Source organism: Paramormyrops kingsleyae, chromosome 14 (assembly GCF_048594095.1).
Source record: "Paramormyrops kingsleyae isolate MSU_618 chromosome 14, PKINGS_0.4, whole genome shotgun sequence".
Taxonomy (NCBI): domain Eukaryota; kingdom Metazoa; phylum Chordata; class Actinopteri; order Osteoglossiformes; family Mormyridae; genus Paramormyrops; species Paramormyrops kingsleyae.
Window position 1 is genome coordinate 10,827,386 of NC_132810.1, and position 285,209 is coordinate 11,112,594.

The following is a 285,209-nucleotide window of genomic DNA, read 5'->3' on the forward strand; positions in this document are numbered from 1 at the left end:
AAACTAAAGCTTAAATTTACGAAATAACAAGGGGAAAAGTTAGCAATGATAATAAAGTTAGCAAAAGGCCTACGGCACAAGATATCGCTATTATAATCGCAATATAACAAAGACGCATAATAAATATCTGAATGTATCGATGACTGAATATTAAAAATATGTACATTAATAAATTAAATATTCGTCTGCAGAGCATAGTCATTTCATCCTGTAAAATCTTCAACATTTAGTAACTTCTCCCGAAACAATGTTCTATGTAAATGTACAAAGTAGCGTATTACAAGAATAGGCCTATAATTTCGCCAGGTAATGAACTTCTAGCAGCCGTATTCCATGACATTGCAAAAACAAAGCGAAGTCTCGTGTCGGTGCCTGGCTGTGATTTCACCACTTCGTTGAATTGTGGGTATTGTATTATTTACACTGGCAGTAACCAATCACATTTCTTTACTATGACACACCAAATCCCAGAACCCCCCATATCTGTCTGGCCCCGCTGTCACTTGACTGTGTTCGCATATCAAGCCTCACTTCATTCGTGGCGAGGAGAGCGAAGGGTGGTTTTGTCGGTTCTTTATGCTGTAGCGGTCTTTCTCTGTTCAACAACTGTTTGTTCTTTTTTTCGCTCAAAATGTCTGACGGTGGAGGAGGCGATGACAGCGCAGTCACTATGGAAGTGTCTGCTGCTGTACAGACAGTTGCAGATATTTCGGTTTTGCAGAAGCACATCCGTAAACTTGTCCCCTTGCTCCTAGAAGATGGCGGCGAGGCTTCGGCCTCATTGGAAACCGCCCTGGAAGAGAAGAGCTCGGTGGAACAGATGAGGAAATTCCTTTCAGATCCTCAAGTACATACGATCCTGGTAGAGAGAAGCACACTGAAAGGTTGGTTTATTGACATTACCTTGGACATCTGTGTCTTGTGTGCTTTTCAGTGGTTGCATGAACAATGTCCTAATGATGCAGCGGATCTAGTAGTCATCTTAGTTATCTACAGTATTGAAGAAAGATGGCAGACATTGTCATCATGTAGATGAATTTTCAGTTTTATCCCCACATGATTTCTGTGAGTGTTGCTGCCTGATCCGTATATATATATTTTTTTTCGCCTAAAAAATGCGAAGGGCATCATTGTGTGTAGAACGGAGTTCCTAGGGCGTGACGACATGTGCAAGATGTTAAAAGAACAAATCGGGATAATTTTGTACTATTTCTGAGGTCAATGAAAATGACGATATCCCTCTAATATGAACAGATTAGCCAGGAATTATTTTGAATTAAGTCCGGTATCTACCCTGTCGAAATAACTAAATGTCGGGTTTTTGGTGGAAGGCTGCTGCTTTTGTGGCGCGTCTGACAGCTTTGATACGCTAGTCCTCCCCCCTTCAGGTTACCATCTAACAAATGAACCATTCCTTACTCTGAAATGCATCGTTGCCTTCATGCCTTGCGGATAGTTTTTGAGCAGATGATGGTCATCTGGCTGTTTTGTAATTTAGGCTTTCCCATTATAAATAGTTCATATGAAGATCCAAGTTTATATCCCAGCCCTGATTTAAAAAAAAAAAAAAAAAAAAAAAAAAAAACATTCGGAGATTCTGGTTTAACCTATTCCTATTTTGAAGCTGGAGGAGAGATTTAGAACTGGAACAGGACATGATTTGTTTGAGTAAAAAGTCCCTAAAAACTTTGTGTGTTTTAGTTAATCAAGACCGCTCACTTTGACCCATAACATTATTACTGTAAATGCCTTTCAGGAAAATTGATTACTGCTTTTCCTTAGAATAATTTTGTATGTTATATAAGTATCTTACTCTGTCGGCAGGTTAGCTGATGTTGCCCTGGCTGGGCTGTTTGCCTGTCCTGTTTGTTTCATGTGTTGGGGGTTTAAAAAATAAACAAGTTGAATAAAACCAAATTCTTGGGAAGTATGGTGCTGCATTGCAGATTTGGCCCTACAGATACTGGATATCTTCTGCAGCAATGACATCATTTCACTAGGAGCACCACCCACCCAGACATCAGCTGATGCTGAAACTGTCTGGGACAGCAATCCTTTGCATTGTATGTAAATGATAGGTATGGTGTCAAAGGATGCCAATGTTGAATACTGAAAATATTATTATCTATTTAGCACCTTTTTATCTGCACCCCCAGAGCCAGTCGTCCAACATTATAATTCTTTTCACTTCCCAGATTAAGATTTCAAACAAGTATTATTTTCTGTGCTGCTTCTTAAGTGATTTTGAGGATAAGTACTTGAATACAAAGGGGGTGTCTTGGACATTTGATAGTTTTTGGTATTTTTGAAAATCCTTGTTCCAGATGTGGTTTCCTAGATGTTTCCCATATTTCCTGGTTTCTTTGAGCAGCAGTTCTCGTGCCTCTGAAATCGAGGAAAGTGACATCTACAGGAAGTATCTCCAGCATTCCGCTGCCATTGTAGGATTGAGAGTCTGCAGGTGGAAGGGAGCCTGAGAGAAAATTGCTGCTGATGCTGATTTCTCTCTGAATTCCCTTCCATCACTCTGCCACTTGTTCCTTGCTGCCACAGACTTGTGACAACAATCATGGGAACTCTTGATTTACAAATGCAAATTCGGAGAGATTTCAACAGAGCCTGTTATTATACCAATAGTGCAATATGTAAATAGTTTTCATTAGGCCATAATATTCCTGTTGTGTTTTAAGAAAAGTGTAACTAAATATAGGGTGTAGCAGAGTTGTGACAGTGAATTACAGTCATGCTTTGATAATACGGTATAATGCTTACTTAACATGGTTGCATAGCTTGCATCTTCTTCCATTTAGTTGTCAATAACAAATTGCATGTCTTTATGCCTGATGTCCAAGTTCCACATTTTGAATCCATTCCAAATTATGATTGTAATTCTATTCTTTCTTTTGTCGGTCTGTATTGTTTTGCTGTTGGTTAAAGAATGTAGTGCTTTAAAACAGACAGATTGTTAGCAGCATGGCTCCAGCTACCTATTAATGGTTTCATTTTCATTCCTTTGTCATCCTCTTCCAATATGGTATGTCTGTTGCTCCCCCCTCCCTTTTTATAGAGGATGTGGGTGATGAGGGTGAGGAGGAGAAAGAGTGCATCTCTTACAACGTCAACATTGACATTCACTACGGGTTGAAGTCCAACAGGTGTGGTACTGACTCATGTACTAGTCATTTTCTGCACTGTCATTAGGTCATTTCTTGAGTATTAAAATGTTATGCTGAGTAAAGGCATTAATGGCATATGCACTCTGAGTTGTTAGCTTAACTGTTCTTTGGGATCTAGGCCAGCGCACCCTTTTTCGTATAAATTATGTCCGTTTGATTTAAGTCAATATAAACCTGAACAAGTGTTTATGTGATGCACCGATTCTTGTGTGTGTTTGTATGTGTATAATATAAAACTGTTCCCCCAGCCTGGCCTTTATCAAGAGGACTGGTGTCATCGATGCTGACAAGCCCATTTCCTCCCAACTGCGTGTATTGACTCTGAGTGAGGATTCACCCTATGAGACACTGCACTCCTTCATTAGTAATGCAGTGGCTCCATTCTTCAAGTCTTACATCCGGGAGTCTGGCAAGGCTGATAGGTAGGCTTGAGTTGTATCAGGCCATTGTGTGTGATGAGTTCTTTGTAGCATGGAATGTATTGGGGGGGGAGGGGGGTTCCTACATAAATATGTTCGTAACAGCTTTGCTTAATGTCTCCATATATATTATGTGCTTCTCCAGGGATGGGGACAAAATGGCACCTTCTGTGGAGAAGAAGATCGCTGAGCTGGAGATGGGGCTGCTGCATCTGCAGCAGAACATCGAGATCCCAGAAATCAGCCTCCTCATTCACCCCATCATCACCAACGTTGCCAAGCAGTGCTATGAACGTGGGGAGAAACCCAAGGTCACCGATTTCGGTGACAAAGTGGAAGACCCTACATTCCTCAACCAGCTGCAGTCAGGGGTTAATCGTTGGATCAGGGAGATCCAGAAGGTGAGCAACCCTTAACATGTTTGTTTTTAAAGGTGAGGTTTCCATAGTTGCTTGGGAGTTATAATGTCCACAGAAGTTGGTAAGCAATTTAAGGCTTATGCATTTCTTTTATATCATGACTGAAAACATTTTTTTAAACCTTGTCGGTGACCGCTGGCTCTGCATGCCTTGTTATAGGTAACCAAGCTGGACAGAGATCCTGCTTCTGGGACGGCGCTGCAGGAGATCAGCTTCTGGCTTAATCTGGAGCGAGCCTTGAATCGCATCCAGGAGAAGCGAGAGAGCCCAGAGGTGCTGCTCACCTTGGACATCCTGAAGCATGGCAAGCGCTTTCATGCCACAGTCAGCTTTGACACAGACACGGGTAAGAATTTTGTCGCCTAAAAGGTTGGATTTTCCCCCATCTAATAAGAAACTTATTTGATCCCAGGGGGAAATTCTTATGCATACACAGTACACAAGCGTATAACACTGGACTTTACTAAGTCAAATGTGGAATGCTTCCTGATGTGTTACAGCTGGGGGTGGGGGGTAGCACGCTGGGAGGAAGCATTGTAATAGGAAGGAAGGATCCCCAGTAGTGCTTATTACATTGTGGTGGAATGAGCTGTTTGCTATAGATGCTCCAAGATGGTGTCCCATGGAACAGATGGGCAAAATTGCTTATTTTATCCCGTTTCTCTTTGTTGCTGTCCTGGGTCAGTTCTTCAAGTTATTTGTGTAGTTTATTGGGTTTCTTATTTAGAATTCTTATTCTTCCCCAGGTCTGAAGCAGGCTGTGGAGACTGTCAATGACTATAACCCCCTTATGAAGGACTTCCCACTCAACGACCTTCTGTCAGCCACTGAGCTGGACAAAATTCGCCAGGCCCTGGTTGCCATCTTCACTCACTTGCGCAAGATCCGCAACACCAAATACCCCATCCAGCGTGCCCTGCGCCTAGTGGAGGCCATCTCTCGAGACCTCAGCTCCCAGCTCCTGAAGGTCCTTGGCACCAGAAAGCTTATGCATGTGGCCTATGAGGAATTTGAGAAGGTGGGTTGTTGGTAGTCTATTGATAATGGTATGCTTGTTTATGCCTTTCTGTGTGTGTATGTAATGCATCTTATGGTGTCTCTCCAGGTGATGGTGGCCTGCTTTGAGGTGTTCCAAACCTGGGAGGATGAGTATGAGAAGCTGCAGGTTCTGCTAAGGGACATTGTGAAGAGAAAGAGGGAGGAGAACCTGAAGATGGTGTGGCGCCTTAGCCCTGCCCACCGCAAGCTGCAAGCACGCCTGGATCACATGAGGCGCTTCCGGCGACAGCATGAACAGTTGAGAGCTGTCATCGTGCGTGTGCTCAGACCTCAGGTAAAGAGACTTGCTCAAAGTCCAAAGATCCCCCACCCTTCCCTCCCGAGTGTGTTTTATTAAGAGTTTTTGTTTTGTAGGTATCTGCTGTGCCCCAGCATGCTCAGGGTGAGGCTGTAGAACCCCCAGATATGAAGGTGGCAGAAGTTCTCTTTGATGCAGCTGATGCCAATGCAATCGAGGAGGTGAACCTGGCTTACGAGAATGTTAAGGAGGTTGACGGCCTGGATGTTTCCAAGGAGGGCATGGAGGCTTGGGAAGCAGCCATGAAGCGCTACGATGAGCGTATTGACCGTGTGGAGACCCGTATCACCGCCCGCCTCCGCGACCAATTGGGTACCGCCAAGAACGCCAACGAGATGTTCCGCATCTTTTCCCGCTTCAATGCCCTCTTCGTGCGGCCTCACATTCGCGGCGCCATCCGTGAGTACCAGACGCAGCTCATCCAACGTGTGAAGGATGACATTGAGTCGCTGCATGACAAGTTCAAGGTGCAGTACCCTCAGAGCCAGTCGTGCAAGATGAGCCATGTGCGTGACTTGCCCCCAGTATCTGGCTCCATCATATGGGCCAAGCAGATAGACCGGCAACTGACAGCCTATATGAAGCGTGTGGAGGATGTTCTGGGCAAAGGCTGGGAGAACCATGTTGAAGGGCTTAAGCTCAAACAAGATGGTGACAGCTTCCGTGCTAAGCTTAACACCCAGGAGATCTTTGATGACTGGGCCCGGAAAGTTCAGCAGCGCAACCTGGGCGTGTCGGGTCGAATCTTCACCATTGAGAGCAGCCGTGCCAGGGGTCGCACTGGCAACATACTGAAGCTCAAGGTCAATTTCTTGCCTGAAATCATCACACTTTCTAAGGAGGTGCGCAACCTGAAGTGGCTTAGCTTCCGTGTGCCCCTGGCCATCGTCAACAAGGCACACCAGGCCAATCAGCTCTACCCATTTGCCATCTCTCTCATCGAGAGTGTGCGCACCTATGAGCGCACCTGCGAGAAGGTGGAGGAGCGCACCTCCATCTCCCTGCTTGTGGCTGGATTGAAGAAGGAGGTGCAGGCCTTGATCACAGAGGGTATTGCCCTCGTGTGGGAATCCTACAAGCTTGATCCTTATGTCCAGCGCCTGGCTGAAACTGTGTTCAACTTTCAAGAGAAGGTTTGTTTTTTTTCTGTCCTTGGAGATGCTTTCAAAGGATACAGTCTTTCAAGGCTATGCGGTGTGAATATTTTTTTTTTTTGAATCTGAAAGCTAAGAGAAAAGTTTGAGCATAAAATGCCATAAGCCACAGTCCTATTTTTGTGTCTAGGTCGATGATCTCCTCCTGATTGAAGAGAAAATTGACCTGGAGGTACGCTCACTGGAGACCTGCATGTATGAGCACAAGACCTTTACTGAGATCCTGAATCGTGTCCAAAAGGCTGTTGATGACCTCAATCTACACTCCTACTCCAACCTGCCAATTTGGGTCAACAAACTGGACATTGAGGTTTGTGTATTGTAGATGTAAAACCATTGCCCCTTTTTATATTCATTGTTTACATGCCTTTTTTTGGGGTGAAACAAGACTAAGCTGACCTAACTCCCTCCTGACTGTTCCTGGAGTATGTTAGTTCAGCTACGTACTATCTGGTATATCTTTAGATCGAGAGGATCCTGGGAGTACGTCTCCAGGCTGGTCTAAGGGCTTGGACACAAGTGCTGAGGGGACAGATGGATGACAAGGCTGATGTGGACATGGACACGGAGGCTCCACAAGTCAGCCACAAGCCTGGAGGGGAACCAAAAATCAAGGTTGGCTAACAGACTGATTTGAGCTTTCTGTATGGCTTAGTGCGGAAGTTATTGTCATTTATTGTGTAAGTGTTCCAGTGTTTTTTGGAATATTCCAGATAGGTGTCTATTTTGGATACTTAATCATTTGTTTTAAAAATTTAACTTTTCAAATCTGTGAACCTGTGTCATACTGTGAAGTCAACATAATAGAGATGTTACCAACAATCATGCTGATTACCCTTCTTTCCCCAACTTGTGTTGGTTGTTCTCCTTCCAGAATGTTGTACACGAGCTAAGAATTACCAACCAAGTCATCTACCTAAACCCCCCCATCGAAGACTGCCGGTACAAGCTCTACCAAGAGATGTTCTCTTGGAAGATGGTCATCCTCTCTCTCCCACGAATCCAGAGTCAGCGTTACCAGGTCAGACGCAGCTTCCAGTGTCTGATGTAAAGAGATCCAAGTTGATGATGGTTATGCTGCAAGTGCAGATGTAAATGTTTCTACTCATGTGCTCTGAGCAGGTGGGTGTGCACTATGAGCTGTCTGAGGAAGAGAAATTTTACCGGAATGCCTTGACCAGGATGCCTGATGGCCCCTCGGCACTGGAGGAAGCCTACAATGCAGTGAAAGAAATTGTCAGTGAGGTGGAGCAGTATGTCAAGGTGAGATCTGTCTGGCAGATTTGACAATGGTCATTATCAGTCTGCGTAGAGACGAGTTGCTCATCTCCTGCTGCATTTTTGTCTTCAGGTGTGGTTACAGTACCAGTGCTTGTGGGACATGCAGGCAGAAAACATCTACAATCGATTAGGTGAGGATCTCAACAAGTGGCAAGCCCTCCTAGTGCAGATTCGCAAGGCCAGAGGCACTTTTGACAACGCTGAGACCAGGAAGGAGTTTGGCCCTGTAGTCATAGACTATGGCAAGGTAGGCTTTTTATTTAAATAGGAATATTTCCCATCCTCCTACGCAATCTTAAGGTATACACTTCTTTTTTGTGAGTAAAAATGTTTTGGTAAGCAGAACTGTTTAGTTCAATGCCTTTCTCTGTTCAAAATCCAGGTTCAGTCAAAGGTGAACCTGAAATACGATTCTTGGCACAAAGAGGTCCTGAGCAAATTTGGCCAAATGCTTGGCAACAATATGCAGGACTTCCATTCCCAGATCTCCAAGGTAAGCCCATCTGCATGTGACTCTACTGTTGCACCTGAACTGATGACAGTCTGACTCATTGTGTGTGTGTGTCCTCCTCCAGTCACGCCAAGAACTGGAACAACACTCTGTGGATACAGCCAGCACTTCAGATGCAGTGACCTTTATCACTTATGTGCAAACTCTTAAGCGCAAGATCAAGCAGTTTGAGAAGCAGGTTGATGTAAGTATGATTGGCATGAATTGAGATCTGTTTTGTTTTGCTAAGGTAGCTAAATTTGATGCGTGTGTATCGTGATCCCAGGGAATTTAAACAGGCTCCCCTCTCTGTCCTTTAGCTATTCCGCAATGGCCAGCGCCTACTGGAGAAGCAGCGCTTCCAGTTCCCGCCCTCATGGTTGTACATCGATAACATTGAGGGTGAGTGGGGTGCCTTCAGTGACATTATGAAGCGCAAGGATACTGCCATCCAGCAGCAGGTAGCCAACCTGCAGATGAAGATTGTCCAGGAGGACCGTGCTGTGGAGAACCGCACCACCGATCTGCTCACAGACTGGGAGAAGACCAAGCCAGTTGCGGTGAGTGGACTCTTATCTTGACCTTAATGTCTTCCAAATAGCCAGGCTGTGTTGTACTTATGACTGATTTTGCTGTACAGGGCAACCTGCGACCAGAAGAGGCCCTGCAGTCTCTCACCATCTATGAGGGCAAGTTTGGGCGCCTGAAGGATGACCGGGAAAAGTGTGCCAAGGCAAAAGAGGCCCTGGAGTTGACTGACACTGGCTTGCTCAGTGGCAGTGAAGAAAGAGTCCAGGTACACTTAGTTTGTAAAGACCCTGCTGTTGTTATGGAAGATGTGCTGGATCTGAGCATCAAGCCATATATTTCTTTGGTTATCCTCACTTGTAGGTGGCTCTGGAAGAGCTTCAGGACCTGAAAGGCGTGTGGTCTGAGCTGTCAAAGGTGTGGGAGCAGATCGATCAGATGAAGGAGCAGCCCTGGGTGTCTGTGCAGCCACGCAAGGTTAGTTATTCTTGTGTTTGACTGTGTCCTTAGTTCCTGCTTCGTACAGTGGCCTTGAATGCTCACTGCTTTGTCTATAGCTGCGTCAAAGCTTGGATGGGCTCCTGAACCAGCTGAAGAATTTCCCAGCTCGTTTGCGGCAGTATGCATCTTACGAATACGTACAGAGGCTGCTGAAGGGCTACATGAAGGTGAGACTGTCAGATCAATGTCAAACAATTTCAGAGTGTAAAAAACAATTAATATTGATGCATTCATGTTTACTTAATTTATTTACAAAAATGTCACATTAGAAATCAAGTATTTTTAAGCAACATTTGTTGTGTGTGTGTGTGTGTGTGTGTGTGTGTGTTAATAAAATCTAAAATCCAAATTCCTTGATTTTCAGTATGTTAACATTTAGCAGAATATGGCACTCTTGTGTCTATAGTCTAATTCTGATGAGCCCAATTTCTTGCATATCTCTACACAGATCAATATGCTAGTGATTGAGCTGAAGTCTGAAGCACTGAAGGATCGGCACTGGAAGCAGCTGATGAAGAGGCTGCATGTGAACTGGGTTCTGTCTGAGCTGACACTGGGTCAGATTTGGGACGTGGACCTGCAGAAGAATGAGATGGTGGTGAAGGATGTGCTGCTGGTAGCCCAGGGAGAAATGGCCCTGGAGGAGTTCCTTAAGCAGGTCAGCACAAATTCAGCATGATGGGCATTTTGGTCCTTTGGTCGACAGTGGTGTGCAACAATGTGCATAGATGAGATATAGCCCTGCGACTTGTGTGTGATTGTGTCCAGATCCGAGAAGTTTGGAACTCCTATGAGCTGGATCTGGTGAACTATCAGAACAAATGCCGTCTGATTCGAGGGTGGGATGACCTCTTCAACAAGGTCAAAGAGCACATTAACAGTGTATCTGCAATGAAGCTGTCCCCTTACTACAAAGTAAGTACTGTTAATGACCTACCTTATACCATACAATGTTTTGTTACTGAGCTGAATAAATTTATAGTTGTCTGGGTGCCTGTTCTCAGTTTTTTTTGGGGGGGGGGTTCTTCCTGTGGTTGTAGGTCTTTGAGGAGGATGCATTGAGCTGGGAGGACAAACTGAATCGGATCATGGCTCTGTTTGACGTGTGGATTGATGTCCAGAGGCGCTGGGTCTACTTGGAGGGAATCTTCACTGGCAGTGCCGATATCAAGCACTTGCTACCTGTTGAGACCCAGAGATTCCAAAGGTAAAACACTGCCCCTTTTTTTTTTCTTCCTCCATTAATTTCTTAAAATGTTTTCTGTCACCAACACAAGGTAAGGAGTTGGTCTTTGGAAAGACTTTTGTGACAATAATGCAAGCTTTACCTTTTTAACCTCCTTTCAGCATAAGCACAGAATTCCTGGCTCTGATGAAGAAAGTCACCAAATCACCCCTGGTGATGGATGTCCTCAACATCCAGGGAGTCCAGAGATCCCTGGAGAGACTAGCTGATCTGCTTGGCAAGATTCAGAAGGCCCTTGGAGAGTACCTAGAGCGGGAGCGCTCATCTTTCCCCAGGTGAACGCCTGCTACCTTACGTCTTGGTGACATAGTACACTATTGGATGATTTGTGTAGACTGATTTGTGACCAAGGCTTCTTTACCTTTCTAGGTTCTATTTTGTTGGTGATGAAGATCTGTTGGAGATTATTGGCAATAGCAAGAATGTAGCCAAACTGCAGAAGCACTTCAAGAAGATGTTTGCTGGGGTGTCCAGTATCCTCCTGAATGAAGACAACACTGAAGTTCTGGGTATCTCTTCCCGTGAAGGAGAGGAAGTACGTCTTCTGCGGACTGGGGGAAAACTATAATACAGCTTAAGGTGCTGATGCTGGAGCTAAAATGTTGTCTTCTGCTTTTCAGATCCTCTACAAGACGCCAGTGTCCATCACGGAGCACCCCAAAATCAATGAATGGCTGACCCTGGTGGAGAAGGAAATGCGGGTCACCTTGGCCAAGCTTCTGGCTGAATCGGTCACAGAGGTGGGTGCCTTCAACAAGGGCACGGCCATCGATCTCGGCACCTACATCGACTGGATCGACAGATACCAGGTATTCCATTTATTCCAGTCTCATCTAATCTAATCTAATTTTTGAGTAATGACAAATCACAGCATAAACCCAATTGTTTGTTTTTTGTCCTGTGCAGGCCCAGCTGGTTGTCTTGTCTGCTCAGATTGACTGGTCTGAGAACGTGGAGAGTGCCCTGACCACCATCTCAGGCAGCGGGGACATGTCACCCCTCCAGGGTGTCCTGTCCAACGTGGAGGCCACCTTGAACGTTCTGGCTGACACTGTACTAATGGAACAGCCCCCCCTGCGGAGGAAAAAGCTAGAACACTTGGTGAGTGGAATCTGACGCTGCCACGTTAACGGCTTCATTCCTAATGCAGCGTGGAGGTAATTGAAGTGTTAGAGGATCACATGGAAAGGACTGGTACAGTGTGCTCTGGTATTACATGCTGTCTTTTCTTTTCAGATTACAGAGCTGGTCCACCAGAGGGATGTGACCAGGACGCTGATCAAGAACAAGATTGACAACCCTAAGTCCTTTGACTGGCTGAGCCAGATGCGCTTCTACTTTGACCCGAAGCAGACAGATGTGCTGCAGCAGCTCTCCATCCAAATGGCCAATGCCAAGTTTAACTACGGTTTTGAGTATCTCGGTGTTCAAGACAAACTTGTGCAGACTCCTCTTACTGACCGCTGCTACCTGACCATGACCCAGGCCCTGGAGGCCCGGCTCGGAGGCTCCCCCTTCGGTCAGTATCTCTGTCCAGATTAACTTGTCTATCCTATGGTTTGTGTGCACCGTTTGTACAATGTTCTTCTCATTTGTAGAAGTTTGCTTATTCAGTGGGGAGAGATTGCAGAGCAATCATAATTTTGCGGTATTTTTTTTTAGGGCCCGCTGGAACGGGAAAGACTGAGTCTGTGAAGGCTCTTGGACATCAGCTGGGCCGCTTTGTGCTGGTATTCAACTGCGACGAGACCTTTGACTTTCAGGTATGACTGGCTCATTTAACCTCTCTTCTGTAGTTATGTCCATGTAGTTGGAGCGTCTGTGTGAAGCTACCCTGGTTTCTCCCTCCAGGCAATGGGCCGCATCTTTGTGGGCTTGTGTCAAGTGGGCGCCTGGGGGTGCTTTGACGAGTTCAACCGGCTGGAGGAGAGGATGCTGTCAGCCGTCTCTCAGCAGGTCCAGTACATCCAGGTGGCCCTAAGGGAGCACAGCAACCCCAACAGAGACCGCAGTATGTAGTCGCCTCTCTTGTGTTGCTAATGTAACTCTTGGGTATTAGAGATTAAGGATGGTGAAGCTACATATTTCAGTTGAGATTTCGTTGTTTCCTGATGTCATGGATATTTTAATCCGAAAGGTAAGTGTTGCTGTTTTAACTGGAATTTCCTCTGGATAGGTGCACCCATCACCTGCGAGCTGCTGAATAAGCAGGTTAAGGTGAGCCCTGAGATGGCGATCTTCATCACCATGAACCCCGGCTATGCTGGCCGTTCCAACCTGCCCGACAACCTGAAGAAGCTGTTCCGCAGCCTGGCCATGACCAAGCCCGACCGGCAGCTCATCGCCCAGGTCATGCTGTATTCTCAGGGCTTCCGCACCGCCGAGACCCTGGCCAAAAAGATCGTCCCATTCTTCAAGTTAGTTCACACGGCTACATCGTCAAAAACAAAAGCAGCCTTATTTCCCATTCGTTGTGAATCTGTTTATTGTCCGTATGGCATAGATCTTATTGGATATGTGAGCTCTGGCATCTAGTGCATTAGTATAACTGAACCACACTTGAACTTTAGCATAATGGACAAGGTATCTGAAATGTTTCAACCTAAATGAAGTAGGTGTTTCTCTGAGGTCCTCGCTTGCTGCGTCTCCTCAGGCTCTGTGACGAGCAGCTGTCCTCTCAGAGCCACTACGACTTCGGCCTGCGGGCTCTGAAGAGCGTGCTGGTCAGTGCCGGCAACGTTAAGCGGGAGCGCATCCAGAAGATAAAGCGGGAAAAATGTGAGCGGGGCGAGGACGTGGACGAGAACGATATCGCAGAGAACCTTCCAGAACAGGAGGTAACACCTGAACTACTGCCAGAGTAGCATTTGTGGCAAACTGCTTACTTTTTATTCTTAATCATGGCAGAACTGAAAAACTATTGGATCTATTGAGTCATTTGAGCTTAAAATTTATGTATTGAGTGTTGGGACACAGTACTCTGCATTTTATTTTCAGTTGAGCATTGCTACTTATCGGAGATGTCAAAATATTACTGGGATATGGTATCTTACTTTGGATATAGTTTGTCTGAAAAGAAATTATAGCTATGCAATCTGAGGTTTGAAACTAATATTCCCAAGCACCAAAGGATTTCTTGCTGTCCATGTAGGTCCATACTGGTGAAGATTGTATCCTGGGTTTCCTCTTGAAACTGTGCTGAGTATGACCTCATGACTGTATATCTACCTGCCTCTCAGATCCTGATCCAGAGTGTATGCGAGACAATGGTGCCCAAACTGGTGGCCGAAGACATTCCCCTGCTGTTCAGCCTGCTGTCGGACGTCTTCCCCGGCGTGCAGTACTTGCGCGGGGAGATGACTGCCCTCCGGGAGGAGCTCAAGAAGGTCTGTGGTGAGATGTACCTGACCTACGGGGATGGCGACGACGTCGGCAGCATGTGGGTTGAGAAGGTATGTGCCTCACTAAAGGACGTCATCGTCTTTACATCTGTGGTCTTTACCCCAGACTTGCCTGCATCTACGCAGGTTTGAGTTCAAGCTGCTGCACAACTTCCCTTTTAGTCAGTTTGTCCCCCCCGAGTAATTACTGTGTTCTTTGGGTTTTACATTTGAGTGTTTCCTGTTGGAGCTGAGTAGGTGTTTCTTTAGTGAATGAAAGTGTTTAGACTCTTATTTTGATTGAGATCTTCTGTGTCACAGGTGCTACAGCTGTACCAGATCACCCAGATCAACCACGGTCTCATGATGGTCGGCCCCTCAGGCAGTGGCAAAACCATGGCATGGAGGGTGCTGCTCAAGGCCCTGGAGAGACTAGAGGGGGTCGAGGGTGTGGCCCACATTATTGACCCGAAGGCCATCAGTAAGGACCATCTGTATGGGACCCTGGACCCCAACACTCGCGAATGGACCGACGGGCTCTTCACACACGTACTCAGAAAGTAAGCCATGCCTGTGACTCTTACAGGGTCATTTTAATTATGCTGGGAACAATAGTTTCTGTCCGCAATCCCGATTTATTAAAATAAAGCTTGAATGGTAGATTGGAGACTCAAGCTTTCGTCTAACCATTGTTCCATACTCACAGGATCATTGATAACGTCAGAGGAGAGCTCCAAAAGCGACAGTGGATCATTTTCGATGGTGATGTGGACCCTGAGTGGGTTGAAAACCTCAACTCTGTGCTGGATGACAACAAACTGTTGACGCTGCCCAACGGAGAGCGTCTCAGCCTTCCACCAAATGTAGGTCCTGATCCCTACCGCCACTGCCTGAGTATAGAGCTGCTGTCTCCTATGTAACATCAAGAATAAGAGCAATTTACAGTATTCGAAATGCAAAACCAAATGGAAAACTGCATGTTGAGACAAATTAGGTCAAACCGTTACCGATTGTTTTAATTAAGCAGACTGTGTCTCCCCCAGGTCCGCATCATGTTTGAGGTGCAGGACCTGAAGTACGCCACGCTGGCCACAGTGTCCCGCTGCGGCATGGTCTGGTTCAGCGAGGACGTCCTCAGCACGGACATGATCTTCAACAACTTCTTATCGCGGCTGCGCAGCATCCCGCTGGATGAGGGCGAGGATGAGGCACAGCGCATGCGCAAAGGCACAGAGGACGAGGGCGACGAGGCAGCCTCCCCCATGCTACAGGTATCTTCATGATCCATTCTCCTGGTTGTATTTTCCTATGTGGTCCAGCCCCCTTAGACCAGTGGCAGTATTGAGCTGATTATACATTAAAGCTGCTCTGATATTGTGACCCCCCCCCCCTCCCAGATACAAAGAGATGCAGCTGCCATCCTGCAGCCATATTTCACCTCCACTGGCCTGGTGATCAAGGCCCTGGAACATGCCTCCAAGATGGAGCACATCATGGACTTCACCCGGCTCCGCTGCATGGGCTCACTCTTCTCCATGCTGCACCAGGCGTCCAGAAACGTGGCCCTTTACAACAACAACCACCCAGACTTCCCCATGCCCATCGACCAGCTGGAGCGCTACATGCAGGTCAGCACCCCCACCCCAGCCGCAGTGTAGAGCTATGGTCCTCCACGCCATCACCAGTCTTCATTGTTGAACAGCACACTTGTTGCAGTATTAGCGTTAGGATATGATGCATGACTTTTCAACATTTCACTGCATGTTGTACCTGTATAAATAAAGAAGTTGTTACTTGTATACATTGTCCATCTTTCTTAGTTGAGTCCTTCCATAACATTCCAATACGCCGTCTAACAATGTATCTCAATGTGGAATTCATGTCCTTTATAGAGGTATCTGATCTACGCAATCCTTTGGTCCTTCTCCGGTGACGGCCGTCTGAAAATGAGAGCAGAGCTGGGGGAGTATATCCGCCGCATCACCACCATCCCCCTGCCATCTGCACCCAACGTGCCCATCATTGACTATGAGGTAGGCAGATGCTGAAATGTCATCCATTCTTTTTGGCTGGTTTGGTCCCTACATTGCTAGACATTGTTAGGTTAATTTATTCAGTGGTATCATGCAAGGACAAGTAAATCTCCCCGCTAAGCCGTTTTAAAAGAGAACTTCCCTGCCACTAGTTGCAGTTGTATCTGTCTGAAGGTACTCCATGTTTGCATGCTCAGGAAAAGCACCATGTGCTGAAACACCTCCCCACCTGTCACTTATTTTCCAAAGGTATCCATCACTGGAGAATGGCAGTCTTGGCAGGGCAAGGTGCCCCAGATTGAGGTGGAGACCCACAAGGTGGCCTCACCCGATGTGGTGGTGCCCACGCTGGACACTGTGCGCCATGAGGCCCTACTCTACACATGGCTGGCTGAACACAAGCCCCTGGTCCTGTGTGGCCCTCCTGGGTCTGGTAAAACAATGACACTGTTCAGTGCCCTCCGGGCCCTGCCTGACATGGAGGTGAGTGTGTAATGACTCACTCATGAATCATAAAACATAAAGATATAATTGGAAAAAGTGGAACATGGTGATCATGGTCATACATCTGTCCTCTCCCAGGTTGTAGGTCTGAACTTCTCCAGTGCCACCACCCCAGAACTCCTCCTGAAGACCTTTGACCACTACTGCGAGTACCGCCGAACTCCCAACGGCGTGGTTCTGGCACCAGTGCAGCTTGGCAAGTGGCTGGTGCTGTTCTGTGATGAAATCAACCTGCCAGACATGGACAAGTATGGCACCCAGAGGGTCATTTCCTTCCTCAGACAGGTGTGTGAAATGACTGGCAGGCAGCCAGTGTAGTAGTGTAGAAACCATGATTAGCTATTTGGATGTGAACGGTCTTTAATTTGATGCTTTGTGCTCAGCTACTCTGATTTCTCCTCTCAGATGGTGGAGCATGGAGGATTCTACCGTACCTCAGACCAGACCTGGGTCAAACTGGAGAGGATTCAGTTTGTTGGGGCATGTAACCCCCCCACCGACCCTGGAAGGAAACCTCTTACCCACAGGTACACAGCAGATCTGAAGCCTCAACCCCCTCCACCCCAAACTCTGAGGGGGGGGGAAGTTTCTCTGAAATGGTCACTTTTGTCCTCAGATTCCTGCGCCATGTCCCAGTGGTGTACGTGGACTACCCAGGTCCAGCCTCCCTCACACAGATCTATGGAACCTTCAACCGGGCCATGCTGAGGCTCATCCCCTCTCTGCGTACCTACGCCGACCCGCTGACCGCTGCCATGGTGGAGTTCTACACCATGTCTCAGGTTTGGGAGAAGTTATTCCCACAAGCCATCGGTGATGTTAGAATAAATGTGTAACTATGGAATATAGTGGAGTGCCTGTGGGCAGAGTGGTGGCTCTGAGGCTGGGGATCTGTGTCACTAACTGGAAGGTTGCTGGTTCAAATCCCATGAACGCCTGGAGTGATTCTTCTCCGTTGGTCCCTTGAGTAAGGCCCTTAACCTACAATTGCTTCATCCTGGATATGATGTTAATCTACATCCAGCCCTGAAAGGAGGTCCTCCAACTTACAGTGAAGAACTTGGGGGTTGGTGGCAGGATTGGCACTCTCGCCACTGGGAAAAAAACTCACACTGGTCCACTCAGACTCGTGTGGTGCTGAGGCATTACCCACTGCATGGCTGCATTCAGGTTCTCATCCCTGAGGTGGTTGGTCATGTGGTGGGTGTGGCAACACACTGTAATCAGTGCATGCTCCTTATCTCCTATCGAATATAAGAAAGCCATTCTCTGTAAAAATGTTCATCTATAAAGAAGTTAAATCCTCAGTTAATATACGTTAATTGGATAATTGCAAGCTAAATTCAGGAAAGTTATTTGTTCATTTATTTATTTAGGACTTTGCCTAGACTGACAAACTGTCTTTGTTGACAGGAGCGTTTCACCCAAGATACCCAACCTCACTACATTTACTCGCCCAGAGAGATGACCCGCTGGGTGAGGGGTATCTTTGAGGCCTTGCGACCATTGGAGACTCTCCCTGTGGAAGGTCTCATCCGCATTTGGGCCCATGAAGCCCTCCGTCTTTTCCAGGATAGGTAAGAAGTTGAGTACAATGAGTGTGAGGTTTTTTTTCCTAATGCTTGTAAATGAGCATTACGGCTAAAGATGGCATAAGGCCTTCTTTGTGCGTTAAGCAAATGTGCAAGTTGAAGTTGACGGGGAACTACGCGATGACATGGATTCCCTGTTCTGTGAATTAACCTCGACATACTTACAGGTTGGTAGAGGATGAGGAGAGACGCTGGACAGATGAGAATATTGACATCGTGGCCCTCAAGCATTTCCCTAACATTGATCGTGAAAAGGCTCTGAACAGACCGATCCTATACAGCAACTGGTTGTCCAAGGTGAGTTAATTTTGGTAGCTAGCATTGATAAACCACACTTTTTGAATGAACATCTAATGTCGTTGGGTTGGTTATCTGGTAATGTACCGTTTTCCAGGATTACATCCCTGTGGATCAAGAGGAATTGAGAGATTACGTCAAAGCACGTCTTAAGGTCTTCTATGAGGAGGAACTTGATGTTCCTCTTGTGCTGTTCAATGAGGTCCTAGATCACGTCCTCAGAATTGACAGGCAAGTGCCTTTACAATAAGGATGGAAACAATTAGATGGAATCTGTCCCTTCCCTTTCCTTCTCTATCCTGTCTGAATGGCCCGCACACTCTCTCCTCAGAATCTTCCGGCAGCCACAGGGTCATCTTCTCCTCATTGGGGTTAGTGGTGCTGGAAAGACCACCCTGTCCCGGTTTGTGGCTTGGATGAATGGACTCAGTGTCTACCAGATCAAGGTTTGCTTTCAAGACTGTGCACTTATCTAAACTTGGTGAATAAAGCCATACAGAACTTGACCGTGCTTGACCGTCTGCTGAAGTGCTTCTCATTGCTTCGCTTAGGTGCACAGGAAATACACAGGCGAGGACTTTGACGAAGACTTGAGGACAGTCCTGCGCCGCTCTGGCTGCAAGAATGAAAAGATTGCTTTCATCATGGATGAGTCTAATGTGCTGGACTCTGGCTTCCTGGAGCGCATGAACACATTGCTGGCCAATGGAGAGGTGAGAGCGCCATGTACTTTATTATGGAACGGTTAGTCCAGTGAAGGTACTATTATAATTACATACGAGCAGCTGTTTCACATTATTTTTTTCAATGCTGTGTGACTGATATGCCGTGTGCCTGTCGTACCCAGGTTCCAGGTTTGTTTGAAGGTGATGAGTATGCCACGCTGATGACCCAGTGCAAGGAGGGAGCCCAGAAGGAGGGCTTAATGCTGGACACTCATGAGGAGCTCTACAAGTGGTTCACAAGCCAGGTGATCAGGAACCTGCATGTGGTCTTCACCATGAATCCTTCCTCTGAGGGCCTGAAAGACCGCGCCGCCACATCCCCCGCCCTGTTCAACAGGTAGGATTAAGGTCTGACGCTGTGCAGAATCACGGCATTCCTGCGTAATGTTTACCATTGGAGTTGCCTTTCTGTCAGACCTTGATGGCCTTTTATGACTGTCCACCCTATTTGTGTCAAGCAATAAATACAGAAAGTGATCCTTCAACCTGCACCTGTCTATAGGTGTGTGCTGAACTGGTTTGGTGACTGGTCTACTGAGGCTCTGTACCAGGTGGGCAAAGAATTTACCAGCAAGATGGACCTGGAGAAACCCAACTACAAAGTGCCCGACTATATGCCAACTGTGTATGATAAGCTGCCACAGCCTCCCACCCATCGCGAGGCCATCGTCAACGGCTGTGTGTTCGTCCATCAAACACTGCACCAGGTCAGAAACATGCCTGTGCTTCTCAGGTGTCCTACCTTATTCCATGAACGACTGGCACTTGTCTTTTGCCATCGGTTTCTGGGGAAACAAGTCAATGTGTGTAAATCTATTCCCTTGGCACAAGAAGTTGCTTGATGTCTCGCTTCTTGCAGGCAAACAATCGTTTGGCCAAACGTGGCGGGCGCACTATGGCCATTACGCCACGCCATTACCTTGACTTCATCAACCACTACGCAGACCTGTTCAACGAGAAGCGCAGTGAGCTGGAGGAGCAGCAGATGCATCTCAACGTGGGCTTGCGTAAGATCAAGGAGACCGTGGACCAGGTAATGCAGAGCCCTTTTCTTGTCTTCAGAGGAAAGTCGGATGCACCAGCTTATCAGCATCTCTTGACTGTTGGCCGCAGACACCTGTTGACATCTCCTCTGTCTTAGGTGGAGGAACTTCGTCGTGACTTGAGGATCAAGAGCCAAGAGCTAGAAGTGAAGAATGCCGCAGCCAATGACAAGCTAAAGAAGATGGTGAAAGACCAGCAGGAGGCTGAGAAAAAGAAGGTAATGTGTGATTGTTAGTTTTTTCTGCCGCATGCTATAACCAATCCATTCTTTTTGAATGGTTCCAGGTTGAGATACTTGGGTTGATTGGTGTCTCTGTGCTTTTTTTTCCCATTCAGGTCATGAGTCAGGAGATACAGGAAGCAGTCTACAAGCAGCAGGAAGTGATCAAAGACAAGCAGCTGAGAGTGAAGCAAGATCTGGACCAGGTGGAGCCTGCTGTCATTGAGGCTCAGAACGGTAAGGCTGGTCTTAGTGAAATGAAAGATTTAATAGCCTTCCCCCATGTGTCTGGAAATTATCATGCTGTTCTTGGTACTCTGTGGCAGACATTCTGAAGCACTCAGGTTTATAATTAAGTGCACATTAGTGTACTTACTGGGGATGAACACTGCTTGTCAGAGCATTTTGTTGAATTTCTCTTTGTACATGTTAGGTTCAATGTGCTGTGGATGTACCGCTGAAGTCCTGTCTTAGCTGGTATAGTCCACTGTGTCTTGCTTGTTGTACAGTAAATTGTACAGTAAATACCTTTCCCTACGCCTGCATTTTTCATCTTTCTCTGGATTGTTCACCCTTGGTTGTCTTTCTCTTCTCTCTTGCTAACTTCTCTGCTGTTTTTCTTGCCTTTTTTTTTTTCTTGTCACATCTCTCTCTGCTGGCGCCCCCTGCTGGCTGGGCTTAGCCGTTAAGTCCATTAAGAAGCAGCACTTGGTGGAGGTGCGGTCCATGGCCAACCCTCCGGCTGCAGTGAAGCTGGCCCTGGAGTCCATCTGCCTTCTCCTAGGGGAAAGCACCACAGACTGGAAGCAGATCCGCTCCATCATTATGCGCGAGAACTTCATCCCCACCATTGTTAATTTTTCTGCTGATGAGATAAGGTGACCAGAGCAAGTGGAGGGTATGCGGTGGCCACAGATATGCAGAGGAGTGACACCGATGCTGGTGGGCAGAGGGGTGCCCTCTAAAGGGACAAAGCGGAACTAGCAGGAGAGTGAGCTGTCATTCTCCCTGCTGTTCTCATTGGGCTTAGACTATAAAATACATATTTGACAAATTAAGGAATCAGAAGCCCACTGCCTAACACAGGGTTCCCCAATTCTGGTTCTCGAGAGCCAGAATCCAACACCTTGCACATTTCCCTCTTCAGACACACCTATATAACCTGCTAATTAGCTGATTGATGTGTTTGAGCAGGGAAATCTGCAAACTGTGCTGGATCCTGGCCCTCCAGGAATTGAGGAACCCTGGCCTAACGCTTGAGGTGTCCCTCCCTGCTCTGCAATGGCGCCCGCACCACCCCAAGAATCCTGCATGTTCCTAAAGCACCCTCCCATCTTTCCCTCCCTCCCTCCCTCCCTCCAAACCATCACCAGCTGTCAGCTCAATTAAGAAGCAGCACCTTGTTGAAGTGCGTGCCATGGCCAACCCGCCCGCCGCAGTAAAGCTGGCGCTAGAGTCAATCTGCCTCCTGCTGGGGGAGGAGACTAATGACTGGAAAAAGATCAGACAAGTTATTATCAGGGACAATTTCATCTCCAGCATAGTCAACTTTGTCTCTGAGGACATGAGGTATTGTTTTGTGTCATCCGTCCTGTGTGTCTCTCTCCTGTTCGTCAGACAGCACGGGAACCTTCCTTGCCTCACCCTGCTGTTGGTCTCCTGTTGTGGGCTTTAAACCATGATTATTACAAATCTAACCCCTACATGTATGAGAGGGGCTCTGTCTGTTTATAGAACGATTTTTAAATTGAGCACTACTGGTGATTTGGAAGTTAAGGCATTTTGCTTATAATTAGTATTGTAATTACAGTTAAACAATGGAGGTATGTATAAGGACTGTAGCCTAGTATAATCCTTTTAGAACTTTAACATCTAATTATTGAAATGATTCGTGTACTTCGTCTTCCATCCTCAATCCTACCCCACCCTCCCCTGCTCTTAAGTTCTAACACCCATGCTGTCAGTGATGTCATACTTGTTCTGGTGCTCATTGCTCATTTTCATAACAGTGACTCAATCCGTGAGAAGATGAAGAAGAACTACATGTCCAACCCTAGCTACAACTATGAGCAGGTCAACAGGGCCTCCCTAGCCTGTGGGCCTATGGTGAAATGGGCCATTGCTCAGGTACGGGACACATCACCTTATTTCTTCTGGTCACACCTGTTGCAAGAAATGCTTAAAGTATTGTTCATTGTTTTATCCAGCGGGTGGCTATGTTAGCATGTTTGATGCTAATTTGGCCTTGTTCTTGCATGGGTGTCTGAAAATGCATAATAAAGCTAGTTATTAGCTATTGTTCTATAAAAGTGTGTGTTTCTGTATTGTTTGAAGCCATCTGTGTGCAATGCCCCACAGCTTAACTACGCCGACATGCTGAAACGTGTGGAGCCCCTGCGCAACGAGCTGCAGAAGCTGGAGGACGATGCCAAGGATAACAAGTCCAAGGCTGAGGAAGTCGAGCAGATGATCCGAGACCTGGAGTCCAGCATCGCCCGCTACAAGGAGGAATACGCCGTGCTCATCTCCGAGGCCCAGGCTATCAAGGCCGACCTGGCAGCCGTGGAGGCCAAGGTGGGGTCCCTGAGCACTTTAATGGCCCGCCTGGACTCGGAGGGGTCTTCCTGCGTCTGTGGTGCTAGCTGTAGTGCTCTGCGTCCCTCCCCAGTCGGAAATTGTCCAGCTGTAAATTTGCTTCTGATTTTGCACAGGTGAACCGCAGCACTGCCCTGCTCAAGAGCTTGTCTGCCGAGAGGGAGCGCTGGGAGAAGACCAGCGAGACCTTCAAGAACCAGATGTCCACCATTGCCGGCGACTGTCTGCTTTCGGCGGCCTTCATCGCTTATGCCGGTTACTTCGACCAGCAGATGCGGCAGAACCTCTTCACCACCTGGTCACATCACCTGCAGCAGGCCAACATCCAGGTACCTTGGGATTGGAATTACAGTGGTACCTCAGTTCTCGAACTCATTAGAACTCGAATTTTCTTAAAAGTCGAACCAAACAGTTCGAAAAAAAATTACCTAGAGCTCGATCTGAATCTCAGAAGTCAAACCGTGAACGCCGACCTAAGATAACTTGTACGCGCAGGGAAATGAGTCACGCGGCACGTCTCTCAGTGGAAACCAGAGGTAATGCTTTAGTCGTGTCAAGCAGGGACGGAATGGAGACAAAGGCGCAAACGTCAGGGTATCGGGGAATACGGGGTTTAATTCCAGGTAAGGCAGGCAAAACGCAGACTGACAATAAAATGACCGGACTGGGGAAACAAACTGAAACGCCGGCGAAATACAGAGGACTAATGAAAGCAACCAGAAACAGCTGTTCACACGGGGATTCCACATGGGGTTAACGAGGGGGCGTGGCACACGGAAGGATCGGTCAATTGGGGCAGAACACATTTTTATTTTTTTTTTACTTTACACATTGTTTTGGATACATTTATTTTCTTTCTTTACAAATTACTGTTTTGATAAATGTGCTTAGATGTGTTTAGTATAATATATGCTTCTTGTTTTATCCGGTTCATTTTGTGTTTAAATGTAAAAAAAAATTGGCCGGGAACCAATTAACTGGTTTTCCATTATTTCTTATGCCGAAAATTCGATCACAACTCGAACTTTTTAGGAGTCGATCCGGAGTTCTGAACGGATTAAGTTCGAGTTCTGCGGTACCACTGTATACTGTCTGTGTTCCTTCCTTCTGAATTTGACACACTTGTTCCCCTGCTAACCATGTGACCTGTGCCTTTGTCCTGTCCCCCCCCCAGTTCCGTACAGACATAGCCAGGACTGAATACCTGTCCAATGCAGACGAACGACTGCGCTGGCAAGCTAACTCTCTGCCTGCTGATGACCTTTGCACTGAGAATGCCATTATGCTGAAACGGTTCAACAGGTTAGCATGATGCCATACTTCTATGATCTGCATCCCTGTCCATAGATTTTACTGTTTTTTTTTTTTTTTTTTTTTTTTTGCATTATCTACTCCATCATTTTTAAGACTGAATACTCAAGTTACCATATTTCTTGTTGCCCAGATACCCTCTGATCATTGACCCATCGGGCCAGGCCACTGAGTTCATCATGAACGAGTATAAAGACCGTAAGATTACCAGGACCAGCTTCTTGGATGATGCCTTTAGGAAGAACCTGGAGAGTGCCCTTCGATTTGGAAATCCTCTGTTGGTGCAGGTAAGACAGCTAGTTGCCAGAATATCTTACAGCTCCTGTTAAGGGTTGTGGGTCGGATGTAGTTTTGAGTGAATGCTAATATTTGCTAGTATATCATGTCAGTGTTATGTTACACATGAAATATTAGCTGTGGCAACGAGTTGGGAGGAGCTGTACATGATGAGAAGGCTGGGATCTTATTTTAGGATGTGGAGAGCTACGACCCGATCCTGAACCCAGTGCTGAACAGAGAAGTGCGCAGGACTGGTGGCCGTGTGCTCATCACCCTGGGTGACCAGGACATTGACTTGTCACCCTCGTTTGTCATCTTCCTGTCCACCAGAGACCCAACCGTAAGCATTTTTGCAACTTCCCCCTGCATTGGCACCCACTTGGTTGGTGGTCTGAATCTTTGATTTCTTTTGACACTGAAGTATCTAAATTTGAGTAAATTAGTGCAAAAAAAAATTGTGGATTAGTCTTTTCCAGAGGTCAATCAATTGGACTTGTTTTATAGGTGGAGTTCCCTCCAGACTTGTGTTCTCGAGTGACCTTCGTGAACTTCACGGTAACACGTAGCAGCCTGCAGAGCCAGTGTCTGAACGAGGTGCTGAAGGCGGAGCGGCCCGACGTGGACGAGAAGCGTTCAGACCTCCTCAAGCTGCAGGGTAACTGGCTGGTGTCATTATCATAGCTGTTGATTTCACTACATTTGCCCTAGTGGTCATAATAAAAATTTAGCCCTACAATAAATTGCAGCAAGGTTCCCGGTTCTGTGAAGGAAGTGGGGGGGGGGGTTTGGAATAAGTAATATTCCATAAATCTCCAATTCAGTTTTCTTAGTCCAGGAACTAAGAAATACTCTGTAGGAAATGTCTTGCGGTGCAGCCCCTGGACAAAGGGATCTGTATTAAAATGACCCTTGTACTTTTGCAGGTGAATTCCAACTGCGTCTGCGACAGCTGGAGAAATCACTGCTGCAGGCTCTCAACGAGGTCAAGGGTCGCATTTTGGATGACGACACCATCATCACCACCCTGGAGAATCTGAAGAAAGAAGCGGCAGAGGTGACACGAAAGGTGGAAGAGACGGACATTGTCATGCAGGAGGTGGAGTCAGTGTCCCAGCAGTACCTGTCGCTCTCGTCGGCTTGCAGCAGCATCTACTTCACCATGGAGGCCCTGAATCAGGTGATGCTGCGTCCCTGTGCCCTGGCTCCGCCCCCTCCCAATCACCCAGTGTGGGGTTGTCTCACCAGGTATGTTGTGGTCATCTACTCCACTGAAATTGTCCTTTCTGTTCCAGATTCACTTCCTGTATCAGTACTCGCTGCAATTCTTCCTGGACATCTACCACACCGTCCTGTACGAGAATGCCAACTTGAGGGCCGTGAGTGACCACACTCAGCGGCTGTCGCTCATCACCAAGGATCTCTTCCAGGTATTGCCGGGACTTTGTCGTCAATAAGCAGATGTCACTGTCCTGTGGATGTAGGGCGTCGCATCTATAAGATGAACAGGAAAAGAGCTAACGTAAGGGAAAAGCCATTAGCAGGGCTTCATCTGTTAAGGACAGTTTTTAAAACAAAAAAGGCAGTTTTCTTTGTACGGTTCCGTTAAAAATAAGTACAGCTGTGGCATGCTGAGGCAGGTTGTCACACGTGTGACTTACGAGTAGATAATCAAACCTTCTCTTCGCCATGTGCAAAAAGTACTAGGAATTTTGCTTTGGTGGTGCCACAAGTATATAGTTTACACGAGCCGTCAATACTAATTGTGGTAAGGTCCCCTAGGGGGCAAGTATGGCTGGGCGATCGATTTAAAATATCGTATCGTGATCATGAACATTCATATTGTCATCGATTTTTGAATACCGTGAGTATTGTGGTATAGCCGGAATACTTGTTTTCTTGCATGATTAACAGCTATAGTGCATTATTTTTAAGCAAATTCCATCAAGGAATGAGTCTGCCATTGACGTAATCTGTCATTATCCCTTTCACATGCTACATAACTATTAGTAAAACAATTTGGTCGGTCAGTATGATTAGGAAAAACTCAGAACCACCTGTCATACTTTGCTGTTTTTTTACATATGAATTTTAGAATACCGTAAATATTGAAGATCATGAGAATCTTTGAATTCCGTGATATCATTTTTAGGGCACATCGCCCAGCCAGGTGCAGGTGTGCTTTCATGGATCCTTGTTTAGGAGGGCAGTGGCCTGGGGAAAGATGCAGTTCAGATGGCCAGTCATCCTTGTACTGAGATGTAAATAATGCAACTTGTATTTCCTACAGGTTGCTTTCAACAGGGTGGCCAGAGGAATGCTTCACAGCGACCACATCACCTTTGCCATGCTCTTGGCCAAGATCAACCTGAAGGGCATGACCAGGTAAGGCAGCCAGGTGGCTCTTAGACTCGCCAGTCAGGCCAGCGACTGGGCACTGCTTTCAGTACTGACGCCGGGCTCTCCTGCAGTGAGCCATCCTACGACGCCGAGTTCCAGCACTTCCTCCGGGGGAAAGAGATCGTGCTCACCGGCACTTCCATCCCCAAAGTGAAAGGGCTGAACACAGAGCAGACAGAGGCCATGATTCGACTCGGCCGCCTGCCCGCATTCAAAGACCTGCTAGCTAAAGTACAGGCCGATGAGGTGGGGAGACCCAGTCTGTCCTGTTAGCTGCAGATGCTCATCCTGTGTCCTGCTTGGCGTTGATGTGGAAAGATAACATTAGATATTCTTGCAGCAATTCTTCATGTGGATTGAAAGCAATTCCCCAGAGCTGTCCGTGCCCTACCTCTGGACAGAGGAGAAAACGTCAAGTGAGTATCAAACCAAGCATTGGATTTGAATAGTTTAAATACCTTATCTTTATGGAAATGGACTTTAAAATTGCATTGCTTGAATTGCTACAGTGAAGTCTCTCTCTTTCTTGAACAGCTCCCATTGGTCTGGCTGTGCATCAGCTGCTCCTGATCCAGACCTTCCGGCCGGATCGCCTCTTGGCCATGGCACAAATTTTCGTGTCCAAAGTCCTTGGGGAGAACTTCATGTCCATCATCGAGCAGCCTTTGGACCTGGCCAGCATTGTCGACAGCGAGGTTGAAAAATCTTCTAAACCTAATTGTGTCCATTAGATGTTTTCAGAAATGTTACTGCGTTTCAAACTGCTGGGAGCATCGAAATCCGGGGCTTTAAAAAAAAGCCAGAGATTATCTCTGGGACTGATGTGTTAAGTTGCAATTGCTGTATTATATCATACATACACTTAGTGGCCAGTTTGTTGGGTTCACTGGCTTATTGTGAGCAACCTGCTCCTCCAAACAGCAAATCATGTGGCTACGTACAGCAAGCAGACAGGGTCAGGAGTTTGTTACCGTCAGCCTATGCATTACAATGGCTAAGATGCGTCATCTAGGTAATTTGTAATGCCGCATGATTATTAGTGCCAGACAGAGTGGTTCCAGCATCTCAGACTTTCCTGTGATTTTTTTTTTTTATTTTTTTTGCACACACTATAGCATCTGGAGTTTACAGATCACATCTTTCCTGTCTTTAAAGCAAGTTCAGGAGGCAAAATTTGGCCCTGCCTGGTACTAGCTAAATGTGCCTTATAATGTAGCCACTGCGTGTACAAAGCATCTAATTTCTAATGCGATTCATACTTTGTTCAAAAGGCTTTTACTGTGTCATCTTACTGTTGCATTGAAACATCAAGTTTTAGAATTACGGTCTCCTTGTATAGAAAACCATATATTGTTATAGCTTTAATTCTTGAGTGCATTCACACCCCTTGCACCATCCCAAATGTATTGCATCTTCCTCGGCCCAGGTAAAGCCCAGTACCCCAGTGCTGATGTGCTCTGTACCCGGCTACGATGCCAGTGGACTCGTGAGGGATCTGGCGGCCGAGCAGAACAAGCAGATCACCTCTGTTTCCATCGGTAGGGCTGGCCGCAGTCTTAATGCCTCCATCTGATCCAAGCTGTCGCTGTGAAATCAATCTGAATTCGCTTTAATCTTCCATTTCCAGGGTCTGCCGAGGGATTCAACAAGGCCGATAGAGACATCAACACAGCAGTCAAGTCTGGCAGGTGGGTCATGCTGCTTTCCTTCCATGTTGCTCAGTCTTTGTTATTAAGGACCTATATCTTCTCACTGAAGTGTGTGAATCACATGGTTCAATCTTCTGTGTGGCAGATGGGTGATGCTGGAGAACGTTCACCTCGCCCCAGGCTGGCTGATGCAGCTGGAGAAGAAGCTTCACTCCATGCAGCCCCACGCCAGTTTCCGCCTCTTCCTCACCATGGAGATCAACCCCAAGGTCGGCATCACTATAACTGCTGATGATTTTTGGTGTCTGTGAGCATCCATTATTGGTGCCTGTTCTGGTGTCTTGCCGCTCAGGTCCGTCTCTATGCCGCTCTCTCTTCCAGGTGCCGGTGAACCTGTTGCGTGCCGGACGCATCTTCGTCTTCGAGCCACCGCCTGGTGTCAAAGCCAACATGCTGAGGACTTTCAGCAGCATCCCTGTAGCTCGCATGTGCAAGGTGATGGAGAATAGAGAACAAAGCTTAGAAACACCTGCTGCTGTGAATTTCTTCTTGTGTTCGCATAACTTTTGCGCTTTTGGCTTGACAAGAAAACAAAATGGAAGCGCTGTGCATGAAGTTGCTCTCATAGCCATTCTCTTCATAACCACAGTCCCCCAACGAGCGAGCTCGGCTCTACTTCCTCCTGGCCTGGTTCCACGCGGTCATCCAGGAGCGTCTGCGCTATGCCCCCCTCGGCTGGTCCAAGAAGTACGAGTTTGGGGAGTCGGACCTGCGTTCGGCGTGTGATACCGTGGATACCTGGCTGGACGACACCGCCAAGGTGCAAATGTAGACCTTTTAAAAGCTACCGCTGTAGTTTTTGTGGAATGTCATCAGAACAGATCGCCCCTGGCAATTTTAATTTTTCTCAAACTGTTCTGCTAGATGATAAACATCATGTCTATATTGTCTCTTTGTGATATAATCAGATTATACTGCAGTCCCATTTTAAGCAAGCTTAAAATAAGCCCATGGTATACTCAGGAATGTTTCTCCATTATGTGGTGTGTATCAAAATAACCACATAACTCCGTGATTTCTTTTTTCTCCTTCAGTGAGGGGAAAATAGTTAAAGTCCTTTGTTTTGATATACATGCACATTTCCATAACGCAGTTCTCAAACATGCGAGAAGAGGTGGTACCTGCATGTATGTCCTAGTTTGCTAACAGCAACTCGACCGACTTGCACTGCAGGGCCGACAGAACATCTCCCCCGACAAGATCCCGTGGGCAGCGCTGAAGACCCTCATGGCGCAGTCCATCTACGGAGGACGCATCGACAATGAGTTTGACCAGCGTCTGCTCAACACGTTCCTGGACCGCATCTTCACCACCAGCAGCTTTGACAGCGAGTTTAAACTGGCTATCAGGGTGGACGGACACAAGGACATCAAGATGCCTGATGGCATCCGGTCAGTGAAGAGTCGGCTTTAAATCTGCCCTGACTGCTGGCTCCTTGGTGAAAATGATGGTAGTTTGGAGTCCAGCAGGATGTTCTACCTGTCTCAGTAATTGTGTGTTTGACCTGTAGACGGGAGGAGTTCATACACTGGGTGGAGATGCTCCCTGACACCCAGACCCCATCCTGGCTTGGGCTTCCTAGCAACGCTGAGCGAGTTCTGCTCACCACTCAGGGTAAAGTCCCATTCCAGCTGTCGCCTGGGGCAGCTCTCATTCTCATTCATCTCTGTTCCCTTGACGTTTTTCCATGGTGCTCTGTACTGTTCTGTTTTTTCTTTTAATGGGTCTTGTTTTTCAGGCTTAATCCTCACGATACAACTTTTTTGTTTTTTTAATCTCCTCCATTCTGCTTTAACAGAGCACATCTTTCTCTATGTATGGTGCCTTCTGTCCATCTCATTAACAGGTTGAATTAACTGAAAGTTATGGCAAGTTTACTGATAGTTCAGGGGTCTCCGGTCTGTGGATGTTGGAACTGTATGCAGAGATGAGTAGGCCAGTGAAATGCAGTCAGAATAGATGACCCGGCGTAGGTGTCATTGGCCGTGCATGTGACTGCATGGCCACACCAGACACTTGCGCTAAACATGATGCTGCTTCTGACCATACATATCAATGGGTGTGTTCTGCTAATAGCAGTGGGTGGGGGAGGTCTCCTCAGCCTCCAGCAGCTGTATTTCACCACCATCATGTCACCTGATGGCCCTCCGCTTCCCGCTTTCAGTGTTTCTCCATCCCATCCTGTTTCTTGTCTTTTTTCACTTGGTTCCTACCCAACTTACCCCCCCTTGGTTCCCACCCAACTTTACCCTACTTTATTGTAACACATGGTCACTAATAATTTTTGGCAGTATATTTTGGAGTACTTGGAGTATATGATAGTATATTTAATATATTTTGGAGTATAATTTTTTTTTTCAATTTTGTTAAATTAATTTGTTCTGCGTGACTGACAAATTGCCTGGGTAGTTTTTGATTACTGCATTACTTTAATCATTTTATCCTTACCGTTTTGTTTGTGACTGATCATTAGAGGTTTTTTGTTTTGCATTAATTTTGTCTTCCCCCCCCCCCCCCCCCGGGACTCCCTGCCGACACCCTCCCATGTACCCATCCCAACCCATCTGCTTGCGTGCCTCAGGCACTGACATGATGGGTAAGATGCTGAAAATGCAGATGTTAGAGGATGAGGACGACCTGGCCTATGAGACAGAGAAGAAACAGCGCACCAGCTCGTCGTCCGATAACCAGCCCGCCTGGATGAGGACACTGCACACCACCGCGTGCAACTGGCTGCAGCTCATCCCGCAGTTGGTCAGCCCTCTCAAGCGCACGGTGGAAAACATCAAGGTGAGGGGGACCAGCACCACCTGGAGGTCTGGAGGCTTTGCTGTTTCCTGGCAAAAAATAGAGAAAATCCCAGAGGTCACACACATGTCCTGAGGATACCCCGGGCAAAATGCTTCAAAAATTGTGCCTGAGACAGTAAAACCAGCATGGATGTATGCAGGTGAATATAGAGGTATAATTTGTTTTTTAATTATTATTGTGTTGATGTCCTTCTGTTGTCTTGTGGCTGCACCATCTGCCGTAGGACCCTCTGTTCCGCTTCTTCGAGCGGGAGGTGAAGATGGGAGCCCGGATGCTGCAGGATGTCCGTCAGGATCTCACCGACGTGGTGCAGGTGTGCGAGGGCAAAAAGAAGCAGACCAACGTCCTGCGCTCACTCATCAATGACCTCGTCAAAGGTGACCTCTGCTGCAGTTTCACTGGAACTACAGTAAAACTGGTCTAAGTCGCCGGCTTGTAACTCGTCAATGTGCACAAGTCGACGCTCAAGCAAAAGTCCCAATTTTTCCTAATGATGTTTCCTTTAAAATTCCTTGTGTAAATCGCCGCTTTTAAGTCGTCAAATTCCCTTAGTCGTCACCTAAATCCCGGCCCCGAACAACACAAATGAATGGATTTTCCTACCTGTAAGTCGACACCCCAATGGCTGCATTCCCGCCGCCTGCTTGTTACCACGGCAATGTAGAAACGGGGAATCCCCACCTATCGCACTAGTCGCTTCCTGGTCTTAAGTCTCGCGTGTATAGTGCGGTGTAGTAGAGGTATGGTGTTATATTTACTAGTCGGCAAAACGACGAGATAGACATAAGTCGCCGAAGTGTCAACTTAGGTGCATCTCGTCAATTCTCTAAGTCGTCACTTTTAAGATGGTCCCGCGAGTGTCGACTTAGACCGCTTTTACTGTATACTGCCGTGCATCTTAGAGACCAGGACGTCCCCTTCTGCACCTGCTCTTGTCTCCAAACTACTTGGTCTTGCTCTTCTTGCAGTGTTAGCATACTTGCTAACGTTGCGCTGCTAATCCTCCCCCAGGTATCCTGCCTCACAGCTGGTCTCGCTACACGGTCCCCACCTCCATGACGGTCATCCAGTGGGTGGCCGACTTCAGCGAGCGCATTAAGCAGCTGCAGCAGATCTCTCAGGCGGCAGCGACAGGTGGCGCCAAAGAGCTGAAGGTGAGCTGATGCTACCTCAGGCAAGAGATTGGGGGGGGAAGCGAGGGAGCAGGGAGGAATTCCAGTCCTGAATCGATGGATCTGGACATACACCATGGTCTGGTTACAGCTAAAGGGCAGCTGTTTTGGGGATGGTGGTCATACTACACCTGGAATCACAAGGAGAAAAGCTGCAGTTTCTGTTGAATAGTTTTAACTAACATTGATCTTTTTCTAGAACATCCATGTGTGTCTGGGCAGCCTGTTTGTGCCTGAGGCCTATATCACTGCCACCCGGCAGTACGTGGCCCAGGCCAACAGCTGGTCCCTGGAGGAGCTCTGCCTAGAGGTCAACGTCACCACCTCCCAGGGGGCCGCGCTGGACGCTTGCAGCTTCGGCATCAAAGGTGGGACGACAGTGCCAACAAAACGCGGCTTAGCATGAGGCCTGCTGATCAGAGCGCTTTCCTCTTCCTGGCATTTTCCACCCGGGCATGTGTTAACTTCTCCCACATCCCCAACAGGCCTGAAGCTGCAAGGAGCCACCTGCACCAACAACAAGCTGTCCCTGTCGACAGCCATCTCCACCGAGCTGCCACTCACCCAGCTGCGCTGGCTCAAGCAGAGCAGTGCTGAGAAGAGGAACATGGTGAGCTTCACCCGTATAACACTTTCAGCGACACATTACAATGAAACGAACATGGACTCCAAGTTACAAATGCATGGACTTGCACACAGTTTCTGGATGGGGTGGACACTTAACCTAAATTGCCCATTGAGAAGACAACCAACTGTATTATTGGGCAAACAGTCCTAACTTGTTAATGCTGGCTGTTTATTCTGGATTAATGTTTTCACTTCCCTGCACAGGTGACTCTGCCCGTGTACCTCAACTTCACCCGAACGGACCTGATCTTCACAGTGGATTTCGACATCGCCACCAAGGAAGACCCACACAACTTCTATGAGCGGGGGGTGGCCGTATTGTGCACAGAGTAGAGGGAGTGCCTCACGTAAACTAATAGCTCGCTACTGCTTACTCATTGCATGAATTATAGCATAGAAATATGAAAACTAGATGCTTAACTGTATGTGTAAGAAAAAGTCATTGAAGGAAAGGAAGGTTTGAGAATGTGGTATAGCGGAATGTGCTTGTTACAGCAGAGATGGAGGATTTTAAAGAAGGAATCTGTATGTATTTTTATGGAGGAAAGGAAGCTGCTTGGTATTGTCATGCATAATAAATTGCCCTGAATTACTTCCATGATGTAGTTCTCTGCTTTGCATTGTGTTCACATGGTGACGTACATGTAGCTCTGGACAAACTGCGCATGATCTGTTCACTAGCATCCACTTTAAACGCCAACATAGATGTTTTTGATGAGCGTTGGGGTAGTTTGCGAACCCTACAGACTATTTACAAGGTAATAATACTGTTACATACATGTAAATGCGTGTGCACACTTGTCTCGAATTGAAAATCTCAGGCCAGCCAGCTGACCAAAGTTGGCGACCTTGTGACTCGCTCGCTGAATTTGTAAAACACAGATGGACACAAACCTCACTACTGTGGTACGTGTGCAGGGAATATGAGAATAATTAATTTATTATTCTAAATATGACACACTGTGCGCATGCGCAAAGTATGCGTCTTCACGGAAGAACTATGAATGTTTTCGTATCCGCATACGCAGTGTGGATATGCAAGTGTTGCACTTGGACAAGTATGAACCAGCCTTTACAGGATATTCATTTTTGTCATGGTGAGCCTGTCCTACAAGGCATTGGGTGCAAGACAGGGGTACTGGGGGTTAATCCTCAGTAGGGAAACTGGACAGTTTAGACACTAATTTACTTTTTTGGCCTGTGGGAGGGGAATGTGCATAATTATACAGAATGGGGCATGAATCCAACATGTAACTTCAAGGCTACGATGGATTTCAAATGTTTATTGTTATGTACAAAGTACAATGAAATTCTTACTTGAATGCCTTCTTGCAGACTATAACAATCAACATGCAACAATACCATAAACAGTCAACGAAGAGTGTTATATCACAATAAACTGTACAGTATATACAAACTAAGAAACACTAACACACAGGATATAAGGTATTAGTAGATCACAGCAATAAGCCAGTATTGAAATGTCACAGTGAAATATTGCAATAAGGTGTATGTAGAGTAGAGTGAAACACAGTGAGCAGCAAAGTGACCATGCAGAGAAGCAATGTCAAATGCAGCAGATAACTTCAATACTCATACTAACATACAATGACACTATAATTATAACGGTAAAATAACTAAAAATGAAGAGAACTGGAGAAATAATTCTAGTCTAGAACGACTGCACCAATAACCAGTTATCAGTATGAAACATAAGTAGTCTTATTGCAGTGGTAAAAAAGCTTTCCCTAAATTGAGTGACTAATTTGATGGTCAGGAGTCATTTACCAGGAAAGAGAAACGTCCTAAAGCTGGATTTCTGGGGTCCTAGATTGTGCAGCCTGCTTTTCTGATTTAGCACATGGTATAAATATCCTGGATTGCTGGAAGCTCTGTGCCAATGATTTTTTTAGCTGTTTTCACAACCCTTTGTAGAGCTTTCATGGTCTCTCTAGAACAGCTGCCATACCAGGATGTAATACATCCAGTCAGGAGGTTATGCTATAGAAGTTACCCTAGCACTGTATTAGGTATCCAAGCTTTTCTCAGGTATCTAAGAAAGTGAAGCCATCGGTGGGCCTTCTTGATAGCTCTTGTGTGCTCTTTCCACTTGAGGTCATCAGTGAGTTACCCCCAGGAATTTGATGCTGTTGACTCTCTCCATATAACATCCTCTGATGTAAATGGGGACATGTGCTACATCTCATCTGTGAAAGTCAATGGCTCCTTGGTCTTGCTGATATTCAGAGACAGGTCGTTGTCATGGCAAAAATGTAAAAGTCTGTGAAGAGCGGCGTTCAAAATGTTGCCATGAGAGACAGGTTAGTACTGGCCAATGAACCACAATCCAAGAAGACTATATGCTTTGCACCCTTGTTGATGAATGGTGACCCAGCATATCCAGAGAATGATTTTCATTTTATCATAGCTTTATCATAGTTAGGTGTTATCGAGACAGTTTGATGGCAACTCCATGCTGTACTGGGAACTGAGAAGGATAGCTGCGAAGACTCTGAGGGCAGATAAGGAGGCATTCGTTAGAGGAATCTGTGAGCAAGTGACACACCATCTATGGTCTAGTGACCCACATCCTGCTTACAGATGAATCGAAGCATTTCTGCACATCCGAATCTGTTCCTCAGGGTGTCGCGGTCAGGGCAGATGATGAAATGGTCCTTATGGATGACATTGCAGTTGTGGCCTGCAGGGCTGGCTACTTTGAGCAGCTCTTTAAAGCTGATCCTCCAGCTAGGACATTGGACATCTTTGGGTCCACAGTTCTTGAGGCTGATCCTCTGGTTAGCTGTGAACCACCCAATCTCACTGAGTTTGCACAGGTGGTGAACCAGCTAGGGGTAGGGAAGGTCACAGGGATCACTGGTGCCTGGGGTGAACTGTTGATTTTTGCAAAACGCGTAACACAGTTGATTGAGTTGCCCTGTGGGACATCCTGAGACTTTGCAGGAATCCCCCCAAAGTTGCTGGACGTCATGGCCAGCCTGTACACTGACACTGTGAGTGCTGTGCTGAGTGGAGGCAGAACCTCTGTGTTCTTCCCAGTTGACTGTGGGGTTCGTATGGGGTATGTTCTTGCTCCTACTTTGTTCAATGCTTGTATGGTCGTGGGGTCCAGCAGCTGTGAGGCATCTGTTGGTGAGAAAGATTCATTGATCATAACCAAGCTGTGATCTTTGCAGAGTCATTGGAGCCTCTCATTGGGGGTCTCAAGACAGTGAGTAAGGAGTCTGAGTGTCTTGGCTTATTAGTGTCCTAAATAAAAACCAAGATCCAAGCCTTTAATAACTTCTTAGGCACAACCACCAGCAGTATGTCTGTCTGCAGAGAGCATATCGACTGCGTTGAGAGGTTCACTTACCTGAGCAGTGACATTCATGTCTCTGGTGACACTTTCTATGAAATCAGTAGATGGATTGGAGAGTATGGGGGTCATGAGGTCACTGGAAAACAGTTTGTAGCACTCCTGATATCTTTGTAAGAGGACAAAGTCTTTAGAGTCCTGGTGCTCCCTGTTTTGCTGTATGGTCCGGTGACCTGAGATGAAGACTGGACTTCTTTGGTAGTGTCTCTCTTTGGAGAATCCTTGGGTATCGCTGGTTTGACTTTGTGTTAAATAAGCGGTTGCTCACAGAGTCCTGAATGAGGCACATTACCAGCATTGTGAGGGAATGTCAGTTACAGAACTATGGCCATATGGCATGTTTCCATGAGGGTGATACAGCTTGCAGTATCCTCATTGCTGAGGACCTGAGTGGCTGGACCAGGCCAAAGGAATGCCCACGTAACACCTGGCTGCAGCAGATTGACAGCCTTTTCCAGACTGTGTGTCGGCTTGGGGGGTTGTCAACTGGGATCCCGAGGTGTTTCGTTGTGTGGTGGGTGCGGCAGTACATTGTACCAGTGCATACTAACCAACCTGATCTGATCTTGGTGTTCAGGATGATTTTCTATGCAACTTATGTCCGTATCCTTCAATTTATGCAATGAGAGTGTAGCTGCAAACACCTGTAATCTACATGCACCTTTTCCCAATTAAGAGGACCTGCACAACGTCTGCTTCCAATGGTTGTACTTGGGTACTGAGAAGCTACTTGTCCCCATTTCCCAAGGAATGCAAAAACTTAACTATGCAGTAAATCAGCTCCGAATATTTAATCAAGAACAAGAAAGTGACCACAGCAAAACACAAAAATTAGGGGACTTTCACTCTTTCGCCATCATATTGGCAACACCCTTAACATCACAAATAGAAACCTATCTTTGCACAACCATCAGTGAATGGTTTAATTTTTAAATGGACTTATTTGCCTCACTGACAATAATCCACATAAGTCAGTGTTAACAAGATTCAAACTAACCTTGCTTTATATTCATAATTAACAATGTTAGCTATCAATGTTAAATTATTAAAATTAGCAATATGAATAATCCAAATGCCAATCATGAATATATTAACTAGTACAAACTTGAATACAAATTAAATAGATGACTTCATAAAGCATCTTTTCATTAATCAATGAGACGTCAAACACTATCAGTAGATATATTCCACCCTTAATGAAAAGAATCATCCAAAAGGGCACATACACAGTTTTCATTAAACGGTAATCATATAGTTCCTTCTGTACCATACAAAATGTAGTTATTTTCCAAAAGTAAATGTCTAATTCATGTGCAGTATATTAATACTGAGCTACAATAAATGGAGCAACTGTGTCTATATCTACCTAATAATAATCCACTGACTGCACAGCTACTCTAATTTGTCTGCAGTCAGCTCCTAAGAAGTGTACTTAGTATCAGAATACACCTTAAAATAGCAACTAGACCAAATTAACTTTTGCACAGAAATGATACCAATAATGGACATTTAAAGTGCAATGTTTATTTACATACCACAGCAAATATTTACATTCACCATGACAGACAAAATTCAAAACTGTGGGTGAACAAACTTATGTACATGGAGGGGGAGAAAAGTAAGCACTGAAGGTACACTAGTGCTTCTTCAGTCCAGCAGCTAAGATTCGTCCTTCCTTAGATTGTCCTGTGCAAGTGAGCAAGTGTGACTAGTCAATAGCAGGACATTAGCATGTAAGATGCATACTGCCAGTGACCAGTGAACACTGTTGGCTTGGCTGTGCTTTTTTGTCTAAGCAGGTATTATACCCACTCGTCAAGACCGTGAGCGGTTTTTAAATGGGTCTGAAGGATTTGCCAGGGAAAAAACAAACCTCTCTATCCCTTTCTTGGGCTGGCTCACAGCGATAGTGGGCCCAGTTCCATGTCCACAACACGCTGCCTCTTCCTTAGGCCACGCTCCCCCACCTCAGCTCCGGGGAGACATGATTTACGTTTGGGAAACATCTCAAGAAAGGAAGGGCTCTCTCCACGCTGTCTGTAAAGTCCGGTCTGGCGGGATGGACTCCCAAGTAGCCCGAGAGGGGTTGCCCCCATGTAGGAAATTGCAGGTGTGCAGAGCGGCGATTCAGTGTGCACACCAGAGTCTGCAGGTGTCTCTACGCCAATCTGGGGCATTGCGGCCCGTGGGGACAGGAGGCCAGGGTCACCCATGAGTACTTCAGAGTCACTGGATGACTTCATCTGAACATCTGCAGGGGGCAGTGCCACCACGTTAGGCCTGGCCACACACTTCCTAGCTTCTTTAGGGAATGAAGCAAAACTGGTATTCCCTCTGCGACACCTGCTCCGGAGCTTGGAAACTCCCTGCCTCAGCATTCGAGGCTCATCATCTGACATCTCAGAGTCTTCTGAACTCCCGTCATATGGGTCCAGGGACTGGAATGATACAAGTATGTCACAAGGCACCCTTAGGATAGACACACACCAGGGATACAGCACTGACCATTACCCAGCAAGAATGTGAATGAGCAGATGTGGATAGTTGAGTATAAAGGAGTCACAGTCAAAGAGTACTCAACTAGTTGGTAGAAAGAAAATCTTGGTCTGGATTTTCTCTTTATCCATCTCTGATTACTGGGGTCACAAAAAAGGCAGTCTAATCTAATCAGAGGCTCATTCCCACTCACGATTAGATGGTGCCGCCCTGCTGGCTTCTGTGCACACGTCAGCATTTTCCGGGGAGGTCCACTCTTGTGTCTAGTAGAGACACGTCCCTACACATAAAATGACAGGTTGTACCCCTATAAGCCATTACAGGACTTGATTTCTGTGCCTAAGACAGTAGGGCTGATATTATTGTTATTATAATAACAATCATAGGGGGGGGGGGGGAATCACTAAATGTACTGTAAACAATCAGAAATGAGGACCAGTAAGTTCATTTTATACTTCTAATGCACAGACGAACACTATGAGTTTACACACAACCTGAAGTATTTTATCTCAAAACCAAACACTCTTTTCAAATCACAAGGCAGTCAGTACATAAATACTACCAAGCATTTATTGCACACTACAGCATCAAATTGAACACACTACCAGGCAAAACTGTTCCTGGCACGTAGAGAAACATGTTTACTGTGGAAATGGTCTGTCGCATGTTGAGTTGCAAAATTGGAAACAAACTGCACAAGTCTATGGTACAAAAAAAAAAAAAAAAAAACTTGCCCAGCAAAAACATTTCCAGTATTCGGCACGCCAAAAACTTACTATAAAGGACAGAAAAATAAATTCCAAAAGGCGCATTATAGTAAAATGCAGAACAACTGCCAAACCAAAGTCAAGGAAGAATTCTACTTCATCATGTCTCTGTTGTTTAGTTTTTCAAAAAGGGTGACTCACATATTCTGTCAAACTAAGTTAATACTATTTTAAGTTTTGTCAAATGAGTAACTGATTGGATTATGTTTCTCTACTGAAACCATACCTTGCTGCTTGTGTCAGACCACCTTGGACTCGTGTCTGACCCTGAATCGGTACTGGATTCCACTTTACACATCTCCTGGGACAAAAGAAGCAGAATTAAACAATTGACAACAAAGTGTACTTTACACATAATATAACTTGAAGCATAATTATTTTTGGAAAAAACAAATACAAAAACCTGACAGGCTTACAGCTGTGAACTAGAACATCTTTAATCTAAATTATTAGTGGGTACATAATGTGACTTTAAACGAATCATCTTGGCCCATTATTTCAGGATTTTTGTCTTAAACTTGAAGCAGGTTATTGTATTACTCAAAACCATTTTCAGTAATACTTAACTTGGCAGAGCACAAATACAGTATTATGCTATTACTTATGTATTAACTGACCACAGACTAAGTGTTAGTTACATACTGATCTCATGTTAATTCATCATTAATGAATCGTGATGCACGTTTCATCTCAAGCGGTTGCTATATTTTTTACTATCTGTTAATTCGGTAAACCTTCCTGAACTACTGAAGGACCAAGTAAGGAATAACAAGTTTATACTGATCTCATATCTGTTCATCATTAATGAATCATGATGCAGCTTTTATCCCATGCAGTTACTCTATTTGTTACTATATCTGTTAATTCTGTAAACCTTTGTGAACTACTGAAGGAACTGCTGAAGGAACAAGTAATGAATAAAACAAGAGAAATACTTATCTCGTGTTTGTTCATCATTAATGAATTGTGACGCATCTTTTATCTCAAGTAGCAACTATATTTGTTCATAATTTGTACTTCAATAGTAACTGAGTTACTACTGAAATATTTGTGACCGTCAAATAAAGTGTTACCCCATTTTCTTACCATATATTTGAAAGCTAGTCTATCCACGCTGCTGGAGCATCTCTGAGCATCTTTACAGTCACGAAATCCTGCAAACAAGATGACAAGTTCACATAGCATAACAAGTAAGATATAAACAATTCACTAGCGTCTCCAATCATCCTTAAATGACAAGGGAGAATTTAGGATAATTTTGCCAGTTATGCGCCTAAAACTTGTCGAGGTTGAATTAAAAAATTACTTTCGAAATGTTGAGATATTATTTTACCACCATCTAGTGCACGAAAAGGTACATCTTTTATGTTTTCCCGTTGATGAAACATAAATGACGACATATACATTTTGCCATTTTTTATAAAGGGTGATTGAAACGAAGTAAGAAAATCTGTCGCGCACACACACAATGTTTTCCCTACTTCTTTCGTATTCCTCCATACAAGAAAGTAAATAGCACACTCCCTCAGTGACTCCACGTTGTAAAGTGTGAAATAAGCGATTATAATCAGTATGAATTTTGAATCTGTACAAGGATACACTTGCATTGCCAAACGCACATTTCTCACACAGCCCTTTAATGCCACGATCCCCGCACCTGCGACCCCCAGACTTAACGCCCTTTTTAACCAAACACTTCGACTGCCAGCTAATCAAGCGTTAACATGACACGTCCCGCTTGAAAACATTACAATATATTTCCAAATACGATTACCTTAAAAAAGCAAACTGACTACAACTACATAAAACCTGACCTAACGGCCGTTTTTATATTGTAAAAGGAGCTTGAACAATTCCGGGTAAAGAAAAAAAACGATGACATATTTCTTATGTCATAGAACAGAAACAAAATGTAAAAAATATTTTTAAAGTACTGCTTCTGCAAGAAGAGAATGTCAAGGGTCGCTGAGCTCAGAATAAGTGCCCTAAACATTAAAATGAGAAAATACATCTAATTTCTTTTACCTTGCAGCGTCTGTTCCTGCCTCCTTTTTTTTCGTCTGGTCGACATTCTGCAGTTCGCACGTCTCTCCGTTTTGCTGCCCCCTCAGGGCTAATAAAGAACACGCGCAGAAATTTAGCCCATTAATTATATACGCTAAATTGTTATATTCCAGGTTTTATTTCCAATAATGCAATAAGACTTTAGTATTGCCTGTGCAGGGGGTTTTCTTACGTATTAATAGCTGTTTTAGTTATATAGTATAGATAATCCTATTGACCCATGCTTTGGGGTTTAAGCTCCGTCCCACCCCATCCCTGACCAGGATAGATGTTTTGAAGGTGGATGGAGTACAGAATATCAGGCTAGATATTAGCAGGCCTTACCTTGTACATCTACAAACTGAATAGTCTAAGTGGCATGAGGCTCAATAGCCAGTTTTTACTGTGTGGCACATAGAGAATGGTAGACATAACAAAGGCTAATCATGCATCATTTTGAATGATCTACGTATAGTCTAATACTTGTACATAAATATTTCATGTTGTGTCATCACCAAGGATGCATTTTAAGCTAATTAATGATACATGTAACTGTTTATGAAACTATTTTAACTGCAATTCAAAAATGTTTAAACTATAGCCTTTGGAGTTTTATGATTAGCTAGCTGGGCAATCTAGAGAAATCCACATCCGACCCATTCATTTCAATCCACGGGTCATTTTCCAGCAGCTTATCCCGGTCACAGATAAGGTGAAATCACCCATGCCTAATAGAGGGCCTGATATTAAAAAAAATACAATATGCCTTAAGATTTGGTCATTCTTCTTTCAGTATTAACTGCACAACATACACATCATGTACTATTAAAATGTTAAATGCAATTTAAAAAAACAAAAACAAATTCTTTTAAAAATTACCTTTACGACCATGGTAAGAAATACCTCAGTTAAGGTCTGTACCACAGACCTAGTTCAAAAATGGACTAAACTTTCAATGGTAGCTCTTATAAGAAATGGAGCAATACCAAATCTTGCTGGATATGCAGTCTTTATTTTTTTCTCACAGGTGAACGACTTCCTGTTTGAACCAGGAAACAACATTTCAAAAACAGTATTTATATGACTGGAGGTGGGAACCACCCATTTCAGACAACCTACAATAAACTAGCTGTATTCCAGTATTGAACTAGTAAACAAATTAATCTTGAAATAAAAGGCACCAGAAATACAACAGTGACACTTTTATTAACTTTGAAGTTAACATTTAAATGTTAGGCAAATTAAAGAAACTGGAATGTAGATAAATACAAAATTATGTAACAAAAATGGAAACATGGGGAAAAAAAATTTACAATAAATTTTAAATTGAAAAATCAGGACAGGGCAATTTACATTTGGATTAACACATTGAGGAGTTTATGGAATCATTAGTCAACTTCTTCCATCCTGGATGAGTCATCTTCCCCTTCCAGTGGGGGTATATCTTCAATATTAGCACCACCTGTTTCAGCTTCCGTAGGCATGTCATCCTCATCAATTCCTGGAGAGACGCAATATAGTTTTATTGTGGCAAATCCTTGACTTCAAGGATAAATGATATGCAATACCATTTGGCTCTGAAGAAAATTTAACTCCTTTGAAAACCTACTCAAATAGCAATTGACTCACCCAGCCCAAGTTTGATCATTCTGTAGATGCGGTTCGAGTGAGTCTGTGGGTCATCAAGCGTAAACCCTGATGACAGCAGGGCAGTCTCAAAGAGTAGAATAACCAAGTCCTTCACAGACTTGTCATTCTTGTCAGCCTCAGCCTTCTGCCTGAGTGTCTCGATAATGGGGTGCTCAGGGTTGATCTCCAGGTGTTTCTTGGCTGCCATGTAGCCCATAGTGGAGTTGTCCCTTAGTGCCTGTGCTTTCATGATCCTCTCCATGTTGGCAGTCCAGCCATATGTGCTGGTAACAATGCAGCATGGAGAAGAGACCAATCGGTTGGACACAGTGACCTATATTAGTAGGGAAAAGCAAGTTTTTAAAATCTTCCATAAATCTCATTTTGTACAGTGAAACAACAACTAGACATATTTGGCCAATAGGCATTCTCACCTTCTCCACTTTCTTCTCCAGGATGTCTTTCATTATCTTGCAGAGATTCTCAAACTGGGCTTTCTTTTCCTCCTGCTTCTTTTTCTCATCCTCATCTTCAGGCAGCTCCAGGCCCTCTTTGGTGACAGATACTAAATTCTTCCCCTCAAACTCCTTAAGTTGCTGGACACAATACTCATCAATGGGCTCAATCATGTAGACAACTTCAAGGCCAGCCTTACGAAGGCGTTCAACGAAGGCGGAGTTGGCCACCTGATCTTTAGTCTCGCCTACAAAAAGATGATGTGATTAGAACACCCACAGTACTAAAATTAAAACAAAACTAAAATGTACATTTTGTATCGCCCAGAATTTAGGTACTTTCCCTTAGGTACTTAAGTATGCTTGCAACACATCTTACCCGTGATGTAATAGATGTGCTTCTGATTCTCCTTCATGCGTGTGACATAGTCTTTGAGGGAGACCATCTCATCACCAGAAGCAGATGTATAGTATCTCAGGAGCTCAGACAACTTCTTGCGGTTCTGAGAGTCTTCATGGATTCCAAGCTGAAATGAAACAAAGAAACCTTTAATTCCTTTGAACTACAGCCCCTTACGCAATAATTCAAATGCAATAAGTGGGGTGTTTTTTTTTTTTTTAAATAGATTTATAATAATAATAATAATAATAATAATATAATAATAGCCATTCAATCCATTATACAGCAGACCATCTCACCTTTATATTCTTGGAGAACTGTTCATAGAATTTTTTGTAGTTGTCTTTATCCTCCGAGAGCTCCGTAAACAGCTCCAAGCACTTCTTCACCAGGTTTTTACGGATCACCTTCAGGATCTTGCTCTGTTGCAGCATCTCTCTTGAGATATTCAGGGGAAGGTCCTCGGAATCCACCACACCTTTGATGAAATCTGCCGGGGAGGGTTAAAAAAAATTTAAAAAATCAGCATTTGAAGACATTTTCCTGGGCTCTGATGGACACAATATATACACAAATAAGTCTAGAAGCATCTTACTGAGGTACTCAGGGATAAGTTCATCACAGTTATCCATGATGAAGACCCTGCGCACATAGAGCTTGATATTGTTCTTTTTCTTCTTGTTTTCAAACAGGTCAAAAGGAGCGCGCCTGGGCACAAACAGCAGAGCCCTGAACTCAAGTTGGCCCTCAACTGAGAAGTGCTGTGGTGAGGAAATAAAGACAAGCAAGTTGAAACAAGAGAGAACAGACAAACCAGAAAGCCCAGATCTCATTTAGTAGGACAGCACTTTGAGTGTAACCACACTGTGTAAGATATAAGATCAGCTGTCAGTCACAACTCACCTTCACAGCCAAGTGGTCTTCCCAGTCATTGGTGAGGCTCTTGTAGAATTCACCATACTCCTCATTAGTGATATCATCAGGGTTCCTTGTCCAAATAGGCTTTGTTTTGTTCAGCTCTTCCTTGTCGGTGTACTTCTCCTTGATCTTCTTTTTCTTCTTGTCAGTGCTCTTCTTTTCATCTTCCTCCTCATCAGAACCTACATCCTCAATCTCTGGTTTGTCTTCCTCTGTCTCTTTTTCCTCTTTGTCCCCCTTATCCTTTTCTTCTTCTGCCTCATCATCACTGACTTCCTTGTCACGTTCCTTTTCCACCTGTGGGAAGGGAATAAGGTTGATTTAATGGCAGAGAACAGTCTGGAAACATTACATTAGCAGCATTATTGTACGTTTGTCTAACAGCTTCCATGGAACCACTTACAAATAGTGTGATGGGGTACCCAATGAACTGGGAGTGCTTCTTCACAATCTCTTTCACCCTGCGGTCTTCGAGGTATTCCGCCTGGTCATCCTTCAGATGCAGAATCACCTTTGTGCCCCGTCCCAATGGTTCAGCTAATGGGCAAACAGGTATTAGGTCAGTTAAGTAACTAATTTCCTTGATTTCTGAAATGCTTTGACCTTTGTACAAAACATTTTACTTGCACTGTTAAAAGTAAAATATGCTAGCTGAATTTAATTTCTTAATTATAAATTGATCAAAGTTTATTCTTACAATTGTCCACTTTAACTGTGAAGGAACCTCCAGCAGAGGACTCCCAGGCGTACTGCTCATCATCGTTGTGCTTGGTGATGACAGACACTTTCTCTGCCACCAGGTAAGCAGAGTAGAAGCCCACACCAAACTGGCCAATCATGGAGATGTCAGCTCCAGCCTGCAGGGCTTCCATGAAGGCCTTGGTTCCTGATTTGGCAATCGTACCCAGGTTGTTGATCAGGTCAGCTTTGGTCATCCCAATACCAGTGTCAATGAGAGTCAAGGTACGCTCCTCTTTGTTGGGAATTATATCAATCTTGAGATCTTTTCCAGTGTCCAATTTAGATGGTTCTGTAAGACTTTCATACCGGATTTTGTCGAGTGCCTAGAACAGCAAAAAAAAAACAAAACCTTAGAACTTCTAATTCCCACAAAAAAACACACACACACACACACACACACACACACACACACACACACACACACACACAAACACAAATTAAGTCATTTTAATATTTATAATTTTCCAATATACTCACATCTGACGAGTTGGAGATAATCTCCCTGAGGAAGATCTCTTTGTTAGAATAAAACGTGTTGATGATCAAGGACATCAGCTGAGCAATCTCTGCCTGAAAGGCAAAGGTCTCCACCTCATCCTCCATGGGTTGATCCTGTGGTTCAGGCATCTAAATAAATGGATTAAATAATTTTCAAATCAAACCTTTGAATATCTAAGTTATATTAAATGATTTCTATCCCTTAGGGCACCACACCCATTAATTATGCCAGTCTTTTGTAATCAGATTTAAGATTTAAAAAAAGACTGAATATATTAGCAGTTATGCTTAACATTATCCCACTTCCTGGACACATTGACGGGCTTTTAAGTTTAGAAATCTCACTGAAAGCATAAGGAATTCCTCGTCAAGATGCAACCACAATATTGGCAGATGGGTAAAAAGCGACTTATTTTCCTTCGGCAGATAAACACTTCTCGTAATTCGACCTTCCCCGTCATTAACATGTACTACTGGTCTTCCAAGTCTAATCGTGACGTGACGGCATCCATGGACTTTTCTGGAAGTCGTACTCAAGGAAGTCATGCGGCTCCCGAAAACGGTGGAAATGCGCCATCCGGCGGCTCACTCGGAACACTGCATTGTTCTAGAAACTACCAAACCGTCACGCGCCTTGTAGCAGAATGGCTCGCCAATTCAGCGCCTTTGGTTTGGAGGAGGCGGACAGACTACCTGGGCCCTCCACGTGTCACTTAACTGCAATAATCACAGTATCAAGAAGTATCGGAAACAACTGGCTTTTAATTTATCAATAAGAAGCCAATACAACATAAGATCGTGTTAATTATTTAGGCGACTCTTCTTTAAAAGAACAAAGTAAACTTCTTCATACTACGGTTTAAAAAATCGCAATAGTTTTAAAAATAATAAAATACTGAAATTATAGCCAAAACACACAAATATTACGCAGCATCATATTTTGTAGCTGTATCGAGTCGTAATTATTATATACCAGTACAACCATGAGTACAGCTATCAAAATTAATTCACAGTAGTTTCAAGACAGTCCCATAATATCTAATGGACAGGGCACTCGTTAGGTTGCAGGTGCAGTTAGCAAGCTAGCAACCCCATACAGGCTTACCAGTAAAAGCCTAGTTAACGACAAATTCGGTTAAATCAGTTTCGCAAAAGTTAATATTTCTTACTGATTCAGCTAAATTATTAGACGATCACTACTTCAAAATGGGTGATGGAATAGACTATCATTACAACCAAACCACATTAATAACATTTTTACAGTGGATGTGCCCATCAAATGACAGAACACCTCTGACAGGGATAACAAGCAATTTTAAAATAAAAGTTTGATGGGATGATCGTGATTACTTGCTTACCTTAAATGTGTGAATTAAGCAACGCAAATTGGAAACCTTGACACCTCGCAAGTCGAGCAAAATACTGCCAACAACAGAGCGTACAAAGAACAAGGAGACACAACAACCAGGGTCTTCTTGTACTATTCAGGCAGATAGTTCGAGAACAACCGGCGCTTCTAGAAACCTCTCGAAGGCTCTCTGTGAACCTAATGGGAGTCTGAGCTGCCCATCAAAGAGGACCGCCTTCTGGCGCATGCGTCTTACTGTCGGTGCCGCTGGGAAGGCGGGCCCGAGGGCGCGGCTAACACCGCCCACGACGTTTAGCTACCTGTCCGGTGCCGTGTTAGGGAGGAATGACCTGGGAAGTTCTCATTTGTTATAAGGGAATTGCAATTGAAGTATGTGAAAAATGCAAAAAACAGCAAACGGGCTAGTCTTATTTTTTCCCCTTAATCTTCTGTAAACTAGTCCTGATGGGGTCACTGATATGGTTCAGTCATCGTGTGCCATCACATGGCTGCATGCTTTCTTCTGTATGGAGCGTGTAAGGCGTTTAAATGGAAACGTATCTTAGCCTTAAATAAAAATGAATCAACAATTGTTCTAAAAGGTAGCAAGCTAATTAAATTGTTATGACACATGACGTCCTGCCTACATATTTATTTAGCTGTGTATACAATTGATCTCCTAGTTAAATGCTATTTTTTCCTAGGATGAATAATTTAGTGTGGAGAATACGATGCAATTCTCGAAAATTCTTTATGGCATCAGTAAAAATAGTTTTGCTAGTTCGACTTCCTATTCGCGTTATTAACGAAGAAACAGATAACATAAGATTTGGCTTAATCATTATTTTATTATAAACCATAACCATCCCATAATTTAAAAAATAAGAAGCATCGAAGAATGCAAAAATATAGCTATAGAACTTCATCATCTCCAAAAAGATATACGGATGCTTTCATTCGTTCAAGTATGTATGCATGTGCGAATTCTACATTTAAATTTTTTGATGACAATTAATATTTATATCTTTTAAAATATCTGAAAAATAAATCACATTTATTTAAGGATCATATTTTGCCTTTCATTGCCAGCTACTCAATCGACTTCTTCCATTCGGGAAGTGTCATCGTCACCCTCCAGGACAGGCATGTCCTCATCACTGGGCTGAATAACATCCTCAATATTTGTATCCTCTTCATCTATTCCTGGAGATGAAAAAAAAAAAAACTTAAGATACCCTCCAACTTGCGGTTTCTGTAATTACCCCTTAAGACCTCCAAGTTAATCCAGTAAATAAATTGCAGTGTACAATGCAATGTAAAATATCCTATAAACACTTTAACTGTATTGAATGATGGACTTTATTAAAGCTTACCCAGGCCCAGTTTGATCATCCTGTAGATACGGTTTGCATGGGTCTGTGGGTCATCCAGTGTGAACCCAGATGACAGCAGGGCAGTCTCGAAGAGCAGGATCACCAAATCTTTTACTGCTTTGTCATTCTTGTCAACTTCAGCCTTCTGCCTGAGTGTCTCGATAATGGGGTGCTCAGGGTTGATCTCCAGATGCTTCTTAGCTGTCATGTAGCCCATGGTGGAGTTGTCACGCAGGGCTTGGGACTTCATGATCCTCTCCATGTTGGCAGTCCAGCCATATGTGCTGGTAACAATGCAGCATGGTGAGGCTACCAAGCGATTTGACACTGCAACCTGAGAAGATGTTTAGAAAGAGAATTCATTATTATCTCAGCAATATATTCAATTCAGGTGATTTCTATTGAGACAATTTTTGTAGATTAAATACCTTCTCAATTTTCTTGTCCAAAATGTCTTTCATAATCTTGCAGAGGTTCTCAAATTTGGTCTTGAGCTCCTCCTGCTTCTTCTTCTCCTCATCATCTTCAGGTAGTTCTAGGCCCTCTTTGGTGACAGATACTAAATTCTTCCCATCATATTCCTTAAGTTGCTGGATGCAGTACTCATCAATGGGCTCAATCATGTAGACAACTTCAAGGCCAGCCTTACGGAGGCGTTCAACGAAGGCAGAGTTGGCCACCTGCTCTTTGGTCTCACCTATGGAAGGAATTAGCATTAATGGTTCAGTAGAAGTCTTGGAGCATTTGTTAAAATTGTATGACTTATTTGAGGTAATACAATATACCTGTGATATAATAGATGTGCTTCTGGTTTTCCTTCATACGAGACACGTACTCTTTCAGGGATACCATCTCATCAGCTGAATTGGATGTGTAATAACGCAATAGTTCAGAGAGCTTCTTGCGGTTCTGGGAGTCCTCATGGATGCCCAACTGGAGAAACAGAATCATTGTTAGCTATCTATGCATGATAGTAGTGAATAGTTGGTGTGTAGCAAATTGTTTGGATTGCCAACCTTGATACTCTTGGAGAACTGTTCATAGAACTTCTTGAAGTTGTCCTTGTTCTCTGAGATCTCAGTAAACAACTCTAGGCACTTTTTAACCAGATTTTTGCGAATTACTTTCAAGATCTTGCTCTGTTGCAGCATCTCTCTTGAGATGTTCAGTGGAAGGTCCTCAGAATCCACCACACCTTTGATGAAATCTGCCCAAAGAGAGAAAAGATTAAAAATATATCTGACTCAAGATAACAAGGTATTACTTGCTGTGAAGAAGAAAAAGTCACTCACTGAGATATTCAGGTATTAGCTCTTCACAGTTGTCCATAATGAAGACTCTGCGTACATAGAGCTTGATGTTGTTCCTCTTCTTGCGATTCTCAAATAGATCAAAGGCAGCCCTTCTAGGCACAAATAAAAGTGCACGGAACTCCAACTGGCCCTCCACTGAGAAGTGCTGCAAAAGAAAGTCAAACATTTTGTAGATGATCATATGTAGGAAAGAACTAGCTGATATGGTAAGTGAAGTACTTATAAACAAATTTATATGAGCAACTATTATCAAAATAAAACACAAGAAATCCTCACCTTGACAGCCAGATGGTCCTCCCAATCATTAGTTAAGCTCTTGTAAAATTCACCATATTCCTCATTGGTGATGTCATCTGGGTTGCGTGTCCAGATGGGCTTAGTCTTGTTCAGCTCCTGTGCATCAATGTATTTTTCTTTTACCTTCTTCTTCCTCTTATTTTTTGACTGGTTTGTATCTTCATCCTCATCCGGGCCAACATCCTCGATCTGAGGCTTATCCTTCTCTGCTTCTGCTGTGTCCTTCACTTCCTCAGCAGCCTCCCCCTCATCCAAATCTACCTCCTTCTCACGCTGCTTCTCCACCTAATGAAAACAAGGGAAATTTCTTGAAATCACAATCATTTGATTGTCAATTTGTTGGTTCCTGTTCACAAATATTGATTTCTTATTTGTTCTGGGCACTCACATAAAGAGTTATTGGGTAGCCAATGAACTGTGAGTGCTTCTTCACAGTCTCCTTGATACGCTTCTCTTCTGTGTACTCAATCTGATCTTCCTTCAGGTGGAGTATAACCTTAGTCCCACGACCAAGAGGCTGACCTGGAAACAGTTGTATTATAATGTGAACCAAACAGATGCTGATGATAATTTATATGAAAGTAGATATTATCATTTAGGTTGTAACTTACTGTTGTCAGGTCTTACGGTGAAGGAGCCGCCCGCTGCCGATTCCCACATATACTGCTCGTCATCGTTGTGCTTAGTGATGACAGTTACTTTCTCTGCCACTAGGTAAGCAGAGTAGAAGCCCACACCAAACTGGCCAATCATGGAGATGTCAGCTCCAGCCTGCAGGGCTTCCATGAAGGCCTTGGTTCCTGACTTGGCAATCGTACCCAGGTTGTTGATCAAGTCAGCCTTGGTCATCCCAATACCAGTGTCTACTATGGTCAGTGTACGTGCTACTTGGTCAGGGATTATGTCAATCTTCAGGTCTTTACAAGACTCTATTCTGGAGGGGTCAGTCAGGCTTTCATATCTGATCTTGTCAAGAGCCTGTGTAAAATAGAGCAATAATAATAAATAAATGATATTATAGTAGTTATCATTTAATTGAACCATTGCAGCATGCCTAAGATTAAAGTACTTATATAGATTATGAACGTTTCAATGATCTTCATTTTTCAATATACTCACATCTGACGAGTTGGAGATAATCTCCCTGAGGAAGATCTCTTTGTTAGAATAAAACGTGTTGATGATCAAGGACATCAGCTGAGCAATCTCTGCCTGAAAGGCAAAGGTCTCCACCTCCTCCTCCATGGGTTGGTCGGCTTTCTCTGGCATCTGTATGAACAGTTGGCAGATATAAATGATGTATAACTTTTGAATATAAATTCCTATTATGCTTAAACAATCTTTAATGAATTAATACTTAATAGAGATTAAAAAGAGATGTCTGGCAGTGGAATACCATGGCCACTAGAGGGGGACATATAGAACTCACAGCCATGCACATGCACAAACTCCAAAGGCCTATTCTGTCCTTGCAAGAGGCAGGTTAGCCACTGTACGCCGCTCAGATTTCAGCAGCTGAAATTGTGTAATATAAACCCATGTGTCTCAGTACAAATTACTTCAGAATACTAGTCATCCATTTAAAACGATCTTTTGGGCTGCTAATGTCACATTGTGAAATAAAAGCAATGCCTCTATATCTGTGCTTTAAGAGCTGGCCAAATATTAGAAAAGTGTATGCTTCCTTCATGGAAGACCATTTATGCCCACATCTAAAACAAAACCTAAGCTTAGCTGGTCTTTCCATTATTTCTATATTTTTATACATACACTTATAATTCAATGTCCATGCCTCTCTCTGTTAGAGACTCATCCAGCATTCGTAGCTAGCGTGAGCTATTCTATATACATTTTCTACATCACTCAGTCCAAGGTTCCACTCTCAACTGGCAATGCTAATGTAAACGACAGACTGTCTGTACATCACTAAACTACCTGAATTTGGTGTTAATCAACAAAAACATATAAATAAAGTGCTTTTGCAAAATGCAAACATAAAGCAATGTCTCAAGGCAAGACACTGAGAGATTTGTACTTTAGTTCTTATGTATATCCTCTTTATGCCCAAAGACTTACCTTTGCAAAGTGTGCTGGAAGAGTTGATATGTGTTCACTGGTTGTCTCTCTGTTTCTCACTTGATGCAGTTTGTAGCTGCAGTCGCCTGAATCCTGCAGCCCACCGCCACTTGTTTTATACTTGATGGACCTTCTAGTAACTCCCAAGCAGAGAGTTCCAGAAGGAAGAGAAGCCTAAAGAAAGCAACTGTGAACTGAAGGAGGACAGAAGTGTAGCTGCCCTTGTGTGCCCTTTTAGGGCTGTAGATTGACAGGGGGGCCTGCCAATCTGGCTCCTGTCACGAGTTTAGGCTGTTGGCTTGATATGTGTGGTGTCATAACGTGCCATCTCTACACAATGTGCCAGAACATGGACAGCCTCCCTAAAATAAAGAAGTTTCCAATTTATTTAATATGAAGCTTGCAACTAATATACAAAATATTCTTGATGGATTTGTTTCCAACCACTATGGACAGTCTCCCTTAAATAGAGGCATTTCTAATTTATTACAAAAGCTTTAATTTGTTATATGAAATATTACTTTTAAACTGGCAATGAACTTGAGGGATTTGTTTTCAACCAATAATACATGGAACAAGCTGATGTACTTGGTGTACTGTCAATGTCATAAAAGTATTATTAATAAACAGAATTTTAAAGATTCCACAATAATATATTAATTGACTCATTCCACATTTGAAAACACTACAAATAGCAAAACCACCACATATAAACTGATTTAGAAATTTGTAGTATTTTAAAATTGATGATAATTTCTCAGGTGTAGTCATTGACCTTATGTGACATAGAGAAGACTGGAATTTCTGTGATAAATCGAGAATGTGTTCATAGCTGTCATTTACTGATCTGGCCACAAGAGGGGGCAAAACCAGCTTGTGGAGGGTTCTAGAAGTCAGGTAGCATTGCGCAATCATTGAGCTATAAATTGCATGTTTGCAGGATACGAATCCGGTCATTACGCCGGTAGAGTAAGCGTCTATGCGTTTTTACATCTTTGTGGTCACGGGAAAATACTTGTCATCTTCTTTTCTTTTGCATTTAAGAGAACCAGAAATATCTGTTTTTACTCATTGTACTATGACATTTAAGATGATTAATATGTACTCTTGAGGGACGAACACGAGGTGAGTGCTAGAATGGCAAATGGTTATGCCAACCAATTTATTCTGCTTATAAAACATGAATAAATTCAGATGTAAATCCACAGGCCTTGTCATTCCTGCGCGAAAATCATCATAGACCTTGTTAATTTTTTTGTTCATTCTCAATGACATTTACAGTGATTCTGCATAGCAGACATTAGAGTACTGGTATTCGAAATTTCAGAAAATACTAAACAGGGATTCCCAGATGAATAGCAAGATGACACATTATGCATCCTTGTGAAGTGAACTTCCAGACATTAGGAACCAAATACATTTCAGTGAGTACTCTACACTCTATTTGCATCTGGTTTGAAATATCTAAAATTTAAATATTTGAAATGATCTTGTCAGCCGATTCACAGAAGAGCCATTTCTGAAAAGGTACAGAACTTGTGAACTGGTTGTAATTAGACAATAATCCTACTGAGCATACTGAAAACCGATTCTTATGAAAGCCTGCAGCAGCATGTTTTGCAACCATTTTGTGTATTTTATTTGGGTTCTGAAAAAAAAATCATAGTCTGTTCATGCCCTGTACTGAGTAATATGTGTCTTGTAATACACTGTTATAGTTCATTTATAATAGCTAACAATACATTTTTACAAATATGATCCCAAATGACAGCAAATTAGTTTCATTAAATGTATTCAGTTAATAAAGTGAAGAAAGACAATGCTGTGCAGAAGTACTGAAACTGTTGTTTAAAATTATCTTCACCTTGGTGTATAACTTTGACAATACTTCAGTCGAAGTGTGTCAGCCAAAATCAGTAGTATTTGCAGCAACTGCCCAATATTCACACGTTTTGGCTGGACTACTACCTCACCTTATCTGGCTAATCAATACCTCATTCATTTAATTGCCTAATTAGGTTAATTTGCATACATTCTAATGATTGCTTTTTTCCTGAACAAATACTGTACACACAACCCAGACGATGACCTATATTTTCTTTGACTGCCTGAGACTTCTGCCCAGCAATGTAAGTTATTTTTTATATTAAAGTATAAAAGTATAATAACCAAATTATATCACTCTAACTTAATTCTGATAGCTAAACGGCCTTTATCCGTGAGATTGTTAATCGAACTGTATACTTTATGTACTGTATCTATGTTTTTGGACAGGGTATGGACGCATAACTTATGACTAAAAAAAAACATCAATCCACTAGGTGGCGGCATTGTTAAAACGATGCCGGGAAACCCGCTGGTACGAAGGCTTTCTTAAAACGAATAATTTCGCACGAAAATATATTTAATATTTTATTTTTTTTGTAACATATCTCAACCCTCATTTGCAAAGTATTTCAAGTCAACTACTTTATAGTAAGCCGTAACTTTTTCAGTATACAAGCACAATAAAACGAACATTGGCTGTAATGTCTTTATTAATAACCTTTATGATTGCTAGCTAAATATTTCATAGCAAATTAAGGGAAATCCCAACTTATGTGAAGTTGCAGATGTGTTTTTGGTCCGTCTTAGGCGGTCGCGTCACTTATGAGTATTACAACGCCTTGGTCCAAATGCATTTTTGCAGGGAGGTACCACGTGAACTTCAACATCAGCTGACGGCGCAAAGCGAAGGAGAATCGGTGGACCGTTCAGCCAGGAGCGCGCATGCGCACTGAGCAAGATCCGGGCTTGGGGCAGGATGAATGCTAATTTTCAAGATGGCGGCGGAGGGAGGAGGGAAGGAGATGAACGAAATTAAAACTCAGTTCACCACCCGGGAAGGCGTCTATAAACTCCTCACTCACTCCGAATACAGCCGCCCAAACAGGGTGCCTTTCAACTCCCAGGGCTCAAACCCGGTCAAAGTCTCCTTCGTAAACGTCAACGACCAGTCTGGCAACGGCGACAGAATCTGTTTCAATGTGGGCCGGGAGCTCTACTTTTATATCTACAAAGGCGTCAGAAAGGTAAACAGGACGTTGCGTTCGCTAAGTTTCTGTAGCTCCGGTGTTGGTATTTTTGCCATGAAGCCCGAAATCGGTGCCGCTTAGTTTACCTCAATTGGACTGACGCAGCCCAAGTGATAAGCGGGCACCCGGGTCTGTGAAAGTGTTATGGCATGCAGCGCTCAAGATGACAGCTTTCAGCGGACTCGCTTCGGCTTCCCTCGGGTTGCCTGCTATTTTATTATAGTTTTTCAGTTTTCCCCCCTATAATGTGTAAGCGTGGAGCGAACTTGACGGTTCTTCCGGTTGGATGGTCGCAGTGTGACACATGTTCGACCCACATGAGTACATCGGGGAATTGTGGTGGTGCGGTGAGGACATGAGGTGTCCAGCCGCCGTCTGCCTCTTTGGTCCCATGACGATGCCGTGTGTCGGGAGATCGTCCCGCATATCCCTTGGCTGCCGGCTCGGGTGGTGGGCTTCTGGGGAGAACCGATCTGCCCTGTCGCGCCGATGCTTGCGTTCTGTGACCGGGTCAGTGGGAAGGAAACTCTCCTGCTTTCGCTAGTCGCAGTGATCTCATCTTTTCTGTCATGGCGAAATGGCTCATAACAGCAGGGGATGGTGCGTTTCTTTGGATAATAGGGCGTCCCATGACAGAGACAGGCCAATGAATTTATGAAATTGAGATTTATTAACACCAGGTGAACGTAAATATTGTCTCGTCTACACTGTCTGCCTGTCTTACCTGTTATCTAAGTCTTAACAGGAAATAAGTGATGTGGTTGCCACACCTTAAATATGTATAGTATGTGTATCTGAGTGGAATATTAGCCAGTAGCTTTAACTATTATTACTAGTGAAATAAGTGCCCCATATGACTAAAATAAGACATTATTTGAATGATGTGACTTATCTTAAGAATATCGTTCAAACCCTGTATGCGTTGTAAAATAATATAGAAGCAAAGGTTAATATGCAGGTAAGGAGAGAGGACATCTCTGCAGACCTTGGATAATTCAACTTGAGAATTATTACATAATCCAGATTCTACTTTGTGGAGTGTGAACCATTCCCTGCTATCATTACAAGTAAGTACTTTGCCCCCAAGGCGCTGAGGTCACCTTATAGATATTTTCTTCAATGGTTTGAGAAGTAGGCCCTCACTTGATCACTGATGTCAGTCAGCTGATTTTTAGCTTCCCAGTTATTGGGTTTTCTGAGGTGAAGCATTGTTTACCACTTCCCTGGACTCTACTCTCCTCCTATACTCCAAAATTGTTTCTCAACCTGCTCCTTGGGGACCCACGAGACCCCTGAGTTTTTGCTCCCTACCAGCTGGAAGGAAGCAAAAATGTGGACTGTTGTGACTGCTCTAAGGAGATGTCTGTGACTGCTCTAAGGAGATGTCTGTGACTGCTCTAAGGAGATGTCTGTGACTGCTCTAAGGAGATGTCTGTGACTGCTCTAAGGAGATGTCTGTGACTGCTCTAAGGAGATGTCTGTGACTGCTCTAAGGAGATGTCTGTGACTGCTCTAAGGAGATGTCTGTGACTGCTCTAAGGAGATGTCTGTGACTGCTCTAAGGAGATGTCTGTGACTGCTCTAAGGAGATGTCTGTGACTGCTCTAAGGAGATGTCTGTGACTGCTCTAAGGAGATGTGCTTCAGGTCGATCTGTGCCTCTGAACTTTTTTAAGGTGTTACAGTTGTGTTCCCTCCAGTGGGCTGGCATGCTCTCCAGGGTGTTTCCTGCCTCATGCCTTATGCTTGCTGGGATTGGTTCCAAGCTCACTATGACCCTGCATTGGGTGAAGTGGTTATGGAAAATGGATGGATGAGTGTATGACTAAGCCTGTATTGCTGGTGCTCTTATTTATGAGTTTACAGTAGTCGTTCAGCAAGCTTTAAAATTTCAGTGAACCCTGTGATGGTGATTTTTTTTTTTCCTTGAAGTAATTAAACATTTACACGAGAGAAGCAGCCTCCCTCCCTTTTTGATGGTCTTTGGAAATCTTCGCTCCTTATGTTCTTGTTTGTATCCAACGTGTGTCTGGTATATCGAAATGTACAGGTATTCTTCTGCTGTTGTATCAGATCGATGCTGCTTTTGATGTTGCCGTTCAGGATGCGATGGTGAGGCTAGAGCTTTTGACTGTCTGGACACGTACAGATATTTCTTTGTGCTCATCTGACAAAATAATGGCAATGGTTTAAACTAGGGGGCTCACTTGGATTTTCTGTTACTGGACCTAGACCCACGGCATGTCATTTAAAATGAGTCTTCAAACATACCATCAGTGGTGTGTGTGTGATGGCTTGTGTGTTCTGCTTGCTTCAGAAGTAAATGCATAGAAACAACATTGATTCTGTCATTAGGTGCCCCAAGGCTTCTGTTTCTGTATGTTGCATGAATTAGTTCCGCAAATTGCTGGCAGGTTGATCACTTGGACTGCCCCTTTGGAAGAGTTTATAGACTCATGTAATAGGTCTTTGCTTTCTTTCAGCTAGCTTTAACAAACAAAAATACCATCTGGCCAAAAGTGGCTGTTTAACGCTTTCTGTTTTTTTTCGGCAGTAAACTAGAGTAAACATGAACTCTAGTACGAAAAGCCCTGTGTTGTGTTAGTAGAAGCTGCGCAGTTTAATGAAATCCCCTGTTTTGTGTGTGAGAGAGACGCAGACAGTGGGCATTTGCTGTTCCCTAAGGTTCCTGCGAAGTAGATGGGACCAAAGGAAGTCGTCTTTGGCTGATGGGATATGTGCACGTGACGATATTACATTTCTGTCCAGAATACAGAACTCATTGTCAGTGTCTCACCCCCACGTCCCATAATGAAGTCCATGATTCCAAGGATCTTGTTTTGCTTCCGTCTCCATGCGGTGTGCTGGCTCAGCTAGGCTTCCTCTTTCCAGCGTAGACTGGTTTGGCTACGCTAACAGCCTTTTGTTTTTCTGGGATGGGAGGGGGGTCTTGGAAGACCCTTTTTTTGGACCTCAATATCCCAATGTCACTCAGTGTATACCAGTCTCCCCCTGCCTGTCTGATTTCAGAAATCCTGCAATTTCAGATGTCCTTGATTATGAGAAAGATTAGTAGGCAGTCTGTTAGCTCTTTTTCCTGAACAGTTGCCCAGTAAAATTTATTACTTATCTCCTCTGAATTCAAAATATCATCCTTGTAAAGTTTTCCTCTCACACATCTCATACTGCTCTCTGAGTTAGGAAAGTTTGGTTGTATATTTTAAGATCCAGTAGTTGTTTATATGTGATGCAGAGGGCAAATTAAAAAATCCTTTTGCTAACATCTGTAGATGCGCATAACACACAAATCGGTAGGTAGATGATCAGTGGTGTTTAAATCTTAAGTATGCGAGAATGATTTGGAGTGATGGACGGGTGTCCTTTCCTGGATGCGAGCCACCTGCTCAGAGCTCTTTCCCCGGCTGGTTTTGGATCACTGCCCCTCTTAACTGGATAAGTGGTTTCTGAACATTTATGCATGTATGTGCATGACTGATGGTGCAGAATTTACTGAGCATGTGACCTCCGCATCTGGTTGTATTGTGTGTGAAATATGTAGGTCTCTTCCCAGAAGTGTGTGTGTGTGTTCGTTCAGACTGGAGTCTAATTTGAGGAATTTGTGTTGTCCGAGGGGATTGTGGTGACTGCACCGACGTCGTGCTGTCACTGTGTAGTTTCGTCACTGATTTGGAGGGCAGACCTGGCACCTTGTAAGGGCCAATCTCAAAAGTGACTGAAGGTTATGGAGGGTACAGGAGTGTCAAACACTAGCTTAAATAGAGACCTGTTCTGTGGCTCTTGGCTTGTCCTTGTGCCGTGCAACTGTATTGGTAAATGACAGTGTCCCTCACTTGCTCTGTGGGGGTGATTTTTCACAACGCCCTGTTTGCACATTGGAAAATGGGGTGATTTGGAGCTGTTTTACCATCCAGAGCTGACATTTGCATCTTGTAGTGTCTGCTGTGTGTTCCTGGATAGGCCCTACTCAGCATGTGTTGTTTGATCGGGAGGACAGAGCCTGTTACATCTGTGTGTATTCCGAGTGCAGGGTCTGTCAGCACCACTTGGCAGCAGTGACCGTATTTGCAAATGCAAGGATTTGTATGGTGTGTTTGACTTTTTCTTTCTGTGCCCAGTATCTGATTTTTGAGCCTTCAATTCTTGTTGGGTTTTTTTATGTGATGTAAACTGGGGAGGAACTAGCAACAACTGTGGAGGTGTTTGATGAACTTTACTTTTTTAGTACAGGGATGTTAACATGAAGGGCACAGTTCGTGTTCTGCTTTGCAATAGTGTAAAACATAAATGTTGTTCTCAGTAATACAGTTTAAAATGTGAAAATAACACATCTTTGAACACGCACAATTTCAGGTTTTCTGTCCATTTGGAAAATCCGTTTCTGGGGATTTCGCCCGAGATGAGAGATTGCCGCCTATGCATGAGAAATGATTCTTTTTCACTCCGTAGATTTTTGTTCTTTTTTTTCCCTCCTGATACCAAAATGCCACCCTGTGTTTCTGTCCCATTGTAGTGCCACCATATTTTAATGTGATGCATATCGAGGCAGAAACACTGCAGGAGTGCATCTAATGCAGAGAAGTAGTTCACTTTCAGTGGTCTCCTTATCACTCTTCCTAGCATGCATTGTGATTCTGGAGAAAATGGTACTGCTTTATCCTTACTGCTGAGATCTCCATGTGGGACTCCTGCAATTGGGCTGAATGTTGATGGACAGGACATAGTGAGTGGAGTATTTTAGCTTAGCTCTAAAATGCTAATTTAAATTGGATCAAATGGTATGTTTCATTATATACATACACCCAAGACAGCTAGGATGGTTCAGGTGAGGTAAAGCCGCTGTGGGTACAGTCAGTGTCCCACCCTTGATAGTACAGATGGAGACTGTGTAGACAGCAGGCAGCACTGGGAAGAACCGGAAACTCAGTGAATATACAGCTCTGTAACTGGATACGTGTGTTGGGTGAAGGGCCTTTGCTGTTTGTAGATCATGGAGCCTCCAAGCAAGCTTAATGCATCTCCAGCATGGTCGGGATCTGATGGTATGTGTTTTTTTTTTTTTTTTTAGTCTTAAAATGCGCCGTGGGGGGTCAGTTCAGCAACAACAGTTCGGCTTGTGTTTCGTAATGTTTACTGCATTAATGCCCCACGTAATGTGGGTTTTCCACTTCCTTTTTTAAACATTATTCCTCTTGTAGAGGGAGTTTGATGTACCAGTGGATTGTTGCCCAGTGTGGTGGTTGGAACTGTGGTATGTTGTACACTCTGATCTTGTTTTATGAGGCACCCAGACTTAAAAATAAGGCCACTTTCTCTCCGTTTCCATTGTAGAGAAATCACTTTAATAACCTACTGCTTTTTATGTGTTTTTAAGTTAAAGGTAGGGAGCTTTCATCAGTTAGCAGTCAAGTCATAGGTTAGTGCATTTGATTTGCTTTAAATAAGAGACCAGTTCGAGACACCTGTACCAGCTACTCTTGTCTTTAGGTCAGATGGTTTTATTCATTTTTATTGTATTTTTATATCTCTTACAAGACAGTGGCGTACGGTAAAATGGCATGACTGGCTGAACAAAGCCTCTTTCACATTGCGCTGACTGCACTTCCTTTGTGGGAGCCGGGACACAAAGTCTGAAAGACTTCAGTGTTAGTCATGAAGTGGACACTAACAATTGGATTCCCGTGACTCTCTCCTGCAAGCCGCCATTGTGTGCGGCTGGAAGGCTGGGTCCGTGTTGGTGCCGAGGGCGGCAGAGAAATTTGGGCAGGTATCGAGTGCAGATTTGAAGCTGGTGTTTGAATGTACTGGCCCACACCGAAACCCAACTTCTATAGGCTTCTAAGCTTGGGGTCAGCCCAATGCTGTTAGGAGCTTCCACAGAACTGGGTGGCCCCACGGAAGCTAATGCTACTAAGGCTTCCTACCAAAGGAGCCCGAAAGAAGGTTCGAGAAACTGGGGTGCAGAGACGAAAGGACCCTGTATTCGTTTCTGTCTTTTGCGTTGTAATGGCACACAGTGTCCTGCGACTTGGCTGTCGTGACCTTTGATGGCAGTAGACCCAACGATGGCATCGTTCCATGTGGGTGCAGTTACTGCGCCGCCCTCTTGTGTTTTAATTTATTTATTGCATCAAGGAAGGAAATAGGCCTTGTTCTTTTTTTGGCTCCAGCGTATTAATAATTGTGCTAGCAAGCAGAAAGAAGTCCTCGTTGTCCCCTGTTTAAATAGGAACAGGGACACAAATTGGTATATATGCCACTTTCTGGAAATATCTTTTGAAAACCCATTATTTTGAGAGACCGTTATTGGTGAATCAGCAGGGTGTAACGCCTTTTTGTTGCGTGTATGTGTGTGTTTTCTGAAACAAACCGTCACTGTACGATTGAGGCTGTCCGTCAATGAAATGGGTATATGTGATATTTTATTTAAGGAACTGGGGTGCCATTTGTTCTGAATGATGACGAATAGCCTCGGCCTGAGCTGTTTGCATTCAGTTATTTCCAGTTTTATTGTAGAAAGAAGTGCATACAAATTGAGATCTATTAGAAAGCATGTCTGATTAGAATGGGTGGCATTTTCCTGTCTCCATCAATAGGATCCCGCTTGCAGGCATCAGTGGGGTCTTCGAAGGCCGCCTAAATGGCTGTCGTTTAAATGATTAAGACGAGCACTTGTGAACTGATACCAGCACAATGTTTGTTTGCAGTGTTGTTCTTGTTCTGAAAGACTAACTCAGTTTCAGTGAGCAAGCAGCTCTTAAGGCTGCCCTGCATTCTGTGAGTTTGAGGGGAATGTTGGAGATGGCGTATGCTGGTGTGGTGTTGTGCATAAATCCCTTTGTGTCGTGCTGTTCCGATTGCAGCGTCTGTGTCGGCCAGCCTGGCGACGTTGAGTGAAGAGACCTGTGTGCTGTTTTTGGGTGTTTACACAGGGCAGGGGTGCGGGCTGTATCTGAAGCCACTTATTTCTTTATAAGTTAGGGTGACGTTCTTAGTAATTGCCGTGACAGTAAATTAAGATTAAAACAGGAGTGTGCCGTACAGCCTGAGGATGGAGCAGCTTGTGATGCTGTTAGGCCTCGGAAGGAGACCTGTCTTCTGTGGCTGCTTGCTCTGCTTAGCCACATCTGCTGTAGGCGTGCGACATGAGCCTGCCCTGCCGCTAGCAGACCACCGAGGGATCAGCATTTGTCCATGTCGTCCCTCACTTGCACTGAATCATCAATGATATTGTTTCTTTTATGTACGTTAGCATTTTAAGTGAATGGATGGTCACTGTAAAATCACAGGATAATTGGCATGTTCCACCTTCGCACACACTGTGCTGTCAAATTTAGCAGGGTTGGTCTACCAAAGCAAATGGAAATAAGTTGCCTCAAACGTGTCTTTCATGGGCTCTAGTAGAAAGCAGGTCACATGACATTCAATCTGGGAAATAATTAAATTTGGTATTGGGTATAAACTGCAGTGTCGCCGTTTAAATAGCTTGTTTTGAAAGTATACTCATTTCTGCATGCCGGTGTGCGTGACTTTAGGTCTGACTGGTATCTGCATGTTTGGCTAGATGCCTGGCCTGTACAACGCGAACACTGGTAAAACAAATTAAACTCACATCAGTAATCATACCCTTCAAGGCTGTTCATAGTAGTCTGAGTTTAACTACAACCTTTTTCGATCCCATGGTGTTTTTAAGAGAACCGGAGCGTGCAAAATGTGGATTAAAATAATCTTCAGAGACACAGAAGCAGAAACGCTGTGGACATGCTTAAGTACACCTCCCGGACGTAGCTGAAGCGTAGTGTGGCCGGCAGAACTGGCCCAGATCTCAGGCGAGTCATGCAGCCCGTGAACAGCCAGACTGTCTGTACTGACCTCTTTCGTATTCCTCTTTAAATGTACTTTATATAAGAGATTATGTGGCTAGGCAAAGCAATTGTGTATTATAACTAACTTTCATTGGTTTACTTATTTTTTTTTCCCCATGTGTTTTCCCTGGTATATTTTGGTTAATATCTCCTGTTTCCCAGCTTGTTCTATTTTTCCTTTATGGCCTTTCTGGTTTAGCTCAGTTAATGAAATGTCATCTTTCCTGCAAAACATAACATGAAATATGTGTTCACCTGCACTGCAAGGCTGCTAAAAATGCTTCACATATTCTTAGAGGAATGTACCTTACTGTCATACTTGCATCATGTTAGGCTTTGCGTCAGACGTGTGCTGTTATGTCAGTTATACTGCATGAATCACCTCATGTACTTAATTTTCAGCTGGTGAAAATTCACCTCCATTTTCATTGATTTTCTGAAATGTTTTTCAATATCGGAACATAACTGAACGTACATGTTTTCCCTTGAGGATGTAGACAATGAGGGAGTCCCTTGGAGACCGAGTCCTCGTCACGCCCCACGGGTGACCTTTTCTAAGGTCGCACTCATTTGAAAGTGCAGCATTTCTTGCGCGATCTTAGGAACATAGATGTCAAATGTTCACTGAAAGTTTCAAGTAGCTGTCAGAGCAATAGTGGAGCAGCTGCCATACCGAGGATTCTCTTGCAGACTGAGCGCTTTGAAATGTGTGTCCATTTGAGTCTCTTCCTTCTGACGCCTCTGGTATGAGCTCTGAGAAGCTTTTAGGCCTAAAAATGCTTTATGTGCCCTGAGCTTTTTTTTTTTTTTTTTTTTTTTTTTTTTTTAATTAGACAAATTAGATTTCAGCGATGCCAGCCTCGAAAGAGAGCTGCCAAATGTAGGCATGCCTCAATATGAAGCTGATCTCATTCTTGCCGGTCTCTGAGACACTGGCGCCTGGACCCTGAGGGCTTTGGCAGGGAGCGTGGGAACGATCGGCAGCCTTGTCCAGTTGCACTTTTGTGGATCGGTGAGCAGGTGACTGCAGCATGATTTTTTTTCCAAATGTAGAAACACCTAGTGATAGTATACTGTAGGCATAGAGAATGTCCTTGAGTTGCACCCGAAGTTTTCCTGAATTACCTGTCTGTGTTGTTTTGACACTGCAAAATTCAGTAAATGCATAGTGTCCCCCGTCTTAGGACAGCTGCCTGTCAATCTTCGCACTGCATGCAGTGCTGTCACCCGGCTGAGGTTGGTCAGTATCATCGTGGTTGAACCTCGTGGATCCTTCCCCATCCAAAACCTTTGAGCTTCAGAGGAGGTTACGTGCTTCATGTATGAACCAATTGACTGTATGTGGGTTAGGTTCTGGCCATGTCTGAGCACTGCAGCATGTAGGAACCCAGTGTCCACATGCTAACAGGCTATCAAAGCAGAGCCCTCACTGACCATGGGGGGAGGGCCAGCTTCATTGTGCTGCTTTACTGTGAGCTGTGTCAGATCTTAAAAAATGCATTGCAAAGTGGCTTGTTTGCTGTTTGTTTATGTGCATGCACTGGTCCCCAGGTACCGATTTTTGAAACGGCTTTTGGTCTTGTATCAAAAAGACATGACAAAACACGAGCCTAGCAGGCTCTTTTTGTTACCTGGCGCTGGCACATTTTCCCAGGAGTTTGTTAAATGTGTCCTGGAAAAATTAAGTGTGCTTAATTAAAGGTGTTTGGAGTCAGTGGAGCACTAGTATCTGACAGTCCTGCATTTTTGTTGGAACATAAAGTAAACCTGTGAAAAGTGTCCTCGGATGTATTGGCCCACAAGCTGGCGAGTTGAAAACGCAATTGTAACTTGAGCCGACGTCATGAGGTGAATTCTGCTTTTCTTGGCGTGACAGGTAGTGTGTCCTGCTTTTCACCTCCTTCTTCATTCAGGTTAGGTACCCTAAGGACATGACTGTGGAGTCCATCTTGCATTTATATTGGCAGTCTCTGTCATGCAGCTCTCCTTCCCAAATCAACAAACCGAAAGAAGCTTTCACTGAAGGCCTAAACTCTGGGCTTAGGAGGCACCCAGCACACAGTGGTAGCCTAAACTGCATTCTTTGTGAATCAGAAGGTGCCCTCATTGTGACAGAGTGACTCTCTATCCCCCAGCACATGCGTCTGACCTGCTGAGTCGATACCCGAGCGAGTGAGGTTTGCGGATAGTTTAGGATACCCTTCGATCTAATGTAAGTGTATCGCTGTGTGTGGGGGACTCGTATGCTGTAGTTGTGCCATGGGAGCCTGTCGTTCCATGTTCTTTTTCACGGTTCAAGTTGTAAAACACGTTCTAGGCCATTACGACGAGAGGTGCATCAACTTCTCACCAGGGTGTCGTGAGTGGGAAGATTTAGCAGGAATGTGTTTCAGGTATGGTGACAGTTTCTCTTTCACTCGACCTGAATAAGCAGCCACCTCCCCTGCCCAGAGGTCCTGGGAAGGCACGGCACGGCCTGGCCCAGAGCTTTAAGCTCTCCATCTGTATCAGGACTTGGCTCAGCAGGAAAGCCCATCACAGGGGTATGCGGCCTGCGGCTGCTTCGCTTGATGATGTGATGTTTCAGGACAATGTGGGCAGCCTTTCGTCACACCGCCATATTTATAGTTACCTGCAGGATGATTGTTATTCTCATGTCCGGCAGGGAAGTGTCCTGCCCGCTGTCCGTCGGCCTAGTGGCCGTACTTTTGAGGGGGGGAGTTCGGGACCTGGTGGCACCTTCCGGCTAGCTGCTCATTAGGGGCCCATTACTGGAAGCGCTCATGCTGTAAACACCTGGGCAGGACGTACACAGCCCCGTTATGCCGTGGTCTCCTTCACTGACTCTGTGGGGTCGTTTGCTTAATCTGCTGCAGCTCTTGCCAGGTCTGATTAGCAGGGGTCTGATTTCACCGTTGTCTTTTTAAAATGTTGATGTGATTTTTTTTTCCCCGCTATTTGAGAGCCTGCCTCCAGGTACCTTCATGTATTTTCGGATTATCGTTATTAGGCTCAATTCAGGAGACTGTGTGGCCTGTGGAAAGTCCGCGGGTGCTTTTAATAGCCGTGTCGAGTGGGCAGTCCTGTGGCCGCAGTGTCCAGCCAGCTGGTCTGCAGTCCACTGAGAGTGTCGGCCGGCAGAGCTGATTAGGGGTAATCGTTTCTTCCCCCTTTTATGGCTGTGTAACTACTAGGCTTGGGGCAACACACAAAGCAGCACCTCTGCCATATTCTGAAGCCCATGTTGAGTGTAAGATAAAGGAGTAGTTTTCTATTCCTTAGGACCCAAACTAATTGCACTATTATGTTACCAACCGGCTTGATACAGATGGGCGAGTAAGCTGGTCTCTTGCTTAAAGCACCCGGGTTTTTTGGACGCCTGCCGTATTTGATTTGGTAGGAAGCTCTGCAGGATGCTGCATATGCCGACCTCGCCTCCCATTTATTTATTTGGTCAGCAAGGCTCTCAAAACCTGATCAGCCTGTGTTGCAATTTCTGCTTTGAAAAGAACAACTGTGTTTATTTAGCCTTTAAAATGCTGAATTTCTTTAAAAAACCGTGAGCTGGTGCAACGTCACCAGCCAGCTGAGGCTCAGTTTAAATTCTGCAAGTTTGCCTCTGCTGGTCTTTAATCCCTCCTGGTACTTGAAGCCTGATAGTTTGTTGTATTTTTAAGTTTAAATCTTTTGTGGTGGGGGGGAATTATTCCTGATTCTCAATTCCTGAATATGTGTGTAGGTGATGGACGGAGCATTACAGGTGTTGAAATAACTGTATGACTTGTTTATAAGGACATGCAACATTTTGTCCCGGGGTTTTACCAAGTGAAGATCAGCACAGATGTTTCTGTATGGGGTAACCAGATAAACCCATGTTCAGCAGGCGGTGACTTAAATAATAAAAGTTTGGTGGGAGGTCTTGCAATTTGGCCTTTTTGATAAAGCGCTCGTCTGTTGACTTGAGCAAGCGCAGTAGGGCCGGCATTTGCTGTTCAGAAGCTACATGAGGATTGAGGGCAGCTGACATGACTGTATACATCAGGCACTAAGAAAGCCACCCAAGTGGCCCAGAGACCGCCCCTCCTGTGATAGTGCTAACGCCGCCCGTGGCTCATCTGTGACCGTGGCTTGCTGCCCCCTCATGAATGTATGCATAAATACATACCATAAGGCAGTGTTTCTCAACCCAGTCCACATTTTTGCCTCCTCCCAGCTCCCTGCTGGCAAGAATGTGGACTGTCTGGGGGTCCCTGAGGACCGGATTGAAAAACACTGGCATAAGGCACCATCTCAGACTGTAGTTGATGTGGCGGAAAAACCGTGTAATATGGGTTTAAGGGGATGGGCTGGGTGGGTTGCCAGGTTATCAGTGTGGTGGAAATGAACAGTTGGTCTGTACAGTGCTAGCACCCCCCAAGCCCCCCCCCCCCCCCCCCCCGCAGCTGCAGCCCGTGACCCATGGGGTGTTGTGGGCCATGGGCACTCAGCAGATGCTCTCACAGGCACCCAGGAGACACAAAGATGCAAAGAACCTGATATTTTAATATGTGGTTGCACATAAATTAGGACTGTGGATATAAACTGTCCCATGAAATAGGCAAGTTATATATGATGTGGTTCTGCTTTGTCTTCTGTGTAATTCAGTAGTACAGTGTTTGTAATTTTTACTTATAAAACATATTTTTAAATTTGACTGTGGCAAGTTGTCTGCTTTTTATCTACCAACCAGACCAGTTACCAGCTTGGGAAATTAGTTCCTGACTGTTTTTCTGTATTGCAGTAATTAGCTTAACTGCACTTGGCGTGGAATTGGAAGCTCTTGTCTTTTCGGCAGACAAAGTGTAAGAGGGCCCCTAGTTCAGTGCAGTAAGGGCCCCTAGTTCAGTGCAGTAAGGGCCCCTGCTGCTCTCGGCCCATAAATGCCGAGCGGCTCTGTGCTGGCAGGCAGACGGCCGATGTTTTGAGTTAATTCTGCTGACGCTCCTCCTTTGCTTTGTTTGTATGTGTCTGTCTGCACTCTGTAACTGTACACTCAGTTCTGCTGCGCTGGGGCACAACCTGACCATGCGGCAATGTGTCCAAATAGGACATGGCGTAGTGTGAATGCCACGTAGCACTTCACCCGAGGGGTCACAGCTCTTCCATCTTGGGGGTCAGGCCTTGGCTTTATAAACAGGGAGCTGTTACTCATCGGAAAGTGGGAACAGCCCCCTGTTGCAGGGGCAAGTGATGGACCTGTTCCCGCCATGTCCCGTTCTGCTCTCCCCACCCTGCCCCACCCCCGTCAGAGGGGTGATGGAACCGCTCACCCGCCATGTCCCGTTCTGCTCTCCCCACCCTGCCCCACCCCCGTCAGAGGGGTGATGGAACCGCTCACCCGCCATGTCCCGTTCTGCTCTCCCCACCCTGCCCCACCCCCGTCAGAGGGGTGATGGAACCGCTCACCCGCCATGTCCCGTTCTGCTCTCGTTGCCCCACCCCGATCGCAAGGGTAAGAGAGAACTGCTCACCCGCCATGTCCCGTTCTTCTCTCCCCGCCCTGCCCCGCCCCCATCAAAGGGGTGATAGAACCGCTCACCTGCCATGTCCCGTTCTGCTCTCGCTGCCCCACCCCACCCCAGGGGTAAGAGAGGGCCACTCACCCACTCTGTCCCATTCCGCTCTCGCCACCCCTCTCCCACCCCACCCTGCCCCCCTTGCAGGGATAAGAGAGAACCGCTCACCCGCCATGCCCCGTTCCGCTCTTCTTCTCCGTGTTGCTGCGGAGCTGGGATGGGATGGGAATTTCAGCATGCGTGACCTCCTCTGATGGGGCCAGATCCAATCTCGCCCTACTAAGCGAGGCTTCCTCCCACTCTCTGCTAGATGGTCTTTTCTGTTCATCCAGGGTCACCTCCCTCCCTTCCTCCCTCCCTTCTCTAACCCCCTTAATTTCCTTATTTACCTCTACACCCCCCCCTGCCCCCCCGCCTCAGCCAGCAGTCCTCCCAGAGAACATGGCTGGCAGCTCGACCTGATTACGATTCCTGTGTAATAGTTCTGCGTGCCCCCCATGCAAGGTTTCAGCCGATGCCCCCCGAGCGATGGTACAGTGCAGCTGTCTGGTATTTGCCTCCCCTCTGTGTGGCACATTTAGGAAGAGCAGGTTCCCCACAGCGTGCCCTGTTAGTCCAAAGCGGAATAGGATCCCTCCACTTGTTTTTATGTTCTGTATGGGACGTGCCACCTGCTGGCTGGTACGCACACTGCAGGATAACCCACTTTTCTGACCATCACCCTTGTTTGAATGAAAACTATTTATTCGGCTGGACAGATGCTCAGCAGGGACTTTTATCCTCTGCACAGTCTGTGCCCCCCCATCCCCATTTTTCTTCATTTGAGTAAAATCCATGTGGACTCCTGCACCAACTTAACATTTCAACCAAAGTGCTAATGCTAAATATTTTTATTGTGAAACAGGCAATTTCTTTTCATTGTAAACCCCAGAATGAGTGTATCAGCCTGAGTTGTTTCTTGCTTGTGTTATGCGGACCCCGCCAGGGTGTCGTCTGTGTGAATGGGGACATGTTCTCTCAGCACTGCACTGGGCTCACTCCGGTACCAGCTTAGCCCCTCGCTCTGCTGATTGTAGGTGATCAGGCAGCTGAAGGCTGGCCTCTGACCCGCCTGCCACCTCACGTAGTGGTTCGCTGCTTGTGCTTCAGCCATGTGCGTCGCTCCCTGCTCTGATTGTTTTCGTGTTCACATTGTTCTGTTTGAGTCTCATTGGTAGTCAGCTGTGGTGAGGCAGAAACGCACGCCTGCCCACACGCACAAGAGCATGAATGTTGCTACACCCTGTGCTTGACCTGTTCTGATCACTGTACTCTGTAGAAGACCCCAGTAGGGGGCACTGTGGTGACCTACAGATGCCAGGCTGGGCTGTATAGTTTCGGATCGTGTTTTTCTCAGTCTCTCTCCTGATTAATTCCTCTGAACTGAGTGTGAGGCTAGAAAAATCAGGTTGTTTTGACAGGGTGAGTATAAATAGTCTATGGTCGCAGTCCATGTATGGTGACTCTTATGAAGCACTTTTGTGTAATGGTAAAAGGGGTAGTTTGATCTGTATTCTTGTATAATGCATGCAGGCGTGCCTGCGTGTGTGTGTGTGTGTGTGTGTGTGTGTGTGTGTGTGTGTGTGTGTGTGTGTGTGTGTGTGTTTGTAATGATTACATTGTGGGGCCAGATTTCTCCACAATGTGATTAAAATCCTGTTACTTTTTACCATTTGTAGACATTTTTCTGGTCCCCGAACTCTGAGTGATAGCCTAGCAGCGCTCTGTGTGTATGTTTTGTATGTGTGTGTGGATTATGTTTATATTACATTGTGGGGACCAAATGCCCCCCTACAATGTGATTTAAAACTTATTTTGACTCTATGGGGACCATTTTTCAGGTCCCCACAAAGATCTGTGAATGCAGTCAAAAAACTAAAAATGCCAAAGGTCTCATATTTTGTTTGGCTACTTATGGTTAAGGTCAGGGCTGGGTAGTGTTTAAGGTCGTCATGTTGGGATTAGAGTTTTCCCCATAGAAATGAATGGAGAGTCCCCACAAAGATATAATTACAAACCTGTGTGTGTGTGTGTGTGTGTCAGAGTGATATCCCAGTAGCCCACTCTGCAGATCCTGTGACCTCTGGGCTCTAGCCCACCTGTCTCCAGAATCAGGGTGGAGATGATAGTTCTGACATACCTCCCCCCCCCACCCCACGCCGCCCCCTCAACATCTATCAAGCTGAGCTTTGCCCCTTCCTAAGTACTTGCTTCCCTATAAAATGTGTGGCATGCTCCCCCACGCCCCAGCACACCCACACTTCATTGCCCTTATATTCATATTTGGAACTTTTGTGCTGATGAGAGCTGTAAGTGCTTTAAAAAACCAGCCCATCTGCCTGTGCCACGTTTGTGATGTCATTTCCTGATGACCTTTGGCCTCCGCTCAAGCTGACTCACCACTCTGTAGCCGACTCACCTCTTTGTCGACATGCAGCATCCTGAGCCCTTTGAAATGTCTCCTGACACAATCTAAAGATCTTGGCAGATATGAAATGTTTGAACTTCTCTTGGCCTGGCTGGTTTCCATTATTCCCAGTGAGTATGCAGGGTGGTCAGGTCAGGGTTTAAAAGTGAATGGTTTATTTTTATTTTTTTTTCGGTTTTATTTTTCAATAAGTATAGACCAGAACCTTCTGTTTGTCAGCTTAAAGTGAAAGTCAGTTTTCATAAACCAGTATGTTAGTCTCCCAGACTCTCCTTCATTTGGCTGTTATGTCTCTCTAGATGAGACTTGCTCCTTGTTGTTTGCCACCGTTTGGACAGTGAAATGTTGGGATTGTATTTGCTGTTCCTACCAACAGACCATCCAGTTGCTTTCATCATGGTCATGAAAATTTCATCCCTTCGACATATGCTCTCGGTTTGCCCGCCCGTTGGGCTAAAGCCAAAGCTCTTGCTGTGGGCATGAATTGTTATAGTTACCCAGTATTTCCCACAGTGCTTTGCAGGCATGTTCACGTCTGAATTTCGAGCAGCCATGCAAAGCTGTGCCAAGAACCAGATCTTAAATTACTGTCAAAATAACAAAGAAGGGCAGTTAATTTTTAACTTGTTTTTAATTTTTATTCACAGCTGCTCAGTTCCCCTGAGTGCATTTGCTGCAGTTTCATTTCCATAAAAATAAATATAAACCTGCAGAATTTAACCGTGTTATCTGATTAACAGGAGGTCTTATTTCTTATCTGTTTAAACAAAGAAAGCCTAGAAGCGGCTTATGTCTGTGTGGTTTGTCGCCCTTGCCTGAGTGTGAACTCCAAGATGGGGAGGGTCGGGGGGGTTGGACATATTTAACGAACTAAATGCGTTTTGTTGCAGAAGTCACTCCCCTTCCTCTGTGCTTTGAATCAGTAGCTTCCTGCTGTATTTTCCGGAGCATGTTTCCTAAGTGGCCATCGAGTCTCTGCAGTCGAGGTGCAGTGCTGGGGGGTGGGGATTGGGGGGGGGTTTACTTTGGCTGCCTTCCTCCTTGATGGCTTCCCTGGGATTTTCCCAGATCGTTACACAGAAATGCAAAAGTCGCTTCACGGAGGCATGAGCACCCTGATCCCGCTCACTGTGCATCCTTGCCACCCCCTACTCACCCCCCACCCCCGCAGGCCGCTGACCTCAGCAAGCCCATAGACAAGAGGATATACAAAGGAACGCAGCCCACCTGCCACGACTTCAACCACCTGACGGCGACGGCGGAGAGTGTGTCGCTGCTGGTGGGCTTCTCGGCCGGACAGGTGCAGCTTATCGACCCCATCAAGAAGGAGACCAGCAAGCTGTTCAACGAGGAGGTAAGAGGCGGGCTTGCTCCAGTACAGCGGGTCTTTCCGCATGCATGTTGGTTTCATCTTTGTTTACTCCTCTCTTAACCGATGTCATGGTTCCTCAGCTCTGCAGAAAGAGCTGTCAGTAATGGGGACAATGGAAAGTGTAACTCTCATACACCATGTCCCCCCTCCTCCCAAAATTAGATGAGCTGGCTGCACCCAGTGCCTTTCAGATTCCACAGCCGAGAAATGAGATTATCGATGGTGCTGATGTTTATCGGGAATCATTTGGCTGAGCGAATGGGGAAACGTGTCTTTCTGAAAGAATAGCGGAGCCAGAGATCCGGCTGGGGAAGTGGTGATGGATTGCTGGGATCAGGCTCTCCTAGGGGGGCGCGCCCTGTCGCCGGAGCAGCCGATCGGATAGTGCTGTTAGAATGTGATACGTTTGGCATGTATGCTGATCAGGGCATTTACCGAGCGCTTAGTGACACTCCTGTCTTTTCTCCCCCTCAATTGCTCCCTCTCTGCACGACGTCTTCCTTCAGAGGCTCATAGACAAGTCGCGGGTGACCTGCGTGAAATGGGTGCCCGGCTCCGAGGGCCTCTTCCTGGTGGCTCACTCCAGCGGCAGCATGTACCTCTACAACGTGGAGCACGCCTGCGGTACAGCGGCGCCCCACTACCAGCTGCTGAAGCAAGGCGACGGCTACGCCGTGCACACCTGCAAGAGCAAGTCCACGCGCAACCCGCTGCTGCGCTGGACGGTGGGCGAGGGCGCGCTCAATGAGTTCGCTTTCTCGCCCGACGGCAAGTTCTTGGCTTGCGTGAGCCAGGACGGCTTCCTGCGTGTCTTCAACTTCGATGCCGTTGAGCTGCACGGGACCATGAAGAGCTACTTCGGGGGCCTGCTGTGCGTGTGCTGGAGTCCCGACGGCAAGTACATCGTGGCGGGGGGGGAGGACGACCTGGTCACCGTCTGGTCGTTCCTGGACTGCCGGGTCATCGCCAGGGGCCATGGCCACAAGTCCTGGGTGAGCGTGGTGTCGTTTGACCATTACACCACCAGCGTAGAGGAGAGTGACCACACGGAGTTCAGTGGCAGCGACGAGGAGTTCCAAGACCAGATCCACTTTGGCCGAGACCGGGCCAACAGCACGCAGTCGCGGCTCTCCAAGCGGAACTCCACGGACGGACGGCCGGTCAGCGTCACGTACCGGTTCGGCTCGGTGGGCCAGGACACGCAGCTGTGCCTCTGGGACCTGACTGAGGATATCTTGTTCCCCCACCTGCCGCTGTCCCGGACCAGGACGCACACAAACGTCATGAACGCCACCAGCCCGCCCCCGACGGGCAGCGGCAACGGCGGCAGCGGCAACGGCGGCAGCAGCGCTGTGAGCAACAACCCCGGCACCAACGGCAACAGCGCCCCCTCCGCCAGCAACCCAGTGGCGGGCTCGTTGTCCGCTACGCTGCCGCGCTCCAACAGCCTCCCGCACTCGGCGGCCGGTGGGGCCAACAGCAAAGTGGGAGGGGGGGGCACGGACAGCGCCGTGGCCTCAGGCGTCAGCAAGTTCGCCACGCTATCGTTGCACGAGCGCAAGGAGCGACACCACGAGAAGGATCACAAGAGGAACCACAGCATGGGGCACATCAGCAGCAAGAGCAGCGACAAGCTCAACCTGCTGACCAAAACCAAAGCGGACCCCGCAAAGACCCTGGGCACCACGCTGTGTCCCCGCATGGAGGACGTGCCCCTGTTAGAGCCTCTCATCTGTAAAAAGATAGCACACGAAAGACTCACGGTCTTGATATTCCTCGAGGACTGTATTGTCACAGCTTGTCAGGAGGGATTTATTTGCACATGGGCGCGGCCCGGCAAGGTGGTAAGTTCCTGTGTCGAGACCCAAAGATAGACAAGCCGTGTGAAGGGGCTTGTGTGTGCAGGAAATGCAGCCCCTGTGTAACACGCTCACGCTTAGTGACGGAGCAGTGACAGGAGCCCCGTGGTTTTAAGTGTCAGCGTAAGTAGTCACCACTGCTTTGTGGCTCGAAATTGAGCTTAAGTCCATACTGCATTTTCAACCAGCCAGTTCTTGCAGGTCAGATATGAGTTAAGTTCAGGGACAGTACCAAATGACTGTATCCTTTGGAATAGCCTGAGGCTACCCCCCAGCCCAGAATGGTGCAGGTGGTGGACCAGTTGATTTACTGGAAAACTCCATTTTACACCCACAATGGGTAGATCTCAGTGAAAGAACTGAGCCTTATCTTAGTGTCCCTCCTCTTCTCCCGCCCCCCCCAGGACAGGGAAACAGAGCAAGGAAGAGGTTGGGGGGGTGGGGGGTGGGTTGATACTGGGTCAGTTATGGTTGAGCAGGTTGGTCACTTTGCAGATTGTCCAATGCAGCTGTCCATGTTTTCCTTTCCAGGGTTTATTGTCATCCCAAAACCAAGCCAACTCTCCCAGCGGGACAGTAGTATAGCCACCATATTTGTGCTGCTAAGAGACCTTCATCACCGAGATGTACTGTCGCCGGAGCCTGGCGCTGTCTTTACCTGCACAGCACTGCAAGCTCCGGGGGTTCCCCCTCCCGCCCCGCCCCTCCCCGCCGTGTCAGAGCCCGCCAACCAATGGAGAAGGTTGAAGGGCAGGTCTGGGTCATGGTTCTGGACACTTTATTTATTTTTAATGTTTTTTTTTTTTTAACCCCCTTCCCCAGCTGCTTCAGTTCCTTACCTTCTGTCACACTTCCATTCTGTAGTGTTTTTTTTTGTCCACTGGTTTTTGCAGCCCCCGCCCCCCCCCCCCCCCCAAAGGAAAGCAGATCGATATCCGCTTCCCCTGACTCATGAGTACTCAGCCGATAGTGATAGAGAGCGCGAGATGAGAAAGCACCCCCCCTTTCCCGCCCCAGTCCCCAAATTAGATTCTCACAGGTTGGATATTTTGCACTGATCTTTGTCTTTGTTTTCTGAATACTATACCGGAACAAAACCGCGACGTGACGCCATGAGGGCGGCCCGGTCCAGCCCGGCCCGGATGCATTTCGGCTCACGGCGAGTCGTCAGCTTCAGGCTTGAACCTTTGAATCTGAAAGTTGGATGCTGCAATCATAGTTTTTTAAAAAGAGAAAAAAAAGAAAAATGTTTGCACTTAATAGTTTGTTTAGAAGAGAATGGCTTTACAATTGTTGGGGTGTGCAAGGGCTCCCAGACAGTTATAAGGTGGAGAAAATGTTAAATGATTAAAACCTTTGTATCTATTGAGCATTTATTTTAATATTGTTTCAGATTAAAATCTGCTCTGTATTATATGTATAATATTGTAATTCAGTGATTGATGGGGCAAAACAAATGATCATTACACTAGTGGAATTTGTCTTCATTAAAGGAAAATAGTGATATTTCTAATGCAGAATAATATACATATTAATATTAAAGAGATCTTGAATATACAGGTTTTGTTTCTTTTCTGTTGTACAAATAGATCATTCAGATGTATTTTTCTTAATTAAATGTTTGGTATAGGAGATCCCTTTATATCAGAAGCTCTAATCCTCAAGAAGCTCTAATGTTCCAGATTCATCAGATGTACGTCAGTGAGGCAGAGGAACAGCGAGAGCCTGCATTTCGAAGCTCAGGAAGTCCAAGGCAGGCCGAAAGCATCCAGGCATTCTTATTTTGCTTAACATCAGCAATGCTGTTCTGTGTAACGTGAGGTAGCATTCACTAGAAGCCGCTAGGCCCGTGGTTCCGCTTTAGGAGCACTGTCCGTGTGACACTATTAAAACCTTTTAATGTACCTCGTCTTGTGACTTCTGCTGTTTGTCAGTGACGTCAAGGTGAGACACTTGGATGGAGGCTGGACTGAGTGCTAGAATGGAAGGTGTGTTTGTGATGTGTTTTTGGTGTGGCCAACAGCTGAGCCGATCCTGTGGTCTGTGTGGATCCCAGTACCGTGACGGGGACGCTGTGCTGTAAAAATGTTGCCGTCCTTCTGATGAGATGTAAAACTGAGCTCCTGACTCTCTGAGGTCATAGAAGATCCCTGGGCATCCTTTGAAAGAGTAGGTGTGGTATCCCGATGCTCTGGTTAAAACTACCTACTGTAGCCCTTTCAAATATGGCCTCCTAATCATCTAACTGGTCAATTCTCGCCTGCCTCTTCCACCTCAGCCACTCTGTGGTGAGCGCACTGGCACAGAATGGCTGCTGTCACATCATCCAGGTGGGGGCTACACAGTGGTGGTTCAAGAGGCTCCCCATTGGTTCTGTAAAGCACTTTGGATTTCTTGAAAAGCGCTATATAAATGTAAATGTAACATTCATTCAGAAATTGGTGCGGCTTTATTCAGTGTTGAAACACCGTCAGTTCGATGGGATTTGTCCTCAACATGTTCATGGGCTTGCTAACACATCGATAGTTAAATGTCAGAGCTGCCAACGTTGTTCTTGCTAACATTTAGTGGTCGAGGTTTATGGTACCGTCCCTGACGGCAGTATGTCCAGTACGGAGGTTTATATTTCGTGGCTCTGTCCACCTTCCCTCCAAAATGAGTTCTGTGCTCTGTGGTTGCACTTCTGCTGTGGTCTCATCAGACCTCAGATGAATGTGAATGAGGTCCTCTCTGGTGTCTGAGCTGTGAACCTGCGCTTCAGAGCGGTGCGCTCTACTTTTATTGTTATCCATCTTCTGTCAGGTCCTTCTCTAACTCACGCTGGGGAGAAAAGCCTTTATCTTAACATTCATTTATGTTTGCCGTGCGTTTTTTTTTCCGTTTTTTTTTAACCAAGTGATCACCTTCTTTTATTTCACATATAATACAATAGACAGGTATGTATTAGATAAATACTGTTGAGCTGACATAATCAGATTCATTCATTATTAACGTTAATAGTCAGGGGTGTGTGCTGCAGTGCTCACTGGACTCCCTGTGGTATTTATAGGAATCTGAATTTATTTATTATCTGGGGAAAGGTTGAGAGGTCGAGCCGTGTTTGCTGTCGTTCTGTAAATGTCAAATTTCATTTAGTAGTCTGCGTGTTTGTGTAGGCCGCTATTCCAGCCATGTTTATTGAACTTCCTCTCTTGAATTGGTTCCGTTTAAATGTTAAGGGCCATTCAGAGTTCCTATGGCTGTGCGTGTGTCTCTCACAATACTGACCGTACTAATCAAAGTATGCATGAAATTTGTTTAGGGAATGTGCTTGAATTTTTCCCCTGTTCTCATTTCTTCATGTCACGTGTGGTTATTATTTTACCATCTTTGTAGTACACTAAATTATTAGATTCTGTTAAATGGATCACCACGGTTAACATTAAACGTGACTTTAAAAGGCTTTTCCTGCCATTTGGAAATGATGAATGATTAAAATTCTGTAAAACCGGTTGCATAGATGATGAGATGAAAACATCAAGCAGAAGCACTTCCTACATGAAGAGGCCCCAGTGGGGAAAGTGAAGTTGAATAGCACTGTACTCCTTATCCTTAGACAACCTAGCAGGACTGAAATGTCCTGAATGTCTCGCTATTTAAATACTACTTCCTAGGCTGCATAACTGACCCCTTTTGAATACTTTAAGCTCTAATTTCTTTTAAGACTGTTTATGCTGCCTGGATACCTATTAAATGTCAGTGCGGCACAACTGTCAAATGTAAAGCCTAGAGCTTTTAACAGGGTATGTGTACAATCCAGACCCAAGTAAATTGGGGCACTCTGCATCCCCCCCCCCCCCAAAAAAAAAATGAAAAGGAGAGCTGCTGTACCCAATTACAGATAAGCTTGCTATAGTGGTTAGATTAAAAGTCTAACGTGAGGTAACAGTGTAAGTGTATGACAATATTAAAACATTCCATTGTGACATTCTCTTTGGCAAAATAACTACAGGAGGCTCATGACAAGGTGGCAACATAAGTATGTGTATTAAAAAGCACAGAGAAGTGGTTCTTTTTTGTTAGGCTGGTGACTCACAGCCAGATGGACTTGCAGTTCCGTTCCCCAACATGTGGGGGGCGCTCTTGTTTTGAGTCTTTAGCATTTGAACCTTAGCAGCCACTGACCTTCGGGTCTATGGAAGGCATGAGGCAGGTTTTGAAGTTTCTCCGGTGCGACGACTCTGTAGGCTGCAGGAAGCAAAGATCATCACTCAGAACTCCCTGGTCAATAAACCAACAAGATGCCAATTCCGATTTCCCGACATTTGTCAAGGAAGGTGAGAACAGTGGAGTTTGGCTGGTGTTGCTTCACCTTCGCATGAGATGCTCCTGCTTCACCGTTTTTGGTCTACAGGGGCCAGCTGTAGAGATATACGGGCATTGCTGCTTTCATAGGAAGTGGAATCGCCTATGTTTACCTTGGATAGGTGCGAGTGGCACTTTTTGGATGTGATGGCTGGTAGAGACCCGCGGTGGGTGACGGGGAGGGCTGGCAGGGTGTTGATGGGAAAGGACGAAATCTTTGGCGTGGGCATCACCACATTTAGCTTTGGGAGCTCCACCGGGAACGGCGGCCCGTTCTGCCTGAGCAGCGGCTCAGCTACGTGTCTGCCCAGGAGCTACGGAAAGAGAGGCGTGATCCCAGGTGCTGCCGCCTTGTGCTTCCCGAGCCTGTGGGTGCTTTGGCTGCGGAGCCAGACGCGTCGCCACGCTGCGCGCGGTCGTTAAATGAACCGCGTAATTGGCACATATGGCCTCCTGACCCACTTACTCCTACTCTACTTCACACCCTTGGCTTTGTTTTCTATCCAAGACCCAGCAGCCAGTGCTAATTTACCCCCATCGAAACAAGCTCCGAGTCAATTAAATTCTTCAGGCTTTAGTTGGCTTCATAAAATGGGGTAGTTTCGCTTAGCGTGAAAGCGAATGTATACAGTAGGTAGGGGTGGGAATGCTGCTGCACACAGAGATGATGGCACAGTAACTGGGGATAATGTGCCTCCCTGCATGTCACTGTACACATTACACGTTGGATATCCACATACACTCCTCACATATAAGGTGACCTCTCCCAGCACCTGCCTTACCTGCCGCCGTCCTTGCCTGGCGATGCGCCATAGCTGGTCCACGGGGTTGGCCGGCGTGCCGCCCTCTCCGCCTTCGACCGTCCTGACTGCCCTGCGCTGGCCGCCCGCCCTCCTTTCCGCCAGCCTGAGATAAGGATTCAGGGTTCGTCACATGACATGTTAATATAGGCCCGGGGGTGCAGAGACCTACTTGCTTTAGCACTGAGTTTCCTCTGATGTACAGTCTGAATATGTATCGTTTTATAAACGCCAGGCTTGGCAATGGGTAAGTCCCAGTGTTTTATGGGTATTTTATGGGTGTGGCCTCGACGGCTGTGGGGACAGACTCACCGCAGCTCTCGGAAGCAGGGGTGCTGCAGCGTGGCCCCGGCGCCGATGCGGTCCTCGGGGTCATACTCCAGCATGCGGTGCAGCAGCGCCAGGCTGGTGGGCGAGCAGTGTGGGATGAGCCGCGACAGGCCGCAGCCCTTCTGCGGGGGGAAGTCGAAGCTCATCGCACGCGACCTGCCGACCAGATGGACGCACGGCGCTGAGTGGCAGGGGCACAGAGTAAATGTGGTGACGGGGTTAAATGGTATGATCAGGGCTTACTGCTTGAATTTATAGAGGAGACTAGGGTCTGGTGTTCCCAAAACTTCGTGGATCTTGGAAACCTGGTCCAGTTCATTGGTGCCAGGGAACAGGGGGTTGAGGCTGAAGGACACAGAGGGTGTGAAGATTGTACTTGTGCTCTTGGCAAGACCAGTCTTGCTAACTTGCCTTCCAAGAACAAACCTGGGCTGCAATTAATCATGGGATTGGTCTAATTTGATATGGATGCAACAGATGTATGGGGCAGGGCAAGAACAACATCCGGCGATTTTTACCGTCCCCTGTACTTCTGTTCTTGAGTACTGGAACTGGTCTTTGGTAATGGAAGAGGACGTCAAACGGGTACGCAAGAACACAAGTAAGGTCAAGTACGCACATTGAAAAACTGTGTTTTTATACACCATTTGACAGCATTCAAGTTATTAAAAAAGTCTGATGATGTAGAAATTTCTCAGGGTGCAAGATCAGCCGCCATGCTCTGCTCATTCCAGCCTCCGCTCACTCCCAATTAATGGCTTCCCCACTTCCCATAAACACACACACGCTGACAGACTGAGCCAGAATGTTCTCCGACGTTTGCAGGCCTCACACCGGAGGGTCTTTGCCTAATTGGTGTGAGAATCCGCGTAGTTACCACTGAAAGACGCCAAGATGGAGTGGCCACTTTCGCTGGCCTGTTGCCTTGACGATGGGCGTTCCTGCCGCTGTTAATGACTCAGTGGTAAACACTGGCGTCTCTTTGTCTCCCCATATTCACCCAACTGGGTGGCCATAGAGAGACAGTGGTATGTTGTGGGGGGAACAAAAAAGGGACCAAAAAGTTGCACTCTACTGTCACCTCTGCTCGGTCCCTCTGGGGGAGGGGGTCTCCATTAGAAAGGGACCCTTTTATTAGAGTGTATGCTTCATTTGAATTTTCCATCTCCAGTATACAACTTCAATTTGTACTGCCAGAACACAGCATTTATCTTAGGCCAATGAATCATTTATACATACAAACAAACAAACAAACAAAAAAAAAACATTCAGAAAATGGATCGATGCCCCCTACTGGTAGGTTATTAGTCTGTGAGTAGCGCAAAGGTTAGAATTGGTGTCTAGAGGTTGGCCTGTAGGTACCTGAGGATCTCAAAGAAGACGCATCCGGCGCTCCACACGTCCATCTTGTGTGAGTAGTAGCCGTCGGTGAGCAGGCACTCAGGGGCCCGGTACCAACGCGTGGAGATGTACTCCGTGTGTGGCGGCCTGCAGTAGACGCTCCTGCAGGAGCCAAAGTCGGCCAGCTTCAGCACATCCTGCTGGCGGGACGACAGGCTCTGCTCACCGCATGTCAAAGTGAATTTCTTAGGTAGCTCTGATAGTCCTGCCTTGTGCTCCAGGTAAAATCCTGTTTCAGACTCCTACCTAGTTCTGTCATTGGAACAATTCTAGGAGCTCCTATTAAATTTGCTAAAACTACACAGCATACAAGGCACAAACACAGGTGGTATTGTCGTCCCCCTAGGGTCCAAAAAAACAGCCACTGAGGCTAAAATTCTTTAAATGCATCTGACACACAGGATGGCCTAATGCATGGCTCCCTGTTTCCGGTCCCGGAGAGCCAGAATGCTCAAACACACCTACTAAACCTGGCAATTACTCGATTAATCTGCAAAATGTGCTGGGTTCTGGTCCTCCAGGACTGAAATTGGTGAACCCTGGTCTAACCCCTTCAAAACTGCTAGGCAATGAAGTACAGTTATTCCGCTATATCAAAAATATATTAATGAGGGTCTACAACTTACTCTGATTAGGATGTTCTCTGGTTTGACATCTCTGTGGAAGATCCCATTTCTATAAAGAGAGTGCAATGATGTACCTTTAAATACTATGAGCATAAACAGTGTTTGTCAGCAGAGAAATAATTTGTTTGTGTGGAGGTAAATGGAATGATCTTCGGTGAGCACATTTATTTGCAGTTTTTATGAATTACAGGTGGGTGGCGCTGTGGCCTCAAACCTCCACATGCTGTCATGGTGCTTTCTTCCCACATTCCAAAGACATGCAGTTAGGCTAATTGGTGCTTCGAAAGTGCCTGTCATGTCTGCCTGTATGTATGTCCTGCGCCTTGAGTCCTGTGTTTCCTGGAACAGGCTGCAGGCCCCACACGACTCAGACCAGAATAAATGTTTGAAGATAAATTGGGAAAAGAAAAATTTTAGCAGTGTCATAAGCCTGCCTGTTTGCTGTGCGCCTGCAGATTTTCTGCGGGTAACTGCAACTCTTCATCCCTGTGGAGGGATCTGCCTGATAATGGTGTCTTGCCTGTTTATCCTGCTGTCAGAGTGGAATAAATGTGATTCGAGGTGCTGGCTTACAGGGGCCACATTCTGTAGATATTCCTCACAGTTTCTCTACATTTAGTGTGTATCAGGTTTTATTTCTAATTTCTGGTAACCCAACAGCTGTGGAATAGATTAAATAAACCACAGATCAACAGGAAGAAGCCAACTGATAACCTTCTCTCACCAAAATGAACAAGCACCACCTGCTTGATTACCATGGTTTGGTCTGTCTTCGCCATCGAGAGACCCTCGCTGTGTTTGAATTGCTCTCATGTCGATTACAGTCTGATCGTTACCACGACAGTGCCTACCTATGCATGTGATCCAGTGACTTGCATAGCTGGTACATGTAGTATTTCACTTTATTCTCAGGCAAAGGATGCTGCCGACCTGCAGTGGAAGTACGAAACGGTATTAGATCTACCAGATGGTGACTGTAGCCAGACTCATGCAAACGCATGTCTGTTTGAGCCTCTTTGAAGGCTTGACCAACTTATAATCAAAACTGCCGCAGTAAGTTGCCACAGTAATTGTGGACAAGACAGGACTTAGGTGGAGCTGAGGGGGCCCCAGATTGCCCTTGTGCCCCTTCTAGAAATGTTCAAACAAATTTTCCTCTTATTTCAATTCTGATTGGCCAGTTTGGTTGTATAAAGCCCAACACTATTATAAAGCTATACTATATAATACTGTAACTTCCTGTGTGAGTGAGAGAGTAGCAGAACAAAGCACTGCTGATTGCCCCCTCCAGGCCTTACCAGAGGAAAAAACACATGTGAGCTAAAGATGATGGTTTTCGTCTACTGCAGCACATTGCATTAAAACAAATCTTCTCTGGAAAAAAAATAACGGGGGTCTTAATGGGAGGCCGGAGAAAGGAACGCTGGAGCGAAAAATTAAATTCCAATGAGGGTGTTGCCTTCCGAGAGTGGAAACCAGGAGAAAGCCAGTGGCCCGGGATGACAGAGGACCAAAGGCTGGCTAATACGCTAATATGCTAACACGCTAATATGCTAGCACGCTAATACGCTAATATGCTAATACGCTAACACGAAGGCCATTCCACACATATGGCTCTTTTATATCACACAGTTTGGGTGTCATAGTCTGGTCACATCTGACATCATTGTTTTATATTTAGAGTAGCGACCATATTCTCACCACTACACTTGCCCTTTTCCCCTTGTATACTGTGACATTTCACTCGGCATGGAGGGCTCTACTTTGCTTTCATTAGCAATAATGAATGTCAATATACAGTTTATAATGTGTAATTCTGTACAAAATGTTTTAAAGGGCAATTTGGCTGACCACATCTGTCTAGTCAGTAAATAAAATCTGTGAAGTGTTATTTTTAAATAACGTGCTGAGTGATTATTATCTGGTCTGCCTGGGTCAGACTGGGGTTTCACTGGAATAAGTGTATCAAACCTGAAAGTTAGGTGTTAAGATGGAAAATATAGATAATTTTGCCTTCATTTACATTTCTCCTAGTCTGCTCCATTACGTGAGCTATTCTCAGAATGAATAAGTCATAAGGTTGTATCCCCAGTTTATTTAAATTGTTTGGACAGTACAGGCTGAAACATGATTGGAAAAATTGGTTCAAATCGGGTTGAGAAATAAAGAAAATATGTCAGGCCCTTTAACATTAGGTTAAGCCTGTTTCATGGGACATCACATATACTGCATGCCAGACAGGAGAACAACTCACTATCCAACATGATTACTTATAGCAGTTCTAAGTGTGTGGAAGATTGTCGGTGATCAAATATGATAAAATAAAAATGGATTGTGTGGGTGCCCACGTGTAAAACCCCTGAGCTAAAGGTGTGTGTTTTGTTTATATGGAGGATATATAGAATATCACTGTACTTTAATACTTGAAATAGACCCCCAATCAAACACTGCAGGTGAGTACCACAACTTCACCGATTCCGGTGTCTCACAAAGGGTTTAACATGGGCTCCATCACGGTGCAGAAGACAATCTTTCACTCAGCCTAACTTTGGTGGCTTTTGCACTTTGCACCTCCTACAGGTGAATTTGTTATTTTCTGGTTAAGGTATATGATGTTATGTTTCGGAAATTAGATTTCCCATAACAGTGCATTACTTAAGGGAAGCATCTGGCTTGGCAACGTGGAAATCGGTACAGCGAACACCACAATCTCACCCCACGTTGATGTTCAGAACAGCAAAGTCTGATGCAGAATTTATAACTAAATGGGATTCCAAATAAGTAGAAACACAATGAAATACATTCATAGACTATTCTTCAAGGGAAATTCCACCTCTTAAATCACCAAAATCTATGTAAAGTCGAAAGTCAGTGTAATGTGCCAAAGATGATTGGATGTTTTTTGTGATATTTAGAAAACAAAGTACAGTACCTCGCCACCTTTCTGCCCATTTTGCCACATTATCTTACACTATGCAACGGTCAGGAAGGTGTCTTGGTGATTGCCTAATAACTGCAGGAAATCGTGTGACACTGTCAACAGCTGGTAGATCAATATTTATGTTAACAAAGTATTTGGTGTACATTCAAGCTGCAGCAAGAAAAGACTGAATTTCCCCTTTGAATCTTTATATGTATGTGTGTGAATATCACTGGTGAAATACTGACCTTGTATTAACTCATAGATGTTCATTTCCATTAATTCACATATCAAGGAGAGGGTACCCGTTTCTTTGTCACTAACAAATACAAATACAGATAAATTCATGCTAAAATTCATACTTACAGAATAATAACAGATTCACAAATAAAATCATGTTTAACTCAACAGTTCAAAATATCACGGGCAAATAATTTTTGTAATTTAATTGCACAAGGCACAGTACTCACAAGATGACTTCATGCAGCTGAATGATGTTAGGGTGGGGATTCAGCCTCTTCATAGCTTGAATTTCTCTCAGGTTGTTTGCCTGCTCCAAACTGACATCAACCCTCATTTAATAACTGTCCCTTCCTCTGTCAAAACGCAGCGGCAACTTTTAATATTTTAATATTTATACCCCAGTATTCCAGCCTCAGATCAGATACGCACTGAATCGATGGTAGCATAAACAGATTTATGTTTAGTATTTGTGGAACGCCGCTTTTGAAATCTCATACTTGTGGGCTGAATGGAAAGTAAAACAGGCGCTGAACAAACGCGTGTTTACATGCCGCCTTGTCCTCAAGGTCAACATCGGGTCACAATGTCATGTGTCAAGCCGAGCAGAGGAGGGCTGTCGGAAATGTCATGAAGCAATACATCGACTTTCATATGTTCACACATACCAAAGCGCTGACATCCAAGACGCCAAGTTATTAGAAAGGAAAAAATAGATCGCTTACAACTACGAAGGTTTAAATGCAAAAATGGTACCTGTCGACGGACTGCTTCATTGTTTTGCACGCGTAATATTTCCCATCTCTTAGACTTTGGGTTTTCACCACCTCGGAAAACGTCCCTTCTCCGATTTTTTTGATTATCCTGTAATCTAAACGGGGAGATAAAGCCTCATATCATAGCCGGAATAAAGGCAAATATAATTCTGGAGCCAAAATGTGCTGGTCAGAAAACGAACGTCATGGCCCTAAATCTACACTACAAAAGCGAATGTGACACGTCGAGAAGAACTGAATATTATAAAGGAATCATTCGGCTAGTAATAATATGAACAAAATATGAACTGAACATGAATGATAAATATAGAAATTCGTCTCAAGGACTGAGAGACACCTTCCCAAAAGTAAACAGCAAGTTGACTGGCACAAGGAAAAAACCCAGAACGCTAGATGGATGCCGCTTCCAAAATAATTTTTGGGTAATAATAAGAAAGCACTAATCTAAAAATCGTCGTAAAATGCAACCTTTAGTTAACACAGGCATATGAACTTACATTCCATCCCTCCGAAAATTCAAACGCCTTGCGTGTATTCAGATTACCCATAATAGGGGGAGCTGAACAAGCCGTAAGCTTTGCATATCTAAAGCGAGTTTAAAAATCAAAAATAAAACCACTGTTTGATCAGCTCGAAAAACTCGCCATGTTACCCCGATCTCCATGGCGACCAGGCACGCCTCCCCGGCCCGTCTCGCGCTGTAATATTATCCGCTTTACTCTGCCTATTTCCTGTGTACAGCCTACAGGCAGCTGTGCACAAGTCTCTAATTAAACATATTCACCACAATATGTATTTCACCAATGCAGAAAATTACTAACTCAAAAACATGTCTCCTTGGGCTATAGAGTGAGAAGCCTAGGAAGTTACCTAAGCTATACAAACAATCAGATGAGGAAAATGTTTACATTTCCGCTACACTTAATCTCTAGCCTATGTTGGTAACTGTTTGTTATCTAATATGAACGACTGAATAACATAAACACAACAGCAATATATACATTTAGTTCTATTATATATAAAAGTTTTGGGATTTGTATAAACTGATGCTGTTGCATGTGATCTTATTCGTTATATGAGATATGTAATAATATTTTACGCGACCTTGACCATGAATATAATTGGTCGGAAAATGGATGGATATATTAATATATGTTCAGTCACTGCTGGCAGTAATTGTGGGACTTTGAAAAGTAGCGAATTGTACGTCGCGAGGAATCTGGTCCTTGTTTGACTGTCGCTGGATGAAAAGTCTGTTTAGATGAACAGGACTGGGTTGAGTGTCATGTATAATACATATTGTTCTCGACTTTTGTGTTCTCCGTTAATTTAAGCCATCATGTTAGCGTGATAAGCAGCATGATAAGCAGTGCGTCGCAGAAGCAATAACCACATACAGAGATCAGGGAGTGCCGCTTGCCATGGGCTCACTTGCGCCTTCTACAGGATGTTAGGGGTCATGACTACACAATGCAAAGCAATAGCAACTCCGTACCGTTAGGGGTGGCAATTTCCCTCGTATTTGCGCATAGATTTTGGCATTATAGGGATACAGCAAACTTTATACAAATAGCAATTTGACTAATTAAAAATACATAAATAGGAATAATGCGATAGGCCTACAGAATTCCACAAATCAATACAAAACAAAACTTCAATAATAATCATCACTATCATCATCATCATAATGATGTACACCGTGTGGGCAAAAGTATCTCATGAAATAATTCTTTCGGAAATTATTTCCTCTCGATGTATAACTTCAACTACATTCAGCATAAATACTAATTTTTCAAAAATAGAAATAGGAAAAGACTGAGTTTCACTGTATTACTCAGGCTGCACTACAGCGTCTATTCACGGGCGCAATCCCGCTACTGAGCGGCACGGGGGCTTTGACCTGCTCCGTTTCCGACCTGGGCCGGTTCACCCCTCCTTAGGCGACCTGGTGGTCCCGGGCTCCCCCAGGAGCACCATATCGATACCGAACTTAGCGAGGACACCCGATCGACATAGTCCGCTGCAGCCCAGAACCCCTGAGCTCAAGCAATCCGCCAGCCTCAGCCTCCCAGTAGCTTGGATTACAGGCGCACGCCACCGCGCCCGGCGGTAATAGAGCAGGCAGAGAGAATATTTAAGACTCTAATACAATGACGTTATGGTCAAGATCGCCATCGTGTGGTTCAAAACAGAAACGTCTGTGAACCGATGTTCTATGTCCCTGGGTGCTCAGTGGAGTCTGTAAAATAGGCCGACAACATTTACAAAAGTATTAATTATTAAAAAAAAATTTTTTAATTACTATAGACACCATATTATGTGCAATAACCTGATTCCGGAGTAGAGTATAATTACAGAAAGAAATCGGTTACTTTCCAACAGACATATGCATTACATATTTAAAACTTCAACAATATATACGTATACATTTTAAAGAAGACAGGCGATACATTTTGGTGGGGTAGATGGACGAAGTTAAGTAAGTAAACAGACCATGTCGCGTTTTATATTTATTCAATGGCAAACAGAAACGGGCTTCCGTAGAAATTGCGCACGCGCAGTATAGCCCAAGGAAGTATTCGCGGCGTGTTTGTCTATTTTCCGCTAACTTATTACAGACACCATGAAAACCAGATTTAATACGGTGGACATAAGGGCTGTCATTGCTGAAATTAATGCCACGTAAGACGAAAGTGTTTTATATCGTAAACAACAGTAATGCTTAATTTGTGTAATGCTGCATGGTTGACCAAAGTTCGCCTAGCTCTATTGACTAGCTTGTTTTATCAGCTCTCATGAAACATTTTGACTGAGTTAAGTGACTTGTAGAATGCATAATGCGTCAATCTTCTTTGCGTAGCAATCTTTTTATATATAGATGTGAAAATTGCAGTAACAAGCTGTTGTGAGTAAACTACAACGCCATTCTGTATGTTATTGAGGAGGGAGTAGACACAAGCCCTTGGATTAACATTTTAATTGTTCTTTTTCGATTGTTGCAGCTTTATTGGCATGAGAGTATACAATGTCTATGATATCGATAACAAGACCTATCTTATTCGGCTACAAAAGTAAGTGTTCTCGTGTCCGCAGGAACCCCACACCTTAAATGCAATGTCTTAGTGCCCAGATAGAAGGCATTCGTTTTATTAAATTCTGAATTAGTGAATATTTGTTTACTAAAACACAAGACATAATTCTATATTAACAATTCAAGCTTTGCAGATACACGAGTAAGAATTGAATGGCAGCGGTGCTGCTTAAATGGCATTTCGCTGCTCTGTGAGGTGATCATAAAGATATTTATTTTGTGTTATCTTTTGCGTTTGATATTAGTTTTAATTCCATGCTTGTGTTGTTACCTTTTTAGATGTTATTGATAATTAATTTGGTTGTTTTAGGCCCGAATCGAAAGCCGTGCTCTTGTTGGAGTCGGGCATCCGCATTCACTCCACGGAGTATGACTGGCCGAAGAACCTCATGCCTTCCGGATTTGCCATGAAGGTAAGAAGCCCTCGGGCAAGCTCTCCTCGCCGATTTGGAGGCATCTGCAGCCCAGCCACTTTACACACTGCTGTTGTTCTCCCCCCACAGTGCAGGAAGCACTTGAAGTCTCGGCGACTGGTTTCCGTGAAGCAGCTGGGAATAGACAGGATAGTCGACATGCAGTTTGGGTCAGATGAAGCGGCTTACCATTTAATAGTGGAGCTGTATGACCGGGTAAGGTGCTGTAGTTCACCCACCTCTTTCCCCCACCTATGAATTGTATTTTGAATGTCTCAGTTTTAAGTTGTACAGTTTATCTAGTTCATATGTGAAAACAAACAAAATTTCCTTCACTGATTAGTGCTGTTTTTTTGGAAATGGTCTTTGCACTGCAGAGTAACTTTGGTATGTGTTTCCATCCCTTGATGTGCCATTCAAGTTAGTCAGGTCTTTTCTGTTTTACATCTACCTTGGGGGTGTGAGTTATATTATGGGATTGCTGTCTCCCAGGGGAACATCGTGCTGACGGACCATGAGTACACCATCCTTAACCTTTTGCGAGTCCGGACGGCAGAGGCAGAGGACGTGAAGATCGCGGTGAGGGAGAGGTATCCTCTCGAAAGTGCCCGGCTTCCTGAGCCCCTCGTCAGCCTGGAGAGGTAAATGTACCATTGGGGAAAGGTGGGAGACTGGATGGTGGGGCTGGATATCATGATGGTAAATCAAGGGAACACATTTTCCTTTTCATAATAATCTATGTGCTGCTGCTTTTGGAAAGAAAAAATGCACTTCTCTTTGTTGTACTAACACTAAACATGTTTGCGTATTTTCCCTCCCCTTTTAATGTAAGATTGCTCATATGCTAAAACATGGTTTTATTCATTGAACTTTGTTGTCTTCTCACGATGACATCAGTGTAGAAGTCGTGGAAAAGCATTCTGTTCACATCAGTGACTGCAGGATGACCTTTTGACCTTTATTTATGGTGGCCCACAGGCTCACAGAGATGCTGTCTTCTGGGCCCAAGGGAGAGCAGGTGAAAAGGATCCTCAATCCACACTTCTGTAAGTGACTACCCTGTTTGTTTAGCGTTGGCCTCTGCCACACACCAGGCGGGCATCTGATTCCATCTTGTTTGTGTGACTTTGCAGCGTATGGGGCCTCTCTGATTGAACACTGCCTGATGGAGGTCGGCATCTCTGGCTTCATGAAAGCCGACGACCAGTTCAGCGTCACACAAGGCAAGTGGGGTGGGGAGGGCGGATGCAATGGACGTTCAGTGAGGCCTCAAGCAACCAAATTCAGCCCATGACTGGCTCTCATGAACATTTTTTATGTAATTTCTTAACTTAGTCCTTAAGAGAGGTCCTGTCTGTCTTCAGCTAGTAGCTAAATTACAAGGTAATGTTTAGTCAAATGCTGAAGTAATTGCTAAACACGTTTTTATTTTGGACTTTGGGATTCTGAAAGCAAAATGATTTCTACTTCTTGTTGCAAAGCTGATAAATTCATATATATCTGTTATTTTAGTAAAGCATTCCTCAACATTTACATGTTTTTTCATCCTGCTATGACTTTCTTTTTTTGCCAAGCCTATTTCTTAAGCATCGATGGCAAGTTTTTATATATGAATACGAGCGTCTCCACGTGTTTGTAGGTCAGCCTGTTCCTCTTCTCGTCTACAACATTCACCTCTGTGCTGAAAAGTCGCTCGCTGTCTACACGGTGCGCAATGATATGCTTATGCAGATTCCATGAGTAGGGGGAAGTGGGGGGAACGTGTCTCCCCCACGTTTGCTTCACACACATTGCACACAGCGATTTTGTCTTCGCTGGACACCTTGTAGAACTGCCAGACTGGTGACGCCATTTTAGTTAATTTTCCCACGCAGAGTTATGTCTCGCGTATATTGTGTCATCTGATTGGCACTTCTGATCAGGCGTTATAAACAACGGCGATCAAATTATTTAGAACTAATAACAACCGATAATGATTGATGGCCGATCGATCGGAGCATCCTTTATATGAGATGTAATAAATATCCTTTAATTTCATGAAAAGTATTTTGGACCAGTTTTTACATTTTCCTCCAGTCAGTGCACTTACCTGCCGGTACCTAATATTACTGAACTGGATCAGGTCATGCTCTCCAAACTGCTGTTCTGTGTGCTTCTTCCTTAGGTTATTGGATTACATTTGGCCTTGTTTAAGCTATAGGTATTGCTTCAAAAGGTACTATGCCCCTTCTGTAAATAATCAACTCTTTACTGGTTTGAGTATGATGACCTTGGCTTTTTGTGCCAAAATATCATTCCGGTTCCTTATAGTGAATAAGGTAGCAAACAAAAGCAGGCCTTTGAAACTCTTTGACCTTTGCTGTTTTTTTGTTTGTTATTCAGACTTGTCTGTTATACTGCCTTAGGTGTCACATTAGGTGTGGCTGGAAAATGTGCCTAGCCTCAATGTGTGTTCACAGCTAGGGATTCCAAATGCATTATGCATTTCATCATTCCTCTTTATACTGTTCTTAATGAAAGTTATTATCTGATATTGCTTCATATTCTGGTTGTGTGGCAGTGCAGTTTAATTGTTTATGTGATGGGACCACTGCAATATGTCTTTTCCCCAGATGTTCCCAAGATCCTGGATGCTTTGCGGAAGGCTGAGGAGTATATGGAAAAAACTGCCAACTTCTCTGGAAAAGTAATTCTGTTGGCACTTGTATAAACTGAACTTACTATATTTGCTGCGGGAGAAACATAGCAAGATTTTAGCAGTGATTTAACCTATAATGAACTTAATTGTATATGCTGAAAATGATCAATACAATTATTTTGAATCACAGGGATACATCATCCAGAAATCTGAGAAGAAACCAAGTTTAGATCCAGACAAGACAACAGAAGAGTTACTAACGTATGGCTAATTCTTATTATTGCTGTTATGTTAATTGCTGGCATGTAACTTGTTTGTTTTGCTCTGCCAGTTAGATTTTTGCTGCCTTATTCTCTGATCAGCCTTCAATGAAAGTATTACTGAATTTGACAGGTACGAGGAATTCCATCCATTCTTGTTTGCCCAGCATGCAAATAGCCACTACGTGGAGTTTGTTTCCTTTGACAAGGTGGGCCATTTTTATTTGTGAACCTCCTCACTTTGTCGCTGATTTTACTGATTAGTCGATTTAATATAAACGATTAATCTTCCTGCAGAAAATCAAATGCACTATTAATTTAAGTTAATTTTATTTTGGCAACAACAAACTGAATTTTATTGCAGGGCTTTAGATAATGGATTGCTACGGCACTATATGGACACTATTTTCGCACACAATTCAATAAGCAAATTGGTAGTATGCCTCAAATATTAATGAGATGCATCCTGTGACACCCAAAATGATAAATTCGGAGTATAAATTCGGTGTTTCCTAATGCTTATTAAATTCGGTTAGCGGAGGCATATCACATGCCACTGTTTTGGTAACTCATATAAGTGACAAGCACTGAAATCAAGAAAGGGACAGATCAGCAACCACAACATCTTTTAAAAGAGGAGATATTGTGGATAAACAAGGTAAAAATATGTTGGTGGTGTGGTGCTGGTATTTGCTGATTAAAGTCCGAGGTTTTTTGGTAAATAGTTTTCATTTTTATATCAGTTCACAAATGTGGGCAATGGTGGCTTAATGGGTAGGGAAACGCACTTATAATTGAAAGATTGCTGGTACCACCCCCAAGCACTGCTCCCCGGGCGCTGAATCGGCTGCCCCATGCTATGTCGCAATGTCACATATGCAGGGGACGCATTTCATTGTTGTGTGCTGTGGTGTGTCAACAATGACCACTGATCACCAAAATTCAAATTATTTCTTTTATTTAATGTTCGTTTCTGTTTGTTTTAGTTTACAGTAACGCTACCAACAAGCCCCATGCGCAAGAACGCATAGTGGCACCATCAGTCCACATAGAAAGAGGCCAGATTTTAGCCTAAACATTTTTTCAGACACGTATTCAATGGAAATTCTAAGGTAGCAGGCAGACAACTTTACGGGTTTAATAATGAGTGTATTTAGCAGCAACAAGGACAAAAATATTAAAAAGCTGTCTGTACTAATGGTAATTTAATAAACGTGAATAGACTACACTTAGGGTGGTTTTGCTTATTCTGCAGATCCAGAACAGCACCTGTACTTTTTCTCTTCAGGCGTGTAGTATGCCATAAAACTTTGCACAGTGTAAAACCATCTTTTTGTTTTGTGATAATTTTATGCTACTCCCATAGTTACGTACTGATATTAAAGGAAAACATTTTTTATAATGGACGGAAACGTTTTAGAAATCATAATGGTAATTTCATTAAAATAAAAAAGACATGTTGATTTGAAACATTTATGTCAACACATGTCAACAGCGTAAACATCATCAACTACGTTGACTAATTGCGGCAACCCTAAAATGTTAATTTACTGAGTTTTTTTTATTTTTTTTTATTTTTAAATACTCCCCACCACCTCAGGCAGTGGATGAGTTCTTCTCAAAGATGGAGAGCCAGAAGATGGATATGAAGGCCTTGCACCAGGAGAAACAGGCCATGAAGAAGCTAGATAATGTCAGGAAGGACCATGAGCAGCGACTGGGGGCCCTGCAGCAAGCACAGGTATTCAGAGCAACGTGCAGCTGAGAGAGCAGGGCCAGGCGGTCCATGGAGCACTCCTGCTGACATCTAGCAGAAGAACTGAACGTGCTGTTGTATACATCTGAGAGTGATGGTCTCTGTGCCACAGGAAGCGGACAGGCTGAAGGGCGAGCTGGTGGAGATGAACCTGCCCATCGTGGAACGTGCCCTGCAGGTGGTCCAGAGTGCCCTGGCCAACCAGGTGGACTGGACAGAAATCGGGCTCATCGTGAAGGAGGCCCAGGCGGCCGGAGACCTTGTGGCCTGTGCCATAAAGGAGCTAAAGCTCCAGACCAATCACATCACCATGCTGCTGCAGTGAGTGTGGCTGCACCACCAACTGCCAATAGGAGTTAATTCTTTGAGTGGTTCAGCATTTAATAAATTGTTCAGTTATTTTGGTCCCTTGATGTCCATAATGTGCTTTCCGGGTTGTTGTTTTCCACGCTGACCTTTTGGTTTTACACAGTAAGTTCACCTTTTGCCACCGGACAGGAATCCATACATCGACTCGGAGGAAGAGGACAGGGAGGACGTGGGGGAGATGGAGGAGGCCAAAGGACAAAAGAGCAAAAAGAAGAATAAGAGTAAAATCCAGAAGAACAAGTTCCAGAAGAACAAGGCCATGATGGTGGATGTGGACCTCAGTCTGTCTGCCTACGCCAATGCCAAAAAGTAGGCCTCGTCCTCTAAACCCTCTGTAGATGTCTGGACCCAGAAGTGTAGTACTTTGTAGCCATCCTAGGTGTGTTAATGACTGCTACCTTAACTGCCCCCCCCCCAATTAAACTAATGGGGAAAGCTGTTTTTCATTTAATATGAATGGCAAACAATTACGCTCAGTAATAAAATCCTTCTCAGGCAGGTGGGGTGTTGCTGAGAGTTGTTTGGGGCGAAACAGAAAATGAAAAACAATAGTGACTTCATGTCGATATACACTTTCAGGTATTATGACCATAAACGAAATGCTGCCAAGAAGGAACAGAAGACGGTGGAGGCTGCAGAGAAGGTAAACGGTCTTTCTGTGACCCACAATGGGGCATCTGCCATTATCGCCTGTCACCAACTCAAGGCATCTTTCATTTCCATTCCAGGCCTTCAAATCTGCAGAGAAGAAAACCAAACAGACTCTGAAGGAGGTCCAGACAGTCGTTACCATCCAGAAAGCCAGGAAAGTCTACTGGTGAGCACCTGAACTGGAAGCTGTAATTTACTGTATTTTTCTGACAATATTAAAATTGCTTCTTATTATTAATTTGCATGTCTAATCATTTAAAGGTTCGTATTGTTAGCTATTGTTAGCTGTCATTTAGTTTCGAGTGCACAATCACATTAGCAGCCAAAAGAAGTCGCAGCAGTTATTCTGACTTGCTGAGGCAGGAGAAATAGCTTGCGTGTTTCGGATTTGCCTTTCAGGTTTGAAAAGTTCCTGTGGTTTATCAGCTCGGAGAATTACCTCATCATCGCAGGACGGGACCAGCAGCAAAATGAGATGATCGTTAAACGCTACCTAAAGACGGGTGAGGGGCATGAAGTCTCGCCTTTGTGTGGGAGCTTACCGCTGGGGCATAGGAGGGGCATGGATACACTGGCAGATTTGGGCCGGGGGGGCCCAAGGTGACATTTTGTCAGGGGTCCCAGAATTTATTGCTGCGTCCCTGGCTTGGAGTCTTTGGACAGTGAACATGAGTGAATATCTGTCTGTCCCCTGTACTGTGCAGGTGACATTTATGTGCACGCAGACCTTCACGGGGCCACCAGCTGCGTCATCAAGAACCCAACGGGTATGTCCTGGTCTTCTGTGGCCATCAGCATGTTTAAAATGAGCTTCTGCTTGGTTGATTGTTGCATGATTGCTTGCACCCAGAATAATGGGTGCAAGTTGTCTGAAGTAGGTAAACTCTTTGTGACTATCTCTCTTACTGAGTTAGTGCTTGGTACATGGAGGTTTATCCATGCATAGCTGCTTGACCCATCAGGCAGAGGGATGCTGTACTCACTGGTGGGCATGTGATCCTGACTCATGCAGTATTCCCCCTTTCCTTTTGCAGGGGAGCCTATCCCTCCACGGACCCTGACGGAGGCAGGCACCATGGCTGTGTGCTACAGCGCAGCCTGGGACGCCAAGGTCATCACCAGTGCCTGGTGGGTGCACCATAACCAGGTGGGTCCCAGTGAGACCTGGATCTTTCGGATGGGGGTCAATGTTTTTCGTCAATGCTTGGAATCTCATCCCTCCTTGGCCTCCTCCAGGTTTCCAAGACGGCTCCTACGGGGGAGTACCTGAGCACTGGAAGCTTCATGATCCGAGGTGAGAAGCTCTGCTCTTCCTGTCAAAGCTCATGCTTTACCTTGTAGCTGTGAAATGTTGTGACTGGATAAGACCTCCTTTTTATCTTAAGTATCGAAGTGCGGGGTTTGTCACTTAACTTTGACACTGAAAGCTAATGGCTGGGTGACTCTTACCTCACCCATTAGGGAAGAAGAACTTTCTGCCACCTTCGTATCTCATGATGGGCTTCGCCTTCCTATTCAAGGTAAATAAAAAGGGAACTTATGGTGTGTCTGGAAATTCTTCCTGAAGGAAAAGAAATGACAGTGAACTTTTTCCTTCAAAGTAAAATCTTGTTTCTGATCAGTAGGGGGATAATTCTGAGAAGATCTGAACTCTGGCTGATCGTTGTGTAGAGTAGTATTTCCCAACCTGGTCCTCAGGGGAACCTCAGCCGGTCCATGTTTTTGAGAACCTGGTAGAGAGCTGAGAGAGAGCAAAAATCTGGACTGTCTGCGAGTCCCCAAGAAACGCAGGTGTAGAGGACTTGGGTTCCGTGAGCTTGAATAGGCATCATGATGTCGATGGTGATCGCGTGCAGGTGGATGAGCAGTGCGTGTGGAGACACAAGGGGGAGAGGAAAGTGAAGACCCTGGCTGAGGATATGGAGTCAGTGACCAGCAGCACTGCAGAGCTTCTGACTGAAGGGGAGGAAATCACAGGTAATTCACTGGGACTTCATACAGTGTATAAGCACGGGGCTACACAGACAGATGGGCTTTCGCTGTTTGGCTTGGCACGCACTGCGCCTGCATATTAATTAATAATTATTTTGATTTAACCAGGGGATGACAGTGCCAATGAGTGTGATGGGGAAGATGGGGAGAACGAAGGAGAGAGAGAGGTAAAGATGGAGGATGCGGGCGCTGAAGACGAGGGGCAGAATGAGAATGAGGAGGCCGACTCCATAGAGCTGGAAGACATGGGTGAGGAGGCCGAGGAGGACGAGGAGGGTGAGCAGCAGCTGGCAATGGAGGAGGAAGAACAGAGCAGCGAGGAAGAGGGACAGGAAGCTGACGCAGAGGTGAAGACTGAAGAGGTGGAGATCAGCTTTCCTGATACCACCATTCCTTTGCCCCACTTGCTACCAAACAGGTAACATCACCAGTCTCAGCATCAGTCCCAGCTGTCAGGCAGCATAAGTGCTTCGAGCTCTCAGCTGTATTTCACTGGAGTCTGTATTTCACTGGAGTAACTTCTTGTTGCTGTTTCAGTAAACAGCACTGTGGCTTCCACAGCTCTGGTATGTTTATGATGTTTCCTGTCTTCCCGGTACCCTGCCAGGACATTTCAAGGCACATCTACAGCGTTCAAAGCAGAGTCAGTGACTCAAGTAAGTGACACACAGCCGTCTGCCCACCTCCAGGCAAAGTCGAGACAGCGAGTACACGCGTTTCTTTTCGTCAGTATCAGTTGGGCAATGACTGCTGGTCTCCCTGCAGTCAGAGGGAGAAGCACAAGGAAGAAAACACCTGACGGCTAAGCAGAGGAGGTGGGTACAGCCGGTAACAGCCAGTTCCTGTGCTGCCCATCAGGCAGTGGTCTGCATCTCTGACTCATGTGCCCCTGCCTTTCAGGGAAATGAAGAAAAAGAAGCAAAAACAGGATGGCGATGAAGATCAGGAGGGGGTCGATACGAAGAGTGAGGAGGCGTGTCCTGCTGCAGCCAATCAGGGCAAGCTGACTGCCGGTAAAGGTGGAGCATCCCAGCAGCCCTTGAAGAGAGGTCAAAAGGTAAGTGCTCAGGAAAGGCCTCTGTTGATTTGGGACACATTAAAACCTCACAAACTTAAAAAAGAAAAACTGAGTCATGCTACAACCTTGCCTGTCTATCCCTTGTGTTTTTACAATCCCGCAGAATAAGATGAAGAAGATCAAAGACAAGTACAAAGACCAGGATGAGGAAGACAGGGAACTGATGATGAAGCTGCTGGGAGTGAGTGGCTGCAGATTTCCTCACTTTTTAACCTAAATACTGTTATAAAGTTGGTAATTGGTACTTTTGTTTAGAACAAGTTTGAATCAGCTGCTAATGCTAATATCCCCCAACACACAGCCCGTATAAAACAGTTGACCGAGACACATTTCAGGAAATGGTTGTAGGTTGTGTGGCTTTTCCTGCAGGTCACCATGAAGCACGTCTGGCATTAATGACTCTGCACACGAGGGCATTTTGTCACGTTTTGATCTCGCCCCGGTGCGCTGTGGTGCAGGACAGCCCTGGAAATGCGACCGCCGTGGTCCAGTTAGCGTGAATGCGGTGAGTCTGTTGCGATGCCATCGGCTTTGTTTCCTCTTTACTGCAGTCAGCCGGATCAAACAAGGAGGAGAAGGGGGAGAAGGGGGAGAAGGGGGGGAAGAAGGGGAAGAAGGGAAGGGGGAAAGAGGAGTTCAGCCGGAAGGAGAAACCGGTGCCGAAACCCCGGGCACAGGGGGGAGTCCCGAAGAAGCCCGAGTCCCGGGAAGGAGACGAGGAGAGCCGGGCGGGGGAGCAGGATGACAAGGTACAGCATAGGGGTAACGTGGTACAGCAGCTGGGGCGTATGGTATAGAAACTCCTTTCTTACTGACAGGAAGTCAAATTTTATTCAGCAGGAAATCGCTAAAGTGAGGAGAATGGAGTGGCTCCGTGTAGGGAATGTCTGACTCTTGCTTATGATCGTAGGTGAGGTTGGCGTGAGGCTGAAAGGTTCATGCTCCTCTTTTGCAGGACGCTGATGACGCAGATCAGGAGAATCCAGGCGCTGAGGTGAGGCAGCATCTTGTGTCGTGACTGATGACCTGAAACGAAGTGGCTGCTGCACTCCTTCTGGAGGCCTTTGTTAGGAAGCCTGTTCACGCCGATGTTCAGGTTGAAGAGTGGAGGGACAACATTGCGTGACTGAACCAGCTTGCGGTGGCTTCCGGTCTCTTTTCTTAGAGATGATCTGTGTCATTGTGTGACCTTGCAGGATGCAGCGAACCTGCTGGACTCTCTAAGTGGTCAGCCGCACCCAGAAGACGTGCTGCTGTTCGCCGTGCCCGTCTGTGCCCCCTACACAGCCCTCACCAACTACAAGTATGAACGGCTGTACACTCTTTGTGGTTCATATCCTGGACAGACGTGCTTAACACGGTTTAAAATGCTATTGCTTGTGGAATAGGCTTCCACACGACAGGCGAGGAGGTAAAAGGTGGTGGGTGGTTGATGCGTTGGATCTTAAAATATACGCATAGAACAAATTTAACTGAATTTCTGATTGTCTATTAAGGCACAAGGTGAAGCTGACTCCTGGCACGCAGAAGAAAGGGAAAGGTTGGTGGAATTGAGAGCATGACACGGCTATAATGTTTGTTCTAGCTCACAAGTAACCATGTGACCCTCCCTACAGCGGCCCAGGCTTCACTGTCCAGCTTCATGCGTGCGAGGGAGACCACGACCCGGGAGAAGGACCTCCTCCGCAGTGTTAAGGTACAGTGCCTCAGGAACCGACCTGAGCTCATCAGGCACCGACTCTTTTTTTTTTTTTTTTATCTTTGGGTCAGGTCAGTTTTTTTATTTTTATTTTACTTGCTCGGTCCTTAGCTTATTTGTGCTTTCCATCTCCACCCCTCCACCCCTCCTCTTCTCTGATCTAGCTGCCTACCATGTGTCTGACTAGCAATGGAAGAAATACAGGAAAAGCTCACAAATGCTAAAAAAGGTTTTAGATTTGCTAGTACTGTTCGGGCCGGGTCGGGTTCTGTCTCTGGTATGGGCCGACTCAGGCTTGGGCTTTAATTTCAGGCCCGTACAGGACTCTAGCCTCTCTGCTAGATGGTGTTTGATGGGGAAGGCACATGTACAGTTTTAGATGCACAAAATGTGTAAGACGGAAGTGGCTGAGTAGGTTTTTGGCGAAATACTTGGGATGTTTTTCAGTATCAAATGGTTAAACAAGCACAGTATTGACACTGATGGTATAGATTGACTGGTATCTGTGGGTGGATTTGGAAATGAAAACTGGAGTGGAATTGTGTTTTAGGACTCGGAGCTGTCTAGGAACATGCCAGGCAAAGTGAAGGTTTCTGCACCCAACCTGATTGTGAAGAGGAAATGAGACTCACCCAAAGGCTTATGTGCTTATTGTAAATAAATTGTTTAATCTACTGAAATGTACGGTTACAGTCATTCCCTCATTTTCAAATGCCTGTCAACACCTGCATGTAGGAAGCCAGGGGATATCGATCAATACTACCAACAGTGTTTGCTTTATTCAACACTTGCTTTTAATTGACAGAAGTACTTACAGCATTTGACAAATTAAAAAATACACTGGATAATAAGTAAAAGCTTTTAGTGCAAATGCCCCACATTGTCACAATTGCAAGAACATCACATTAACACTACAGTTTAGGCTAAAGCGGTCATGAGCTACAGAGACAGGCAAACCGGCAGGCCTAGCCACACCCACTTTCACCATCAGCAGGGGTTTGATTGGCTTGCAGCAGTACAACCAGACATGAGGAAACAGAACCAATATGTTCATACATCATACATATTAAAACTAGACATTCCTTAAGTGTGGTTCAGGTTACTCACCTCCTGCATCAGAGCAATGCATTTAGGTTCAGCTACACTAGACCTGATGCCTTCTGTCCAAATTTCACCCATGTTGATGAACAATCAAAGCACATACTAAAAGGAAAAAAAACTACAGACCACGTCCCAGTCGACCCAATGTCCAAAAGCCGGGGCTGGAAATCACCCGGAGTCCGACGAGCCGGTGCTAGCCGGAGGCTGCTGACCCTGCTAGGCCGCGCCTCCACGCAGATGCGTGCTGCTGCATCTCCCAGGGCGCCAGGTGCCTAGGAGCCCAGCGTGTTGATGACGCCCAGCCTCGGCATCAAGCGGTGCAGCAGGTGTTTGGGCAGGAGGTTCCAGGAGCCAGCCAGCTGCTCCCGGTACTGCAGGACCGCCTCCATGCAGAACCTGCGAGAGAAGCATGGGGAGGGGGTCAGGGCTAAGCTCCAGCATCACATCCATGCACATCCTGTATCGGGTCAATGCCCTTCAGCTCCTTAAAAGTCTGGGTTTCCCATTCAGGTTAGGCCTTTAACTATGACCGGAAAGTCACAGCTCGAATCTCGTGAGCAGAGGGATGCCACTGTTGAGCCCTTAACCACAATTGGTCCAGGGATGCTGGTCACAAAAAATGTTCACAAGCATCCGTGACATTATGGGTAATTAGCACCATACTTGTGCAGACACCTACTGGTTCTGGCTCTCCCTTGGAAACCATGTTTTCCTGGAAGGTATTAGCAGATCAAGGGCAGCTGAAGCAGCCAAACACCTGTTTCACAGCCAAGCCCCCCTCGCGAATGCGTGTATGATACAGCAGCAAATGCACAACACTAAGTTTACTGGAAAAACTCAGGTATCTCCCTGCTTAAGTAATTTATTCAGGTTAATGTCAGTTAAGTGACATGAGCTCTCCCAGTAGAGAACTGATGGCCTATTTGCATTTCACTACATGAACCACCAGCTAGCACTACTTAAAGACGCTTTTGAAAGAATTCACAAACTCGGTGTTCTAAGAGTTCCTTTCGAGGATCAAAAGGCAAAAACCATCAAAGGCAAATATTGACGAGCAGAGTCCCAACCAAGCAAACCAAGTGTCTTCAACCCAAACATTCAACCAATCACATTAACACATATACCACTGTAACAACTCAGAAATGAGAGAGGCTGCATCAATCACCAGGTGTCCATGCATAAGACCTCATTAAGCGGCGCAAACTAGCATTGCACAGAAGGATTCTCAGACTTTAGTCCACAACTCAGATCACAAAATGATCAACATAAATCCTCAAATCACAAGTGCTGAGGTCAAATCATTAATATAAAATTTAAGATTCTACACACCTCACGAGAGACTTTGGCTGGACGCTGAAAATCAGAACCTCGTTGCTGTGAGCCTGCAGGGAGGAAGTGAATTTGTTACTGCCAGTCCCTCCCTCATGCTTAAACATTGTATTCAGCAGTGTCACACTGTTACAAACACACACGCATTACAGCAGCAAATGGGACACTGCGTGACGTTATCTATACTTAAGACTATAAACGAATGCTCAATGCGTATAAAAACAAGTCACTTCCTTTACATGCAGGGTCAGATGTGAGCTTTTTTTCCGTCCCCCCCAAAAAAACACTGTGTAGCCTACAGCGTGCATCACAGGATGGCCCCTCACCGCTTGCTGATGGGACAGCAGGTTATTGGCACAGCCCCCGAAGACAAACACCTCGCCGTCGGGCCCGTAACAGGCCGTGTGCCACAGCCTGGGGGCAGAGTCAGAAGGCGGAGGCTCAGGAAGGCTAAGCGGGAGAACACGGCTCCACGGTTATGGGAGGAGCTTCCACACACACAGAAACTTGAAAAGGGAGCCCCCAGAGGTGTGAGGCAACAGCGCCACCCCGCATTCGGTTTCCATATAATCCATATAATCAAATGTACTTTACTGTAAACACAGTGTGTGTCTAAATATTAATCACAAATACTAGTACTAGGAATGCAGCTAGACCCAGATCTCGGTACCGATGACTCACCTGGGGCTCTCCGTGTTGCTGTGCTTATAGGACTTCCACTCGTTTGTGCTCACACAGTACAGCCAGGCATCACCTGCAGGAGGGAGGTGATCACACTCACACAGCTGACAGTCACCAGGGAAACTGAGCCCCGGCCCAATGAAAACAAAACCCAAAGCTCTACTCTTTCGTACCCATAAAAGTACACATCCCCCACAAACCAGCAAAGCATGAGCATGTACAGAAAGGGGGTCATGAGAGGCAGCCACTGCCTACATGGCGGTGGGGGGCATACTGGCCCAGCCCCATTAAAGGACATTAATATCCAGATCCAGATGGAGGAAAGCAGCAAATGGCTACAGCTCGAGGGCACAGCCGCCATGCTTACTGAGGGTCTGTTTGTCTGTGGTGAAGCCACCATATAAGAAGATGTGGTCAGGTGACACAGGGATGAAGGAGTGCCAGGACCGGCCCACTGGACCCTGCTGGGGGACACTCCTGGGAGGGGGGTGCAGGGTTAGGGAGACAAACCACCATTCAAGGACTACATTTTTGCTAATCGTACAGCTAAATTACATCACTTTCCCAAAAATGTAAGGAAATGAAATAGATAGTAAGCGCATACATTTCAGTCCACTCCCAGGTGTCCAGGTTGATGTAGTACAAGTCATTCAGACGATGTTCCTGTTACAGAACAAAGACAGTACTATTAACTGGATGTTTTCTTAATGGTAATGCATTCCTTGCATGACCATGCCCCCCCCCCCCCCCCCCAATCTAATCTCTACTCCTCTCACATCCCCAACCTCTACAATTCCTACCACCACTACACACACTCCCCACCTTTCCAGTGTAATCAGATTCACCAGATCACTCCTTTCATAAGCCACCATTAAGCAATACTGCTTAAATTTTGGTGCGATTTGTTTCAAAATGAATTACATTCCAGATCATTTCATGGGAAGCTTGAAGAAAACCTTAAGAGTTACTGTCTTTACGACATGAAGGATCTTCTGCATCTGCTCTTTCCTTCCTTTGCTAGCATTTCAAAAGTTGATGCCTTCGCCCATATAATAGGTGGGGAAAGTTTGACAAAGATTTGTCAAATACTGTCTGCAGTGGCAGCCGGTCCCGAAACCAAAAGTATTCCCCATCCATGAAATACAATTATGAAGTTATTAATCTATACAGCAAGACCGATTTCACTCGAATGAGGGAATGAGGATATCGGTAACCTTCTTGGTGGAAACCACAACCTACCCTGTAGCGGCCCCCAAACACAAAGCCGCGGTTCCCCACAGTGGCACAGGCATGAGCAGCCCGCGGGGAAGGGGGATTTCCCTGAGGGAGACAGGCGAGTTAATTTGATACCTATAATACCTTCAACCCAAACATAGGTAGGCTGCATTTATGGACAGTCAACAATACACTCCACTCCAAGACAGAGCTGAATCTGTCCTAATAGGGGCTACCTGGTGAACAACAGGACAGAGATGGAATACCTTTGTGATCGGCTGACTCCAGGTGAACGTGTCCAGATCAAGGACGTGGATGTGATTGTTCCAACCCCGCCCAGCACCATTTGCCTATGGTAACAAACAAAAACACAAACACACACATGAAATTCAGTCATCTTTAGATAAACCTCTTACATCTTAGTATGCAAAACAGCAAGTAGTTGCTGCTAAATGTAGCAGAATCCTGGTTCAATGGGACAATTAAACAGTTAATTATACTTCCCACATTTCCAGCACACATTTGCAATCTTCTCTTTCTGGGGACTTCCAACTGAATAATCTTATAGATTCCTAATCCAAATCTAACCTTAGCTGAAATGAAGACTAACACGTCAAAAATGGACATCCCCTATCAAGAGTGGCCAGGGTTTGCTTTCTTTCAGAGAAAAACATCCTGAGTGGCAAACAAATCGGGGACCCACTTCCTGTGAAAGAAAGCTGCCTTGTCATATGGCAGACTTCTTACCCAGAACGATGACTCGTCGTATTCAAACGTTCCCAAATGGCCACCTTGAGCGACATAGCCATATCCCCCGAAGAAAGCCAGCCTTCACAGACAACAGAAGGAGTTTCACATCATCTGCACGTTGTAATCATATCACAGAATTAGGAGCACATGCTAGGTTAACAGGCAAATCACCTGTTCTGGTGCACCCAGCATCCCAGCTTGTCTTTGCAGGTGGGAGCCAAGCCCTTCAGGTTCCTCATATTCTCCCAGCACAGGACCTCAGTCGTCCTCAGAGGAAGACGGTAAAACTGCAGAGCAAAGCAATGCACCACAGGGGGGTAACTTGGTGCTTGGCAAGTACAGAGTAACCCTACCCTAGCCCAGTAAACAGTTTTAATTACAGCTCATTGCTATGGTCTGATAAAGTCCGGTAAAAGGGGCAGGAAAGGACATGGACAGTCTGCACTGAAAATAAACAAACAAACAAAAAAATGGATCAATCACATGAAATATTTGATGCGGACTCAATGAAAAACAAAATTTGGTTTGACCTGTAAAAAAATAGGTACTAGCTAAGCATGTGACTCAGCAGGCTACGCCTAAGTGCTCGTGATCGGAAGGTCGCCAGATTGAGCCCAGCCTTGGCAGAATAGTTACATCTGCGGGCCCTTGAGTAAGACCCTTAACCCCCAGGTCCATGGGCGCCACTGCGGGTGGCTGCCCTTCACTGTCAGGCTCGCTCTTACCTACATAAGTGTCTGTGTTCTGCGTGCGTCATGGAGAGAAAGATGGGGTTGGCGAATAGAGGATTTCCCCACTGGGATCAGTAAAGTGTTATTATTATAATAACCATATATTTAAAAGTTTAAGTGAACAACCTAATAATTCTCAGCTATTGTAATGAGAAAAACAGCTTTGTTTTACTTTTTTCAGTGAGTCATAACCATGACTCAGTCATTTTAGTACACAGGTCAAGTGCATAAGAGGAAGGAATATGTATTTTGGAGGTAGGGGTGCCATGAGTGCAGATGCTACAAGATTGGTCTGTGGTTTGGTCATTTCTTCTCCCAGCGAAAGCATGCATCATATCACTGTGTCAGAACCTTGAAGACAAAAGGACCATGAGACGGAGAGCTCACCCGATCCGTGTTCCCACGAGCGTGATGGCCACCGAAGAGATAGAGGACGCCCTCAACACACACGGCACAGCTGCCAGACATGGAGGGCGGCATATCGCCCTCCGTCACCCGCTTCTTCCTGCACACCATGGGATCCTTTCGTGACTAAAGTTTTAGAAGACTGGCCTTGGCATACCTCACGGGTAGCTTTGGCGTTTGCTACCATTATTCCAGACAGCTATTCACCACATATAAGGACATCATTTGCACAACGGTCAAACAGCTTTAATGACCTAACCAGGGATAAGCATAAGGAATCTGATTACCATCGCCTTATCTCTGTGTTGTAGATCCAAATCTCATTCCTTGGAAGGTAGAAATCAAGGAATCCTGTTGTCTGTGTGTTCTGCAAGAGAAAAGGGGGGGGGGGGTAGTATTTCAAAAGTCTGAAACATAGGAGATGTAAGGATTCCATGTGCAATTCATAAGGACACAAATGCTGAGTGTCTCTTCACAATACACCTGCAGCATTTCAGACTCAAAAAAAACACCCCCCCCCCCCCCACCCCCGGCGCAAGATGAAGGCACCACATACCTTGTATCCCCCCCACACATACATATTACTGCCATCCATTACGGCAATATGGCCGCTACGCTCAGCAGGAGTGTCCATCTCGAAGGAGTCGTTGCCAGAAGACAACTCATGATCTAGAAGCTCTTCATCGACCACCCAGTCAAACACGTTCTCCTCTTCATCGCCATCCACCTCCTCCTCCTCCTCACCACCATCCACCTCTTCTTCCTCATTCTCCTCGTCCTCCTGGACGACTTGGTATGCGGGGTCCTCGTCCATTTCCTCAGCCATGGAGTCCTGCGGGGGACATGTGTTTATTTCACTGCCATTTTCGTAGGCTCCAACAAAACTCAAAATTACAGGCATGATAAGTCATATTACACAAATCACTTAAACCGCAGCATACAATAAAGCTAAAACACCTTCCTTACGCCAGGCAACATGCCCAAGTTGATCTGAACGCGGAAATTTTTTTAATCACGAATGACTATATTATAGTAAAATTAACGTATCTCTTTCAGCCTTTCACTTTACATAGTTGGTAATAGCTCCGAGACGACATATTCCAAAGTTGTCTCACATACATTTTAACGATGAATAAAATACGATATTACAAGATATCTAGCTAGCTTAAGAAATACGACAAGATATCCAAAAAAGTATCGACAATGCTTGGAAAGTCATAGTAGTACTTAGCTAAGAAGTTACTTTCAATTGAAAAATCAAGCATATTTCTACCACTTACTCTATCGACCGACACACTAATCTTAAAGAGAGTTATCGCCAGGCATGCAGTCAGTAACAACTCAATAGACGTTTTAATTTCAAGTTCGCCCATTTGGTAAACGTTAGCTTTTCACCCACTTGCAAAAAAAAAACAGCAGTGTTTGTAAAATACAAAAAGAAATAGACACAGGAGGAACACTCACAAATGTTGCAGGAAGTCAAATGTGTTTTTCAGGAATACGCCGTCCCGCACCTGCCGCCTTGTTTACACTGGAAGTACACGGCTAAAGAATTCATTTCAGGAGGCCCTACAGGAAGTGATGTCAAAGTCATGCCCCCCCGAGTCGACCATGTTTGGAAGGTCAATATAATACCCCACACGTCAATTGAACGGTAGTGGTGATAATAGTATTAATATTTATGAGGTACCATAGTGATTCTGGGTACTAGACCCATCTCAAGATTCAAGATTCAAGATTCTTTATTTGTCACATGTAGTTATAGCTGGTACAGCATACAGTGAAATGTGTTTCCCTGGCTGAACTCCAGCTGTGCTAGACATAGGATAAGTATATAAGTACTAATGGAGGAATATACATATATATACAGAGGTAAAGATGCATTTACCATGTAATAAATAAAGTGCCATAAGGTGCAGACAAGGTAAGGTGCAGATGTGCCATGAGGTACAGATGTTTTTTATAATTTACAGATGGAAGAAATTAAGTTATATTAGATTGTGTGTCGTTATCCGTTATGTGTTGCTTGTGTAGTTGTCCATTGTGTTGTCCAGTCTCCTCTGTGTGCATGGTGTCAGACGGATTTCCACCAGCCACAGTCCAAAGGCTTGCAGTTAATCTAACTGGTGTCTCATTATTCAGTAGCGGGTGTGTGGGTGTGTGTGCGCCGTTTGAGGGACTGAAATCCTATGCAGACATGCCCTGTGCTGCCTGGGACAGGCTCCAACAGCCAGAAACTGTGACTGGAAAACGTGAGGATATTTATTGCGCTTTGCAGGTAAATGTATGTAAAGAGCCAAGGTATACGAATAAGGAATGAAAAAATATTCCAATTTTTATTGCAAGTCACTGAACATTTTATTAAAATCTTGTTTTTAAAAATGAATGACGACACAGACCAGTAACAATTACTTATAACAAAAGGTACACCAACCTTTATTACAAACACACGACAATACTGAAATTAAAAACTGAGTTCACATACTCACACACATTTTTACATAACTACAAATTTGCAACACAGAATGCTGCTCCATGGAAGCTCCACATTTCTGTTGGTAGTGATGTTGTCATTTAGAGACCTTGAAGTTTGCTGTAAAAAAAAAAAACAAAAACAAATGGTAGGTAGGTCTTCCTTTTACTTATTATAGTGTTTCTTCTCTGGATAGACTTTTGATGGTAATATGTAGATCTCTGATACAATGCATTACGCAAATAAACTTGGCAGATACCTGTCCTCCACGGTTCGACTGGAAGGGTAGTACACCTTAAAAGAAAACCCGCTTCTTGGAAAAGACCCCTAAAAAAGACAAAAGTGCCTTTTACTGTAGCATTTATGATGTTGTGGGTTAATACCATGAAATGTTACGTCTCATTCCAAACTCCCTTATGCACAGAGGATGCGGCAGGGGGGTTGCATGTGCAGGACTTACGGGGTTGACGCACAGACAGTCAGTATTGCCGATGTTGAAGGGGTCATACTTGTCCGCAAAGACTATCATGTCGGGCAGAGGATACACCCGCAGGGCGTAGTCGTATGCCCAGTACACTGGGCTGACGTACAACGGCAGGGGCGTCAGGTGACTTTGAGATAAGATGGTCTTCACGAACTGGGGTGCAAGGATGAACAGAGCGTGAGTGCATTTACTACAGTGGGACCCCCGTGTCTCCGGTTTCCGTTACCACGGTTTCCGTTACCTGCAGTTTACTGCAGTCCAAAAAAAGTTTAAGAACTCCAGAAACGATTCATAAATTTCAAACAGCACACCAAGCAAGTACAGACTGTAAGACGGTGAGTACCCACAATACTCAGATATTGTACATGGTACAATGATTTTCACTGTAAAATGTGTAACAGTCGCCTCAGGGACGTCAGAAGCATTTTGAATGTGGGGACACACTGGCATAAAACTAATATTTTATGTTAAATGTGGGGAGATCCAAGTGAATAATTATGAAATGTGAGGGGGACACGATTTAATGGCGGCAATGCCCATGAGTCGCCTCTGTTTTTCATTGTTCCATCATCTCTTTAGGGGTATAAAAAGCATGATTTTCATTGTTCCATCATCTCTTTAGGGGTATAAAAAGCATGATTTTCATTGTTCCATCATCTCTTTAGGGGTATAAAAAGCATGTTTTTCATTGTTCCATCATCTCTTTAGGGGTATAAAAAGCATGATTTTCATTGTTCCATCATCTCTTTAGGGGTATAAAAAGCATGATTTTCATTGTTCCATCATCGTGTCTTGAGAACGAGGTTGTGCAGTACTGTATAATTATGAACAATGAACTTTATTATTATAGTATTTAATGTTGGTGATGTCTTACTGTGCATAATTTAACAATTAAACTTTGCTACATGTATGTACATGAAAATCACAGTTGTATATAGAGTCCATGGATGACTTGCTATTATTCGTGGTAGATCTTGGAATGCATCACCTGCGGATAAGGGAGGGGGCTGGTGTATAGGACACGGCTGGCTTAGTGTCATCATCTCATTTTCACTGCGTCAATGAACATAAAAAAACTGAACAGAGTTCATCTAAATGCTTTGTTGACAGCATCTGCCGAGAGATGCTGAACTCACATGGTTGGGGATGTCCATAGTGCTGCTAGGGAGACGCACACAGTTCCGGCACATTTTGTTCACCAGGTCTTCACGGATCACCACTATCTCCTGGGTGCAGTACTGTATTCTGAGAGGGAAGAGGGAGAAGGTGTAGGAAATCTGCAGGTCTTTCTAACCTATGTCTATAATGCTTAGACCAGTGTTTCCCAACCCGGGAGTTTGGGGGGCAAAGCTGTGGATCGGCTGGGGGTTCCTGAGGACACGGTTAGGAAACACTGGCTAAGACCATGAACGCCTATTTTTTCAAAGTGAAAAGAATTTCACAAAATAAAAACACACAAAGTAAAAATAAATGAAAACCTGATCAACCGAATAACACAGGCAACCCGAATTTTTCTACAATAATTGAGTTTACCTGCACGGATTAGTAGTGAACACGGAAAAAGGCACCTTCTTTCGAAATTCCTCCGTTATGTCGTCAGCAAGAGGGGGCCTGCAAAGATTCATTATAAACACTCAGGCCAGTATTTGCACAACCTATCCAAAGGAATCCGCTTTGCACACAAAAACTGCCCAAGTGACACAAATTCCACTTTGCTTTCGGTCCTTGCTAATAAAAGTTAATGTTGCATGACATCAAACAACTAACGTCTCGCTCTCCCACTGGGATCTGTGGAGCAAACGTCACCACGAAGGGTAGGAAGCCATTATAAAAGCTGCTGGACTTTAACGCCCGTCGCTGCTGTCATTTGTAAAACCCACTGAGATGCTCAGACGAGGCAGGATTTCCACTTGGCGGCTGCATGGCCAGCAGGAGTCGGTATTATTGGATTATTGCTGGGATTATACTTTCTCCAATTTTTTATATCATTTCGGATTCTTTAAGACAATCAAGTTATGGCCGACGTGTTTGTTATGCTAAAAAACTAAGGAACATCTGACCCTATTAAGAACCCCAGGTTTATGTATTACTAAAACGTCCAGCCTCTTATCCCAGTAAATTGCTTACGTCAGGGGTACTGTGTGGCTGAGCGGGTTAGGAAGCTGGCCCTGTGATTGGAAAATCACCAGTTTAAATCCCAGAGTTGCTTGAGTGATTTCACTGTCGGCCTCTTTAACAAGGCCCGTAAACCCCATTTGCTGCAGACAGGGGCGTAGGAACCAGGGGGGACGGGGGGGATGTGTCCCCCCCCCCCATATTTCACTTGGCTTCATCCCCCCCAATAAACAGACCTATGCATTTAAATGAAGTTACGTGCCTTCCAACATCAAACTCTCTCACTTGGCTCCAGGGACTGTCTGACCCTGCTTTCTAAAAACAAACAAAATAAATCTACACTGCTGTGGATAAGGGTGTCTGCTGAATAAATAAAATGTAAGGAACACCTCTTCCAGAGATACACCCTAGCTGGGATACATTTATTAATAAAGATCAATGGCACATTACGCCAAACTCAAGGAAACCCAGGAATGCACACACTACCAAACAGCAGTCATAACCCTTGAGGAAATTTTCGTAATCAGAGTCAGGCTAAGCCTCTTGTTAGTGTCAGCGATGCACGGCCAGTCCCACCTGGGTAAGATTGTGCCAGGACCCGGGTCTTCAGGACCGGGGACAAACACGAAGCGGCTGCTGTTTTTCGAGAGAGAAGCTTGTGTCAGAGGCAGCACAAGTCATGGTCGCTTTTAAACGCAGGTCTTTAAAACACGGACTAGAAAATGCCAAACAGCAGATGTCACAGTTCATCACGCCCGTCTGTGGCAGCGAGCAGCTGCTTTAATATCTGCTACCCAGCGCCAGCTGTGGTTTATTCAATTTTTGCTGGATTAAACCAGTCAAGACCTTACACATTTCACGGACCCTTCAGATGCTGATTAAGCCAATTAAGACTGCACACACTTAACGGACTCCAGTTTGTGAACTCCAGGTCCCATTAAAACCGGTGTCAAGCTGAACGTTTTATGATACGTTCCAGAAAAGATTAACGGACGTGACTAATCGTTTGGGGGAATTCTGCCATTCTGAGATATAGAAATACCTGATGCAGTAATGCCATAATGCTTACTGTAGTTCCCCCAAGACACACGACACAAAGAACAAATGCATACACAGGCACAGAATTAAAAAAGGATTCAAAGTAACCCATGTGTGTCAAAGGTCACTCTCTAAGTCACAAGTCTCTATCTCCAGTCCCTGACATCAGCGAGGCACAAACCTGCTCCCTCTCCTTCCAGTCGCCTGAAGCACAGACTGGCCACTAATTAAATCCCAAACTGAAACGGGCAGCCAGGCTGCAGCTCTGAAGGAGCCGCGAGTCGCAGAGCACGGCTCCAAAGGGCCAGAGCGACTTCCCTGAAAGGCTCACCTGCTGTGGATGTTGGGGTATTCGCAGATCATGTCAGCGAGAGCCTTCAGGGATTCTGGGAGAGGAGAAAAAGGCAGACTTTGGCCAAGAGAGGCTAGGCTCATGCTTGAAATCAGCAGCTCGATTTTATGGTGCAGCAAAAGAAATAAAAAAGGCATGATTGCCATGGGTTACAGCGCTGTAAGCTCCTCACCTTTCAGAGATTTGATCTGGCTTTTGCCGTAGGGGGCAGAGGAGAAGTTCCCACAGAAAATGAAGCAGGTGGGAGGCATGGAAGAGTATCCTGCACCGTCAGGGAGGAAAGAGGAATGAAAAGCGGGTCCGGGAGCCAGCCTGCATTATCAGCGGTACAGTGTGTGTAAAGGGGATTCCTTATATAATCCTAATCACATGCAGCTCAAAAAGTTAAAACAGTGTAATGCCAAGCAGAAAAGTATGGCTTATATTTTGGTTTGCAGAATCTCATTGCCCCACATTCCCACCTAACTGATCTGTACACACACAGCAGAGGCTGAAAGCCCCAACCCTGGAGGCAACAAACAGACTATAGACTGACCTACCATGCCGGTCAGGCTATTCAGCAGATCATTACTGATCATTAGTGTCACCGGCACAAAAACAAAATAGATTTTTTTTTGCCTACAGTACATGTTTGTTTGTCAGTGCAAAAATGCAGTATAAAGACTGAAATTATTCTCCTTAACAAATACTTATATATGGAACAAAATGTATTATTAAATTTGTAAGATTGCCGTGAGAAAATCACCCGCTGGCACATAAGGCATCCAGCAGATGGCAATGTTGAGCTAAAACAAAATGGGTAAACAGAGAATGCAGCCAACCAATACACTGAAGTATGGGGGTTTGGGAGAGGCACCTGAGAACATGGTGTGGATCTTCTCCATCACCTCCACGCTGTCCAGCCACATGTCCGACACGAACACAAACATGGCGTCCTCATTCTCCTCCTCCAGCTTCTTCAGCTTGGACGAGGCCTTCACTGACGTGGAGGAGGGGCCACCGAAGAAGTTAATGTCCCCAAAATACGCCCTGCAGACGGCAAGACAGCCCGGCTCAGCACACTTCATAAGCATCCACGCTGAAGATCATACCAAACACGACAGCTCCAGCGGTTCTTTAGGAATCCAGAGACGCCATTTTTTCAGACCAAGAGTGCTAGAGGTTGCTTACTGGTACTCACAAATACTGATACCAATTAGTGCTGTGCGTTGTCTAAAATAATAATAATAATAATAATATTTTAACTTAAAAATATTAGGATAAATAATAACACTGAAATCCCCCCCCAAACAATCCCCCTACTGCAACACCAATTGGGGCACTTAATTTTTTTTTCTGCAGAGAAAAAATGTGAAAGCCTGAAAAAAATGAGACACAAACAATCCAACAAACAGCTGGCGTTAAGACTTGCCACCCGGGGGTTGGGTGGGCTGATCATCGTTTTTTAGTTTCCGTGGAGAACGATGCATCGGCAGGTTATGATTTAATAACATGCCGCTCTAAAACCTCTAAAGTAGTGGTTCACAAACCTTTTATACTGCGTACCACCTAAGAATGTATTACCATTACGACACTGGGCCTGATCGATACCGCGTTAAAGCTTGTTATTTTCACTGCATGAGGTTTATCATTTGACATTTTCTCTCTCTATGCTAGTGTTTGCTGCACATTTGATTGCTGCAGAGTTGCTGCTCGTGGCAACTTCATCATACTCTCTTATGCTTAGCTTTAGATGTTTAATTAGATTACTAGTATCGCATAATCCTGACTTTGTACCTCCTCTTGATAGTTTACTAGAGCACAGTTTACAATCTGCTACGGTCTGGATTTTGTTGTTAACTCTGAAGTATTTCCACACTGCAGATATGTTATCGCGCTCATTTTGCTTGTCAATGATATCGCTGCTCATTACATAATATCCCCAACAGGCACTGTCACATTGTCACTAGGACGAGAATGATAACATTGTACTGGTATTGGATACCTTGCATACGTTTGAAGACTGAGGTAATTCAACACCCCCCCCTCCCCCAAGTGATAGAAATATTACAAACCTTTAGCTTGAGCAATTGGTTTTTCAACAGTCTAGGTCAGTGTTTCCCAATCCCTTCCTCGGGAACCCACAGACAGTCCATGTTTTTGATCCCTCCCAGTCCCTATATGGACTGTCAGCCAGGGAGCTCAGAGGGAACAAAAACATGGACCGGCAGTGGGTCCCTGAGGACCGGATTGGGAAACACTGGTCTAGTGCATGTACATTTATACTCTGTTATACAGGAGGTAACTGGCAAAGTGTCTGGTACATCATCTGATACATGAATGACGCTGTTTGCTTGCTGAACAGACCTTGCTACTCGGCTACAACATGTCTGCTACTATTATGGTCTACGGCAGGAATTTCCTCTGTGAATCAAATGCGACCCGCAACCCCACTGCAATGTTAAGGCCCACATATGACCAGCATTAAAAAAAATCACTGTTCTGGAGATTTCTTTCACCTCTACACACAAATAGCAAGGCTGCTATATGAATAGACCGACTCTATTTGCCTCCAGACATACATCTACAATCCTTTAGGCTATTCATTTACTACATTTCTTCTTTGCTTTTTATAATTAATTTTTTTCTTTGTTAAACTCGTCCAGGTCCCAATGCGTGTATTAGACACTGTATGTCGATCTGGTGTTATTGACCTGGAATCCCGATTTGCATAAAAATGTTACTAATCTAAAAGTATTACATAAAAAAAAAATCTAGAGGAGGATTCAAATTACTCATAGAAAGGTGCTGTAATTGTGTAACTGACTTTAACGGGATTCTAGCATCACTTATGGTACGTGATGGAGGGGGGGGGGGCTGTCAGCTGACCTGGTGATGGTGGACGACTCGGTGGGCGGGAAGCCAAAGGCATTGACGTGAAAGATGGAGTCATCATACCAGCCTAACGAAACGAGACAAGGTGGTGTGAGACCAGACTGGTGGGATCAATGCCAAGCCACAGCACTTACAATGGGCTGGGGCAGAACTGAGAACCCCTTCCCATGGCATTGTTTATAATTATTACTGTGTTTCTTTCCGGAAGACAATGAAACTGATCCCAGATTTCCTGCACAAATCTTTACTCTGCTGCATTGCCAGGTGAGAATTAATGTATACAATTACAGCACAAGAAACAATGGTGTTTCATTAATCCCTAACAATAGGTATGAATATTTACAGCTAAAATGAGTATTGACCAAATAAACCTCTACAAGCAAGTTGTTAATCTCAGCGCAGTGGATTTTGCACCTCACCTTCCGCCAAGACGAAGCAGGACTCTGTGTACAGACCGCTGTGGAACTGGTGGGGATGGTGTTAAGGGGGGTTTCTGACATCAGAGAGAGTTGGAGGGGCACCTTTATCGTGCTCCATTCCGGAGCCTTCTGCAGGGAGACCCGGCTGTTCCATATTTAATCAGATGCTTGGGGGGAGGGGGGTATGACTGTCTCAGCGACGGCGATGCTGTGGGTTTGGAGCTGCCCACAGTAACACTACGGCCCCCACAGCATACTGGGAAAAGGATATTGCTTTGGAGAGATTGAGCTGCACTGTGCCGCTGGGGTCCTCCAAGAAGAATTTGCCCTTAATGCGTTCAGAGAAGCGAAGAAAGGACATAAAAGGGAGGTTAGAGATCCACTTCAGCATTAAAGCTCACATCTAGAAACTGAACTCGCAACTTCAAAGGCACTGCTGCTTCATGTTCTGGCAGAGCACCTGCTCTTACAGCCCCAAGCACCAGACAGCCGGCTGTTTAAGGAGATAAACTGCACACCTAACGGGTCACTTAGGATCACAGCATTAGGTGAACAAATGACAGCTTTATGGCCTTTTCTGGGAGCAGGATGGCGAAGTCTGGGGCGAATTCGTGATCAACATAACGATCACTGTTTACAAAGTCGTAGCTTTCTGGAATTCCTATTTGGTCTTGGTGTGTCCTTCAGAAAGAGAAATTAATGGCAATACACCGAACACAAGTATAATGAAATTACTGTGTGTGTTTAATGTTACAAAAGAGCAAACCGAACAGGAAGAGAACGACTGACGGAAGCAGTCATGAACTGAATAGAGCGACACACCGACACAATATCAGGAAGTACACAAAAACAAAAACAGCACCAGCCAGACTATCAAAAAAAGTTAAACGTGTTTTATATACAATGTGCACACAAATACAAAAGACACTCATAAAAGAAAGTAAACTGGATGATTCAGCATATAATCTCTCAGTGTAGCAGTTTTTAGCCAATAACTGCTAACCAAAGTGTGTAGAGGGGGATAGAGGTGGTGTGGGGAATGGGGGGGGGGGGGTAAATGTATTGCCATGTGCTAAGGTACAGAACCAGGTCTAGGGAATTCTGGGGCCTTGACACAACATGTGTCGTATCCAGAGCGGCGACCCAGGGCCAGGACTGGCGCTACGGCCCCCAGAGGAGCATAAATGAGGAATGCAGCTACTGAGCAGCACTGCAGTCCTTATTGTGGATGAAATCAGAAGGGGTGGCGTGTGGCTCAGTGGGCTAAGTCTCAGGACCGGAGATTGGAACAGTCAATGTCTGAGGACCATTTGCTGTGACCCCAAACTGGCTCTCACCTGCATGTCCGTGTTACGGAGAGCAAGAGGAGGTAAAGAGGATTGCCCCAAAGGGATTAATAAACTTTTACTATTCTATTCTAAACGATGAGCTGGTTTATTTGGCCAAAATACACCAAAGGGAGAAGTGACATCAAAGGAGGGGGGGGGGGACACACCTACCTCCTTCAGCTGTGTCACCATCCCCAGTACGATCACCTCCCTGAGTTTGGCTGTGCTTCCCAGCAAGGCCTCCACTGTCCTCAACTGAAACGGCAGCCATCCAACCACGGTCACCCCCTCCCTAAGGGAAAACCCGGCCAAAAGCATATGCCGTGCTGGGTTCGTGTTCAGGCCCCGACCGCCTACCTGGAATTTGTTCTGGCCTTCCTCCGGGGCCGATCCGATCACGGGGGGTGTGAAGAGCTCGTGTCTGTGTATACGCTGTGAGAGCAGGAAGTAAAAAGTCATTGAAATGCTGGGCACTGTGGACCCATCTGACGTCCTGGTTTTTTTATTAGAATAAAACGATAAGATGCCCGCGGATCTGGAGCCGTGGCAGAAGGAGGCGAAGCTGAAAGAATGGAAGGTCAGATGGAGGCCAAGCTGAAAGATGAAGGCAGTCCGGTGTTGAGGAGCAGAGATGGCAGGGTCTGTAGGCAGAGGACTGGCACAGGGCAGCCTGTGAAAGTGGGTGCAGCGGGTAACTCGCAGAACGTGGCAGGACCCAGACCTGCTGCAGGATGGTGTAACGCTCTCTGAATAGCTCTGCCTTGTCCCTTGGGGTTCCACAAAGTCTTGGGGTAGGATGGTTGGACATGGCGAGTCTGCAAGGGAAGAACATCTGTGATCTCTACAGCAGAAAACACAATTAATCATCAGATAACATACTCAGAGCCTCCATCCAAAGGCAAGCAATTTATGGACTGAGCTGCAGAGGAAAAACTGGGTCAGAATTTCTTGACATACAAGATCTGAGGCACTGTGTGAAATCCAGCACTCTTTCTACTGATCCTGTGTGCATTTCGCCACCAAAGTGTCTCCCATAAATATCACTGCATAGATAACATCACTGCATAACACCTAAGGTTCACAATTAATTTCTATACTTACGGTATAAATTTCTTCCTCTCTCCGTTATAGATGTATCTTGGGATATCAAAAGCTCCAATAATGTTAAAGACATTATCTCTGGCGAAAAAAAATGCACATTAAAAAAAGAGGTGAGGAGTCAGAAAATAATATGAAAGTTAATATTATACAGCTGGAAGTGTAACCTAAATTTTAAAAGCATGCATAATAAGTACTAATGTTTTACATAATGCAGCTATCCAAAATCCCCTAGAGCCCAAGATATCCCACAGGATGACAAAATAACGACAGTATCTACTCACATGTTTTCGTCACATGACTGGCTGCACTCTTGGACCGCTATCTCCACCAAGGACAGCTCAATCATATTGGAGGACACTGTGGATGGACGGGAGGTTAGGAGCCATGCAAAAACTGCGCAGTTCCAGTGATGTGCGAGCAAATGTCACTGATTACGCCACCTTTGAGGAAAAGACCGCCTCTGCCTGTCACTTACGCGGCTGCTTCTCCACAGCGTCCAACACCTTTTCGAGAACATCCTCCAGTTCCAGCTCACTCACGGAACTCAACACCTCCACCAAGTACCTGCTGGCGTCACTGAAAAAAATGTTAATAATTAATAAACATAAAAATCACCTCCATAATTATAAGTCGGGCTGCTGTAGATGTGCATCATGTCATCCCGTCTTTCTCTATTTCTGTCCAAATTCCCATTAGTTAATACCAGTTATAGTGCTTAACCTTCAGAGCGCTATATTGATACTTCTTTGCAAATGTTAGGAAGATTAAAGAGAAAACTATGGTAATAACTTGAAGAACATTAACTATCTGCTGGACTTTAGGTACAATAATAAGCTATGTTTATACACACGCGTGAAAAGCAGTCATGCAAATTTTGAAAAACTGCATGCTACTAACATATCATACTACGAATATTTTATATATTAATCCGTTAGTATCTGTGGAGATGAACTGGGATAGACTGGGGCATGATTAAGTTTAAGGTCAGGGTCTTAAGTTCCAGTCAATAATAACCCTCCGAAAACACGACGGCAGGCTGCATATGTAGTCCAGCCATTATCTGCTTTAATCGTTACCCAAAAAACTTACGGGCGAAGAATAAGTCCCCGCATTTTGAAAGCTGCTGACACTTTCGCCTTCACTTTGTGCGACTCCATCTTCAACAGTTGGCGCTAAATCTCGCACTTCCGCCTCTTTTGCGGTGAGTTTGGCGATGGGAGTCCGCGGGGTCCTAGCGCCCGTCTCGACGGAGCCAGAGGGGGCAATCCCATTATCACCACGCTTACCTGTGGACCATGGGTTTATGGTCACGACAGATATTATATGCCTTTTAATATTAGACTCATACACTACATAAAACATTTTATAAAAGGTAACTAATATTTTAATTCATCATTGCCTAAATAAATCATCGACAATCATATTTAAATTATAAACTATAATACAGTTATTATGAGTTATAGAAAACGGAAGGAATCAAAATGGTAAACTTTATTTTTTAGAATGATCGGTTGTGAGAAAAGCAGAAAAAGACAATGAAACGAAAAATACGTGTATTATACGCCACTGCTGAACGTCTCTGTTAAGCAGAAGTGTAAAAATCGTAGCATGTTTTTCGCCATACGGAAAGCCCTGTGCAGGCATGTCGTATGATCTTCGTCGCTTGCCGTAAGAGGCCCTCCCCTCGCTGTTTTCAGCTGTCATACTGTAACATATTTATGTTTGTCATAGGCGAGCGGTTAGGCGCTGCACTGGCGCTGCGATGCGTCTCCGATCTCCCCGCAATCACGTCCGGATCGGATTAGAGCCATGGATGTGACAGGCGAGCCGCACGGCACCGAACTCGTGGCCCGGGAGCGGAGCGGCCACACGGCTCTGCTGGAAGGAGGCTTTCTGTATGTGTGGGGGGGTTACGTGGTAAGCGCAAGTCCTGTCAACAAAGCAAAACAAATGTAAACAACGCGGACTCTTCGCTCTCTTCTGATTTTTTCTGGACGTATGGTGGACGTGCAGTGTACCTGCGGGAATGTAAACCCGGTCATGAACGACCGTCATGCTTTTTGGATGTTAAAAGTCAACTTAGTCTATCGCTTTTATTTCCGAAAAAGTTGTATGTGTATGAACAGCTGCACACACATGATACTATTAGATCATGCCACATATAGCATGTTTTAATAGTGCAGTGAGTTTAGATGTAATCAAACTTCCTTGAGCTATGTGTGTATGTATGAACATACTGTGTGCATGGAGTGTCATATACGTGTTGATAAATAAAAAATATATGCAATTATCATTTGTCCTCTGTAGGCAGTTGGTGATGATGAAGTTTTCCTCCCCAGTGATGAGATCTGGCTGTATGACACGCAGAGTGCTTTATGGTAATTGAAAACATCTTGTACTCATCACAGTTTCTTTCTAAATAATAAAATACACAAGTGTATGTCAAACTGCAAATTTCAAAACAGGATGCATGTCTTTTAAAAATACTTTCAACAGTATTTTGTATTTAAGAACATATTTGGATAGGAACTGAATACTGTTCATTTTAGTGTAATATCTTGCTTTTTTGCTTTATCTGGCTTTGCTGAATGTGGTCATATGGGCTAAATTATTTGATTTGTCTGGGAGTGGGTCCATTTGACATGTTCAAAATAAACATATAAATATGTTATTGCTTACTACTCTGATAGGATTTTTAAGAATCAGGTTTCACTGAGGCAGAGGATGATGACTCAGCAGGTAGATCTGGTGCCTCACAACACGAGGGTTTTCGGTAATTGTTGGCCTACAGTTTGCATTTTCTCTACTTGTTTGTGTGGATTTTCTCTATAGGTAACACAAGCACAGTTTAGATGAACCGGTGACTGAGTGAATGTAAACACCCAGTGATCCCCGACCAAATAAGTGGTTATTAAAAATGGATGGACCCTTGGTTTCTTGAGCGGTGTGCTGGCCAAACAGAGGTGCACCCTAACCCTGAGAATTCTATTCGGTGGGTTAGTTGGCGACGTCCTTTCCGTTTCATCACTTTGTACAGGGCTGTTGGTTGAACCGAGGGACTTTTGCTCCGCTTGAGGCATATTCCCTTAAAAAAGCGTGTAGGCGTGGAAGCAGGTACCATCCATTCAAATCAAGTCAAGTCAAATCAAGAGGGACTTTATTGTCACACCAACCATAGACAGTAACACAGCATATGGTCATGCAAAATAACCTTCCCTGGGGTCACGGTGCTATATATATACATAAAATGCAGACAGACAGGACAAAATATCAACAATAACAACATAAGTGAATATACAAGGTAGATATAAACATTTATGTTTAGAATTTAGGCAATGATGGAAGCAGCAGATTTGCATGTAAATAGTATGAATGATTGAATAAATAAATATCAGAGTGATAAATTATGGATAAATAGCGATAAAATAATGCTATGTAACTCAGACCAGATCAGACCAGTGAAAGATGCATCACAGGCTCGAAATGTTGCCATTTTACTTATTTCAGCAGTGCAATGTGGGCTTCCCTTATGCGAATATTTCCTGCTGCTGTAATGCACATGTGATGCATGCGCTTGTTTTGTTAGGCAGACACACAGGATGGAGGGGGAGATTCCGCCGCCCATGTCAGGCACCTGTGGCAGCTCTCTCAATGGTCACATGTACATTTTTGGAGGCTGTGATGACCATGGCCACACCAATCAGGTGACTTGCAGACTTATTTTTGGCATCGGGAAAATATCCCGTTTGCACTTACTGCAGAAGTTGGTATTAGCTTCCTTTTCTTCAAACATACAGAAGATGGCATCATGATTAAGGGTCTGGGCTTGTGGCCAGAAGGTTGTGGGATCAAATATAACTGACCCCATTAATATTTAGCTGAATTAGTGCTTAAAATGAAATGGTTGCTTTGTTGTTAGACAATATCTCCTCAGATGAGATGTGAGGCTAAAATGACCTGTTTTCAGATTTACTACGTCAATCTTCTGGATGGAAAATACACGTGGAGGAAAGTAACGAACAGCAAAGGGCTATCTCCCACACCACGGGATAAGCTGTCCTGCTGGGTGCATGATGACAGGTAAGCTCAGCGCTCCATTTGCACAGGATAAGGTGATATCCTGGAGTTTCATTTCAGCTTCAGTATTTCAGGGCACGATTTCTCTAGCCATAAGTACAAATTAATGTTGATAATAAATTAGTTAAATCTCTTCAATAATGTAAAATTACATCATTCGATTTCATTAGAGTTCATGCAGTACGGAATTTGCTCTTTTCTTGCATCAGCTCTTTAAAAATGAACGCCTTGGAAAGACAGTGATTTACTCGGCCTGTCTCTGTCTGTCATTTTATGTATCCCTTGTATCAGGGTTTCTCAACCACTGGACCGCAGGCCATAGGGAGGCCTCTAGTGGGCCGCTAATCTCGATTAGGGAAATGCAGTTTGGTCCACAATGGGCTTCTAGACACCCAATCGCCAGCTGGAAAAACTGAAAATTTACTCAGGGATCCAGCCCTGTGGACTACAGCCAGGCCTTGTGGCTGGAAAGGTTGCGAATCCTTGCCTCTCCTTTGTCTACTCTGATATAGTATGGAGGGCTGTGCAGGATGCTAGATGGTCGGACATGAGGTAGAACTGTATTATAATGGTATAAAAATGCCCTTTTGCCACAGTTTGTATCACTAGACCTACCAGTGTAAGATCTCCAGGCATCTGAATTTATTGGACTACTTAGACCTGACCATAAATGATGTGATCGACCACTTTAATGACTTGGGGACTTGTACACAAAACAAAGTGGCCATAAAAGATACCATTTCCGTTATATAAATGTGTGTTTTCTGGTACACTAATAGTCATTTAAAAGATGCAGACACACTGGTGTGTTTTTCTGTTTGTGGAGAGCATTGAAATGGAGTCAGAATGCGTGCTATTGAATCAGCCAAAATCTTTTAGCTTGGTAGATAAATCATTTGGTTACCCCAGACGCCGTTACGCCTAACAGCCTGCCTGCTGTAACTGTACCTCTGCTGCTACTTTCTAAAATGGTGATATGATGTCCTAAATTTACGCTGGTTGATTCCGGCATCCTACCTTTATGATTTAATAAAATGAAACTCACGACATGCTCATTCAAGTGTCATCGTCTCAGCTTCACCGCTCTGCTGCTACTTCAGTTGTTACGTCCATATGGTCTGATTTTTTTTCCTGATTAAAATTGCTGCAATAAACAACAGTTCTAAAGAAAAAAAAAAACAACATAAAATGGCAGACAGCCACAATGCCCAGGGGCCAGTAATTTTGTTTTAATATTTATTTATTTCAGAACTACTTGGAAATATATTGTGACAGCTGAAATAAATCTGGCTGCAAAGGGGAATTAATTCAGTATGAGTTTTACAACTTGATTTTTAAGACTAGAATACTGCCAAATTCTGTGTGGACCATTGCAGACCAGCATTAGTTTGTCCCCATCAAATATGTTCTGCTCCTATGATATAATTATCATGCAAATTAATCTGAAAAGCACATGTATCCATATTTAATATGTAACTGCTTCAGTTATTTGCAAGAACTGGAGGTAATTTATGTTATAGTCGGAATTTTATAACGGCTATGATGATCTCTATGCTATAACGAGGCCCTCAAGGCCTGAACTGCATTACTGCAGTGTTTCTGGATTATAAATAATCTTTGCTTCTTACAGTAGCATCTAAAATTTAACTCCCTGCCTTCCTTAGTCATAACTAAGTAAACAATGAGAATTACCTAAGTGTTCCAATAGTCATTTCAGTCATTCTTCCTTATGCATACTGGTATATTGCCAGTGTCTGCTGTTGCTGTTGCCTCACAGCAAATGGAATTGTGCCTTGCTTAATATCTGAAATGGGATAGCACCATGTCCCCCCCCCTCGGTGCTCTGCCAGTCAAAATGTGTGTCCTACAGTTTCGGTCCCCATTGTGCACAGTTAGCCACGTGTAGTGAGGAGGCGCAGGAAAAAAATGTCTCATTTTATCAGATTGGGCTTGGTGGTTGGGTGTGACGCCCTTTGCTTGACAGCTGCTCTTACCGCTGGCTCAGTGCCTGGACGTCTGCAGGTGAACCTGAGAATAACGGTGCTCTCCTCCATGCGTGTTCTTGGTTGACGGAGCCCTCAGCCTGTAGAGTGAAGAGGAGCTATGGAGCTGTGTGCTATTATTCACCACTCCTGAGCTACTGTGGAGGAGGCTGTACATTGAGATTCAAAATCATTTAGATTTTTTACATCGAATTACCCCCATTGAAACCAACATCATCGCTTGCAATGCTCAGAAATCGCCTTGGTTGTCTGGTTTGGCTACCATTACTCTGTTTGGGTGTATCAGTTTTCTAGGTTCAAAATTTCTGCCTGTTTACATTAATTATTGATGTATTTGGGCTCTGTGTGTCTCTGGGGGCCAAAGCAGTAAAGAGACCATGCATCTCCACAACTAGCACACTGCAGCAAGTTTGTCCAACCCTCTGTGTTTGGAATGATATGTTCTCCCTGTCATTAGGGAGGGAATTTTTTTTACAGTCTTACCTACATACCTTAAAAATACACTCTCATGAGAGAGGAATGTGGTGGACAGTGGGGAATGCAGACAACGCGAACAAGCCACTGTCAAAATGAAGCATTCAGTAAACAAAGGATACTACATGTATTGATTGTGGTTATCTGAGGCCTCCAAGTTAAGCAGCTAGCATCCCATCATGCTTTAAGCCATTTCTATGTTGTCTGTGATTTTGGCGAAAAGAGGAGGAGGTTGCTGACCTGGACTTCAGTGACTCTGCACTTGCTGATAATTCCTGAGAAATGGTGACTAAGGTAATTGTAGCAAAGGACTTGGAATTGATTATCCTTAAACGGTCCAAAGGCCCGTTCATCATGCGGAGCGTGTCAAGAGCTTAACGAGACTGACACAATGGTGGAGTCGTGGTACAAAAAATGCCATATTACACCTAAAACACAAACAAAGTGAAACAAAATGCTTTCCTGAGCAGCGGAATGAAGTCATATGGTAGATGAGTCATCCAACCAATGCTCGACAGCCACAAAGGTGCATGTGTGACACAAGCCAAGAAAAGCCTATAGAATCGAGTGCTTATATGCCATGGTGAAGGTTTTGGACACCTCTGGATGAACTTTCCTGGCATTACTGTGGTCCGCTCAACCCCTTAAGGCTGATTTATGCTTCTGCTTTGACGCTGTAAGTACGGTGTAGCCGTGGAACCTATGCCGCAGCCGTCACCGAGCCTGACACGCACCTCCCCTGAAATGTAGCTATACGTCATGGAGACACAGACTACGAGAACTGTGATTGGTCCACTTGGCAGCATTCGCGTTTTTATGAGAGGGAAGAAAGCGTACATCCCAGGTGTACTTATATCGCTGATTGAAACTGAAGCGCTATTTATATCTAGCATTAAACAACCCACCCTGGGCATTGCAGCAACTGGTCTACAAAATGCTCAGGATGATGGCACCAATGTCACTTACCTCCATTAAATTTATTTGTACATTTCAAAACTAAAAAAAGGTAGTATAGATATTAACTTTAGAAGGGAAAATGCATAAAAAGTGACTTCATATCAGCTCAACAATTTTTCCAAATTTGTCTACTGGAAATTTTGAGCAACAGACATATAACCAGGACTTGATAAATGGGTACTTCATTAAATGTTTTTTTTCTGTTTTGGTTGCAAGATTCAACAATCAGGCAGGGTGGCAAGACAATAAATGCGGCATCCAAAACTATGTTGTCATATGTATCACCTAGCATTGTAATTGCTGAGTGACACAGACACACCAACGCACAAGTATAAATGCTCGCAATGGCATTGGCCACTTGTGTAGTTCATGGCGTAGGCTCAATGCAGAAGTCTAATTCAGACTTTATTGGGAAAAGCAAAATAATATAATAACACAGCATGCAATTGAGTATGACAGTTACACCCAGCCACCATATCTGAATCCAACTTTCAACTGATTAATTTGTCTTCTGCCACCACTGACAAAGGAACATCAGACTAAGGAATTTTCCATGGAATGATGGCATCACATCCTCCAGGGAATTGTAGACAGCTGGAGAATATAAGTGAAGGTGATGCTGTGCTAGATAGCCCAATGTCCAATTAAATCAGTGCATATTATGGTTCTGGTGGTACCTGTATCCAAAATTCCAGTTCATCACAGGGCACACACGCTTACAGAGATACCAGTACACAGTATCCACATGTATGAACAGTAGCGTAGGCAAGAATTTTCAACAGGGGGTGCGTGCCGTGCATGTCCAGCCTTTCTCTTCCTAGTTCCCAGTACACTCAACTGCGACACGGCCCAACCTACTTTCGCATTTCTTAAGAACTGGTTTTTAACAATGAACTATATATATTCAAAATAACCGCAGACGTTTTAGCTAATTTGTTGTGCTTGCAGTGATTTTATTTTTAATTGCTGAAAACTGAACTTCAGAATGATGTTGAAATCGAAAATACAGTAAACTGATGGTCTATTTGCTGTGCAATTTTTAATTCCTTACAGTACATGGGAATATTTGGTTGCCATCGGTTTGCGCAAAACATCAACGATCTGTTAGTAACTGTTTCAAGATGTATAAATAAGTAGACTCCTAATCATGAACGAAGGATGCGTTTTAACGACTCACGGGATTTCATAATAATGGGGAACACAGGTCTTGCAAATATTTCTGAATTTCACATAAAAAAATTTCACGTTTTCATGATGGGGGTGTGTACACACTTTACGCACCGTGTATGGCTACACCACTGTGTAGCAGAAATGTTTTGCTTTTCTGTCATCGCCTCCTTCCCCGCCCCTCCCACCCTTGTGATGCCTGTTTTCACAATAGGGACATTTTATGTCTGACACGACACGCTCTTGTGTTATCCTTTTGTTGTACTGCAGGCTCATCTACTTCGGTGGATATGGCCACAAGCGACTGGGAGAGATCAATGATTCCAAGAGCTTCATTGTGGATGAGGCATCCTGGGTAAAAACCAGCCCCTTTCTAAATTTCAATTTTTTTCTTGACTTTGTGTTGCATTTGGCCACTCATGTGCATCCAGAAGTGAACTACGAATAAGAAATGGATTCATAAATTAACGTTTCAGGTAGAGGAAGTGTTCTGGGGTTGGAATAACGAAGTCCATGTTTTTGACTCGAGGACAAACACTTGGAGCGAACCTCCCACTCAGGTATTGCAAAACTCACATGCTTCTACAAAAAAAAAAAAAAAACTGAGCTCTAACAATGACATCATCGTGACATCATGAATCATAACTGTGGAATGTTACTGGCTTTTTGCCAGTGGAGAAAGCATCTGCAGCATTTTCTGTTCCATGTGTTGGCAGGGTATTCTACCTGCTCCGAGGGCTGCCCATGCGAGTGCCACCCTGGGCAACAAAGGCTACATATGCGGGGGCAGAGTGGTGGTGAGTCCCACAGACGGCCCTCCTTCACATTCCAGCCGAGAGAAGAAAAGTTCACCGCAAGTTACGGCGGAGCCTCACATGCCAAAGCTTCTGCTTATTAGTCCTCTTCTGTTCGCAGTTAATGAGGCATGGCAGTGCTCCACGCAGGCGGTAATTGAGTGGCTGGGCTATAAGTACCTTTGAAAGAGCAGCAAAGGAAACTCCTTTGATAGTGTAGAGTTAAGAGTGTAGAGTTAAGAGTGTAGAGTTTTTCTCACAAGGACTTAGTGTCTCTGCTGTGATTTCAGGAGACCAGGAGATGCGACATCCACTGCCTGGATCTTGAGTCTTGGACATGGACAGAAGTGTAAGAAGTGGTTATTGGGTGGAGAACTGCATGGCTGTTAGTCACTGGTCACCTAGCCTTCACGTAATTTAGGTTCCTGCCATACAATACATTCCAGTCATTCCATTAAAAGCGGCATTCCATTGCAGTAGTTAAATGGGGATTTCTGACAAAACAATTTAAAATCTCTTCAAAACAATCCTTCTTTGTTTCACGTTATGTGGTATCATCCTGTAAATCTGTAATGAACACTAGTTAGTTGTGTCATTGAAGTACAGTACAGTTATTGTTATCAGTTGGGTAGACAGGGCAACAGTGGCCAAAAAATAATTACTAATTGTTCACTGTGTCAGTACTATAAATAGACACAATTACACCGATCAGCCTCAACATTAAAACCACTGACAGGTGAAATGAATAGCATTAATTATCTTGTTACAATGGCACCTGTCAAGGTCCTTTTTTATATGGGGCAAGTGAACAGTCAGTTCTTGAAGTTGATGTGTAGGAAGCAGGAAAAATGGGCAAGTGTAAGGATCTGAGTGACTTTGACAAGGGCGAAATTGTGATGGCTAAATCACTGGGCCTGAGCATCTCCAAAACGGCAGTTTTTGTGGGGTGTTCCCAGTATGTATTGGTCAGTACCTACCAATAGTGGTCCAAGGAAAGCATACTGGTGAACCGACGACAAGCTCATGGGTACCCAAGGCTCACTGTCTGGTCTGTCTGGTCCCGAGAACTACTGTAGCACAAACTGCTGAAGAAAATTAATGCTGGCTATGATAGAAAGGTGTCAGAACATACAATGTAGCTGGCTGCGTATGGAGCTGTGTAGCCACAGACTGGTCAGAGTGCCCATGCTGACCCCTGCCCACTGTGGAAGGCACCTACAATGGACATGTGAGCGTCAGAACTGGACGATGGAGCTATGGAAGAATGTGACCTGGTCTGATGAGTCGTGTTTTCAGCTACATTAAGTGGACGGCTGAGTGTGTGTGCATGGTTTTCCAAGGAGAGAGGTGGCAAAAGGAGGCACTATGGGAAGAAGGCAAGCCGACCGAGGCAGTGTGATGCTCTGGGTGATGTTCTGCTGGGAAAGCTTGGGTCTTGGCATTTATGTGGATGTTACTTTGACACATACCACCTACCTAAACATTGCTACAGACCAAGTACACCCATTCATGGCAATGGTATCCGTTGATGGCAATGGCATTTCAGCAGGGTAATGCGCACTGCCACACTGTGAAAATTCTTCAGGAGTGGTTTGAGGATCATAGAAAAGAGTTCAAAGTGTTGACTTGGACTCCAAACTCGCCAGATCTCAGTCCGATCAAGCATCTATGGAGTGTGTTGGACACACAAGTCTGATCCCTGGAGACCTCACCTGAAAACTCGCAGGACTTACAGGATCTGCTGCTAATGCCTTTCTGTCAGATACCACAGGACACCTTCAGGGGTCTTGTGGAGTCCATGCCTCAACAAGAGCTGTTTTGGTGACACGAGGGTGACTTACAAAACATTAGGGAGGTGTTTTTAATGTTATGGCTGATTGGTGTATGTACTTTTCAACTCAAAATTTACAATATGACAGATAAGTATCTTGAGCCATATGAAGTTCACCAGACACCCAGTCACACTACTGTAAAATGCAGCATGCAGAATCTGTTGGTTTTCATCATAAAGTGACATGTTTTTCCATGTTGGGGCCTTGACAGTATACCTACGTCTACAATTCCCATCGGACGTTCATGGCACACTCTGACCGCCGTGTCCGACAGCACCTTGTTCCTCTTCGGTGGGCTAAGCGTGAACTGTGAGCCACTCAGTAAGTCACCTCCTCCCTCCTCCTCACTGCTTTAGAACCTTCAGAAGCAGCTGTTTGTGAACAGCATTTGTTATTTTTTCTGAAAAAGCAAATTACACAGGACAGCGAACAAAATGCAGTCACTACAAATGTTACCCGGCAGCACAGTAATGCTGAGAAAAATAACACGCTGCCGTCTATGACTGATTTCGCCACACATTCAATAGTTCTATTTGAAAAGCATAAAAATACGTGTTTAAATTTGAGATAGCTAGGTAGGTATGTTGATCCTTGCACAATTTTCTTCCCAAAGAAATTGTGGTATGAGAAAATTCATTTTGGCTATAAATTTAGCTGGTGGAGCTAAGGGGATCGTAAAAAACAAAATTATTGCGGGGTAAAATATTCATCTTGACAACCGAAACCTTGCTTTGTGAAGAAACATATAGAGCCTCATCTCTTGAGACCATCTACAATTTTCTTCTTCATGTCAGAAAAGTCTTCTTCTGTGAAGGCTTGAGAAAACCTTTATAGCAGTGAACACATAAGGTGTGCTAATAGTTGAGCCAATAGGTGAATATTTTTAGCAGCCATATTCAGTGGAAGAAGAACAAATTCAGTAGCAAGCCCTCACAGTCCTCTTTATTTGAGTAGCTCTCCTCTTACATTCTTGCGATGTTGTGGTAATATATAGCTCTTGCTCCACTGCTAACTTGTAACTGCTACTGGTCAAGCTTAGCCTAGCAGAACTTGTACATAAGCTGGCTCCTTGACACATTATCTGCCTTGCTTGTATGTAGCTTTCCACAATAAGCATCTGCCAACTAAATGTCATTCAGTGTAAAAATTGACAGGATGTGACATCATGACAGCTGGATGTTAGAAAGCAACAGAAGGCAATCATCTGCATATAATGACAGATATCGCATAGACCTGTCTATCATTATGGGAGATACTATCCTGCTCTCCCTAATGGCCTGCGGCAGTGCTTCTAAATATGAAGCAAAAAGGGCAGGCTGAGAAGGACAGCCTTGTCTTGTCCCTCTGCATAGAGGAAAGGCCACTGACTGATTGTGACACTGGAATGATCATATAAAGATTTTACCAAAGAGGTGGAATTAGTCTCAAATTCAAATCTCTCCGGGACCAACCATAGATAACTGTACCCTATCAAACACCTACAGCACAGCCATTTGGTCAGGTGTCAGCAGTCTCAATAATGTGCGAGAGCCTGCTGACTTTATCCAAAGCCGCCCTCCGTTTTATGAATCCCGTCTGATCAGAGGAGTAGTTTCTCCATAAATTGCTGCATACGACTGGCCAGTACCTTGGCAAAAAGCTTGACATCTGCACAGATGAATGATATTGGCCTCTAACATTCAACATTCAAGTGAACCATTGCCTCTCTTCAGTAAAACATTGATAAGTGAAACGAAGAATTTTTCAACCTTCTGTAATGCGAGGTGGTGTTGGCTGGCAGATAAGGTTCTGAAATAAAGTACTGTGAAGTAAAGTACAATGTCTCAAGGTGATGGATGGACCTTCAACATCCAGACCAAGGAGTGGAAGGAGCTGGAACACAAGCACAAGAACAAACCAAGGTACCATTCACTGTCAAAGCCTTAGTCTGCCATGTGACAGATCGAGCTCTGAGCCTGCCTGACTAACAATTTTTCGTTCTAGAAACATTTACCAAATGTTACGATTAAGGTATGGAAACGTTCAAAGTGTCCAGTTCACCTGATGTTTGGAGAATGTCACCCCACTACTACAACAAGTACTACAACTAAGACTAATAATGGTATAGTAGAGCAATACTATTCTAATATTATACTACAATATACTAATAATGGCATGGTAGAGCAGTGAGTGGCACTTCAAGTCTTGGTGGCGTATTCACAGTATACACATACCACCCTATTATAAAATATTAGTTATATTATAAAATGATATTTTTCAACATTCATCATGTTTAAAGGATGTTCAGGTAACGATATTCTTCTGCTAATATTGACAAAACCTTTGTTAAAAGGTAAAACGTGGAAGTAACGTTCCCTTAACATTACAGTAAGAACCTTCTCCGCCAACTTTGAGAAGAACTTTAAATGACGTTAGCTAAAGTTCTGGGAATGTTTCCTATTAGTTGGGTAGATGGTAGATCTCATTGCTGTGGTCTTTAAGAAACCATTCCCAAGGAAACCCAAGTTTAATTTATAACAAGACAAATATAAGTGCCAAAAATTGTCGTAGAATAAAGTTAACTCAAAAGTAAATTATTATGTCTCAGACTTCATTTGTCAGTTTGCCCAAAATGTGGCTTAAAATTCCCTTAAGAGAAGAACTCCTTTAGAGATTGTAAAGTGATATTTATATATGAACTACGCCTTAATGCGGAGCTCTGCTACACTTGCATGCTGAGTTACTTGCTTTTGACATCTTCCTACCCACCGTCTACTTTCAGGTTGTGGCACACAGCATGTCTGGGGAAGGACTCTGACGTCATTGTGTTTGGAGGGAGTCAGGACTACATCCTGTTAGTGGACAAAGTAGGTGCCATCAGAACCACTGGAGGACACTCATTATCTGATGATGCTGTCAAATTCTCAGGGCCACGAGGCCAAGATGCCACTTGGTTTAATAGCTTTAAATGTGATACAGATCATACATATATTCTCTTTGAGGTTAAAACATGTGACATTGCCTTTTGTCTGCTTATCCTAAAGAACACAAACAGCTCTATAATAGACTGTAGATATGAGAAAGTACTCAGTTGTTGTTTAGCATTTATGCCATAATCTGTGGTCTCAGGAGGCGAATCTCAGTATCACAGACTGACCATATCTGTTCTTCCTTAGGGCCACTGCAATGATGCACTTGTTTTCCAAACACAGCCATACTCCCTGCAGAGGTAAAATACTCCCAGTCAAATCACTACCATTAAATATACAGTCATCCCTTCTCACTTGTGAGGGTTAGGGACAAAGATCCCCAGGAATGTGAAAATGTGCGAATAATACTTGTTCACCCCTAACTCAAAACAGTCTGTTAGCCTGAAAAATAACATTCAAATTCTGTTTATTACCAATATCTAAACAATCAGTACTGTCCTGTACACTATACATGTCAAATTGCTCTGTCATTTCCAACTTAGTTCTTTTTATGTAATATACAAATCATCTAAATTATGGCCCTGTATGCACAAAGGTATTACTGTATGCAGTGGGAGCACCACATTTTGGAGCCATTATTAAAAATGGAAAATTAACAGCACTGGAAAGTTTAAAAGTTACTGCGAGAAAGCCGAGATTCCACAGTCACTCAGAGAGCTAACACATGAGTGAGGCTGGTCACCGAGACAAAGATGTGCAGCGTAGCCAAACCAAGATGTTTAATATTAAAAGATGGACAAATGCACTTACGCTAACAAATTCACATAACACCAATATTTATATATGATTTTGTGATCAAAATCATTTTCAGTATTGTTTTTGCACGTTGTTTGCAAAATTCTTTTGGCAAGCTGCGAAAACATTCTCATTTAATTATTCACGTCCAACTGGGAATAACCAGTTGCTGACGACACAGTAGTGCTCAGCGTTTTCTCCAACATTGGAGGAAGTGGAGAACTTGGAAAGGTGCTGCCAGCATAACAGCCTCCAACTGAACATCTGCAAAACAAAGGAGCTGATTGTGGACTGCAGGAGGCAGCAGGGCTCTTACACATCTGTCCACATCAATGGTGCTACAGTGGAGAGGGTGAGCACCTTCAAATACCTCAGCGTCCACCTACAGGAGGACCTCACCTGGTCCACAGAAGCATGTACTCTGGTCAGCAAGGCGAGGCAGCGGCTCTACCATCTGAGGAGGTTTAAGGTCTCTCCTGCTGTCCTTAAGGACTTCGACTCGGCTACTGTAGAGTCCATACTGACCATGAGCATCACATCGTGGTTCGGGAACTGCTCTACACAGGACCGGAAAGCCCTGCAGAGGGTGGTTAGAGCAGCTGAGCGCTGCACCAGATCTGCCTTGCCCTCCCTACAGGACATTTACACCAGCCGCTGTAAGACCAGAGCAACAAAAATCTCCAAGGATCCATCTCACCCCAATAACTCTGTTTTGCCTGCTGAATTCAGGCAAACGCTTCCACAGCCTTATGACCAGAACGGAAAGGTCAAGGAGGAGATTTTTCCCCCAGGTCATAAGGCTCCTAAACCAGAACAATACTCAATGCCTCTAGGCCTTCCGCCGGACTCTACAGTGACTCTTCAGTCACTGTAACAATGACATATCCTATGAGTACTGCTTTCACACTGTCCAAATTGTTGGCACATACCTCAGGCCTCTTGCACATTGCACTTATACTGCACAGCAAAATGCCTCTTACCTATCACTTATGTATAGATTATGTACAGCTGAACATTTCATATTTTTTTTTATTTTATTATTTTTCCTTATTTTTTTCTATATTTTGTTAATCATGCACAGCTGCTTGGAGAGACCAGGGTTACATTTCACTACACGTTGTATGTGTACAACTGTGTATGTGACGAATAAACCTCTTGAATCTTGAATCAAAACCTCAAACGCCAGATTCACAAATCTGCAGGGGTGACTGTAACTGAGAGCTAATGACTGGCCCTAATATAATGGCCATTAAAAGCTTTGATTACGAATTGTGGCCTTTGGATAGTCTGTTTCTGCTGGAAGAGATTAGTCTGTCCTATCATCCTGCTGCTATTTTGGGTCACCCAGCAAACTCTGCAATTGTTTGGTTGCCAAGGGCAACAATATATCACACAGTTTAAAAACTTTATCCACCACATTCGTCGTTTATAATTAAAATAGCAGGAAGCATACATAGTGTTATAAGGGGTTACATTCTGTATTATAGCCAGTAACTGCAATGCATAGTGAAATTACATTATTGTATAACCCAGAGGTCTTGGGATCCAGGCAGCAGGTGAAATCTTGGTGCACTGAGGTACAAAGCTGTGTACTTATTTCTCTACCACTCTCCAACAGCAGCGAGTTCCAGCACAAAAAGGACACAATGTCTGAAGGGACGTCCCCTGTATCACTCTGCATCACAGTAGATTTTGAGAAGGCACAGCTCTCAAACTTCCGCTTTAAGAAATTATTTTAGCTGTTTACTACCATTTCACATTCCGTGGATATGCAGTTTTGGCAAACAGGGACAATGTCACATGCAGGTCTCGTGGCTATTGGATGTCTCATGCATGCATATATGTTAGCATACCGCCATGCTCTAGAAAGTGCAGTTTGGCATACTGGGAAATTCCTGGGATGTGCCGAGGTTATGAATAGCTGATAATATCTGTCTGTTTCTCACAGACTTTGTGAAGACTGCATTGGCAGGAATGCGAGGATGCTACAGACCCAGCTGTCACTGTTACCTTCAAAGCTAATGCAGATCATCCAGAAGAGGATTTCCTTTTTCAGAATTGCTAAAAGAAAGTCAGGAAAACGTACAGGCTAGGTAATGGTTACACAACAGTGGATGTCTATAAGGATTCATATGCTGGTGTTTTATATACTTTACTAAAATGCTCCTTATTGACTTTATCATAATTTAAGTAACTTGCAAAGTTTAATGAACAAGTTATGTATAAAATGTATGCAATGTAATATTGCATATTTTTCATTTTTTAAATTACACTGCCAATGTTTAGATTTGCAACTTGTATAAATTATACTTTGTATGCTTATACATTGTTAAACGTGTTTTCAACAAATAAAGATGCCTCTCAACAAAGCTACGATGGCTAGCCAAAAAAATATTTTTTAATTCACTATGCTTCGATAAATAGCAAAATTTAAATATGTTTCAACTTCCTGTGGAAAGCATAGTCGGCATCTACCGCAGCAACTGTTACCTTAGCAACATTAGTGTATTGTTGCTATGGGTTTGTAAACAATGAGCAGACTACATTCGGCGCAGGTTATCTTCGTCATCCAACAAAAATATTATAACTTATCTAGTATAGACTAACTCTACATCAACTGGCTTTTTATTTGCTGTGGAAAGATTTTGCATACTTGTGTCCAGAACGAGCGAGGCGGTACAACTATATAGCATTTGAGACTATAGGAAATTTCAAGTGCAATAGCCTCACTAATTCGACTCGTGTCAGCATGGATACAAACTCCAAGCTGGAGGACTTAAATTTAACACCTGAAGAAATTGATCGCTTCAGTAATGCGTTTAAAGATGATAATTTCAGAGAGCTCTTAAGAGAATATGCAGAGGAAATATTGGACCCGGAGAACAAGAAGAGGTATGAAGAGGAAATAACTCTAATGGAGAAGGAAAGGGGTATGGATATTAAGTTTGTTCATCCCAACCCCGGACGAGTCTTGAAAACGAGCTTGGATGGAAAGCAGAAATGTTTCATTAACGTTTGCAGCAACGAATTAATCGCCAAACCCGAATGTAAAGTGGGGAATGGGGCTGATGGGAGAGTCGGCCAGCACTGGTCTTTGCCCTACAGTGTGACACCGGGAAGGCCAGACATGGACTCCAAAGGCAAGTACATGATATACGACGTTGTTTTCCATCCCGATACGCTTTATATTGCAGGGAAAAACAAGAGGTTTATGAAGCTGGTGGACAGCACAGCAATTCAGGGCGTTCAAAATCAGTTTAGTGTCAAATTAGACGAAACCAACGTAAAAGTTTTAAATATGAAGTACAAGGGCGTACCTAATCCTAGTGTAATTCGGAAGCCGATTCCTGGTCAGCCGGCAAAGCAAACCGATGCAGACGATCCGCTCCGTTTTCCCTACCCTTACGACTGTACCCAAGGCGAGTCACGGAAACCGACGAAGCCGACAAAGCCTGCGAGCGACCCAGATCTACCAAAGAAGCCAACTATACCGCGACACACTGTTAAGTATAGGTCGTACATTGACCTGCAGGACTACAGGTGTTCCCGAGATTCAGCTCCTGGCCCTCGTCCGAGGGAAATGTTAATCACTATCGATTTACCGCTGCTTAAATCTGCCGGGGATGCGGACTTGACTGTGACAGAGAGACGCCTGCTGTTAGAGTCCCGGCAGCCTGCTTACAGGCTGGAGCTGCCCCTGTCTTACCCCGTGGATGAAAACAAAGGGGAGGCGAAGTTCAATAAACTCAAGGGACAGCTTACCGTCACCCTAGCAGTATTACCGCTGAAAAACCCTTTGATGAATGTTGTGGACCTGTCAGTACAGCCTGCCAGTAGTAAAGAGAGTCAGAACACATGCAGCGTTGATGGAGATAATGGGTCGACCAAATATGAGCACGTGGGGGGCGGTCACGCATTGACCAAAGAACCTAATGAACATGATCGTGGTCTGTTGAAAGCCGCAGTGACATTACCTTCGCCTTTTGAAAACACTGAACTATTGAACCCATTAAGAAAACGGGTGTCCTCTTATGAACCTAGAGAAAGCCTCGAAAAGACAGCTGATGACGAGGGGGTGACTATGGGACAATGTCTCACGTCTTTGAGCAGCAGTGCATCAGGTCACCAGACTCAAACTTCACTATTTACGGAAGTGTCCGAGGCTGCCGAGGAGGAAGATGATGAGTCCTCGGACTCTCAGGATTCCAGTGGCAAGGTAATATAACGAAAAGCTATGTCTCTGGCATTTTGAACTAAGTCTATTTTGGAGGGGGGTGTCACATTATCTGTGACCTAGTTTCTATTCAACATAATATAATACATCTCTTCTGAAAGCACAAGACGCAGGAGGGTATGGAATATCCTTTGACGTTCATTCCCAAAACCATTTGCATCATATTACACCAAGGTTATTATTAAGAGAAAACTAACAAGGAAAAGGCTATTTATTAAAAAAAATAAAAAAGAACAAAACACGGTTAAACTATAAATAAAACTAAATTGGAATTGAAATAGGATATAAGCACAACATATGAATAAGCAACGTAATAAAAAAGAAAGAGAATTAACATTTTTTATACGCTGCAACTCATTCATTCTATGGTTATTCTCCAAACTTAAATTTCCTTAAATAGATGGAGCCAGTGTTTTTGTGCGTTAATTCAAAAGGCTTTGTCCTTGTACTTTAACAAGGCAATATAGAATGACTGATTAAGTTTTGAACAATGAAGAAAAAGGCTTTTTATAGGCCTATAAGAAAATGGTTCAGGATCTAAATTACATCTGTAGAAATGACATCTGAGGTACATGATGACAGGGTTTGTTAGATATACAGCACGCTTACCCACAACAGGGCAACGCGCAGAGCGACTGGGAGAAACGCTTTTTCAGCGGCGACTGGCAGCGATCCGCGCCCGAGTGCGTATGAGGAAGAGCCGTCGCGGAGACGCCTGGCGGTACCAGCGCTTTGTTAGATGCGTGAGATAAGCAATCGTGTCAGATGAACAGGAGGCGGAGAAACGGCACCGCCGCATAGGAAAGAGAGGCAGTTGGGAGATGATGGTGCAGATGGTCTGACCTTAAAAAAAAAAACTCTGGTTCTAATGTCATTTTGCTAGTCATATTTGTGATGTTTTACCAATAGCAAAATCATGAAAATGGTGACTGCTAAACAATCACCCTACTACCGCTTAGGGCACATAATGCTTCTTTTGTTATATTCTTTTGCAGTATAGCAGACTTATACGTTTTCCCCATCCAGTCAGAATTATTAGGTGTTCAAATATACAACTAATCCTCTTATGTAATACATTTCAAAAGTTGATCAGGTTTTGCAGTCCCCAAATGGGAAAGCACGTATGTCCTATTTTAAAATAAGTGACTTTAAAGTTTAGCCGTGCCTTTCACGCTTGGGAAGGTTTAATGTTCACTTTATTAACACATAAGGTACTTTTTCCCTACGGGTAACAGTTTTCAGATGATTTAAGGCTGCAACAGTGAACGGCGAGTGTCAGCCAATCAGCTTGCAAATAACTGAATTGGCATTTTTTTAAAGTCATGTTGCGCATTCATCAGCGCAGTTATGGGTCAGCACCCTGACACTGAACAAAAGGCCGATTTTCTACAGTGACAACACTATTAGGCTGAGAGTTATTAAAGTCACCACCATGGAAAGACTCATCTTACCCCCCCCCCCCAATATATCAGCATGATTCAGCTGTCTCTTCAAATTCATTAGTGCAGACACACAGCACTAGAGCACTGCATCTGAAAAAGGACTGTTTTCCCAAGCTGTCACATAGGTCACTGGGGGTACGGCTTGTTTGGGCCAAACAGGGGTTGATTATGAGATGCAGAGTGTTACACACGCAGTATAATTTATATCATTTATATCCATAGATGTTAGCTGCACATATATCAGATTGAATTTGAAGACTGATCATGCGGCCTGACAGTATAATTTGGAAAGATAAACATCAGCTTCTTAAATGTGTCAAAAAATAACGTGAAGCTTAAGTAAACGTGTACGTGGGCATAACGGGGTTAATTTGAGTTTATAGCATTTCGCAATAATATAACTGCGTTGGATGATCAGGACATATGATTGCATGTATCAACCTTATCAAGCCTTTTGCGACTTTAATTGTAATTCTACACTATGAGAACGTATGTGTCTGTGTGACTGTTTGTTTGTCTCTTACTGTTTTTGCCTTGACGGCCCCGCAAGTGTCTCTGGCTAAAAGTGTCTGCCAAAAAAAAAAAGTGGAAAGATGGTCTCTTCCCGCAGCGAATCCATTCCAGTAGGAGAGATAATCTTCACAAAAGGTGGCCAGTCCCCGAGTCGGGCGGGCGGGGGCGTGATCATCTTTATAACATAAACCGCTATCAGGTCATGCATCTGTTCACTGAAGACACAGATGTCCCTCGATCCAAAAACAGGCTAGTGCTGTAATTCCAATTCTTCTCTTACATAATATTTCCCTCCCTCCCACCCACGACAACACGGCTAGAACACATTCGGCCAGTCCAGATGTTGTCACATGATCCATTTTCCTAAATTCAGCCTCCAACATCCTTCTCACTTCATCGAAAGGGGCTTTCGGACTCTGTGGGTGCGCAGATTTCCAGGTCAATTACAATACGTGAGGTTGGGCTCCATTTAAAGCGGCGGTGACGCATTTGGTGAAATGTGCAGAGGCAGCAGGAGCCGTGAAAGCAGGTGGCACACATTATACTTCTTAATCATTCTGCTACATAAAATTAATTATATCGACTTCAGTGTTAGAGGGGAAGCGTGTTTCGGCACAGGCAATTTCTGAAATCACGGCAAGATATTTTGTAATAGGCATAGGCTGGGGATTAAAATAATTAGGTCCTGCCAACTTTAGAGATTTAATGAAAACTTAGCCACCTATTGCTAATGTGCCGTTAACTATCCCACTGAGGGCTGATAGTCATCCGTCCTTAATAGCATTCGTTGCTGTTCAGCGTTCTCCAATAAACAAACTTCATATCACTTTATCTCAGATTAACCAGTCTGGGAATTTTTCTTGCAGGGCACAGACGCGGACCTGCACGTGCCTCTTTACCAGGACAACTGTGTACAGGTAGCGAGCCTCTCCTTTAGGACAGAGATAGAGGAGAAGATGTTTCTTCCCATGCAAAGTAATGAGCCAGTGCTAGCTGAAGACTCGCGTTTGACATCTACTGAGGGGCGGGGCTTCCAGGAAACTCCACCCCCAGGTGAAGAGGTCTCAGTAGGCAACCAAAGTCAGCCTCTCCCCAGAAGTGAACAAGATACAGCAATCTCTGACACATTGGCCCTTGTTGACGAGGGCAAAGATGGGGAGGTAAATTTTCAGTTCAGTATAGATGGAGGAGAGGTAGAAAAAGAGCAGGAGCGGGTGGAAGACGACTTACCCACTAGGCAGGGCCACCAGAGCTCTGACGACAAACCTCCATCAGTCATTCTTAGGGAAATCGATCCACGAGATGGAAGAGTGGAAGATGTAACCGATCATACCACCTCTGCTGCCTTCCGCCTCCAGAACACCTTGTTATATGAGCTGGACTAACGTTGGGTCTAAACAGATCAAGCAAAGAATGGCCAGAGAGTCACACCATCTTACGTACCATCAATAAACAATATTGTGTTTGCAGTGGTCCTCACTTAAAGGAGTCCTACCCACATTCTCTCGTGTTTCTCTGTCATCCCTTCTCCCTTACTGCGACGGCCATTCCTTACTACGGTCGGCCGTTCACTAAATCAAACCGGGTTACGGCTGTAATTTCAAGCCCTGCCTCTCGGGTCATTCTGGGATTGCAGTCTAGTTAAGTGCAACTCTCTGAAGGAACCGGGACCAGAAGAGCATCAATCACAGACGCGGGCTGGATAGAAATATGGCGAGGGGCACAGAGAGCTTTATTCATAAGGTCCTTTTTCTTCTAGGGGTGAAACACTGAAAATCTGGTGAAAAAAAACCCTGGTTGATCAGAAAAAACGGGAAAGGGAAAAGAGAATGGGATTTTCCCAGAGACCCCACGCTTCACACCCACATACGAGTCTATAAGGCAGAAATAAAAGAAAAAAAAAGACACATGCAATGATTTCCTGAAGCAGAGGTGCACAGAAGGCACTAGGAAGAAAATGGGCTATTATTATGACTTAATACCTTACAGCACAGCTAAGATATGGAGAGCTTCAATATTTCATCGCTGATAACAGCACGGCACTGGTGAAATACTGTGCAAATGCACCCAATGGATTCTACACTCTGCCCACAGACACAGTATTACACAGCTTTCCTTAACTGCAGTTCAGATTGCCAGCCATGAACATTTTTGCAGCATTATCTGGAAAACAGTGACGGACATTAAACACCGTTCTTAATTAAGATGTAGTTCTGGTACCGTAAGGGACTAGCTGGCTTATCCTTATACATCGGAGATGATAAAGGAGGACAAGATCTGATGTGAATGTAAATCGAAGTAGAGAATCGTAATAAATGGAACAAGGTGTCTCATGGGAGCGGGCCTCATGTCAGCTGATCTACGGAGCATAAAATCAGCGGCATTAATAATACATGCAATGTTGGTAGCCGCAACTTCTAAAATGTATGGTCAGGGTACCCTAACAAGCACTGCACACACACTGCTATATTTGACTCTTCTTCCTGAACCTTTTTTCAACACAGACGACTTGCCATTCATTATTTAACCTCATTTGTAGCGGGATAATGACAAATTATTTCAGTCATTCACAGTTAAAACTGCATTCGCTCACATCCCTCTTATCTAAACATTTGTGTCTCAGGGGTTATTTGACAATTACTTGTGGGCCATGGCGAAAATCAAGTTAACAGTATTTTTTTAATTGATTTGAGAACAAACCACAAAACAGGGGAAAACAGACCATTAACTGAGCATTATAATTTTGCCTATTTGATTTTTGTCAGGCCATTTAATCCAACATGAAATATAAACATTCTTTTAAAATTATAACATGGAATTTATAAACCGGTCTTGTCATCATGACTTCAATACAAAAATGTAATAATATATAATTTTTAGAAGGGGAACATGATGAAAAGTGCCACTGTCAATACGTTTCTCTCCATAAAATTCTATCAGACACTCTATCCATTTAGTTTTAGTTGGATCATCAAAAGACAACCCCATTTAGAAGCCTAACCCCCCCCCCCCTCACCATGTACTTTACTGGGGACAGGCAAAAAAAACAAAAAAAAAAAACAGGCAGTATTAACAGTCCATAAAAGAAAATATATATATATATGTAAAAGGCTTTTAAAGAGGATGCGAAGGACAAAAAAAACCAAAAAAAAACAATAGAAAATAAACATCACTGTAATCTGGGGTAGCTCTTGCAGAGTTCATGGTCCCTGATGTCTCCCCAGCCTCCATTCTTCACGTGGGGTGACAGCCCACCTGCAGGCTGTTTCTTGTTGACGAACAACATCTTTGGGAACAACTGGTTGCTGCTGCTCTGAAGGACGCTCTCGATTTTAGCCTTCTGGCTGGACGGCATGCAGGCCTTCTTGTGATGCATCCCACAATCGCCTGCGTGGAAAATGCGGGGGGCCTCGCTCATCATCACCTTCCAGAACGTTGGCAGACAGTTCACCGTTAGGTACTGCAGCGACCAGTCCCAGTTGTAGTCGTCGTAAGTGCAGAATATATCCGTGCACTGGATGAGCTTCTGGTAGGTCTCCCTGTACATGGCCATTCCCATGTTGTGCTCTGTAGACTTCCAAACCTTCACCTCCACTTTGTTGACCTTGCTGGAATAGCCAGTGTGACTGTAGGTTCCTAGTGACAAGATGTCACATTCTGGGCACTGCTCGCTCTTGAGAGACTCCATCATCTTCAGGACATGGTAAAAGTCTGGTGACAGGTAATGATCCTCCTCAATAAGCAGTACCAGACCACTGTGGTCTTTTAGGACTTTGACCCTCTCCCACACAAAGTGCAGCTTCCACCACCAGTGGTGTTTAGTCTGGGAGAACCTGGCTTCTCTGTAGTGGCCAAAAGAATCAGGGTACTCTGCATTGATGCACCCCAACTTTAAGGCATCTTTCTTGGGAATGTCTCTGGGGCAGTCTTTGGGGTCATTTCCTGGGAACTCGTGCGGGTAAAGCTGGATGCTGAAGGGAAAGAAGATCTGAAGGACTTGGCAGAAATTTACAGACGCAACCACTTGGTTGATCTCCGGTGACCAGTAATCATGGCTAAATATTAGCAGTATGTTCTCAATGCCCTTCACCTTCCGAAGAGACTCGACGAGCAGCTTCAAATACTCGGGCCGGTTGTGAACCTGGACGACCACCACCAGATCATCCTTCTGGCGCATTTTGAATTTTTCCTCATTCCTGACGGTCTGGTCAAAGTTCAGCTGAAACACGATTCCCCTATAGACTAGAGTCACGTTGTCAACCTCAGGCCGCACCACCTTCTCGGCCTGCGTCTCATTGTACGGCCTCCTGAGCCCGGGAGTCGCCTGCGGCCGGCTGCCCCTGCCTGCCTCTGGCTCCTTAGCGAACACGTCGGCCTTCTTCTGCTTGCCGCTGCTCCAGAAGGCAAAGCCGCAAGCGAGCACCACCAGGGTCAGTATGAACACCTTCCTCTTATAGATTCGGAATCTCATGGCAGGTGGAATTCCGGAGCGACACTGACCGACTGAATAGGAATCGGGGCTACTTGGGAGCTGAGGCGAAAGGTGCCCTTAAGAAAGTAGAAGGATGGTCGTGTTTTTTTTCCTCACTTTAGATTCTTGGAATGTTGTAAACATGGATCCGTTTAAAATGTCAGTCGAGCAAAACATATCTCGCAGGATGTGTTCTTTGCTAAAATGCACGGGAGTCTGGCAGTATGCATCAAGATAGGGCAACGGAAAACCTCTGAAAAGAAAAAAGAAAGAGAGGAAAGTCAATGCATGCTTTTGGTTTAAGGCTGGGTTCATTTATCCATTTCTGAATGTTAGAGATAAGAAACAAAGACTGGAAAATCTTTCAAAACATTTTCCCTTCTACTGCAAGCTCAAGCCATATGGACTGTTCCATTTACATGTGTGTTACTAGCTGTATAAACATTAGTAATGATTTGTCATAGCTGTACGACTATTGTGTGTCATACGGTAGGTATTGGGGCTAGAGGCACAAACATGCTTTGTGTTATGTTTATAGATGTTGTGACCTATATACAAAATGAATACATGCGTCAGCCAATCACAAATGTTCCCGAGTTGAACTTTAGCATTTCATAAACACCCAAGAACCCGTGAAGCCCAATGGCTAAACATCTGAACTGGAACATTTAGGCCTCAAATCTCCCACCTGAGAAATTCCCAATTGACTTTTTTAAAATTTGAAGACACTGGTCAATAGCAGACAATTCGGAAACACATTATGCTGACATCGATCCCAATACTTATCCAAGAAAAGAAAAATACAGGGGATTTGAGGGTCTGGCAAATTCTCCTCCCCACAAATACACAACAAGTTTCGACAGAAGCTCCTGCCGACACAGGATGACTGAGAACAAAGATTCACCTTGCAGTTCAAAGTAAGCTTAAGGTTCCTTGGGATCAATGTCATTTTAGTTCCTTTTTTAAAAATTCTTATTTTAATTTTAAAGTTTTTCAAGTGTTAGTTCTATTTCAGTTTTAGCTTTTGACCATTTTTATATCAGTTAGTATTTTTACTGAGCTGAATAACTAATGTTTATTTTTAGTTTCATTTTAGATGCCTGACAAACTGGGGGGTTAGGGTGTCATTCGAGCTCCCGGTCTGTGTGGAAGTTTCATTGTGTTTGCTCTGAAAGCCAATTGGGCACCCCTACCTTCATTTTTAAAGAATATCGGCTGATACACTCTTTGTTGCTTTAGATAACAGTATCTCTAAGTTTTTGTCATTTTCAGTGGTCCCTAATCTTCGCCTGAAACATGGTTTAATCTCTCGAATGTATATGCAATTTTGCCTATTTGAGACGCGTATCATAGGCTACACTCACTGTCAATTATTTAAAGGCGGGACACCTGGTAGCTGGTAGCCTATAAGCAGACAAGACTAGAAAGTTAAAAACCGAAACCACAATTTTTTTTTTGATTATTTCAGTTTGTTTTGGAGTTTGTTTTAATTTCACTTTGGGTTTTGCTTCTCATTTACACATCTAGTTTTGTTTTAATTTTGATAAACAAAAATGCTTTTATCGCATTAATTTTAGTATTTGTTAATGATAATAACCTTGCCTGAGACATGAATTGGTTTTACTGATAAACAAAACCAAATTATTTTGAGCAGATTGAGTGATTGCATATTAAAATTAATGCATTCAAATTCTAACGTTTAAGTTTATTTTAAATTATAATCATAGATCATTATCAATGAATTTTAGCAGACAAGAAACTGTAATTCATTGTGTACCAAACCTATAACTAAGACCATTAGCCTACAGCATTTTTACTTTATAAATATTTAATGTTCCTCACTGCAGAAAAGTTTTGCCTGTGCCACCTGTTCTTTTGCAAGTTGTATTTGTTCATTGCCAACTAATCTAACGAAGAGACTGTGCAGGAGCCCATTAAAAGCACTGCTCTCAGCACTCTGATGTACATTCAAGGGAAATTCGCTACACAACTTTCTTTTGAAAACATGCACGAACCGGTAACGGCGGCTGGTAACGGCGGCGGCATACACGTTATGAGATGTACAGCACTGGAGGCGGAATTTCAACTGTGTCGATATGCGTCATTAGCCACGTGAATAGTACGGGCAAGGCTGACATCCTTTATGAACTCATGTGTACATAACAACCTGAATAATGAACATAAAAAAGGATTCTGTAAACTACAAGGAAAAAAAGCAAAAATAAAGACGCACATATGCACTGCATTGTTATGCTTTTATGCTGTTAGAAAAATGTTACGAAGCGTGCCTTGAGATGTACTTTCACTCCATGCAAAAAATGTTTTTCTCCCATCAAGTTCCCTTTAGATTCACGATGAACGAGCAGGGCCTGTTGGCCATTAGCTGCGGGAGATCTTCCAGTCTCTGACTCTTCGGGACGCTTTATACTAAACTTATTCATTTAACAGAACATTTCACATTAAACTCCTAAAACTTGCATTTTAAAAGACTGGATATGTTAAATATACTCGTTCATTTGTCACCTGAAGCTGTTTAATGAAAAAGCTGCGATAATCTCTCTGAAAAGTAATTTACTGGGGAACAAGTTATGCATTAAATTCCAGCAAAATAAACTACTTAAGCTGTCCGAGCATAGCGCGTATATTCTGCGGCTATATCCTCAGAGCAATCTCTCGAGTAATTTCTATTAAATCATTTATCTATGCATGTGTGCAACTTGTGCATTTCTTCATGCCAGAGGGATATCCACGAAAAAAAAAATCTGTCAGCACAAGCCTTACTCGATTTCAAACGATTTTACAACCATAATGGACGTTTAAGTCACAGCCAGATCAGTGAAGGGTATTTCGGCACAGAAGGGTTGTCGTACCATGCAGCTGTCAATTTCAAAGCGGTCTAATAACGAAATTCAATTTGCGTGACACATGTAAACACTTATGAACATGAAGGGAAACTGATACTTAACCCGATCAAATTTAACATAATCCTGGACCAGCATTAACCAAACGCATTTCATTTATTGGTTGCGAATTTAAAACATTGTGATTCAATCACTGAAATAGGAACTGGACCAGCGCCTGAATTAAATTAATGAGAATTAAACCAAATTACTAGTAGGAAGTATTACATATTCAGGACTCATTGCGGCAGAAGGTTTTGACTTTTATGTCCAGCATAATCCCACGACAAATCGAGCCAGAAAACCAAGTAATGATGCATTGCATTAAAAAAATGCACAAAATCGAGTTTCTTTTCCAACTACAACTCACTAAAGCTCCCAAGCATTTTCCAAACAAACGGCTTGGGCGCAAGATCAGGCAACTAATTTCCGCGAAACCTTCATTTACCTTGCCATAGCTCCGAGCCATCTTGTTGCTTCCTATTTCTAGTTGGCAGTATGCAGTAATTACAAAGTGTATCCACGCCAGGCACTCGCTTGTAGTTAATTCCCCGACCTGCAAAGCACATTTCGACCACTCCATGAGCGTCTCGGTCTGATAAGGTCCTGTGAGATCTGCTGGATCTACTGGTTTCACCAGATCCGTGACACGGCGGAGCCGCAGCCGCAAAAACCGCTACCTCAGGTGTCAACTCGTGTAACACTCGCACGGTCGCAGGCGGCTAGTTAACCCTAAACACCGGACCCCGATAACTAGCTTAGCTAGCTGGCAGCTTCCGCAAGATCCCACCGTGCCGCAGTCAGGTACCTCGGCTATAAGGCGCCGTGCTTCTCTCCCGCGGCTGATTAGCGGAACTCCGCCGCGCGATGCTCGCGATCCTCTTCCATTCTTCAGCCCTTTTTTCTTTTTTTTTTTTCCTCCTCTCCTCCGCCGGATTCCGCCTTCCCGAAAAACAGGCGGAGCCGAGCCGACGATGACCTCCGTATCCCACAATGCACCGCACTCTCCCTGGAACGGGAGGGGGGCGGCTTTGTGCGGGATAGCGATGGCGTCACGATCCTTTCGCGATTGCAAACCGGCTCCGTTTCAAGCCCTTTTTCGTCGTTGCCCCGTCAGACGGGAATGATCCGGGTTACCTGTCATTCTTCATGTCTGTGCGGCCGGGTACCCGCAGAAACTGCCGGAAGTACCTTTGTGGTCAATGTCTGGATGTTATTGTGAAAATAAATAAAATCATGTTTACCTCGGAGCTGTTTTATATATAGGTACTACTGACCATTTATGGAATTATTTGGGTTCCGATTAGATTGTATACTTATGTGGTGATATTCCCCGAGACCTTACACTAGCACGTCCACAAACCCTTAAAATTATCCACCATTAAATCTTCTTAATTTTTAGTTAGCATTATTTTGGCGCCATGTAAAACTTTGAGGCGCACACTAAAGCGATATTTCTCCCATCATTATTCAATGGGCAGGTTTATTGTAATGGGAAATACCCGTATTTGTTCTGTATATTAAACATTACAAATGCGAGATTGGCACCACCTAGCGCGTAAGAGTAATATTGCAGACTCAATTTGAATCATTGTAAAAAATAACTTCACTTGTCTTCAAATGAGAAGCTAGATTTCTCATCAGAAAATGATAAAAGTACTTGCCAAAAACGAGTCGGCCAGAAAAGAAAGCAATCTTCAGACTGATTATATTTTCATGATTCATCTAAGTAATCATACACGTATTGCTTTAAAATTCATTTCAAATATTTCCTTTTATTTAATATGACAAATACATTATTGATTACAAAAAGTCATGGACACATATACAAACCACAAAAAGTACACTAACTCCTCAAACCAATCTTTTTCAGAGCTTGAACACCAAAACTAGTTCAACATAACATTACATGGAAAATATTCTCAGTTGGTTTAATGTTGGAGTTCTCGGATTCTACAGGAATAAAACTTGTCTAAAACTACCTAAAACAAACAAACATTCTTGAACTGAACAAAGAACAGAAAATACTCATTTTGAACCAAACTCATTTTCGTAAGTATGAGTAAAGTCCTTCGCTTAATCATTCGCATTCATTTTCAGTAAGTCTTGCGTTACCATTTAAAAAAAAAAAAAAATCAAAACTGGAGAAGAAACTCACACCAGGGTTGCAAAACGACTAAAGACTTTTCATAGTTATGCATGCCTCTGTGGCTGGTGAGTCAACCGGACGTGAATGCGTCACAGCCAGAAGCCTGTCCCTTATCCCTCACAGAAGGTGGAAAGTCTGCCTCGGCACGAAGAGCTCGGCATATACTATTACTGCTGAACTAAACTCTGGCCCTTGGCCTCGGCCATCACCTGACTCCACGCTGCAGGCAGATGTCCAGGAACTGGGAGTAGCAAGGCAGAGAGCAAAAGTAGCGTTTCACAGGAGCGTCTGTGCTCCCCATGTCGTCCACCAGGACCACCGTGTGGGAAACCAGGTGCAGATTCATACTGACCACCATCTGGATGAAGGCATCCACTACTGTCCGGCCACAGTCACACGTCTTTGCCAGTTCCAGTTCTTTGCAGAGATGGGCAGGGATAAGGTGGGGCCCAAAGGGGATTCTGCAGACAGACACACCCATGGGAACCAATGCTTTAGTTGTATAAAATCACTCAGACCACACCCATATGAAACCAAATGTGTTTTCAACCATTACATCCATAACCAAAAGATTCTGGAAAGGAAAACCTCAATGGACAAGTGGATTACCTTACCATAAAAGCACCGGATGCATATATCATTTATTTGCCTGTTGTCATTCAAACTGAAATCTTGCCTTTTACGATTTACCGAAATACTCTCACCTGAGGTCCAGCACAGCCCGGGAAGCCATTTCTTGCAGAGAGAGTGGGAAGGTGAGCCGCATAGTGTGGTCCAATGAATTGGGCTGGGCGAATGGGTTGCCAAACAGATCCAGGTTCTCCAGTGACAGCTGGCGGAAGTCAGCGGGCAGGAAGGGCAGCTTATTGTGGGAGGCGGACAGGAAGCGAAGCTTCGACAGCTGGCCTATGCGGGTCGGCATCTGTTCCAACAAGTTGTTGTCCAGCTTCAGGCTGACCAGCTCGCGTAGCTGGCAGAACTGATCGGGGAGAGCATGCAGACGGTTCCGGCTCAAGTCTAAGAGCTTTAGGGTGCGCTGCAGACTGGAAAGGCACAGTGCTGCACTGAAGGTTTCCAGGTGGTTGTTGTGGAGGACAAGTTCTGCAAGGCAGCCCAGGTCACCAATGGTTTCCGGAAGCTTCTTGATGTGGTTGTTGCTTAGGTCCAGGCAACGCAGGCCCTTGAGGGAAAGCATGCGCATGTCTACCCGGGAGAGCTTGCAGTAAGACACCTGCAGCTGTTCTAGGGAGTACGGGAAATTGGACGTCAGGGGATAGTCTTTCTTGGAAAGGATGGACAACTTCTTCTTGGGCCTCTCCACATCTCGAGCCCGGACGGGCGTGAGGGTGGACAGGGGTAACGCGTCTGAGTCGCTTCCCCTGTGGGCCAGCCTGGCAGCGGAAAGGAAGTTCTTCAGGCTGTTGGCATCGGCCTGTGGGAATATGCAGAGGCATTAATAACCATTCAGCCAGAGCTCTGTGGCTGAAGAGGCACTTCAGACGGCACAGGGTGTAGTTAAGCACTGCCAGCCAATTAAATAGGTGACTTAATAAAAACAGGAAACTGAACACTTCTTACAAAGATCATGTAACTAATGACGCAAACAAGGGCTTTGTTTGCTGCCTTCTGAGAAGCCTGAGCTTAATTAATCAATACTTTTCTTTGACATTAAAACCTTTATCAAGTTTTCCCCTCCCTAAGCATTAACCTTGTGGAAGGTCTAGTTTAGAATACTTTAACAGAAAAAGATGTGTATTATGACCCGTTAAACAGACAGGATTCCATTTAATAATTACAATTAAATCTAAACCATTATCATAAATGAAAGGGGACTGAAGAGAGTAAATAAAATGTAAACCAAAAACCATAATTCATGATACACATTGGGGGGAGGGGGGATATGGCCCAGTCGGCCAAGCAGGACCAATATAATCAACTGCATGGAAAATTTTGTTGCCAGGACTACGAAAGGCTGTGATATACTGCATCACCATATTACTACCCAAGCATAGTACACAAATCTACTAACTAAAAAAAACATATTGAAAAACCACAACAATCCAAAACATGTGAGATAACCTAAACAAACCTAAACTAATGAATGAATGACTCCTTATCACCACGTAAGGTTACAATCTAGTTGGAACCCAAATCATGCAGTTCTGACTAACACTGCAGGAACAAACAGACCACATCCAGACTATCACAGGTTTCACAACAGGCTGGGTTGAATTTTCTGCCCTGCCCAAGCATGGGGGGGGGGGGGGGGGGTTAGTGTTGAGGGGGACGGAAGGCAAATGACATTTATACGTCATGATATGATTTTTCCAAAGGATGGTTCATCATTTTTTTAAAAAAAACATGACAAATAAATGCAAGTTTAAATGCACAAGGTTGGGCACAGCATCGATCACAAAGGCAAAGCCATGGAGTCAGCAGGCAATGCCAGGCCTCACAAAGCGAGCGTGAAAAACGTGTGTTCCAAGGAACTGGGTGAAAGGTCACCGCAGTCCTACCATGGCTCTGGGGCCTGGCGTCAGCTCACTTCCAATTGGATGCCTGACAAAGGGCGGGCCTTGGGTGCTGTTCATGGGGGTAAGATGCAAGAAGCACGGCCCATAAAACCGTCACCCGCGCGTGTAACTTGCATAACCTGACCCAGTGCCTCACCAGCCATGAAACAAAAACAAAGAACTAAATGGACACATGCCCCGCGAACCCAGGCCCACAAAGTGCCCGACACTTGTCAACAGTTTCAGGAATAAACGAAAGGGAAATTACAGTCTGAAGACACATGGACCCCGAAAGCAAATAATTTACAAATAGAACAAAACCATAAATACCAATGAACTGTGCCCAGATTCCCAAACACTGAACAAGCCTATCAACAAGTGTAGAGCCAGTGAGCACAGATGAACAGTGGAGGGTTTCTTTAGTTTGCAACAGCAGAGTTACATTACAATGAGTCTTTGTATTTATCTGTTTTAAAGTAACATTTAATTTAATTTTGTTTCTATTTTTACTTCCACAGAAGGTACTGCCCAGACACTAGGAGCCCTTAAGGTTTTAAACATGGCCAAGTAACAACTAACAATACATAAACTATTTAAAGAATGGACAGCAGACTGATGGCAAAAAAAGATCACCGGCACAAAAAAAAACATCATATCGTCTTCCCAAACTAATTTAATGTCTAATGCAGGGGTATAATGCATGTGTCTTTCAAGTTGTGTATTTTTCTGGCAAGTTCTCACAATTTTGTCTTCTATCCACTGAAGCATTACAAAAGAAAATGAATGGAGTACAAAATTTACCAGTCCCTCAAGAATCCCTGATCATAAAAAGCCTGTGTAGAAAAGCCAAGCCACTAGTTATGCAAGAAACAAACACAAAGCTCATATTATACCTTCTGAACACAAGTGTTTATTTCAGTTAAAGTATCTAAAAAGTATTAAATAAACGTTACTCTTTAAATACCCATTTTTTCCTCTCCTGATTCAAGAAAGGGATGGACTAGCATATGATAGCTGCTGCCTCTTGGTCTGTAATTTACACCATAAAATACATGCAAACATCTGACTGCCAGACTCATTAAAATCGCTTAAAAACATGGCCACATACCTTACTCAAGCAGACGTCCACGGCCGGCTCTTTGAGCCTCACAGTGGCTTTTCCCTCATCCACGAACCAGGTGAAGAACTGCTCAATGTTCTCCTTTAACTGAGGTGAAGCACAAATGTCTAAACATTGGTGTTTGTGAATAGGATTGAGGTAGTAAAGCATACTTAAAGAACTAGACCCCCCCTTGCAATTCAACACCTGAAGCACCTTATAATTAGTGAGATAACAGCCAGGCAAACGACTGTGGCTATGTTTGTATTAACTGCAGTAGCAACTAAGTACATCTACAAATGATTCAGTTCTGAAAACCCACTAAATATTTGCCACTGCAATCGGGACTGGCTGAAAATATTATACAACTGTAGCCACAGAAACCTTATAAAATCTATTTTATATAGGTGTAAAGTTTAAGAAACGTTCAGTCCAAACACATGGAAAACACCACAAAGTATATGTTAATAAAATGAAACTTTAAAGAAGAACTAAAACAAAAAATATATAGATTGCCTAAAAATACTTAGTAGACAGTAGACAGGTGCGGAACACAGCATCCATACCTCGCCATGGAAGCAAATATTATACTTCTGTATATTTACTATTTAATTTACTGTAAAACTAATAATATATCGTGCCTTGTACACAAGTGTAATCTGTAGAACTCAAGTGTCTGGACAGCAGTCACAGTTAAAGCCCACAATTTAAATACAGTAATGTTTGTGTTTTGTTTTAGCTCTGCTATCCTCACAGATATTTACACGAATCGCTTCTACATATATAATATGTATAACAGAGTAAATATTTACAATAGAACAAACGAAAAGAACAAATTTAAGAGTCGGAAGAGCGTAGGGAGCACCGGGAACCTACCTTGTATTTGGATCCGGTCCTGTCCTTCTGCGTGCAGATCATGAGGTATATATTATTTCGCTGAGTGGTTCTATCAAGGTGTTTTCCGATGGACAGAACTGCCCGGGTCCCCCTGCCTCGGTTTTTCAAGCCATACGTCGGCAGCATGCGATGGATCACTTCGACGTCGCACTGGAGCTTCATCGCGCCGACACCATGGAGGCGGCCCTGCGCTGGGAGACGCGACGCGCACGGCTGTCAAAAGACCTAAACGCGGCATGTGGGCGTCGAAACGCCCATCGCCGCGTCAGCGTGTATAACTGCAGGCTCCCATTGTATTAAGATGAAAGTAGACTTTTAAAATAACAATAAGATTTGTGTCATCTGCTTAGCCGTCATCAAAGCAACTCCAAATACCAGTGAAATGGTTCTGGTTCACTCTTATCCTTTGAGCAGCGGCTCTACCCCGGTTAAAAACACAAAACGTTCAAAAAGCAGCCATACCTGGCTAGTAAGGCGGACCCCATTGGCAATGAATACGGATTTAATCGACCAGTTCCTAATAATTATATTGTGTACGTAGGCAAATATTCAAAGAAAACGTGAATAATGAGCAACTAGTCATTGAGAAAGGCAGCGGTATACTTAAATTAACTGAGCCTTAATCTCAAATACCAATAGGAATAAGCAGTTAATCATTCTCAGTACATTTGCAGCTACCTACCAGCGCAGACCAGTTGACACTAATCAGTACTTGTCTCACACCCAGCCAGTCTACTCCACTGTTTATTTGATCAACTAGTTTGTCCACCATTTTATTTACGGCTAATAATCGATCTTTTTAAAAAAGGACAGGACTCGGGGAGGTATTTTAAAAAAAATAATTTGACCAGCCTGTTAGCGACTTAACAGTTTTCGATTTGCAAAGCGCCTGGCTGACTAGCCTACCGTCGAGTTTATCGTAGGAAGATATACGAGCACCATAAAACGTATATTAATAATAAACACGTCTTACCAGGTAAAACAGTACAGCGTTTCAGCAGATGATCAAAGTTCCATTAATGTCTTATTTAAAAAAATGATACAAAACCAACGTAAAACTCGGATTCCTCATTTAACTACAGTACGTTTAAAAAGAGTGAACAGCCGCGCGCGAAATCTATACAGATGGAAAGAACTGCGTTCTCTGATTGGACAAAAATGGCGGACATGGATTGGAGGAGAATACTGCCAATGAAACATCGTACTATATTTTGTAGGTTGGTATTTTGGTTAGACCAAAACGTGGTCAGTCCTATTTCTGATTTTGGCACGTTTGATACCGTCACTGGCTAAATATAAATTAAAACATTATACTGTAAAAAAAACGATAAATATGTATTTTCTAAATCAATAATTTTTATTAAACTGAAACGTACATTCCAATTTAATTTCCTTATATAGCGAAGAAAGTATATGTGTAAAATATCTAGTTAGTGTAGACGAAGGTAGCTGTTCTATGAGTTGATTAATATTTGTAACATGAATAAAATGTTAAAACTAGTCGCATACATAACAAAAACGTTAAATGCAACCCAATTCCCCAACCAAACAACAGTGCTGCTATCTAGCTGTAAATGCGGAAACGCAAAGGTATCGTACGGGCGGAAGTAACTTTTTTGACCGCCTGGGACGGACTTTAACTACGCATGCGCGAATTGTACTCTTCCTTTCTGACGCCTGAACGCAAAGAGACGAGATGGGTCACCAGCAGCTCTACTGGAGTCACCCCCGAAAATTCGGCCAGGGATCCAGAGCCTGGTTCGTTATTCTTTTCGTGTTTAGTGCGACTTGGTGTTCTAGTAGCCTGGAAAGAATAAAACTGTTGGAGAGCGATGTTTTCTCTAGTTTTGTAGGTGCGCGTGGGACGTGGGAACGTGCACCTAATATGGCGGCTCGCGCTTGTCTAACATTTTTTTTGAAAACGTGCCTCATCTGAAAGTGCGGTATGAAACGAATAGAACAATTTCAGTATCGTACACATAACGGACAACGTTTGTTTTACATGCGGGTTTTTAACGTTTGACGTTGGTCTTTGTCCATATTATCAAACTTCGGCATTTTCCGTGTTAAGCTGCTGTTTGCTGTCTGCTGTTCAGCCATATTGGTCAGGGGTAATTTAAATTAAAGACGAAGCTAGAATGATCTAGTAATTTGGATGACGGGAACTAAACTGTGCAATTTATTTATTAATTTTTTTTACCTTTTTGTCTTTGTAGTCGGGTATGCTCAAACCGACACGGCTTGATTCGTAAATACGGACTGAACATGTGCCGCCAATGTTTCCGACAGTACGCCAGTGACATCGGCTTTGTCAAGGTAAGCACCCTTTATTACGCATAGACTTGCACTTTTAATATGATTTACATTAAGCTGAAATGACTAGATGGTGCAGGCATGATTTTGACACGAATGATTGTAGATGCTGTGAAATTACATCTTCAGACTGTTCTCCTAATGTCTGCACTACTCTGTCTAGAATTGAGGCTATGTGTGAAGTTAGAAGTACTTAACCGTGGATGACAATGTGATGGTCTCAGTAGCCTAATATACCTCTTTATTTTACAGCTTGATTGATTGTCCAGGACTTGCAGTAAAGACACAGTCAGCTGAAGATGGCTTAAACTGTTGTTAATAAAATGTGATGTCATTCCATATTTTTTTTGTCTGGTTGTATTGAAACAATGTCACAGTGAACCAAATTGAGTACATAATGCAGTGGTGTGAAGATATTTATGGGAGTTTGGTTTGGTTTGATTTGGGTGCATATTGCCACATAAACATGGAACATCTGTGTTTGGGTTGTGTCTCAAGTATGACATAGAAACACATCCAGGCCATTGATCTCATTCCCAGCAATTATGTATTCAAGCCATTGTGATTGCTGGTAATACAAGTTGTCTATTAGCTCACCCACAATACCTGAGTATTTTCCTTGCATTCGTTAAGGATTTTGTCCCTTGTTACAAATTATTTGGTCATAATCTACATACTCTAATAGGCAGCAGTACTACAATATGGGGGGAAAATGAAAGTCTAAATTGGGACGTTATAAAGCTTATTCCCATTCAAACACACTGTTCCATCATAAAACTCCTGTCTTTACTGGCGCTTAAGGCAGTCTTTTCTTTCAACCTAAAGTTCCTGAAATGCTGTAATTTTGCCAATGCCAGTGAATTGCTAAGGTTTACTGCTTAGCATTGATCAATTCAAGACACTGAAATTACTGTTCTAAGAATTTTAATCCATGGTGGATGATTTATGAACCTCAGAGGATGGGAAGGTTAGAAAATTGCCAGCACTCCCAAACCCTGCTGTCTTAACAGTTGAGTTTTAGAAGTGAGGGCCTTATGCTAAAAGCTTGCAATGTGATGATCTTTGATCACATTTGTGGCTCCATGTCAATTGAGCTTAAGGGAAAAATCCCTCAAATCATAAAAATCTTAAACAGGTTGGGGTGAGTTGTTTGCAATGAAGTCACTGTGGGAGAACTAGACTTGTTTCTACCCCAAAGATGGCTGTACCATACCCACCCTTTAGCTGATAATGAAGACAGCATCCCATTCAGGAGGTGGTTGTGTTACAGCCTTGTTCAGTAGGTGTGTTGCGCTGTTTTACTGGTCTGTGCTGTATGAATTTAGGAGTCCACAGAATAGGTCATACCAGCATGGTTGACCAAATATTTCAGCACCTCTCCCATGATATAGGAGTGGGCTGAGAAAGGGGGGGGGTAGCAGGTTATTTTTTGCGGGGTCTTTGTATACTTGTATTTTTGTGGGTGAAAAAGTGACCAGTTTTCCAAATTGTTCTTAAGCAGAGAAAATACCTGTATCTGAGGCTGGTAAATCATTTTTGGCAAAATTCTATACTTGGGTTGACTGGCTAAATATTTTCTGCATTATGCCTGTTTATGGAGCATAAGATGAAGACCCAGTCTCCTGCCTACTTGAGGGTTTGTTCTGTGTAATAAAAGTTAGAACGACACACGTACAGCATGTCTAGGGTTAAGGTCTCTTGTCACTATTCTTTCCAAAAGAAAACAATGAACAACACAAAACCCTCCCCTTATACCAATAACTTAATAAGTGGCCAACATCGGACCTTTGCTTATGGTACTGTACACGGCGAAATACTTTTTCAACAGCAAACAGGATTAAAAGAATCAACTCTTTAACAATAAAAATAGCACTTTTTAAAGTTAGTACAGTTTTCAATGTCATTAACGATAGACAAATAAACGAATGAACAAACAAGCCCTCTGAAGACAGATGAACAACTGTCCTCAGCCGGGCTCGTGACCACCTGAGGAAAGATGTGCGAATCCCAAGAAAGTGACCTCGCCAACGGGACCAGAGGCCAATAATAACTAAATAAAAAAAAATTAATAACAAAACAAAAATACAGTACAAGTAAATAAAACTTACATAAAACTATGTAAAAGCAGCATTTTAGGTTAAATAATTCTCTGACACTTGTTCTACCTTAGGGAAGTCTAAAAATTCCTCCCAATGTACTTTCTAAAGTTTGGTTCCTCTCAACATGTGAGCTTGTTTAAGATAAAATATGGGAGTTTTACTTGCACAAAAATGTTCTGATGGCAGAATGAAAAATGATTGGTTATCTCAGAACCAATCAGATTATAGAGGAGGTGGGTCCAACCAATCAGATGGCTTGATCCTGCCTTCTCTAGTTGCTTGGAGCCACTTCCTCTACAATCTGATTGGTTATCCCTCAGTCAATCATTTTTCTTTCTGCCCTCAGAACATTTTTGTGTAAGTAAAACTCCCACAAGCTTAAATGCTTCATACTATGAGAGGTCAGTGCAATAATGCTCACCATTTATAGCCTCGGATACAGATATTTTCTCTGCTTAAGAACAATTTGGAAAACTGGTCACTTTTTCACCCACAATGAGACCAGCTGTCACCAATTATTTACAGTTCAAGGTGATACATCAGCTGGGTCTAAATGGCATATTCAGCATCTAATGGTCTGCTGTGTGCATGTTCCATCACAGAGAAGGAAATGGATGATTTACAGATATTGGCTGCTTAGAACGACCCCTGTTTTAGGCTGGAGCCATTAGTGCAGAAGGGGAGGAAGTGTACATGGCAATTTGGAACAGCGGCTGTTTCAAGATCATTTATTCTCTGCAGATAATGAGGCTTAGTCTTCGGGGCTAAAATGTAAACAGATCATTAGTTCTGAATAATTGTACAACTGCTCTTCAAGGGCTACTCTTGAAGCACTGGACACAAGAAACAACAACATTCTAGGGAATGTTCTGTTGTGCTCCTTTCTCTAACGAATTTTCATTCAAAGAATGATTAAAAAAAAATAAAAATCCCATCACAATAGGCTGGCACCAACAACAGAAGAGTTTGATCTAATTTCACAGTTGTTCGGCAATCATTTCAAAGTATGTTTATCAACATAGTCTAGCAACACACACGCACGCACACTCTTCTTGTTTACAGCAATATGGCTAAAGATATGTCAGCTGATCTCTAGCATTGTTTTCTCTAAATTACTGCAATAAAAAAGATATAAAACCCAGTGTCTGTCGGGGAAAAGCAATTTGGTGTAACCTCACACCTCAGCCAGCAGATGGCAGAAAAGTTACACTGAAAAAAACCACACAGGGTCTCTTCTCACAGCTTAGCGTCTCTATAAACGCTACGTGACGTTTGATGTGAAGGGTATGAACGAAGCATGAGAAGGAAATGGCTTCAGTTACTGCTGTGACATGTCATTATGAAAAAAATCTGTCATATATATTGTACTATGATGATGTCTGAAATGTGGTTAAACCAATTGAAATTATGTATTCATAGACATAGAGAAGTATTTAAACTGTGACACACACCTAATTGTCATGCAACAGTCCGCCCAGCAGGCATTTTATGGACAAATGCTGTCACATAGATTAATGTGTTGCAAATGCCATGGCAAAACAGACTACAGTATTTGTCGTGTAGGCCTTCCACTAGAATACCTAAATGTTGAAAAACACTTCAGTAAGTACCACTATTTCAAATAACCACTACATTTTGGATAATTAATAAAATAAAAGTTAAGTAGTAGTTACATTCAAATTATATATCTTGAGAGTTTAATCTCTGTACATGCATATATATATATAATTACAACTAAAGTTAGCTAACTTGTTTGCTGGTTTCTACTTCCAGACATCCTAGGATTTGAGCCCAAGTCATTTTAGTCACAAATCTAACTGGTTATTGATTGTCACAGCTGTCCGTAATAATCCAGTGAACATCCGTCACTTGTTAAAATCAGCTTTAAGTATATGGCTACCATGGTTTGAAGGGTAAGCCAGGGTACACCCATGGACTGAGGGTGCTCTTGTAAACCTTAAAGGCTCATCAGTCACGAATTCACCCAACAAGCATTTTTTTTGCAATGACAGCCTAGGGTGCAGCACAGACTTGGAAGGTGTGAAGTCTCAGTGTTACGCACTGAGCCACTGAGCCGCCACAGGTGACTCTTTCCCATGAATGACTGGTGCCATGAAAAGGTAAAGACAATGAGAGGATGAGATTAATCCCTCCAATTAAAAAAATTAATTATATTGTAGCAGAATGACATATTATTTCCATTCTTCTGGGGCAGGCCTATAGTGTTATTGAAATCCTGCTCTCCTGCACTGCAGATGGTACCCCTGTCTGTGTCCCTGACAGACGTCGATGACGTGAAATGCACCCCGTTTAGTGTTGATTCCCACCACAGGAAATGTGCTGGACAGCATTTAATTTAGTTGGGACTCTTTAAAAATGTCAAATAACATAAAAATATGTCAGCTGGTCACCGTTCCACCGTCCACCGTTCTGGTCACCATTCCCTCTTGGCTTTTCCGCCCTGAAACATCGGAAGCAAAATGAAACATCTTTGCTGATGCTCGTCAGGCTTGTGGCCCATCTTGTAAGCCAGACTGTGGGTGTAGATTGGGTGTCAAGCCTTGATTATAGCCTGTGGTGCAAACTTTACCGTGACAGTCTGTGACATCGACTCTTAAACCTACCAGACCTCTAACAAAAATACTATGTTTTGCCTGGATGAAAGTTTTATCGGGAATATTTTTCTGGACAAATGGCTGTTTACCCCCTTCCCTCCCCAGGACATTTCACGTGTCGCTCGATCGCACAATGCGAGAGGGCGTCAGTTCTCCTGTGATGCTGCTATCAGAATAGTCTTGTGTCTTGCATACAGTCCTAGTTTATCATTATGATTTTCAAGCTTGAATGTACGATCAGGGTTTCCCAAAAGCAGCGTCGTGCTGTGGAGATGAGCAGCTGGTCGCTGTCCCTTTAGAGCCTGGGTGTGCAGGGGGCAACACGGGCAATGCGGGCAATGCGAGCAGCTTCTGCAGTGGCTATTAAATTGTCAGAGGCTCACAAAGCACAGTCTCTATAACCCCACATCTCCTCCCGCTATTTATGCGCGGCAAATGAAATGAAAATATATTTCTTCTCCGTTGGCATGGCAACATGCCAAGGGCCTACCTGCTATCCTGTTTACTCTGTTCATTCACAGTGAGGTGCCATTCATCAGTATCCTTGAAATGAAAGGAGAAACCCAGCCCGGACTTCATCAGTTTGCAGCCACCCCCTCACCTCACCCCAATCTTAACATTCTGTTGCACCCCTGCCGGGTACAGACCCATAATAACCACGGGCACTGCATGAATTAGATTTTCATGTGCTGATTACAGATTACCTGGACATCAACAGCAGAACTCTCAGAATTGATTTGCATTTCTGTAATGGGTTTGCTGGTGTGGTAAAGAGCAGCTCCAGAGAAATGTTGATGTCTGACATGATCCTCTCGTTGACTCTCTCAGCAACTATAATTAATATTCACCTCTTTCATGAGGAGACACACATGTTATTGGGTATTGGGGAAAAACTCTTGCCAGTTGTATCCTGGGTGCACATGAGGATTCTATTTCAGATTTAGAGCTGCTGCTGTGCCGGTTGTCATAAAAACGCCCCAAAGTCAGCGCATGGGTAGCAGATAGCAAACATCTGAATGCTAACAGGCCCTCTGGATAAGGCTGTCAGCTAAACCATGGCTAATTAAATACCCAATGCTATTTGGAAGCCTTTCCCCAGTCACAGCGGAAGCCAGACTCAGAGCACAGGCAGGGGTGTGAAAGGTAGGGGGGCGGAGCCAGGGGGGAATCAGAGGGATGCTAGCAGGAGTCCACGTGCAGCAGATGGGATCGAGCGACAGGGGGGCGGGACTCTCGCTGCTAAAATCACCAATGGCAATGGAGCGATTAAAGGGGCCACGACGTCTGTCTGTCACCCAGCGTTTTGTAAGGGAATTTGCTTTGCCAGTGCCCTCCCCATTTCCATAGAAATATAGATGCATTCCATTCTAAGGAATTGGGAAGATCTAAACTAGGCCAGCTACCTAACAGAACAGTGGCGATGTTACGGCTCTGCTGTTTGTTTGTAAACTATACTTTGCCATAATGGCCACTGGCACCCCTGCCTGCACTCTGTTTAAGAGAACCACCAAAATGAATTAAATATGAATGTAAACAAACCAAGGAGGTGCAGAGAATATAGGATCCTAATTTTCCTTCCTCTCCTTTAGGCTACTTGAGTTGGATCTCACTGCTGTGTTCAACTACACCATCATGTCAAGGGTTTGAGGCTCTGACCACCATGGAAACCAAACAAATGACACATCCGACCTTCTGTACTATTGGCTAAATACTGAAGAATAAATTAATCTTCACATTCGGGATCGTTACAACAAAAATCAAGCAGCAGTTACATCCTTTGTCTCTTGACCTCGTGCTGAACTTGCTGCACATGGGCACTATTAAACAAAACCTGTTCTGCATCAGAAAAATATTTGGTCTGCACTTTAAATTCTGTGTACATCCAGTTTACATAAAGGTCTTTATACCCCTTTTCTGGACATTTTATTCAGTATCTGGTACATGGTGTATATTGTTCATTGTGTACATTCTGGTAAATGTATGTACAGTTCTCCTGCATCTAACGCAGTCACTTGGTTCCACAGCCCACTGCAATACTCCGAAATTGCCTACATTTACAACCCTTATATAAAAGTGCCTATTTACTTTGCATATACACTTATTCCCAACCTGTCGTGTACTTTAAATCATGCCTAGATTACAAAGCTGTATCTATACAATGCAAAGTCTATGCAAAAACAGTACAGCAGTTTTTATTATATATATTAGTATATATATTATATATAATATTATATATAATATATATATTTTAAACTGCACTATTAAAAATCGTGTAGGATGTGGGCTGACAGTATGTAAAAATATCACTTAGTAAATGTAGCAGCGTGACACTCAGGGAAGCCATATTTAATCCCAGATGTACACATGGATATGGAGCAGCAGACAATAATGAATCTTGAATCTTGAGTCCTGAATCTCTTCAAAAACACCCCCGGGAGCCGGTGATAGCATGAAAAATTGGACCCAGTTAAAATGCATTAATGTGAAAAGCTGAGTTATATTCGTTTTTTAGCCTTACTGGATAAACCCATTTAATTTTTTTTTAGCTGTTCAAAAAATATAAACAGAGGTTCTAATAAGACAACCAAGAACAACTCGCTTTAAACGCAGATCGCACTTAAATGTGCCAGAGCCAGTAGAGACACCCCCAACATGCCCCCGGTTTCTCTGTTTGAGCACAACTTTAAAGCTTAATCCTGCTAACTATCTGGGTGCACCCCCCATAGATGGATTTAAATAATTTCCCCTAAATGTGTTTGTAAAAGTTAGATACATGAATATCCTGAGCCTCCAGCAAGTTGGATGTTTTTTTTTCCCCAAATGTCACCCTGAGGTATTGAGCTCTAATCCCACAACTTTAGTTCCGCCCCTGCTTCAAAGTACCAAGATCTGGAAACATATATGTGCAGCCTAAATTGCAGTAAATACAGTGCAGCAATGATGATTTAGGGCATTGTGAGAAAACAATGCTGTGTATAACTGTGTATCACCTATTCAAATTCACACTAACTCAACATCTCCAGCCAGATGACACCATAACTAATGGACGAGCCACAAAAATGGAAGGAATTGGATCTTAGCATAACATCCATTCTTGTTTGCCATGCCATGGCGATGGATGTGTCATATGTATTTTATTCTCTGAAGGGAAATAAATGTAGCATTAGTGACATTTCTTTTTCAATTCATTCCCAATTATCAAAGTGCAATATGTGCAGCCTTTGCAAAGCGTCTTGGTGACCGATCCACCGTACTCCCCTCACATCCCCTCAGGACAAGCGCATCCCAAACTCATCTCACAGCGTGAGCCGCACAGAGCAGAACAACAGTCACCAGAATAGTTTTATGTGGCCATATGCGCAATTAATGTGGATTGACTTAAAAATAAGACAAATCGAACAAAACCAAAAGCTTAATGGGACTAGTATGGTAAAGTGCTGCTGAGAGCACTGATGCTACGAAAAGCAGGTTTGATTTTTGTTATATTGTAAATGTTTAACTTTCAACCAAGAGTTTTGCTGTCTGTCTGATTGGAGTGATTTTGGTATCTATAGGAGTTCGTTTGCCAGAAAATAATCTCTTATGCTTGAAGCAGCTGGACCCAGGAATCTCCAGTTTTTCTGGATCTTGGCCAGTTTAATTTAGGGATTTTTTTTTTTTTTGTTTTTCAGTGGAATTTAGGAATTATTGAGTCCAGAGTATTGATGGATGTGCAAGGGGATGAACTTTCAATTTGCTTTTGGTTCTATGTTCATTTCAGCTGCAGGTATTTTGCCAATGTGGCTGCTGTTACAGGGGTTTGTACCATCTAGGACACATTTTGGAGCTGGAGGCTAAGCCAAGACAAAATAACAGAGCGGTGGCTGGATGTGTCATGTATCTCATGCTGTCGTATGGTGGAGTAAAGGGGAGATTCTGAGCCTGTGTGTTTCAGTCATGGATATTTAACTGTAATGTCATACATGCAGTTATGGTTCATTATGATTTGCAGATTGACATCTCCTACAAGTGCATCCCACTAATGCAGACTGATGTGCTGATGTGTTGTGTTTTTTGCAAAAACTATCCTCGCTCCTAACTCTGGCCCCATTTTGGATGTTACAGCGTCCTGTGCTTCCCATTACCAGCAATAGGTCTTTTGAGCCCCTTTTCTTTGGCCTTAAGGAGCCGTTTTAGGCAGGAACATCTTTTTAAGACCTTCTTATTATTTGGCTTCAAAATACTTTGCATTCTGGTTTTGAGAACCTGTTGCTTGGCTTACAGCAGTTTTGGTATGTAACAAACCACAGTTCCATCAAAATAATGCCAGTTCACAAGAGCCAATCGATTACAGATTTCATGGTGCCCCGTCTATGAAGTGATAGCTTATTGTTCGCTGCTTATTACATGCAGTCTGTCGGTTTCATGGTTGGCACTTTTAGTGAGCGATAGTCCAAGCAGAGATTCCATTTTGCCCCTATCTGGGCTGTCTTCTCCTTATGTAAAATCAAACAGCATCTTTCTCACCTTTATTGTGGATGAGGCACACATTTCCATTTTAATTCTGTCTGTTTTTTAATCTCTGCTCTTCTCAGTAAGTGAAATGTTGCCTTCAAATGAGCATCCAATCAGCATGATTTATATTGAAGTTCACCTCATTCACCAACCAGTAAGTGGTAATGGAGTTCAAGGGCCTAATTTAGAGAGAGAAAGGTCTTGTGTACTGTCTCATCGCAAGGACAGAATGTTCATGTCTGCAAGCCCTTTGTTGCTGTAGGAGATATCAGAGTGTGAGAGATTTAGAGATTATATGTTTCTGTGAGAATTGGAGATTTTTATAAACGGATGGGATCAAACAGTGTAATAAATATTTGAAGAGATGTGATGAAGATTTTCACACAAAGGTTTCAAGCAGGCTGGTAGGGAATGAGGGAGGATCTGAGCTTGGGGAGGGGGGGGGGGCATTTCACTAGCCAGTGAATAGGCATGACATTCAGGAGATTTACAGAAAAATATACCTATGTGACAGTCATCTATCTCAAATATTAAAATGGAGATAATAAGTATTATAAAATGATATATATATATATTTCAAAATGATATTTAAGAATATATCAAATGATACATAGAATATATATATATATATATAATCAATAATCATAATCTTCAGTTTAATATATGAAATAGATAACTGTCATAAAGTAAATATGAGATTATGGAATCTGTAACAGTATCTGTAGTTATCTACAGTAGTATGCACACGTAAAGGTACAGTATATTCAAAATATCCTGTCAGTATTGCTTGGTATTTTTAATAAATATCTCAAGGTATTTGATATAAAACAAAAGTGAACTGATAAGGGTCTTAAACCACATTTGCTGAAATTAATTGTGAGAGCAATTTTGAAAACGTAATCTGTTCTTTGTGTATGTCCTACTGTATATAATTGTTCTAATGAAAAAGGCAGATATGATTCAGCATGATGCTGTTTGGTAAATTCAATTAATTGTTCATAAAAGCATTGTTCATATCTACTGATTCAAAGGATTACATCAAGGGGAGAGAAACAATCCTGGTCTGTGGTCTTGAGATGATTTCACTATGGGAGTAGTCGCGTTGTCACTTTCTGTGTTAGCTTTATTGTACATCACGGGCAAATGCATAATTTCGTCATTGAACAACCACATGACTATAGTCTGCCCTCTACCAGGCACCCTAGGTGTCGATTTCTGGATTATTTTAACCATTATTTTACTGATGCTGTGTAACTAATGGAATTTTAGCTGTCGGATGTTTTTCTTTTTCATCTGGTTTCTCTGGGGTTTGTTATACTGTTTGATACTATTTATTCATTAATTTTTCTCTGTTTTGAGTTGTTTAAATATTGGGTGTTCCTTTTGATTGTATTGGATCCCTCCCCCCATTTCATGATGTTTGTCGATTTGTAGATTTTCCATTTCATGCTGCTTGATTACTGGCTGTTTTACTGTTGGACACGGCCCAGAATTCCATTCCATGTTGCTGCTCCTACTGATGACCATGTAGTGGGCTGATTAAGGATGCAGACAGATAGCCAGAAAGCCACTGGCGTGAACGTGAGCCATGGTCCTGCCATTACACCACAGTGTAGATCTGGAGTTGCTATGGCAGTGTGAAGGGAACAGTAAATGAACTGTGGGACTGTAAGCCTAGCTTACTTTTGATAACACCATCAGCTAAGCAATTCCTAGAGTGTCCGCGGGCCTTGTTTCCCTCCCTACAGCTCCTGATGGGATGCTGTGCTGGCCCATTTTACATCTCTGCACTGTTTCTCCTGATAAGTGGACCGATCCAGGATGACCTGCCTTGGTCACGTACATGAGACTGAAGTGCGGCTCTCGGTTCCTCTGTCATTTTCTTTACAGTATCTTTTATGTTGTGCAGCTGCACAGATTCACCTCGGGGACAGATTTATGGGAGATTGGTGTCGGTCCCACAAGCCGCAGGTCGCCGGAGACGTGTCCTGCTACTCCAGCGACCCCCCCCCCCTCGTGAGTGCGTATTAATGATGACACACAGTGATCAGAAGTGAGAGCCCCGGTGTAGTCGTGCATGCTAATAAACTCAGTGACCTGGGGGAGGCTGCTGCAATGAGGTTTATAATAAAAATCTGATTCGTTGTGCATGGCCAGGAAGGGCGTGGGTGGGTAAGCGAATTGCGAATAGGTGACGGGGGAGGGGGGCGGGGGTATGGTTATTCACAGGGCGACGAGACAGAAACGCCGTGATGTCAATCTGATTTCGTCTGCGCCATCGGGGTCAGTTTAAGCTTCATTATCTCTGCAATGGTTGCATAAGCCTTTGCCTGTTTATACATCCACACATATCAACTAGTTCTATTAAGGGAAATAGTGTCCCTTTTGATATGAAGGTGTCAGGGCCATTCGGATATGTTGCCTGTACCATTAGTTTCAAAAGAAGATTTTTCAGAGTCCTTTTGCTGAGAATATAGTACAATTGAAATTCCATCAGTGTCGAGCAGGAAAGTCACGAGGTATTAATTGATGGTTGGTTCACGGAATTCAAGCAGAACCTTGATAGCGGGTTAAATGCAGTGATGAGACAGCAGGTTCCATCTAAAACAGATGGTGGGGTGAGTGTGTAACAGGAGGATGATTGTAGTGTCCGTGTTCCAGCCGAAAACAAAAGACAACAACAAGGGAGAGGTGTGGAGCTGTCTGAAGATTGAGCGCGATGTTTATTTGGGCACCTGGTAACTCAGAAGTGCAAATAATCCTGATAATGTGAATGAACGCATTTGGCGTGGTATGGGGCAAGGCCACCCCTGGCCAAATTGGGGCCCTAAGCAGAATTGTATTTTGAGCCCCCCCCCCCCCCATTACAAAATGACTATCACAAAATCACCTGCATGGATCCAACTGCCTGTCGGCGCATTTGACCACTGATTGGTCAGATGCTGCGTGCTGTCAATCATTGCGGCAACGCGTGCGGTCTCAGATTATGCGTCTGTTTTTTTTGCTCCCCTGCCTTGGACTGACTTGGTGCCCTACGCGCGCCTTTGCAGAGAATGCGTCCCCTTGTGGAAAATGGGGCCCCCCCATGGATCGTGGGGCCCTACGCACAGTGCGTGTTCCACGTGTAGGGAGGGGCAGTGCTGGTGTGGGGGTTAGGAACATGGATTTGTAACGAGCAGGTCCTTGGTCTGAGTCCCTGGAGAGGTCCTGCAGTCGTAGCCTTGAGCAAAGTGCTTAAATGCACAAATGTCAAGAATAGCAATAATTCCATAAATGTCATGTCCTGAGGGTACACTCAAGTGCTAAATGCTTATTTGCACTGGTCCAGTCTAAGTACACAGTGATATAAAAGCATAGCAAGGTCATAATGCAATTACTTCATGCCCACATTGATCGCTTTTGAACAAAGTATTACTTAAATTTCAAGTTTCATCACGACCAATGAGGTGGTTATATTAACTTGTTTGTTCCAATAATAATCAGTAAAATTGCACTGTGAATATGTCAAGGCTGAGATCTTAGGAGGCAAAATGCTGAATGCTGATGTTGCTATTCATTAACTGCTACCTAGCTGTTGGCCATTTAGCAATATATGGAATGTGAATGTATTATTTTAGTATGAATAATTACAATAATGAATGAATTTAGTGTTACTAATTACAATAATGTGATAAGACCCAGTCCCCTGAATAGGTTTAGGCTTTTAAAATCTTCTTGATGGAACTGTCACAAAGTTTAATCCTTTGCTGTTTATTTTCTTTATGAGATCTGTAATTTTGACAATAAGTACAGGCATGGTTTAAGTCGTTAAGGGTATTAGGCCCATCTGCTTGCGCCCCCTCCAGGTCTTTCAAGTACCCTCACGCTACCTAGCTGAGAGCTGTGCCACCTCTTTTTCTGCCTCTGATACTTCACCGTGGCTTTAAGAAGAAATGTTATGAGGTTTCGTAACACATCTTGGTGTTGCAGGGCTTTAGGACTGGTGGGCACCGCATACTTGGACTGCTGACCTCACAAGACTCTAAACTTCTTATTTTTGGATGATTTTGTCAAGAGATACTTACACAATGCACTCAGCCCAGCTAGTATGGAAGAAAAACCATTTGTGCTTCTTGATATTTGAGATCCTGTCAACAGGGTATTTTTGTATGAACTGCTGGGAGGTTATATTATAGGAAGACCTTTAATGTCAAGGACAGAAGTAACTGCCTCTTGTTAATGGCTTCCCATCTAAATACCTCCTGAAATCTGTGCTTATCCTGATTGGAACAGAGTCACGGTGTGTCCTGTGCAGTGGTGACTAGCGTATCTGCTACCGATTTCTTTTTAAGTTTATGGAGAAGAATTTATTCATTTGATCTATTGTAGCACCTACACAATAGACCGTCTGCATCCTTGAGTTCCCTCCGTGTCCTCTGACTTGCAGCTGGGACAACATGGAAAGTTTCTCTCTCTGCAAGCCGCTCACAAAAAGATAAAGAAAACACTCATCTACTTAACTGCTGAATTATTTAAGGTGCATCAATATTTATGGAATGCTGTGTTTTTAATTTTCTGTTGAGGAAAATGTTTTTGAGGGTGTCTGCCTTGCACGTTGGGGGAATGTCACCATCTCAAGCAAATCTCTGACATCCCAGGCCTCTCCTCTTGCAGTTGATCTTGGAGGGGTATGACCTGTAAGCCTTCTACTCTGGATGGTGACTTTTGTGGGATCGGTGATATCGGCAGATATTTATCGCAATAAAACTGCCACCAAAGAGCAGGGTCCGGGTCAGTGGCCTGTGTCGGGTTTAATTGATTTCAGAATTAGGGGACGGTTGTCCCACCACAGAATCAAACAACAGTTTAAATGCGGTGTATAAATATTTAAAACCAGACTGGAGTCAAGGGCTTGGAAAAATGAACATAATGAGGAACAATATAAATCTGTTACTGGGACTGCGGGCTTGTCCTCATTGATTTTTCAGAATGCAAAGAAGGGTGGGTGATTAATAAACAGATTCAATTCAGAAACACCAATAGCAATTTGGATATTCCTTGAACGACAATGGGGTGATGGCAGCAACCTCGACAGCCCTTCAATTCAATTTATCACTTATAGGCTGTGAATCTCTCCGGTAACACTTTCTGTGAATGCCATGTTTATAAGAATACATTCATAAAGCATTATAAACATGGCTATAAATGTTTATAAAAAGACATATCACATTATAGCCATGTTTATTATGCATTATCAATGCTTGATGCAGCAGTCATCTATAATAGACTATAATGCAGTACAGGGCTTCCGTAATTCTTAAATCGAGCATTGTAATGCATTATGAAGGTATCTATAGTGCATTGTAGATGAGAGTTTCACTGGAGCTTAATTAAGTATTATAATCAACATTATAATGCCTTATGACTGGCAACAGAAGATACTGTAAGCATTTATTAATTCTTATACCAACCATTATAATGCATTATGAAGGTATCTACAGTATAATGCATCTATAATGCACTGTAGATGACAGCTTCATGTGAAGTGTTACTGTCCCTTTTCTTATGGATTGTGTGGATTGAGGGATATGTTCTGGATTGTGTGATATGCTCTGGATTGAGGGATATGTTCTGGATTGTGTGATATGCTCTGGATTGAGGGATATGTTCTGGATTGTGTGATATGCTCTGGATTGAGGGATATGTTCTGGATTGTGTGATATGCTCTGGATTGAGGGATATGTTCTGGATTGTGTGATATGCTCTGGATTGAGGGATGTGTTCTGGGTTGTGAGATGTATTACAAAAATGTTGGACAATGTTTTGGAATGCACTACATCGGTTGTCTGCCCAATCTCCATTTTAGCATGGCTTCAACAGGCTAATCAAATCCAAATCCAAATCTCTTCTCCGTGGTACTTAGCATGAACACTTTGCTTGAACTCTCTAACATAAAGCCTTCGTTATTTTATCATAAACACAGTGTGATGTCACCAACGGTGAGGAGAGGTTAAGACTGCTGAAAAAACACCTGCGATGGCTGTCATTGCCTGTGTACCACAGGGTTAAATTTCTGTATTCTGTACAAGGATTCTGTTGCTGGTACGTCCTACTGGGCAGAAGCCGTGGGGCAGACACAGGACATGCTGGAGAGAATATATCTCTCAGCTGGTTAGGAAATGGCTGTGGATCCCCTAATAACATATCATTTTACCTACATTTTTAATCGCTGCTGCTTCCTTAAGTGATTATGGCACATCAGAGGCATTATGCATTCAAGTCCTAAAGCATCCACAGAATTCAGGCCCCAATCATCTAACATCTGGACTGTAGCTTCCAGACATCCTGTTCCTAAGACCTGAATGTTAGACTTACAGAGAAATGCATCTTCTCATTGTCACCTTGTTAGGTATAAACACCACCTCTATCTCATCATTAAAAGGCAGAATGCGGTTATGATGTACCCTGGGGGAAAAGCACACTGCAGGTGAATTAATCTCCACTCTTTCCCAGCAAACATGGAAACTTTATATAAAAAAAGGATTAAAAATTGCAGTGGGGCAAACGCATAATTCCTGCCCTTTGTGATTTATGTCCAGTGAGGATGGAATCAGATTTTCCACCTCATCTGTTGTAAGCGGTGTTCCTGTTTATTATTAAAGTGTGTTTATCCTATTTTACTGCATCATGTTGGTACTTGTAGTGTGTAGCTGTTTTAAAGCAGGAACAGGCATGCAAATAGCACTCGAAAAACATAGGGGGATTTATTCATAATGCAGCATGAATGTGACATGGATTTCAGCATAAAGGCAACATTTCTGAGATTGAATTACCTGCCCCTCTTTTTAAATTTACCTCAAACATACCTCCGGTTTACTTATTTAATCCCAATTGAGTCTTCGCCCTTGAGCCCCCCCCCCCCAATTTGCATGCAACATGTGTCCTTGCCTGTCACAATGCATATCCCTATCTGTCACTGCTGTGACATAATCCATGGTAGTATTTGCACCTCTGTCTGCATCTCTCTGCTTGCCATGCAATCATGGCGACTTGGAGCGATCAAAAGTAAGGGCTATATTCCCAGTCTTGTGATTCTGAGCCCTTTGGGGAATTTTGTAAAGTTGAGACTCGGTCAAGGCTTGTCCAAAAATCTGATTATAACTTACATTTGGAACGACTATCATTTTGCATACAAGATGAGAAATAATGTAACAGCTGAAGCACGGGTGTACCTAGAATTTGTTCAAAAGCCATTCAGGCTACTCAGACTAGCATTAGATTCACGTTTCCCTTAAATAAAACATGTGACTCACTTTTGAGACAGTTCTTTTGCCATGGATACTAGCCATTTAGAATTCAATAGCTTGTCCAGCTCCAAACACATAATTCACCGTAGTATTAGCTCTGTGTTCTGTGTCTGACTGAGAGGCAATGGCGACACATCTATTTCTTTCTAGAATAAAACAGATTTTCTAAGTGAAAAATGATGACGCAGACCTCTGCATGGACACAGTGTTACAGTGGGTTATAGAATCCAGGAGAATAGAGATGGGACTGAATAGCAATATTATGCTATAATCAAATGCACTGTAGAGACCTTATGACTAATTACTTAAATCCTTTGAAGATATGAATATGTGAATATCCCCTTCCCTACCATTTTATGCAGCTTGTCCTGATACATACAGTCACAGTAGATGGGCATCGTCAAGGAACATTTTAAACTTTTCCTGATATACTGACTTGTCCTACACTGATGGGCAGACAGTAAGCTTGACAAATAATATAGACAGGAAGGCATTTTTTAAATAACAAGAAAATTACAAAACATTTAAAAACATTGCAAGATTATATGATTATAATGTTTGTTATCATAGAATGTTTGTTATTAATGTATTTCAAAGCTGTTAAGGTATGTTGGCATGTTAAGGTATATTTACACACAATATAATAGAAAGATGAGCCTTCAAATTTCTCACAGAAACTCAGGGAAATCAGATCCCTCTGATATCATTTTAATTGGAAATCCCATAGAAAATATATTTTTTTTGGTCATATCATTGATGCTCCAGTAAATTTAGGAGAGTAAATTAAGAGAACAATGACCCTTTATTGACCTAAAGAGATATTCAAATGCAGCTGGTATCTTTGAGCCGTAAACTATTCCTTTACAATTTGACAACAGCAGACTACATATACACATGTCTGCTGTCAGATGCATACTTGGAAAGAGCTATTTCCTTTGGGCAGGAAATGTAATTTAAAAAGCCCCATGTAATTTACTCTTGCATGTCAAAGTTTTTTAAATGTATATCATAGTACCCATGATGATTGAAACCTTTTTAACAAGAAACCTTCACCCAGTCCTCATGTTTGAAAGCAATCCTTGTGAATTTTCTTGCTACCTAATTTAATTTGTCACCAGCGTATTGAAATAATGTATTTGCAGCTTGTCGTGCGAGTAACCATATGGCTTAGATTCTCCTTTCAGGCTTCGGTAATGTTTAGATTTCCTCTCAGTGATGTTTTGATAAAATATTACAAATTCAGACATATTGTATCTTTGTTTGCAGGACAAAGGCGATCTTTCAAACCCTTATATCGTTAAGTTCTCTGTTGTATCATTCTATCCTCCTGATAGACTAATTGAAAAGGCCACAGAAGGCAGAAAAACTCATTTGGAATCATGATTTCCCAGAACAAGTGAGATTTCTTTGATACAAAATGCATTAAAACTTCCACGTGGTTTAGTGGTTGGGATTTGAGCTATCAGTCAGCTATCAACCATCTTCTTACATTCTTCTGACTGCAAATGTGTCTGTGTGCCCGAGTTTACAGATTGTGTTTGTGCGCACACAGCAGGCGAGAACGCAAACAGATCAGGCTTCCAGCTCTGATTTATTTATTTATTTTTTATAAATGTCAGCATTCATTATTGTGCCATGTAAAAACTGCTGGGGCTGGGAACTGGGGAGTTAAAAGTTACGCCCCCCCCCCCCCCCCAGTGATTCTCCTGAGAGACTTCTGACATGTAGCACTACTGCTTTTTTTCATTACAGGCAGTCTGCGAATCAGCTCTCCTTAAGGTGATACCCACCTCAAAGAAGCGTCCAATCAGAGACCTGATTAATAAATGCAATGAATGGCTTGAAGGTAGAGTTTTCTGACATATGTTTGTAATTCTTGATGTGGAGGCTGGAAAGTAAATGTTATTTAATGTCTCAGAGATGTTATTTTGTCAAGGGAAAGAAGTACTAGACATTATTTACTTTAGTAAAGTGTATTTGTAAACCGGCAGTAATCCACAACACTCCAAAACAATCGCAGAATTCCTCTTCAGTTATACAGAACTCTACCACTTATACAGAACTCAGTAAATACTTTCATGTCCCCCTGATTAAGAACAGCCAGGTTATACTCTTTGGTTATATAACACAGGCAAGACGGGAGAAGACCGGCAATGTTTTGAAATGTAAATTATGCAGTAATTCCTTTTATTTTATAATATTACAACTCTCAAAGTGATTTTTGGATATTTGTTTAGCTTTTGGCCTGCGGCAAAAACTTTTTAATATATGGAGTTTAACTTGAGGAATATTTTCTTTCTTTTATCATCACCATGGCGACTTCTGACAGACATGCAAAATGCAATTTTTACCTTGGACACGGTATAAAAAAAGTAACCCACATAGTTTTCTTGTCAATCAAAACACAGACAAGTCTTGCCAGTACAGAAAGGTTGACGACCTCTGATTCCAGGGTGTAAATGAAGACCAATTCACCTTAGCAGAATATCAAAGCATGCATACACTTAGAATATTACAGGATATTCAAAATAGCTTTTTTTAATGACCGTCAGCTGAATCTCTTAGATAATATGTGCCATAATGTCCATTAGTGGCTGTTTTGAACGAAGTTCCATTTTGACAGCTGAGTTTCGTTTCTCTTACTTCCAGTTTAAGATAACAAGGAAAACGTGAAAGCTGCTATTCAGCGTCCAATGTGGCTGGCTGCCAAAATGCACAGTTTGTGTGACATTCGTGCCAGACACACACTGCTGTTCTCTGGTGCTCGATGAGGATGGCAGTCTCGCACCTGGGTCATTAAATGGAATATGCACCTGCCCCACAAGATGTTTCTGGCACTCCAAAATATACTTTAAATTTTTTTTTACTTGCGCTTTCTCTATTACAGCAAACACTGACAGAAGGACTGATTTTAGAGGAAATGCGCAGAAGATTAAACATGTTTTGTTGGCCATATGACACCATCATAAAAAGAAATAAATTTCTGTTTAAAAGCTGAGCTTTTTTCGGAAATTGTGATAAAGTTCCGGCTGATCACTAACAGCAGAATCCTTTAAACTAGTTCCATGCAAACCTCAACACCCAGGGACAGCAGTGGACCTATGGAGTTTAGGGTATAAAATCAATCCATCCATCCATCCATCCAATTTCTAATTTCCTATCCTGCTTAAGGTCATGCTGGAGGTCAGCACGGGGTTCAAGTCTGGGATGCAGCCTGGATAGGATGGTAGTCAGTATAAGATTCAGATTTAAATATATATAATATCAACAAATCATATAATATTAATAGGTAATATGTGGACAGACTGAGGACATAAATACTAATATGTCAACAATTCTGAAGGTGTTTTCGATTATATAGAGTGTTGTGCACTTTGAATGAACCTGAAAATGCTTGGTGGATTCAGGGTCAACAGCCCCACGCATCCAGTGAGAGTCTAGGTGCCCTTATACTTACTCGCAGAAATGCAGAACCCAAACAAGGAGCCAGACAATATCCATGTCAATCTGCAGTACTTTGTGACTTAATTTTACATTCCATTTTTAGGTGCAAAAGGTTCCTTTTTCAATAGCTTCAGGCTGGCTGTAAGGGCAGAGCCAACTTGGCAGACATGATCTGTCCTCCTCTTATTCCAGAAAATACTAAGCAAGACTGATCACACTCCCTTGAGTACATGTTCTGTTACATGAAGATGTGGGCCTTTGTAAGTAGCCCCCAAAAACATGGCATCTGTGTCACTGTAATTGAGTCACCTATATAGCACTAATCAGTGCTCAGTAACATCACTATAACTGGTTTTAACTTGCCATTTTCGCTATTATTTATTTCCATTCATTTCTCACTGTCCATACTTTATATAATGCAGTATCTCTTTCAGGAGCTGAAATGGGAATCAGCTGTGCAGACAAATCTGAACCATCTTTACCAGCTTGTCCTGTTTGTCCTTTTTCTGTGCACATCCATAATTCAAGAGGCATAATAATTAAACGAAAGGCCTACTGCCTTTTTAATGATTTACAGAAAACGTTAATGCACAGTTATAGCGTATAAAATCTTGCCCTAGGAGAAGACCTTTAAAGACAATTGGCAGAGCCAGTCATACCTTAATACATTCTCATTTGGAAATTAATTGCAAATAGACAGATAATGACAATGAAATATAGATGCTAGTTTTGCAGAAGAGAGTGATTATAGAAATCAAGAGTTTATTATGAAATATTTACCATGGATGCCAGGCAGGATGCTGCAACTGGCAAATACATTTTCTCAATCAAGAATTTGTTGCTTTTTATTAGCAGAAAAGGCATTGAAAGGCAACAATTGCACTGAAAGGCAGCCATTTTGATTACAAACTTTATTTAATTCATGCTGCACTCTGATTATTGAAAGAGACCTTTTAATTTTAGCCAGCGCAAGTCTCGCCTACACAAAGAACTACTTTCGCTCTGAAATTTGACACTGACCTCTCAAAACCTAGTTTGCAGAATTCAGCACAGCTGGGGAAAATATGTTATATATACGAGTGTTTGGCACGGCGGTGAGGAAAATATGTTGTATATGAGTGGGCAGCACGCTGGCGCACTGGTGCCTCAAACATCTAGGACTGAGGTTCGAGTCCCCACCATGTCTCTGTGTGTGTGGAGTTTGCATGTTCTCCCCATGTCGTTGTGGAGTTTCCTCTGGGTACTCCCGCTTCCCTCCGCAGTCCAAAAATATGTCGAGGTTAATTGAAGACTCCAAATTGACTGGTGTGTGTGTGTGCACACCCTGTGATTGGTTGGTGCCCCATCCTGGGTTACTCCCTGTCTTGTGCCTGTAGCTTCCAGATTACACTCTGGACCTCTGTGACCCTGCATAGGACAAATAGGTATGGAACGTGGATGGACAGCTGGAGACACTAGAACATTTAAATTTCCCAGACAAAGTGTCACCTTGGGTCCTCCTACCCACACTTACATTATATAATTTTATGCTTTCAAGGGCCCACAAAATCTGCCAGGGTACCCATACCTCTACTGTGCCTATAATGTAACTCCATCCATCTTCATCCATCCATCAACTGCTAATCTGTAGCTCCAGATAAGAAGTAAAATCAAAAACAAAGGGCTAATTAAATTTCTCATGTCTAACTTGTTTCTTGCTGTCTTACTGTCTGGGTCAGTTCCATTGCATCTCCTGGCCCGGTAACTTGGACGACTGAGCAGGATGTGATTCACACTGAGGAAGCTCTGGTGTTCACACCAAGAGGAAGTGTGAGCTTCTCCTTAACGCCAGCTGCCACTGTGCAGCAGTTGATTGAATAATTGATTGTTGTCCTATGCAGTGATGTGCAAGAGCAACCAGAGCAAAACGGCTTTCATGTGCTTTTGTCTAAAAGTCTATTGACCAAATTTCAGAGCCCAGCATCTGAGAAGGAGGGAATGAACATGGTGAGCAGTGGCTACATCATTACTCAAAAGTGGTCTGTGTTATGCTGTGGAAGGACAAAAAAACCCTTAAACATTAGCCAAGCTAAAGGCCTGCATTGAGTGTGCAACAAAACATAAAGCAGGGGTGGATAGTTCACGTCCAGAAAGTAAAAATCCAGATCAAGATTTAGTTTCAGCCAACCACTTAAGTCCTTTGTGACTATGACTCTTCATACTCAACTGGTTGGTTGAAACAAAATCTTGGTTTGCATTCTTTACTTTCTGGAGCTGAAATTTCCACATCTGCACTTGAGTAATGGGGCAGAAATGTGATGAGACTGTAGTGGATCTTTTTGCCCTAAATGTTACATCTGCCACAGATTCACCATCATCATTACAGTCAAGTGGTGGTGGAACCTTGCTACAGGATTTACTTCTCACAGGAAAGCTTATTAGGATTGAAGGGAAAATGAGGGGAACAGAATGCAAGCGAGGAAAAGCACTATACGCCTCCAGGACTTGTAATGAAATTTCTGGACTTCTGAGAGGAAACCAGAGTAGCTGAGGGAAACCAGCAAGACTTAGGGAGAAGCTGCAAACTCCACATGCACAGAGCAGAGGGCAGGATTCAAACCCACAGCCCTGCAGGTATGAGATAACAGTGCTGCACACTGAAACCAGTCAAATCAAGACCTGCATCTCACTGAGAGTTTGTATGAAAGCCTAATAACCGTGGAATGACCTGAAGACTGCTGTCCATGGGCATCACCCAACACAACATCCAGTAGCTTTGGGTATATTTGCCAAGGACAGTGGCAGAAATTTCAGTAAATATTTTATTTGAGACTTACCAAAAAAAAACTTACTTTTCAACTAATTTTGTGTACAGGACTGTGAATTATGTATACTTATGCAATCAACATACTGCAGTTTTTCTATTAAGCTGTCAACGAAAAATAATCTTACCCCTAGAAATGTTGAGTTTGCGCAACCAGCTTTTGGGATAAAAACATAAATTTTAAAGTGTACCTACTTTATTTTGTTATTTCATGATATAAGAGACCAGAAAACCAGAATACAAAATAAAACATTTAAATCCTCAGCAGTACTGAGAACACATTTATGTTCGACATATTGCTGTACTGGCACTAAAAATAATGTTTAAATGTGAAGTGTGAAGATGAACATTCATATTTCCATAGATTTTGGTCTGAAAGTGAAGTAAAAAAACTTCAGGATAAGAAGAGCATCTGCATTACAAACGTAGCTGGTCTTTAATTATTCATAGATATGTTTCGGAAGGTGGACACTAGATAAAATTTCCTAGTGATTTGGGAACTGAATTGTCTAAGTTATCTCTCTCAGCTTATTGCCATGGTGGCCCTCAATAAAAATGGATTTATTTGCTATGTGATATGGTATTTCCTATATTAAAGCTGATTGGGTTGGGTCAGATGTATATTAAAGATGAGCACCTGTAGTGCGCATCAGCTTCTGCAAGTGGCTGCTTTAGAGAACTTCATGCTCCATAAATATGTATCAGCATTAGGATAGTAAAAGAAGAGGCAGTCGTCTGTTCACGGACTGTTAGAGGTGCTGTTCCATTCTTTGCAAATGGTTGCTTTTTCAATTTGGAGCCCATATTTGTTTTATTACTCCGTTCGCGTGGCAGCATGAAGAAGCAGACTGAGGTGGCTTCCTGTCATTATGGGGCTAATCACATGGGCCCCCTCTTGATGCTATGAATTGATTTAGATGTCACCGCCGGCGGCATGTCCCTCATGCTCCCGGTGTGGCGGCTTGTCAGACAGGACGACGCGTAGATTCATATGAATGGACCGGAGAGCAATCCTGGAAAGTGTTGCTGTTCCTCTCTGGGCTGGAGGTTTGGAGAATGTGCTCCAAAGACTCATTCTGCGCTTATGCTATGGAAACTGTGCGGTGGTCTAAGACCACTTCCTCCAGTGTGGTGTAGCGGGGAGCGTAGAGCCCATCCCAGGAAGCACAGGGACACCTTGGATGGGATGCCAACCCATCGCAGATAGGCTTACCATATTCCGTGAGACAAAAAGGAGGACGCTGGGTCACTCACGTCAATCGTTGACATCACAGATTGATGTCGCTCATGAGCAGTGTGACACGTAGGGATGTGCATATTGTTTAATGAAGTAAACGCGTGCACGAGCCGTGCAAACTCTGTGTAATCATACTGAGTGGCTGCGTAACATATTGAAAATTGGTGCCTTTTCCTTCCCTTGGTACTCCACTGTAACTTGCAACACTGGGTCATACGGGTCACAATGCTAAACCTGGACAAAGTGTGAGTGAATGATGTGTGAGTGAATGGTGTGTGAGTAAATGGTGTGCAAGTGTGCCCTGTGATGGGTTGGTGCCCCATCTTGGGTTGTTCCCTGCCTTGTGCCCATAGCCTGCAGGATAGGCTTTGGACCCCCCCACAACCCTAAATAGGACAAAAAGTTACAGAAAATGGATGGATTTGCAGTGAAAAAAAATGAACTTTTCTCACCCATTATGTTCCAGTTTTAATGACAGAGACTGGAAGGGCAGCATGGTTGTTCACCCCCATGAATAAACTCTTAAGCACCGTAGTTTTGAACTTAATCTCTTATGGCCCCAAATTCTTTCCCCTTAAAACTTCACATCCACTGACAATATTATCCTTCACCAGCAAGATAGAATCAGAGAATTATCTTTGTAGTACTGACCACAAATTAATGCTTTGGACTGCTCGTATAGCACACATAGAAGTTAAACAGGCAACTGAGCACGTATAACAATGTATGGAAAGAAGAAGACTAATCTGAGGAGACCTTATGTCTCATGTACATCACCAGTTAGCAGCACCATCAGTCAGACTGTGGGGTGAATTAGCCAAATAGATTGTGAACTACAGCAAAGCTGACAGCTACAGTATTACCACTGTGAACACTGAACGTATGTGGTTAGCCGGCTGCTAGCTTACACTCACAATTTGTGTTTGATGCACAACTACCCATAAAAAAACACCTATACTTAGGAACATGAAATACACAGCTGCTCAGGGGCTCTGTCAGCGAGTAAATTGAAAGCCCATATACACTTTAATTGCCTCAGAGAGCCTCATGTCTCTGATTCAAACATGATGAGTTTCTCTGCATCTCAATGCCGCCTCCGAGTTTCGTATTACTGGTGCCGTTCGGGACACTCGCACATAAAAAAATATTGCCAGCTGAAGGGAGATGCAGAGGTGCAGCGATACAGCCTCATATTCTTGTGATACTAGAGAAATACGCCTTATTCTAGTGTCAGCACAAATTTGCGTGTGTATGCTTTATAAAAATGCACAATGGAGTCATTTCCCCTCTCCAAACCTTAGAGCTTCAGTCTACTTTCTTAGAACAACTTTTTCCCTTTTAGTTTCGAGTTTGCCATTTTATTTCTCACTTCTTGTTTTCTTTTAACAATTATATCCTATAGACGCTGTTATATGCTGTAAAAATTGGGGAGAGAAAACTACATATGAAAGGTAAATCCATGGCTGAGAGAAGCTTGGGTTGTCTTCCCGGGAGGCCAATTTCACTGAGCACTATTGATGGGGACGTGGAAGCAGGAGGGCAGAAGGGATTTGAGAGGGAGCTTGGTGCTTCTTTCCATCTGAATAGGCTCTGCCCAGGGAGAGAGCCACTCTGAGAGCCTTACGGGCTGCGAGGTACCATTGTGCTTACGGGACAGCCTATGGTTAGCCCTGTCATTAAGGGCACTCTGCTGCTCCGAATAACCTTTTAATCATACGGAGCAGGGCAGACTGCAAATGCCAAAAAACAGAAATGGAAGCAGGAATTGATTTGCCCGGCACTCTTGTGGGTCGGGAGCACAGCGTTGCCTGTACGGATGAGTGCAGCTTGAATGAGTACTTTTTTTGTGTGCCGAACTTGGGTGTGAATGTATAAGCTCGGTTACGGCTCACCTTCAGGAGTACTCAGTACTACTCAAAAGTCTTAAGGAGTCAAAGAAAATGTTTAAGGCTATTTATCTTGGTAGTGAATGTGTATTCGGGTGGTATGGTGGCACAGTGGTTAGAGGTGCCTCACACCTCTGGGGCTCGGCTTCGAGTTTCTGCCACGGCTCCATGTGTGTAGAGTTTGCTGTTGTGGGTTTCCTCTGGGTGTTCTGGTTCCCCCCCACAGCCAAAAAAACATGCTGAGGTTAACTGGCCTTCCCAGTTGCCCATAGGTGTTTGAGTGTACCCAGCAATGGGTTGTCACCCCATCCTGGGTTTTCCCCTGCCTTACACCCAAATCTCTCCTCAAGATCATCCCAGTCATTTGATATATACATTAAATTTCACTACCAGCTCAATGAATTATTTCAGTTGGTTAAATAACACAATGATGCATTGATTATTAAAAGATGGTATGGTAGTGGTTGAAGAATCACTTAAACAGCATTTTGATGTCTGACTGTAAGACTTTTGTAAAGTATTGTATACAAAAAACAAACATAGATACGCCCTTGTAGGTGACCCAAGAAAGGGACTATGAGGCAAATACCCAAAACTAAATTAAAATAATAGAATATAAACAGTACTGTGTACATGCAGTGACAAAGGCCCTGTATGATACTGACATATAAGTTAAAGGTTGGAACTTTCTCACAAAAACAACCTAAAAGAACAGGGTGGACAAGCCTAAAAGTACAGTATATAGATAAGGAGCATGTCACATAGGAGAAGCATTCATTTTGCTGAGATGCGTTTTGATAGAGCAAAGCTCTTAACTCAGAAGAACCAGCAAGTGGGCAGGTCTGGCAAAGGCTGACAAAGTGGCCTGTCATGCTGTGACCTGTCAGAAAAATGCCCCTGAGTCGACAGATGACAAAGAGAAGGAACAAGTGACAGCAGGTCGCCTTAGTTACGGGGACGGCGAGCTGCGGACGGCCCCACAACCGCTGAATGTGGCAAATGGCAGATCTAAAAAATGAGTTTTAAAGTCTCTCTGCAATTCCATGGACATGGCAACGATGGCTATTTGTAGTGAGGGTTGCATGGTGCTCTTAATGCAGCGGGTACGGAGAAGTCACAGTGTGTCCCTGTGACACACCGCGGCAGAAGTATTTTCTGGAAAACAGTAATTACCGCGGAGGAAAACGCATGGTATCCCGCTCCTTTTGTTTACATACAATCAGGCCCAAATTCCACCCACCAAACATGGCAATTAGCCTCGTTTGCTGAGACGTACCACAGAAGGCTGCCGATTACAAAATCTTCAGAATGTGAAGCTAGTTGCTATAGGGGGGGAAAATGACTGGCTTTTCCATGGGAGATGGGTGGCACATTTTTTTTGGATGTAAAGCATTGAGCTTATCAGAGTGTTTCTTAACCCAGTCCCGTACCAGGTATGCAGTGTTCTTGATTGCGTGGTTGTTTGATTTATATGTGCTGAGAGCTGGAAGGGAGCAAAAATGTGGACTGGGGGGTCCCCGAGGATCGGGTTGGGAAGCACTGCTTCATTATAAGCTCCATCTTCGGCCTCTGATTGTACCTTTGAGGTGACCAGTAGGTCCCTCGGGTGGGTGAAAAAAAAGACGAGAGTCATTTCAGGGGCTGATGGATAATCATGGTTGCGCTCCCGGTGGGGTGCGAGGACCACCCTGTGTGCTTCCCGCCGTAAGACTGATTGTCTTGGACGCGGCCGTGGTCTTCAGGGGGGCCTGAGGACTATCTGTTTGTCCATCTTGGGTGCCAGGCGGCAGAAGGAGAGGAGGATGAGAAAGGACATTATGAGTCCGTGTGCTGTTCTGCATCTATCCTTACAAGCCTGGGCCTCAGTGGTAGTGGTGAAGGGTGGGAGGGGGAGGGGGACAGACACAAGGCCATTTAGAGAAGGCTGTCAAGATATGCCGGATTTCTCCACCCCCCCATGCCTGCCTAGGAACTACTTGTTGTCAATTTCTGTAGGACCGGTCCTACAACCTTGCCATCATGGGTCCTCAACTCGTTACCCTTAATTTCGTTCAAACCTTTTTTCCCCCAGCAGGGTCCTGTTTTCATCGATCTACTTTTCATTCTGTTCCTTTAAATAAGGCTTACATGCCTTCAGACCTGGTTGAAAAGATTTGAGCTATTTATCGTCCCGCGTACATGGAATACAATGAAATTCTTACTAGCAACTTCCCACAGACCACAGTACCAAAAAACAAAACAACTCAAGACAGCAGGTACAAAACAGCTCAAGCCCAGCCAAAGTTGAAGGATTCATGAAAGCTTTTGAGAATGGGGATGACATATTTACTGAAAGCAATGATAAAACTTTCGACCTGCAGCCCACATGAAGAGAAGACCCCCCCGAGCTATCTAAGTGGATCAAACCCACGTCTGCGTCTCCGCGCCTGGGAGGGGGCGCTGTCAGCGGCCTTGTCATCCGTAACCGAGCGACGCCGTGCGGCTATGGTCACATTAGCTGTCTGAACGTGGGTGATGAATGGCATTTCAGAGGAAGGTCACTGGTCTGCTCACTCCCGGCTCACGCTAGACTTCGATGACCATTCCTGGAGGTCACGGTGTTTCAAAGCTCTGACACATATTGAGTTGAAGAGATGATTATTGTCTGGAGGATCCACAAAAACAACCTTTCCTAGCTTATGTCTTTATTTTGCTTTATAACTCGGGCCTGGGGTCTTATCTTGGACTGAGGTCTAAGCCGACAGATGAAAACTTTGAATCTGCCTCAGAAGCTCAGAAACATTAATGGTTGTGCCATGAGAAGCTTTGGCATCGTTGGTGGAGTTTTCACAGGAGCCCCGTAATCTTCTCTGCCCGATGGGTGACCTGCATGCTTTACCCTCTCCGTTCCTTACACAACCAGAGGCAAGACACCCAGTATTGATCAAAAGAGGGCACTCGACTGGCTCCCTAATCAGGATATACTGGTATTATTTGTGTGAAGTGTGGAAGGGAATAATTCAGCATTTTAAAAAGTAGCCAAGCAAAGGGCGGGGGGGCTGTATGTTTTTAAATCGCTTCAAGGAGAAAAAATATATATCCAGCTTAATGATCAGCTTCCCCCCCCTGCCCCCTGGGTCCGCTGACATTTGGAAAAATCCAATATTCAGCCTCAGAGAAGGCCGTCTGCATGAGGCCATTCCTCCTGGCAACATGATTTCAATGCGATCCCAAGGCCAATAAACATTTATAACCCGCCACACGCTGCTTCCACCCACTCGCTCCGGATGGGCAGCCAATAACATTCTAGCTCACCTGTGGTGCAGAGAGGTTCTGCTTCCCCCCCTGGCTTGGGGATGCTCTCAATCACACCGTGCGCCCATTAACCCTTCTGCCGTGGAGGAAAGGAGAAGAGACAAAAAAGGAGGGGGATCCGCGGTCTGGGTCAACGCCTCATCTTCCGGCACTACCAGCGTTTCGAACTCGCATAGCGGGCTTTGCGTTCAATGAAATCTGCGAGCCATCCTTCTCTCCTGTCTGGTGACGGGCAGGAAAGACGCAGGCGAAACTGTCCACAGGAAGTGTGTCAACACTGCCAGTGGGTGGAAGTTTCTAGCATCTTCCACGGCACGCTGCCGCCGGCGACCGCGGCTTCTCGCTCTGCTATGATGCAATGCTCGAACTATGCCGGTCATTCCGCTGGTAGTATTTCTTTTTATTGGGCAGCTGCTGAACGCGGACAAGCTTTCTTCCCGCCAGTTTGTCTCCTTTTTTGGTTTATACCGAACTGTTTGAATGCCGCTGCGACTCGGTGTGAAGAAAAAGCTATTTATCGTCATTGAAAGGGTGTTTATTTGGCATTTGGTTTTGCTAGTGCTACATTAGCTTTGTTATGCACCTCTTTTTTTTTTACCATGTTACCCCAATGCTGGTTTTCTTGAAAGGGTTATAACAGCTTGGAAATCCTCACCAAGAAAAATTCACAGTGCAACTTCATGGTTGAGCTGACGATGTGTCATCTGGCTAACTCAGAGCGCAAGAGTTAAGCAGCACCCACATTGTCAGTGGCTAGAATAGGGCGCCTCTCCCAGTTCCTCCGCCGTGAATCGGAAATGTTACAAATGGGAGGGGGCAGCCAGGTCCCTGGAAGGCTGTAAATTGACTTCCCGGAGTTCCACAGGAGAGACTGATTTCAGTAGCCCGTCAAGTGTCTCATTAGTCTGAGAGATCCAGCATCAGAATCCACTGGGGAACCGCTGTGTGGTCTCCGCTAATGATAAAAAAAGCTCTTTTCTTATCTGTGACGGGGCTAAATTGGAGTTTGAGCAAACGAGAACAGGCCTCACTCACCTGCGCGTAATGTGTAAGGGTAGATATGATTGAAGGTGCAGCTTTTCCACACCTTCCGTCGCCTGGTATACGGGAAAGGCTGCGGCAAATAGGACGAATGTCGCAGGACAGTGGTACACTGCAGAAAAAACACTGATCAGTTAAGGCATGAAGTCATGCAGCATTTAAAGACGCTACATTACAAACTAATTTAAAATCCACTGGCAGGACATGAACCATTGTCAAAAATGTCACGAAATCTTATTCAAAAAGAATGATATTTTCGTTTAGTATTAGGACTGTGTTTGATTATTGCTTAAATATCAGTTTAATGGTAGGAAATGGAAAAAACACAGCTACACACAAGACTGAATAGACTGTTCCGGTATCCAGAGACTGCAGTAGTAAACTGCATAGAGGCTCTTCCTGCGGACGGCGGTGGCTCTTTGGTGAAAGTGTCACAGAGCAGAGAAATGGCTTGCGGAGGTGGGGGGACTGAGCAATGGGGGTGCAGTGATCTGTCTTCTCCGTCATGAGCGTAGCGGCACATTTGTTAACTTCCAGGCTTCAGGCAAAAAATGACCAGCACAATATCAAAATATGTTTCCTCACCGAACTGCGGGCTAACCAGGCAGTAGCTGCTATGTGGATTATGCAGTATATGCCATAGTTTCTACAGAATCCTTGTATCTAAGTCAAGTTAAAAATGCCAAAAAGCACATACAGTACTGTATATTTCAGCATGAAAATACCATCACATTGTCTTTCCAGGTATTCAATGAGGATTTGAGTTGATACAAAGTGGAGAGAAATAACCTTGGACTGATTCTTCTGCAGCCAACTACACTATATATGGACAAAAGTATTGAGACACACGTCTTAATCATTGAATTCGGGTGTTTCATTTGGACCCATTGCCAGAGATGTATAAAATCAAGCAGCCATGCAGTCAGGTTTATGAACATTTTTGAAAGAATGGGTCGTTCTAAAGAGCTCAGTGAATTCAGTCGTAGGAGGCAACCTTTGCAATGTCAATTTGTGAAATTTCTTCTCTGCTAGATATTCCACAGTCAACTGTAAATGGCATTACTGCAAGGTGGAAGAATTTAGGAACAACAGAAACTCAACCATGAAACGGCAGAACACCTAAATTAACAGAGTGGGGTCGCCGAGTGCTGAGGCGCATAGTGCGTAAAAGTTGACAATGGTCTGTTGACTCAATAACTGCAGAGTTCCAAATATCCTCTGGCATTAACCCCAGCACAAAACCTGTGCACCTGGAGCTTCATGGAATGGGCGTCCATGGCCAAGAAGCTGCATATAGCTGCAAGCGTGTTCTGTGAAGTGACAAATCATGCTTCTCTGTCTGGCAGTGTGATGGACTCTGGGTTTGGCAAACGTTTCCTGTCTGACTGCATTGTGCCAACTGTAAAGTTTGGTGGAGGAGGGATAATGGTATGGGGTTGCTTTTCAGTGGCTGGACTAAGCCCCTTAGTTCCAGTTAAGGGAACTCCTAATGCTCCAGCACACCAAGACGTCTTGGAGAATTCTATGCCTCCAAATTGTGTGTGAAGGCCCTTTTCAGTTTCAGCATGACTATGCCCCAGTGCATATAGACATTGTTGGGTGAGATTGTTGTGGAAGAACTTGATTGGCCACCACAGAGCCCTGACCTCAACCCCATTGAACACCTTTGAGATAAACTAGAATCGATGTTGCGAGCCAGGCCTTCACGCCCAACATCAGTACCTGACCTCACAAATGGTCTTCTGGATGAACTGGGCAACAATTCCTACAGACACACTCCAAAATCTTGTGGAAAGCCTTCCCTGAAGAGTGGCAGCTGTTATTGCTACAATGGAGGGATCAACTCCATATCGATGCCTATGGATTTAGAATGGGATGTCAAAAGAGTTCCTGTAGGTGTAACGGCCAGGTGTCCCAATACTTTTGTCCATATCATGTACTAATATTCATGTGGCCTTCATCTTTTAAAAGCCAACATTTCTGTCCACATCCCCTTATTTGACCTTGTGTGTCATGTACCGCTTAAGATGACACAGAGCCTTTCTGGTGATCATGTTTAAGTGGGAAGCAGCCCTTGAGCTTTGCTTGATAAAGAGTTTTCTGCAGCTAATTGACAGTCTTCACCATGCAATTTATTATCCATTAATATTGCATTACAAGGGTATTCTCATTTTTAAGCAGTTGATTAACTTTTTTAATCCTAAAGCACCATTTGAAGGATTATTAGCACCAAGCTTTTGTGGTAAAAAAGAAAGAAAAAAATACTTTACTGCCATATTTGATGTAATCTGTCTTTGAAAGAGGAGTGGTGAAGCTCAGGCTCACACTGCTACGTTTTTGTTTGAAAATTCAGACATTAGCCTCCGTTTTCAACCCCGGCATTTTCAGCCAAAAACAGAGACTTTTTAACATGGTCTTACAGCTGTACATTTCTGAAAACTCGGTTTAAGCTTTGAAGCGTGGATGAGTGAAAAAGGAGACTTTTGAAAATGCAGACTCTAAAAGCCCTAAGAGGTTCCTACTCATCATGTGGCCCTTCCCTGCTTTGATCCCGCTAGTTACACCTTCTCATTGTCTGATTGGTCATGTGGTCACCCTACACGACAGTAAACACTATCCCAACATGGCGGACATTGACAGCTGTGTCAATGTGCACATCCCCAATGTAGGCTAATAGCTACTGTATGTCATATACATTTTCAGTCATTTCAGTGTGGATGGAAATACTTTCGTAAATGATGCAAAGACATCAGTGTGAATAGAAATAGGTTTTGTTTGAAAACTCAGTTTTTTTTTTTCAGTTTTTTTTATTATATTTTTATTGTTTGCCCACAGAAACAAAGAACGTTAACAATATCACATCATGTATTCATGTTACAGAAAATAGAGAAAAAAAGAAAAAAAAAAGAAAAAAAAAGAAAAAGGAAAAAAAAATGTTTTGTTATATATATATCAAGAGAGCTTTTTTTTTTTTTTTCCTTTTTCCTCATGTATTCCCAAAGGGAAGACCATATAAGCCAGAATTCAAATTCAGTTTTTAAAACAAAACGCAGTAGTATGGACATAAGCTGAAAGTGACTCTCCAGCCCTCCAGTCTGCCCCAGGTTTCGTTATGCACAGCTGTATACGTTGCTCAGTGATGAATAGACGTCTACCCAGGACTGTCCCAACGAGATCTATGCCCGAGGTTGACCTTTTATGTCTTTGAGTTTTTTTTTTGCCCAATAAATAAATGTAACATTATAATGCAGTTCAGGAACCATGTATTTTCTATATGTGTTACATTTCAGATACTAGCTTTTTCTGGAACACTATGATGGATTTTCCTTCCTGGGGGGTGGGGTTGCATCAGCTTGGGGTCCATGAGAGAAATGGAAGAGAACAGATGCAGACATGTCACCACGTCACACATTTTTGGTAGGATTTAATGGCGTGCCTGGTGTGTATTGGTCCTTAATCCATCCTACGACAGACATTCCGGTACCGGTTAATCCGCGTTCCTCCCCGAGTCCCACGGCAGCAGAAGGTGGGCTTAAAGCACACACCTGCTGCAGCGCGGAGCTGGCCAAGGAACCGGCTTAGAAACGCCCATTATAATTTCATTGCGAGTCGTGTCTTACCTCGCCCTGCTTCCTGGCGCCCGCTACCCGCCGCCCTCGTTCCCGTGCCGTGGGGATTCCGGACGTCAGAAGCGGCTTGCATGCAGCTCCGACCGGAATCCTGGGAGTTACCACGGTATCTGCTTTGACATTAGCATCGTTATGTGCTGCGTTCCATTAATCGGGAAATTTCAGCGCCCCTGGATAGTTCCCCAAAACCAAACTGTTTTTTAGCCATCCCACGCTACCCTGGACTAGATATTTTTCTTAAGACTCTTAGTCCACCTGTCCATGGCTTATGGTGCTCACTGGCCCACAAAGTCCTGAAAGTGACTCACACTACTCTCTCTTCGCTAATCCCCTGTTCCTGCCTCTTTGAATAGCTCTGCTGGGCTGAACCACAGCAGGATGGGGCATTTGGACTCAGCGGACGACACCTCAGGCCCAGGTGTCTACCCCGTGATTTGGCATAATCGGGCTTGAGTGTTACTGTGACACATACCCCATGGCCGCTTCCTGTTCTGCATGCCATAATGCTCACACCTGGCCCACAGACCTGGAGATGACGACCAAAGGGTTTTTTTTTCTACCCTTTGATCCGGTGGAACATATGACCCAGAAGCACGGCTGGCGGCAAGTGTTCGAAGGTCTCTGACGAGGCTCCGAAGAGACCCTGGATGAGTCTTCAGCTATGATGTGCTTCCTCCGCATACATAAACACTCATTTCAGGGACAGGCTCTAGGCAAATCCTATTTTTGTGTAGAGAAGGCAGCTGTATGAAAGCAATTTTCCTCTGAGGCAATTCCATCCACCTGTTTATTCCCTACTGTCCTGTCTGTATTCTGACCACAGACTTAAACAAGCATCTCATTTGACGTTGCCTTGCCCCGCTTTGAGATTACAGTGTCGTTGATGGGACGCCGGTTATTTCTCTGGTCTGGACAGGAAACCCATCTGGGGATGAGGATGCTGTTTGGTTCATCACAACCACAGAAAACTAGGATTGGAGGTGGACATAGACGCGAATCCAACCAATAAACCTTCTTCAAGGCCATTAATGTCTAATTAGACTGGACCAGCTTCGTCACACTCACGCATTTACCTCTTGATACAGTTTTCTCATGTAAAGGCTTCAACATACGTGGGAACAGTCATGCAAACTCCCCACGCACTGCACCACTGTGCCACCCACTGTTCCTCAAGATGTACAAAATAAGTCAGGATGTACAGAGGGCTTCAAAATAGCCTCCTGATGTGAAGATCTTGGGATGAGATAACAGAAACTGACAAAATGAATGTGGGAACCTGAGACTGAGGCACTGGCTTTCCAGTACTGACAGTTGTTCTCTAATCCCAAGCTATGAGGCAAGGTTAAGCTAAGATCCGACCAAGTGGTTGGGAGCTGGAAAAAGACCATGTAAGAATTCATTAACTTCTGTTTTGTTGATTGGCGTTAAATTCCCAACGCAACCTTTAAGAAGTGCAGTTGCCTTGGTGTAGTCCTGAAGACACACAGGAAAGGACACTGACCTTCATAATCATTTTTATTTCTCAGAAGAGTGGAAATTGGAGGAAATTATGAAAAAGGGAAATCACGATAGTGTAACATTGATGACAAGGACACGCTCTAGTGCAAGATTTGGCTGCCATCCCTCACACTCTGGAGCTGCCAGGACTCATCCTCGCCGGAGACCAAATGCTGTTCAAAACAGGGGTTAGGGCACAAGAGCTGCTGCTTCAGACGCCCCGCAACTCAATGCCGGTTCCCTCCCCTCCATCGGAGCCCCTGGAGATGGTGTGGAGAGCTGCTGAGATCCTTGTTTAACTCTCTGAAATTGCCTGCTGCCTGTGTGTGGTCTCATGCTGCCCAGAGTTGGCATGCAGGACGACGCCGTTGATGCTACAAGTGGCTGAGAACGAGTACTGAGCAGTAGATAACCTTTGATTTACCCGCAAACCCGTGAACCATGGAAGTCATTGAGGTAAAGGACAAGAAACAGGCTAAAACAAAGTAGAAACAAGAAGATCTAGTCCCTATGGCCTGCAGTAGCTAATAGAATAGCTTAATCATGTATAATTGAATGTCAGCTGGAGAAAATGATTCTCTCGATTTGTGGACCACGCTTTACCGTCGCACACATCCCTGATGGTTTATGTTATTAACTCCACCAGACCTTTCGCTGCCTGTTAACCTGTTGAGCACAAAGTGTTAAACGAAACTCGACTGACATAAGAAAAAGAAAAGGTACAACCAGGCGACGCGTTCCAATCAGCCGCAACTGGACACTATAAATCTTCCAGTTCCTAATAAAATCACTTTGACCCCCAAGACGATTGGACAAGAATTAAGATCTCGAGTGGGTAGAAAGCAGACCTTCTGATGGAGAACGACCCACAGGTCATTTGTCAGTGTTTTGTGGATCAAGATTATTACAGAGTGCCAAACAGCTGGGGGCTGCTGCGATTTTAAATCCCACTTGAGCTACTAATTGATCTTATCCCCTTCATCTCAATCCCCTGTATGGCAGAGCTGAAGTGATAACTGCTATCTCCTCATCTCTCTTCACAGTGCCGCTCCCCCCATGCCTTAGACCCTTTGGGGGTTGGGGGGGCTGATGGGTAACAGTAATACGCAGCTACAAACATTGTTCCGGCTCACACCGAGCTCCACGCTGACTCTGAATGAAGAAAGAAAGCAGCAGGAAGTGCGTGAATGGGACTGACGCCGATGGATGGCGGCGGAGAGCGACACGGGGAAACGTGCCTGTTTATTAAAGTACCGCCGTGCCTAATTACAGAATTCTGTCCGAGCGGCGTGCAGAGAGGCTTCCCACGTCTGGTAGGCCTACGACGTCAGACACAATGAACGTCCAAACTGCTTTTCTCTGTCATTAAAGACTTCCCGCTCAAGCTGCGTCCTGTGAAATAAAAAAAATAGCCAAATGTAGAGATGGAACAACAGTATGCCTGTGACGCTATAGCTGGTTAACAGTTATGTGAATCTGATTGAATTTGATTTTGAGTCAGATCTTGGGAGGTGGGGGGGGGGGGGACTCCTAGCAGATTTTATTACAGAATATCTCATAATGAGCTTCTAATAACACCATGTCCCACAACTGGGAGTCTGAGGCCGGCACTGATAAGTGGTGAGACGTGCTGGTGTGCAGCAGAGTGCCAACGAATCAATTAATGATAATCATGAATGAGCGTCCTGATCAATGGGCAGATCGAGAGAGTTCTGATGCAAGATTGAAGGCCATTTCAAGTGGCCTCATTTGAAAACGCTCTAGAGAGATAACAACTTGGTTCCCTGGCAGGGCTGCTGATGACAGAGCGCCCAAGCGTGCTAATTATCCACACGCCGGCCATCTTTGCCCCCGTCCTCTTATGGTTTCCATAACTCTTTGGCACATGTAACCCATTTCTCATTTAAAAACCTTTACATGTGCAGTTTGATATTTAATTCCATACCAGGCTCCATTAACGCACACTTCCTCTGTCCAGTTCGGGCACTGCACTCCCCAGTGCACAGTCGCTTTTAAAGGGAACTGGCAGCATTTCAGCTGTGTCCAGCCGGGATGTTGATGCAGTGTGTTTCCAGCAGATGCCAGCAGATGGCAGTCTAAATCAGCGTTTCCTCGCTGCTCTGACACGCATGGAGACGGATGAGGCCCACCTCTAAATGAAATAGTCTTTGGTCCGGCAGTGTTAAAAAAGCACCTAATAAGCCTGTAACTAATGATATGTGTTATTTTGCAGTGAGGAATCAGGCCGTGTTCTGTCTCTGTCTTCTCTACTTCTGCTCCAAGTGTTACAAAAGCTCACCACTATTACCTCAGCCTTGAGTTCACATTGTGGACTAATCATATCCCAACATTCTTTAACAGAGGAATCGCATATCCAGGTGAATCCAAGGTATGTACAAACCAAAGAAATTCCAAACTCAGTGTGGAAAAAAAGAGTAGTGAGGACCTAGAACCATAAAAGTCACTGTGTTCCAGATACGGTACGATGGGTGATGCATATGGTCGTGATTATAAGCACACAGCACATTCACAGGCAAACAGAGGCTGAGTCGTCCATGTGACATTACACAACTGGTCAGAACTGTTGTGCTTTTCAGCGAAACGGGCCCCTAGTGGAGAGCAGCTGTAAGTGCGCGGAAGACGAGCCCTTACCAACGTATCGATTGTGCCGGCGGCAGCGGGTAGTGACCTGTATCAAGGTGCTAAACTAGTGACTGAAAGGTAGCAGCATGAAGAAAGGCGCTGAAGCTGTACCCCCTGAGGGAGGTTATTAACCTAAACAGCTCCGGTGAAATATCCAGCTGTACATGACACACGAGCAGCCAGCTGACTGACGATAATCCTGAGCATTTTGCTGTGTAACATTCCTCCTCCTGTGGACCCGCTATTGTGACACGCTGAGCAATATGCTGCTCATTACAGCCCAGCTGCTGTGGTTCGATCGGCACTGAGGGCTGCAGCACCGGATCGCTCACACCGGCCCAGGCTGGGCCTTTCATGCGGTGGATTGTCATCTAGATCTGATAATCAGGGGCGTAGCTAGAAACTCTAGACCCCCCCTCACTGACTGGAGGAGAGTCAGAGTTGATAACTTTTACCTTCCGGGTTGAGGATTGAGGGAGAAAGAGAAAATTTTGCTTTCTCGGGGGGAGTGTCCTATTTGGTTGATTTCGCCCCCCGGAATCTGCTAGGGTATCCATGCCCCTCTGACACCCCTGGAGCTCCCTTAATGAGCTGAGAACGTACTAGACAGGTTCTCCCCCTTTTTTTTGGCAGGATTATCTGCCACATGCCCTTGAAATGGCAATTACAGTGACCTCACTGATGAGGCATCCACAAAAAGCTGCGTTCTCACTAATGGGCCGAATTATTTTACTTCCTGAAGTTATAAAACTTATGGGCTAAATTAAACTGGCAGTGCAACTTGGCCGTGCTAATTAAGGCTCGTTAAAGAGGGGTTAACAGCTGTTAAAGGCTAACGCTGCCACATGGGCGTAGCGGAGCAACGCGGGGCCAGTCGTGACCAGGAGAGGGAGCCGCCGCCACTCTGGCAGCGCAGCATACGGTGTGAGCGCTAAACTTACCTTGTTACACTAAATGTTTCCATGGCAACACTTGCATACATAAGTGCAAAAGCCCTTTTTTGCATAAAGCACCCAGTCTTATTCAATATTGGTATTTTAAGCCAGATGATTTGGCATGTCTTAGACAGAGATACTACATACCTGACCAACATTGAGAGCTTTAATGTATGCTAACGCACAAGCTGACAGCAAGATGGTAAAATCGTGTCCTTCACTATGGCTGGTGCATGAGAACACTTTAAAGGAGGCTTCTGCAGGAGAGCTAGGCTTTTTAACCCTGGTCGCTATCACTTGTTTTTGAATGAGCTTTTCCTGCCACATAATTGAGATGAATATCATTATCACCTACACCACCACTCCTTGTTAATTAGTTCAGAAGTATCTGTGTTCTCAGCAGTTGACCATCCAATCCCAAGATGTGCCATTAGTGCCTTGATTTCAGGCCGTCTCCCATTGGTTGAAATTTCTGCAAAGGGACTGTAGTTCCTAGCTTGGAGAAGACCTGCTTCACAAAACAGCCCCTCCACTGATGGGCCGCTGATGATTACTGGTGACGGACTATGGCTATTAGGCACATCTGAACATAATGCGTGTTGAAACGCGTTGATAATGACAGAATATCTGCACTAATTACACAACCAAAATTAAATTAGGGTTGAGAAAAGTTTTCCCCGCTGTCTTTCAGGTTGATGGCCAGTGATGAGACTTGAAGAGTTGATTTGCTGTGCAGCTGGTAGTTTGCTTGCCGTGGAATGACAGGGATGCATTCTCTCATTCTACGTCTTCTTCTTTCGGTGATCTTTGTGTCCTCTACTGCTCATCTCGCCTCCTGTTTTTCAGTAAACTGGGGGGGGGGAGGGGGCATTCTGACACCTTGATTTGGTTTGCCGCTCATATTGAGCACCGTATGTCCCAGTCTGACATAAAACAAGGGGTGGCAGCCATGCCCGCATAAAAGCGTCTTTGAAGGCATCTGATAGGGCTGGGCATGTTTCTCACCGGGCTAAGGAACGCTTCCCCTCCATTCAAACATGGCGACAAGCCTTTTGAGAACCAAGCCTTGGGCTTTTTAATGTCTCCTTGTCTGAATTACCTCTTGACAGATTGGCATTCGGAGACAGACTGGGATACGGTCCGCTATCAAAGCCCACCACGCCAGAGATGCTGAGGGGGAGTTCCCTAACTGCGTCCGTTAATGTGCCTGGAACAGTACGTTACCATGGATACGGCAACCTATATCTTACTCTCTGCATGCATCTGTCAGGTCCTTCCTCTGACTTTTACATTCTCACTCTTCCCTTCTTTTTATTACTGTCCATTCTCATTCCCTCTCCTCCTCTCCCCCTGTCCATTTTCCACCTTGTTTCATTCCGGCGTGCCCCTCCTAGAGCGTCATGTCACACAAACTGTTATTGCCTAAAGAAAAACAGAAAACAGAAGACAATGACATGCAGGTTTACCCGGACAGATCCAATATGGTGAGATTCAACAGCCTGTTCTTCCCGAAGCAAAAGGCTTGAGTGCATGCTTATTTTGTTAAATTATTAATTAAAAGAAAAACATGGATATTTGGCAGTGTAGGTATCCTTAAAATGGACTGCAAGAAGCTGAACTTGTTGCTTAAAAAAGTCTCCTCACAAGAAACCTGCTATTTTAAATTAATAATCTGTACAGCTCACGCTACACCAACAAACTAAAAGTATCAGGTGAGATAGAGGTAATAAGTGCAACAGCTCTTGGTTAGTTCAATGGCAAGTACAGTAAATTAGAGGTGAAATCAAAATGCAGATCCATCTGTTGAGGGTCATTCAGAGTTTATTCTACAGAGACCATGATTAAATGAAGAGGTAACTGAGTTTTATCCAGGGCTTGGATTCAATGGCGTGCGGGTGACTCTTCTGCTCTTCTGATGTTATTGGAGATGATGGCTTTAATCTGAACAACGTTCCTCCACCCATGCATGATGCATGACGCACTTCTGGTTGTGCTGAATCTGCCAGGTCTGAAAATGGGAGAATATTGAAGTCTTTTGACCCATCCATCCAAAATTATAAAAAGGTTCAGTCAAAAAGGAATTCATCTGTTCTTTGCAATATAAATTACTTATGATATTTTGACACTAAAATAGATTATTTTTTGTTGACTTGGATTGCTTGGATTTTGGGGACGTGGTTCCTCTATTCACTGATCTGTTCAGGTCCTTAGATGTTTACCACATAAACTGGAGCTCAGATGTCTTGATTAAAACTAGATTAGATCAGGCTTCTCCATGACAAACACTGTGATCAGTGTATCTCTCTTTGCAGCCAGAAGACCCGCTGCCTGATATTATGAGAGTAAAATTACAAGACATGAAGATATAAGAATCAAAAATAGCCCGATCAATAGTAATCTTAATCTCCAATAATCTATTCACGGTCATTCGAGTTTTATACTACTGTTGCGTATCAGAAAAGCTGTCGTATACTTCTGGGATATCTGCCCCAGCATGCTTTGTGGTGTGCATAATGCTAGACAATGTTTAGTTTATTTGTTCATTGTGCTATTTATTAGTTTTACTTCATGTCTCTATCTTTTTCTGATGGTTTGTAGTGTACTTGTTGGTCCGTGTCTGGTTCTGTTATTGTTGCGCTGTATTTATGTCAACCACCGCAATCGCGATGATGTCGCACAAAGAACACTAGCATGCTGCTACCATGCACTATGATGCAATCTTGATCTGGAGTCCTGGTTTGCTGCAATATTTAATAAGAGCAAATTACATCATTGTTTTTAAAAACTGAAGTGAAATGTCAGTTATTGTAGATTTTGTGCAGTGTCACATTATTTTATGTTTTTATTGTGTTTTTACTTTTCGTTACCTATTTTTTTTTAACCTTTCTCTTCATCTTTTGCAGAGATTATAGTTATATATGTTGTCCTTTAATACAGCAGCATATCTGAAAGTAAGGGAGAGTAAAATTTGGTAGAATACCACGGGCCAATGGTAAAAGATCCATGCCTATATATCTTATATATAGACTTATGTTGTATATAGACTACATATTTACCAGGTTATTGCATGTTTTGATTTTTTATCAGGTTCTTATAAAGACTTGCAGCTCTGCCTTGTTTTTGTTGAGACTTTGATTCACCTGTTTTTTTTTTGTTTTTTTTGTGAAGTACCTTTCTGCATGCGTGAAATGAATACAAGAGACCGTGTCGCACGTGGGCGTATCGAGGCCGCCGAGACAGCACTAAAAGCTGTGAAATGAACGGGGCCGCGCCGGTCGCTGCTGGCGTCGTCGCTGCTGAGACACAAACACCTCCTTTTCCTTGCGAAGGCGAGCGCCCCTGTTCCTTCCAGCCTGCATATGGACAAACAGATTCAAATTCTTGCGACTCTTCTATTGTTATCAAACGAGTCCTGCATCTGTGTGTTTGGTCCCAGTAATGAATGGGAAAAAACAGGACTAGGAGCCAAAAATTTGTACCAAAACACCATGACCTCCTCTCCTCCCCCAGCCGTTAACAGGATAATAGAATGTTGCTAATGAGATGGGCATTTGGATGCCTGGATATTGACATTCATCATATTGTCATATGAGCCATCAGTGTTAGAGCACTATGTTTCTGCATGCTGAGTCTTAATGGTAACGATGGTGATGTTGTTTACAAAGCTGGTTTTGTGTGACCCTAGTTATCTGCTTCCAGATTTTCCCCCTGGGATATTATCTTATTTTCTTCATCCATTCCATCGTTTGCATAGAGAAAGCTACAAACTCCGATATTTAGGTGTCCCAGGTCTGGAGGACCTGTCCACTTACTGGGAAGACAGTTGGATGCTGGTTTTACCTCCAGTTTTAATGAGGCTCGATTGTGATCCAAACACATTAACACTTGTAACTTTACGAGTGGCGTCAAGCTGCTTCAGAGCTAGTGTACCTATAACTGCAAAACAGCAAGGAAAAAGGTGTGTTTAATAGTTTATTTCTGGATGAATCACTGCTAATTGTTTCAATGGATCAATGATATTTTAATTATTACTAGCCATTGGAGCATTGTAGTTCAATAGTAATTTATTCTGTTTTCATTTCATTGTCACATATGAAGAGTGAAAAGACTGAAAATGGCATCTCACTTCATTCACACAACAGCATCTTCTATGGGCCTGTTTTCAAAAGGATTTCTAAGATACAACCATTGATAGGTAAGTTAATTTGGGGAGGATTGATTAATGTCCTGTTTTCTACAAGGGGTAATCATCAACATGCATTTCACATCTATTAATCCCAGCTTTAAGGCAGTTTTCATCATTGAATTCCAAAGCAGGGATCTGTGTTCTGCTTTTGTCTGTATAAGTATGTTGGAGTTTTCAGGCTCCTCCCAGAAAGCTATGCTTATTTCTCATGTTTGTAATACCAATTACAATAAAATTTTGTGAAAATGAATACACAATTAGACATTAAATTGACATAAAAATAAATTGATAAAACACTTACCTCACTGCCCAATCTGGCAGGGTGTCAAAACTGCGTCGCAAGCAGCAGTGTGTCACCTTGCATTTGCGAGGCTGTATGTCACATCCTGCATAACGCGTCACGCCACAGCAGGGCTCAACAGGTGGTGCAAGGAATCGGTTTTGAGGTGACATTGTTGCACTGTCATGTGACGCTGACAGGCACCGGTGAATCTCAGAGGAGAGAGGCAAGAATATTTTGGATGTAAAAGTTTGCCCGTATCAAAGTTTGACGGTATGTTACAAGCAGATAAAATGTACTGTTACATGTCTCAATATGACATGCAGCTATAAGCTAGAAGTATTGATATTTCTTCGTCAGTGTGGAAGATTCCAGAATTTTCTGGAAAGACTCCTCATCATTCAAGGACACTTACTCTTGTTTACCTTCTCCTTTTACCAAAAGAAAATTCTATGAAAGAGGAAATTTGAGAGCAAGATGTGACCGAATAAAAATCAGCATGAACTGTACATTTAAATATAGTATCTGCTGTGAATCAGAGTTAGACGCACGCTCAATTTCAGTACCAAAGCAACCGGGGAAACTCTGAAATTGCTGTGACATCAAAATACAAGTAATTAATACCCAGACAGTAGCATTCCATTTTGTAGCGTTCACTGGAACAGATGCAAATATGTAATTAAATGAGTTAATAAGAATTTGGATATCTGGGCAAACTGTTTTCTTTTAAGTGATAATTGGTAAACCGCACGACAAAGGAAACCTGATTCCAGCAGCTGCAGGATGCCACTAGAGCGGTTCTGCGGTTAAATCCATGCAGCTTTAATGCTTTTTGTTTGTGCTAAAATGAGGCGAGTCTGGGAACCGTGTTTCGGTAAGTGCCGGGTGATGAGATGGCTGCTTGCTGAGTAAAGCTTTTCAGACACTCTGCTGGCCTGCGGCGTGTGGACTTCCCACGGGCTGAGCGCATCTTGGTAACCGTCCGGCTTATTGAACTCGCACGCTGTGGCGGCCTTGCGAGGCTCAGGAGCTGACGGGCTGCCAGGCTGATCAAGTCAGACCTTGTGCAGATGTCAGATGACTTTCGCCGGGCCCATGAGGAACTACTGCACGATGCTTTGCTGGAGTGCAGACTGAACGGCCCGAGATCAACCCGAAAAGCCAGGCTGTGTGTTCAGGAGGGAGCAGGATTTGGCTTCTCTGTGTGTATCCCTCCATGGACGTGAGGCAAAAAGTAAGCAGACAGAACGTATTTCATTTACTCCTAGTCCTGCAGAACTGTAAGCTTTCGCACCATGAGGCTCTGCAGGAAGATACCATATATCATCATTTGTTTCCCCAGAAATAATTCAGGAGTGTGGAAAAAGAGAGGTTGGATCAAGGTAAGATGGATGTGCGCCTTATAACTACTTTTGCACGTCTACATCTAGCTGTGATATTCTCTAAGCCTGGAGGGGTGCCTCTATGGGTTGCACTGTTGCCTGACACCTACGGGTTGTTGATTTGAACACCACCTCTGGTTGTTGTTACTAGCATGTTGTCTCCATGGCATGTCTGCTTATGTCCAAAGACTTGCAGGCAGGTGAGCTGGCATCTTTGAATGCGTGATTGTGGCTCCATCCCCCAGGACACACCCTAAGATGCCTCGGATTGACTCCAGGCCCCTTGATCCTGTACTGGATGAGAGATTAGATAGCCAGTACGTTACAATTAGGTAAATATCATTTGATGATATAATTCTGTAAATTTTGTGGTATTTTCATTAGTTACTCTACCGTTCATTATCTGAGGTGCCTCTGTATCCAAAGCAAAAGCAGATTAACATACTGGGCCAATAAAGGGCCAGTAAACATTCAGCCATTTTTACTGGCTGTATTTATTGATGCATTGCAGTGACATGAGTGAACCCAGAATTATTCAGAGTTTATTAGTATCAAAAAAAGAAATTGCAATTTCACTTGAATAATATTAATAAACTGAAAACTGCCTTCAATCGTGGAAGATATTGATCCATTTGGGAAGGGGCATGCTTATATAATATGCAGAAAATATTTTTATGCAAATCAAATTCCCCTTGCTTGCATAACTGATGTTAGAATCAGTGGAAAAATCAATGGTAAATATCAAAACACTTTCCATGTAATGGATTCAGTATGGATTCTACATAAGAGCTATGAGCAATAGATGTAGTGCGCAGAAATACTGCGCCGAAGTACAGAGAAGTGGATTCTGGGATGTCTTTGAGTAAGTAGTATGGAAGTGAAGTGTAAGACACAGAGCCTAATGATAAAGAATTTTAATTTATGTGAGGGTGTTTTGTTTAAAGCGATAAACTGGGTGCCCAACAGAAGCACCAGCCAAGAGAATTCATGGAATTACCGGCTAATCCCAGAAGCCGGCGCACTTGGGGAGGCAGTCTGTCCTCTTATATGGAAACGCGGCTGGGAAGCTGCTCCGGGATGCGAGCCCCTCCCCCGCACTGACCTTGTGGTACCGTCCTAACCGGAGGGCCCAGCCTGGCCGTCTGCTCTGGTTCCGACTGTGCCGGCGAGCTCGGGAGCACAGATTACTCCGTCAAGGTGATCCGTCGCCAGGCCCACGCCTTTATCACCTCGGGGGCCCGAGGCTCCCGCTCCGGCTATGCCGGTGAGGCTACGCGATGCCCGGTTAACCTTCCTTTGGCTTGTTTCAGATTATCCCTGCTCGTATAATTAACGATCAGAAGCTTGCCATCTGCATGTCTTTCTCTGCTCCCTCCTTCACCTTCCATGCCATTGGTTATTGCTCCAGATTGGTCATACTCAAGACTCTAGAAGGGCTTCCTTTCCAAAGCTAGTACGTAAACAATTTCTACGTAGGCACATCTCTGATGGACACGGAAGGCTGTTTCTAATTAGGCGACTCGGAGCGCTTTGTTAATTCATTTCCCGCCCATTCTGCTCTTTGATCAAGCGCCAGCCCCAACTCCCCCCTCGCCCACCATAGCTATCGCCATGATCGCAGCGGGGCCTCCCAAGGTTAGGTCTAGCCAGCGCGGCGAGCTTACATCACACGGCGGGGGATTTATATTCAGCTCACTTCTGCTGACACCCGCGAACTTCTCTTATAATTTAGTTTGCTCAGGTTAAATGTAAAAACTTGTATTGGAGTGGCATGAGTGAAGGTTAGTGGGAAATAAAAAAGAAAACCAAAATAACGTGTTTGTTTTGCCCGTAAAGAGGATGAGGTTTTCCATTAATATTTATTTATTGCTTGTTGCTCTTATAAAATGTCTGCCCCTCTATTCGATCCTGCTGCCTCTATAGCGCAGGCCTCCTTCAAAGGGCTGCATTAATCCCTAATTCATTATAGATCATCAAACACACTTGTGAATCAAGGATTTCTGCTTGGAAATGTTGACTGGAATGACGATCCACAAATAAGCAGCCCCACGGAAGTCCGGCTCTTCCTTCTGGCTGTGAAGCACAGTGGGAATGTTGGGAGGGAGTAAGGACGGCCCAGGGGGCTGGATTGGGAATGACGGTTGCTGACACACGCTGGCTGTGTTTTTCCAGAACTGGAGGGAGAGCGATACAGGCACTCTGCCCCCTCCTGGGCGACGTGAATCCGGTAATTACAATGGCCCTGATGGATAGGGCTGGATTAAATATGCCTTTGAATAATTCAGATTGCCTCTTTTAGAGGCCTGATTTAATGCCTTTGCGGCCCAACAGAACAATTGTGAAGTGAGTCTTAGGTGAGTTATTTAAAGGGGCGGTTTTAGTTTAAACAGTCAGCCTACTGCTGGAGAATGAGTTTGCCCCAGAATAAAGAGGTTTGGCGGCTCTTGGCCGCACAGATTTTTGGCATAAAATGTGGAGTGAAAGAACGAGTCATCTGGAGCCTTTTGAGTCGAACCTGAACCCAGGCATTTAGCTCTGCATTATCCAGGCTAAAGACTGGCCACGGCAGGCAGGAGCAGACGGTGATAGCAGATGAGTTAAAGGGCAAATGTGAGAGTGAGGTGGCTGCTGTAAAAGACAGAAAATGTGACAGATTTCCAAAATCGGACTGAAATTCAGCCATTCGGTTTTGCGCCCATCTAAAGACATACGATTTTGACTGTAAAGGTAAAACCTACTGACCTAATTGCCACAGCATGCAGTAGTCTAGAAGGCAGCAATTTTATTATTTCTGTACTTTCTTGAGCATTATTGATGCGCATAACTTTTTATATGTAGAATTTGAAATAAAATCAGGTACTGCTATGGAGGATTTCAATCACTTATGTCCCCTGCTGTGTCTAATCAACAGTGGTAATATTGGTCCCTCACAAGGTTTTTTGCAGACAGGTACTAACTGTGCGTAGAGTTGGAAAGCATTCAGCTGTTAACACAGACATGGCAGTCTCCATCCATCGGCCTTCTGCTGCTCTCGATGGCAGCAGACCTCTTGCTCAGAGTGAGGAGTCCATTCATCTCCTTCCATGATAAAGAGGACCCGTCCTTTACCATCGCTAGGGACACGTGTGTTGGACTAACAATGTTTCGATCTCCTGTCACACTTCCACTGAAAAAAAAAGCCATAATGAGCAGAAGAATTGCCCACACTACGCTGTGAAATACTGACCTTAGCGTCACCTTTACTGCTAAAGAGAGCTACAGTATAGCCTCTCTGGTAGTGAATGGAAAGGTTGTGTCTCCTTATCGACCGCGGTGGTTTAGTGTCACCTTTCAGGGACGATTTTGCGTCCGATTTCACTCCTTTGCAGTGCGAGGGCCAGGTGCAGAAGCACCACATCCCTTCAACTTCAAGACGCCATCGTTGTGAGCTGCTCTCGGCCACAAAGCGAAGGTCAGATTCCGCTGATTTGTCTCACTTAGAGGTTTTCACAGCCGGGTGGCAGATCCAGGTGTTTATTCCCCCCCGTCCCCTGAGGGGCAAATGCGGTCGAGGAGAAAAGAGGAAAAGCTAAAGGTAATGCTTGATATTTACGGTATCTTTTGATCAGTGGTGACATTCAGGAAATAATTGAATTGGCCAAATTTGGTACAAGTAAGAACAGAAAAACCACACTAGTGGGGGTGGTGGGTGTGTCCTAGGAGGATGCCTTCTGGATTGGATCAGGGACCTGCAGATGGTGGAACCAGGGCAGACACCTACCTGACATAACTCTCCTAACTATCCATCTACCTCACCCCTGGTGTGACTGCCTCTCCTATGCAACAGTCCCATAAGATACCCTGGGGCATCTTAAATCTGACCCCCAAGCCTGTGAGGTCACAACAGTCTCATATATCTTTGCATAAGTATAGAGAGGAAGTCATTTAAATGTAATATAAAAGGCCACATCACTAGATAGTATCAATCATGGCATAGCAGGTGATAATTGGAGTATGAATGCAAATTATCAGCGCTTAAAAATGCCCTTGTGACATTTGCTGGAATGTTTACTCTAAATCTTACACCAGTGAAGATCCAGCCTGTGGTGTGAATTAAATTTTTCTAGGAAAAGCAGGTAAACAGGACTGAGATTGTGTGACACATTGGGGTCTCTTGATTTTATCTCTGTAGGGTTCAGATCTGGTGGCCCCTAATGTTCTCTTTATACAGGCACAGGGTAAATCGCCTCCCTTTATTGCATTTATTTGCAGCTTGCTCTGAGCTTAAGGCAGGGGGCTCGCTTATTTTCCTGTTGTTTTCGGGATCTCAGCAGGGATTCAGGGGGGGGGGGATATGGTGCATGAGAGGAAGGCGACAGACGAGGTCACACAGCGGACTGATGTGCCCGGTCGCGGGAAGTCCATTAAAGGCAGCTTACTAAACGGAGAACCATTATCTTGAGGAGAGTAATGAGACATTTTTCATCTCCGCAGTGCGTAACTCAGCCATCTGCTTCGGGAGGTCTCACCGTCGTCATCAATGCCCCCCCCCCAGCTGGTTAACGGAGACAGGGGACCCGCCATTGAGGCAGCTGGGGGAGCCAGGCCCAGCAACTGGAGGGGAGCACGCGGAATCACAGAGACTCGATCGCCTGCCTGAAACTGCTGGAGCAGCCCGTTCCTCTGCACTAAGCTACTCATGCCTTATTCATTATGGCTCGCCAAAAGGTCAACACAATGGCAGGCGAGCACATTTAACTCACATTAGCAGTGAATCGTTAAACTATAGGTACAAGAATCCCGGGAAGGGTATGAAGGGACAAGCCCCTATAGACTTGCAGATATTCTGAATATAAAGGCCAGCATACTCTCCATGGCTGCATCACAAACATCCATCCGATCTGATCTCCTCACCCAGGAGGTTTGACACAACAGTGCATCCCACTAACTTCCTGTGCTGTCCCCCAACTCCAATCATAAATGTGCTCGTTCTTGCCAAATATATATTGTTCCCATTTGTTTTCTACTGCCAGCATCTGGTTCAGGGTAATCCCTATTTTGGGATCTGGATCATTATGAGTTTAATTGGAGGAACAGTTACTGAAAATGGATGGATGGGATTTCATGGTGGGACAGAGAAATCAAAATGGGGATCCCAAGTAGGGATGCCAGACAGCTAACTGGTGCCAATGTCTACCCATATTTCAGGTGGCATTTGGGAAGTAGGATCTAAACAAGTCTATCAACATATTCATAGTACAGTGGTACCTTGGTTTACGAGCATAATTCGTCCCGGAAACATGCTTGTAATCCAAAGCACTCGTATATCAAAGCAAATTTTCCCATTAGAAATAATGGAAATTCATATGATCCGTTCCACAACTCAAAAATATTCATATAAAAATTATAAATACAAAATATAAAGTAAAAATACATAAAACATAAAACCTGCGCTTTACCTTTGAAAAGAATCGTGGATGGTGTGAGGGAGACGAGAGAGGAGAAGAGGAGGGTTATTTTGTAGGACGACTTTCACTATAATTAACGGAATCACTGCTATCTGTTTGTTCACTGGAATCTTTTTATGTTTGTGTGACTTTAACAAGGAACCCATCCAATGGCAGCTTCTTTTGCCTCCTTTTCGATTTCGCAAAAATGTGGACATTGCATTGTCGTTAAACAGATTCATCGCTTGTACTGTTACGCCCTTATTCAGGTGGTGCTTTTCTACTAAATTTTGACTATACGAGTGAGGCATGCCGACTGAGACTGAGCATGGGAGACGATTACCAACAATTCCGCAACGTGAGAAAGTAAATAACCATTGGTTCAGTTGTGATGACGTGCGCTCGGAGCGCATGCGCTTCCTGTTTTGAAGCTGAGCGCACGTAAAAAAAAGAAAAACAAGGAGCGCATGTGTGCCATATGATTTTTGATGATATTTGGCGCTCGTAAACCAGGACTTGCTCGGTTTCCAAGTCAAAATTTATTAAAAATCTTTGCTCGTCTTGTGGAACACTCATAAACCGCGTTACTTGTAATCCGAGGTTCCACTGTACATTAATCGGTGTTCCTTTAATGTGAACTTTATAGTATAATGACTGGAAAGGGAAAGGATTTAAGTGTTGGAGCAGTGGTATAAGTATATTTCTGGAATCATAGTCCACAAACAAGCAAGAAGGGGTACAGGCCAAATGGTCAAATTCGAATCATAAAACGAAGATATGAGGAAACATACAAGCAAAGATAATTGAGCAGCCAATCAGTATGGTGAGATACTGAAAACTTTAAAATGAGTTACTGAAAAACTGAAAAACCAGGTGCTATTAATCCATGCTAATTAACCAGACTGATAGCTACACGTGTGCTTAATATCAGGAGATGCGGAGCGGGAAACGAATGGATGTGGCTGATTGGCTGTTTTGCTGGACATGGGTGTGGCATCTGGAAACGTGCAAATGCTTATTTTGGGTAAACTAAGTGGATTTTTATGTATCAAACACAGAACAGGATCAAAGCACAGCTGAGAAAAACAGGTGCATTGTCACATCTGAATGTTTCCAACCAAAGTAAATCTATAAAACTTTGTGAGACAGTGAAGCATTTGCTGTATGATGTCAGTTCAGAACCAGCACTGGCTGCTGTCGTTTTATTTGGATTCAGCCAGATTAAAGCGAACCATATGATAGCTATTTGGTTACTTTTCCTCCTTCAAGGAAACTCTTCTTACTAAGAGTAAACTTTCCTTTAGAGAATGGGAATGTCAATACAGCTCAGGATTACAGTATATTTTCAAAGAACAGCTGTTCTTTCACATCTGGATTTAGCAACAAAAATGTGATAAAATTTAAACTTGTGAAGCTAACTTGCTGTTAAGCATAAATCAGTGCTTTCCCAGTGGTTCTATATGTGGAGCCTGTATTCTGGCATTTTCCGCGAATGAACCACTCATTATTTCTCTGTGATTGAGCAGTTTATTGAATTATTCAGTTCCAATAAATGCACATGGAAATCATTTAAGGAGTCATTCTCAATCTTTCCCCCCCAAAATGGATTTTCCCCTTAAAATGACTGATTTGTATTTCTTTAACAGCATTGCTAATTTGCGTTTGCTATCGATGTAGATAATAGGTCATTTGTATGGTTAGTAATCGATTTCTGTATGTCCTCTTACTGAAACCTAATATGGCAAATCAGAACCTGTGCCTCATTACCTGTCATATAAAATTCTGTTTCTCCTCCCGGTTTATGGACACCTGCCGATCTCCCCCCCCACGCCTTCCTGAGTCCGGGCACCTGTCCTGTGTGCCTGTGCTTCCATTTTGGTTTCCTGTTTTCATTCTTCGCCACTGTCAGATTAAGTCCCAATCCCTTCCATCTTCCTGTCATGTGACTCTGTATATAGTTTTTCCCTATTGGAGTCCGTCTCTATAGCCTTGTCAGTAAACACCTCATTAGGAAAATTATAAGGCTATATATTGCTACTATTTTGTTCATGTCTGTACTACAAATATCATTTGTGAAAAGAATTCTGGCAATACATACATGGCTTATTATTTTTTGTATATTGAAACATTGTAATCAGGGTGTTGTTTGAATTACTAGTGTCTGTGTGTGTCCTCTTGGATACTGAACATATTTAATTAGTGTTAGTGTATATAAAAGTGTTATTCTATTATATAGTGTTATTCTCTTGTAGCACCACCGCCATTTATCAAAGGGCAACACATAATGTCCTGCAGTATTACTGTCTCTTGCTTAATACCCCTCAGTGATCATGATTCCTTTATGACACCTGAATTATAAGCCTGGCATAGCTGAAGGCTCTTTGGTTTTGAGGCTGACCCTGGATTCTCATTCATAGGCATTTCTTAAATAAGTTACTTAGGGAAGCCAAACAAAAAGTATTCGCTTAGCATCGAAAGCACAAATGTCACAGTCATAAATGGCCACACAAACAGTGTGAGGCTCAGCGCATGTTTTTTTACAACTGCAGTAAAACTGCACACCATTTGAAACGACAGGCAGTATGTTTCAGGATTATGAGACGGACACCTGACGTGGAATTCTGAATAATGCTATTCACAGTTGCTGGAATGATTTAGTCGTCTCATTCCGAATGATACTTGTCTTCTGCTCAGCGATATGTAGCATGAATGCTAATAACTCACCGGTTTCACGTTCCCCATGGAAGCAGCTACACAATACGGTTTTTGTAGTTCTAACATTATTGCTGCAGTAATACAGGAGGCCATACAAGGGCAGGATAAATCCAGCTCAAATAAAAATAATAATAATATGATTCCATATTACAGAGCTCCTTATGAGCTCTATACATCCATACATAAAGCTGTAACGTAACAGTAACATAATACATGTAAATAGATGCATACCTGGAATTGAGACCTAGAAGGATGTCTGAAGAGCCTCCTGATTGATAATCACTGAAAACATCGGTGCTCTGAGGAGTGCAGTATGAGTAAAACAGTAAGATTTATTAAAGTACATGTTTCATTTGATATGCTTCATGTTATCAAGGTGAATTGAGCTACAAGCCGGAATCTCAGGAGACAGGCCATCTAATCAGTAATATGTAACATGTAACAGAATTGGACAGCACAAAACTAAACAAAGGCACTCGCAAAACATCAAAGTAGACGTTTAATTAAGAACTGCAGAGGCTCGTATTCATGAAATATCTAAATAAAGTATAAATATATTAAATAAATACAGCATATATAAAGGAAACGACTGAAACAAGCCACTGGCAAGCTCCCAGAAAAGCATGTAATTTCCCAATCGATGGATAAGGATGAAGCGATTAAATAATGGTCCATGACCAATCATGACTACATCCACAAAAAACAGACTGCGTGATGCACCTTTAACACTCTGAGTACTAGACTATGAGAAATTTAGCTGTTTCCTGAAAATCGACAGATTACACCAGGTATTATTGTCATTACCTAGATCCGACATGCCCCTGTAGTCCTTTGAATGCTGAGAAGCTACGCAAAAGGACAAACACACTTCGATGTGTTGTGTTTGCCGATTTGTGGGACAGGTTGGTTGGCACCCCTAGCAGGGCAATATAAAGAGACATGCTCCCCTCGGGAGTCTTTAAATTCACTGCTGTGCCCTTTGGGCTTCACAGAACTTGGGCCAAATTTATACTCCTCGTGTGCAATATATTTTTGAGCTCCCAAAAGCCTATTGTAGTAGTCATACATGATTACCGTCCTACTTGAGATAAATGCAGCACTCGATGCCTAGAAAGAAATGGACGAAACCTTATCTACTGGATAGTAATTTGCACGTCCCTTGATAAGGTGGAAGCAATTAAGGAGCAGCCCATGACCACTCATAGGTCATAAAGGTTGGACCTGGATCTTCTAAGCTGCTGCAGGTATTTCTTTCTATAGTTTCCAAGTATTTCAGGACCTCTGAACAAATTATCAATCAAGACGTCCAGCCTGAAGTTCCCTCTGAACAGATGATTACACAGTCATGATCCTTGCCCTGTTAACATGACTGTGTCACGGCAAAGGTCAATGAGGTTAAGTACATCCATCCCTTCAGGTCAGCGCTCAAAAAACTGGGTGAAGGAGACAGACTGTTATGAAGAAATTCAGCTTATGCAACTGAGGCTTAATGAGCTCAATCTGCAAGCAGTCGCCATTCTACGCAGAAAATCATAAACAGCAGCGATTGCTCCACCTCTGTTCTGTTTTGCCACATTTATCATTTAAATTAAGTCTTCATGGCTGAGTAAGAGTCGTCGTCAGTTATCTCGACCAGATGGACACGCTGCCCATACTAATTGATGCTATAAGTTTACGTGGATCGATGTCCAGCACGGGAACAAAAGTGACACTGTGTGACTAATAATAGTGCAACAACTAGGGTGGTCCACAATAACCAGCGTTTCATTAACCCGAGATCAGAGGTGATGACTTTCTTCCGCTTACTTTGAACACAGCAGTAAAGCACTGAGGCAGCTTTTTTGGATTCAATCTATAAGGCTGTGTGAGCTCATTCGGGTGTGCTGAATATGGAGTTTATATCACTCATTTACATCACTCGGCTCCTCTAGGTAGGCAGGCTGTGTCAATACTTTGGGGCGATTGAAAAATGTAATCAGCAAGACCTGCTAAAAAAGTTTCCCTGCAACCTCTTTTAAAGCATTTTCAGTGGAGAGGTTTCAGGTTTTTTGCGTCCATTTGTATGCAAATCTGTCTTTGTTTCCTGTAGAGATCTAATTATAACTATCAACTGTGTCCAGTACTGGGTCTAATATGCATGTAGATGATTCAGAATTCATTATAATTTTGTAGAATTTCAGTGGTTATATGAAGGGAGGATATTATTTCTCCTGGGCTAATTCAGCTCCACTGTGGTTTTGATATAGATGTTGTGTGCCAAGTTTTAAAATGAACATCCCCCGTAGAACCAAACAAACTGAATTTGCACAACCGAACAACTGAATTTGTGCCGGACAGTCGGGGAAAGACCAAGAGGCTGGTAAGATGAACAGCCATGCTGTTAATGTAATTGTTCTCATGACTTCTTTTATACATTTCTTCTCTCCCTGGTAATATTCAGTGCTTGTGGTGAGCCAGGATGTTATTCTCCCCATAAGCGTACAAATAAACGAGTAAGGGCATTAAAAGGATAGATCGTCAGTTTAATTACGTGTTAATTGTGGAGCTTCTGGTAGGCGGGGGAGAGACGCCTGGATCTGTGTATTCCCTTGGGCAGTGTCCTGTGCTTAATATTCTGCTTGGGTAGGAAGCATTAAACTTGCTCTAACTGATGGGCTATATGGTTGTGCATCTCAAGTATGTGCTATTCAGTAAATAACACAAGCACATTCAGCGTGCGGGGAATTTATTTCTCGGGTATAATTAACACACAGCTGAACAAAGTGCTTGTGTGTTGTTAGTAATCCATATCGTGAAACGCATGTAGTTTAAGGGGTTTTATGAAAATGACATTTGAGTGTAAATGGTTAAGCAGCCTGTTTTAGGTTTATAATTTGCATCAGCACAAGTATGGTTATTAATGGGAAAATATATCACTTTCTCCTTGTAATTATTTGACACTTTTATTACCAAAATATTATGTAATAGTTCCAATAACTAATACAGGTGCACAGCAATGGTTTTCTTCTTGTTGTTCTCTCATTTTCACATTATGTCCCTATTTTGGGGAATTTTAAAGCCGTGCCACTTACTGGTTCCTGTTAAGTTCATACACTGGTAACAGCTTCCCCTGGGACACTACAGAGCTGTATTATTCCAGTTTCAAGAGCTGGATGGCCTCTAGCATTTTAAGGGAACTATCCCTGCATTTAAAATGTTCTGTCCCTTACACTAATATCCTGCCGACTTGCCTCATCACAACATTTTGTGTGTGTTCAGAGTGGAATCTGTCACTTTTTCAGTACAGGGTCTTGGTGAGTCTGGAGCCCATGCCAGGAAGCACAGGGCACAAGACAGGGGACCCCCTGGATGCTCGTGGGAGTTTCACTTACACAAAAATGTTCTGAGGGCAGAAGGAAAATTGATTGGTTCAAAGAGATAACCAATCAGATTGAGGAGTTGGGGCCCAGCAACTAGAGGAGGTGGGACCAAGACATCTTACTGGTTCGTCCCACCTCCTCTAGTTGGATGGACCCACCAATCTGATTGGCTTTCTCTCTGAACCAATCATTTTTCCTTCTGTCCTCAGAAGATTTTTGTGTAAGTAAAACTTCCATGAGCACCATGGATGTCATACCAGTCTATCACAGCGCTGCTTTATTTATCAATTATGATTTAATTAAAGATTCCCTGGATCATTTTAATAGTATATTGGACAGTAAGAATGTTACTGTGAGTCTTCACCAGGTAACTCACATTGTTCCAGACAAACCCGGCCACCTGAATATACACCTAAGATGCATTTAAACATCTCACAGAGATCTCTGCTCAAATAATTTAGATATAGAGCAAATGCCAGAGCTGAACCTATGGAGGCAGGATATACTGGGAAAGTAACAGGGAGAGAAGCCTAAAACAAAGGAACAGTGAAGCACTGTAAACAAGCTGTAATCTGCTCAGAGAATAAGGGTTTAAGAAGAGGAGAAGTGTAACGCTCAAATCATCCCTCTTTGTCGGAATGATGTGTCTCAGCATCTGTGCACTTGCTAGTGGCAATACACGTGCTATCAGATGAGTGGTTTTGATTTAGCTAACCTGTTATGTGGCTGAATTGAAGCTGCCATTTCCCTTCTGCTCATCACATTCTGATTGAAAAGTAGTAACCAGGCTTATTCTCAAACAAGGTTTTGGGATTTATTTGGAATTCAGCTCCGCCCCAGTGCTGGGTGTGTGGAGTTCATTTGTCTTGTGCTGTTTCCTTCGGATACTTTGGGTTCCGCTTGCATTTCAAAAACACGTGGTTAGGTCATCTGACATCACTAAACTACCCAAAGTGTATGTGTGTGTGTCCTGCAGTTCACTTGGGGTGTCCCCTGCATTGTGTCTTGTATTTTCCTTAATAGGTTCCAGGCCCCGTATGACCCTAAAGTGGATAAGCAATTGCAAGATGGTGGGATGGATGGATGGATAGATGGCTGGACAATATTATTATTTCATAGTGGACTATACTGTGCTGCATGCTTCGCCAATATGTCAGAAGTAAACTGATGAGCAAATCCAGCCTCGAGTCAAACGGTTTTTGAAGTGCTTGTCATGTATCTGTGCTAACTACCTAATGAACGCTGAAGAGGGACACCTGGAGGAAAACTGTAAAAATGTGTCTTGATAGCCTAGATGATCGCATGACCAGGAGACAAAGTGTTGGCTTTAATTACAAATGACAGGCACTCATCTTTGCTTCCTTGATGGTTGTCCGTTTATATGACCATCAGTGGAGAAATAAAACCCCTTTAACCCCAACTGGAAGAAGCCGTAGGGGTTGGAATGAGGTGTATGACAGCTGACATGGTGTGATGGGATATTTATATTGATTTCTAATTGTAAAGGGGGGGTGTGGCAGGCTCAGAAGGGAGGTCACATGATCAGGGTTGGCATGGTGATTACCTCCACCTGTCCACTGTAGAAATTGATGGGTTATTTTCATATTAGCTAATATGTGTTTTGGAGATAAATAAGAACATAAGAAGTTTACAAACGAGAGGAGGCCATTTGGGCCATCAAGCTCGTTTGGGGAGAACTCAACTAATAGCTTAATGTTGTTAAAATAATATCTAGCTCTGATTTAAAATAATCCAAGGTTTTAGCTTGCAGACACTAACAGGAAGACTATTTCATACTCTAATTTCACACCGAGTAAAAACTGTAAACAAGGAATGACAACTTGATTTAAGTGTTTGTGCTTTTTATGTGACTAATGATCAGAGGTGGATAGTTCTGGTCCAGAAAGCAACAATCAACATATTGTTTCAACCAACCAACTGAGTACTCTGTGACTATGACTCTTTATACTCAACTGGTTGGTTGAAACAAAACCGTGGTCTGGATTTGTACTTTCTGAACCATAACTATCCACCTCAACTAATAATGGAAATACTTGAATGCACAGCTTTAACCTGAAGGCTGAGGTCCATCTTCAAACTTATTGTGTCCTTTGGTAAGCTGTCTTTTCTTATGAAGTGCCCTGATCATGATAGAGTATGTGAGTCATATGTCAAAGCAAATACTGGCCTTTTTCTAGCTCAGTTACAAAAAAGTACAACGGCATTTAAAACTTACCTGCATGTATTACCAATTTTAAATTGCATAAGTGCTGAAGGCTTAACTGTTGAAGTTATCAATCTTACATTAGCACCAAGAGGACAGGATAAAATGAAAAAGGTGCAAAGATTAGGTATTCCTTAACATAAGTGAGTCATTGTGAAAAATGTTCAGTTTGTTTGGTATAGCACTCTCTATGAATGCCCTGTGTATAAGAATCTATGAACACATCCATAACACATTATAATGCATTCATACAGCATTATAAACATAGCTATAGATATTTATAAAAAGGCATAACACATAATCATGTTTATTATGCATATAATGCACTGTTATGTCTTCATAATGCAGTACAAAGCATCCTTATGGGGTAGCATGTGGCTCTGCTAGCTTAGTCTTTGTGCCTGTGGTTGGAAGGTTGCTGGTTCAAGTCCAGCTTAGGCAACGATAATCACATGTCTGTGGGCCTTTGAGTATGCTCCTTACCCGTCTGCTTCATGGGTGCCACTGCAGGTAGCTACCCTACACTGCCAAGCTTGCTCCCTCCTACATCTGTGTCATGGAGAGCAAGATGGGGCAAGCAAAAAGAGAACACGCCCCCCAGGAATCAATAAAATATCATTATAATGAAACAGTATAAAGTGCTACAATTATAATTCTTATTCCAACCATTATAATGGACTATGACGCTCTCACTGGAGCTTATGAGGTATTATAATCAGCACTATGACTTATGGCTGTCAATAAAAGATGCTGTAATACTTAATTCTTATACCTATCATTATAATGCATTATGAAGGTATCTATAGTGCATTAGAGATAAGAGTTTTAAGTAAAGTGTTACTGTTTGTTGCATAGGGGGGCAAAGGTCTTGCTCTTCCTGGCCGTCCCTTGTATGTGTGACCCTTCTGTTTCTATTGGCAGGTTGGTGTCAGCCATCTGCTCCTCTCTCCCTTAATGCTCCTCCTGACCGACCCGCTGGCGGAAAGATGCCCTTTCGATGGGACTCGACGAGACCCGCCCGTGTTCAATGTTCAAAAGCTGCACTTGCGAGATAGCAATAATCCCAACCGGGGGTATTTCCTGAAGAGGAGGAGAAACATGCTGCGATAGGTCATAGAAAAACAACATAAATGGAAAACCAATAATGAACAAATAAAATGTTGAAAAATACCCTTTTGTGTGATTAAGCTGTGATTTAGGATGCCACGTGGTAAAGGTTAATGCTGTTTAATAGCAACAATTCATTATTATTATTATTATTACAATTATTATTATTATTATTAATAATAAGAATAATAAGAAGAATTGGTTGACAGTTTTATTTAAAATACTTTTCATGTTTCATTATTTTTGTGGCGCGGTTCTAGGTCAGTAACCTGTCTTTGATAGGCAGCCTTAGCCATGCTGTAGACATGCTGTTAACTGTGCAGTAAATCCACAGCCTCCTTCCACGTCACGCTGTCCTTTGTCTGCTCCATTGTAGGCTGCAAAGCGCAAGCTTTTTATCTGTTTTGCCCCAAGGTGGCTGTAACCGCCCCATTTCCACGCTGCTGTCGAAAGCAGCAGCTCCACATTGGAAAGTCCTCACAGTGATGCATCTCCCTAAATGACCTTGGGAAAAAGTAATTAACTGATTGTAAATGTTCCCAGGGAGGCGTTTACTCACCTGTTTGTTGCCTTGCTTTATTTTCATTGCATTCGGCTTTTCCCAAACCTCCGTTCTGTGGCCATTTTTTTTCTTACAATAAAATCGGAGTGAAATTCAACGTGCCGAAAAGGTACCATCTGGTCCGTGTAGCCCGCTCCGGCCGGCGCGTAGGAGCGCTAGGTGGAACGCAGCCACGTCAGAGTGCTACATTAAGGGGGCAGCCGCATAAGAGGAGACAGGCGCTCTCGCCGTGAAATTAAATTAGCGGTGGGTGCTAATCGGGAGGGCCTCGCTGAAAAGGAGGACCGCGAGGTCTGGCTGGGCATTAGACGCTGAGAATTATTAAGGGCTGGCCGCCACCATGATTATGTGTTTGGATTCCCCTAGCGCGGACACTAAACGAATGAGATATAAGGGTGTTTCTGTCAATAACTGTGAAGAGTGGAGAGCAGAAAATGTCTCCACATTACAGTCAATTACTCCCTGTGAGCCTCAGATCATAACTAATAGACTGGGTGATAAAGGTGAGCAAGACATTAATCGCCAGCATGTGGCCGAGAGGGACATTTGGTTCTGATCTTTAATTCATTGTAAAAAGAAATAAAACAACACTACTGATATGTCTTTCTGATAGATGTATATATGCACTATATTGCCAAAAGTATTGGGACATCCCTCCAAATCATTGAAATCAGGTATTCCAATCACTTCCATAGCCACAGGTATATAAAACCAAGCCAGTCCATTTGTGAAATTACTTCGCTACTAAATATTCCATGGTCAACTGTTAGTGGTATTATAACAAAGTGGAAGCAATTGGGAACAACAGCATCTCAGCTACGATGTGTTAGGCCACGTGAAATCACAGAGCGGGGACAACGCATGCTGAGGCGCACAGTGTGCAGAAGGTGTCAACTGTCTGCAGAGTCAATAGCTACAGACCTCCAAACTTCGTGCGGCCTTCAGATTAGCTCAACAACAGTGCGTAGAGAACTTCATGGAATGGGTTTCCATGGCCAAGCAGCTGCATCCAAGCCTTACATCACCAAGTGCAACGCAAAGCGTCAGATGCAGTGGTGTAAAACATGCCGCCACTGGATTCTACAGCAGTGGAGATGTGTTCTCGGGAGTAACGAATCAAACTTCTCTGTCTGGCAATCCAATGGATGAGTTTGGGTTTGACGATTGCCAGGAGAATGGTACTTGCCTGACTGCGGGGTGCCAAGTGTAAAGTTTGGTGGAGGGGGGATTATGGTGTGAGGTTGTTTTCCAGGGGTTGGGCTTGGCCCCTTAGTTCCAGAGAAAGCAATTCTTAATGATGCAGCATTCAAAGCCATTTTGGACAATTTCATGCTCCCAGGGGATGGCCCCTTCCTGTTCCAACATGACTGCGCACCAGTTCACAAAGCAAGGTCCATAAGGACATGGATGAGGGAGTCTGGTGTAGAGGAACTTGACTGGCCTGCACAGAGCCCTGACCTCAACCCGACAGAACACCTTTGGGATGAAATAGAGCGGAGACTGTGGGCCAACATCAGTGCCTGATCTCACAAATGCTCTCCTGGAAGAATGATCAAAAATTCCCACAAACACACTCCTAAACCTTGTGGACAGCCTTCCCAGAAGAGTTGAAGCTGCAAAGGGTGGGCTAACTCCATATTAAAGCCTATGTATTAAGAATGGGATGTCATTAAAGTTCATGTGTGTGTAAAGGCAGGTGTCCCAATACTTTTGGCAATACAGTGTATGTAGCACCTTTCCTGACATTTGCCCCAAAACACTTAATGTGCTGAAAATTTGTCGACCCAGGGAGGGAGGGTTCTCTGTAAATTGTTGCAAATTTTGCGTGATTGTCTGTTATTAAAATTTGGTCCCCTTGGTAAATGTTACAGTGGCCCCTCTGACCGTGATGGGCCCAGGGGTGGATACCCCTCCGTCCTCCCGCCTCCTCAGCTACTGTGGGGTGACAGGGAGCAGCACATAGCAGGTGACACCCTGAACTGGATGTCACTCTGCAGATAATTGTTTTTTATCACCGTTAATCACATTCTAAAGACTGTAATTAGATCTGTGTGCCCATAATAACAGAAAATGTTAACTAGAACTTCATTGTGAGGACAACTGTACACCCTTTATATTTTCAGATAAAGTTTTATTACTCATTTCCATGATAAGCAGTAAGATTTAGATGGGATGATTTTCAGTGTTTACTCATTTTTAATATGTCCTTTATTTCGTTGCTGCAGCTCGCATTTTTGGCGCCTTGGGGAAAGCTTCTCTCCCAAAGTACGCATAACCAAGTCTAAGCCACAATTGTCAAAAGACTTCCTGAAAATGAACGATTTTGACATGCACAACAAATACAAGAATTAGACGTCTCGTTGAGTTTTTGCCCTAAAACTTACAGGCCTGTCGGGGATAAACACTGAAATCACCGAATCTGGCTTCCTTCGCTTAAACACAAGCACCTTGTGTCTTTTATGCCTATGAACTGCATCTGGGGGAAATACATAAAATTAAATTCATATTAAGTTTACTATATCTATGTATTCACAATTTGTTTTAATACTTGGTTTACTAAAATTGATATTAATTGAAATTATGTGCATTTCTTGATTTTAATCTGCTTTGTTTGCCTATACTGAATGCCTATATGGTAAAAAAGAAGATACACTATATTGCCAAAAGTATTGGGACACCTGCCTTTACACACACATGAACTTTAATGACATCCCATTCTTAATACATACAGAAATTATTGGCACCCCTGGAATTTTCCCAGAAAATGCACCATTTTTCCCAGAAGATTGTTACAATTACAAATGTTTTGGTATACACCTGTTTATTTCCTTTATGTGCATTGGAACAACACATAAAAAACTGAGAAAAAAAGCCAAATTTGACTTAATTTCACACAAAACTCAAAAACTGGGCTGGGCAAAATTATTTGGTTGCACACCCATTGGAAAAAATAACTGAAATCAATTGCTTCCTATAACAATCAACAAGCTTGTTACACCTCTCAACTGGATTTTTTGATCACTCTTCTTTTGCAAACTGCTCAAGGTCTCTCAGATTTGAAGGGTGCCTTCTCCCAACAGCAATTTTGAAATCTCTCTGTAAGTGTTCAATCAGATTTAGGTCATTGCTGACCACTTCAGAACTCTCCAGCGCTTTGTCTTCAACCATTTCTGGGTGCTTTTAGAGGCATGTTTGGGGTCATTGTCCTGCTGGAACACCCATGACCTCTGACGCAGACCCAGCTTTCTGACACTGGGCCCTACATTGCGCCCCAAAATCTTTTGGTAGTCTTCAGATTTCATGATGCCTTGCACACAGTCAAGGCATCCAGTGCCAGAAGCAGCAAAACAGCCACAAAACATCTTAGAACCTCCACCATGTTTGACTGTAGGTTCCATGTTCTTTTCTTTGTAGGCCTCATTCTGTTTTCTGTAAACAGTAGAATGATGAGCTTTACCAAAAAGCTCTACGTTGGTCTCATCTGTCCACAAGACATTCTCCCAGAAGGATTTTGGCTTCCTCAAGTACATTTTGGCAAACTCCAGTCAGGCTTTTTTATGTTTCTGTGTCAGCAGTGGGGTCCTCCTGGGTCTCCTGTCATAGCGCTTCGTTTCGTTCAGATGTTGACGAACTGTTCGAGCTGACACTGTTGCACCCTGAGTCTGAAGAACGGCTTGAAATTGATTAGAAGTTGATTGGGGCTGTTTATCCACCATTCGGACTATTCTTCATTACGGTCTTTTATCAATTTTTCTCTTCCGTCCACGTCCAGGGAGGTTAGCTACAATGCCATGTGTTGTGAACTTCTTGATTATGTTGCGCACAGTGGACGAAGGAACGTGAAGATCTCTGGAGATGGACTTGTAGTCTTGAGATTGTTCAAATTTTTCCAGACTTTTTGTTCTCAAGTCCACAGACAATTCTATGCTCTTCTTTCTGTTCTCCATGCTTAGTGTGGCACACAGACACACAACAGAAAGGTTGAGTCAACTTTTCTTCATTTTAACTGGCTTCAGGTGTGATTGCTATATTGCCAGCACCTGTTTCTTGCCACAGGCGAGTTCACATGAGCATCATATGCTTGAAATAAAACGATTTACCCACAATTTTGAATAAGTGCCAATAATTTTGTCCGGCCAATTTTTGGAGTTCTGTGTGAAAAGATGTCAAATTTGGCTTTTTTTTCTCATTTTTTTGTGCTGATCCAATGCACATAAAGGAAATAAACAGGTGTATACCAAAACATTTCTAATTGCAACAATTTTCTGGGAGAAATGGTGCATTTTCTGGAAAAATTCTAGGGGTGCCGATAATTTCAGCCATGACTGTAGGCTCTAATATGGAGTTACAGTAGCCCACCCTTTGCAGCTATGTTGGAACAGAAAAGGGCCATTCCCAAACTGTTCCCACAAATTTTGGAGCATGAAATTGTCCAAAATGGCTTTGAATGCTGCAGCATTAAGAGTTCTTTTCACTGGAACAACCCCAAACCATTAGCCCCCCCCCCCCCCTCCAACAAACTTTACACTTGGCACAATGCAGTCAGGTAAGTACCGATCTCCTGGCAACTGCCAAACACAGACTTGTCCACCGGATTGTCAGACAGAGAAGTGTGATTCATCACTCCAGAGAACTCATCTCCACTGCTCCACTCCATCTCCAGTGGCGGTGTGCTTTACACCACTGCATTCGACGGTTTGCATTGCACTTGGCGATGTTAGGCTTGGATGCAGCTTCTTGGCCATGGAAACCCATTCCATGAAGTTCTCTACACACTGTTATTGAGCTAATCTGAGGGCCACACGACGTTTGGAGGTCTGTAGCTATTGACTCTGCAGACAGTTGGTGACTTCTGTACACTGTGCGCCTCAGCATGCGTTGTCCCCGCTCTTTGATTTTACCTGGTCTACCACTTTGTGGCTGAGTAGCTGTTGTTCTCAATTGCTTCCACTTTGTTATCATACCACTAACAGTTGACTGTGGAATATTTAGTATCAAGGAAATTTCATGAATGGACTTATTGCACAGGTGGCATCCTATCATGGTACCACGCTTCAATTCACTGAGCTCCTGAGAGTGACCCATTCTTTCGCAAATGTTTGTAGAACAGTCTGCATGCCTAGGGGCTTGATTTTATACACCTGTGGCTATGGAAGTGATTGGAACACCTGAATTCAATGATTTGGAGGAGTGTCCCAATACTTTTGGCAATATAGTGTATGTTTGTTGCAACACAATGAGAAATGCATGTAATATATTTAAAGTCACTAAAATAACACCAATAATTCTAGCACTGGCCTCTATCAGGACTATCTCTTGACCAGATGTCAGCATGGCCAGTGGATATACTTGAGTATTAAGACGGATCTTAAAGTGACAAAACAGAACAGGTAGTACATTTGGGATTAAAGATGTCTAGGTTATCGATTAGGATGGGAGAAGCACTTCATAATCTGTGACTTTCTGTGCCATGAGCTCTTAGACTCACGACGTGGAGAATGAATGATCATTGATTTTGAACAACAAGCAGCATTAAGATTCTGAATGGTTTCTGAAATCCAATAACAGGTTCTAGCTATCATTCTTATTGTTAACTTTATTTTTTAATGTCATTCGCCAGTCTTAGTGACATCAAACAAATAGACTGCATCTTTTTTTCTGCAAGCAGAGGAGAACAGCCCTTACTCACCTGTGTTTTGAGGTAGAGCTAAAGATATGAGTTAAATACAAGTGCCCTTATCATGGCATTATCATGTTAGTATGTTTGTACTGGATTGTATTTTCAGTGTATTTCTATATGGTACATTGATGGTATGATGATTGGCTTACTTGCTTTAACTCAATTGTTGTCTAATTATGTACATAACTCCTTTTTTAATTATTTGTTTTTATTGTTAGCCTTTTATGTACTACGTAAGGTGACCTTGGGTTTTAGAAAGGCGCCCACAAATAAAATGTATTACAATAATAATAATAATTATTATTATTGTTATTATTATTATTATATACATATGGTATAAAGCTCTGGAAAAAATTAAGAGACCACTCCATATTTTTTAAAAGTCTGCATTGTTTAATCTTGGTTTTATCCTGGTTCTGCTGGCATAGGCTGTGCTGAGCAGCAGGTTGCTTCCAGGTTCACAATTTCTAAGACAGCAGTACAGAAGAACAATGAGAAGCAGGAGACACTGGGAACGACCAAAAGCCAGCCAGGCAGAAGGCAGAAGAGACTTTCTAATGCCAGAGATGACCATCAACTTGTCCAACAGTGCCTCATGAATCAGAGGATGACAACAAGTGGCCTTCAAAAGGAATGGGTGGTGTGAAGTGCAATGCCAAGACATGTTTGTAACAGGCTTCTAAAAGCAGGACTGAAGCCCCATAAAACAAGGAAGAAGCCCTTCATTAATGAGAAACAAAGATGAGCAGGGTTGGAATTACAAATAAATGTATATTTTACACAGAAGCATACCCATAAATTGAAAAATGAGTGAAACTAAAAATATTGCTGTGGTCTCTTAATTTTTCCCAGAGCTGTATGGTTCTAGTATTTGATGTATTGCGTCTCAACATCAATGTTGAAAATAAGCTTATGTTGCCATAGAATGGCATATTTAAAAACACGCTATTACTATGGTACAATACAAAATGCTTAATGCATTACCATTATATTTTAACTGAAGATACATTGTAATATTATGTAGTATACCATGGTGTATAGGTGCCCAAATTACCATTGTTTTACCATAGTGGTCAATGATGATAATACCATAGTACTTTTTTGTAAGGGTGAAAGGGTGAGAAAGGTTACTTCCTCAGCTCCTGAAATGGAAATTTCATCTCTGAAATTCAGCTCCAATATCCTTTTTAACTTCCATCTTCTTCCATATCATCTGCTGCTGATAGTGACTCTTTTGTTACTGAGGTTGATGACAAAAGTAAATGATTAAACAATCAATCTGATCTAAGGATTGTCTTTACGTCTTGCAGTATAGCTATCTGCTTTGAAGAATAACTGATCATGGGGCTATTCTGACGTTTGTCAGCATGGACATTCATTAGAAGGTTCAAAGTAGGATGATGTACTGTACATGTGAGCAATAAGTTGCTGGAATTAATCACTTAGGTGGGGACCAGTACAACATCACTAACCTGATCAATCACTTTTTTTGGTAGAAATTATATTTTAAATAATTTACTAGTAGGTGTAGTAGAGTAATGGAATACCAACAGACCCAACAGTCATGACGTGCATGATGCTGATTCTGTGTAATTGAATCATTCATTGAAAGGGGCGTGTTCAAAATAATAGCAGTGTAGGTGCCAATTATGGACCTTTTTTAAGGAAGGAAGGCAGCAAATGTTGTACATGCTGGTTATAGTGCATTTCTCTCTGAAATTCTGAGTAAAATGGGTCGTTCCAGACATTGTTCAGAAGAACAGTGTACCTTGAATAAAAAGTTGATTGGAGAGGGGAAAACATATAAAGAAGTGCAGAAAATGATAGGCTGCTCAGTTAAAATGATTGCAAATGCTTTACAATGGCAACCAAAACCTGAAAGACGTGGAAGATAACGGAAAACTGCCATTCGAATGGATCGGAGAATAGCCAAGATGGCAAAGCTCCAGGAAGATCAAAGAAGGGTAAAGTTACCTGTAAGTACTGTTACAATTAGAAGATACCTATGTGAAGCCAAGCTATTGGCAAGAAGCCCCTGCAAAATCCCATTGCTGAAAAAAAGACACGTGCTGAAGAGATTATAATTTGCGAAAGAACACATTGACTGGCCTAAAGTGAAACGCCGCAACATTTTGTGGACTGATGAAAGCAAGATTGTTCTTTTTGGGTCTAGGGGCCCCAGACAGTTTGTCAAATGACCTCCAAACACTGAATTCAAGCCACAGTACACTGTGAAGACATGTGCTTTATGTATGTATTGTAATGCATTATGAATGTCTTTATAAATTGCTAAAAACATGGCCTTAAGTAAAGTGTTACCAGAAGAGTATTGATATTTCATTCATTAGGGCACCAGTTCCTTCATACCTACTGGCCCTAGGCCTTTTTCTCCACTGTGCCCCCATCTCATTTTGTCACTGGATTTCGGCCTTTACAATTTTTCTCTATGCAGCTCTGGGCTAAGCCTTTCGCTTTTGTCTTCAGATGTCCGACGGGCAGCCTCACAATGCTGGAATACTCTTACCAGTTAAATAGTCAATGGCATCTATTCAGTATGTTTCTTCGATAGTTTCCACTTTCTTTGTCGAGCAGGTTTGCTGTGCATTTCCAGCTGGATTGGTACTGGTAAATAATTCCAAAATCAGCATTCGAAATGCTCGAATTTAGTCCGTCACTCTCCAGCATTCTGATCTGCACCCCTGGTAGAGTTTGGCTGTTGTTCTGCATTGTTTCAACTTTGCTGATCTTTTGTTTTGGCACTACGAGGTAAGAAAACCAGTCACAATGGGGCATTAACAGCACAGCACAGACTAATATGGAAAGCATGTCTTCCACACTCACTGCACATATTGTTGCTACAATTAATTACTTCTGTACAGCACTGCCAATGTTCAAAATGAAAATTCAGATGGTGCCAGAATTGTTGAATTAGCTGTCTGATTTTCATTAAGCTTTAAGTTCATTTGTCATACGGTCCTACTTAAAGCAACATGTAGAATAAGAGAAGAAAACATTTTGTTTTACATATTTAGATGTGGGCGATGACAAGCGTGTAGAAATTAATCATGAATAAGACCTTTTACTGACTCAAGAATAAGTTAATCAAATACAAGAGTGTGCAAAAGTCTTAGGCAGTCAAAGGAAACATTTAAAGGTATTTATCATAGGGTTAGGTAATGGTTTTCAAAAAAAGAAAACGAAATAAAGACTGCAATGAATAATACAACATGAACTAAAATTAAATATTTAATAAAAGTAAAATCAGCTTTGCTTTCGTTTTTTACCCCCTCGATTTGCACTGTGGTTGTGTGTTGCAGTTTATGTCACACTGCCCCGCCCACAGAGAGCAAAGACCGTGGTCCGCCATGTTGGTGCATTGTTTGTCTGGTCGAGGTACGGTGCTTGTATATACTGTTTGTCAAGTTTGTGTGTCCTGTTTTCAGTTGGACTAACAACAGTGTTCACGACACAGGTAAAGGATTCTTCAGGATTCCAACAAATAACTGTGATTCAGAGAGGAGAGATTAAGTCCTATTTAGTGAGCACTGCTGCACATTTTCTCCATTCTCTTTGTCTCACAGACACACAAATGTGCAGTGATTATATAAATGAAAATTTACTTCTTTAAGCTGTTCTTTGGTTAAAATATCAGACTATTGCTAGATGGAAACCAGTTACCATGCTTTGTGTAATGGTTTGCCATTAGATTTATGTTTATTAATTATACTTTTTCCTATGTATATTGTAAAGGTTAAAACAGGTCTAGTGGCATTGTAGATTACTGTTAGAATCTTTCACATATTCAGTGTTGAGTGAAATGTTATTGATTTTGGCATTTTGAGTGTTTTGAGTGTTTTTGAAATTGGTGTATTAAACCTTGTTTCAGCATTCCCTTAACACATTGTACAACAACTGTCTGATTGCTTTACTTTAATATTTATAGGAGTAATTTCTCCCTCTCTAAGCACTACTCCCCTGTTGGTTTTCACTGGGGGACACCCAGGTAGACTTTACGTTCTCCAAAAGTACCAAATCCCATCAAGTCTGTGCATATTGTAATCAGGGACTGGGAACATCAATAAACCAGGTCCTCCATAGCTATAAAACATGATAATGTTACAGGAAAAAGTCGAGGGGTTTGGAAGAGAATGTTAAGGCAAGAAACCAAAGTGCTTCACATGTTCTTCTTGGCTGTTTCAAGTGCAGGGTGAAAGCATGTAAATGTTCATAAAATAAAAATGTAACTAAAGCTATTTGTGAATTCTTAAAAGAAACTGAAACTAAAACTGAAGAGCAAAATGGAAAACTAAATAAAAATAAAAACTAATGCAAATTTGAAAACTATTATAACCCTGCTGGGTATTTGCTGTTACTTCCCAAGAAAAATAGTTTGTTGTTGACTTCCTTAATCCTGCTCCCTTGATGTGACAGTGCATATCTCCTTTTAAAATTAGTGTTCACGTCACCAAGCCATTCTAAGGCTCCTGTGTGAATAACAGCAGTGTCTCAGCCTTCGTGCCTCTTCCCAAGAGTGTTTCCCCACATTACAAACTCCAAGCCAGCATTGTGCTGAGAGAGTCGGCTTATTGTTATGCTAGTGTTATTTTCCATACCCAAAGCAGACATATGCGGCTGAAAAAATATAGCAAAACAGGGATCTGGACAGCCAATTATGGAACAAACCCAGTGCTGGTCTGTTGTTGTCCAGGCTACACAAATACTTGCTGTAGGTGGTTTGCAATTTGCAGATCCTCTTTGTGGTTCGTTTTCCTGTCTCACACAATGATGGACTATCAGATGGTGCCTTCTGCCATGAAAGGACAAGGTCTTATGTGTAACTAATGGTGTCCTTAATTTGTGCTAATGGTGATTTGATTGCAAGGCTTGCCTTGAAAAGCAATTAGAATATGATATGAATATTTTATGGTGGCGAGTCTCCTGATGGAGAAGAGTCTGTATACAAATCAGGTGCTGTTTGAAAAAGAGGCTTTTCGATCCTTGAGCTGCGGCAGAAGTGTGGGACAGGAGCCACTCTGCTTTGCATACGTCGCGTTATCGTCACGATCCAAAGCCTGCAGAGGATTTTGAATAAAGCCATACTGAGGGCTGGGCGGCTTCTGCTCGTGGCATACAGTCATCTCTGACGTGTCTCAAATCACAAGTGTCGCGGGTTGTAATCACGGGTCGTGTGTGCTTCAAGCAGGTAATTTCACTTACACTAATTAGCGAAACTGGCCAATTAAACCTAGCTCATATATATTCATTAGCTCTTTAGATCCAGATTTGATTAACTTGAAGGATCATAAGTCTCAAGCTAGATGTTGCTCTCAGTAACAGGGTTCAAAAAGATGGTTCCTTTTTTTTCCACTTTCCCCGACACCTCTAGCGCCATACTCAGAAAAGGTTGATTGCAGTGCAGTTAAGGGAATCAAAATAAAATATTTGTTGAGTTGGATGTAATTAACTTATGAAATTAACTTATGCATATGTATTACCCTGTACGTTTCTGCTGTTAGCCACTGATATCAATTCCAGAGGCCGGGCCATGTTGTTTGGCTAATCGGTAGAGGCGTTGGAGCTAATGAGAACTAATGAGGACTAATACCATTTAATTTAGGGTTTTTGAAGCAATGCCAATTACTTGTAAACATTGCCATTATTTCAGAGTTGGGAAGCTCTGGCCTTTGGTGGATGTGTGTGCTGCTGACTGCTTCCAATATGACTGATGAGCAACACATAACATGATGAGTGAATGAAATGGGCCACATGTGACAGGCAACAAGAGCAGATGGTTAGCAAATGACAATGAAGGGTTTAAAACTGCACCAATTCGCACCTCAATATGTAAAACTAAATTTTGGAGACATTTCAAAACTGCTCAGTTGAATGAGTACTTTATAATTCCATTTTCAGTTATGCGTAAGCTTGTTCTGCGTGTTTGAAATAGTATTTTCAAGAGTGAATGTGAGGTCTACAGAGGTCATCTCTCTCTGCTTTTTAAATAGCAGTTTATAGAGTTAGTGTATTGTTACCATTTAATGACACCACAAAGACAGATAATATCATTTGGAACACCAAATGTTACTTTGACTGAGTATTGAGTTACATTCAGCAGTGTCTCAATTGTGTATCTTTGAAGAATTTAGATTTGAAGTGTGTAATTGTGTCCTTGGGGGTCTGAACTAACGGTGAAATGTATGAAGCATAATTAGGGCTAAAAAACAGAATCTTCATGTGGCTTTCATCTTTATGCTTTATAGGTTTGGGGTCTGTGCAAGCTAGCATTTAAGGTAGCACATTTTCAGAGAAAATACATGCAGTTTATTGAGTACACCTAGGCGGTACCCATTTTGTCTACTGAACCATCTCAAGGGTAGATGAAGATGTGTGTTCAGGTCAGAGCCCGCCCACTCGACAGGTGGCACAGGCAATCAGCCAATCAGGAATACCGAATACCTGGTACAGGTGCACTGAGAGCTGGGAGGGAGCAAAAACTTGGACTGTCCGGGGTTCCCTGAGGACTGGGTTGGCTTAGGGCATCATTTGATTAGGAGGCGCAAAATAACGACTGAAAAAAATCTGAAGAAATATCTCTGGTTGCATTCTGTGACATTAGAGTTATTTACAATAGTTTTAATATTGCACTGTTTTTCTTATGAAACAGATGCTAGCTTGCTCATTAGCAGCCGAATAACCTTTTTAATATAAACAAACTGACAAAATTTGTTTTCTGCTGCCAGACCACCTTGGGCCAGCCCTGGTTCAGGTAAGACATTAGGTAGATAACTCTTTTGCATTAGCAAACAGGTGCTAAATGCCTAGATATTATTGTCACCATACTCTGGGCTGGTGTCTGACACCCTCATGGCTGATGAGTTTCAGTTTCCAGCACCACAGGAGAACATGCTGTCAAGTCCCCTGAAGGATGCATTGCAAGTTCAGTAAAAGTCCTACAGTCACAGCTGCACGCCTTTGTGTGGTCAGAACTTAATAGTAAAGCCCAGTCACAACGCATTATATAATATATATAATACCGCATCATGTAATAACTCGACAGAATGTAAAAAACTGAATAATGATGATAATGACGTTGATATTAATAATAATAGGGGAATGTTGCAATATTAAATTATAATGTATAATTTGTAACATTTTGTCGAGTTACATAATGCAATGTTATTACATAATGTGTTGTTTTATTGTGTGTGACAACGCATTATATTATAAGATTGTATTATGTGATGAAAATTTGTTATAAGCCCTCAGACTTGAAAACACTTCAGTTATGGTTCAGCATTTGCAAGTTTGGAAGGTCATTCCTGAACTGAGAATTATAAATTTAACAGGACAGCGAAGAGGTTGAATGCAGAACTCTAAGTCCAGCAATCTAGGTGTCACGCGAGTTCCATGATACATGGAGCATGGAAATTACCTGAGAAAACACTTCACCGGATGAAACTCCACTTAGCTGGTCCCACCTGCCATGTTTCAACATGATCGGCCTGACAGCTAGTCATGAGGAAAGTGCAGGCCAGTGGTAGACTTCCAACTGCCTCTGAGTTGAATAACTATTGTATTGCATGAATTATATCTAGTATAAATGAAATATTTAATAGAAAACTACCGTGAATGAAGTCCATTAAAAAAACTAACAATTCTAACATTAGAGTTATGAAATTGCCAGCAGATTTTTTCGGCATGCTTTGACTGAACACGGCAAAATGGTTCGCATTACCAGGTAGTGAATATACAGGTGTAATTAAACAGCCAAAGCTAAGTGTGTCATGTCCCAGTGTAGCTTCTCTTTGCTCATTAGACTAATAGTATCACGACGAAGAGCGATCAAACTCACTTTGGAGCAAAATGATCACTATCTAAGCCTGCTCTGGATTCTGTTTTGCCTTGAAAGCGTATGTTTCTCATGACATTTTCAAATTTTACTCACACTGAAAATCAGCCATTATCCTCAATTGACTGAATGATTTACTGGCATGCGAAATAGCAGCCATTGGTTATTGAATGTATATACAAGATCCAAAGGGGAAATTGACTCTGAAAAAGGGCTCATCTTTAATATTTACAGTTTGTTTCAATTGAACCATTCTGAAAAAAGCACATTTGCCTCAAATATTTTTTGATGGAAATGTACTTTTGAAATCTGAGGTTTGAATGATGAAAATGAACCATGAATATGCAAATCAGGGATGATTTTGAATCAAAATAAGAGTAGTTCCACACTAAATATAATATTTCCATTTGAATTGAAGAGTGATACTCATAAGCAAGAATGCAGAGGTGCCTTTGCAGAAATGGATTAGATGAGATCATCTTCTGGTGTCCAGATATATGAGAGGGGTGGAGGGGGTCCTTCATGCACAAAGCCATGTCTGACGACAACCTCCCATGAATCTGGATCGACCCTCTACTATGTTATTTCAGCACATTACTTTACCTACAGTCTGGGGGAGACCAGTAACGTGAATTTTGAAGGAGGCAGACTCCATCCAACTTGCTGGACCCGCAATACCTAAGCGCAACCAAACATGTCAGAATATGAATGAATGAATGTTGCATCTATATAGCTCTTTTTCACAACACCCATAGTTCTTTACAGAAGCAATGGTGAGCCACTTCAACCACCACCAATGTGTAGTACCCACCTGGATGATGTGACGGCAGCCGTTCTGCATCATTACGCTAACCACACAGTAGCTAACGTGGTGAAGGGGCAGGAGAGAATTCACCAGTTAGATACAGGAGATGATTAGGAGGCCAGATTTGAAAGGACAGGTCAGGTCAGGTCAGGTTATGGAGGATGCACTGTTACAGTGAATTGCCACATCCACCACATGAGTAAACGCCTCCGGATCCCAGCTGGCGCCCCCCCAGGCAGACACATGGTCCAGTCCCACCCTCCGGAAATGGCCATGTATTGGCTGCAGCCAGGTGTTACATAGGTGTCCCCTTGGCCTGGTCCAGTTGCTCGGGTCCTCAGTAATGAGGATCCTGCGAGCCAGATCACCCTCAGGGAAACGCATCACATGGCCATAGTGCCGTAACTGATGCTCCCTCACAATGCATGTAATGTGCATTATTTGGGACTCCCCTAGCAACCGCTTGTTCAACAGAAGTCAATCCCAGGGATTCTCTGAAGAGACACTGTACAGAAGGAGTCCAGTCTTAGTCTCAGCTCACTGGATAGCATCCATGCCTCACAGCCATACAGCAAGAGTGAGAGCACCAGGATCCTAAAGACTTGGACATTCATCCTCTTGCAAGATATTGGGAGCACCACAGACCCCTTTCCAGTGATCTCATGACTCCCCAAGCCATCAGCTGACTTCATAGAAAGAATCACTAGAAACATGAATGTCGCTGCCGAGGTAAGTGAATCTCTCAACGAGGTCGAAGTTCTCCCCACAGATAAACACACTTCTGATTGACTGTGCCTAAGAAGTCATTAAAGGCCTGGATCTTGGTTTTATCCAGGACACTCGCAATCCCAGACACTCAGACTCCTTGCTCAGTCTCTGAAGAACCTCCACTGAATCCACGAAGATTACAGCCTCCATGGCAAAGTCAAGATTAGTAAATCTTTCTTCACAGAAGTCCGACCCCACAACCCTGCCCAACACCCAGTACACACAAGCATTGAACAGAGAAGGAGCAAGAACATACCCCTGGTGAACCCCAGAATCAATCAGGAAGAACACGGAGGTTCTAGCTCCACTCTCCACAGTACTCATAGTACCAGTGTACATGCCGACCATGATGTCCAGCAACTTCGGGGGGGATCCTGCGAAGTCTCAGGATGTCTCACAAGGCAACTCGATCAACTGAGTCAAACGCTTTGCAAAAATCGACAAAGGCTGCAAAGAACCTCTGCTGATATTCGCGCTTGCTGAATGAGAACCCTCAGTGCCAGGATGCGGTCAATGATACACTTCTTAGGCATAAAACCAGACTGTTCTAGTCGCTGATAGGTGAGTAAGTGATCACAGAACCTGTTAGGGATTACCCTAGCAAGGACCTTATCTGGCACTGAGAGCAGTGTTATCCCACTGTAGTTGCCGGAATCCAGGCGATCACTCTTCCTTTTCCAGATAGAGACAACAAGTCCCATTTTGGGATGATGCCTGTCTCCCAAATGGAAGCAAAGATTGCCTGCGATGCCAGGAGGACAGCCTTATAACCAGCCTGGAGAAATTCACCCGGGATACCACAGATCCCTGCGGCCTTCACTCCCCCCGGCCGATTCACCACCTGTGCAATCTCGGTGAGATAGGGTGGTTTACAGCTGATTGGAGGATCAGCCTCAAGAACTGTGGACCCAGAGATTTCCAACATCCTAGCTGGAGGACCAGCTTTAAACAATTGTTCAAAGCAGCCGGCCCAGCGGGTAACAATCACAGTGTCATCTGTAAGAACTGTTCCATCACCTGCCCTGACTGCAAATCTCTGAGAAACAGATTCAGATGTACATAATACTTCGATTTCTCTGTAAGCAGGATGTGGGTCATTAGACCACAGATGGTGTGTCTCCTGCTAACAGATTCCTCTAACAAACGCCTCCTTATCTTTCCTCAGAGCCCTCACAGCCGTCCATCTCAGTTCCTAGTATAGACTGAAGTTTCCAACAAATCATGCGCTGCGACTCCTCTTGATAATATCCAGGGTGCCCTGCAAGAAACACCTCCTTCTGGGAACACCGGAAACACCAACACCACCATTGGCAACCATCAGGATCTTATCACGGAAGGTCTCCCACATCACATTAGTGTTGGTAGTCACACCCAAGCCTGCAAGTTCCTCACACAAACTGTATCAGAAACAGCCTGATCTGGTGAAGGTCTGAATCATTCTCCCAGTAGGTGATGGCCTCCTGGATATAAGCTGAGTCTTCAGAGTAGCAACAACAAGTCTGTGGTCAGAATTCACAAACTGGGCACAGTTCTCCAGCCTGTCTGCCCATGAGGATGTGATCGATCTCCTTTGCTGCACCACTAATATTGGAGTACCAAGTCCAATGATGTGGCTCATGGCATTGGAACCAGGATCCAGTGATGTGCAGTCCCTGACCTTTTGCAAAATTAAGGAACATGGAGCCACTCTCACTCCAGTCACCAGACGCATGGGGACCAACACAATCCTCATAGCCAGCCCTGTCAGTGCCAGTGGTCGCACTTAAGTCACCTCGTGACCAGCAGAGTGTCACCTCGTGGGCACCCATCTACCACCGAGCAAAGTTGTGAGTAAAATGTATCCCTCATTGAGACATCACTCACTGCCAGGACATCGGGGAACCACCCCTACTCTTTTGAAGGATTCACAGGGATTTTTATAATCTCAGAGAGTCAGGATGTCGGATTTATGTCTGATCTGAAGGGTGGCCCCATTTTTACAGCTCAGTGTCCCTGTCACTGCACTGGGGCACTGGGATCCACACTGACCACAGGATGGGCTAATCTGTTGGCCACACCAACACCTCTTCCAGCAGCAACCCAACTTATCCTGGTTGGTCTTCCATCCAAGTACTGGCCAGACCCAAACCTGCATAGCATGCAAAGATAAAGATTAGAAAGGTTGCTGATATAATTTTTAAGGCACCCAAAGGGTTTAATAACTACAGTGGCATTCAAAGAATTGTGGATGAGATTGGGGAAATTTACTTAATTGATAACATGGCAGGAAACAGAGCAAGGATTAATTTGCAAAGATACACTTTATGGTGTTAAAGTTCCTCCCTTCTGAAAAATGGGATGTTAATGCATCTCATTGCATGTGCATAATGTTAGTATTACTCTCAAAGAAACAAAATGATCCAAAAAATAATCTATAAATATACATTTTTAAAATCTCATATTGTTTGTGGATTGAAAAGGTACCTTAGCACTGGTACACTTGTCTTTAGAACCAACCTGCTTTAAAGTCTTAAGAGTGTTCAAATTACACTAGTGTCATGAAACACCTAAGTGCAAATGATTTTGCAAATCCAGTGTGACTCAAGACTCTGGATGAGGGTTTGAAGGTAAAGAAACATGAGAAACAGATGAATGTGCTATTTCTGAAACTCCAGGGTAATGTGAACATAGATGTCTGTACTGTAGGGTCTCTACCTTCCAATGACATCTATTGCCAACACACCCAAGAGGGGCAAAAAATAGGATGGTTCTGGAATGGTGTGAGACATCCAGGTGTCTTTTCACTAGATATCTGAACTGGTACTGGGTAATGTTGACTGATGATTAATGGTAATGATTATTCAACTAAGTTCCCACCCACAAAATATGCCCTTTACACATGCTTGTTTTTATTAAGAAATTATTAAGCTTATAAGTGTTTGGTTTAGTTGGTTGCCTAAGGAATCTCCAAATTACCTGCAATTTGTTAGCAGTTAATGAAAATTAGTGGTAATGTAATTACCTACCAGCTACATCACTGGCCTTCTGCCTAATATGATGGTAGTAATAAGACTGACTCATCTGTACCGTAATGCCCTCAGTGACAACATAACGCACAATGTACAAGTCCCAATTTTTTTTAATTTGAGTGATATTTGCCATGGTAATGGTACAGTTCTTTCACAAGCAATTTAGCTTTTACCATAAATTATTAATCTTATTAGTGCTCTTCAATCCAGTGTAATTTACTTGCCCCAAAAATAGTGTAATCAATTTTCTTACATTACAGTTCATTATTTATTACTATTCACGATTTTCTAAAATGATTTTCAACGGATTGTAAACTGGGTGAAAAGGCTTCAGTTTATTGTGTATCATAATTTGTGGGATAGTAATCAGGCTTCCGTTAAATGAATCTCATTATCCTGAAGAGGGACACGTATTCCCGCTTCATCATTGCTTAGGGCTTCCGGAACCATCTAGCCCTATCTCATTTTGTTCGGTTTTATCTCCAAAGGCTTTCATTTTTGTAGCGGTCTCTGTACCGGCACCATTGGCTGTAGATTGACTGTTTTTTTACAGGTCACAGCTTGCATGGGGACATCTTGCTCTGCCATACAGTGATTCGCACCAGTCCTGCTCAATGCAGTGACTGCCACATGGCACCTTAGTGACAACCTTTAAGGAGAGTGACATTATATGGGATTATAAGAGGTACATTTTCCACTTGTTTTTACTTTTGAGAATACAGCAGTTAATCAAAGGAAATCTGTTCCCTGGAATTCATGGTCCAGGTGTGTAAATTACATTTAGCTTTTTAAGGAATTATAATATGCTGCGAGAAGTGAGGCTTTTACATCAAGTATCCTTAAGTGTCTCATTGTTACTTCTTTCCCTGTTTAGGAACTAAAGTTATAATTACCTGCAATAACTTTAAAATCTTGCCTACTGTTTTCATGAGCCCATCCCACACAGCATAGAGTACAAGCGTGGATGGGATGCCAGTCCATTGCAGGGCACAGGGTTGGATGCACCCTGGATGGGATGCCAGTCCATTGGAGGGCGCGTACTCACACACAGTCGTACTCTATGGGCAAATTACAGACATCAATTAGCTTAATTTCATGTTTTTACACTGCTGAATGTGACCAGAGTACCCCAAGGAAACCTGTAGACCACAAAGAGACCATGCAAACTCTACACACACAGAGGTGGGGCTCTAATTCTGCGCTCCATTTACCGCAGAAGTCAGAGCTGGGAATGACATCACACCCGAGATAATGGCATTCCAGTACAACAAGTCGGAAAGCCATTTACCAATTCCATTTGAAGCCAAGTTCATTGTTGGTGTTGTTAGCAATACCAGTTGATAACAATGCATTATGCAATATTTTGAGCATGTAAACATCGTAGAAACATGTCCTTGGGTAGCAGTTGGACAATACTGTGTGTACAAATAATTTAATGAGACACAATGTGATAACTTTGTCTAGAGCATTGCAGTAAGTAAACTATATAATACACTTGACTCTGGGCAAGAAGCCAATGGCTGTCTTTAACTTCTGCAGAATATTTAAATCAAGTTAAACTTTTGGAAAATAAATCCAGAAGTGCTAATTACTTTATCAGGATTCTGTTGAGCTGTTGAACTGATGTCTTGAAATGTGTATGTATCTTAAATCTGTCTTAAATAACACTGCAGTTTTTTGACATAATGAAACTTTTTTGGTACCACTTTTGCCACTTGTAAATGGTAGTAGCTTATAACTTGTTTAAAATCGTCTATTAATAATTTACAAAGTTATACAGCCTAATTAATAACCAGATTATAAACCATTCATAAATCCTTTATATGGGTAGTCTTATTATAAAGTGGCACCACTTTTTATAATAGTTCATTGCCTAATTAAACACAGAAATAGTTTCCCTCCAGCTTTTTTGATTCATGTGATTCACACATCTAAAAACCTAAAGTTGTTTAGTTCTTCAGAACTTTTCCTGCATCGTTAAGGGACTCAAATCAGAACCATTGCAGAGGTAAACAATAAGGGCACAAGTTCTATTAGGGTGTGGTCACTTCTGCTAGTTTCACATCGGAAAAAAGTCGCTGCACCAGGCTGGTTCAAAAGGATTGTACTAAAATCTCGTAATTAGTCATAGGTGTGTTTGGGGCGTAACACGCAATAAACCAATCAGAGTGTCATCCCTAGTTATCTTTAAAAGCCTGGTGTGATTGCACCTTGGTGGATTTCCGCTACAATGGAGGATTTGCCGGGTAGTAGAAAAGAACGTTTCTTTGCAGAGGAAATGGATCTGCTTGTACGTGAAGTGAAAGCACATCTATGGCAACAGCAAGATGCTGCCAAAGTAGAACCTGCGGGAACAGAGTGAGGGGAATTTTTGAATAAAGTGGTTGATATGTTTGCAGGAGTGGGAAAAAGGAATAAAATAAGTATTGCTCAAATATGTTTTTTTATTATTTTATCAAACGATTATTTATGTTTGTGAGTGAACAGAAAGTTAAATAAAAATGTTCACAGAATAAAAAAGAAATAGTGCCTGGTTTTGTTTTTACACAGCCAGCCGATCCTGGAGCTTTCAGAAGGATGTTAGCATTTCTGAAAGCCCCTCATCACTCTCATGAGTGCCTGGTTGATGATGGCAGAGCTATCTGAGGATATAAGTGGCTGCTTAAGGAAAGGTTAACATAAAACTGCGTAACTACTTCATGTCAAACTAAGTACGGGGAAGTCAGATATTTGGCAGTCACTGTCATTGTAAACAACTGCAATAGAAACCACTTACCTTTTGCCTGTTGTGACAGATGCAGATGCTGTCATACCCTGGGCACAAGTCTGGCACTTCAGGGTCACGTGTGTTCAGTTTCAAAGAGCCAGACTATACTGACATTGACTGCAAGTGCAGGCAAATAAAAAGTGACAACACTAAAAAGTGAAAGACATATACAATATTTGTTGATTTTGTTTGTGCAGAGCTATGACCTGTTACTGCAAAAGTTGTTGCAGGCAAAATATGTCTATATGTATGACTAGCCTACTATTATGTAAAAAATGTAGCCTATTTGTTGAGACTACAGATTTGACTTTATACTTTACCTGAGACACTTCCAACATACCATGTAATAAATGAACCGTAAATGTCATGCAGTTCCACTGGCTGAAGATCCGGGGACTTACCATAATGACAGGATTTTAAAAATATTGTACTGGAAACATTAATTATCTTTCACAATTATAATCTTTTTATTGTTAATCTTTTGTATATTTATATGTTTATGCACTGCTGCGTGTCCCCGTGTGTACAAGCAGTGTACATGCACTCTGTAGATGCCGTGTTACTGTTTTGATAACATGCTAATATAACAGTGAAATACTGCGCCATTGACTTTAGACCAAGTTTTTATTGGTCAAAAGCTCAATCACGTTCACCGCCTCAAAATAGCAATGCGGCAGTAATGCACCTGACTCCGCCTCTTATTAACATCAACACGCCCACAGGCGCTCAGATGGGTGTAAGGACATTTGCATTTTAAATGACGTGGGCGCTAGACTGGAAAGTGACAGCTGCGTCGGGCTAATAGCAAAGACACTTACACTGCGCCTGGCGCTGCTTTGCGCTGGATGCTAAATAAGTAGAGTTACCATACATCCAGGCTTCCCTGGACACGTCCTCTTTTTGGGCCCCTGTCCGGGTGTCTGGGTGGTGTTTCAAAAATCGGCGGTGTGTCCAGATTTAGCGCTGCAACCCGTATGACCCAGTGTTATAAGTTACAGTGGAGTACCAAGTGAACAAAAAGGCACCAATTTTCAACATACACCAGCCACTCCGTATAATCACACAGCGCTTGTCAGGCTTGTACACACATTTACATTAAAAATTAAACGATATGCGCATCCCCACGTGTCATGCTGCTCATGAGTGGTGTCAGCTTCCGCAAACCATTGGCACATTGACACTTTATTCTTGTTTTCGTGTGAACAGTGAATCGCGTCGTTTGCTTGAAGTTTAACAAACTTAATGTTTAACCTTTGTTGAAGACTTGTATACACGTATCTTGTGTCAATTGTGTGTGGATTGTAAAACGAGAGTTAACTGTAGGGTTACCATACTTCCAGGTTTCCCTGGACATTAATTTTCTTTTTACAGGGTGGTTAAGAAAAGCTTGTTATTTATGAGAGAAATACCTGATTGGTCATTGAATATGAAAACTCATTAATATTCTGATCCCTGGACACATCCTCTTTTTCATCTCGCCAAATACGGTAATCCTATAAATAAGATATTAAAAAAATGTTAGTAGTCATTAAATGTTAGGAAAACATTAAACAAAGGAAACTGACCCAAGAAAGACGCTAAGTTGGCTACAATTTGTATGATCAGTGTAGTGTTACAATACCTACAGTACGAGGGTCCTAAACCCCAGTCAGAGGTGGATAGTTCATGTCTAGAAAGTAAAAAGCCAGACCAAGATTTCAACCAAATGGTTGAGTATAATGAGTCACAGTCACAGAGTACTTTTTTTAGGCCTGAATCATCCACCTCTGGTCCATGGGAAGTTTTCTGAAGAGCCAAACCTTGAACTCTTTGAGTGACCCTTCAATTAGTAGTTAATTCCCATCTCAGCACCACATGAAGATACTTCTTGTCAAAATGATGGCCATGATTATGAAATTAAGAGCTCAGCTATTAGTCAAAGCATCCTTTTAACGCTGTGGTTTGCTGCCTATTTCATGCTCTGAACTGACTCATCATGTGACAGTTTTATATTCATGTGATTTTATAATGATGTATGATTTTCCAAAGAATATATGTTGTCCCCAAGCAGATATATCCAAAGTATGTGCCACGGAAATGTGGGAGAGATCTTACATCTTTATTCTGCTTTGAACTTGCTTTTTCAATCAGTGTAAGACACTCTGTGAAATGAGCATCACTGACCCAAATGGCTTAATTCTTCTTACTGAAATTAATGACATTCTGATCTGTTTGGGGGGTGGGGGGTGGTGGTGGATGTTGGGGGAGATTGAATTTCAGAAGTGTAATTATCTGGCCCTCTGAATACTATCTGCTCCCTCTGAAAGCGCCGGAGAGAGCCTTTTCTGATTTCAAATCTTTTTTGATAAGCCTCGCTGCTTGTTTGAAAATTCATGCTGAGGTGACATTTCAGTTTGCACTTTTCTCATTTTCCGCTCATTTTGAGCTACTGATGGCTCTCTGTTGAAAAACATCACTGCTGTCTGTTAAGAGATGTCCTGCACCTGAGCACCTCTGAATTAATGTGTCTGCTGGGCTGTTTTCAACGTCTTAGAAATATGTTCAAACCACTCCTATAATTTACCAGAATCAGAGTCCGCCTACCCCAGAATTCCATTCAATATAGGATTAAATAGCTCTTTGTGAATCTCTACATAGAAAACCTTGGACATAGTCTGTTTGATCCAGAATGCCTGTTGATGTATAATATGTCCATAAAAAGCAGGAATACCTGGTGTAGAGTGAAGGGAGAGAGCAGGTAGTGAATAAAACTATATACGCAATATTTGTGCATCATAAACCAGGTGGACTTTAATGCCTGGGCTTCTGATAAAATTGTTTAATCAAATTTTAACACAAACACACCCTGCTCAGCCACTTTTACCATTGCCTCCCACTCCAAAGTCAACAATTTTTATTGTTGCCGCTCCGGGGGGAGGACCCCCCCAGTTGACAACTACACCACGGTAGAAAATATGTAATGCAGGGGCCCCTCACCATGCTACTGTGCTTCTGGTTTAAATGCAACTTTGGGCAAACAGAAATCCACATCTATTGTACAATTTCGGCAAGTTTTCTTCACATTTTCGTTTGGGCAGGAGACATTTTTAGAATACTTATCTCGTTTTGAAAATAAATGCTGCATTTTAAATACCAATACGCTCAAATTAGCCTCAGCATTTTCTTGGACTGTGGAACAAAGCCGGAGTACCCAGAGGAAACCCCAGGATGACACGCGGAGAACGTGCAAACTCCACGCACGTGGAGCCATGGTGGAGACTCAAACCCCGGGTCCAGAGGTGTGAGGTAATTCTGCCAGCCAGTGCATCACTGTGCATCTCTATGCAAATACCACTATATCATTATGTTTTAGATGTATTTTTTTATATTTTAACTCTTTGGAGTCTGATGAGCTGACTCCAGAGGGTTAAAGCAAATTAGTTCATCAGTCAGATGGACTGATATATAAGCATGTAACTATAATTTCACTTTTCGTACACTTGCAATATAAATTGGAAGAGCAGTTTCTCTTTGTGATGTTAGAATGAGAACTTTTTTTTTGAAAAGCAAAACTGCGATTTTCTGTTTAATTGTACAATCTGCTGATAAAACGAACATGTTATTACCTCGTGGTGGAATTCCACGTTTAACAACTGAAAACCAGAACTCCTATATTAAATCCCATTTTTTCCCTGTATTTGAAGTTTTGAGTATTTTTGTGCAGACTGATTAAAGCTTAATTTCTTCCATTCTAGAGCCATGCAGTTATTAATGACAAACAGGCACCTGGGATTTAATTATTAACAAACCAGCACAATTTAATTAAAGCTGAAGTGTCATAAATGATTAAACTCTAGGTTATTGCCAAAGTTGTCAGCCTGAGGTTAGGACCAATTAATCTGACAAACCAATTTTAAGGCTATTTTATTTCAAGGCTCATTCTTATCAATGTATGAAAATTGAAAAATGTATGAAAAAATGCATGAAAATACAAATTGTACAAAACAGGACCTGAAACTTCCCTGGATGATCAATTGACTTTGATATATTTAATTTTGGAATGACACCTGAGCCGACCAGACAGTTTATAAAATGATTGTTCCTTTCAAAGGGCTTCTGTAAGACACATTCAGTTCCATCTTTCATGTAGCAAAATATCAGCAGCAGCTGAAAGACACAGGGCACTTTCATAAAGAAGCTATAAACTGCTATTGATTTTTTTTTTTTTTATTAACTTTTTCTTCTTTGGAATTTTGGGTGCTCAGGTGTGAGATCATCGATTAAAATACAGGGGGGCTCTCTAATGCAAGGGAGGTGCTTAAAGACGGTGCTTTGGGTACAGGATGCAGACCTAGTCGGTCTATGTGAGAGGAGATCAAGTCCAGCTAGTACTTCCTGTCACCCCCCCTCATCCTCACCTTTAAGTGCAGGTTCAGGCCTGAATGGCGCTTCCCCAAGTGTCTTTATGGGCCCCCCAGCTGTGGCCACTCGGGGGCACCAGCATAGCATTGCTAACTGCCACTACACATGAAACCTACACATTTTGAAGGACAAATGTGTGCCCTTTTTCTTATAGGCTGCCCACATAAGGCAATTACCTCCAAACGGACTTTTATTTAGGTGCTGATTTAGAAAAAAATACCAATTTGGAGTTTAATTTATTAGCTTTTTAACTACCTGAGATAGACTGTACTGGCTTGAAGACTTAATTATTATTAATTATTAATTAACTTCATTATCTTATGCAACAGCTTGTCTGAAAATGGCCCAATGTAAAGAATAATGCGACCAATTCTGAACTGCAAAATGATTCACGCCCTTAAAGGATTTGCTTCGTTTATGCCAATTCAGTTGCATTTTTCAACATGAAATTTATCTCAAAGTGTTAGTATCACATCCAGCTGTATTTATGCTGTAAATTGATTTCCTGCATCAGCTGAGGAATGATTTAAGAAATATGATTTGATTTAGATGTTCCCACTGTGTAACGACGCCGCAGTCCTCCTTCCCAGAGAACAGATTGGAGAGGAAGATCAATGTAAAAAAAAGTCCCAATCTCCAAAACTGAAAATGCACCAGAATGAAACATAAACGTACATCATTTCTGAACGTCTCAGTGACTGCGAATACCTCCAAGATTCTGTTGTGTTTTCTTTCCTTTGGAGGAAGGTTGAAAAAATGTACTTCTGCTAAGAATGAGGTAATTGCGCTGCCTTAATTAGCACTTTATGGGCAAGAAACATTGTTTACAAGGCAGACAGCCAGCATTTGACCTAATAAACAGTGAAAATGGATTTTTTAAGGCCCTCGGATGTATAATGAAGAGATGCTTGTGCTGGCTAAGGGAGGTAATTACTGGTGCCGTTTTCTTGCCCAGCCTGGTATCTGCTCACTGTGGAGGGCTGATCAGTTGCGGGCTCCTGGATGTTACGGGGACCCTTTGAAAACGCACCATGCCGCATCCGAGTGCTGATCACACATTATGCAGTTAACCTGCTGCGCCCGGGCAGCCTCTGTTACGCGATGCAGCGTCCACCGATGCTTCACGCCTCTCTGATTGTACCTCACCCGAGTTTGTTTGGCAGCTGAGGGCCATATGCGGTATCTGCACCTGAAATCGAAGCTGAGCTTTTCGCTAATGTGAAGTATTTTTCTGTAATTAATTGTCAAACCTGTGCCCCGGCTGTTTGGATTTTCAGGGTAAATCTTTATAGATAATATCAAAAATGATAGCATAAATAATAATAACTATACATTGTTACATTGCAATGGGGAAAATTATGAGAGATACATAATATATGATTATATTACACTGGAGATAGAGAGCAGTCATCGTAAGGAGTAACTGATATGAGTACATCTGTGTGATCACAAATTTTTACTTCATATTAATAATTATCACTGACAATTAGAAGTGTCTGTCAGTCTATTCAACCACTTAAGTCCTTACCTATTACAGCTGCCAGACTTGGCTTCTTCACCGTTCACTGATCAAACACAGTGGCAGTGCAATCTTTGATGTTGCTAGAAGACAGTAAGTGTTTTGTAGCCAGAAAGACTGAAATAATGAAAATACAGTTAGGCATCGCTCAATCTCCTTCCGCATCACGTCTGACCTCATGTATGTCCAAGGCTCCATAGGGTTAACACAGGGCTGAAAAAGCCCGATAGGCTAACGGGACGCGGCACAAATAGGTGCCCGCAGTGCCCGTCGTGTAGCTGGTATAAATAAAGCAACTGCACTTCCAGCCATATAATTGTACTGTTCATATCTAACTTGTAATACCCGTAATGATAATAAATGTCCGTGTCATGCACTTATGTATTTACTTTGCTATACTTTTTCATCATTATTTTAATGCATGCCCTCTCTTACTTTTGGGGGTGTTAATTAATGCAGTGTACAAGTATTACTTATCAGTTTTATTATAGTGCAGTATATTGCAGCACTGCACTGTATTAGCTAGTGTAAAGTATCTTGATTATCTAGGCAGTACAGGTACAGTATAGGTCCAGTATGCTGTACAATGTTCGCGTAGCATCCAAGTCACCTAACGTCCTATTGGACAGAACGTAACCTGGACGTTAAGCCATGCATTCCTGTATGGAGGTTTTAACATTTTTCTGAGCACTGACCGAATAGTGCAGATGATTTAAAACTAGTCATTGAAAGCCAAGGGTTATGCTTCTATTCAGTCTACAAATTATTTGAATGTTCAGCCATCTCACGTGCTGCTCCCCGTCACTCAAGCAGTAAAATTTAATGTAGTATAACAGGTTTTTTACAAGCATGCTGGTCTCGAAGCGCTTTGTAGATAGGAAAGTCGAAAAAGCACCCCCAGAGAAAACAGAAAACTGCATAAGCATGACAGTTGAGGTCTGTTCTCGGTAGTCTGTGGGACAGTGGCTCTTGAGGGTACAGTAACTGCCCCCCCCAGGTCTGGTTAAGATTATCAAGGCACCCAGTGACGGGCAGGTATCTTTCTGGATGAAATGCCCCCTTTAGCATTTCAACGCCAGCTGGGAGAATGACACTGGAAGCACACGGGACACTGATTTCAGCAATGGGATAATACTATGTGATTAACCGTTAAAAGGTCTATTCCAATACAGCTATTTGCATGAAACTGCCAATAAAAAAACCTAGTATGATGTAGGGCTGTTAATCTGTGAGTGAAGATTGCACACCTGCAAAAATACTTTCCTAATGTCTTTTTAATTACATGCGTCACTCATCAGTGCCTACCACCCTGAGAAAAAACCCTCAGCATTTTGACTGCAAGCCTCTGATAAAATCTCTCATCTGGTGCACGCTGTTATGTCTGGGCTCCCGCTGTTCTTGCGTCGGCCGCGTTCACGAATGGTCGTGTAGGCACCTATCTTGTGGTTTGCATTTTATAAGCTATTTGACCTCTCCGGCTAAGGAATGGGAGTTGACTCTAGTAGTGTTAACCAGATTGCCTTTGGTGCTTAGGCTGATAAGGCATATGGGTGTAGCTAGCACACGATCAAACCAAACTCCTGGCACTGGGTCACAAGCGATAGCCTCCTAGCTTTAGCGTTCATTCTTGGGTTCCTTGTAATGACTTATAGCATTATGACCGGTATTACAACATATATAACAACATATAACACTAGACTGTGGCTTCCACTGGAAACCTGTAGTGATTGTGAAAGGCAAGTCGATGTTTGGAGAGAGGACAGAGATAGTGGGTCCAGCCCCTCTGTTCATTCATTAACTATTAATTGTAAATAATGAGCATGTATATGCATCCTGTTTTGTTTGTCCGCCCCTTATTCCATGAAGCTGGCTAATAAATCTCCCCACATTCTTTGCAGTTTTCACAGTTACATTCTTCAGCATGATGGAATATCTCTTGTTAGCCTTCCAATTGGATGCACACCACTCTCCCATCCACGTATTGCTGTAGCTGTGAAGCCTTGTCCCAGTTTTTCTTTAGATTTCCATTCTTAGTGTTCCACCTTGCCAGTACTGCGCTCAATGATTCATTGCTGTTTAAAGTATGACCTCTGATGTCTGTCTCCGGCTCCCATTTTTCCAGCTACAAAATACACGCACAAATCACCAAGATGTATGTCTCTGCGCTGTTTTTTATTTTTTTTTGTCAGGCAAATGCATGGACACCAAAATTGTGCTGCATGCTGTCCTTGTTTTTCCACATTCTTGAATGAGGGCCCACAGGAGTTCAGTGCACGTAATTACCTTCCGTGGGACTGCATTTTAATTATGCTGAGCGCTTCTAGGGAATGCTGTGAAGCTGGGGGGCTTCTTTCCACGCTTCCCCGAAGCACTCCCATTAAGCTGTGAGATAATCCTCAGGACCCCTGCCGTGCCCGCTGCGGCACCCTGGGAAGTGTAGTGTAGCTGCGGCTACATATGTGGAAAAAGGCATGTGTGAATAAAAGCTCTCAAGACATCGCTTCATGCCAGGCATCCTGAATAAGCGTTTTCACAGTAGCATCACACTGTGGATTGCTAATAAGAACATTCCAACCTCTCAACCCACTGCTAACTTGACTTCTGGTCGCTAGGCAACCTGCTAGAATGAAATGTATTATTTGTCATTCTCATTGTAAACTGTTATTAGGGAGTACTGTTCAAAGTAATAATGTTATTTTCTCGGAAGTTAATGCATCACGGGCACTTTGCTTGCGTTTCTTGCAAAATGAGGTTAGATTGAATGAAAATGCCGCACAAAATTCTAAATGAGACTAGCTCCTCATAAGGAGCATTCTTAGTGGTGGTGCCTGTTTTCACCAGCAGAAAATACACACAGTACACTTTGTGGTGTGGCCGGCAGTGGAGCAAAATGGAATAACAAGAGGTTTATTCTGCAAAGCAAGGATTTGGAAACATCACAGCTTAGACTGGTTTTAAAAACTCATTGAAAGAACTAGCGACCTGCTAACTGTATCTTTGACTGTGTGGGTTCAAAAAACTCTTAAACTTTTACAAAATCTTTTACAATGACAAGTCCTTATTTAATAATCCTGCTTCCCAGACCACCCCGCTGAGTTAGGAGGGCAGAAATCTTGTAAACTGCTCAAGCTCAAAAGTTACGGAGGTCTCTCTCGTAGGAAGGAATGACTTCTGAGAAACCCCTCGATGAAAGTGACTTTGATGCCGAACTTATTCTGCCTCGAAGATGTGAACATTAATCTTTCAGACATATAGCTGAAAAGGTTAAGCAGTCTTAGGGACTAATTGTCAGAGCTGACTTCAGAGCCAGGGAGCAGACGCTTGTCTGGCATTAGGGAAGGTGATGAATGCAGTAGAAATTCTGATTGACGTCCAGCAGGCTGACAGTCCTGGCCCGTTGGCTTCTGATTGGTCTATGGAACTCGAGCGACTCATAAACCAAGAGTTAGGAGACATGAGGAAGATTTGAAATAGTGGCCATATTAATGTAAGGTATTAATTTCTGTCCGTAAAATGTCAAAGAAACTCTTTAAAACACTGATGCTGAATGTCAGCTTTGTGTTCTGCTGATTAAAGCAGTCATCATAGATACCCTCTTACATCCATACACAAAGTTGTAAGCCTTTAAAAACTGGAATAATACTAAAAATGATTCACTATGTCAGTGTGACTCATATATCCTTAACCAACAGCTTTAAAGTTGGAATTCTTTAGCCAACAGATAAGTATTTGGGCTCGCTACTTAGATGAACAATTATGGTTAAAAAAAGCAAATCCAAAAAGAGGGGTTTGTATTCAAACAATTAAAGAGCTATTGCTAGGAACTCCAACTTCAATTGACTAAAAAGTTCAATTTTTGTAGACTTGCGGATAAAGACTCTGTTGCAAGTTAAGGAGATTACCATCGTAGACTGGAATTTAAAGGTTAGATCCACTGTATGTTTTTTGGGCTTGCTTGAGTTGATAGAAGGAGGTAGAGGTGCACAGAATAGAGAAGCTTACCAGAAAAAAATGCCCCCCCGCCCAAGTCTTTTCATTGTATGAATGGAGGTCTTATTCAAAATGGCAGAACTGAATGCTGAGCCATTCTAGCTGAGTAAGACGTTATTAAAAATGAAAAACAGATAAACACAACACTATCCCTCTGAATGCAATGAGTTTTCTATTTAGGTTTAAAGGGGAATATAATTTATAAGAGATTTTGTGCATCAAATAAATTTGCTCATGACAAAGTAATCATGCTTGCGGCACTACATTAATTGATAAAAATCTAAACTTTTAAATTTGGGGGAAAAAGGAAAATTGTGTGCACAAACGAGAAATAAAAAAAGGTCGAGTCATTTTATCCTGAATTTAGATCGCCATTGGTCTACCTCTATTTCTACATTGCTTTTTGAAAATTAAGAAAAAATAACTCCACTGTTTGTCAATCGTCTGCAAATTAACTGCTGTGTACTGAGTATACTCTCATTGGGCTTTTCAGTAATACAGCTTGTCATGTACAAATTGCATCAATGATTCATGCACATTTATAGGAAAAGTCTACAGAAACGGTTCTCAAATAATCTTGAATGCCCATATAGCAAAAAAAATTTTTTTTTTAAATCACAGACTCCCCTATCAGTGCTCACCTAAAGTATAGAAAACACAAAAACTTTGGTTACTTTTGCACTTATTAATAACCTGCTTATCCCATGATGCTGAGCAGGATAAACTGCTGAAAGATGAATGGATAGATGGATGCCGGAGTACTCTGTGTGAATGAAAAAGAGAAAGTATTTCCAAAGTATCTTACCTGTATATTTTATTTATTACAATTGCATGTCACCTAAACATAATATATCTGTGGTGCAACAAGAGTGATGGAGAATCAGATATAATGGCGGGGATGAAACCTTGTACAAATATCATGCAAACTTACACAGGAGAATGAATTTCTTAATTTCCCATGATCAAATACTCTCTGGTGGTACTAGTAGGAAGTATTTTCCCTATCACCCGCTGTATGATATTTGAAGCCATCATCATGCGGTGCTGTTTTGGACTGTGATAGACAGGCTGCTTTGTGGATGGGTCTTGTTCACATCTCATGACAGTAATTGCTTCTGAGATATTTTAGGCCACCTGCTGAGAGTTGAACCGTAATTAAGAATGGAGGTGGAGGATGAAAAGCATGGGGACTGCGCATTTCACTGCATTCCAAACAAGCAAAGCTCACTAATAACTTATGTTTAATGTTTGTCTCTGGCAGATGAGGTTTGGATAAGTCAGCATTTACATACTGTAATGTAATACGAAAGAGGCACAATGGAGATGAGGAGATTCGTAATTGTCTTTCGTGCCGGATGGAAATTAATATTTGATTTGAAACCGTACTACACACAGATCTTGATGAAGTTGTTAATGTGCAAAGGGAAATATTGCCCCCTTTGGTGAAAGTTTTTAAACTGAGAATGTTTCCAGAAAAACAGGCAATATCAGAAAAAACTGCAATGCAACAAACTAAATTCTTTTTGATTTTTTTTTATATTGCCCATATTCAAATTTCATTTAAATTTTACATACAAAAAAAATGACTCCCTCTATTGTTAGTGAAATGAAGATGAGTTGAATATCAACCATTTTTAAGTTTAAGTTTTAAAGATCAATATTGCCTTCAGCATATTTTAGCATATTTTAACAGCATATTGAAATTTCTTAGTCTTTGTATCTCTTAAAGCAAGTGTTCAAGGTGATGCATGGGAAATTTCATCTACAATAATAAGGCTATTCTATTCCATTCTATACTAATTACATATGAATAAAATATTAATGCAAATACTTCATGCGTGTCCTGTCATAACGAAATCTCATAATCAGCCTCTCTGGTCTACTTTACCCAGATCAACCAAAGTGACAGCGAAGTGAACGCAGAGTGTGACTGGCATTGGACTGAAGAGCCAATTTGCAAAACACACTCAGTCCCACAGGATACATTTTTTTGAGAAAATTTCTGTGGACTTAGTGAGTTTTGGAAATTCAACAGCAGTTCTATGTTGGACGATATGAGTAATTTTTGATTCCCAGTATTATAACACATGCAGGGGTGGACGTACCATATACATCCCGGTACTCACAGTCCCTCACATGGGCAACATCTACCTTGTGGTGGTTGTGGTCAACCAGACCCCCTATGATATAGGCCTTGCACTCATCCAGCTCCGTCAGCACGTTGGGAGAGTCTGAATGTAGCAGGGACTGGAGCTGGCTGAGGCCCCCAAAAACCAGGGGCCCCATGAAGATGGAGTTTCCTGAAGTTGTATTTATTACTATTTATAAGATAAATTATCATTTAAATTATAGCAATTATTCACAAAGTTGGCCCCTTGCCCTGGCTGTAATGGACTATTCTTACTTTGAAACGCAGTTACTACCCAGCTTTCTCTTCACACTGGAGGCTGGCGGTAGGGTACCAGTTGTCACGGCCAAGTGAACCGGCACAAAGTAGCTTAACGGAAGAAGTAAAAGGTGCAAAGATACAAGACTTACATTACATATCCCTATTTTTTTGGTACTGTTCCGCTAGAATGGTAGACAAATTGTAAACAGACACAGAGCGAACACAATAACACAAACAAATGCAAAAAGCTGAAGACTAACCTTAGCCTCGGGGGCTGAGTAAGGCATAGGCAAATCTTGGCAGCAGAATCGCATATGATAATCCTTATCTGAGCGACTCTGACACTATCCTACACTACAGCCTAGGACTGTGGCAAAAGGGGGAAAAGTTAAACTTCTTAAATTTGGCCAGTCGATCCACCGGCATGATCAGCCAATTCTATTGACAAAAATGCAGTGTCACGTCACTGGTGACACCATGAGGGGGAACTCCGTCACAGTCATGGGGAAAGACTTAAAAAATCAACAACGATTGTTAATAGGACACTGATGCATAAGCGATGATATCTATGGTCTGAGGACCATGACATAAAATTGCTACTATACTCATCGTTCATAATTCCTCCTGATCCTCTGTCTACTGTGATCATTTTTTGACTCATAAAAAGATTGACGCAAATCATTTTTTTCAGGAAAAGTATTTTCTGTCAGTTCCCTTGACTGTTTGGTGAATAGTTGCTGTGAGCCACGGGCAAATAATTGTAGGTCTTTACTGGGTGTTGGAGTGTGCGGTATGTACAGTATTTATACTCTCATCAAAACAGTTTTCAGTGATGATTGTTTCAGTGTCATGAGGATCATAGAATAATGATTGATTGAGAAGGGGGGGACAGCTGATTGCGTTTTGGTTGTGATGACTCGTCGAACAGATTTTTATGCCTGGTGATGCTTGAAGTGTGAACATGCTTGACATTTGACGCTGTGCTCAGGCCATCGTAAATGTTTCAGAAAGCATGCTGACAGTCCTGAGGATTGTGTTAAACTGTTTCAGAAGTGGGAATAATATTTCATGAAGTGAACAGTAATCGAGAAGAAGTGTGAAGCCTCAATTCTGGTAATAGGATTTACATCCCTACAAACTGCAGTAGATGTTAGAACCAGTCATTCTGAACTGGAGTAAAATAAAATCTGCATGCATTCATCCTAAAACTTCATTATTTCATTACAATATATATATACACCCCAAACAGAACTACTGAAAAATGTGTTGGAAACTATTGTATTGGTATGTTCTTCACAAACAGGGCAGGTTCTATTGAGGTCTTCTCTCAAAGCCCTGCTTCACATTCAATGTGGATTAGGGCCTCCTTAGCGTGGTTTTAATGCAATTAAAAACAAACAGAAACCCATCTGAATTGTCTTAGTACTAAGTGCGGAAAAGTCGCACATCCAGGTGTCAAGATTTTCACATTGATCCCTCAGATTCAGCACAAACAGGTTCAGAATTATCGCTTTATAGCTCGGAAATCCCCCCTGTTGCATTCCTCGTCATTGTGTTCGGCTAAATAGTCGCTATATTTACATTTTCCTTTAAATTTATGATAAAAAGCCGTATCTACTTTATTATTTTAGCAAAGCATTTTTTGGGGGGATGGGGTTTAATGTGGAGTTTAATGTGGTTTAATGTGGAGTTCTGGTAATAAAAACAGTGTCAGAGTTCCTCAGATCAGGATTATCATACGCTATTCTGGTGCCAAGATTTGCAAGTGCGAGTCTGAGCTTCTACAGTCCATGGGGCATCAAGTTCTTTCTTCTCACGGATCCTTTGTGCTCGGCAAAAGCTCACAGAAGCCCAACTCCTTGCCTCCCATCTCCCGTCTTCTTATTTATCTTCCATGATCCTCCTCTCCGCTAGGGAATGGTGCGAGAGCGAACTCCGCAGCCGTTCCTGTTTACGGGCATTAATGGGAATGAGGGCACCTAATCGCCTCTGAATACGCTGTCCTCTGCTCGCTCACGGCAAGATTTACCCAACGCTCTTGGGTGTTCTCAGTCACGTGGGGCGATTTCTGTTATAGATTTTTAACGATTACTATCAGACATTCAGCTGCCCTTTCCCAGCTTGAAATCATGATGCATAATTTAGACAGATCACGTAGCAGAGGAGATTACAGGGCCTTTGTGGAGTTTCTCCGGTAGGATACTCTGTTTAAAGGAATGGCAGACATAACCCATGGTATCCTCTCCGTGCTGGTCGTAAGAGCAGCTCTGGAGAGTTTAAATGGGGATACTTTCTAGAAATTGGGAGGTACTAAAGCAGTGTCCGGGAGATCTTCAACCGGAGGCACAGGATATATTATACAGCACAGTTCTCTTAGCCCAGCCAAGGACTACTGGCAACCTCTGAGAAACGCTGCTTCTCTTCCTCCAGAAGCTAGTGCAGGGAATCTGTCTCACAAAATCTCCCGCAGTCTCTCACTCCACTCTGAACATTGCCTCTCTGCTGCATTTGCCTCCCAGCGGGAAACACAAACAATCTGGTAAACTGTGGCCCCCCAGCTCCCCCCTGCCCCCATACACAGCCTCAGAGTACATGTTGGTGCGAATGGAACATCACTTATCGCTGCATACTCAGGAGGAGTGACTCTCTAAACACAGAGGTATGAATCCCTCTACCCAATTAATTCTCAGGACCCCCCCCCCCAATTTAAATGTTAGCACGTCCAGGGGCAGCTCAGGTCTTAAAGAATAGTACTCTAAAATTTGTACGATCAAAACTTGTGAGCTCCAAAAAAAAAACCTTCTGCAGTGGACTGAAGTGCGAGTGGATGAGCCAAAAGTCATCAATATGTTCTTTTTTTTAATAAAATACTATAGTAAAAATCTGATTTCATCCAACCTGTATCCCTGTGTCCTTCTAATTAATCAAGAAATAATTAGTGAATTTCCCTTATCCCTTATGCTGTGTTATATATTATCTCACACTCACAGTGTGTGCTATACACTGTTTATATGCAGTACCAGACAAAAGTTTGGACATGTCAAACCACCTACAGAGGAGAGTGGTAGTGTCTCATCACATCACCTTGCTGTGTGGACTAAACACAATACAGTTTCAATTGAGTTTGACAGAAGAGTGATGGAAAAGCAGCTTATCAGTGCACAGCATATACTGTATGTGGGACCTCCTTCAGGAGAGCTGGAAAAGCATCCCAGGAGGCCACCTCATGAAACTGGCGTAGAGGAGACTTTAGAGGCAGCCAGTCCCTGGAGCAATTGGGGTTAAGGGCCTTGCTCAAGGACCCAATGGTGGGATCACTCTGCTGACCCAGGGATTTGAACTGGCAACCTTCTGAGTCCCAACCCATAGAGATCCCCCCCCAAGAAATTATTATTATTATTTTTATTTTATTAATTTTTTTGGTCAGTGCATAATTTCATATATGTAATTTTATTGTTTTTATGTCTTTGTAATTATTCTAAAATGTAGAGATTAGTACTAATAAACCTTTGTATGGGTATGCCCATTGTAGCCCTGGTTTCTCATAAGTTGCCCAGTGACCCTTATGGCGAGCTTCTTTCAATAAAGACACACAGCCAACAGCAAGACCCAGCTTCCTAAGAGAAAATAGGTAATAATGCAAAAAGTTACTGTGCAAAATTTATCATTACCGCTTCCAAAAGCTCCAGGCCATTCTGCTACCTCTCCCTGGATTTGTTCTTACAGCCACAATTATCGCTTTTTATACCTCATTCTTTCTGTTTGTCTTTTTTTGTCTCATCAACCTTGTTTTTCTTGGTGTTGTCCTGCCCTGTGCTGGTCTGTGCCAGTAAAATGCTTTATTTTTCCCTGCCTCGCCCTCAGGTTCGGCTTGGCAGCTGACGTGAGTCCAGAGCGATGTCCACGTGAGGTATTAATCTTCCCCAAGCACCTGCAGACAGTCTGTGGCGTTATGGCCGTGACCCAGAATGCATGTCCAATTTCCCTTCACCTAATTTTTTGGTGAGAAAACATCATGCTCCCCGTTGTTAAAAAATGGCCCGTTAAGTCATTGCAGACCTGTTCAGAATGAATACAATAAATGACACTCCAGAAAATAGTATGAAATATCTGACATTTTAATATGAATCATAAAAAATACAAATTCAACTGAAGAAGTTATTTGTAGACAAAATACATTAATCTTTCGCACCATTAGATATCTCTTTAGCTAGAGAAGGGAATTTCCATTTACATTAAATCTCATAGATGTGTAACATAATTATAAGATATAAATTTACGTCTCTGTGACTTGAGATGAACTTACAGTAGAAAAGATGACCTCCTGTCATCCATCTTTTTAATGCCTAAACATTAAAAATGCTAACATTCTAAGTAAACGCACAATTTGTTGAATATTATTTGGCCTTGTTTCTTAAGTTTTATTATTATTTTTCATTTCACATCAAAGCATTGTGATTAATCATCAGTAAGAAATATCTCATTTATAACAAAAAAAAAAATGTGCTGATTTTTCAGAAGGTAACAGAGATTTGCCCTTAAATACCTACGAATTAAACTATGAAAATCCCCCCTGCTTATATTATAAAACACATTGTTTTTGTGTTGCTGACCATTTCTCATTTAATGCGTTGTTGAATGAATTGTTTATTTGGAGTGCAGTAGAAAAAGAAATCAATTGTTTGTGGAAGACTGTGTGAAATCTTTCTCTGCACACTTCTTTCAGCGAATCGCTTGTTTGTGCTGAATGAAAATTTACCCTTTTTGAAGGTGCTAACGCAATGTTCAGTGGTGAGAAACCCACCAGCACACAGCTCCCACGCTTTTGGGCGTGTGGCTCAGCTAATTCAAGAAAGCAACCATAGTGATTTAGAAAACTCAGATTTCCCAAAGTAACAACTAGAAAAAACACGGAGAATACTATATATTTCAGTATAAATTGGATGAAACTATAGACACTTAATAGGCTGTCAGCAGACTATAATAAATAGATTAGATTTACACACCTTGAAGAAACAGCAAATACCCCAAATACAATATAGGCAAATAATGTAAAATCATGTATTTTTATTTTACCATGATATATAACAAATCCAGCAAATTTAAGAATTAACTACAAACAAATGTAGCAATGCATATAACGTATATGAAATTGGTCATAATTATTACCTTGAAACATAGAGCATATGCTTGTGACATCATCATATTTTTTAATATGCCTTAACAATAGTGCTTTCGAAAAACACATCATTATGGCAACAGGAAGGCTCAAAAAATTGCATACTATAAATGAGAGAAAAATAACCTTTTAACAGTTTTATTACATGGTGCTGCTTTTACAAGGTTTCAGTTCAAACTCTGTATTAGCTCACATCCTCATGTTTCTGTTGATCCACAAGTCCTTCCCTGTGAAAATCAATAGCCCGTTTGTTATGGACAAAAATACTGTTATAAAACAGAAGTATAGTTTGTGTGTGTTAAAATCCAATTAAATATTGACAATCTCTTGTCACTGCAGTAGAAATTGCTTCTGGATGATGAAAACATCTCATTCTACAGGTACACTGCAGTGTTTTCTGCAATCATAAAAGCACATTTGTGCATCCAAGACACAGCAATTGCCCTGAATCATCTGGCCCTCATCTGTTAGTTAGCCTTCCAAAAGCTGTAAAAATACAAATATAATGGGTTTTTACTCATGTTAATCAGAGGTGGAGATTTCAGATCTAGAGAGCACAAATCCAGACCAAGATTTTTTTGTTTCAACCAACCAGTGAAGTACGCTGTGACTGTGACTCTTTATACTCATCTGGTTGGTTGAAACAAAATCTTGGTCTGGATTTGTACTCTCTGGATCTGAAATCTCCACCTCTGATGTTAGTATAATGTTGTCTAGTCTGTTCATGTGCTTAATAGATGTTTACTTACAGTAAAACAGGAGATTCAAAAGATGTATTTTACACCGTATTTTAGTTTGTAGGCACCTGGAATCTAATGTTATAGCAAAGTTTAACCTTATACCCTGACTTTTGAAACGTTACTTGCCGTTGTTACTATTGCTGTCATAGCTGTCCTATTTGTATTTCAAGTATTTGGTTCTATATTTACAACTCCAAAGTCTTATACTTTCAAGGATAAATTGTTAGTTTTCAAACTTAAAAGCCAAAAACTCCATTTTATCATGCCATTCATTTCCAATCTGAAAATCAGCATAAAAATTACATGCACTTCTAGGCCCACGGTTTCAACCACAATAAGACTAATTTGAACATAAGCATTAAAACACCACACCTTGGTAAAGTAGAAGGCCCTAATAACGAATGGTACCCAATCACTGTCATAAACAGCTTATTGGGGATTTATGCGTCACCCCACATCGACATGAATGGGCTTTCTAATTAATTTCCTCATTACATTCAAAATCTCTGTAAACTCCCAGTCTAAATGTGAAGAGAAACATTTCAGCGTAACATTAATCTGTTGGAAGGTGTTCCTGAAGGTTGCCTAGGTTTAACATTTTATTTATTGAATTCTTTTGTGTAAACATTCACAAAAATAAAACTGAATGAATGAATATATGCGATAAGTGGAACATACAAGGATTCTAGAATATGATTAAATTACCTGCTCAGTTTTGACATGTAAATGTCTTAATTGCCAGGAGATCTCTGTATTCTTCCTGAGAAATTAAAAAAGTCATCTTCATTCACTTCTTAAAAAGGCCTTGCTTGTTATATATGCAATAGGGCATTACAATAAATGATGATATGGTCACAGAGCAGAGAGGCACTAGGTTATGTTTGCTATAGAAATTCATATGTGTAGTTTGGGGACAACAGTATATACACAGTCTTTTCTAGTTGCATTTTTTAATATTAGGAAACTACTTTCACAACCACAACAATATACATCTACAGTAATTGAATAACTAAACTTTTGACACAGCAAAATAAAGTATTGCTAACACCATAAATTGTCACTGTATTAAGTATATTAAGATGCAGGATTATTTGAACAGAATCAAATCTTTTTTAGCTAACACCCCATTTAAGGAGGGGTTCAACCGGGTATTACACACAGTGTTGCTTTGCATCGATATACTAACTTCATGGAAAAACTGCTTTATTAGTTACAACATGACAAAAACGCAGATCCCCACAGTGTGTAGCCCCGCCCTGATCCCGGTGCTGCCTTGGATAGGCTCCAGGAGCCACCGGGACCCGGACCAGGATAAATCCATTGAAGATGATTTGATAATCAAAACCCTTCAAATCCCAATAATCTAATATTCATGCATATAATTGGATGAAAATTTGAAGAATAGTAGTGTTTATAACTCAAATTCAACTCTGACACACAACCCACACACAAGAACACCCTTTACCCAGTTTTTGCAAAGTACATAAAAACATATTTATCTCTCAGTTTCAGAGACCCGAAGGAGCCAATTCAATGTTTCATCATCACCGTTTCAATCACTTAGATTATCAGCGTTTTCTCCATCAGGGTCTGCCAGGAACCTGGGGGTGATGATAGACGATCAGCTGTCCTTGCTGACCACACTGCACTTATCTCCCGATCTTTTAGATTTACTTTGTGCAACATCAGGAAGATCAAACCTTATTTATCAGACTATGCAGCTAAGCTCCTTGACCAGTCACTTTTCATCTTACAACTAGACTACTATAACTCCTTACTGAACACCTTGGGCTGTGAAACCACTGCAGATGATTCAAAATGAAACAGCATGTCTGATATCAGCTGAGATTTTCTCATTTTACACCCTTCCTCGTCTCTTTTCTTTGGCTCCCTAGTAGCTCTTGCATCAAGTTAAATTTCTTGATGCTGGTCTTCAGAGCTGTTAATGGAACGGCATGGACCTCCACTGAGGTACTCATCATGACCTACATTCTGTCTTGCACTTTTCAGTCAGCAAGTCAGCACTGCCCGGTGAACCTCCCAACAAGTGAAAATGAGCCTAACTAGACATTTCTCATGTGTGGTTCCTCAACTGGGTAACAAGCTACCCCTCCACATCAGTACCTCTCAACCTTCAAGAAACACCTCATCTTTTCCAGGAAACCCCCTACTTGCTCATCAAACCACTATGCTGCCTCATCTTTATCAGCTATCCCACCCTTGGTTATGGTCTCTTGGCAACATGCTGTTGTATTTTCACTTGTCTATTAGGATCATAGTCCTCATAGTGTTTCAATTTGAACTGCTCTGTATTGTAATACGTCCTTATATGTTTTGTTTGATTCAGTGCTTGTCAAAGAAAGGATATACTTCAGTTACACGATCGATAAAATAAAAGCACAAATGGGTCCATTTTCTAAATTCTGAAACATTTTCTCTCCCGTCGTCTTTCCCAATTGTAATTCAATTTGTCCTTTCTTGATCACTCCTCTCCCAAATATATGCAGATCAACCTCAACACCAAGGGCGTAGATTTGGGTATAGACGGTAGGGACATGTCTATACCAATACTGTGGGAGTACCGTGTGTGTTTAGGGGGTGGGGGGTTCGATTCTGATTTAGTCCCTAACGATGTTGAAACCAAACCCACGACCTTGCCTGACACATTCAGATTCAAATGCCTAGTGACACATTAAACATATAATTCTTATTACTCCCATGGATATGACATGACTGTCCACTAATAATGCTTTTATTAATAAGAAACCAGCTAATAAACAATTTATCTATTTATTTTTAGAACAGCCAGAATTGTGTCTCCAATTAAAAAAACATTCTGTACTTAAAACTGGACTTTAACAAAATACATTAAAAACACAAATGATCGAATGGTTTTTCTTCTGACTAATAGCTCAGTCTTTATTCTGAGAACATGCCTTCCCATTTTAACCTGTTTGCAGAAATCTATGGATATTTCTCAGTTCTGACCTCCATAGCCCTGTCCTATATGCATGCTTTAATTCAAACTCTCAGGATTCAAATGAACATGTACTTTTCCTCCAGCTTTTGACTATAACAAGGGGCTTAACTTGATTTCTTGGTACATTTGGTGCAGATATTTGTCCTTCTGTCTGTTGAATGTAGACAGGTGATGCTCTATGTTGTTGTTCAAAAAGCACTTGTTTATGATATGGCTTTTCATATGGGTGGGGTAATAATTGAGCCCAAATTGTACCCATTCTGTTGGTCAGAGTGGGTCAAGCTGGCATTATTAGATAGACAGATTAGAGGAAAGTAAAGGGGTGGTAGAAAATGACTGGAAACTGCACGTGTACAAGAGGCTTGCGGTATCAGGCAGGTGATACCACAGCATAGGGGAGTGTCATGTGTCTTCCCCTTGTCATCTGTAACCTGCATGCTAGCAACATGAGTACAGAATTCGCCTGGCATAGTTCAGTACAACTATCACAACTAGAAGATCGTAGGAGGAAGACTTTATTAGCCCGGATTATGACCTAAGTTTCACCGGAAGCCTCTGGGTTGTCATGGAAACTCTAAAGAGTCAAAAGACTGTTGTAGCCCCTCCAGGAAGGAGCTGTGATTGCCAGGTGTGCCGACGTTGGCTCCTTCTGCTTCTGATCATTCCCCTTAAGGACAAGAATCAATCTGCTTAAAATCAGCATCTTATGTTATTAAAATGGCTTTTACGCAGAAATGCAGAATGGAGATGCCCACAAGCAGTACTTAGTGACAATGAATAAAATAATGGATCCTTGAGTCTCCTGATGTCCCATGTGTTTCCGGACATTGAAGTAATTGAGGTGTGTGTGTGAGCATAATTATGAATGCATCTGAACAAGGGCGGGCCATGGGGCCTGGGGTGGGGGCAAAAATCATGACTACTTGTCAAAAATCAGCTATATCCTTTTATTATTTTTTTTTTTTACAAACAGTAGAGCCTAAAGGAGGGAACAGTTAGGAGGATTCCAAGTGGCCATTAGTGACAAGGGCTGTAAAAAATTTGGAACACAGTTGGATTGGGCTGGGTTGGGGCCCCAATATGATATGCATTCATGCGGCACAATATCTCTAGCGGCTTGCCCGTCTAAAGGCACAATATATAGCAGCTCTAGTTTCTAACTCAGAACAGTCATTTGCTCCATAAATAACAATGGTTAATCCATCCGCCTTCCATTCCAAGCAGAACAGGGACAAGGCGCCTTGAAGAAAATGCCACCCAGCCCCACATCCCGGGCACATTCAGACCTGCTGGCTGGAAGGTAATGTGGGGCAAATGATCATTACCAAGATTCTCCCAAGATTTCCTCATGAGCTGAAGTTTCTGTATTTACTTAGATGGATGTCAAGCAAGTCAGGACAAAATTTGCAAGTATCACTTTCAGCTCAGCAGACTCAGAAAAATCATGTAAATGGCAGCCTGATGATTATTTTGATCATATCACGACACGCTGCGCTTAGTCTGTGCTGTTCATTGGTTTGCAGTTTGGAAATGTGGGGGACCGAGTTCAAAAGTGTACAATGCCATGTTCCCTGTGACGCTTGCAGTTATACTTTATTAAAGAATGTCTCAGAATTGGTGGTTCTGATGTGTGAGTCACCTAGTTCTACATGCCTAATAAGTGCAAAATTTTACTGCATTGCATATTTAATAACCAATATGACATCTAAACAAATAATTATTGCCTAAATAAAGAGCAGCACCGTCGCTCATGTATTATGAGTTGGACTGTAACTCCAGCTGTGTGTGGAGTTTCTGTATAATCCATGTCATGTTACGTGGGTTTCTTTCAGGTACTCCTCTGTCCAAAAATATGCAGTTTAGGTGGATTGGTGTCTCTTAATAGCCCTTAATCTCAATGGCCCAACACAGGTACACTGGCTCCAGACTCACTGCATCACTGTTATGAAAAATCAATGAATGGGTGGCTTATGAAACAAATAAGAACTTATAATTCTTCTCAAAAAGTTTACAAAAGACGATGCGTGTGTGAGAGAGGGGCTTTGATTGGCTTGTTCAGAAGGAGGGCAACACCTTCTGAGCAGGTGATACCCAATCCAGTCTTAGCTACACTGCCTTTGGCCCCAACATGCCCACCACTGAATAGCATGATTTGTTCCAAGGTGTTCATTTAGAGACTGATTGTAGGTCTGGCTTTAATATGTACTTTGTTAGTGGAAAGAATAAAGGCACAGACTCATTAAAAAGACACCCATTGTTTCAATTAATCTCCATTTGAAACCTGTTACATTATTTCCAGTAATTGTACTTCACTGGTGCTTGCAGAAGAAATTTAGCAAAAAAAAAAAAAAATGTTCTGAATGACTCTGCGAGATTTAGACTAAATCATATTCTGTGACCAGGAAGGACAGCATCTAAATCTTATGCCAAAGGTAATGTATCAATGCACTGTAGAGAAGGAGAGAAAGAGAGAGAAGAGGCAGCATGAAGTGGATTTGTCTCAATGAATAATTATGTGTGAGGCTAAATGTCACTGTGAGATCAGAAGAGATCTGATATTTACTACCTTGACAAGTAAGTTTAAGGATATGAGGAAGAGTTCATGTTTAACAATCAACCCAGGAAAAGGTAGGTCTTCAATTGATGCAAAAGTTTATATGTTTCATCTATCTAGTGGCAGAATGAAGTTAGCTTGGTGCTGACAAGACTGAGGGCCCTATCTTAATGATCTGAAGCGCCTGGCACAAGTTCATCTAGGGCGAATCCATCTTTGCTGGTTTAATGGTGTAAAAATGGCCGCAGTGCCAGGCAGATGGTTCGAAAGGGTTGTATACGTAATCCACAAATTAATCATGGGTATTTTTGGGGTGTAACATGCTATATATCAATCAGAGTGTCATCCCCCATTCTGTTTAAGAGCCAGGTGTGCGTACACCTTGGTGGATTGCTTTTATAATGGCAGCTTTGCCGGGTTTTACAAAAGAACACTTCTCTGTAAACGAAACCGATCTACTCATGCACAAAGTGAAAGTGTGTGAGCAGACCATCTACAGCAACAGCAGGACTCCATGTCACCTGGGTTGTGCCTGATGCCACTTTCTTTTATACCGGGCATACGATTGAGCACTGAGTGTCCTTACATCTTCAAGTAGCTGGGAGAAAAAATTCATTGGTATTAATCCTTCATTTATTATGTATGGCACGTTTCTATTGATAAATCAAAGGCAGATTATACGTTAGCATGGTAATGAATGCATTTTCTATATGCAAGAGATTAGACAATATTATCTGTGGGAAGTAGGGATTTCCTACATATAAAAGATATAAATCAGCTTTAGAAAAGAGTGGAAATCTATTTATATATTGAGGATTTACAAAGGGATAGTCATACCTACTTCGTATTTGTGTTTGGGTGTTCCACAGCAGACAGTCATGACCTGAAACTGGAGATCAGATCAATCCTGGTTACAATGAACTTTATCTTCACTCACTATAGGTGAGAATTCAGTCCTGTTTCACTACTTATTATGATCTCACAGAATCCTTAACAACAAGTGCAGTGTAAAAAAAGAAGAATTGGCTTGGACATTTTCTCCCAACATTATTTTTCACTTTTACATACATACGTAACTGTCAATTAAAATGTGCCAAATGCTCAAAAACTGCAATATTTTACTTAAAAAGCATTATACTATCCCTCCATCTACCATACATCTTACCCGATGTAGTGGTCAAGGTAGCATAATATTAAAGAAACTATAAACCAAATACAATAATGTTATTACTACAAAAAAGTATTAGTGTTGTATGTGGAGTATGAAGCGTATTACTAGGGACTGCTACTGTACTTCACTAATGAGCAAACATGTAAGAGTGGCAGAATATTGATATCTGGGGCCGCAGTGGGCCTTTGCAGCAGCTTCCCACAGTGAAGCAGTGACAGAAAAAATAAGCCCTGGGTGGTAAAGCCTTATGATAAAACTCCTGTATGCAGCAGGATTTATTCTAATTTAAGTTTGCCTAAATGTAACGTGCTGTGGTAGGTATAAGTGGAATAGACAAGTACTGTTATATATTAGCTTCTGCACAAGGGGTTTGAGTGCTTCTTGATTACAGTTGGTTATGTCATTGATTGAGGGCTAAATGTGACCTCCCCTTTGATAAGTGATCTGAACAATTAACTCAGTCTCAACGACGCCACTTTCTGTTTTAAAAAAATATAAAGGACTCTTCATGTGCAATTATGGCTAATTCATAAAATACTAAATGAGGTGAGACCAGGGGAATGTAATAGATTTTATCACTGTTGATTAAATAAGCACCAAATAAAAAATAATGGTCAATACTGATTACCAGCGGCACCTGCCATCAGATGTGAGCAGGGGAACCAGCCACATGGGAAGGAACAGGACACCGCAAGCCAGAAGGCACGTGAATCCTAGAAGAAATGTGAGCAGAATGTGCAAACGAGCGCAACAATTAGCAGAACAAATGGCAGGAGCGGAAACTCCCCCAGTGGACACGCAGAAGATGGGCGTGCGGACGGTCCACGGTTCTCCAAGACGCCGCCTCACGGTTAAGTGAGGTACATAGACCACAGCTTTGAACGTCAGTAGCCGTTTTAGAGTTCACAGTTCCACCACCAGATCAGCCCCTTGGACTGCAGTTGGCATGGATACTGCGGTAAATTCCTTTGAATTTCGCACTCTACCTGTTGCCAACAATCCTGAACCACATTAGAGCCAGACTTTGACGATGTGATGACCCAAACCCTGGAGGGCACGGCTCCAGCAGATTGGCGCTTTGCTTAAAGGGCAAAGCACATTTCACACCGAGGAATGTTCCAGCACACAGGTTAGAAGGACAGGCATGGTCAGTCTGCACTGGAGCGTGTGTCACCAGTCCGTTACGGCGACTGGGAGGGCTGTGCCCTTTTGACTTACTGCTCTGAGCATGTAACTGTGCCAGATGCACTGACCCACGCCAAGAAGAGGCAGGGGCAACAGGCTCTGCTTTTCTGGCTCCCGAGAGGGACGTCGAAAACGAAACACTGCAGTAAGGTTAACTTTAAGCTTAATACCATAGCGCAGCGAGAGTGGGAAATTACCGGGATACCCTGGCGAAACAGATAAGGGCTCTGAGCGAAAACAGGACACAAACAAGCAACTGAAGACAAACGGCCAACAGGCCAACAGACGTGAAAATCCCACTGTCAACAAACAAGGAAAGGAGGACAGCCTGTAAACATCACCTTAAACCAGGGGTGACCGATCTTATCCGCAAAGGGCCGGTGTGTATGTAGGTTTTCGGGATAACCTGTAGGTCAGCTGTTCAAACCCAGGTGTGAGGACTCTTCAGCCAATCAGTCCTCTAATTTGTAATCTAATTTGGGAGTTGCAGCGAAAACCCCCTTTGCGGATAAGATTGGCCACCCCTGCCTTAAACCAATGGGGAAAAAGTGACAACTGCTCAGTAGCCTGAATAAACCTGTTACAAACATACAGTTGCTGTAATGTATACTACGGTCCGCTGCACTGTGTCTTCGTTGAGATCTGTCATTCTGTCAGGATCCGTGTCAGGCGAGCGGGGAATCAGGCGAGAGAGCCGTGAATACTAGAAAACGGGGTTTAATTCGGAGCGGACAGGACAAAGGGGAGCACATGGCAAACTCACGTTAATGACAGATCTGGGGAATACTGACTCAGACGTGGAATAAATACACAGAACAGGTTGAACATAACAGGTAACACGTGATTACAATCGGGAATTAACATGTGGCAATGAGGGGGTCGTGGCACACACGAGGATCGGACGAGCCAGGCGTGACAATATGGACCCCTGCAAACAGTTTTAGCTGCCCAAAGTTTTCACATTGTTCGCCATTTGGAAGTTTTTGCTTCTTCAAATTTTCTGAATATTTAAAACTAGTAATCCAGTGAAAAAGTTGGGCTTAGACTCTCCTGAGATAAGGTTGGCCTTCCCAGGCTATGCTGTCTCACACGCATACACAGACACAGACACAGACACGCACATACATATGTAATCACATCTTTTTGGGGACCGCTCGTTCATTTCTATGGGAAAAATTTTTGAGTTTTTGCATTTTTAGTTTTTTCATTGCTGTTCACAGATTTTTATTTTAGTTTTGTTGATTGAGTTTCACCTTGTGGAGACCTTTTTATGTTGCAGGTTTTTTTTTTCTATTGTGAGGACTGTGAGAAGGACGAGCAAGGAGTGAGTAGAGGAGAGTGAATCGCAGTCCGGAGTGTAGTTACAGTGCCAGCACACCTTTTGATTTTTTCCCTTTTTCGTAAATAAATTTTTTTATGTAACTTTCTATTTACTCACGAACATAAATATGTTTGACAAACTAACAAAAAATATATTTGAGCAATACTTATTTATTAAAATTCTTTTAAAGAATATAAGAACATAAGAAATTTACAAATGAGAGGAGGCCATTCAGCCCATCTAGTTCGTTTGGGGCTCGTTTTCCTGCTGCCGGAAACATATCAGTCACTTCCCATGAAAATTTGTCAGGTTTTGCAGTGGGTCACACAGGAGTGCAGACCTCTGCTTTGGTAGAATTCTGCTGGTTGCCATACAGTAGATGGTCTGTAGTGCACTTTCACTTTGTGCATAAGCAGATCCATTTCCTTTGCAGAGAAATGCGTTCTTTTCTACTACCTAGCAAAAATACAAGCACACCTGACTCTTAAAGGGAATGGGAGATGACACTCTGGTTTATAGCAGGTTATGCCACAAACACACCCATAACTCATTATGAGATAAGCACAACCCTTTGGATCACTATGGGGACTATATTTTTTGGCCGTTGAACTAGCAGAAGTGGGTTGGCCACGCTCTAAAAGAACTTTCGCCATGCACTTCAGACGGTGTGCTTTGGGTGGTTAAAACAGGGCCCTAAAACACTGCTCAAATGAAACACCTCATTCATACTTAATAATGGATGTTTGTTCGGGAAATATTGGGTCAGCTGGATTTTGCTGTGTTCAGTTTTTATATCTGCTTTCTCTTTTTAATTGGCATAAAACCATACAGACATCAGATACGTGACTTTTTGAATATTGCATTTTTTGAATTTATTAAATAAGCGTTTATTTCCTGAAAAAAAAAACCTTTAATGTAGTATAACTCTGGATGGAAATTTGATTTCATTTGATGGAGTGCTCATAAAATAAATGAAAAATCAGACTTTATACTGCTTGCCCAAAGTGCATTTTCATTCGTGCTGGATTTGTCCAGCTAGTGTTCCCACCCCTACCTAGCACTAGTTACTGGTTACTCATTGGAAGCTCAGCCTAGTAGCCCTTGAATAAATGAATATTCCATTTATATATTACTTTACAGAACCAATGGTGAGCCACATGAACCAGCATCATTGTGTAGCACCCACCTGGATGATGTGACGGCAGTCATTCTGCACCAGTATGCTCACCACAATAGCTAAAGTGGAGAAAGGGCAGGAGAAAATTCACCAGTTAGACATAGGGGATGATTAGGAGGTCAGATTTGAAAGGGCCTCAGTGTGCAATTTTAGCCAGGACATCGGGGTACCACCCCTACTCTTTCAAATGATGCCCAGGGATCTTTTATGACCTTAGAGAGACAGAAGTTTATTTTCACATCTCATCAGAGGAATGGCACCATCTTCATAGCACTATGCCCCCATCATGGCACTGGGATCTACACTGACCAGTGACCACAGGATGGGCTAACCTGTTGGGCACACCAACAACTCTTCTAGCAGTAACCCAGTCATGCTAGCTGGTCTCCCATCTAAGTACTGGCCAGACTCATACCTGCTTAGCTTCAGATGATCACTGGGTCAGAACTGCAGCTGGTATGGCTGGTGGTACAAATTTGTTCTTATGTCACCTACATGTCTCTTAGTACCAGTGAGGTTGGTCTCCGATCCTGTTCGGCTGCCATGCCCTTGTACCCGGTCTCCCTCCTCATGAGTGCTTTCAGCAGACCATTTGTGTTAATTGACCATCCTATATAAGAGGTGTGGCTGGTTTCCTCGTTGTGAGATATTGATTACTCTGTTCTCATCCCTGACACTCACTTTCCCCACCCAGTGCCTATGCCCCCTCCTGTGTGGTCACATGGGCCTGATTTCCCCGCTCCCCAGTGCTGTGAGTGTGTGTTCTGTCCCAGCTTGTCCTGCGTCTGCACGAGTGCTTGCTGCACCCTGCATCCCTTAGATTAACCCTTCTGACCCTCATTCTGGCTCCCTTATCATCACTTCACCATTGTATATTAATTTTCTGTCCGCTTTACGTTCGGATCCCTTCTATCGTAAGGGCCTGTTACAGAACCAAAATGTCTGCCGAATAAATGCAAATGACAACATGGCCGTCAACGCAGATTTCCACCTGTTAAGCTCAGCCATTAACACAAAATAAACACACTATTCTCAGTCCAGAACACAAATAGCACAGCGATGATGGAGAATTAGCAGTGGCGTTCTGCAGAGGGATGTGCATGCTGTTCCTGATGGGTGAGAACATGCTGCTCAGAATGTTAACAAAATACAAAATCTGGGGACAGTGAAGCCTGTGCAAAAGCTAATCCTGGCCAGGGTCCCATGAAACATGGACTTAACCGTGGTGAAGTCCATTCCAGCAGAGGAGTCTGGTCAGACTGGCCTGCTAACCCCAACCCGCTTTTGCCATACTGGGACTTTAGCCAATGAAACAGCAACCAGGTGGCAGGTTCTAGATGTTTCGGAGGACAGATGTCCATCCAGATAAGGATTCTCATAAATACCACCATTACAATGAATTGCTGCCTGTCTGGCTGTGGGAAGTGCTATTTCCCTCTCACGTCCGCTGTGTATGTTGTGCTGTGATTCTCCCTGAAATCAGTGGACTGCAATGGGCTGGCATCCCATCCAAGCAGCGCCAGCCATGTGCCGGAAATTGCGGAGGCAGGGAATCTTCCAGGGCTCCTGTGGAGAAAGGGTTTGTCTGGCACGAGCCTTGGCAGGCTTCATGATGAAGGGTTGGGCAGTCTGTCCAGACCCAGGAACTACGTCCATACAGCACTGTGGACTTCTGTCTAAAGCATCGATGGACCATAGTTTCAGTGATTGACTGAGTCTGATTAGCAATAAAAATATTAAATGATGTTCGACTCCTTAGACAATGCATATGTCAATAAACATATTACTTGTGTGTGTCTGCATGTTTGTGCTCTGAAATGGCCAGCTGTCCTGTCCAGGCTGTTCCCCTACCTTGTTCCCTATCCTGCTTGGGATCGACTTCAGACCCTGTCCTGAAGAAGCAGCTGGAAGATGGATGGATGGAGTATTTGGGGTGGTTGTGAAAAATGGGTTTAGTATAAATTCATTTAGGGGTCAGATTTTCTCCACCGTAAACGCAGAACCATATGCTTGTATATTTAAAATGTAAATGTAGACCATTGACAAAAAAAACACCAACAGTCAAGGCTGTTATCCCAGAGTCCCATTCAAGGAGGAACCTTAAAAATCCATAAAAATTCAATCACAATGTTCATTGCCATCATAATTCAATAGGACACAACTCCAGACTGAAAGCTGACTAAGGCAATACACATATATATATATATATATATATATATATATATATATACACACACACACACACACACCCACACACACACACACGCACACTGCCTGGTCAAAAAAAAAGTCGCCATTTGAATTTTTCATTGGACTGCCTTTAGCTTTGATTATGGCGCACATTTGTCATGGCATTGTTTCCACAAGCTTATGCAACATCTCACCCTTTATTTTAATCCATATTTGCATTAATTTCTCACCGAGATCCTGTATTGACAAGTGAGTTGAACCTCCATAAAGCCTCCTTCATCACATCCCAGAGACCTTCAATGAGGTTAAGGTCACAACTCTGTGGTGACCAAGTCATGCGTGAAAATGATTCCTCATGCTCCCTGAACCACTCTTTGACAGTTCGAACCCAATGAATCTTGGCATTCTTGTCCTGGAATATGCCCATGCCAACAGGGAAGAAAAAAACCCACTGATGATGGATGGAGGTGTAACCTGGCCATTCAGTAGATTCAGGTACTCAGCTGACTTCACTTTATTCCTGCATAATGTTGCTGAGCTGTAATAATGATCCAGTCATTGGCTCTTACAGTAAGTATTTGCTGATATAAATTCAAATGTCGACTTTTTTTTTGGCCGGGCAGTGTAAATATATATATATATATATATATGTGTGTGTGTGTGTGTTAAGCACTCAATACAGGATTGTGCAAATGTTCAAATTGTGGTACGCAGATGTAAATTTTATCCCAGGAATCAGTAACTGTGCCGTAGGCTGCAGGCTGCTCTGGGACTCTCAAATAGCGCTTGTTCAAATTGATTGGGAATATACAGCTATCCGAGCCAGTGAAAAGCCTCAAGTTCGATTTTTATATTAAATATGAATAAACTAATTCTAGGTTGTCCACTGTCAGAGCTCTTTAGATTGTTGGGCACACGTGAAAAACATTCAAAACACATAAACACAAAATGTGACACGGGCTGTGATGTTCGCTTTGACTGCTTTTGGAAAATAAAATCAATGTAGAGAGCCTGGTAAATAAAATTACATTTGGTAACACTTTAGATAAAGTACTCCACATATTTTCATAAGCTCCGCATTATGCTTTAAAGGGATTACATAAACAGTCATAGATGATACGTGCCACATCAAGGGTTTATGAAGGTCTCATGTAGGCCCCTATCGCCAGTGTTAATGTACATATTAATATTTCTGAACCAAATCTCCTTTCCAGGAGCCTTGTGGGGGAGTAATCAGTATGGTAATTCTGGGTAGGCGAAGCCTCGTATATGGTTATTATATATAAATACCTAGCAAAAAAAAGTTTTAAATTTAAAATCAGGGATGCTAAAATAAACACAATCAATGGCAGTTAAAAGGCTGGCGTCTAAATGCACTGGCCTTTAATCTCTGGGAAATGTAAATGCAAGTTTATTTCCTGCCGTAAGCTCGTTTGTCCCGGGCAGTGGCCAGTTTGCTCCTGCACACAAACTCCAAGGGTGTTGTTTTACACACGGCTGCGTTTTTATTGATATTAATTCCAAAGACGGCACACTTTCATGTCATTTCATGGTCATATTGCTTAAACCTTTCCATGCAAATGGAGATGGAACCCGGAATCGACCCTGTGTGTCCCAGCTGGGGGGAAGGGGTGGTGTAAGATACAGGGGGGCGGGGAATGAATGGAATGATGGCAGAGGTTCATTACAGAGATCCAAAGCAGCCCCCCACCCCCAAGACTGGGAAATATGCAGGACACCAGACCTTCTTCTGCGCCAGGAGTAAAGCAGTCCGTCTAGCAATCTAGAACTGAAAGATGGCAAGTTCTGCCAATCATAGCTATAAGAGCTTAGAATCTCTGCTGAATGTGCCCCATGCTTTCCCTAGAATTGTGGACCGCACCAAATAGCACGTGATCATCCTTCTTGCCCTCTGAGATCTTCATTTTCCGGACGCTGGGGTGACTTTATGACAGAAGTGTTCTCACCGTAGATGTGGGGGGTGCCCACAGAAGTTTAGGAATCCATTCAGTCCCTCTCTGTTAATCATTCATTACAGGCCTGTGACTAATTCCAAATTAGAAATGCGATGAACGGAACATTGCAGTGTGAACAGTCAATTGTAAACCCACATGCTGCAGTGCATACAAAGGAAGAGCTGCTGGAACAATCAACAGCGGGACAGGCGTGTTAGCGACTTTGTAAGGCGGGGGGCCGCCATTGTGGACAACAACCTGGCAGGACATTTGTACACGAGGGTGACCTCACGTCTTCGGTGGCATGAAACGTCGGCATTTGGTTGGCGTCTAAGCAGCCGTGTAACAGATGGCGCGTTGCGGTAAACACGGCTGACGGGCGATGCACATGCCGATGGCCGCGGACAAGCAAACAGAAATGATGACAGACGCCCCACGCGGCTCTGAGCCGAGGTGGACCACCAGTGAGGCAGTTACCATGGCGATTAGCCTGCATGCTGTATGGACAATGGCATTTGACCATCGGGTTTAATGGCTGCCGTTGCATCATCCAGGGTTGGTGTTAAACTGTAATGGTGGTTGAAGTGGCCCCCCATTGGTTCTGTTAAGCACTTTGGGTGCCTTGAAAAGTGTTATATAAATGCAACTTTTATTTATTCATTCATTCTTTTATTTCATTCATCTGCTGCCAGATCCACCTACAAGGCATATTGTATAAGGATGGGGGTGAGGGGGGGCATTGGTCTCACCCAAGGCCACTTTCAGGCTCACAGCTGGGCTCAGTTATGGCACCAGGAAGTAAAACACTGTGCAGGACCAAGGGGCTCTGTGGATGTGCAGCAATCTCACACCCCCAGGGCTGGTGGTATCTCGTTCCCTCCCTGCCTGCGCTTGTGTGGTCTGCATGTCCTCCCTGCCTCTGTGGTTGCCGTCTGCATGTCCTCCCAGCCTGCGTGCCTACAGTCTGCATGGCCTCCCTGCCAGCAGTCTGCATGTCCTCCCTGCTGGCGTGTGCAATTTGCATGTCCTCCCTGCTTGCATGTACAGTACAATCTGCATGTCCTCCCAGCCTGCGTGTACTGTCTGCATGTCTTCCTTTCCTGCGTATGCAATCTGCATGTCCTCCCTGCCTGCGTGTGCAATCTGCATGTCCTCCCTGCCAGCATGTCTGTGGTCTGCATGTCCTCCCTGCCTGTGTGTTTGCGGTCTGCATGTCCTCTCTGCCTGTGTGTGAGGTCTGCATGGCCTCCCTGATTTCCTTCTGCAGTCATAACCCTGTGATTAGGAGGATCTGAGTGTGAGTGTGAACATGTGCCCTGTGCAAGATTGGCATCCTGTCTGTGGTGACACACGTGTGTCCTGGATTGGCTGCAGGCTCACTGTGACCATTTACTGGATGAACCCTTAAGGAATCTCAAACGATTTATGCATATGCAGCCTCCGTGCTTAGAGCAGTAACTGTTTCAGTGTACATCTGCTTTCATGCAGTAGTCTCCACAATTATTGGCACACCCCAGTAAAAAGGGTTATAGGAAATTTATCCCAAGAAAAAGAAATCTGAATGTGAAGGAACTTCTTACCTATCCTGATGCCAGTAATTGTGGAGGGGACAGTATCTCGCAACATATCCGGGGGAGAGGGGTTAATGGCATTTCTTTTGGTATTTAAATTTATTGGAGATATTCAAGTTAAGCACCCCAAACCCCAATGGTGCAACGTATATAATATTACAGTATATGCTGTATATATAATAACCTAATTCAATACAACACTGCAGTTTTATTTTGAATGCATTTTAATAGAATCAACTATAATTTCCCAGGGGGGCACTAAGAACTTAAATAATTGCACAGATGTTTGTCTCTGCATTCATTCTTTTCTTATCTTCTTATCTGCACTTGCTGAATGCATAAATTAAGCATGATTCCGTCTTGTCACCTCACTACCTCCTGATTGTCAGTCCATCATATTTCATTTGATTGTTGCTTAAGGCAGCAAAGCCGTTTTAAAAATTTATTACACGACTGTGAAATGACATTTAGCTGTGGCATGACACTTTTTCTTGTGTACTGTCTGCAACAGGATGCACTGGACATATGGAAATGAGTAGCTTCATTGGCCACTCAGTTAAAACCATTACTGGTCAGACCTTCACCGTGGGTGGTGTTGGCTGGTTGGGCAAACTCTTATTACTCAGCCTGGAACTGTGAGCATGCAGAAGCATGGACATGGCATGTGGGGAATATGAGGGCAAGACATGCAAAACCAGGAGAAATAGCCAGAAGGCAGTGGCATTACATGCAGCACCCATGAATTAATGAACCACATTATCCACTGTTATTTATTATTATGTATCAATCTACACTGTTGCCTTATACCTCTGGGGCCAGGGTTCGAGTCTCCTCCCTGGCCCAGAACTCCATATGTGTAGAGTTGGCATGTTCTTCTCTGCAGTTTCCTCCAGGATCTCCAGCTTACCCCACAGTACATGGATTTTGCATGGAACAAGCAGGTATGGAAAATGGATGGATGATTTGTATTATGCATGATGTATTTGAATCATCCACTAAATTCTTGCATGGTGAGTGGTGAATTCTAACATGTGCACCTTGTGTGAGCCATGCCATGTACATGATGACTAGCAGCGAGCAGCATGCGTACATGACAACACAGAAAAATACGTGCCAGGATACCAAGGAAGAACAGCATTTGTAGAATCTTAATTAGTCTTAATCTTAATGCTTATTCATGCTCAACATCATGCTGATCTTCTTTTCACAGACTATGTAACTCTGCTTGGCTTAATTCAAAGTCAGAGATTTTCCTAGAAGCCAGAAGTATGAACTGTTCAGCATGAGTTTGCTTTGATATTAATCTTAACTTGTTGTTGTAAGCATCTCTTCATTTCCCCTCATGATGGTCCTTGTGCAGATGGAGGTGTGTATGATTCAGGTGCCTGAAGATCCAGTGAAATCGCTCCCGTGAAAATACCTTCACCAAGCGTGGATGTTCTTAAATCATCACTGATGGTGGCGGAGTCTTTCAGACATGGGAGGATGAATGACTTTGGGTCTAGACCACAGAAGGACAGAGGCATCATTTGGCTGAATAAGAGAGACCAAGCACACGCTGTTATTTGCGAACGTGGTGCTGCCTCGTCATCCGTAACACCCGGAAGGTCAGGGGGCCTTTTCCAATGACTGCTTTTCATTCTGCAGGCCAGACACGCGTAGACGTTTCACTCCGTAGACCGAAACCGCTCAGCTTCTCCCTCGCCTTCTGCACTTTGGTGACACTGCTGCGGATTAAATCTTAGATGACTGATGCATGCACACAGCTCTGTGCAAGCAGAGAGTCGTTCCGCTCCTATGCACCTGTGACATCGACGAAACAACAGTGCCCCAATCCCCGCATATTCTGTCTCCATCATTCATCAAACCCTGGCAATATACAATAAAGACCCTTTTTACAGAATGACTATTCAACATTTACTTTTAAACCTGAATCCTGAGCAAGCACATCTTGTTTTGCATACAGGGCAATGCAAAACACCTGTACTGGCTCAATACCTTATTCCTGTGGGTCTCAATTGGTATTTTTCTGCATAGCACCAAAGCTGTGCATTTTGTAGTTTTGTTATGAAAGCATTATATTTTGTGAAGAACGCACATGAAATTCTCATGCCTCTTTAGTTTAATCAATAAATATTTTAACTATTTTATTATACAATAGTAGTTCACTTACTTTGTCAAACTGCTCAAGGGAACAGTTAAATTTTAATGCAAACACAACCAGCCGAATATGCCGCATCTGAGAGCTGGTTCAGTTGCAAAGTTACAAAACTCACAGAAAGGGACCTGATCACCCAATATCAATTCCGAACCTGAATGGCAGCAAATCCCACCAGCAAAAATTACAGCATTCCAGCATCTAATGAAAAGTCCTCCCCGAAGAGTCGAGGCTATTATAGTAACACGGGGTCCACCGATTTCATCTTAATACCCATGATTTTGTAATGAAATGTTGGACAGGCTGGTGGATATAAATACACAAGTACTTAAAGTTCAGCTTGTTAACGTTGCTTTCTTGAAGGTTTGATTTTGCACCACGATAGATTGCCTGCACATATCTTATAGTGTCGGCAGTAATTCTTATTATAGCTGTTTCAGACCGGACACTTTAATTAATGAGGCATTAAACCCATCAGTGGCAAGATCCTGGAAAACAGAAAGGGAGAGATGGGTAAAAATCCAAAGGATTTTAATGATGGAGGTGCCAGGCAATATGAGCAGAATTCTGAGATCAGACTAAATACGTTGTGAGCTGTCATCCTGTACTGCGCTGCCGTTTGGCATGTAGCTGGAATCGTTTAAATGTGAGAACCTATGTCATCTCCACAAGAAAATGGTGCGTAATATCGAAAGCGATGTTCGGTCTGAAACGATTCTATAAAGGACAAGATGTTTAAGTTGGTCAAACCTCAGAGCTCTGTTGTAATTGCAGTGCAAAAGGCCACCAGTCTAGCGGATAGGTTTCTCTAAACGGGCCTGGCTGTGTGTGTGTGCCTATGTCTGTATGCAGGTGCGAGTGTCTACAGCTGCAGTGGGCTGGCATCACATCCAGGTTGCTGTTCAGCTCGGTCCCTACGCTTCCCCGGATCAGCTCCAGATCGCCACATCTGCGATTAGATGAGCGGCCATTAAAAATGCATAAATGTTTTCACAGATCTAGCCTGTTGAATACCGTTCAATAAACACACACACGAAACATTAATATTTCAAAATATAACGGCCACTGTAACACAGTTAAGATGCCTGAAATAAAAATTAAATTGCTGAAGAAATTAAATAAGTAATGCAACAACTGGAATTACTTATCATCTCATTTGCGAATACTTTTAAAATATTTAGATTCAACTGAATCATTTTTTCTTATCCATAAAACTTTAACCGGTCTACACAGAAAAGCACTTGCACCTTAAGTTAAAATACAGGTTGTTCCATCCCACTGAAATTACACCTCAAAGTCTTACGTGGTTATTCAGTGATTTTTCTTTTTAAAGAGTGACTTGTTTGACTCAGAAAGAAGTGGGTGTGTTGTCACCAAGTGTAGGTTCAAGACGGGAGGTGTGTAGGTACCATGGCTAGGATTCATCTTCCCTTTTTGCGAAAGCACAGCTTGACAAATGAATGACACACTGGAGGTGGAGACTTCACCTTCAAAGAAATCGAAACGACACGTGTCTTATCAGTTGAAATAAACCCGCACATGCCAAAAATAATCCAAAATATATATTTTAAATCTTTTCTGAAGAATGAATGATCCATTACAAGAAATACATCTTCCCTTAGCACCGATACATGATTTTTCTCTCACCCAGTGACAATGGCAAGTTTGAAGATTGCCTCGCTGCCTTTCACTTTTCAGATGTAAATGATTAAAAAAAACTGGTTTCCGCGGCATTTTCCACTGGATGATTAGGTATAACACAGGAAACTGAACAAAAGCTGCCAGGAACAGGCAGAAATCAGCAAACAAAAACATTGTTATGTATCATTGTTCCTTTACCAATATTTGTCGGAATTACATTAGGGTTAACGATCGTAACGATCGTACCTCTATCATTGTTTCGAAAAAAGAATTGCGACCCTAATTAAGATTCCACAAACGCTGTTCTTCCTTCGCATCTTGGCATGTATTTATCGTTGTTTTCATGGACGCATGAAACCCTTCTGGTGTTTGTCATCCAGTCTTTTATAAAAATAAATATAGACATATCAATATGTCATGCATTACGCAGCATTTCATCTGGCTCTGTGAAGAGGCTCCAGCAAGCTGGAATCGGCGGTTTTGCATACGCCAGCTAGCGGACCTGATCAGTACCTGATCATCTCCCCCAGGGGGAGCTGCTGAGGGGTGCGAACCTCATCCTGTGAGCCGTGCTACATCACAGCATGCTGGCTGCCTCAGGTCACCGCTAAAGGTTATAAATCTAGAAACCGTACGCCTAGAGTGGCACTGGGACGGAGAATGTTCGGTACGTGACGATCGCCACTCAGTAAAGTAACGAGAGTCCCGAAGGAGAGCTGACGTCGCCGAACTCATAAAGGCGGGAAAAACGAAAGCAGCACGGCGTGATACCTTAGCTCCCCATGCGGGATCTGTAATGATAAAGCAGGAAAACCCTTAGACGTCGCGTGCATTCAGGATTTACCCTCCAATACATAATTCCATATGGGTTACAGAGTACATCCATACTTTCTCCAAGCCAAATAAAAAGAATGTTTTTTTCCCTTCCAGGTTGGACACTCCTATCCATCAGCAGACACAGCGGGCCTGTTTATCAGCCCACGGCTATGGCGGTATGAACTATTATCTGCTGAGACTTATCATTTTGAAAGGAGGATTTTAGGCCCTGCTCTCCCTATCGTAGCTGTATTATTACTTATTGCATTCTAGCTTTCCACAACGGCCGCATTTCCCCCCACCGTATTTCTTTCAAGCAAGTAGAGCACAATTTTCTTTTTGGAAGCGGCATAACTTTTCCCTGTCAATGAAAGGGTTACATTATCATAATTACGTTTAGGTGATAATGAGCATAATTGTAATTGCATGGTTATTTTGCCGTCGAAAAAATGACGCGGGACGGAGAGAACACAATCAGGTGGATACGTTTTGTGTATTCACCACATTAAGCAAAGAGGTATCGACTGTAATATCAGCCCATCTTCAGCTTACGTGCATAACCTTTGTGAGAGAATCTATTGAGCTTTTAAAAATACAACCTGAAAGGCTGCTGTGCACTAATCCAGCTCATTTTGATGTCTTTTTTCCTGTTCGCTGTCTTAACGTGAAATGATATTTTAAAAGAGAACTGTCTGGCACAGATGGATAACACAACACAGAAATAAAATAAATGCTTCCAACATAATAACATGATCTAAGAATATATGAATGTATGTTCATGAGTACAGTCATGCATTGCTTAACGGCAAGAGTACATTCTTAGAGATGTATCTCTGGGTGATTCCGCCGTTGTGAGGACATCACACAGTGTACTTACACAAACCTAGTTGGTATATCCTACTCCACAACTGTAAAAAGTACAGTATAGTTAATACATAAACCAGTAACATAGTTGTTTATTATCACTATCAAGTACAATACAGAATTGTATGTGCTACACTTTTGTACGACTGGCAGTGCAGTAGGTTTGCTTGCACCAGCATCACCACAAACAGCTGAGTAATGCGTTGTGCTGTGACATCACGACGGCTACCACCTCGCTAGGCGATAAGAAAGTTTCAGCTCTGTTATAATCTTATGGGACCACCGTCGTATATGCGGTCCATCGCTGACCAAGATGTTGTTATGCGGCAGGTCACTGTAGTTTCTTCTGTATTATAAGTGCCAATGACATACTATGGTAACACTTTCATTTAAAGTCTGCTCCTTAACTATTAATAGTCTGTTGCTAATCATTTGATAATACAGTATATTAGTAAATAAAAAGATTCACTGACAGTCAAATTTAGAAATCCATCACAAAGAAATCATATCCATCTCACACAGTTTTTACTGCTGAGCTTGTAAACACTCAATTATAACTCACTTCTGAGTATGTTTACTAACTCGTTGTTTTATACTTGCAAGTGATTTACAAGTTGTTTTGTAATGCATTTACAAAAGTTTGTGAATGAATCTTTCTATCTATTAATATGTTATCATATGATTAATAAGAGTGTATAAGAGCAGACCTTAAAGTAAACTGCTACCCATACCAGGTGTTAATTAGCTAGTTCTTCTAAAATGATTCTTCATTGCCTTCATTCAGTGTCAGTCAGGCAGGTAGGAGAACTTACTCTTTGTATATAGCAATGTTTCCCAACCCGGGCCTTGGGGACCCACAGACAGTCCACATTTTTGCTCCCTCTCAGCTCCCTGCCAGACAGTCTGCATTTTTGCTCCCTCCCAGCTCCCTGCCAGACAGTCCACATTTTTGCTCCCTCTCATCTCCCTGCCAGACAGTCTGCATTTTTGCTTCCCATTTTTAGGGACTGTATGCAGGAAACACTTGTATATAGCAAAGCTGTCCCAGAGCCTTGGCTAGACCAAGATGCAGTAAATGCAAAATGCATTTTTGCTTCAAAGGGGTAAGATCTTAGATCAGTTTGGTGCTTCTGCAATTTAAAGCAAACTCCACTCAGCTTGAACGAAACTGTAAATAAGGACAGCTGTTGAAATCCAGTAATGGATGAAATGGTTTTGACAAATCCACCCCCGCATAAATTTCATGCAATGGCTACCGCACAGACAAATGTTGATATTTCCTTTCTTTTCCTTTGGTCCACGAATAACGTTTTTCGTTTGTTTAAGTAGAGCCCTTACCTCAACTGCATCAGAGGCAAAAAGGCTACAGGGAAAAAGAAAAACTGGAGAGAGATGGCGTGTCTAGCATGAATTCAACTGTAGTAGAATAAAGCGAATTCTTGTGGACTGGATGCTCAGGTAATTATAATCTGAGTTACGCATTTTAATATGACTTATGAAGAAATTATACCAGATTCCTCTGTCACATAGCCAGTGTGGATGTCATTATCACAACAGTATAACACTTCTGATAGAGAATGGAGACCCACGGAAGCTTCATTGGAATAACTGCTCACATACCTATAGAAGGTCAAATTTACACTCATTCTTCACGGTGACATGATGACAAGATGCCAGCTCTTCCAGAAACACACTTCATCAGCAATATCTGATTTTTGCATCTTTAAAAGTGGATCATTTCCTCTTGTCTACCTCGGCCAAAAACATCATGTTTGAAAGGTAATATATGGTGAGCTACGATCTCTGTCTGCAGGTGAAAGGCTGTCGTGGTACAGGCACTATTTCCGATGCGGCGGGTGGCCGGAAAGGAGGGTCAAACCGTCCCTTCAGACACCTTAATGCCACAGTTACGGCGCTCTGCAGAGGGCATGAGGGAGCCTGTCGCAGCGCACAGATTCCCCTGACGGAGCCTCCCGGCATGCTGATAGTCCTCGTTTGGGTGTGAAGCGCAGGAGAAGTGGAAGCCTTTACCACGACAAGCCGACTCCTTGACATCAAAGGGCCACACGGAGGAAGATCCTATTATGTCGCTACCTCTTCACTTAGTGTCGATCCTCTAAAGCGATCGTCGGGGGGGGGAGGCTAGGGGAGCGACTAAATTAAAACCCCAGTGAGGCATCTGTACGTGCCTCACGTACTTTCCCCAGGCTTTCCTGGATTTCAAACTCCGGCTGAAATATGATATATGAAACAAAGGGAAGATTCTGTCACAGCAAATCTGCGCACACAATCCACCATGTGGATGTATTTATAAACCTGTTTCAAATAGCCATTTTTGTTTTGGTCTAATTAAGGTGTTTTGCCTTTACTTTTTGGGATCGTTTTTTATTTTCGTTGATTTATTGTGAAGTGAACAGGGCAGCCCACTGCAACAAACCCCACTATTTTCTTTACTTGATGCGGCTTGTATCCTTATGTCCCTAAAACAAATAATACAACTATGGACATAACACTGTTTGCTTCCAAACTTATTAGAGAGGGAATCGAGGCTCTGCAATATTGTTTTTCTAAGAAGTCCATTAAGCTTCTCCGTGCCTGCTGTAGTGTAACCCATGAGCCAAAGAGCTGCCACTATACACCTGTATACCGATGGCAAAAACATGATACTTATACATCAACGCTACTATCTATGCTAACGATGGTATGAAGGCTCAGTAAACAGAACATCAACTATATATTCTACACTTATGTCATGAAATGCAAGTGTGTGTCTGCCTTATTATACACATATGCCTGGATACATAAAGGGGTAAAATAAACCTCCCTTTGCCTTAAAAATGACTGGGGGAAGCTGCTGATTCACGCTTAGGAGTGACCTTCCTGTTCTAAGCTGTCCTGCTGAGATTTTTAACTTTAAAATGAAGAAGGCAGCAGGTGAGAAAGGATCATTGGTCATTTAAATAAAAGTTGCTTGTTAGTTGTTACGCAGGGAGTTAGTTAAGTTGTTGTCTCCTTTCCTTATACCTTCTTGTCACACAGCAAGGCCAGTATTACTGATACCCATTAATAACAAGCTAGCTAGCAGTACACAATGGTTCTGGAAATTAATAGTAAGTTTATATAATATTATCTCAACTGTTACCACAGAATCGTAGTAATAGTTAGATAAACGAAAACCTAATTAACTTTCACATAATTTCCTTTTATTTCGAGAATACAAAACAAGGATGAGTTCTACGGAGAAATCAGAATTCATTTTATGGCAAAACTTTATTTCAGATTTAAAGTTAAATAAATTGAAAGCATAGTTTTCAGCCAGTGGTTGACAGTGAATTAAGCGAAGAAATTAAAAACGTAAACATGAAAACCCTAATAGTTAAAACAGTAATTATCAGCATAAAAATACATAAACATTAAGAACACTCATGATAAGATCAGTCATAGGTAGTAACATAAACTCCTTTACTCTACTAACAGGCTAGTATAAAATCCTAAGTCATACAGAGCAAAGAGAAGCATAAACTCATTTGCTCCCTCTAGTGGTTGTAAGTAGGCAAGCAACATTCACTGCACCAAGGGCACCTGGAAGGCTCTCTGCTAAACCCCAAAACGCAGAATACACTACCTATTATATTATGAATGAGGTTTTCCTTGGGTTAAATTTAGTTAAAAAAGGCAAATAATGACATATGTTTAACATTTATTTCCAATATAAATGAATCTATAGTAAATGATAAATAACTGCATTTAAACATATTCTTATACAATATTTTTAAACAAGAAAAGCTGTATGATAATGTATAAATCCAGTGCAGACAGATCTTTGATCTGACTTGCCAGACCTTCGAGAGGAATCATCTATTTCAACAAGACAGTGATGGAGCCGGCGGGGGTCGGGGGCAGCCGGGGGTGGGGGACACGTGCCAGGTGCCCCGCCGAGGGGTTAATAAGCTTGGCCTGGGGAACGCCACTGAGACAACGTGCCAATCAATACACCGGGGAGATTGAAGAGGCCGTCCGGGCAACCGCGCGATTGATCTCGTCATGATGTCAGATAACAATCCGATAGTTTCTGCTGGCAGCGCCGATGCTGAAGAGGTTCCGTAAGGCCGGCCTGCCAGTCTCTGGGCAGTGGCGATCACAGCCACTTTTATTTTTGCTTCTTTTTTTGAATCCGCTGCCGAGTGAAAAAGAACGCAAGCCGGCCTCGCAGTGGGATCCCTCTGCTCTTCAGAGGAGCGGGCCGTGAGCGTGAGCGCTCTCTGTCCCGCGCAACCCACCCCCGCTTCCCGTCCCATTTCTGCTGACGTACAGCGGGGCCCCGAAACTCACCTGCGTCTCATTTCACCGCAGCTGCTAATGTCTCGTCCTGCCGGAGCTGGTTTTTAATTTAAATGTAAATAAACTGCCTCATTATACAGAGAGATTGTTAACAGGCGTCGCTCTCGGCTCTCGATTACATAGTCGGCAAGATCACTTTATACCACCATTAGCAGGAAAGCTGACTTTCTCAGTAATATTTAAACTTTCTTCGGTGAACAGCCCTGTGCTCTTATTCACAGATAGGTAGGGTGCGTCTCACATACTGTGAAATGTGGTTCAAATGGTTATTTAAACAACATGAGGAGGTCAATTACAAGGCTCCTTTTCCTCTTCCTCCAGCCCATCAATCTTTTGGCCCATGCCCCACTTTCGGCACACAATCACACGTCGCCACAAAGGCAATAATTTTGACTCTGATACACGATAAATGGTACGAGCTTTGTGATTGGCTGAGGCTATGTTCTCCATTAACACCGGGATCAATGACGAAGATGGGAGAAATGAGACTTGGGAACATCATACATTACTCAATGAAAACCAACAAAGTAACCAGTGGATTAAAGCAGGCAGAGACTGACAGCGCAAGGTGACCGTACTCCGCTGGGGTTTGGAGCGCTCACCCCTGCCATCACTAATCAATGGGCTTTGTGACGTGGGGAAGCGCCAGGTGGAAAATTCATGGGCTGTAACACAAGTCACCCAAAGAATCTTGACGTTCCAACAGTGGCTTTTGTTGGCATTGGCTGCGTACAGTCAGTCTTGGCTTGGCGGAAAGTCCCTGGCTGTCAGTGATTAATGCTGTTCCTGCTTCACTCACACTTCAAAATACTGTCAGTACTGTTCCAAAAGGGGACCTTTTCACTTACTGCAAGTGAGGAAAGAATTAAAAATGTTCCCCCAGCATAGCTACCAAATGAGTTCCAGGGTGATGACAAGTGCTTTTGTGCTTGACAGGTTTAAAAGCTCTAGAATCCAATAAAACAGGCTTCTTTTAAATTCAACAGACTGAGATAGAAGCAGAAGACCCTTTGAATGAGTTTCACCTGTAATATACTCAACAATAAACAAAAATAACAGATCCATGTGTCTTGCAACACTTCCTATTCCAGGAAGTGATGCATAAACACTTAGCCAGTATGCAGGAAATGCTGAGGATAACTAATCTAAACAAGACCTCACTCATCTACATGATGTGTTAATTATTTTATACAGAGCATCTACATATATATGTATGTTTGTCCATCCCTGGATAAATTCCTTATCCAGGTCTGGGTCAAGGGGGATTTGGAGCCTGTTCCAGTCAGCACAGGCTACGAGGCTGGGATACACTCTGGCCAGAGCACATGCACACACGTACATTTGAAATTGGGGATTGTATTATAGACATTTTAGAGATTACAATTAGACTAATTGCATACCTTTGGATTGAGACAGGAGGATATAAAGGAAACTTAGAGGACAAGAAAACTCCATAAACACATAGAGCAGAGGCAGGATTTGAACCTTCAACCTTCAGTATGCCCACAGTATGTTGATTCATAATCGATTTTCCAACTCTTAATATTTTCATGCTTGGATAATATTTTTTTTTGACTAGTCACCAATTAGCATTCAATACCAGCCACACGGCTACATGATATTAAAGATACTGCCTGTATGTGGGGGAGAGGAAAAAGACAGATAAGAAAACGGAAACTTTCAATAAAGTTATGCTGTAGATCCATCCACAGGGAACATTCAATTATTATAATTGTCAGGAAAGCCAGAGGGCTTTTCTAAGATATTTGCTAGAGAGATATGTCAAGCTTGGGACTTTGTACATAAGATCTTTACATTTGAAAATTCTCAGTCACTTGATGCAGTATCTAGTTTCAATGCATTGACGGAATCGATTAATTCAAGCTTAGAAGAAATATAGTCTCAAGGTGTACTTCTACCTCTATAGCTTACTTGAGCTTCAAGCAGTTTCTCAGTAATCTAACTTGCTTACCAACAGATTAAAGACTTTACTAAGCCTGTCACTGACTAAAGTATGAAATGCTATGACTGGACTAGCCTAGACATCACAGAAAGAACTCATCTCTGGAGTTGCTGTGGCAATATTCAAATGAGGCTGAGCCCATGTTCATTTGCATAGCCCCGCTGTGTCACCCACAAATTGTTATCACATTCGCATGATTTTGCTCCTCTCTTAGTAAACATGCTCCAAATAATATTCAATAAAGTGAAGGACGTTGAAGAAAGTCATTTTGCTTCCAAGGTGAAGGATCAGCCATAAAAAAAATAAATCTTTTCTACATGGACTGTCAGTGTCTCTTGTATCCATGAACCTACAAAGGGTCCGACTTCCTTCAGTTAAAAATGAAAAAAGAAGTGTTAACATCAAACATTAGATCAGTAATAATAATTATGGTAATACCAACAATTATTTCCTTTTTAAAATAATGCAGTTTACAGAGTTTGACAGGTACATCTCTGCTTGCAGTGCTACATATTCACTGAAGTGTCTCATGTGACATAGTGAGGTCAAAAGGCACATCCCCTATATCATGTGACGCAACACAGTATCACATGGAGATATGCTGACTGACTAAGAAGGTAATTTCAATGTGGTGCTAAACTAATGTCTGATTGGTCACTGTCTCTGAAATGCTGTGCCAGGAAAGAAGGGCTGGGCACTTGTCAAGAGTGGACTGGCAGACTATTTGGTCACCCTGATGGGTTTTGATCATCCAACAGATGTGGCCACCCAAGAAAATATGTTCTGTCTGAGAGTAATTCAACTGAAAAAGCAGAAGGATTACGGGGCACGTGTTGTATAAAAAACAAAACTAACTAAACTAACAGCGCATCAGCAGCATGGACAACACCAACGTTACCATGCTGTGCCAAATGAACTTGTTTACTTCTATTGCAATCAGAATTACTTGTTATGGTAATGTGGAAAATGATGACACTGTCCATCTATGGAAAGGGACTTGTGACTTTAATTGTTCATTTTTATTTGAACCTTACTTCCTTTTGCAACTTTGCTATGTTTCCTTCATTGCCTTTTAAGTTTTCCTTTATAAAATAGAGATATGTGATCATCCCTGTGGGGAGACTGTCTTTTCACCTATCCCATCTTGCTCTCCATGAGGCACAAGTGATAGCAAGGTTGGGGGTCGCAACACAGGATCAGGCAATGTCCAACGCTCCAGGAGCAATGAGGGGGGGGGGGGGGATTATGGGAAAAGCATATCCCTGCAGGGATCATCTGATACTCTAACCCTCGTTATAAACCCCTCCTACCCCATGTAATAAACCCCTCCCACTTGACATTGCCCCTCCCACTCTGCATTACCCCTTCCACTTGATGCTCAGCTCCCAGCTGCAACGATATATACTTGGCTTAAGGGGGTTGCTCAAGGGTCCAATGGCAGCATCTGTTTGCTGCCCCTGGAATTTGTCCTAGCAGCTTTCCAAGTCCTAACCCACTCAGTCACAAACCACCCAAACCATTAACTCGCCACCCCTCTCCATATGCTAATGAAGAG

General features: G+C 43.2%; 14 protein-coding genes and 1 long non-coding RNA gene across 37 annotated transcripts; 7 read left to right on the top strand and 8 right to left on the bottom strand.

The window, feature by feature from the left end:
- The first annotated feature begins 512 nt into the window (after window positions 1-512).
- On the top strand, window positions 513-33,868 carry dync1h1 (dynein, cytoplasmic 1, heavy chain 1). Of its 2 annotated transcripts, none has more exons than XM_023828515.2 (78): window positions 513-884; window positions 3,068-3,155; window positions 3,425-3,598; window positions 3,741-3,996; window positions 4,174-4,360; window positions 4,761-5,032; window positions 5,120-5,347; window positions 5,428-6,504; window positions 6,656-6,835; window positions 6,991-7,140; window positions 7,400-7,546; window positions 7,648-7,788; window positions 7,877-8,053; window positions 8,189-8,299; window positions 8,382-8,501; window positions 8,617-8,856; window positions 8,937-9,092; window positions 9,188-9,301; window positions 9,382-9,492; window positions 9,774-9,983; window positions 10,094-10,240; window positions 10,366-10,532; window positions 10,673-10,846; window positions 10,941-11,106; window positions 11,192-11,380; window positions 11,478-11,672; window positions 11,808-12,090; window positions 12,234-12,334; window positions 12,423-12,582; window positions 12,748-12,988; window positions 13,225-13,408; window positions 13,811-14,023; window positions 14,273-14,511; window positions 14,658-14,814; window positions 14,995-15,222; window positions 15,349-15,579; window positions 15,844-15,984; window positions 16,234-16,467; window positions 16,567-16,773; window positions 16,894-17,015; window positions 17,105-17,270; window positions 17,902-18,065; window positions 18,248-18,377; window positions 18,475-18,608; window positions 18,709-18,823; window positions 18,929-19,090; window positions 19,225-19,439; window positions 19,605-19,809; window positions 19,962-20,135; window positions 20,244-20,363; window positions 20,483-20,603; window positions 21,049-21,244; window positions 22,376-22,493; window positions 22,725-22,940; window positions 23,078-23,290; window positions 24,136-24,263; window positions 24,406-24,559; window positions 24,745-24,891; window positions 25,056-25,206; window positions 25,475-25,728; window positions 25,844-25,978; window positions 26,839-26,933; window positions 27,020-27,194; window positions 27,289-27,364; window positions 27,483-27,643; window positions 28,375-28,486; window positions 28,576-28,636; window positions 28,743-28,866; window positions 28,979-29,092; window positions 29,247-29,417; window positions 29,831-30,048; window positions 30,168-30,271; window positions 31,239-31,447; window positions 31,692-31,845; window positions 32,480-32,622; window positions 32,840-33,008; window positions 33,126-33,250; window positions 33,472-33,868. In XM_023828515.2, exons 1-78 carry the CDS (start codon window positions 632-634, stop codon window positions 33,598-33,600), a joined length of 13,929 nt encoding a protein of 4,642 aa, XP_023684283.1. In that variant the 5' UTR covers window positions 513-631; the 3' UTR covers window positions 33,601-33,868. The 2 variants fall into 2 exon arrangements, with proteins under 2 accessions (XP_023684283.1, XP_023684284.1); XM_023828516.2 differs by lacking the exon at window positions 21,049-21,244 and adding an exon at window positions 21,740-21,935.
- A 4,282-nt stretch (window positions 33,869-38,150) lies between these two features.
- Window positions 38,151-42,014, bottom strand: LOC111852491 (uncharacterized). Of its 5 annotated transcripts, none has more exons than XR_011982587.1 (5): window positions 41,529-41,633; window positions 40,996-41,063; window positions 40,136-40,210; window positions 39,336-39,422; window positions 38,151-39,084 (listed from the first exon to the last, which is right to left on the bottom strand). XR_011982587.1 is itself a non-coding variant. In XM_023828484.2 (5 exons), the coding sequence occupies exons 1-5, from the start codon at window positions 41,978-41,980 to the stop codon at window positions 38,545-38,547; spliced, it is 813 nt and encodes a 270-aa protein (XP_023684252.1). In that variant the 5' UTR covers window positions 41,981-42,014; the 3' UTR covers window positions 38,151-38,544. The 5 variants fall into 5 exon arrangements, 4 of the variants coding, with proteins under 4 accessions (XP_023684252.1, XP_023684251.1, XP_023684254.1 ...); XM_023828484.2 differs by lacking the exon at window positions 41,529-41,633 and adding an exon at window positions 41,935-42,014 and having other exon boundaries at window positions 40,136-40,207; XM_023828483.2 differs by lacking the exon at window positions 41,529-41,633 and adding an exon at window positions 41,935-42,014.
- Window positions 42,015-42,944: 930 nt separating this feature from the next.
- LOC111852409 (heat shock protein HSP 90-alpha-like) lies at window positions 42,945-48,154 on the bottom strand. Of its 2 annotated transcripts, none has more exons than XM_023828292.2 (11): window positions 47,952-48,154; window positions 46,573-46,722; window positions 46,052-46,418; window positions 45,758-45,891; window positions 45,340-45,651; window positions 45,032-45,197; window positions 44,736-44,926; window positions 44,416-44,563; window positions 44,016-44,284; window positions 43,582-43,915; window positions 42,945-43,453 (listed from the first exon to the last, which is right to left on the bottom strand). In XM_023828292.2, the coding sequence occupies exons 2-11, from the start codon at window positions 46,720-46,722 to the stop codon at window positions 43,341-43,343; spliced, it is 2,184 nt and encodes a 727-aa protein (XP_023684060.1). In that variant the 5' UTR covers window positions 47,952-48,154; the 3' UTR covers window positions 42,945-43,340. The 2 variants fall into 2 exon arrangements, with proteins under 2 accessions (XP_023684060.1, XP_023684059.1); XM_023828291.2 differs by lacking the exon at window positions 47,952-48,154 and adding an exon at window positions 46,939-47,133.
- Window positions 48,155-48,769: 615 nt separating this feature from the next.
- On the bottom strand, window positions 48,770-53,218 carry hsp90aa1.1 (heat shock protein 90, alpha (cytosolic), class A member 1, tandem duplicate 1). The gene is made up of 11 exons (XM_023828293.2): window positions 53,001-53,218; window positions 52,044-52,193; window positions 51,536-51,902; window positions 51,313-51,446; window positions 50,904-51,209; window positions 50,607-50,772; window positions 50,331-50,521; window positions 50,100-50,247; window positions 49,743-50,011; window positions 49,315-49,648; window positions 48,770-49,144 (listed from the first exon to the last, which is right to left on the bottom strand). Exons 2-11 carry the CDS (start codon window positions 52,191-52,193, stop codon window positions 49,035-49,037), a joined length of 2,175 nt encoding a protein of 724 aa, XP_023684061.1. The 5' UTR covers window positions 53,001-53,218; the 3' UTR covers window positions 48,770-49,034.
- Window positions 53,219-55,743: 2,525 nt separating this feature from the next.
- LOC111852499 (WD repeat-containing protein 20) lies at window positions 55,744-77,113 on the top strand. Of its 5 annotated transcripts, XM_023828498.2 has the most exons (5): window positions 63,661-63,920; window positions 64,790-64,976; window positions 73,150-73,332; window positions 73,857-75,194; window positions 75,741-77,113. In XM_023828498.2, exons 4-5 carry the CDS (start codon window positions 73,944-73,946, stop codon window positions 75,792-75,794), a joined length of 1,305 nt encoding a protein of 434 aa, XP_023684266.1. In that variant the 5' UTR covers window positions 63,661-63,920; window positions 64,790-64,976; window positions 73,150-73,332; window positions 73,857-73,943; the 3' UTR covers window positions 75,795-77,113. The 5 variants fall into 5 exon arrangements, with proteins under 5 accessions (XP_023684263.1, XP_023684266.1, XP_072555407.1 ...); XM_023828495.2 differs by lacking the exons at window positions 63,661-63,920; window positions 64,790-64,976 and adding an exon at window positions 55,744-56,071; XM_072699306.1 differs by lacking the exon at window positions 64,790-64,976.
- A 2,097-nt stretch (window positions 77,114-79,210) lies between these two features.
- On the bottom strand, window positions 79,211-87,470 carry LOC111852438 (MAPK/MAK/MRK overlapping kinase). Of its 6 annotated transcripts, XM_023828360.2 has the most exons (12): window positions 87,144-87,468; window positions 86,627-86,741; window positions 86,101-86,190; window positions 85,879-85,949; window positions 83,562-83,640; window positions 82,711-82,759; window positions 82,046-82,224; window positions 80,927-81,028; window positions 80,666-80,839; window positions 80,336-80,459; window positions 79,667-79,867; window positions 79,211-79,436 (listed from the first exon to the last, which is right to left on the bottom strand). In XM_023828360.2, exons 1-12 carry the CDS (start codon window positions 87,148-87,150, stop codon window positions 79,359-79,361), a joined length of 1,269 nt encoding a protein of 422 aa, XP_023684128.1. In that variant the 5' UTR covers window positions 87,151-87,468; the 3' UTR covers window positions 79,211-79,358. The 6 variants fall into 6 exon arrangements, with proteins under 6 accessions (XP_023684128.1, XP_023684127.1, XP_023684129.1 ...); XM_023828359.2 differs by having other exon boundaries at window positions 79,211-79,867; window positions 82,046-82,221; window positions 87,144-87,470; XM_023828361.2 differs by lacking the exon at window positions 79,667-79,867 and having other exon boundaries at window positions 87,144-87,470.
- Window positions 87,471-89,198: 1,728 nt separating this feature from the next.
- Window positions 89,199-101,273, top strand: LOC111852436 (ribosome quality control complex subunit NEMF). 2 transcript variants are annotated; one of them, XM_023828354.2, is made up of 32 exons: window positions 89,199-89,328; window positions 89,649-89,717; window positions 90,048-90,150; window positions 90,241-90,366; window positions 90,643-90,791; window positions 91,129-91,196; window positions 91,284-91,373; window positions 92,763-92,836; window positions 92,979-93,049; window positions 93,182-93,257; window positions 94,649-94,789; window positions 94,917-95,125; window positions 95,303-95,482; window positions 95,753-95,816; window positions 95,902-95,990; window positions 96,224-96,327; window positions 96,529-96,591; window positions 96,859-96,971; window positions 97,061-97,118; window positions 97,286-97,344; window positions 97,681-97,801; window positions 97,925-98,234; window positions 98,424-98,472; window positions 98,582-98,631; window positions 98,717-98,873; window positions 98,998-99,075; window positions 99,446-99,643; window positions 99,850-99,888; window positions 100,091-100,197; window positions 100,391-100,434; window positions 100,511-100,590; window positions 101,144-101,273. In XM_023828354.2, the coding sequence occupies exons 1-32, from the start codon at window positions 89,270-89,272 to the stop codon at window positions 101,216-101,218; spliced, it is 3,273 nt and encodes a 1,090-aa protein (XP_023684122.2). In that variant the 5' UTR covers window positions 89,199-89,269; the 3' UTR covers window positions 101,219-101,273. The 2 variants fall into 2 exon arrangements, with proteins under 2 accessions (XP_023684122.2, XP_023684123.1); XM_023828355.2 differs by lacking the exons at window positions 99,446-99,643; window positions 99,850-99,888; window positions 100,091-100,197; ... (1 more) ...; window positions 100,511-100,590; window positions 101,144-101,273 and adding an exon at window positions 99,264-99,439.
- A 75-nt stretch (window positions 101,274-101,348) lies between these two features.
- On the bottom strand, window positions 101,349-108,382 carry klhdc2 (kelch domain containing 2). Its single transcript, XM_023828357.2, has 14 exons — window positions 108,270-108,382; window positions 107,362-107,637; window positions 107,093-107,172; window positions 106,788-106,905; window positions 105,841-105,956; window positions 105,667-105,748; window positions 105,186-105,269; window positions 104,944-105,024; window positions 104,309-104,367; window positions 104,072-104,181; window positions 103,705-103,777; window positions 103,350-103,437; window positions 103,024-103,076; window positions 101,349-102,090 (listed from the first exon to the last, which is right to left on the bottom strand). The coding sequence occupies exons 2-14, from the start codon at window positions 107,629-107,631 to the stop codon at window positions 101,967-101,969; spliced, it is 1,338 nt and encodes a 445-aa protein (XP_023684125.1). The 5' UTR covers window positions 107,632-107,637; window positions 108,270-108,382; the 3' UTR covers window positions 101,349-101,966.
- An 831-nt stretch (window positions 108,383-109,213) lies between these two features.
- Window positions 109,214-120,245, bottom strand: pole2 (polymerase (DNA directed), epsilon 2). Its single transcript, XM_023828235.2, has 19 exons — window positions 120,079-120,245; window positions 119,465-119,565; window positions 119,271-119,346; window positions 118,990-119,067; window positions 118,610-118,703; window positions 118,246-118,320; window positions 118,060-118,143; window positions 116,832-116,888; window positions 116,561-116,609; window positions 116,136-116,208; window positions 114,124-114,296; window positions 113,440-113,529; window positions 113,247-113,301; window positions 112,454-112,513; window positions 111,296-111,373; window positions 110,899-111,007; window positions 109,739-109,915; window positions 109,538-109,605; window positions 109,214-109,398 (listed from the first exon to the last, which is right to left on the bottom strand). The coding sequence occupies exons 1-19, from the start codon at window positions 120,144-120,146 to the stop codon at window positions 109,380-109,382; spliced, it is 1,584 nt and encodes a 527-aa protein (XP_023684003.1). The 5' UTR covers window positions 120,147-120,245; the 3' UTR covers window positions 109,214-109,379.
- Window positions 120,246-120,656: 411 nt separating this feature from the next.
- LOC111852522 (kelch domain-containing protein 1) lies at window positions 120,657-136,370 on the top strand. Of its 3 annotated transcripts, none has more exons than XM_023828549.2 (13): window positions 120,657-120,906; window positions 121,297-121,367; window positions 122,576-122,693; window positions 122,957-123,069; window positions 127,938-128,022; window positions 128,144-128,227; window positions 128,384-128,464; window positions 128,752-128,810; window positions 130,505-130,614; window positions 132,122-132,194; window positions 133,055-133,139; window positions 133,449-133,501; window positions 135,946-136,370. In XM_023828549.2, exons 1-13 carry the CDS (start codon window positions 120,799-120,801, stop codon window positions 136,088-136,090), a joined length of 1,185 nt encoding a protein of 394 aa, XP_023684317.1. In that variant the 5' UTR covers window positions 120,657-120,798; the 3' UTR covers window positions 136,091-136,370. The 3 variants fall into 3 exon arrangements, with proteins under 3 accessions (XP_023684317.1, XP_023684318.1, XP_023684319.1); XM_023828550.2 differs by having other exon boundaries at window positions 128,755-128,810; XM_023828551.2 differs by lacking the exon at window positions 133,449-133,501 and having other exon boundaries at window positions 135,946-136,086.
- A 173-nt stretch (window positions 136,371-136,543) lies between these two features.
- On the top strand, window positions 136,544-146,347 carry dnaaf2 (dynein axonemal assembly factor 2). Its single transcript, XM_023828345.2, has 2 exons — window positions 136,544-138,213; window positions 141,053-146,347. The coding sequence occupies exons 1-2, from the start codon at window positions 136,747-136,749 to the stop codon at window positions 141,569-141,571; spliced, it is 1,986 nt and encodes a 661-aa protein (XP_023684113.2). The 5' UTR covers window positions 136,544-136,746; the 3' UTR covers window positions 141,572-146,347.
- mgat2 (alpha-1,6-mannosyl-glycoprotein 2-beta-N-acetylglucosaminyltransferase) lies at window positions 142,847-148,677 on the bottom strand. 2 transcript variants are annotated; one of them, XM_023828346.2, is made up of 2 exons: window positions 148,366-148,677; window positions 142,847-144,910 (listed from the first exon to the last, which is right to left on the bottom strand). In XM_023828346.2, the coding sequence occupies exon 2, from the start codon at window positions 144,655-144,657 to the stop codon at window positions 143,356-143,358; it is 1,302 nt and encodes a 433-aa protein (XP_023684114.1). In that variant the 5' UTR covers window positions 144,658-144,910; window positions 148,366-148,677; the 3' UTR covers window positions 142,847-143,355. The 2 variants fall into 2 exon arrangements, with proteins under 2 accessions (XP_023684114.1, XP_023684115.1); XM_023828347.2 differs by lacking the exon at window positions 148,366-148,677 and adding an exon at window positions 148,006-148,358.
- A 635-nt stretch (window positions 148,678-149,312) lies between these two features.
- lrr1 (leucine rich repeat protein 1) lies at window positions 149,313-155,793 on the bottom strand. Of its 4 annotated transcripts, none has more exons than XM_023828352.2 (5): window positions 155,189-155,793; window positions 154,195-154,401; window positions 153,328-153,426; window positions 150,411-151,138; window positions 149,313-150,167 (listed from the first exon to the last, which is right to left on the bottom strand). In XM_023828352.2, the coding sequence occupies exons 2-5, from the start codon at window positions 154,375-154,377 to the stop codon at window positions 149,912-149,914; spliced, it is 1,266 nt and encodes a 421-aa protein (XP_023684120.1). In that variant the 5' UTR covers window positions 154,378-154,401; window positions 155,189-155,793; the 3' UTR covers window positions 149,313-149,911. The 4 variants fall into 4 exon arrangements, with proteins under 4 accessions (XP_023684120.1, XP_023684116.1, XP_023684119.1 ...); XM_023828348.2 differs by having other exon boundaries at window positions 154,195-154,406; XM_023828351.2 differs by having other exon boundaries at window positions 154,195-154,440.
- Window positions 155,794-155,830: 37 nt separating this feature from the next.
- On the top strand, window positions 155,831-156,869 carry rps29 (ribosomal protein S29). Its single transcript, XM_023828353.1, has 3 exons — window positions 155,831-155,973; window positions 156,432-156,531; window positions 156,781-156,869. Exons 1-3 carry the CDS (start codon window positions 155,912-155,914, stop codon window positions 156,787-156,789), a joined length of 171 nt encoding a protein of 56 aa, XP_023684121.1. The 5' UTR covers window positions 155,831-155,911; the 3' UTR covers window positions 156,790-156,869.
- Window positions 156,870-225,712: 68,843 nt separating this feature from the next.
- LOC111852361 (uncharacterized) lies at window positions 225,713-258,168 on the top strand. Its single transcript, XR_002840217.2, has 3 exons — window positions 225,713-225,824; window positions 253,713-253,850; window positions 257,778-258,168. It is a non-coding gene; the product is annotated as an uncharacterized lncRNA (long non-coding RNA).
- The last annotated feature ends 27,041 nt before the right edge of the window (window positions 258,169-285,209 follow it).

Excerpts from the sequence above, each read along its gene's own strand:
- LOC111852436 (XM_023828354.2), top strand. The coding sequence starts at position 89,270 with ATGAAAACCAGATTTAATACGGTGGACATAAGGGCTGTCATTGCTGAA. Across the intron at positions 97,802-97,924 it reads TGAAGGGGAGGAAATCACAG|GGGATGACAGTGCCAATGAG; the intron begins GTAATTCACTGG and ends TGATTTAACCAG. Across the intron at positions 98,874-98,997 it reads CCTTGAAGAGAGGTCAAAAG|AATAAGATGAAGAAGATCAA; the intron begins GTAAGTGCTCAG and ends ACAATCCCGCAG.
- mgat2 (XM_023828346.2), bottom strand. The coding sequence starts at position 144,657 with ATGAGATTCCGAATCTATAAGAGGAAGGTGTTCATACTGACCCTGGTG.
- hsp90aa1.1 (XM_023828293.2), bottom strand. The coding sequence starts at position 52,193 with ATGCCAGAGAAAGCCGACCAACCCATGGAGGAGGAGGTGGAGACCTTT. Across the intron at positions 51,903-52,043 it reads TTATCTCCAACTCGTCAGAT|GCTCTTGACAAGATCAGATA; the intron begins GTGAGTATATTG and ends TATTTTACACAG. Across the intron at positions 50,248-50,330 it reads AGTTCTCCAAGAGTATCAAG|TTGGGCATCCATGAGGACTC; the intron begins GTTGGCAATCCA and ends CTGTTTCTCCAG.
- lrr1 (XM_023828352.2), bottom strand. The coding sequence starts at position 154,377 with ATGAAGCTCCAGTGCGACGTCGAAGTGATCCATCGCATGCTGCCGACG. Across the intron at positions 151,139-153,327 it reads TGGACGTCTGCTTGAGTAAG|GCCGATGCCAACAGCCTGAA; the intron begins GTATGTGGCCAT and ends ATATTCCCACAG. Across the intron at positions 150,168-150,410 it reads CGGGCTGTGCTGGACCTCAG|AATCCCCTTTGGGCCCCACC; the intron begins GTGAGAGTATTT and ends GTCTGTCTGCAG.
- LOC111852438 (XM_023828358.2), bottom strand. Across the intron at positions 82,225-82,710 it reads CAGAGAACATCCTAATCAGA|CAGGATGTGCTGAAGCTGGC; the intron begins GTAAGTTGTAGA and ends TCGTCCCGCCAG. Across the intron at positions 81,029-82,045 it reads GTCTTCTTTGAGATCCTCAG|CCTCAACCCCCTGTTCCCTG; the intron begins GTACCTACAGGC and ends TGTGTCCTTCAG.
- rps29 (XM_023828353.1), top strand. The coding sequence starts at position 155,912 with ATGGGTCACCAGCAGCTCTACTGGAGTCACCCCCGAAAATTCGGCCAG. Across the intron at positions 155,974-156,431 it reads GGCCAGGGATCCAGAGCCTG|TCGGGTATGCTCAAACCGAC; the intron begins GTTCGTTATTCT and ends TTGTCTTTGTAG.
- LOC111852409 (XM_023828291.2), bottom strand. Across the intron at positions 45,652-45,757 it reads GGTACCCCATCACACTATTT|GTGGAAAAGGAACGTGACAA; the intron begins GTAAGTGGTTCC and ends CCCTTCCCACAG. Across the intron at positions 43,916-44,015 it reads TGGAGAAGAAAGTGGAGAAG|GTCACTGTGTCCAACCGATT; the intron begins GTGAGAATGCCT and ends CTACTAATATAG.
- dnaaf2 (XM_023828345.2), top strand. The coding sequence starts at position 136,747 with ATGGATACAAACTCCAAGCTGGAGGACTTAAATTTAACACCTGAAGAA. Across the intron at positions 138,214-141,052 it reads CTCAGGATTCCAGTGGCAAG|GGCACAGACGCGGACCTGCA; the intron begins GTAATATAACGA and ends TTTTTCTTGCAG.
- dync1h1 (XM_023828515.2), top strand. The coding sequence starts at position 632 with ATGTCTGACGGTGGAGGAGGCGATGACAGCGCAGTCACTATGGAAGTG. Across the intron at positions 11,381-11,477 it reads ACTGGATCGACAGATACCAG|GCCCAGCTGGTTGTCTTGTC; the intron begins GTATTCCATTTA and ends TGTCCTGTGCAG. Across the intron at positions 28,487-28,575 it reads GATCACCTCTGTTTCCATCG|GGTCTGCCGAGGGATTCAAC; the intron begins GTAGGGCTGGCC and ends TTCCATTTCCAG.
- LOC111852499 (XM_023828495.2), top strand. The coding sequence starts at position 55,808 with ATGCTAATTTTCAAGATGGCGGCGGAGGGAGGAGGGAAGGAGATGAAC. Across the intron at positions 73,333-73,856 it reads GCAAGCTGTTCAACGAGGAG|AGGCTCATAGACAAGTCGCG; the intron begins GTAAGAGGCGGG and ends GTCTTCCTTCAG. Across the intron at positions 75,195-75,740 it reads GGGCGCGGCCCGGCAAGGTG|GGTTTATTGTCATCCCAAAA; the intron begins GTAAGTTCCTGT and ends TTTCCTTTCCAG.
- klhdc2 (XM_023828357.2), bottom strand. The coding sequence starts at position 107,631 with ATGGCTGAGGAAATGGACGAGGACCCCGCATACCAAGTCGTCCAGGAG. Across the intron at positions 103,778-104,071 it reads CACAGACAAACAGACCCTCA|GTGATGCCTGGCTGTACTGT; the intron begins GTAAGCATGGCG and ends TCCCTCCTGCAG. Across the intron at positions 103,438-103,704 it reads AGCAACACGGAGAGCCCCAG|GCTGTGGCACACGGCCTGTT; the intron begins GTGAGTCATCGG and ends CTCTGCCCCCAG.
- LOC111852491 (XM_023828483.2), bottom strand. The coding sequence starts at position 41,980 with ATGTCGACCAGACGAAAAAAAAGGAGGCAGGAACAGACGCTGCAAG. Across the intron at positions 40,211-40,995 it reads GACTAGCTTTCAAATATATG|GAGATGTGTAAAGTGGAATC; the intron begins GTAAGAAAATGG and ends CTTTTGTCCCAG. Across the intron at positions 39,085-39,335 it reads CAGGGCGGCACCATCTAATC|TCCCTGGACCCATATGACGG; the intron begins GTGAGTGGGAAT and ends GTATCATTCCAG.
- LOC111852522 (XM_023828549.2), top strand. The coding sequence starts at position 120,799 with ATGGATGTGACAGGCGAGCCGCACGGCACCGAACTCGTGGCCCGGGAG. Across the intron at positions 128,465-128,751 it reads TATGCGGGGGCAGAGTGGTG|GAGACCAGGAGATGCGACAT; the intron begins GTGAGTCCCACA and ends CTGTGATTTCAG. Across the intron at positions 133,140-133,448 it reads ACATCCTGTTAGTGGACAAA|GGCCACTGCAATGATGCACT; the intron begins GTAGGTGCCATC and ends GTTCTTCCTTAG.
- pole2 (XM_023828235.2), bottom strand. The coding sequence starts at position 120,146 with ATGGAGTCGCACAAAGTGAAGGCGAAAGTGTCAGCAGCTTTCAAAATG. Across the intron at positions 114,297-116,135 it reads GAGTCGTCCACCATCACCAG|GGCGTATTTTGGGGACATTA; the intron begins GTCAGCTGACAG and ends TGCCGTCTGCAG. Across the intron at positions 109,916-110,898 it reads CTATGGACATCCCCAACCAT|TTCGTGAAGACCATCTTATC; the intron begins GTGAGTTCAGCA and ends CTTGCACCCCAG.